The sequence below is a fragment of the Neofelis nebulosa genome, chromosome 7, assembly GCF_028018385.1.
Source record: "Neofelis nebulosa isolate mNeoNeb1 chromosome 7, mNeoNeb1.pri, whole genome shotgun sequence".
Lineage (NCBI taxonomy): Eukaryota > Metazoa > Chordata > Mammalia > Carnivora > Felidae > Neofelis > Neofelis nebulosa.
In genome coordinates, this window is record NC_080788.1 from 146,643,242 (window position 1) to 146,920,135 (window position 276,894).

Sequence of the window (276,894 nt, forward strand, 5' to 3'; positions counted from 1 at the left end):
CTGCCCCCGTCTTGCACGCCGGACCTCAGCGCAGCCCCTGAAAGGCCCCGCACGCTCACCGGAAAGGTGTCTGGAGTCTTAGGACGGGTTGTCGTGAGCTGACTCCAGGTGGGGATTTACGCGGGGCTTACTGGGCACGGCTCCAGGGGAGACTGGGGGGTGGAGGCGGAAGTGCCCGGGGGCACCGCCTCAGCCTCTCGTGGGGATGACAGCCCGGCCTGAGCACGTGTCTTGGGCAGTCAGTGGTCCGTGGCCGTGCTCGGAACACCAACTCTCAGCAGTCCTGGCTCCTCCTGGGCCAGTCCTTGGACACAGGCTCGGGGGCTGTGAGTGGGTTCCAGGGCTCTGCGGGGCAGTGACAGCGTCCACCCCTTCTGGGTCCTCCCCAGACCCCTCTAGCCAGGAATGGAATGGTCCTTGAAATTCTTGTGTCACCTACCAAGGAGCATGTGAATGATTGAAAGAGCTTAGTAGCGATGAGGGCAGGGTGCTTGCAAAACGTGTGGTGGAGACACCCTGGGGCCCCAAAGTGGGCTGGGAAACAGCCTTCTGCAGGGTAAGGGCGCTCAGGGCTTGCGCAGCAGAGAGGTTTCGGAACGACACCTGGTGATGACCAGCACCCCCGAAGTGTGTTCCAGGGTTAATGGGCCTCAAGGTCACATACATTTGGGTCACTCTGGGTTTAAACTGGTTTTTCCCTCTTGCGTGACTTGGGAGTGTTCACGCGGTCTGGTGTGTGCTCACGGTCTGTCCACCAGAGGGCGCAGGCCCCACGGCCCCTCCGAAGCAGGGTGGGTGCACAGTCCCCGTCCCCCCAAGCACACCTTGGGAGACCTTGATGGAGAGCCCCTTCCCCCACAGCCTCCTCATTCTTTCTGAGTAACCGTTCATATATCCATATATCGGTTAACCAGAGATATCCCCTATTCTGTTTTACCAAGAACTAGAAAAATCTTTTTTACTGGCATCGCCGTCCGATTACATTTACAAAAACATTGGAGTGCCAACCGCGAACGCCTGGTCCTGTGTTGGGTACCAGACAGAAAGAGCCGACGAAGCGTCCTTCATGGAAATCTGCAATGTATCATCCATCGTCCGACACTTGCTTCATGGCTCGGTGTTTTGTTTTGCTTTTCAGATCACGACTTTTAGGTTCGTTACAGCCCCACTGGCTATAGAATTATAGAGCTGAGATGCTCTGGAGGCCCTTGAGTTCAATTACTTCACTGGAGAGGCAGGGAAGCCAAGAGCCAGAGAAGTTAAGGAGTTTGCTTGAGGCCACACACCCAAGTGATGAACGGTGGCACCAACGGGGACCTGAATCAAACCTGCCGGGATGATCCCCGTCCGGTACGGGGGACGCAAGCCGTACACGGCGCAGAGTCTGCCTCGGGTCCTGTCCCGTCCCCCCCCCCCCCCCCCCTTTCCACCACCCATTCTTTCTCTCCCAAAATAAATATAAACCTAAAACAAAGGTAAAAAGAAAAGTGTTCATTGGGAGAAGGTCACACGGGTTTGAAGGCAGAGAGAATAACGTAATGGCCTCCCCCCAGGCATCGCGAGCGAGCGTGAACACACGCCAGCCGTCTCACCTGGGCTGCGCCCTCGCTCCCGTCTGTTCAGGTCTCTGGTGTTTGCTGACGTATGAAGGTAAACCCGAGCGGTCACGTCGCCCCCGCTCCGTATCTTCACCCACATCTGCTCGTCTGCACCAAGGACATCTCCTTCGATGACCACAACACCACCACTGGCACAAAGTACGCTGATGAAATGGGTTCTTTGGTGCCACTGAGCATCCGGCCCACGTTCCAATCTCCCGAGTGGTACCGGGAATGCCTTCTTGCGAGGGTCACATGAATAAGGACCTAGGCCAGAGCTGGCTGGTGACGCTGGGCCTGACCTCCAGCGGCACCTGTAACGCAGACGCCCACCACTGCGCGGGCTGCCCAGCGCCGGGCTCTCTTCTGTAGGCGCTACAGGCCAGGGGGAGAGGGGCGGTGTGCGCATGCTCTCTCCACCCTGACTCGGAACCAGATGGTCCGACTGGGACCCTGGCTCTGCGAGTCACGTGGCTTGTTCGCTAGCCAGCTAGTTACCCTCTAGTGCAGCTTGATCGTCAGGACCCCCACTCCGTCCGCCAAACGGGAAATAGTACGAGCTCGCGGAGGTGAGTGAGTGCAGGGCAGACGGCCGGGGGGCTGGCACCTGGGGACTCGGGACCCCGCCGGCTTTAGACACGCGACCCCAGGGAGGGCAGCAGGAACCACGTCCTCCACGGTGTCCCGCCGGGGCTCACGTACCCCTGGGATGGCAACAAGAGACACGCGTCTCCTCCCAGAGGCCGAGTGAAAGCGTGGAGTTTGAAGTTCCACCTTCAGATGCCCAGACCTACGTTCTCTTCCTTCTGTCTGAGGTTACTCGCCGGTCACCGTGAGCGGCACGGCACTGAGCCGGGACGGGAGAACGTGTAGGCTTAGGATAAGAAGCCTCGTTTCTTGTGGAAACCGGCTGCTCCCTCCCACGGGTGAGGTCGCGGGGCCCCGCTGCGTCGGCAGCCGCCTTCCTAGTGCTCCCCGGCGCCTGGCCCCGGCCCCCGGCCGGCGCGTCACCCACCGGGAGCTGCGGGACAGCCGGCTGGCGGCACGCTCTAGCCCCACCTGCTGGCCGCCTTGGGACACCCGCCTGTTCCCAAAGCGTGGAGGCACTGTCCAAACTCTCAATGGGTTCTGGGCCAGCAACAAAGCCTACTTCTCCCCACTACGAAACACAATGCCTCCGCTGAGGGTTTTAGGGACAGGAAACCACTTGGCCTGGCACGAAGGTCGCTTTGCTCCACTTTGAGAGGCACCGCTGCTCCTCGGCAGCGTCTGGGGGTAAGCGGGGACGTCCTCCCACCTGCCTGCCTCACTGTGTCACTAAGCATGAACTGCCCGCTGCAGCAGGCAGCCCACCCACGGTCCCAAACCCCACTCTGCAGCAGTGGTGCGGGCAGCGGGCTCCCGGTGGATCACGTGCACCTTTGGCAAAACACTCGTTTACCCAGATGAGAACTAAAGGACCCACAGGTGGTAACGGGGTGTGTGTGTGTCGGGGGGGGGGGGGGGGGGGTGCGCCCCTGGGGCCGGCCCTGCAGCCCCGGTCAGCTTTGGGGCCGGTTCCCCGGGTCCCGTGCCTCTCCCTCCCTGGGCAAGTGCAGATTCAGAGTCCCGGCCCCAGCCCCAGCAAGGTGACCTCTGGCTCTCACTGCCTCAAAATGGGGCTGGGGCTCCACCTTGTTTGCTTCTTTTTTTTTTTAACATTTTTTTTTTTTTTAACGTTTATTTACTTCTGAGACAGAGAGAGACAGAGCATGAACGGGGAAGGGTCAGAGAGAGGGAGACACGGAATCTGAAACAGGCTCCGGGCTCTGAGCTGTCAGCACAGAGCCCGACGCGGGGCTCGAACTCACGGACCGCGAGATCATGACCTGAGCCGAAGTCGGACGCTTAACTGAGTGAGCCACCCAGGCGCCCCTCGTTTGCTTCTTCTGACCGCATGAGCTAAGCTGCACAGCACAGGGCTGGCATCTGGGGGCCCCATCGGGGGCGCGGGGGAGCCGCTGAGGGTAAGGGCCCCCGTGGGGGCGGTTCTTTGCATTAGAGCTTTTCAAAACGTGGTCCCTGGGCAGCAGCACCTCTGGGCAGATGATAAGTTCAAGTTCTCAGGCTCCTGCCCAGACCAACGGGATCAGAAACACTGGGGTCTCCTCCCAGTTCTGGTCCTGCCCCTGGCGCCAGCGCCGACACCGCTGTGAGGTGGGCAGCGACGCTGAGGGCAGGCGTCATCCCCATCTATACAGTAGGAGAAATCTAGCTGGGAATCCCTGCAGCAAGTGGCGGTCACTTGTCGGGCACTGACCGTGGTCAGACCTGACCCTATGTGCTGGAGACACACGTGAAACACAGGACGGTGTCTGCCCTCATGAGGAAAGACCGCTAGCGACCAGACCTGGGCCACTGTCTCTATTCCACAGCGAGACCCCTGCTGGCCTGCAGAGCACCACATTTCAATTAGACCCCTTCTACCCTTACTGCTTTAGAATCCTTTAAATTTTTTTTTTTTTTTCCTAACGTTTATTTACTTCTGAGACAGAGAGAGACAGAGCATGAATGGGGAAGGGTCAGAGAGAGGGAGACACAGAATCGGAAACAGGCTCCAGGCTCTGAGCTGTCAGCACAGAGCCCGACGCGGGGCTCGAACTCACGGACCGCGAGATCATGACCCGAGCCGAAGTCGGACGTCCAACCGACTGAGCCACCCAGGCGCCCCTAGAATCCTTTATAAAAGTGTCATTCTGGGGGGCACCCGGGTGTCTGACTCTTGATTTTGGCTCAGGTCATGATCCCAGTGCCATGGGATTGAGCCTCTCGTCCGGCTCTGTGCTGAACACGGAGCCTGCTTATGATTCTCTCTCCCCCTCTGCCCATCTCCCCAGCTTGTGCTCTCAAAAGAGAGAGAAAAAGGTACAATTCTAGCAGTTTGGTGACTGCCTTAAATGGAGACAAATAGCATGCAATGTTTATTTGATATTACCCAAACTGGGAGAAATTATCAGTTAGGCAGAGCCCGACACGGGGCTTGATCCCAGGACCCTGAGCTGGAATCATGTCAGTTGTACAGTGTTTTACAGTTGTCTTTTTTTTTTTTTTTGAGAGGGTGAGCAAGTGCACCTGCAAGCGAACGAGGGGAGAGAGTGGGGCAGGGCAGGGGAGGGGAGGGGAGGGGAGGGGAGGGGAGGGGAGGGAAGGGGAGAGAGAAGCGGGGCTGGAGCTCACGAATTGTGAGATCACGACCTGAGCTGAGGTGGAATGCCTAAGGACCAAGCCCCCCAGGCGCTGGCACTTTACAGTGTCACTAATGCCCCCCCACCCCCCGCCGCCATCTTCACGGATCCGTTGGAACCGACGTACAGTCCCCAAAGGGGAAAACACAGGCTCGGCGAGGTCACGAGAGTTAAGTGGCAGAATCATCTGTTTCACAACTGTTTACTGGACATCACAGGGGTGAGGGCCTCGGCCTAACCCCGACTCCTGTGGCGATCGAGGACGGGACGGCTCACCGGGGAGGCGGACATGGGGACACGGGCACAGGCGCACCTCACAGTTCCATTTATTCACGCCACAAAGGAAACAACACGTCTACACGCGTACGGCGGTGCTCCACGCCCCCATCTAACAGAGCTGCTGGGATTTACAGCCACAAGGTCGGTCTCACGTGTGCTCCGAGGAAAGCTGGCTAATGGTGACCGTGAGCGGGGGCAGGACTCGAAGCTTTTAAAAGAGAAGCACAGTGTAACTGTAAGTGAGGAAGAAAGGGACACACAGAAGATGGTCTATTCTGTACCTTACTGACAAGTCTGTAAATGACAGTTTTCAACACTATGGACAAGTCTGGAGGGTCACTTCTACACGGAGCGTCTGACACGTTTACGGGTTCGTGTAATCAGTTCGTGCACACGGCACAAAACTGTGGCACAGGACAGAGGGGCAGGAAGTCTCTTCTCCCCAGAGGTCACGAGCCAGCCCTGGGTTTGTGAGGACTCACATGACTGGTTTCACTGTCATTTGGGAAATAGAGTGAAATGTCTGACACTTGGGCATAAACTTACATGATGCTTTCTTTCAAAACACACCTCACAGGGCAGCGAGCTCGCACAGCTAACCTGTGCTTCCCTGCTGGCGGCACTGGCCACCTCTGGCTTTCCATTACCCCCACAAGTCTTACTTGGTCCAAGGGGGTGAGCAATGGTTTTTAACACTCCGACTATAAGAGGAACTTCACGTTTCAACGTGATCCCCCTGCACCTTATGTACTGATAAGCACACACCACAGAACAGATATGCCTTGATCTGAAAAGGCACGATGGGGTTTTTAATTCCCCATCCATTTTAAGAAGCAAAAATCTTACCTTTCGAAGCTTTACTTCTTTTATCTGAAATAAAAAGAAAGAAAAATTGGTCGTATCAGTGTTTTAGAAACATGTTTTCAGTCAACCTAGTGTTGAAATCGGTATTTGGCTGAAGAGCTCATAGCTTCAGTAAAGCTGTTCCAGAAAGCTTTCAGAAAATAGGGAGTTTCTATGGTGTCTTACAGCCAAGAAGCAGTACAATTTCCACCCAAGATGCTCCATGGACAGTTAAACAGCCCTTCAGCATCTGGAGGGCTTTGTACCCCCCACACCCCGCCCCCCAAACCTCAGTCCTGTAGTTTAAACCAGTTGCTTGTTAATACATGACTGGGGCTCATTTCTGTTCCACTGGGGACCAAATGGTCACCCCGTCTCAGCTTCTATTATGAAAACAGTTCAAACATTCACAACAGCGGAAAAGGTACAGTAACGCACGATAGGCCACGACACTCCACCCCTATTTCAGTCCGCGTCTCTTAAGACTAAGGACATCTCCTATGTGTTTGAAGTACCACCGTGACACCTAAGGAAACTCACAATTCCCTGTTATCAAGGTTTGTTCAGATTTTCTCAGTTGTCCCCAAGTGTCTCTTACAGCTGACATGTACGCTTCATGTTTTTTTAAATTTATTTTGAAGAGAGAGAGCGTGCTGCAGAGAGAGAGAGAGAATGACAATGTCCCGAGTAGGCTCTGCTGTGCTGACAGCAGAGGCCAATTCAGGGCTTGAGCTCATGAACTGTGAGGTCATGAACTGAGCCAAAGTCGGATGCTTAACTGACTGAGCCCTCCAGGCCCCCCCCCCTACTCTTCAAGTTTTATTTTGTTAAAGTTTTTTTTAAACATTTTTATTTATTTTTGAGACAGAGCATGAACAGGGGAGGGTCAGAGAGAGAGGGAGACACAGAATCTGAAACAGGCTCCAGGCTCTGAGCCGTCAGCACAGAGCCCAACGTGGGGCTCGAACTCACGGACTGCGAGATCATGACCTGAGCCAAAGTCAGATGCTAAACCCACTGAGCCCCCCAGGTGCCCCTACTTCTCATGTTTTAACAAAGGGCTCTGATGCTCACTTCTGGGTAAGAACCATAGTTCCTTCACAACATGAATCGTGATTCCTTTTGAAAAGAATTTTCATCCTGACTGCTAAAGAGTGAACATACAGAAACTTACCAGCAGCCCTGATTTTATAAATGATGGAGCCCATCAGCCCCATTCCTACCCAAATCTCCTGGTAAACTTGGGTATAGTAGGGCCTCATGGGGACCCAAACATTCTTAATAAGGCTTTGAAGCATCTGAAAAGAAGCACAGAGATAAATGTTACCATGACCGTCATTTTAAAGCTAACTGGTTAAGGGGGTCCCACATATTCCTGAACTTGACCCCATTTCTTACAACTCCCGCACAGGGGCCGTTCCTACCCCGCATGGGGCCCCTGCTCGGCAGCTCTTAGAGCTCTACTCCCCCCTTCGGGGCTGCCAGCCGAGGCCACCCTGGTGCTCTGCCACCCCTCGCTCCTGAGTCCCCAGAGCGTGCCACCCTGCACAGCCCATGTCCCCTCTCCGACGGCTACTCTCCATGAACACTGTGCCCAAATCACACACCACTTTCTTTTAACCTTTAAATAGAAAAACTTGTGTGTCTGCATCATCACTTTAAGAACTGCTGGCGTTCAGAGCTGAAAAAGAACACAGGTCCTCATGAGACCCACACCCAAGCGTGGGCACATGCTGATCAGCTCCCAGAACCTCCTGGTTTTAAAAATTTCAGCCCTAGTGAGGTATAAGTGACTTCTAAAACTGTGACATACACATTTTAATTTTTGTTTTAAGCAGTCTCCACCCTCAACATGGGGCCTGAACTCACGACCCCGGATCAAGTCCCATGCTCTATGGACAGAGCCAGCCAGGTGCCCTGCAACCGTAAGACATTCAGCATACACCGTGGTGGTGACTTGATAAACACCATGAAAAGATTTCCCCCAACTAGTCAACGACCACATCCGTCACTTCACTTGTGTGTGTGTGTGTGTGTGTGTGAACTTTATGGGGCTATTGAGCACAGTTACGACGTTTTACCTGTGTTTCAGCTTCGAAATCTGCCGCTAACTGCAAAGCAGACAGCGAAGGATGACGTGGTTACTTCTTAAGAGCTGCAATTATGACCGAACTTATTTAATGCATGAAAATATTTACCTCATCACTGGATTTGATGGAGAAAAGCCATCAAATGCTGAACTTAACACAGTTTGCTTTTATGTGCAGGTCTCCAAGTAAGGCTTTTGATGACACGATTTACTACAGACTCTAAAACTTGATGCCCGCGTTTTCATTTAAGCTCTATAACCTCTGAAGTGGTGTATTAAACTACAGTCCTTCAAATCTTGTCAGGACTAACTAGATCCAAGCACTTTGCATTTTCTGCGAAAGCGCTCCTCCAGCCTCAATCAGTGAGGCTGCTGGTCCCCGCCCCGGCCAGAGCCCCGTCCATCGCTCCTTCACATCACTACTGGGGCCACACAGAATTTCACTTCTCGAATTCAGTGTTCTTTGGTGTGATCGCGATTTCCTGAGCACGCACTAGGCAGCAGGCCTTGTCTGGGGGCTGAGAAGCTGGCTCCTCAGGAATGCGAATACCTGGGAGAAAAGTGTCCTTGGCAGAGGCAGCGTGTACGCCAAGACCCCAGGCCGGGATGGGCTTGAGGAAGGGGGAGGAAGGGAAGCCACCACAGCTGCCCACATCCCAATCCAGGCTCTGCCGCCTTCCTGCTCACTGCCCCGATTTCTTCCTCTGCGAAGCGGGGGTGAAAACACTGCCCACCCACCAAGGGCTCTCGTGAAGACAGGTTCCTTTGCATCAAGTGTTTAGAGAGTCTGGTGTCCTGAACCGAGAGCTGTCACATAAAACAGCGTGGCTAGACCACGGGAGGGAAGAGGAGCTGGGTCGGTCGTTTGGGGCCACGGAAGCTGTGGTGAGGAGTCCAGCTTTTACTCTAAGCGCATCACGCAAACCTACCAGCACTCACAAAGGATGTACACACTTATCTCTTGCACCACTCCCTAACCCCCCAGATGACCCCTACCAGGTGGCTACTTAGAGGGAGTTGCCGGAGATCACCCAGCTGGATCTATGAATCACCCAGGCCCCCAGTCCTCATCACTAGGAGAATCTGCTCCAAGGACCGTCTTATTGAGGCTGAGGCATGGTCGTAACGTCAGCCAGCCCTGCCCCCTGACCCAGGTGTGACCCTGAAGGATGTGGTTGTGTCCTCCTCCTGGAACCCCTGCAGATATGTCCGCCCTCAGGCTGAGATGCTGTCAGAGCACGAGGATACAAGAAAGCAACAACCCTGCTCTTGGAAGGTGCCTGAGAAGACCCAGACAGGATCCAGAGGGGGCCTCTAAAACCCCCAGGTGGAAAGAGTTCAGGCGGACCAACAGCATTCCCCTCCTCCCTGAGCCAGCAGTAACTGGGAAGGAAGGTAATCCCAGCCCCCACGGCGGCTGGGTCCCAATCCCAGCTCCGTCTGCTCTGCTCCCAATCTTGGGGGCAAGTCCCCAAAGCTGTCCTTTCAGAAGGTTCTCCTGTGAAACAGGGATATGTCCACCAGCCCCACAGGGCTCTGGATGGCCTCCAAGGGGAACCATAAATGACCCGGCCTGATGTGGAAGGAGGACTCAGCACACGGTCACAACGGCGGCAGAAGGAAGTGCCACAAACATCCGGCTGATAGTAGTGCTAAGCTACTGGGATTCTAAGAAGGAGAACTGAAGGATCTGCCCTCACTTAGGCCAGATGAAGATCTAGATGGAAAACAGCAAAGTAAACTGAGAGCAAAGGAGGGGAGAAGGGGCTGAAGACACTTGAGTTGCCCTGATTTTCTGCACACCATCCTGATCCCCCGGCACTCCTCACCTAAAATTATCTCGGACTGAGCAGTATGCTACAAATACTTACCTACCCCGGCGCGACCTTCCTTTTGGCCAAGGTTGCCGTATTAGGCTGGACAAGTGTCATGTTCCCGATATTTAATAAAGTGAGGCCCCCACTTTTTCCACCTGAGTCCACTGTCCGTGCACAACACCGGCTCTGTGTGCGGATTTTAGGGCACTCACTCTGTATCAGCAAACTTTTACCCGACCTTACACGGCAGACAGGACACGTCTACCCGCTGAGGCCCGGACGGGGATTCACAGGCCGAGTTCCATACAACTGCAACCATCGCCTGCGACCTCGTTGTGGGCCCCGTGGTACCCGCCGCCGCGCCCCGGCTTAGTAACCTGAAGAACAGCGCGTCGCAAAGGAAACCGAGGTACAAGGACTGAAGGGACCAAGCTCTGGGCGGGAGCTCCAGCAGCAGCAGCTGCGCGACCCCGGGCAGGTGGCCGACCCTGTCACCGCCCGAGCGCCCTTCGTCAAAGCAGTCCGGCGGGGCGCGAGAGGCGTCCAGGCCGAAGGAGTCGGCGGGACTTCGCACAACCAGCCAGGCCGCGCGGACCGCCTCCCTTCCTGGGCCGGGGGCTGCAGCCCAAGGTCAGCGGGGGCCCGGAGGGACTCCCACCTGCCGCCCGCAGTCCTGCGCCCCGCGGGCCCCCATACCCCGCGCCGAGCAGCCGGCCGCGCCCCCCGCACTCACCTCGGCCCCCGACCCCCAGCTCAGGCCGCCTGGACCCGCACGGCTAACGACGCGGAAAGGTCACCGAGTGCGCAAGCGCCGCGCGGGGTCCGTCGGGAAGGCGGAAGGAGCGGCGGCGCCCCGAGGCCAGAGCGCCTCCCCGGCCGTGCCTGCTCGCCACAGCGCCCCCAGCGGTCGCCCCGGTGCGGCCGACTGGCAGAGTGCCAGGGGAAGAGGCTGGCCAAGGGGGCCTGGGTGTGTTTGTCAGGACCAGGTGACTAACGGGTGGGACGTGTCCCGTTGCGGGACTTCCGGTGTAGGGTCCTGGACAAAGCTGAAAGGTGCGTCCACCTGAAAAAGGGGCCGTCTTTATTTGATATATTAAGTCTGAGAAGTCGTCTCCCCTCTGGTTTTCTTTCTTTTCCCAATGTTTGTTTATTGAGAGAGAGCGAGCGAGCGCGAGCGAGCGCGCGCGAGCGAGCAGGGGAGGGTCAGAGAGAGAAGAGGCAGAATCCGAAGCCGACCCAGGCTCTGAGCTGTCAGCCCAGAGCCCAACGTGGGGCTTGAACTCAAGAACCAGAGATCATGACCAGAGCCGAAGTCAGATGCTCAACCTACTGAGTCACCCAGGCACCCTATTTTTTTTCTTTTTTAGAGACAAAGAGAGAGCGACAGCTGGGTAGTGGCAGAGGAAGAGGAAGACGGAGAATCTTAAGCAGGCTCCATACGTAGGGTTTCATCTCACGACTGTGGGATGATGACCCGAGTAGAAATCGAGATAGAGGCTCAACCAATTGAACCAACAAGGTGCCCGCCGCTGTTTTCTTGCTATTTCTCTGTGTATTAACCGTTTTGCTCTGCATATTTTTATGCAGCTATCTTGTGCATGGCAATTTTAGTCAACAGACACTGGACTTCAAAGACACAGGCTTTGAAAAAAACTCTGCTTGTTGTTGGTTTTTTTTGGTTGGAATACATTTATTTTCAACTGTCTGTAAACAAGGTGTTTAATAGTTACGGCATTTTTAAAAGAATGCATATTTAATCAGATGAGTTAGACTGTATCCCAGATGTAACAAAGTGCAGGGAAAGAAATGGACAAATCAGCAACAAGATTTGTTTTTAAATCTGTACATTATCCACAAAGCCCAAACAATAGAAGCAAATACTAGAATGTCCCTAAAGTAGTGCCATTCTAAAGAAACCTTTAACAGGTCAGTTAAAACCCGTCTCACAATAGCGACAGTTCATTTTAACAATAGTATGACACAGAACACCTGTGAAAAAAATTCATCACAAGACAGCCAAGTCCACAATAATGCAACTTCGTATAAAAACTCAAGCTGCAAATAAAAATTGGTCCTATGAAGAACTGGACACACTCCAGATGGTTATGCTGGGATACCTAATGTCCATAATTGCAGCCTTTCACAATTTTACTAAAGAATAGAGCTGGTGTGCAAAGAAAAAGGAACACAAATCTGAGCTATTGCAATGACGGAACGTCCCTGGGGATTCGATCTGTGCGGTTCCGGTAAGGTCGTGGGAGGAAGTGCCTTTTGCTCTTGTTTCGCAGTTGCACTCTTCATATAGCTTGTAGACAAAAGGTCTGTCTCTACTCAAGTGCAACGACAATACTAAAAGCAAACTGCAGCTTTCAATAGCTCAACAACAAAAGGGATATTACTTGGTTAAATAAACCAGGCAATGCATAAAAAATGGAAACAAGTTTTCTCAGCAGAAAGCTGGAAATTCTAAAAAAGAAACAAAAACCCACCCGGACAGTCTGAAAAAAAGCCAGATAGAAATTGGGTAGGTTTAGCAGATTAGACAGTTGAAGAATACTGAACTGAAAGCTGCATTAGAAGATACCATTCAGAAGCACAGGGAGACCAAAGAGAAGATGAGAGGGTACAGCAGAAAAGCCCCTCGTCTATCATCTCAGAGGAAAGGAGAGTGAGATGGGGCAGAAATGCTACAAGAGGTAAATTTCCAAAAGTGATGGGGAAAAAAATCACACCAAAGAATCAGAAAGCCTCACAGAAACCCAGCAGGCTGATAAATGAAAATAGACCAACACTCTGAAATCAACAGAAAATAAATAAAATAAAACCATATAAAAATAAATACCACAGAAAATAAAACCATGGAAAAGTAAAGATGAGAAGATCTTAATTGCCTATCCAGAATTCTACGCATATAGAATTTAGGCTTCAGTAAAGAAGGTGAAATAAAGACATTTTGGATAACCTGAAGCTGAAGGAATGATCGATCACCAGATCTACAGTCCTTACAAAAAAGAATAAAAACCAAACAACCAACGTTCATTACTCAGGCAGAAGGGAAGGGAGCTCAGCTGGAGGGACGAGGACCATGGAAGGAAGAGCAGTGAGCAAGGTGCTGCTTTGAAGGGAAAAAACGCTTAGGATCAAGTGAAAGCTGTATTCACAACTTGGAAATCTTGCTATTTTAGGGTAGTGGTTCTCAAAGTGTGGTTTGGGGGTTTCCAAGGACCTCTGGGTGTCGAAACTATTTTTGTAACAATGGTAAGATGTTATTTGTCTTTTTCACTGGAATTATCTCACAAGTATTCAGTGGAGTTTTCCAGAGGCTGACTTGTGATGTCACAACAGAATGAATACAGAACAGATATGAGAATCCAGCTATGTTCCATTAAGGCAGACATTAAGAGATCTACAAAAATGTAAAAGTGTCATTCTCACAGAGTGACTTTTTATAAAAATATTCTCTTTAACATCAAATAGGTTATGGTCACTTAAAAATGGATAAACAAAATGTCTCAGTTGTAATCTCTAATAAAGTAGATGTAACCCACAAAAATGAAAGTCCTCTAGGGTCTTCTTTCATTTTTAAGAGTAGAAAGGGGTCCTCAGAGAAGGACCAGGTTTGAGAACCACTGTCCTAGAAAAAGAATGATTTAGACTATAAAAAGGTAGGAAACAAGCATTTAGGGAAAACTCATGAGTATCATCATAATCTATTTCAAGACAACAAAGCTTTTGAACTTCAAACTCCACTTGAGATCAACAGAATTTTCAGGTCTTTTGTTGCCAATCCAAAACACCCTATGAAAAATAACATCTTCAAAGGAAACAAAACGTTTAAAGATAGAGCCACCTCAGCAGATTTATGCAAAGTGCAGAATTGCTGCATTTTGTAGCTGAGAAGGTCAGAGAAGACGTGCAGGTACTTTAGACACAGCTTCTCCCACTTTGCCAAGAGTGCTGCTGAATGGCATAAATCATTTGTTATCGTCTCGCCTGCGTGTTTTCCCTTTGGCTCCGCAGCTCAGGCTGCTCTGGGAATGCACATATGACCTCTGCCAACGCCCAGGGGACTTCCTATGCGCCCTGGTCTAAATGTCTATAAGCCGATTGAGAACTGTCAAGCTGTCTCTTTCAACTCTAGACAGGAAGGCAAGATGAGCTGGGCTGAGTATGAAGCACCAAGAACTACTGATCAAATGAAGGGGTCAAAGCGATTCGGTCTGTGATGACACGGTGTTAAACCAGTAGTCAGGAAATGGCAATTAAATGAGAACAAATTTCAAAACTGAAGAAGCACCAAGACAGCAGTTAGAAGCATCCTTAAACTGTAGTTAAAAACTCAAAACTCAAGGGGCGCCTGGGTGGCTCAGTCAGTTAAGTGTCGGACTCTCGGTTTCGGCTCAGGTCGTGATCTCGCGGTCTCATGAGTTTGAGTCCCACCTCGGGCTGTGCGCTGATGGTATGGAGCCTGCTTGGGATCCTCTCTCTCTGCCCCTCCCCTCCTCACACTGTCTCTGTCTCTTTTAAACTAAGTAAATAAACTTAAAAAAAAAACCCTCAAAACTCAAGAGGACTGAAAGAGATAGCAACCCAAAAGGTCCAAAGAACATAGAAAAGGACTTCCAATCACCTTACACCCGTTAGAATTGGCTAAAATAAAAAAGACAAGAAACAGCAAGTATTGGTGACAGAAACACTTGGAGAAAAAGGAATGCTTGAACACTGTTGGTGGGAAGGTAAATTGGTGCGGCCACTGTGGGAAGCAGTATGGAGGCTCCTCAAAATATTAAAGACAGACATACCGTATGATCCAGTAATTCCAATATTGGGTAATGATGCCCCCAAACCCAAAACCACGAATTCAAAAAGATATCTGCACCCCTACGTTTATTGCGGCATTTTTACAACAGCCAAGGTATGGAAGCAAACCAAGTGTCCATTGATAGCCAAAAGGAAAAGGAAGATACACACAACGGAATATCAGCCCTAAAAAGGATGAGACTGTGCCATTTCCAACAACGTGGCTGGACCTAAAGTGTATTATGCTCAGTGAAAGAAGTCAGACTGGGAAAAACAAATACATGATTTCACTTATATGTAGAATCTAAAAAAAAAAAAATGAAGAAACCCACAAAAAGCAGCATCTGACTTATAAATGCAGAGAACAAACTGATGGCTGCTAGAGGGAAGGGGGGATTGGGCAAAATGGGTAAAGGGGAGTGGGAGATACAAGCTGCCAGCTATTGAATGAGTAAGTCATGGGAATGGGAGGCGCAGCACAGGGAACCGAGTCAATGATACCGTAATAGCGCCTCATGGTGACAGATAGTAGCTACAGTAGCGGTGAGCACAGCATAATGTATAGAGTGTTGAACTGCTGTGTTCTACACCTACACCTCCGCCATTGCCCGTTGACTATAGTCAGATAAAAAAAGAACAAGCCCACTCTTCCAAAAAAAAAAAAAAAAAAGAGCAACTTCCACTTGAAACATCCAAGCAACATCCACTGTGTCACAGACAAGGGATGACAAGAGTGTGGGAACCGTAACGTACTAGGAAACACAAATGTGAGTTTCAGTTGTTCCAAGTGGTTTCGATGCATTTGGGGAGATTTAGAACACGTTTTAGCCTTCACATAAACCATGAAGTTACAGTGTTTTTTAGTCAACGCTGAATAACGTCTCAAAAGTCTCAATGACTTTGTGATTACATTCTTATTTATTGAAAAACAGGTTCTTTCTCATGGCCAAAAAGTGCGTGGGCGAGGGGCACCTTTTGCAGGCTGCTGTGTTTGGAAACGTTAGAACGGGAAGCCCAGAGCTCACAAATATAAACTAGTGGTGTCATCCGGATTTGGACTTAGGACCCCTGGCTCAGTACCTTGCTGGGCTCATTGTTCCTGAAACATCCAGAGCTCAACCCCCAACCAGTCTGACCGCTGTCTGCACTGCTCTCAAGCTGACCTCTATTCGCCACTCTTTGAGCATTTTCCAGTCCTTAACTCGACTTCACAACGTTGGTCAGCACTACGCTCCTGATGCCTTCCACCTACTCTTTCACACGTGTCTTTCCGGAGAGCCCACGCTATGCTAGGCTCGGCACGCTGGAATGATGGCCAGCAGGCAATCATGCCACTTTTCTTGTTCTCCGCGCCATCTCCTTGACTTTGTAGATCTTTGCTGGATTCCCCCACCTCTGCCTCATCTTTCAGTCTGTTTCCTAGGGTTCTGTCCTCCACCTTCATTTTTCTAGCGCTCGGCCTGGACCATTTCAGCTGCTCTCAGGGTCTTAACCACCGTTCATTTGCTGATGACCACCAAATCCGTACCTCTGGCCACCTCTTTCCATCTAGCCGTGTGCAAGACACCGTACCCCAGATGCAGGTTTAGGAAAGAAGGAGAGGAATTTAGTTTAGTCATGTTGTGGCCCAAGAGAACTTCTTCCAGGCCTGCAGTTCAGGCCTTAGTGGCATGTGCCTTCAGGCCTCCGCCCACGGAGTACATTCCCTGTGAGTCTTCCCCCTGCAGTCGTCCTTCGCCTGCCTCGTTCCTGGTTACCCTGCAGATGTCCACTTTGGGGTCACTTTCTCCCAGAAATCTTTCCTGACCTTACTTCTGTTCCCCAGGTAAGGTGCAAGGTGTCCCAGTTCAGCAGCCAGCTGTTTACCTGGACAATATACACTCAACCCCCTCCTCCCGTTTGCCTTCCATCTCCCACCTTGAGGTCTCCCAGCGTGGTACCCCGGCAGCTCTGCGCCGAGCCTGGCACACAGCAGGTGCTCCATCAATGTCTGGCCCTTCTCGGCCTGGAGCGCCAAGCCGCGGACCTAACTGCAGAGGGAACTGTGGAGAGCAAGTCAAGACCAAATTCTTGCACCTCCTGGATCCGCTGATGCCCCAGCTCAGGCCCCTAAAACGCAGAGCAGTTTCGAGGGACTCACCTCGCCGACTCGAGGACCGCCGCAGTGGCTCAGGCGTTCCCCAACGTGCGGAACAGCGACGCGTCCGTCAGCGCAGGCGCTGGGCGGCCAGTGCTCCCAGCAGGCCTAGCGCGGCGCCGAGGGGCGGGGCCGGCGGCACGAGGTTCCGCCGTGCGAGCGCTGGCACATCCTGATTGGAGGGCCCGGGCGGGGCGGGACCGCGTTCCCGCCGCGCCCCGACGCGCCTTCGAGTTCTTGGCGTCGTCTGTTCCCGCCGCTCCGCTGGGCAGTTGAGGTGGCGTCGTCGCCGTGCCGGGAGCATGCTGCGCAAGCTCACCGTCGACCAGATCAACGACTGGTTCACCATCGGCAAGACCGTGACGGATGTGGAACTGCTGGGCTCACCGCCCGCCTTCCCGGCCGAGGCGGCCAGGGACGAGGCGCAGCGCAGGGACGCGCCCCCCCGCTTCGGCCCAGCAGCCGGGGCCCAGACTGGGCCCCCGCCGGCAGCGTCCGGGAGGTAGGAGGCCGAGGGTGGGTGCGAAGCCCGGGCCCGGCCAGGGGTGGGAGCGAGGCCGGCGGTGGGGGAGCGTCTGGGGGTTGGTGTGAGGCCCGAGCCCTTGCTCCTCCCCAGACTCTCCCTGACTATGTCCCTGGCCCCCGGCTGGGCCACCCCGTGACCTAGGCCTCTCCTGGTTAACTCTCCTGGAAGTTGAGCCACTCCAGAATTAGGTTCACTTTTTAACTTTTTTTTTTTAAATTAATAAGCTATTTTTGAGAGCAGTTTACATTTACAGAAAAGTTGAGCATAATCCCAAGTACCTTCTTCACCCCCGCCAACGTTTCCCTGTTGTTAATGTCTTTCTTTGTGTGTCATTGTACAAGGGACGAGACGATGTGGATACGTTATCGTTAACCAGAGTCCGTAGTGCCGATGAGGGTTCAGTCTTAGTGTTGTGGTCTGTGGTTGTGGACAGGTGTAGGAACCTGTATCCACCACCATACAGAATAGTTTCACTGCCTTTTGTGCTCTGCCTCTTTACCCCTCCCTCTCCCCCCCAACCCTGGCAACCCCTGATCCTTTCACTATCCGTAGTTTTGCGTTTTCCAGAGTGTCTTATAGTTAGAATCAGGCCTGTTTAGCCTTTTCAGGTCTGCTACTTTGATTTTGTAATATGTGTTTAAGTTTCCTCCATGTGTTTTCATGGATTGGTAGCTTTTTTCTTTCTTTATTTCTTTTCTTTTCTTTTTTTTTTTTTTAACAAGTGTTGAATGATATTCCATTGTCTGGATGTACCACAGTCTGTGCATTTACCTACTGAAGGATGCTGGTGGCTTTCAAGTTTTGCAGTGATGAGTAAAGCTGTGGTAAACATTTCTGGCAGGTTTTTGTGGGTCAAACGTTTTCAGTCCATTTGGGTGAATACCAAGGAGCTGGAAAGCTGGATCTTCGTTCGGTTTCATGAACGCTCCTTCTCCCCGTTTTTTTTTTTTTTTAACTTAAGCAACTGCTCTTGGTTCATCTGTTCACATGATTTTGGTGGAAATAAAAAGGCAAGAGGAGGGCATCTGTTTTTAGAAGACCCAGTCTGGTGTACAGAAACACCTGTTCCCTCTATAAAGCAGGCCACTATAGAAGTACTCCCATCTTGGAGTGTCTGTGTCAGTGCTCAGACCCCCCCCCCCCCCGCCCCATATTCAACACCTTTTTCAGTTGAGAGGGTGGTTTTTGTTTTTTAGTTTTTTATTTTTATTTGTAATGTTTATTTATTTTTGAGAGAGAGAGACAGAGCACAAGCTGAGGAGGGGCAGAGAGAGAGGGAGACACAGAATCTGAAGCAGGCTCCAGGCTCTGAGCTGTCAGCACAGAGCCCGACGCGGGGCTTGAACTCAGACAGCGAGATCATGATCTGAGCCGAAGTCGGCCGCTTAACTGACTGAGCCACCCAGGCGCCTCAGTTTTTTAGTTTTTGAGAAAGTTTCTCTTGTTGGTTGGCCCCGTCAGGTTTTCATGGGATTGCTTCAAGCCTCTAGACAAGCTTCAAGCCTTTGCAGAGTCAAGGACTACTTGGGATCTTTAGTAAACCTGTTCTTGGAGGCGGGGAGGGGACAAAGAGACCCTTGTGCAGCTTTAGAGTGGCTTTTTTGTTGCTGCTTTTGTACTTTTTCCCCTTGAATTGCTCTAGTGAGTAATCCTGTAGGCTACCTTCTCTCCTTAAGCCTCCTCTGCTTGTAATGGGCAGAGCTGTGTTGCTTCTAAATAACTTATTGTGGTAGCGGAAGTAAATTTTTGACCTTTTCAGAAACTAAAAGTATAGATTTAAATGTTCTAACTACTGAGGACCAGTTGTTACAATTTCCAGTCTTTGGTAGATTAAGACTTTGAAAACTCAATAAAAATGGAATTTCAGAGTAATGGAATGGAAAAAACAAAATACAAGCCCCACTTAAAATATTAATTATAGGGGCGCCTGGGTGGCTTAGTCGGTTAAGCGTCCGACTTCGGCTCAGGTCATGATCTCGCGGTATGTGAGTTCGAGCCCCGCATCGGGCTCTGTGCTGACTGCTCAGATCCTGGAGCCCGTTTCAGATTCTGTGTCTCCCTCTCTCTCTGACCCTCCCCCGTTCATGCTCTGTCTCTCTCTATCTCAAAAATAAATAAATGTTAAAAAAAAATAAAAAAAAATATTAATTATAATTATCATGTAAAATTACTTTGTAAAATTGCCATGAACGTTTCAACTTCTGTACGTAGCTAGAAGTAGGCAAATAACATTGAGATTTGTTTGTGTAGTGCTTTGAGTCTGAGCAGTACTTCTCTGAAAGGCCCTTCCTGGGCCCTTACCACGTGCATATCTAAGGCGGAGGCTCTGCTGTGTAGTGGGCACTCAAATACAGCTACATTATTTAGTCCTTGAAATAACCCCCTGAGATTGATGGCAGTAACTTAATTTTGTAGTTGAGGAAACAGACTTGGGTGGTAAAGTGCCTTGCCCAATAACTTCCTGAAATAAATAGTCACGGTAGGTAGAAAGAGCCTCTACCCCCCTCCAAAGATAACCACGGGACCCTGTGACTGTGTTCTGTTACAGGAAAGAGGGATTTTGCGGATGTAACTAAGGTTATAGACTCTAAAATAGGGAGATTACCTGGATTGTCTAATGACACGAGCCCTTAAAAGCAGGGATTTGAAACATGAGAGGGACTCGACCAGTTGGTGTTAGGACCGACCACAAAGGAAGCAGGAGAAGAATGTGGACAGCTAGGAGCAAAGATGGGATCCTGGCTGACGGCCAGCAGGGAAACAGGGACCTCTGTCCTACAACTTCGAGGAACTGAATTTGGCCAACGACCCTGAATGAGCCTTTTGTAGTGAACGCAGTCCTGCCAACACCTTGATTTTGGCCTTACGGGACTCTAAGCAGAGGACCTACTTGTGTCCACCTGCACTACTGATTAACAGAAACTATGAAATAATCAATTTGTGTTGTTTGGAACTGCTGGATTATTGATAATTTGGTATGGCAGCAACAGGAAACTGATACAGTGGTAGACCTGGGGTTGATGTAGGGTGAGCTGACCATAAAGGCACCCTCTGCCCCGTGGCAGGCGCACAGCTGATGCTCAGATACTTGTTGACTGAGGTCTTTCCAGAAAGGAGAGTTTGAATGAGGTTTTGATGTTGGTGAGAAAACATCTGACATAGAGGAAGACGGGTTTTGAAGCATAGGATAGCCCACAGTGAAGCTGTATTTGGGAGGGACGATCAGGGTACGATCAGTTTGCGTTGAGTCTCTGGAGTCCAGTCCACGAGAGCGTTGTTAAACCAGCTCCATGAGTCATGTGAGTAATGACTACCGGCATTAAAAATAAAGAAGTAGAAAACACGAGACTCTTTGGCACCTCCAAATGCACGTTGTCCCAGAGAAAGCTTTCCCATAGAAACTCCCCATTTCAAATCACCTATCTGGTGATTCCTTTTACCTAATTCAGTTTTCCCTTCTTGGTATCTCTCAGGTAAGTTGAGTGCCCACTGTGTTGAGCACCGCGTCAGGTGACAGGAAGCACAGCAGTCTGTCCTTCTGACAGACAAGGGAGGTCCCATTTTATAGCTGAGGGTCAGCTAAGTTGAGAAACTGATCCCCGTCCGCTTGTTTATTATGTGGTAGGCGTATGTTACTTTTCACTTTTCTTGCTGGTTGCTTTTCGGTATGTAGGCTTTGCACACGTTAGTGTGTGTACGTGTTATCCTCCGAGGGTTGCGGTTTTCTGTTGACCACAAAAGCCGTGCTTTTTAAAGACCTTTTTGTCCGTTTACAGATTTAGTTTGTTAGGCCACTTTCCCATGAATTACAGTGTTCTCTATGTAATTCAATGCCCCGGAGGGGAGTGGCTGAGAGAGAGAGAGAGAGAGAGAAATAGGGGAGCTCTGGGGGCACGGAGCTGGGTCCACGATTATCTCTGAAACCACGAAGGACTCTGCTGCTTCATCTGAGGCTACTGGGGGGCCATTGGAGGGCACTCTGGGGTTTTGACCTGAGCTGTAGGGTGATGTGACTTCTGGCTTTAACATGATCACTGCTGTGTGGAATGGACTGCAGTGGGCCCAGGGCAGTAACAGGGGATCAGGGAAGAGTCCATTAATATCATCTGTGACATCACTTTAGATATCAGCTTGGCTGGACAGTTGTGCTGTTATTTGGCCCAACATGATTTTAAAAAAAGCTTTTTTTAAAAAATGCGTATTTATCTTTGAGAGAGAGACAGTGTGTGAGAGGGGGAGGGGCAGACAGAGAGGGAGACACAGAATCCAAAGCAGGCTCCAGGCTCTGAGCTGTCAGCACAGAGCCCAATGCGGGGCTCAGACCCATGAACCTCGAGATCGTGACCTCAGCCAAAGTTGGACGCTTAACCAGCTGAGTCACCCAGGTGCCCCTGGCCCAAGATGATTCTGGATGTTTCTATGGAGGTGCTTTTTGGATGAAACGAACATTTAAATCGATGGATTTTGAGTAAGGCAGATTACCTTCCAAATTGTGGGTGGGCCTCATCAAATCAGTTGAAGACCTGGCTAGAACGAAGATTTACCTCCTAAAACAAGAAGGAATTCTGCCAAGTCCCTTCAGACTCGGGCTGCAACTCCTTCTCAGGTTTCCAGTCTGCAGCAGTAACGGGGACACCAAGGTTCTTGGCCGAGCAGCCGGAATGTGTTGCCATCGACGGAGAGAGGCAGGACCACGGGAGGAGCTGGTGTATGGGGAGACTTTTGATTTGGACGTGTTAACTTGACATGACTGTTAGATAACAGTAAACGCAGGCAGTCAGGAATTGAGGAAGGAAGCCTGGCTGGAACTAGATGTTTGGGGGTTCAGTTTAAGGCTTGGAGACCAGTGAGCTCACCCAGACTCTGGGTGGTGGATCCTAGTGGGTGAGTGCAGAGAGAAGAGGTCCAAGGACCCACGCCTGGACCCCTTGAATGTTGAGAAGTTGACGAGATGGAATAAAGAAGAGTGAGAAGGAACGCCTGGAAGGCTCGGGAAAACCAGGCGGGTGGCCACCTCCCCTTTGTGAATAACCACTTGCCTGGTGCCCTGCGTCCACATCTCTTAGTACTTGTATGGAATTGCTTTCTGTTGTTTCCTCCACATGAGAACTTTTTGAGGGAACGTTTTATCACTGAATCTCCGCCTCCTGGTGTAGTGCCTGGCACATAGTAGGGACCCAGGTATTTGCATGAAGGGACTGCCTTGGTAGGTCCCAATTCTTGAGGTCTTATGATATGCTAGAAATGAGTATGGCTTCCTTATCTGCTCCTGCTTTGACTGAATTGTGAAATCTGTCATACGCCTCTGACCACAGCTGATTTCCCTGAGGGGTGTGTGTGTGTGTGTGTGTGTGTGTGTGTGTGTGTGTGTGTATCTGTATAATCCGATGAAAATTAGAATACCCTGGCAGATGTTTCCAGAATAAGAGTGCACTTCCCCGTTTGTGCTTTCACCAACCTGGCCTAGATGAACCATCCTCTCTTTCCTGCATTATTGCAAAAGCCTTCTATTTTTATTCTCCTCGCTTCCCATCCTTGCCCCCCGAGTATTCTAGCACCTAGAAGAATGCCTGGCACGAAGTGGATGATGGGTTAATGTTTGGTAAATGAGCAAATTCTTAGTCAACACTCACATCTAAGGTTTTTTGAGTACGTGTGCAACTATCTGTGGCTAGATTGTCATTAGAATAAAATGTAGACTCTGTTATGACTAACCGAGCTTTCCTCCAGCTGACATCTGCCTAATCTGCTGCTGCCCTCTGGCCACAGTGGCATTTATTTTTTCTGTGTCTTGAAGACCCCAAACTCACTTCCACCTTGGGGCTTCTGTCTCTACTCTTCTGCCCGGAGTGCCTACCCTTTTTTCCTCTCCCTCTGCTTTGTTTCTTCCTGGGACCGCCTTCATCATTCCGGGCTCTGTCCCGATGTCTGCTCCTTGTACGGGCCTCCTGTGGCCTCCACAGCTGCACAGATCCTCCCACACCTCCTGTCTCCATCTCTGTAGTCTCTCTCAACATTGTTTTCTCCTCTAAAGCACTTACCATGTGCCCCAAGTCGTCTTCGTGATGTGTTTTTGGTCCCTCCACCATCGAGAATGATTCTGAGATTTCTGGTTCTGGGATTCTCTGCGAATTGGATGGCTTGGTGGCATTGTTGTTTACTGAGCTGAAGTGTCAAAAGAGCTGTGCTTTTTTGTGTGTACATGTGTTGCTTTGATTCCTTTGTTCCTTTTCTTGATTTGTATTTATCCTTTTAGAAAACAAATCTCTGTGACCTTGGTTACCTGTGGGCATCCAAGAGGAGGTGTCAGGTAAACAACTGACTGTATGCGTTTGGAGCTCAGAGGTTAAGTTGGGGCTGGACACAGTGCAGGGACCCGACAGATGCCAGTCTCTGCCCTGTTGTTCACTGACATTGGACAGCCATTGAACTTGTCTGAGGCTGTTTGTTCATGTGTCGAGTGGGAGTGATACTACTTTCAAGGAAAGGATTAAATGAGAATATGTATACAGTGCTTTGCACACAGCACCTGGCGTGTGAAAGAATGACTGAAACGCTACTAAATGGATTGGGCTGGTTAAATAGTGCTCACTTCTGAGGGACGCCTGGGTGGCTCAGTCAGTTAAGAATCTGACTTTGGCTCAGGCCATGATCTCATGGCCCATGAGTTTGAGCCCCACACTGGGCTCTGTGCTGTTAGCACAGAGCCCAGTTCAGATCCTCTGTCCCTCCCTCTGTCTGCCCCTCCCATGTGAGTGTGCTCTCTTTTTCTCTCAAAAATAAACATTTAAAAAAATCTAACTTTTGAGAGCTTATGATGTGTCAGATACACAGAGTACTTTTATGTGGATTAATGTATATTGCACCTCACTATTTTTTTTACATTTATTTACTTTTGAGAGAGAGAGAGAAGGAGAGATTGCACACACAAGTGGGGGAGGGGCGGAGAGAGAAGGAATCAGAGAATTCAGAGAAGGAATTCAGAGAATCTGAAGCAGGCTCCAGGCACCAAGCTGTCAGCACAGAGCCCGATGTGGGGCTCGAACTCACAAACCGTATCATGACCTGAGCTGAAGTTGGACACCCAACCGACTGAGCCACACAGGCGCCCCCGCACCTTACTATTTTCTAGCCAAAGCTTTTAGCCACTGAGCCAATACTTTCTCTTTATAGAACATGCCTAAAGCCTTCCTGGTAGTTCTTTCCCCCATTTACACCCCCTAATGTTTTTGACCCTCATTTTCTTGCCGGTTTTAGAAACAGGCCAACGTACGGAATGAGATCTGTTAATATTTAGGAAGTTATTTGTGTTAAAATTTCTATTTGATTTGTAGATTTTTGAGCAACAACTGTAGTTTTCTTTTTTTTTTGAAGTTTATTTTGCGAGAGAGAGCAGGAGCAGGGGAGGGGCAGAGAGAGAGAGGGAGAGAGAGAATCCCATGCAGGCTCCGCCCTGTCAGCACAGATCCTGAGGTGGAGCTCCACCTGAGCTGTAACCAAGAGTCCGATGTTTAACTGACTGCGCTACCCAGGAGCCTCTAAACAACTGTAGTTTTAAATTACATACACCAGTGCTCTCACAGGAACCATGGTTGTTAGGCTATTGCCAAAGCAAAGTGAGAGAGATTCTGTCTACCAAAATGCAGTGCATTTTTTCCATTCCTCTTTATTTACTTCTATTTAAAAGTTTTTTTTAAGTTTAATTTTGAGAGAGACAGAGACAGTACAAGTGGAGTAGCAGAGAGAGAGGGAGAAAGAGAAAGAGAATCCCAAGTAGGCTCTGCACCATGAGCGCAGAGCCCGATGTGGGGCTTGAACCCCTGAACCGTGAGATCATGATCTGAGCCGAAACCAAGCGTCAGAGGCTTAACCGAGTGAGCCACCCAGGTGCCCCTTAAGAATTTTTTTTTAATGTTAATTTTTGAGAGAGAGAGAGAGAGAGAGAGAGAGAGAGACAGAATGTGAGCGGGGAAGGGGCTGAGGGAGAAGGAGACACAGAATCTGAAGCAGGCTCCAGGCTCTGAGCTGGCAGCACAGAGCCCACCTTGGGGCCCGAACCCATGAATGATGAGATCGTGACCTGTGCTGAAGTTGGACGCTTAACCAACTGAGTGACCCAGGCGCCCCTCCATTTCTCTTTAAAGTCTGGCTGTGGAATTGACTGCATCGTGGGCAACTTAGAGCAGCATGGGTTCATTTTCCTCTTGGACTAGTGGGTCACCGAAGTGTCTGTAGCTTCTTCAGTCATAGGAAGCTTCTGACAGCGGGGACTGAAGACTGTCCTCCTCTTCCTGTCTGGACAGGGAGAGTGGCCATCTCGAAAGGGATGTGCTTGGTCATTTCTTTTGTGTGGTGGCTGATTAAGGTGCCCTGCGGGGGAAGAATGGAGTGTTCTGGGTCTCTTTATGGTGTATATTTCCTCATCTACATGGTGAGGTTGCCACTTCTGGGGCTGCATCATAGACCACTCCAAGCTGTTTAAAACAGACATTTTGTTCCCACCATTAAGGTGATAATATGAAACCTTTTGTGTGCTGTTTTCTGTATTCACTGGATAAATAAGCAGTTATGCACTTCTGGGGACAGTCAACTCTCCCACAGATAGTTTCCATTCAAATTTCTCAGTGCTGGAAGAGCCCTTGCTAGTTAGCTCGTGAACACAGAACCACAAGGGAACAGGAACGAGAGGTGTCTATTTCAGATCCACTTAGAGCTGTGTTTCCCTTTACCTTGTCTTATTAAACCCTGGTCGGGTTGACACCATTCACTGCATGGTTAGGATTAAAGACCAAGTTGAGGGGCGCCTGGGTGGCTCAGTCGGTTAAGCGGCCGACTTCGGCTCAGGTCATGATCTCGCGGTTCGTGAGTTCGAGCCCCGCGTCGGGCTCTGTGCTGACGGCTCAGAGCCTGGAGCCTGTTTCAGATTCTGTGTTTCCCTCTCTCTGACCTTCCCCCGTTCATGCTCTGTCTCTCTCTGTCTCAAAAATAAATAAACATTAAAAAAAAAAAATTTAAAGACCAAGTTGAAGCCTGCTCAGGATGGTGTGGATGTTGCCTGAGAGTACAGGAGAAAACAGGTCAGAAGGGTTCGTTTGGGGTGTGTGTTCAGTTCTGGTCCTGGATATGTTTTCCTTTTAGATGGAAGAAAATGATAAAATCCCAAGTGTAAAGTTGTAAACATTGGGTTCCTTGGACTTACTTTTAAGAGTGATAAAGATTCTAGGGGAGCCTAGGTGGCTCAGTCGGTTAAGCGTCCAACTTCAGCTCAGGTCATGATCTCATGGTTCATGGGGTCGAGCCCCACGTCGCGCTCTGTGCTGATAGCTCATAGCCTGGAGCTTGCTTCAGATTCCGTCTCTCCCTCTCTCTCTGCTCCTCCCCCACTCATGCTCTGTCTGTCTCTGTCTCTCAAAAATAAATAAACATTAAAAAAAAAGTGATAAAGATTCTAGCACTTAATAAAAAAACCCAATGATGAGTTTTCTCCTTGAATGAAATTATGAAATGTTGAATTTTGCATATTAAATATTAGGTATTTTATTTTATTTATTTTGAGAGGGAGGGAGGGAGGCAGAGAGAGTGAGCAAGCGTGAGTGGGGAGGGGCAGAAAGAGAGGAAGAGAGAATCCCAAGCAGGTTCTGCGCCGTCAGTGTAGAGCGAGATGTGAGGCTTGAACTCACAAACCAAGAGATCATGACCTGAGCCGAAATCAAGAGTCAGCTGCTTAACTGACTGAGCCACCAGGCACCCTGAATATTTGCCATCTTAAATGAACCCAGTCTGTTTCTCTTTATTGATATAATATAGTGCTCTATTTCCTTATTTATTTGTTTGTTTATCATATTTATTTATTTATAAAATGTTTTATTTATTTTTGAGAGAGAGAGCGAGCGAGCATGTGTACATAAGCAGGGCAGGAGCAGAGAGAGGGAGACAGAGGATTCAAAGTGGGCTCTGCACTGACAGCAGCGAGCCCGGTGTGGGGCTCGAACTCACAGACTGCAAGATCATGGCCTGAGCCGAAGTCGGACGCTCGACCGACTGAGCTACCCAGATGTCCCTGTTTCTTTTTCACGCCTTTCCTTAACGTTAGTTGCGATTAAAAAATATTGTAATTAGTAACAAACCTGAGTGTTGGAGTAAAGCATCACTTAGTCTTTAAACTACACGTTATCTTCTCTGTGACTGCCCATCCTCCCTTCCCCGCTGAGAATGACTGGAGGCGGCTCCGTGTTTTATTCTAAAAGTAAGATTCACATCAGTCATTTATTTTATTCTATACAGCTTCCTTTCAGAATAAAAGTCAAGGTTAATGTCTAATTTCCACACAGAATTTGTCCAGTTTCATACTAAATAAAATGCCTATGTTCCTGTGAGAGATGTTTGAGGTATAAGAAAATACTTCAAACATTTTTTTCAAAATATTTGGAACCATTTTAGTTAAAAGTAGACTGTTTAATAAAACATTGCATTTGTAGAGTGGTTAAAAAAGGAACACTACTTAAAACCTAGGATGCAGAGTTAAACACTACTTAACATCTGACTTTGCAACAAAACATGAAATCACATCACTTTTTCTTTTCATATTAAGAGTTCTGCTTCTAAAGGTGGTCATAGAAACTCCTCTGGTTATAAGTAACTTAACTTGATGGGTAATAATATGGTAGGTTCCATATTCTGTGTGAGAATGCTGGGAACCTGTTCTTTGTGGTTTTGTCCACGTAACTGGAAATAGTGGGTATTTCGTCTTTGTCTGAACTCTTGGAGCTTGAGCCTGGCATCACGGAAGGAACAGGACAGTCTGTGTTCCTTGACTCTTCCAGGCCTTCCTGCTGGTTGCCTTTGTCAGTACTGTTTAGGAAGTCTTTCAGAACTTGCTTGAAGATGTAGACTATTTCCCATGGCAGTACATCGTTTTCTGCTAAAACTTCTCGAAATCTAGAGGGAAAGCAGTAATGAATATTCAATTCAGAAACTCCCTTCTGTGCATATTCATTTATCTCTGAAATATAGCTGAAATCATGTAATTGCATAGTAGTTACCTTTTGAATAATCTGCTCATCCCTTTAAAATTACGCTTCTAGTAAAGACATTCTCTGTGACTTAAAAATATTTCCAGTAAGATATTTTTGTCCAGCCTATCCTTGGGGATTTTGGTTTTGGGTTTTTGATGCACGTGATTAAAGTATGTACCCGATAGAATACGATTTCCAGTCTAGATATATGAAGAACTTAGACTTGACAGCAGCAGATAATCACAAAAGAGAACATAGTATTTTTACCTGCTGAGAATAGTTCCGGTCTGACAAGGTTGAACTTGTGAGCAAAGGACTTCAAGTTGTCTTTGTTCAGTAGCCGGGATGGTCATGTGGGGGTTCTGGTAGTTTCTCAGCCAGTTGTAATCCACTCCCGTTTTTTTTACTTTTTGTTCATTTTCAATCTCTTGTATTAGTCTCTCTCGCTCCTTCAGATGCCACTTTAATTCCCGAAGCAGAGTCTTTGTCACTACGTCTGAGCCAGGACAGTGTGCGGGTTTGTAGGCATCGTATTTTGGCCATTTCATCCAGCCAAAAAGTGGCATGCTCAGCCTATGGGAATATTCTCACTTGTTTATTTGTATAAAATGTTGTGGTTCTGATCAGCACATCTGTTTCTTTTCAGTAAATTTGCCAGAAACTGCATGAATTTTTCACTGGTTAGATATGCAGGTCAAAACGAGATTAGAATGTGGATTAAAGTCTTTTAATTTCTAACTAGGTCAGTACCAAAAACCAAGCTTTGAAAACACATTATGTAGCTAAGCAGAAGTGAAATATACAAAGTCAGAGATAATCTCCAGACTGAACATTTTCTGAAAATAACACTGGCACTTGCTATTAAAAGTTCTTAGGAGGCTTTAAAACATTAACGTACAGGAAAGCTCTACCTACACACACACTTTTGACTTAGGTTTTGCGCAGAAAAGGTTTAAAGCGTACCTGGTAAGTTGATGGATCCGATGTGGTGATGTTGCCAGAGAGTTTGCTTGAATTAGTGACGAAGCTATGTTTTTCTTGGGCGTATATTGTTCTTCCGGATGCGTCCCCTGTTGGAAGGAATGAACCTCCTTATTTACCCACTGCAACTGTATTTGAAATAAATCAGTTTCTGTGTTAGGAATGAGGTTGTGATGTCTTCATTTAGAGAGAACGCTCGTTAATTCACCTTGTAAGTGAGCTAGAAGAAGTGACAAAAATAACTTACTGTTTAATCTTCGCAAATTATATAACGGTCTGCCTTTTGAACGTAGCTCCGTCTGTTTGAAAAAGATGCCGGCAGCCACAGGCTCTGGTCCTAAAAGCGCTCCGACTCGGCTCCGGTGATGCAGCGAGGAGCGGCACCGGGAGGCACCGGGGCCGCGCTCCCAGCTACGGGGGGGACGGTGCGTGCTGTGATGTTCTGCTGTGGGTCACAGCTCAGGGCTGTGTTTTTATGCCTGTAGAGAGCTAAAAATAACCACGCTGCTTTAATTCTTCTGCTTAACTTTCAGGCCATCTAGAAGCCAGGTCACTGTCCCCTCTAATGAGAGCAGAAAAAACAGATCAGTCTTGACGATTTGCAAAATATCCATCCTGAGGAAATTCGTTATGATGGAGCAAAAGAGGCGAAGAAAGCTGGTATCAGTCCCAGGTGGACTGTTTAGTCAGGGTTATTTTCTGTATTCGTCTCGTTTCTCTCTCTGACTGGTAGTGAAATTTGTATGCTGGAGCCAGTTGTGAGGCCGGAGGACGTAAATGCTGAAGCAGGTGACTTGACAATATAGTTTATACTCTCTTGAAAAACCGTAATAATAGACTAAGGGTAGGGGAAAAGAGAGATCTAAGAGCATGAGAAATTGAAAACGAAACCTTGTAATTCCTTCTACAGAAGACGATGGCAGTGTTTTCTTTTGGAGCCGAGGGTGAAACACACTTACCGTTGGGGCCGATGCGATGCGATGCGATGCGATGCCGGATGGTCTTTCCTTCAGGGGCCGCGGGTCCCTGGCTGAAGGGCAGACAGGTCTTTTGCTCTCTGCTTCTGTGTTCGGTGACTACGTAGCGGCTTTTCCTTTCACACCACTTGTTTCTTCTGTTGCCTTTTCCTTCAAATGAACTGTGAAGAATGGACACGGTTCCCATCAGACCCGCTTGTCACGCGTGATGAAGAGTGACGTGTGCGGTCAGCCTACAGCCCTGTTCCTTACACGTGAGAAGCGGCCCGCTGTCGGCATCCATCGTCTTCACCGGGCAGGTTTTCACATCGCATCGTGTGCGGCGCTCCGAGAACGGAAGCAGTCGAGTTCGGCAGGACAGAAACGTCCTCGCGGATTTTCTGCCGAAGTTACGATGAATCCTGACACTTCTCCCTTTGAATAACCTCCTTGCTGTTGCTTTGATTTAAACATTTGTTGCCTCTGCGATGGTGACGGCAACGTCGGAAGTAGAGCGGCTGTGGAACACGAGCCACGTTCCTTTTCGGGGCCTTCCGTGGCTTCCTTCCCCTTCCTGCCGGCGCTGCCCCGGAGCGTGTCTTCCCGACACGTGTCGTCGTGCTCCCTCTGCCCTCAGAGTTGCTCACACAGACTCTGTCTTCTGAGATGTTCGTTCTCTCCCTTTTCCGTTTATCCACTTTGTAGTTCTTTATTCACTTTGTAGTTTGTTGTGGAGGTCGGGGAAGGCCTTTCTGGGGCCGGGGGGTGGTGGTCCTTGGGAGATTTGAAGATCGGTGAGCCTGGTGCGCAAAGAGCTTCTCAAGGACACCCCCGCCGCAGACTTCTCTGGCGCCTGTGCTGCCCCTGTGGCGCCTGCTCAGGTGTAGCCGTCACAGTTTCTCTTACGGCTCAGCTTCCATTCCACGCGCCTCCCTTCCGTCTTCCGCGTGTGAGCCTGCGTTTCTGGTGCTCGGGCTGTGCTGCTTATATTATTGTCACCGGTATGTTTTCTGTCCTGTCTGCTGAGATTGTTTGATTGAAGTAGAACTCAAGTATCAGTACAGTCGTGCCCCTGCTACCTTGTAGATGGACACCAGAAATATCCGTGGATCAGGATTTGTGGAGAAAGTACCTTCATGTTAATCCTTTCTGTTTATTAAGCTATAACCAGATTAACTTGGATTAAAAACAATTTTTTTTTAACGTTTAGTTATGAGAGAGAGACACAGAGCACGAGCAGGGGAGGGGTGGAGAGAGAGGGAGACACAGAATCCAAAGCAGGCTCCGGGCTCTGAGCTGTCAGCACAGAGCCCGACATGGGGCTCGAACTCACTGCCTGCGAGATCATGACCTGGGCTAAAGTCGGACGCTTAACCGACTGAGCCATCCGGGCGCCCCTAACTTGGATTTTATTAAACATTTTAGTACGTTGAACAAATGAGTTGTTTCTGAGGAACTGCAACCTCCAGGCATTTTGTGTGGAAGACAGAAAGCTTAAACTGTGATACTGGCCAGTTTCTTTTGGTCACTGTCACAATTTTCCAGGCTGCGTCTTGTTAGCTGAAGATTGTACCATCTCTCGTACTCACTGTGAGATCGCACTGTAGCATTTACAGGGTGAGCACGTAAACTTCTAAGGTGTGTAGAGAAGTGCATAAGAAAATAAGTCTGGAAAAACAAAATTTTGGAAACCTGAGGGCAAGCTGAGGAGCCAGGGACAGTGTTCGTGTTTACAGTCGGGGCCTCGTTAGTGCTCGGCAGCATTTGATAGCGGCGCAGGGAGGATTCCTCACCGGGAGGAGCCTGGTGGCCCGGCCCTCTGCTTTTAATTCCTTTGCTACTCGGTTTAAAATCCTGGATCGCTGCTGCTTCTGTCTTTTGGCTGTTAGAGATGCAGTTGATAAAATCATTTTAATTAAAACACACTAATGCGTGTATTTTTTTTTAATGTTTGTTTATTTTTGAGAGACAGAGCACGAGCAGGGGAGGGGCGGAGAGAGAGGGAGACCCAGAATCCGAAGGAGGCTCTAGGCTCCGAGCTGTCAGCACAGAGCCTGGCACGGGGCTCGAACTCACAGACTGCAAGATCATGCCCTGAGTCAAAGTTGGCTGCTTAATTGACTGAGGCTGCGGGGTACCCGACATTTAAAAAAAAATTTTTTTTAATGTTTATTTATTTTTTGAGAGAGACAGAGTGTGAGTAGGGGAGGAACAGAGAGAGAGGGAGACACAGAATCTGAAGCAGGCTCCAGGCTCCAGGCTCCGAGCTGTCAGCACAACCCAACACAAGGCTCGAATTCATGAACCGTGAGATCATGACCTGAGCCGAAGTCGGCTGCTCAACCAGCTGAGCCACCCAGGGGCCCCTTGTTCATAAGCTTTAGGTTACAGTTTACGTTAGTTTATTGATATTTTCCTTTTTGACTTTTCTTTTTTTGTGCTCTTGTTTATGAAGGCTTCTCTATTCCGGATTGTCAAGTGTAGGAGAACATTAGCTTTACAGGTGTAAAAAAGCAGGTGTCTGGGTGGTTGAATGGGTTTGGAAGTGATTTAAGGTTGGTGTGAGGTGTAGGGTCGGACACCCAAGTTGGATAGCCAGTGTCCAACTACGTGGCCATCGCTCCAGCCTGGAGATTTTCCCAGGTCTTCGCGTGCTGGGTAGTTGTGTGTGTCCTGGGCATCTTGAATGCTGTATTACGGGACCCGGGGGCTTGTTTAAATCTTCTGGGGACTGCAGCTGATCAGCCGTGTTCGGGTGGCAAATTCCCACCAGCCTTGCGTGAGGTTTCGGGATCTCTCCGGTTTTCAGAGCCCTCGCGCGCCACCCGGTCTGTCCTACAGGGTGCCACCTGTTGGCCATCCTGGAGCTCAGCCCTCAGTCATCAGTCCGTGGTGGGCTCTTTGGGGTCAGCGCATGCTTGTACGGCCCAGTGGCTTCTGGACGGCCTTGGGGGTCTCGCTTCCCCAGGTGCTCTCCTGTCCCTGAGGCAGCTCCCGGCCCAAAGCCTGCGGCTTTATTGCCCTGCTTCACCATGCGCTTCCTGCCGGTTCAGCTGCCGGCGTTCACATTCAGGGCCAAGCGATGGGAGGACCCTGGAGGAAAGAAGGCAGTGAGGGTCCACCCTACCCTCTGGGAGAGGATGTCTCCCCTCCTTAGAGTTTGAGGCTCTTGCTGACCCCTGGAAACAAAATCTGGGGACTGCCTTCACTTTGAACACGTGGGGTCCCCTTTCCTCCCTGAGGCACGAGAACTGCTTCTGGGGTGCCCTGTCTATGCCCGTGCTGTGTCTGCACTTGGGGACGGCAGAGTTAAATGATTGCAGATGCACCTCCGGTTTGCTTGCCGCTGCTCTGAATTGTGGTCGTTTTCTCCCATCTGCCCAGTACTGTGCTTTCAGGGACTCTGGTAACAGCTCACGTGCTCTGTCCTGGCTTTCTGGCTTCATTTTGAGGCACAGAGTGTGGCGTGCTCGTTTGGTCTTCCCAGGAGCTGGAACTGGGGAAACGTTCTCGACTCCTGTGTTTTCATACCCAGATCTAGTATGCTGGCATACGTATTCTTTCAAGATTTTATTTATAAGTAATCTCTAAACCCGGCACGGGGCTCGAACTCACAACCCCAAGATCAAGAGCCACATGCTCCACCAACTGGGACAGCCAGGCGTCCCCATGCCAGCATGTTCGAGTGGCTCCCCGCTCATGGTTGCCGCTCTGGTCCGAGCCCCGTCGTCTCTGGCCTTGGTTACTGTGCTCCTGTGTTCAGTGGTCTCCCCGCTTCTGAGTGCCCACCCCTGTCACTGCACCCCGCTTCACCCGGTCTGAGCCGTCCTGTTAAAATAGGAGTTTGATGTTGCTGTTTGTCTGTCCTGGCTCAAAACCCATCTCCCTCAGAGCAAAAGCCAAATCTCGGTAATTCGTCCCTGCCGGCAGCCTACCCCCTGCCCTTCCCGGTAACCAACTCCTGTTCCCCGTACCTCTGGGCCCCCCACCCTTCTCCTGGGCTGCCTCCGCCTCCCGCCTCTTGTGGCACACTTGCCTCAAGGCTGGCCTTTCCTGTGTCCTTGTTCAGGAGATCTTTCCCCTCCAGAGCTGCACGGCCCTTCGCTTCCTTTCCGCTGATCTTTGCTTTATTGTCGCCTTATCATCCTATTAATATTGCAGCCGCCCTCACCCCATCTCCTCTCCTGGCTGCACAGGTATTTTTCTCTGTGGGCTCATCTCTGAATGACATATTCTATGTTTTACTTTATTTTTCTTCTCCCAACTAGACTGTAAACTCCATGAGGACTGCCTGCCAGCCGCTTTATCCCAAGTGCTTAGAACAGCGCCTGGCACGGAGGCAGCCTTGAATGTTAATTTGCTCAGTGGATTAATGAGTAAATATCAGGTAAACAGTAACCAAAAGAATGTTGATGTAACTACTAATAGCAGGCTAGAGTAGGCTTTGAGGCAAATAGCGTGCTATTAAAGTAAACCTCAAATTTCAAGAATTGGTATTGTGCAGTCTTCTTTCTGACGGCAGGGCGATTAAATCAGATGCGGATAATGGAAACATGATTGGTAGCATATTTTGCATATCACACAGCAGTTGCCTTTTTTTTTTTATTAACATCTTGGACATGTTTGCCTATTAGCGTGAAGATGGCCCTGGCCGTCCTTAAAAAGATGCACACTGAGTAGGAGTGTGCCATGGCTTGGCCCTCCCTCTGACATTTGTTTTCAGGTTTTAACCATTACAAACATCGTCCAAAGGTACCTTTTCTCCCTGGAGTTCTCCATACCCTTAGCTTGAAACCTGTACCTCCAGGGGCGCCTGGGTGGCGCAGTCGGTTAAGCGTCCGACTTCAGCCAGGTCGCGATCTCGCGGTCCGTGAGTTCGAGCCCCGCGTCGGGCTCTGGGCCGACGGCTCGGAGCCTGGAGCCTGTTTCCGATTCTGTGTCTCCCTCTCTCTCTGCCCCTCCCCCGTTCATGCTCTGTCTCTCTCTGTCCCAAAAAATAAAATAAACGTTGAAAAAAAAATAAACCTGTACCTCCATATCATTGGTGAGTGTGTGTATCTGTTATGTCTCCTTCACTAGACGACACTTTCATGAGGACAGGGACCTTGTTTTGTTTACTGCTGCACCTCTAGTGTCTAAGTTCCTCCGATGTGCTGGGTGTTTGGTAGATATTTGCTGACTAAATGAATGCTCCCATGTCCGTGCACGTGCTTCCTTGTCTGCATGTTGAAATACTTCTCTACGGAAGACACCGAGGGGGAAATTTTGGTTCAGATACTGGCTGGTTGCCTTTCAGAATAACAAAAGTCTTAACTCATTTACCACTCCCTGCAGTGATCTAAGGATATTCAGTCTTTCTGCTAATATGAAGGGGGAAATACTGGTCTCTCACTCTTTCGTTTTTTTAATTAAAAAAATTTTTTGGAGAAAGGGTACGAGCAGGGGAAGGGCTGAGAGAATTCCAAGCAGGCTCCACTGTCAACACGGAGCCTGACGTGGGGCTTGAACTCATGAACCATGAGATCATGACCTGAGCCGATATCCAGAGTCAGATGCTCAGCCGACTGAGCCACCCAGGTGTCCAGTTCCTCCCTGCTTTAATTTGCACTTGGGTGGTGAGAAGATGGGGAGTTGAGCATATTTGCATTTGAAAAAAAATTTTTTTAATGTTTATTTTTGGGGGAGGGAGAGAGAGAGAGAGAGAAAGAGAAAGAGAAAGACAGAGAGAAAGAGAGAGAGAGCACAAGTGGGGGAGGGACAGAGAGAGAGGGAGACACAGAATCCATAGCAGGCTCCAAGCTGTCAGCACAGAGCCCGATGCGGGGCTCAAACTCATGAACTGTGAGATCATGACCTGAGCTGAAGTCAGACACTTAACTGACTGAGACACCCAGGTGCCCTTTATTTGCATTTGTTGAACGACCATTTGCGTGTTTTCTTCTCTGACTTAAGTAGAAGTAACTATTCAAGAATTCTTGTAGCACATGGGATTTCTTGGCTTTTTGGAAATAGCATATTAACGTTTAATATTCTTTTTAGGCCACTTAGCCGAAAGAGCTCAGAAACGGAGTATATTGACAAATACAGACAGCTTGAAGCACAAGAATTTGATATGTATGGCAGTGATCAGTCAACCAGTAGGCCAGGTAAATGGGTATTTTTAAATGTTTAAAATCTGCTGCATGAGTTGTTTACAGTTTAAAGTGTTACATTCTTTAAAGTTTTTAAGAAATGTGATATTTTGGTCAACAAAGAATCCATATTGCTTGTTAATTCAAGATGTTTTTTTGAGTGGGTGAGTATATGTTGGGTTGTAAAATAGTCACTTTTCTCTCTCTTTTTTTAAAAAAGTTTATTTATTTTGAGAGAGAGCGCGCACGCATGCGAGCTGGGGAGGGGCAGAGAGAGAAGCCCAAGCAGGCTCTGTGCTGTCCGGGCAGAGCCCGTTGTGGGGCTTGAACTCATGAACGGTGACCTGAGCCAAAATCAAGAGTTGGGACACTCAACTAACTGAGCCACACAAGTGCTCCGTTTTTTTCTTTTCTTTTTTAAATTTTATTTATCTTTTTATTTTATTAAAAAAAAATTTTTTTTTAACGTTTATTTTTGAGACAGAGAGAGACAGAGCATGAACGGGGGAGGGTCAGAGAGAGAGGGAGACACAGAATCCGAAACAGGCTCCAGGCTCTGAGCTGTCAGCACAGAGCCCGACATGGGGCTCGAACCCACGAACCGTGAGATCATGACCTGAGCTGAAGTCAGACGCTTAACTGACTGAGCCACCTCGGCGCCCCTGTTTTTTTTCTCTTTTAAACGTAGTTCTTAAATAGTCTGTTCTTTTGTTTTAATTTTTTTAATGTTTACTTTTGAGAGAGAGACAGAGGGAGAGAGAGAATGAGTTGGGAGGGGCAGAGAGAGAGGGAGGCACAGAATCCGAAGCAGGCTCCAGGCTCTGAGCTGTCAGCACAGAGCCCGACGCGGGGCTCGAACCCACGAACCGTGAGATCATGACCTGAGCTGAAGTCAGACGCTTAACTGACTGAGCCACCTCGGCGCCCCTGTTTTTTTTCTCTTTTAAACGTAGTTCTTAAATAGTCTGTTCTTTTGTTTTAATTTTTTTAATGTTTACTTTTGAGAGAGAGACAGAGGGAGAGAGAGAATGAGTTGGGAGGGGCAGAGAGAGAGGGAGGCACAGAATCCGAAGCAGGCTCCAGGCTCTGAGCTGTAGCACAGAGCCCGACGCGGGGCTCAAACCCATGAACCTTGAGATCATGACTTCAGCTGAAACCAAGAGTCGGACGCTTAACCACCCAGGTACCCCACCGCACTGTCTCATTCCGTTTTGTTTTCTCATTGTTTGGGTCCCTGCATAGATTCAGGTTTATTTCTCACCTTAAAGCAAAAGCGCGTGGAGTTCCTTGCCTTTGTGTCTGTGTTCTTGCCTTGCTGTTGGCTTTGGCCTGGTGTTTCCTCATTAGGTGCTGTTTGTATATTTCAGCTACTGTCTTTAGCTCTCTCAGGAGGAATAGTCGTCTGGACGGTCTGGTAGGTTAACATCAGAAGTGATAGTTCAAAGTGCGTGCGCCCCTTGGTCCAATGTGTACCTCTGCTAAAAATACAGAGCTGGACGTGGCCGAGCATCGATTGCTTCATTGCTAATCTGTGGGGAGCCTCGGAGGTCTCATGAATGTCAGCGGACAGGGATTGGCGATTTTGCCTGTGCAGCAGACCACAGTGCGGTCCAGTAGAAGCACGAAGGAGCTGTGTGTGTGTTACTGTGCAGAGACCTCCATCCGCTCGTATTTCCCTTTGCGGAGGCGCGTTCGTTTTCAGATGACTGTGTGATGCGATCCTTCTTGTTACGCCCGCATGGCCTGACCTGGGGCACGCCACCTGCCACTCCTGGAGCAGGCCACACGGGATTGCCGCTGCTGGAAAGTAGCGAGGTTACGATCGAATGCCTGCAGTTGGAGGCATCTGCTCTAGTAACTTTTGATTTGGATTAAGATTTGGAACTGTTTGCTTTCTCTGTCCCTGGCATCTTCATGCCTTTGGAACTTTTCACCAGGCAGTTACATAAATTATAGCTTTGGCTGTATTCCAAGGATTCATTCAACAGCCAGTGTTTATCAAGGTGTGTGCCAGGGACTGTGTGAGGCCTGGGAATATGGTAAGTAGTAAGACCTGGTCCCTCCCCTCGCAGAGATTATCACTTAATCATGTAGTTATGCAGATTCATGCTTGTGGAGATGAGTGCTCTGAAAGACAGCTGTATGGGGGCCTGAGACCAGGGTTTCTGACTTGAGCTGGGGTATCGGGAAAGGTAACAGTCGAGCTTAGAGCTGACGGATGATAGACGTTACCGGGGCAGCACGGGGATCAGGGAGGAGGGAACGTGCGCCGGGGGTCTGTGGCGGACGAAACCCTGGTGCCCCAGACTTGAAATGGGCGTTGTTGTCGGAGAATCGAGAGTGGCGGTGGGCAGGCCTGGGCACAGGCAGTTGTAGGCTGGATAATAGGCCCCCCGAAGAGGTCCGATCCCTAAGCCCCAGAACCTGTGACTGTGTTAGCTCACAGGGGAAAGAATCCTTGCAGCTGTGATTAAGTCACAGTGAAATGGCGAGGGGGAGACTGTCCCGGCAGGCCCTGTGTGATCACAGGGCTCTTACGAGAGGGGGCAGGAGGGTCACAATCAGTAGGAGGAGATGTGACTGTGGAAGCCATAGGTTGGAGTGATGTGGCTTAGTGAAGAGAAACGAGCGGTTTCTAGTTTTTTTCCAGTTCATGTAAAAACATTTTAATGTTAATAACTCAGGGTAAAAAGATCACAGGAAATAAAAATAGCGAATTGTGAGGTTGAGGTATTTCTCACGGCACTTTTGGATTATACTTTGTCATATGTAGTTTGCTGATTTGCCCTGAATTATCCATTTTGTTTTCTTAGAACTTAATCATGATGCTTTGCCTGGTCACCTCCCTTTGTTGCTGATGTACAGATGAGAGAGCCTCGTGGCCACGAACATCTCCCTGTTTGGTTTCCTGTCCCCTGTGGCGGTGGACGTGGAGGCAGGACTTGATTTGTGCTGGGTGTGCTTCAGCCAGTGACCTAGAAACGTCCAGCCGTGTTTGTGTTCCGTGGAGGAAGGCGTAGGGTTTGGACGGTAGAGTTAAGACTTTCAGAATTCTCTTCTTGTACGGCTTCTGTCTTTAAGTAACAACCTTCAAAATGCACGTAATCGAGGAACGTAAGTCACATCAGTGGTGTCCAAGTAATGGCTCGGTCAGCATCTCGGCGAACCACGTCTTAAAGTCGCTTGGCAAACGACACGGCTGCTGCCTTTCTGTGTTTCTGAGTCCCCCCGCGCTTCTCACTCCTCACTTCTTACTCTGTTCCCACTGCTTGTTCTTCCGTCTTGTCTTACAGTGGAGCCCCTGCTGCCGAGTGGACTCTCCTCCCTCTCCTGTAGTACGTGAAAAAAGCCCTGTGGCTGATTGACAAACCTACTGGCATCACGCGTGGGAAAGTGTTTATTTTTCGCCTATTTTTGTAAACATTATGTTCTTAATTTGTGGGCTGGCCTGGATACCCAGCCACCGTTCAGAATTCCAGATAACTTAATGAACTGTTGGAGCCATTTTTAAATTAGGACCGGTCCAGACATTAAATTTTGCTCCAACTCAGTGTTTGGCAGGTAGTGTGGTTAATTACTTCTAAGGACTCCTTAGTCAAGAGAGCTTCTGGAAGGGGTGAGACCAAGAGTAGGTGTACCACCTGGGAAGGCAGGGTGGCATTGGTGATGGAGTTCTTCAAAAGCTGAGAGGAGATAGGGCACCTGGGTGGCTCAGTCGGTTGAGCATCTGACTTTGTCTCGGGTCGCGATCTCAGGGTTCGTGGGTTTGAGCCCTGCATCAGGCTCTCCGCTGTCAGTGTGGAGCCCTCTTCGGATCGTCTGTCCCCCACCCCCTTCTCTCTCCTCTCCCCTGCTGGTGTGCATGCTTGCTCGCTCTCGCTCTGTCTCTCTCAAAAGTAAACATAGAAAAAAAATGTAAAAGCTGAGAGAAGTGATGGGAGGAAAGCAAGACAGGGCAGCAGAAGGACAGTGCATGTTTTTGAGAGTCCGGTGGCCTTCTGTGCACTGACGGGAAGATTGGAGCTGTTGAGGGCACGGCTTGGGGAGTCCTCCTTCGGCCATGGCCCCTGGCGGCCTAGGAAGAGCGTTGCTGTCTACAAAGAAGCCACCTTTGCCCGAAAGATTGTAACAGGTCTGACTGCTCTGTTTTGTGAATTCAGAACAAGTGCTACACACTTTGATTCAAATATAGGAGAATAGCTGTATTTTAATTTATTATTAGATTAGTTATGACGCTGCGAACACGTGAATCAGGTGAGAAAGGACGGTGGCAGAACACAGGATGAGGAGATGTTGGGGCAGAGAAAGGAAGGGCTGGGAGGAAAAGGGGAGACGGGCATCGGGGGAGAGATGCCGAAGAAGGGGAACAGCTCTAAATTTGAAGCGGCGGGAGCCTTAAAAGTTTGCTTTGGAGGTAAAAGTTTATTTCCCGATGAAAGCTTGCGTCCTGTGAATTTTGATGCCTGTCAGTTCGTCAGGTCATGACCCGAGGCCGGACAGGGTGTTTACAGGAGGTGCTGGTGGTCAGTGCCGCAGTCGGCCTCTGTGTGGGCAGTCGGGCCCCCCTTTCAGGGTTCCTGGAGCTCCTGAGCGGCACTCGTCTGCTACCAGTGTATTTCAGCAGTAAGGAGCTACCCCTTAATGAATCGGTGCATTCTACTGAGATCTCAGATCACGTCTGTTCTTTAACCATTTTAGTACTGTTAACCTTAAAAATAAAACTGCCAGTTATTTTACCGGCAAAGAGATGGATTTCTCTGGGAAGAACAGATCATTTTAATCCAGGACAAGCAAGCTGCCAAGAAACCAAAAGCAAGTCCTGAGAACAAAGGACAGGAGACTCTTTTGGGAGGGCAGGGGGACGGGAAGAGCGGGGCTGTTGTAAACAAAAAGTCCATTGGAGTGAACTGGGAATTGTAAGTATAGAGGTTTCTCAGTGGCTGAGCTGGGACAGACTCTCATTGGCTGGGCTGTTGCCGGGGGGAAGAGGAAATCTTCCTTCTTCCTGCTGGGAGAGTAAGACCGTATCCTTGAGCAAGGTGCGTCTCTTCCTGTGGGTCTGTGGTGGGCAGGGAGTGGCGGGCGTGAGGGCTCCCCTGCGCGCGCGTGCCTCCTGATGCCATTCCACACGAGGTTCCCTTTGACTACTTTTCACATTACTTTTTCACCGTGTGCTTTGTAGGTCTTTTGTCTTAGAAGGTGGTGCTAGGCCTACCGCGATGATGGCTGTGATGGAGGTGTAAGAGTGTGCCCAGCTTGTGTAAATGATTCATCACGGGTACGGAGAGAATCTTCTAGTTACGCTGCTTGTGGTGTTAGCCTGCAGAATGTACTTCTGCATTTGTGGTCACGTGCGTGCTGGGTTTGTAGATTAGACATAACTTCGGGTTGTTTACTGTTTTTTTTTTCCAGACACATAATAGTATTTTTTGTCTTGTTTTGTTTTGTTTTTTGAATACAGGTCCAAGGCCATCTTTGGCTAAATTAAGCAATGTGGCATGCGTCCCAGAGACAACTTACAAATATCCTGATTTGCCTATAAATCGATGTAAGGACGAGGTAAAGTTATTTTTGTCGTGATGTAATTTTGCTGTTTAAATAAATTTCTGAGGCCCAACATTTTGGGCTACAGCTGGAAAGTGACGAGGTGCCAGGCAAGCATCCGTGGTGTGTGCCGGACTGTGGGGCGGCCGGAGGGTCCTGTGCCTCGGCCGTGCGATGACCGTGCTGATGGTCTTTCTTTGGGCTGTGCTTTAATGTGTTCAGCCTTCCCTCTGAGATAGCTGTCAGTAAACACCTGTCCCCAGGAGAGCTGCTGCTTGAAAAAAACTCACCGCCAAGTGTTTTTATACAGTAATAATGCCCCCTGGCCACCGTTCTCTCCAGCATTCCGCTGGCCTGTTAACTGATTGATCAATCACCGATACATCTTGTTATCGACAATGCTGGGCCGCATATAGCAGCAAGATGATCACGCTTTTAATTAGCTACCTGTTATTAAGCCACGTTAGAAATAAGCGTACTGAAGCCTTTATTTAATGTACTAGTAGAGGATGAGTTACAGGTAAAACGAAACCGCAAATGTTCCCGATTTAAGTTTTGTTTTGTTTTGTTTTAGTGAGTCATGCAATGTCTGCAGAGTAGACCTACTCTAATTTTGGGGGCCGCTACTCAAATTAGACGGTGTTCCCTGACCGTAGCAATTGCTAGAGAGAGAAGAGTTCAGATAAATTTAGGGTGGAGTCAGGGAGTGGCAGGCAGGAATTGGACTGGAGTTTTAAAAACGCTGTGTACGGTCTGGGAGTGGAAAACGGTAGAAGTTAATTATTTGAAAATGCATCTGCGGGATTTCAAATGAAATGTTAAGACCACTTGAGGTGATGGCAGCAATGCTTTCGTGTTTCTCAGAAGAATTATGTAAGGTTCGTTACAAGATTTAAAAATACTAGACATTTAAACTTAGCGAGAGCTCTAGAAATTGGTGTTTTCATCTCTGCATAAAGACACTGAGCCCTGGGGCCCCGTGGCTGCCTTGGCCTGGCTCTCCAGAGCCATGAGCTGTTCCTGTTCACAGCAGTCACAGTGGTTTTCAGGGTGGCAACCATTTGCAGCCTTCGTGCTCTTTTGTGACGGTTAGATGGTTACGTAATAATTTAACTTTTACAGATGAAAGGAAAATAAGTCCCAAACATCCTCCCCGGGTAAAGTTTTCGGTTCGTAGATAATGCCGTATGTCATCGTTACCTTTGTGGCAATCTCAAAAGAATTTTTCTTAAATTGTAGGTTATTTCTCTGATAGAAAGTAATTCTGTGGTGATTATACACGGTGCCACGGGTAGTGGCAAAAGCACTCAGCTGCCACAGTATATCCTGGACCATTACGTTCAGCGCTCTGCCTACTGCAACATTGTGGTCACCCAGCCCCGGAAGATAGGGGCCACCAGCATCGCCAGGTGGATCAGCAAAGAGCGCGCCTGGACGCTCGGTGGTCTGGTGGGCTATCAGGTGAGGCCGGGAGCAAGCCACCTCTTTCCTCGTGAGTGTTTTATTCTGTAGAAGTCGACGGTTTCTGCTGGAAATTGAAATGAAGCCAGTTGCTTACAAGGCAGACCTGTGGTGTAATGTAAAAAACAGTGAAACTTGGGGCGCCGGGGTGGCTCAGTCAGTTGAGCAGCTGACTCTTGATTTTGACTCTGGTCGTGATCCTGGGGTTGTGGGATTGAGCCCGGGTCGGGCTCTGCTCTCTATCTCTCTCCCTCTGCCCCGCTTTCTCTCTCTCTCCCCCTCTGCCCCTCTCCCCTGCTCTCATGCGTTCTCTCTAAAAAAAAAAAAAAAAAAAAAAAAAAAAAAAAAAAAAAAATGTTTAAAAAGCAGTGAAACTGAATTTTTTGATAAGAACTTCAATTTCTTTCTTGGTTGAATACAAAAGGAGCCAGAATTCTGAGACTCATGGTTTTTGTGATTTTATCTTTGTACGTAGATGTCTTCATACACCATGGTCTTAACATAAAAATGGTACAGGCAGTATGACTAGATAAGCCACGTTCCCCCCACCCCCTGAAAAAGAGAAGGAAAAAAATCATCTTGAGAATGATGTTTTTTTTTTTTTTTTTTAAGTTTTTTTTTTCTTTAATGTTTATTTTGAGAGAGAGAGAGAGGGAGACAGACTCCCAAACAGGCTCTGCACTGTCAGGACAGAGCCCAGTGTGGGGCTCGAACTCAGGAACCGTGGATCGTGATCAGGGCCAAAATCAAGAGACGCCGAACTGGCTGAGCTACCCAGGTGCCTGAGAAGGACAGTTTTAACTTAGAGCCTCTAGTTTTTATTCCCTTTCTTACTTACCTCCAATATGGAGGTCCAGTGTGGACATAGCCTTGTTGGTAGTTAAATGTGAACCATTGAAACCTGAAAGTTTTCTCCTTTTTCTTTTCCTTCTCTGCTTTTAGGTAGGGTTAGAGAAGATAGCAACAGAAGACACCAAGTTAATTTATATGACAACGGGAGTCCTGCTTCAGAAAATAGTCAGTGCGAAGAGTTTGGTGGAGTTCACCCACATCTTCATCGATGAGGTGCGCACTTCTTGAACACAGCTCTGCCCTTACGCTCGTGTTCTTATTTTGTAAGAGAACAGACAATGTGCAAATTATTGTAAACGTTCCCTCCTTGTAAAGTGTCGTGCCGTGCCGTTGGTCTGTATCTGCTTTATTCTATTGCTAGATGTTGATTTTGTCTTTTTTGTTGGCGCTTAGCTCTAAAACACAGGTGTGGAGGTTGAGGACTGTGACCAGGTTCCTTGATTAAAGCGGGGTTGGCAAACTCCAGCCCTCAGGCCCAATTTGGCACCTGCCTTCGTACATAAAGTTTTATTGGAACACAGTTTGGCTGGTGCTAAAGAGAGGCGTGGCTGCAGCAGACACCACGCTCGGCAAAGCCGGGCGTCCTCACTACCTGCCTTTTGCAGTAAAAGTCTGCTGAGCCCTGGTTTAGAGTGTTAGTCACATCAGACACTCAGAAGAACTTTCATTGTATGCAGGTATTTTCCATCTAGTAAAATGAGGACAGTCATGCTTTTTTTAAGAAAATAAAGTACACGTGAGATACTGATATAGTCTCCTTTCTTAAGAAGCTCTAGTAAAGAGTCTTTGTGCCAGTCTTAGCTCTGGATTTTTCTCAGGATGGAATATTTGATTGATTTTGTTTATATTTTAAAAGAGTTTTTTTTGCGGTGGGAGGATGTTGTGTTGAGTTTTCTTTCCCGGGAGTTTTGGAAATGCCTGACCCCGCAGTCTTGACTTTTAAAGCCCGTCAGTAATTACGCCTTTCTGGAGGCATGAAAAACATCGGCGAAGAGCTAGGTTTGTAGAAGGTTGGAGACGGGGCTAGAGACAGAGGCTGACGTGAAACTGCCCGGGCGGCTGTGGAGGGTCAGCGTTCCACTCTGTTGAAATGCGTGTGATGGTCAACAGCACTCAGACCTACTGGAGGAGGGGCCGAGCAGGTGCATTTGCTAGCGTGTGCGCAGCTAAACGTGGTTTTACATTACCAGGAGACGTTTGGGAGAGTGGAAGGTAGGAAGACGATCTCTTGTCCTTTGCAAAACAGCGTGACGTACAGTCTGGCTCAGGGTTTTTCTTTATGATGGTTATTTTTGAGTGTCTTTAGATTAGATAGAGATGAAATGCAATTTCACGGGCAGTGTATCCAAAGGTGCCATTACCCAGTACGTAATACTTCCCGGAGCCTTAATACTACAGGCTGGCGACAGCAAACGGCCTTGTGGGGTTCGCCCTGGGCAGTTCACTCAAGAGCTCTGCTGCCGGTGCCCCCATTTATTTTCTGTGTGTCCGCGGTCTTTCTGACCATTGACTGGACTTGTACACACGTCCCTGAGTGGTGAGGACACACCTGTCCTCCCGCGTTACTGACTTCGTTCCTTCCCGGAGCAAGGGCCTGTCCCGCAGGGGAGCCATGGCTAGCGGAGGCTGTCTTGTCACCCTGCCACCACACCTTCTGGCTCTGCACCTGTGTCCCCTGCACCTAGTAGGCATGCTGATAATTACCTGCCTCAGCGAAGAATGGATTGGATATGCTTGAAATTTTAGGTTTATAAGCAATATTGTTCCTAAATAGTGGGATGATTTGAATTTCAAAGGCAATCTAAGAGCAAAGGTTGAAGACCGCCAGGCTGTTGAAAACGGGATGATAATGGTTTTAACTTGTCAGCTCTTGAAAAAGAATAAAGTGGCTTCAGGTAACCATTCCTTCAATAAGCATTTTCCAGTACCGGCCTCATCGGGCAGAGATTATCAACACATGACTGGTGGTGTCTCCCTTCAGCCACTCTCCCGGGGAGACAGATCCCTGCTGAGGTGTGTGTTGGCCGGTGGCAGGGAGAGGACTGTGGGGTCCTCGGGGCAGGAGAGGGAGGCCGGACGGCCCCGAGAACCTGGGGAGAAGCCGGGTCTAGAAAGTCAGGGTGTGGTGGCCGCGGGGAACTGAACGCTGAGGAGAAGTCACTCGGGGGCTCTTGGCTGATGAGAGCCTTTATTTTTCTTTCTCGAGTAGGAGACGGGATGTTTGTGCTGAGGTGTTCCGGAGTCTGGTGATAGAATGAAATAAGGATTAGATTTATAATGGTGTCCCTGGGATGCCCAGCCATTCATGTGAACGTTAAATACTTTTCAGGCGCTGTTTTTCTTCTCTTTTCCCTGTCCCGCTCCCCCACGGCTCCCCTTCGGTGGGGAGTGAGGAAGGAGTGGGACCAGGGGCAGATGTGGCTGTGGAATAATGACTGGGCCTGGACACCAAGGGGAAGAGCGCCCCCGCCTTTGGACTCGGCGGCCAGTCTCTCCACTTTGGCGGCAAAATGTCCCAGAATCGAATCTTACTGTCCCCTTGTGCGTTGAGTAACCCCGGCTGAGTGACAGTTCTTGTGGAAAAGCAGCCCCACGTGACCCACACGTTTGCCGTTGGCTGGCCTGGGGCCGGCAGAGCAGGGGAGGTTGAGGGAGCTGTGGGTCCCTGGGGGCCCTGCCTGCCTCGCCGGGGGCGGGGGGGGGGGGGGAAGGTAGAGGAGGGTGGGGACGGGGCTGCTTTCCCTGGGCTGCAGCTCCCGCGCCAGCTCCCCAGGGTGACCCCGAGCGCCTGCAGCTCCCCCTGGTGCCCTCGGCTCCCAGCCTCCGTCTGCTTGCCCGTTTGTGGCTGACCTGACCGTGCCACAGCCAACCCGGCCCACCCTCGGGCGCCACGGTTCTGCGTCTCACGGAGCGGGCACGCTGGCCTCAGCCTCCGCCCTGTGCTCACTTGCCAGCCTGAGTGCAGCTGGAGACTGAGGGGAGCGTGTGGTTGGCAGGGGAAAGCAGAGGAGGTGGGGCCGGCGGCTGTCTGTGCCGGGGACGGGTGGGGATGGTTCCGCTGGACTCCGTGACCCCGGGGGGCACCACTGGCATTGCACGCGGGACCAGAGATGCTAAGTTCTCTGCCCAGAAGCCCCAGAGAGAAGGCCCCAGAGAGAAGGCCCCAGAGAGAAGCACCGAGGGGGAGGAGACCCACCCGGGCCTCCTCTGTGCCCTCTCGTTCGTGGGCCAGGCGGCCCGGCTTCCTCTTAGCCGGGAGCGCCGGCCGGTCCGTCCTGAGGAAGCGCGTTTAGCGGAGCCGGCTGCCGCCCCCCCTCCCCCCCCCCCCCGCCTCCTGGCGACCCGCCGTCGAGCCGCTTCCGCCTCGGGGGGGGGGGGGGGGGGGGCGGTCACGTGCGTTGCTGGCTGCCACGTGGGGCGCCCCACTTTTCTATATTGCAGGTACACGAACGGACTGAAGAAATGGATTTCCTGCTGTTGGTAGTCCGCAAACTTCTGAGAACAAATTCGCGTTTTGTGAAGGTAAATCTGATTTCCTGAGTAACAGGAATATTCAGGGTTAAGGTTTATGATTTGGATTTGTGTCTCTTCGTTTTTTCAGAAACCATCGAAAGCAGTGACTCTTGACATTTGTTGTCGCGTGTCCTCCTCCACGTCTTGCCAGGAAGCTGGCTCCAGGGCATTCCCTCAGGATGGGAGTGTGGAATCTTTTTTTTTTTTTTTTTTTGGATTATTATGTTGCATTAAATTCGGAGATTTTCTCCAGGCAGAAAGTGATGTGATGGTTGTTGACTCTAATGAAATACTGAGTGTTGGATCACTGCTTTTGGTTGAATAATTACCACAGTTCGGAGGTATGTGACTGCATCTGCAGTCTTTGTTCTAAAAACGACACCAGAAGAGGAATTGAGGGTTTTTTAATTAAAATTTTTTTATACAGTATATTTATTTTGGAGAGAGAGAGCGTGAGTCAGGGAGGAGCATAGAGAGAGAGGGAGAGAATCCCAAGCAGGCTCCAGGCTGTCAGTGCCCAGCCCGGCGCGGAGCTCAAACCCGCGGACCGTGAGAGCGTGACCTGAGCCAAAGTCGGACGCTTAACTGAGCCACCCAGGCGCCCTGAGGACACGAACATTTTGAGGACAGTTCTGTGCGCTGTTTTAAAGACTTAGGTTTTGAGTTGACTGAAAGTCCGTGGGGATGGCGATCGCTGTTTGCATCACGTGAACTAAAAGGAGGAGGGCGTGAACTCGACCGAACCAGCGGAGGGTTGTGATAGTTACGTGTTCCCCATGTAGGCCACCCTGTGTGTGGGGAGCAGCTTCCGAAGGGTGGCCGCGGCTGGAGTGTGGCCCCGTGGAAAGGGCTGTGACGGGCTTTGCCGCTGTTGGAAAGCAGTTGTCTGCCAGTCTTCCGTCCGTTCATCTGCTTAGGGAAGCATCTCTTGGGACTCCGCTCCCAGGATGAGACCCGTCTGCCTCAGAAGGCTCACCTGGTGGGCGCCAGACAGATGGAATCTGAAAATGGTAATCGTGTCACTGCTTGACACGATTGTAGCACGAATGCAGGAATTTGGCTGTTCTGTTCCTTTTTTGGAATCTTAAAGATGACGTTAAAGATTGTTCAACAGTTTGGGACCTTTTGGTTGTCATCTTAAGACTTTTCATTTTGGGGCGCCTGGGTGGCTCAGTCGGTTGAGTGTCTGACTTTCAGGTCACATGATACCATTGAAATGATGGAAACTGAAGAAAAATTGGAAACTTTAAATAGTCTAACATATCAGCATAAATTTCTGTAACATGCAAATTACTTAGTCATTAGGAATTACTACTTTTTTAAGACTTTCTTTTTAGGGGCACCTGGCTGGATCAGTCGGTTAAGCATCCAACTCTTAGTCTCAGCTCAGGTCTTGATCTCAGGTCTTGATGGTGAATTTAAGCCCCACACTGGACCCTGCGCTGGGTGCGAAGCCTCCTTAAAAAAAGTCTACCACATTGCTGAAAATGGTGGGCAGGAATTTGGTTCCCATTATAAAAATGGTAGGAAAGCATTGGTTAGTTTCAGTATTTTCTTCATTTGTTAAACCTATGAAGCAGAATATTTTCTGGGCCAAGAAATGAGAAATCAAGTTATAGATGGCATTATACTGAGTTTTTTGAAATGCTCAAAAATTCTCTTTTTTTTAGTACTTTTTAAAAAGAGAGTTGCTGTCAGAGACTTAGATTCGGGAGCGTGGGAAGATGGGCCTGAAGGTCTCCCCTTCCTCTGCCACACAGACCCTTAGAGGTTCGCTCTGGGCCGTCCCCACACCTGCTGGCCCCGCTGTCACTGTTGGCTGATCACACTCAGGTCAGTCCCACCCTGGCGTCTTGAGCAGGCTGCCGAGTTGTCTGTCTGGAGGAGAGGCTGGTGGCAGTGAGGAGTCTCGATGGCCTTGAGCGGTCCGGTCTGGCCTCATGTCCACATGCCGCCTCAACCGAACAGAGGCCCCGCACGCCATGAGCCTCACTGTCCCTCGGAAGACAGCTTAGAGAGCCTCTGCCGGGACCGAGTATGCCCCGTGGGGGCCACTCTTACACCCACATGGATTCTCAGAGGCTTCCTTCCAACCTGAAGCAACTCAGCTTAAATGAGTTCTGGTTAATATGCTTTCTACCATTTGGATCTAACATCTTAGGGGAAAATACACGTATTCTGTTTACACGGTAACGCATCGGGTCGTCGGCAGCCAGCCGAGAGTTGGGTTTACCCCCGGTGAGCATCTCAGAGACTGGCGGATGGCGCGTGTCCTTCGTGGCACTGCTGCCTTGTCCGCTGCACGTCTGGGGTGCTGTGGGTGCTGCTCCTGGCTTTCACACAGAGTTTCCCACGGAGGACATCCCATAGTTGCTTCCTGGCACAACTGACCACTTGTGGTGGGTCCCCAAGCCTCTGTGTCCTGCTTCGGTCTAGGCTGGTTTCTCTCTGCCGTGGCCCTGGGACCGACTGCTCCAGATTGGTGGCTTAGAGCCGGGGTTTTCTGGCTCCGCGTCTGCCTCTTTGCTGTTCTGCTCCCTGGCGTTTCTGTAACACCTCATCTAGTAACTTGCTTGTTTTTGCTTTTGTTTTCTGATGCAAAGGTTCCTTTTAGATAAGTGGTCATAGGTTAGCTTTATTGTAGTCTCTCACTTGATAAAATAATTTAGGAGAAGTAGTAAAAGTTGGTTGTCTCTGAGCATTCGTTCAACTGTAATAATTTGTACTCCATTAAAGATTACATCAATGTATCATACTGAAGTTTTGAAAATTACTAAAGCAGAAGACAAGCTTGTTCTGATGGTTTCTCTTCTGCAGATAATCCTCATGTCGGCCACCATCAGTTGTAAAGAGTTTGCAGATTACTTTGCTGTTCCTGTCCAGAACAAGATGAACCCTGCGTATGTTTTTGAAGTGGAAGGAAAGCCCCATTCAATCGAAGAGTATTATCTTGATGATTTGGGGCACATTCATCACGGCAGGGTATGTTGGAAGGCATTGTTTCTTTCATAGCGAATGTGCCTTTGTGTCCGAGTGAGCCCGCACTGGTCAGCTGCAATTGTAAGACTGTACGAAATCCAAGCTGGGAGATGGTGCGGGCTGGGGCTGGAGACGGACGGGTCGGGAGAGCTCCGAGTTTGTTGCTGTGAACCGTGGGCATCGAAACACATTGTACGCTCCTGTGAAAGTTGTTGGATTGGTTTTACACTTTGTTGGTGAAAAGTAAAATGTCAGATTTTGGTCAGCTACAAAATTGTAGATTCAGTTGAGAGTGGCAGGTAGTTTTATTTCAAATTTTACTTTGATTAAAGTGCTTCTTATAATACAAATTGCGGTGCTCTCAATTGAAGGAGGAGCGTACTGACGGTGAAGGACCGGGATGATACATCCTTACGAAAAGTTGCAGTTGATTTGACATTATTTTCACGTGGGTAATACATTTACAGGGTTCAAAAATCAAAAAGAGGTTTATGAGCAGGTATAAACTCTCTCCTTCCCCCTCCTGTCCTCTGCTCAGCTCCCCTGCCAGCGAGAGGAAATCACTGTCACTGATTTCTTAGGAATCGTGCTGTAACTCTGAATGTCTATATGAGCAGATACAAATGTGCGGTTTCTCCCTTTACGGAAACAGCAGTGCCCTCGGTGCACCTTGCCTTCTCGTTCTGCTTTTCGTGTCCTTTCCCGTCTCTCACAGCTTATTCATTCTCTTTTTAGAGCTACATTCTGTTCTCTCATGTCCGTATCCCACTAATCTCCAGTATTTCTGGCCTTTTTCTTTTTTAAGTTTCTTTATGTATTTTGAGTGGGGGAGGGGCAGAGAGGGAATCCCCAGCGGGCCCTGCACTGTCCGCACCGAGCCCAACGTGGGGCTCCACCCCATGAACCGTTAGAGTGTGACCTGAGCTGAAACCAAGAGTTGGATGCCTAAACCGGCTGATCCCCCCAGGTGCCCCTGGTCTGTTCTGCTTAAAAGCAGTGCTGCGGGAGGAGACTGTGCGCTCCCGACGGTGCGTTCAGAGGCTGGGCTCTCTCTGCCTTGTTACTGTCGACATTTGGGGCCGGTTCTTTGTGGTGGGGGCTGCCCTGTGCACTCACTGTAGGATGTCTAACAGCGTTTCTGGCCTTGATCCGCTAGCTGCAAGTGGGGCCCCCACCGTGACCACCAACAGTGTTTCCAGACGGTCCGTGGGCGGTCGGCTGCCCCCTTGAAGACCCCTGTGTAGGGTACGCCTTGTAGGAGACAGTGTCTGCTGGTGGAATTGCTGGGTCAGGGGGTGTGTGCACTTGCGATTTCGACGGACGGTGCCAGGCTGCTCTGTGTAGGAGTTGGACTCTTAGCACAAACGGTTGTGATGTGGAAGTAGACTGTAGCCTCGACGATGGTGAGCCAGCCGACTGGGTTCCACCTAAGGTAAGAAGACACATCTTGTCAAAGCTATTACAGTGGAGGGAGGCCAGCGATGGCCACTAAAACGTGGCACGTCTTTTTTTCCAACTTTGTGGATGACAGTATTTCAAAAGAACAGGAAAGTTACAAGAATTTTCTAGTAAACACCTCTCTGTCACCTGGATTCTGAAGTTCACGTTTATAAAAGACTGTCGGAACCAAGAAACTAACTGATATATTATTAGAACTAAAGTTGTATTTATTTGGATTTTACTGGTTTTTCCCTAATTTCCTTTCTCTGTCTCAGGGTCCCACATTGCTTTGAGTCGTCATGTCTCTGTAGGCTTCTCTGGGCCGTGACGGTTTCTCAGACGTCTCTTATTTTTGATGACCTTGACGGTTTGTAGGGGTTCCGGTCAGGTATTTGTAGGATTCCCCACTGTTAGAATTTTTCTGATGTTTTTCTCACGAGTAGACTTGGGGCTATGGATCTTGGGGAGGCAGACCACTGGGGTGAAGTGCTGTATTGTCACGGGGGGACCTCCAGCGTGGCCTGTCACTGGTGATGTTGGCCAAGGAAGTTTTTAAAAAAAATTTTTTATTTGTTTTTGAAAGAGAGACAGTGTGAGCAAGGGAGGGGCAGAGAGAGAGAGACACAGAATCTGAAGCAGGCTCCAGGCCCCACTCTGTCAGCACAGAGCCCCACACGGGGCTTGAACCCACCAAACTGTGAGATCACAACCTGAGCCAAAGTCAGATGCTCAACCGACTGAGCCACCCAGGCGCCCCTCCTGGCCAAGGAAGTTTTAGCCAAACTTCTGCCCTACAGTGTTACTGTCCCTTCCTTTTTCTTTTGTGTATTTGTATGTGTTTACCTGTTTCTTTGCTCATTGCCTGTTTCCCTCCCCCCCCACCCCCACCCCCACCCCCACCCCAGTGAGATGTAAGCAGCATAAGAGAGTCTATCCTTTGCTGCTTGGACACAAGTCACTAGTTGCAGCCCGTATTCAAGGTGGAGGGGAGAGGGCACTTCGTCACATTTTAAAATTTTGTACTTTCTGGCCCCTTTTGGAATGTGAACGTACCGATGGTTTTACAAGTCTTTCCAGCTGGCCGTTGTGTGTTGGAATCACGTAGATGATTGCTCGTGGGTGCCCTGTGGAGTTGGGTCAGGCCTGGGCACCTGCCCTCTGCTCCCGTGTGGGCGGGGCAGCCTGGACTCCTCTCCAGCCAGGGGCTCGTGTTCTCCAGGCTGGGAGAACCCAGTTTTGGCATTTGCATACCCAGTATCCTGTTCTTGGTACTTAATAGGTACTCGGGAAATATTTCGGTGAATGAATATATTAACATTAAGCCTTATAAAAGCGGTATTTTGTATAGATTCTGCTATATAGTTTTTGGAGTCAGAGGAGTTTTAAAAATTCCAGTTTTGTTATTGTTACTACTCCCTGGGCACACCATCTAACGTTACAGGGGAGAAGCAGCGTTCCTTCTGCGGACACCAGCCTTTCTCCCTTCCTGCCTTCTTAGGGACCTTTTCTGATTGACGGTTGCCCCATCCTTGCTTTTTTTTTTTTTTTCTTTTGTAATGTTTACTTTTTTTTTTTTTTTTTAACATTTATTATTTATTTTTGAGACAGAGAGAGACAGAGCATGAACGGGGGAGGGTCACAGAGAGAGGGAGACACAGAATCTGAAACATGCTCCAGGCTCTGAGCTGTTGGCACAGAGCCCGACGCAGGGCTCGAACTCACGGACTGCGAGATCATGTCCTGAGCTGAAGTCGGACGCTTAACCGACCGAGCCACCCAGGCGCCCCTGTAATGTTTACTTTTGAGAGAGAGAGAGAGAGAGAGAGAGAGAGAGAGAGAGAGCGCATGGGTTGGGGAGGGGCAGAGAGAGAGGGAGGCCCAGAATCCGAAGCAGGCTCCAGGCTCTGAGCTGTCAGCACAGAGCCTGACGTGGGGCTCGAACCCACAGACCACGAGATCATGACCTGAGCCGAAGTTGGCTGCTCAACCAACTGAACCCCCCCCAGTGCCCCAACACCCTCCTCGTGTTACCTTTCCTAGTGCCTTCTCCACTGCCCCTTACCTGTCCCCATTTCATCAGAACTGAGTCTCTCTCGTCTTAAAAAGCACCCTCACGAGGTCCCGTGTTTCTCTCCGTGGTCTGGCTCCCACTGCCCCTGTTCTGAGATGGCATTTGTCAGGATCACTAGCGACTTCCTTAAGTTGAGAGTCCTCTGCCCCAAACTTACCATGACCTCCCTGTAATATTTGACACCTTTGGCCAGTTTGGTTTTCTTGAAAGTCACCCTTCCCTTGAGGCCAGTGTTGCCCTTGTGGTCTTTCTGTTGCCAACCCTGGCTGTTCTTTTCAACGTCCTCTGAAGAGGTCTTTTCACTACTTATCTTCAACATTTTTGTTTTCACCCTCCCCTTAGAAATGAGACGGGAGGGAGCGCCCACGATGTGTAGCTTTAGTCCGGAAGCAGAGCTGAAGGAGAGTGTGGCCCCACCCACCACTCCCCACGCCTTCCCGCCCTGGACAGGGCTTTTATAATCCTGTTCACAGTTGGGCAGTAACCCACTTCAAGGGGATCACGAGGATGGTGAGGCAGGTTGAGGTCCCCGTTCTGCTCCCCGATGGTGCCTGGCCGTCTCGGCATCGTTCGTTTCCTACCGTCTGCAGCGCCCGTTCTGGCACGTCTCTCGCCCTCCTCCTGGGACCAGCTGGCCGGCCTCGGCACCGCAGGCTCGTGGTGACGGCAGACGCGCAGGGCTCCAGCCTCTCCTGGTGGGGCAGAAACACGAGCTTCCGCCTCCTTCTCTTGACAGCGTCACGGTCGTTAGTTCGGCGGAGGAGTGAGTCTCTCCGTTTCCGCCTTCGTGAATTCATTCCCTCCACGTTTCTGCCCCTTCCCCTGCTTTATCTTTTGTCGGAGTGCATCGACTGAGCGAGTGGGCCCGTTTGCTCTGAGCGCACTGTGCCGTCTGGGGGAGCAGAGACCTCGTCTGTCGTCTGTTGTTTGCCCCTGACTCTCACACGTGGTGGGGGCGAGGGCAGCCGTGGATCAGCGGGCCCGTGACCCACCTCACGGTTCCCGTCGTTACCCGTGTGACGCCTGCTGGGAGAAAGCGGGGCTGTATCTGGTGTCTTGTCTTGTATTTAAATGATATTCTTTGGGTTTGGATTCTAGAACACAGTGAAGTTACTTCTGAATTGGTGACGTACCTTTTCCGTGGCTTACTGGTTTGTAGAAAAACCGTTCTGATGGGTGTGAATGCCACTGTTGGGGTTTGTGAAAACTAAGCTTCCTTTCTATTTGTTTTGTACGTTTCTGTTACGGTTATCGTTTGGATAAAGTAGAAAGTCGTTCCAGGTAAAGATAGAATGCTCCTTCACAGTTATTGATGAAATAAAAGCCGGTTTGTTACTCTTACGTTAGTAGGATCGTACTAATAATGAAAAATGGTTTCTTACCAGCTGACTTAATTTACTCTAAAAATGGGGGGAAAACTTTGCATCTGTGGCTAACTACTTACCACCTGTAGACTTCTGATGTGTTTTCCACAAAGTTGAGTGCAGTGCTTTGAGCATAGTACTTGATAAGTAAGGTTATTAAATACACCAAAAAAGCTTTCTTACTCTTGGTGCAAAAAAACCCCCGATATGGCTATGAAAGAGATTTTCTGGAAATTATGCCATAACTGTAGTGCCGGATGTTGTAGAGAGACTCTTCCACAGTGGTGGCCTTGGTTCCATGAAGCCGTCAGCTCAGACCAGTGATGCCAACCTCACTGGGGGAGGGTAGCGGGGGGTGGGTTTGCTGCTGCGGTTGACCTCCCGCATTCTGCGGAGGTGTCTGGAGGGCAGTTTTAAACGAGCTGGGCTCGTTAGTTTTGTTTTAGTATGTGATTAAAAGTAGTCTAGTGACCCGTGCCCTGGCACATGGGTGACTTCGGCATTTTCTTCCTATAAGTTGGCAGATGTAACGGGGTGTTAGCCTACCCCGGTCCTTGTGACGGTGGTGGCGGTGATGTCTCAGGACTTGTTGAGACGGGCGCCTGACGGCAGGGGCGCCGGCGCTGGGTTCTGTACGCATCTGGAGCTGCTCGCTCTGTCTTCGAACTAGGTTTCCCGACAGACGTCCCACCTCTGTGTGTCTGCGCTCTGAGCGCATCAGCGCCCCAGTGACAGGGACAGGGGGTGAACTCGTCCGTACCGTGTCCGTTGGGGCCTGGCGCTCGGCAAGCGTCCGTGTATTGGCTGCTGACAGTACTCTTTTTATTGGGGTGTTAAAGTGACGCACTGAAGAGAGTCACCTGTCTGAACCCAGAACCCCTTGTAATCCTGTTCTGATCTTCCGGCCTTTCCTTTTCCTATGTTTAGCTTTCTCCTCACATCCCGGAGGAGCCGGTGATTACTAAGGACATATACGAAGTCGCTGTCTCCCTGATCCAGATGTTTGACAACCTGGATGTGAAGGAGAGTGGGTAAGAGACGCTCCGCTTGGCAGCGTGCTTCACGTGCGAGTTCTAACGGTTCGCTGTTTGTTTAGAAACCGTTTAGTGTTTTTATAATGTTAACACGTAACTGTAGATACCTTCTCTAGTAGTCACTGTGTAGATTTTAAAATAAAGTTGGTACATTGGCCATTTTTTTTTTTTACTGGAAATTTCCACTTTAAAGTAGCAAGACCAACTACAGTTTTAAGACTTGACAGTTTTAGAAGCCAGCAGTCACAGCCTAAAGAGAGAATGGCTTCCAGACATGCTGAGTCCTGTCAGTCCTAGTCTGAGGCAGGTGGAGAGGACCGCGCTAGGAGAAGGTGTCGGGAGCATTTCCTTGCCTTGGTTTCTGTTTGTTAAGAAGATACGGGGGGCGCCCTGGGGCTCAGTCGGTTGAGCGTCCGACTTCGGCTCAGGTCGTGATCTCACAGCTTGTGAGTTCGAGCTCCGCATCAGGCTCTGTGCTGACAGCTCGGAGCCTGGAACCTGCTTCGGATTCTGTGTCCCCCCTCTCTCTCTGCCCCTCCCCAGCTCATGCTCGCGTGCTCTCTCTCTCTCTCTCTCTCTCTCTCAAAAATAAATAAACATTAAAAAAAAAAAGAGGAAGATCCGCTCCCCACCCTAAGGCTCCTTGGTCACCCGTTTGCTCACGTGTTTAGCTGGACCTTTGAAGCGGAACCTGTTTTCCCTTAAGAGCAACTTCAGGTTATCAGGGGTGGTTGGAGTCTATGATATAAAAAATGCTGTCATTACGTTCTGAACCCTCCCTGTGTTCGTTTCCTGTGGCTCGCAAATGCAGTTGCTGTGTCAGAATGACAGACCCGGACGATGTAGAGTCCGCCTCCTCGCGGCAACCGGAACGTGACTGCGGGCCGCCTGTCCTTCCAGGCCCGACGCGCACGTCCATGCCTCCCTCCTTTTACTGTCGCTTGCGAAGTACAGACATCTGTGAAGCGTAAAGTCACTCGTCTTGCGGTCCCCCTGAACACTGCCTGAGAATGAGCGGGCCGTCATCCAGTCCCGTCCCCCACAACCTGCATGCAGTTGTGTTACTTTAGCTGTTTCTGAGCTCCTTCAAGTTTTGGTCTTTCTTTCTTTCTTACCTATGTTAAAAGATTTCTTTCTGGCTTTGATTTTTTTTTTTTTTTAATTAGAGAGAGAGTGCACAGGCAGGGGAGGGGGCAGAGGGATCGAGGGAGAGAATCTTAAGCAGGCTCCCTGCTCTGCACAGAGCCTGACGCAGGGCTCGATCCGTGACCCGTCGTGACCTGCGTCGAAATCAAGTCGGACACTTAACCGACTGAGCCAGCCAGGTGCCCTTATGGATTTTGTTTTCTTTTAAATAGACTTTATTTTTAGAGCAGTTTTAGGTTCACGGCAACGTTGAGGAGTAAGTACAGTTCCCACGTGCCCGACATAGTCACAGTGCCCCCTACCGTCGGCGTCTTGCACTGGAGCAGTACCTTGTTGACACATCATCGTCGCCCCCCAAGTCTGCAGTGTAGGCTTCACTGATGGCGTGCATTTGATGGGTTTCGGCAGGCCTGTGATGGTGTGTATCCGGCATGGTAGTATCCCGCCCCCAGATCCTGTCTGTCCTGCCTGTTCCTCCCTCCCCTATAACCATGGCAACCACGGATCCTTTTACTGTCTCCCTGGTGTTGCCTTTTCCAGAATGTCTTGTGGTTGGGATCATACATACGCAGCTCTCTCAGATTGGCTCCTTCACTTAGCGGCAAGCATTTAAGTTTCCTCATGTCTTTTCCTGGCCCGTAGCTCATTTCTTCGTAGCGCTGAACAGCATTCCCCTGTCTGGACGGCCCGCGGTGTGTTTACGCGTTCACCTGCTGAAGGACGTCTCGGTGGCTTCCGAGTTCGGGCCGTTATGAAGGAAGCTGCTGTAAACACGTATGTGCAGGTGTTGGCGTGGACGTAAGTTTTCGGCTCCTCGGGGTGAGCGCGAAGGAGCAGGATCGCTGGATCGGTTTTGTAGGAGACCACCCAAGTGCCTTCCAGGGTGGCTGTGCCATTTCACGTTCCCGGCAGCGATGGATGGGGGGCCCCGTGCCTCCGCGTCCCCACCAGCATCTGGTTGTGTGAGAGTTCTGGGTTTGGCTGCTCCGTGTTTTGGCACGGAGCTCTTGTCAGATGTGAACTGTGCCTTCGGCATTATATCGTGCCCTGTTCGGTCTTGCTTAATGCTCTGGGGCCTGAATTCTGTTTTGTCATGTTTCAAGATCGCAGCCCTGCTTTCTTTCTGTCTTGGCCTCTAAAATCTTTGCCCTTCCTTTACTGTCACTCTTTTCTGAAGGGCTTATGTTTAAGTATGTCTTTTGCAGGTAGCAGAGTTGGGGGTGGTTTATGAGTCGTTTGAAAAACTTTGGCTTTACTGAGTTCAGCCATCCGTGCTTATTGATACGACCATGTGTTTAGTCTCACGTGTGTTATACATACTCTGTGGCCTTTTCTTTCGTTTCAAAATTTTTTCTTGGTGGTTAGGAAGGTTTATAATGTCATCATTGTAGCTACTGTATCTTTAGAGAAGGCCCACAGACTTCTTTTCCATTGTGAAGGCTTCTGACCCTTGTTCCCTGGGGAAAATGCTCATTGACTTCCACCTGTTTGTTAGCTTTGTGGCAAATGGAGCATCCTGTTCGCCTCTCTCTGTTCCCCTTCCTTCTCCCCTCATTAAAAAAAAAAATTTTAATGTTTATTTTCCAGAGAGAGAAACAGAGTGTGAGTGGGGGGGGGGGTGGTGCAGAGAGAGGGGAAGACAGAATCCGAAGGAGGCTCCAGGCTCTGAACTGTCAGCACAGAGCCCAATGTGGGGCTTGGACTCACAAACTGTGAGATCATGAACTGAGCCGAAGTCGGTCGCCCAACCTGCTGAGCCACCCAGACGCCCCTCCCCCTCGTTTTTAAAATGGCTTTATCGAGATAGTATTTACATAACATATGATGCACCCCTTTAAGCTGTACAGTTGAGTAGTTTCTGGAATATTCACACATATGCGGCACCATTACCACAGCCCATTTTAGAATATCTTCATCACCTTAGAAAGAAACCCTGACCCTTTCACTCTCTTCCTCATTCTTCCCCTTCACCCCTGGTCCTAAGCAACCACTAATCAACTTTTTGTCCCTATAGGTTTCCCTGTTCTTGACTTTCATGTAAGTGGAATCCTGTAGGATGTGATCTTTGGTGACTGACCTCTTTCACTTACTGTGGGTTTTCACGGCTCGTCCATGTTGTAGTGTGTATTGGGACTTTCTTCCTTTTTATGACTGAAGTCAGTCCTCTGTTGTAGGATACACCACATTTCATTTATCCACTTGTGTATGGATGGTGACTTAGGTTCTCTTTCTCCTTTCGGCTTTTGTGCAGAATGCTGTTGTGAAAGTTCATGTACAGGTACTTGTGTGGATGTGTATTTTCATTTTTCTTGGGTATATACCTAGGAGGGGAATTGTCGGCTCATATGGTAACTCTGTGTTTAACCAGTTGAGGACCTGCCGGACTGGTTTCCAGAGCACCTGGATCATTTTACATTCCCACCAGCAGCTCGTGAGGGTCCCCGTTTCTCCACGTCTTTTCCAGTACTGGTTGATGTCTGACCTCTGATTCCAGCCATCCTGGTGTGTGTGATGTAGTATCACGTTGTGGTTTTGACTTCCACGTTGCTGATGACTGATGATGTTGAACATCTTTTTTAGGAGCTTATTGGCCATTTGTATATCCTCTTTAAAGGCGCGCGTGTGTATATTTAGAGGCATACGTCCTTTGCCCGATTTTAATTGGATTATTTGTTTTTGTTTTTGTTTTTTTACTGATCATAAGGATTCTTTGTATATTCTAGATACAAGCCCTTTACCAGATACATGGTTGGCAAATATTTTCTTGCATCCTGACGGCTGTCTTTTTACTTTCTTGCTGGTGGTTTTGAAGCACAAAAGTTTTTAATTTTGGTAAAGTCTAATTTGTCTAGTTTTTCTTTTGTTGCTCATGCTTTTGGTGTCATAGCTAAGGATCCATTGCCAGGTTCAGGCTCATCAAGATTTACCCCTTGTTTTCTTCTAAGGGCGTTACAGTTTTGGCGTTTCATTTAGGTCTTAGGTCTTTGAATTCAGTTTTGTGTACATGTGAGGTGAGAGTCTAGCTTCATTCTTGGGCTTGTGTGCTAACCACTCGTCCCAGCACTGTTGGTTCAAAGACTCTCCTGTGCCCGTTGTGTGTTGGCACCTTCTTGAAAATGAGTGGGCCATAGACGTGTGGATGGGTTTATTTCCGGACTCTAAATTCTATTCCGTTGGCCTCTGTGTCTGTCCTTGGGCTAGTACCACACCACCTTGGTTACCACTGTTTTGAAGTAATTCTGAAATTAGAAGTAGGAGTCTTTCTAACTTCATTCTTACTCAGGATTGTTTTGGCTATTCCAAGTCCCTCGTACTCCTAGGTGAACTTTAGAATCAGCCCGTCCATTTCTACAGGGAAGCCAGGACTCTGAAAAGGATTGGGTTGAGTCTGGAGATCTGGGGAGTGTTACCATCTTAACTATGACCGTACTCAGTCTTCCAGTACGAGATCTTTCCCTATTTCTTTAGATTCTTAAAAATCATTTTCAGCAATGCTTAGTAATTTTCAAAGTATAAGTTTTGCACTTATCTTGTCAAACACATTTCTGTGTTTTACTCCTTTTGATGTTATTGTGAATGAAATTATTTTCTTAATTTCATTTTTTGATCATTGCAGATGTATCAAAATAACAGTTGATTTTTGTGTATTGATCTTTTATCCTGCAACTTTGCTGAGGTCATTTATTAGTTCTGGTAGGATTTTTAAAAACTTTTTTTAATGTTTATTTTTGAGAGACAGAGAGAGAGAGAGAGAGAGAGAGAGAGAGAGAACAAGTAGGGGAGGGGCAGAGAGAGAAGGAGACACAGAATCTGAAGCAGGCTCCAGGCTCTGAGCTGTCAGCACAGAGCTTGATGCGGGACTTGAACTAACAAGCTGAGAGATCATGACCTGAGCCGAAGTCGGACACGTAACTGACTGAGCCACCCAGGTGGCCCATTTTTGGTAGGGTTTCTTAGGATTTTCTGTACCCAAGGTCATGTCGTTTATGAACAGAGATAGTTTTATTTCTTCTTTTCCAATCTGGATGCCCTAGCGCCTTCACCACAGCGCCGACCGGAAGTGGAGGAGCAGGTATCCTTGTCTTGTGATCTCAGGGGAAGCCTCCCCGTCTTTGACCGTGAAGTATCATGTGTGCTGTGGGCTCCTTGCGGGTGGATGACCTTCATCAGGTTGAGGGAGTAAACTCCTGTTGCTGGTTTGTTGAGTGTTTAGATTTTATTTTATTATTTTCTTAAAACTTTTTGTGAAAGAGTGTTAGATTTTGTTTAAATGGTTTGTCTGGGTCTGTTGAGGTGATGATGTGAAATTTGTTTTTCTTCTGCTAATATAATGTATTAAATTAATTGATTTTTAGGTATTTTTTAAAGATATTTTTATTTTTTTAATATGAAATTTATTGTGATTGCTTTGCATACAACACCCAGTGCTCCTCCCAACAGGTGCCCTCCTCCATGCCCATCACCCACCCTCCCCTCCCTCCCACCCCCCATGCTCCCATCAACCCTCAGTTTATTCTCAGTTTTTAAGAGTCTCTTATGGTTTGGCTCCCTCTGTCTCTAACTTTTTTTTTTTTTCCCTTCCCCTCCCCCATGGTCTTCTGTTAAGTTTCTCAGGACCCACTGATTTTTAGGTATTACAGCGACTTTGCATCCCTGGGATAAATCCCACTTGGTCATGGTGCACAGTCCTTTCCGTATGTTGCTGGATTTGGCTTGCTTGTATTTTGTTGAGGACTCTTGGCATCCATAGGTACAAGAGGTCTTGTCTGTAGTTTTCTTGTGATTTTTTGTCTGGTACTGGCCTCATTAAATAAGTTGGGAAATGTTTTGTTTTTCGCAAGTTTGTGAAGAATTGGTATCGATTCTTTGAATGTTTGGTAGAATTCTGCTGTGAAGCCATTGGGTCTGGGCTTTTCTTTACGAGTAATTTTAAACTTCTCAGTTCAGTCTATTGCTTTATTATAAGCATATTCAGATTAAAAGAAAATTTTTTTAATCTCTGTTTTTGAGAGAGCTCTGGGAGACAGAGTGAGAGTTGGGGAGGGGCAGAGAGAGAGGGAGACACAGAATCCAAAGCAGGCTCCAGGCTCTGAGCCATCAGCACTGACGCGGGGCTCGAACCCATGAACCGTGAGATCATGACCTGAGCCGCAATCCAGCGCTTAACTGACTGAGCCACCCAGGTGCCCTCACATTTTTTTTTTCCCCTTGGGTGAGTTTTAATAGTTTGTGTCTATTTAGGAATGTGTCCATCTCCTGTCAAGTATCTACTTTGTTGGTGTACAGTTTTCCATCGTATTCCTCCGTAATCCTCTGTATTGCTGTAAAGTAATGCCCTTTCTTTCATTTTTAAAAAAATGTTTACTTTGGGGCGCCTGGGTGGCGCAGTCGGTTAAGCGTCCGACTTCAGCCAGGTCACGATCTCGCGGTCCGTGAGTTCGAGCCCCGCGTCGGGCTCTGGGCTGATGGCTCGGAGCCTGGAGCCTGTTTCCCATTCTGTGTCTCCCTCTCTCTCTGCGCCTCCCCCGTTCATGCTCTGTCTCTCTCTGTCCCAAAAATAAAAAAAAAAAAAAAAAAAAAAAAATGTTTACTTATTTTGAGAGAGAGAGCGCATGTGTGAACTGGGGAGGAGTAGAAAGAGAGGGAGACAGAATCCTAAGCAGGCTCCACACGGTCCGCACAGAGCCCGATGCAGGGCTTGAACCCATGACCGTGGGATCACAACCGAGCGAAAGTCCAGAGTTGGACGCTCAACCAACTGAGTCACCCAGGCGCCCCTTTCATTTCTCATTCTAGTATTTTGAATCTTCTCTCTTTTTTTCTTGGTCAAAAGCTAAAGATTTGTCCATTTCTTTTTTTTTTTTATAAATTTTTTTTTTAAATGTTTATTTATTTTTGAGAGAGAAAGAGAGATAGCATGTGAGCAGGGGAGGGGCAGAGAGAGAGAGAGGGAGGCACAGAATCGGAAGCAGGCCCCAGGCTCTGAGCTGTCAGCACAGAGCCTGATGTGGGGCTCGAACTCACGAACTGCAAGATCATGACCTGAGCCGAAGTCAGACACTTAACTGACTGAGTCACCCGGGGGGCCCCAAGATTTGTCCATTTCATTGATCTTTTCAAAGACCTGGGTTTGAGTTTGTTGATTTTTGTTGTTGTTGTTTTACTTTATCTTACTAGTTTTCACTCTAGTCGTTATTAATTCTTGGAAGAGCTGATCAACGGCACTCTGGGCTGTGCTGGGACCAGTACCTGCAGAGGAGAAGGGGTGTGGAGATTAGCTAATGACTGCAACACAGCGTCTCTGGGCCCCCATCTGTTCCTGACGGTGTCTTACTGCTAAACTGAAGACACCTGATTTGCTTGCCTGTCTCTGGTCTCTCCCTCCTGCTAGAATGTGAGCTCCACAAAGAGCAGGGACCTTGTTTGTCTGTTTCGTTACTGCCCCGTCTGCCTGCACGAGGAGAGCTCACAGTGTGCAGAGAACCAAAGTTCTGATTTCACACCGATGAAATATTTTGACAGGAGTGGGAAGGCAAGCTGATGGTTTGAGTTTAAGTTTTACTTGTAGTTATTTTAAAAGTTTTGTATTTTGAGATTCTCGATTACAATAACTAAAGTTCAAGGGAAAGTTTGGCAGATGAGTTTTATGGGAATCAAGACTCTTGGGCACCCCCAGTGACTGTGGGACCATGTCCCAGGACCTCTGTGTTTTCTTACATACAAGAAAACATGCTGGATGATCTGTATGAGACTTTTGCGATCAGAAGCCTGGGCTGTCGGGGTTCTAGACCAGCGGTGGCTACTTTTGCCAGATTAACGTTTGTGCACTCACATTTGTAACAGGAGCAAGAGCTCGTCGGGTGCCCCGTTTGTGGCGGAGCGGAGCAGCGTGTTGGTGTTCTTGCCAGGTGAGTGTCATGCTTGTGGCCTGGAATTATAATGCCCTTGATGGAGGCTGTGTTTGTGTCTAGCCCATTTTGTGAAAAATGGTACTTGGCTCTGTGTGTTTAGTCTTTTTAGACCCCGAGAACATGAGCACATGTGATTTTCAGTTTGATCTCTTATCGTAACCTTTGCATTGCTAAACTGATGATGAAGAGTTTAATTTTTTTTAAGTTTTTTTTAATTGTGCTTCTACTTTTGTAGGCGTTCTTCCTTTTTTTTAAAAAAAAATTTTTACACTTTATTTTTGAGAGAGAGAGAGACAGAGAGAGAGACAGAGCATAAGCAGGGGAGGGACAGAGAGACAGGGAGACACAGAATCCGAAGCAGGCTCCAGGCTCTGAGCTGTCAGCACAGAACGCATGAACTGTGAGACCATGACCTGAGCTGAAGTCAGACACTTAACTGACTGAGCCACCCAGGCGCCCTGATCCTTTTTTTTTAAAGTTAATTTATTTACTTTGAGAGGGAGAGAGCATGAGCAGGGGAGGGACAGAGGGAGAGGGAGAGAGAGAATCTCAAGCAGGCTCTGCCCCATCAGCATAGACTTGTTGATTTTGACACTTAACCGACTAGCCACCCAGGTGTCCCAAGAGTTTAATTTTTATTTTATTTAATTAACTTATTTTTAAGAGTTTAATTTTTTTTTTTTTTAATTTTTTTTTTTCAACTTTTTTTTTAATTTACTTTTGGGACAGAGAGAGACAGAGCATGAACGGGGGAGGGGCAGAGAGAGAGGGAGACACAGAATCGGAAACAGGCTCCAGGCTCCGAGCCATCAGCCCAGAGCCTGACGCGGGGCTCGAACTCACGGACCGCGAGATCGTGACCTGGCTGAAGTCGGACGCTTAACCGACTGCGCCACCCAGGCGCCCCAAGAGTTTAATTTTTTAAAGCCAGTTTTATCTGCTTCCAAATTTTCAATAAAGTAATCGGCTTTCTTAAATTTGCCATTTCGCATGTATCATTGTAAATGTGAGGTAATGGCCATCATCGTACACGCAAAGCTTAATGACGATGTTGTTGCTGTGACACCATGAGAGTCATCAGAAAAGTCCTTGTGTCCCTATCTCAATATTTGGGAAATCGGCCTTGTGAATTACCTGAGAAAGATTAATTTGTGGTAAATTGTACTTTTTCAAAATGACGTTTTTGATTTTTTAAATACAGTGGTATAGTTTGGTGACACATTATGACGATAATTCACGTATTTTTGGTTGTTAAAAGGTAATGATAGCACGTGAGTCTTTGTACTAGTAGTTTTGGAGAACAAAAACCCTGAATCAAAGTAGCTTACTTAATTTTGGGATGCACCATTTGAGTTTGCAGCTTCAGTTATGTTTTGCTTATGTTGCTATGGATTAATTTTGTACCCAGGAAACAACCATCGCTGACAGTGGGGTGGGGTTGCAGTTACCCCAATAAACATTTATCAAAGACTGCTGTGCTTGTGGTAGCGTATGAAGGAGAAGTATGGCCAAAGCAGAGCCACGGTGTACTAGCTCAGGAATACCTAAAAAGGAGATAAATGCCTTCTAACTGTTAAACATTGTCTGCAGCAAATATTTATGAATGGTATTTTACAGTTTACTTTGTCTTGTTTCTGTTACGTGTTTATGTGAACGCAGGTTGGATAGATGTTTATTTCGTGAATTGATCTTTTGGGAGCCGTTCTGTATTCGTTCTCTAGGACTGCTGTAACAGTGCTACGAAGCGTAAGGCTCAAAACAATGGGAGTTTATTCTCTCACTGCTCTGGAGGCCCGGAGTTCGAAATCAAGGTGTCAGCAGGGCCTTGCTCCTTCTGGGGCTCCCGGTAGAACCCTCCCTTGCCTCTGCCGGCTTCCAGCAGCCACCGGCCATCCATCCTTGGTGTTCCTTGGCTTGTGGCTGTGTCCCTCCTATCTCTGCCTCCCTTGTTAACGTGGCGCTCTCTCTGTGTGTCCCTCTCCCTTCGTCTTATGGGGACACCAGCCCTATTGGAGTAAGGTCCCGTCCACTCCAGTCTGACCTCACCTTAGCTCGTTACGTCCGCAGTAATGCTGTTTGCAGACAGGACCATGTTCTCAGGTACTGCGGTTAGGACTTAGCACCTCTTCGGAGGACACAGTTCAGCACATTACAGGGTTGATAGTTCAGGTTGGGACAAGAGCACATGAAAGTTTGATGTATCCATAGACATTTTTTAAACCTAATGAAAAAAATTTAGCCTATCTGTGTGACCAGGACTTTTTGAGTACTATTTTTTATTTTTTGGTTGTAAAATGTTACCTGTTGACCATAGAAAGTTTGGAAAAATCAGTGGGAAATAAAAAAGAAATGTAATTATTCGGATGGCCACACTTGCGGGCGGTCACTGTTGTGGGAAGGGAAACACCAGAAGAATGTTTTTTTTTCTAATTTTTGAGTTATCGGTGGTCAGTGTCATTGTACATTTTTATTTGTAATTGAGATGTAATTGGGCAAACAGGATAACAAAGTCAAAATGAATTGGTAGGGCCTTTTTTTGAAAAGGACGTCATCTCATTTAAAGGTTTTTTTTTAAGCAGCAAATACATCTTTTTTCCTCTCTCCACTGTTTTTTGTCTCCAGGTCTGGGTGAAATAAACTACATGCATGAACTTCTCACAAACATGGTTCACAAAAGGTATGTTTCAAATGATGTGGCTCTGTCTTTACTGTTCCGTTATTGTTTCTGCCCTAAAGGAGTCCGATCAGCTCAGTGAACAGTTGCTCGCTTTTGTGTGTCCTCACTTCTGTTCTTTATGGACATGTTATTTCGTTAATCTGTTCCCTAGGTTACAGGTTTATCCACTCCATTCAAGTGTGACTTTAGAAGAACAGAATAACGTGTTTCTAAGTCCAGTTCCTGGGTACAGAAAGGTAGGAAACTGGGAGGGGACTTGCAAGCACTTCAGGCACATTTTCCGCCGAGACTGGGCCGTCGCGGAGCGCGGACACCTCCGCTAGCTGGCCTGACGCGCGCCGCAGCTGGCGGTGACTCACCCGGACACGTACTTGCCCGAGGAGCCGCGTGTGTCGCTTCTTTCTCGTCTTTCGTTTTGTCTTTCGGTCGCTGGTATTCTTTACCTCCTCCGCTTCAGGGTGTTGTTGCTGGTGGATTCTGATGCTTCTCACCTCTTGGCGTTTCTCAGACTGTGGGGCGGTTGTGGTGTCTGCAGCACTGCCCCGCGGCCTTGGGTGGAACCCGCATTCTTCGTCCCGGTGAAGGGGGACGGCTTTCACCTCAGGTTGTGCGTGAGCCGTGGCAGCGTCTTAGCACAACCCTTGCAGAGCTGCTGACGGTGGTCCGGAACCTCAGATGCACAACCCAGCCCCCTCGCTTCCTGGCAAATGTGTGGAACCTCCAGGGGTGGCCGGCCCCTGCACGGTGCAGGCTCAGCCCTTCCTTTGGGTGTTAGCTTGGTCGTGCCTTTTGCCCCGTGCTAATCCCAGGACCCCGGAAGCACTGTGTCCGAGGTCTGGGACGGCTGTCTTTGTCTGGCTTCTTGCCTGTTGCTTTTAAGCACCTGCCATGTTGCCGGGCTTTGTGGGCATCCAGTGATTATGCCAGGAAGAGTGGTAGCAGTTAAGGTCATGCATGTGGACCTGAACAGATAGATGGCCTGGGTCCCTGTCACCTGTAGTGTGTCTTAGCAAACGGCTTTTGTGAGACTGAACTTCTGTTGGAACGTAGAGCTGTTAGGGAGGTGAATTATAGCCATGTACATCTGGACTTGAGTTACGGTCGTGTCACAGTGCCTGGCGCAGAGCACGTGTCCAGTGCCTGGGCGCTGTGACTTAGGCACTGCGGGTCCGTAGGTACTGGTGATTGAACCCGTGCTTTGCGCCAGGAGCGGTTGGAAGCACTTTACATCTGTTAACTCCTGTGATCTTCACGGTGAGCCTGTGGGTGGGCATCATTATTCTTGTCTGCGTGGCATCTCTGAGGACAGGGAGGTAAGTAGGTGGCTCAGGGGCCCACCCCCGTGTGGGGCAGAGCCTTGAGGTATACAGGTTTGGCTGCTGAGGCCCCCCTGCCCCCACGTTGATCCCCCCAGCCTCCTCCCAGACCCTTGATCAGTTGTGTTTTATAGAAAATAGGAAAACCATTAATTTAAAATTTTGAGTCCATTGTCTACGTTAACAATCTTTTAAATAATTTTTGAGCTTGAGTTTTTTTTTCTTTTTTAATTTTGCCCAGTGTTTCCAGTATATAGCAGGAATGTCAGATGCTTTTTTTTTTTTTTATGTTCGATAGATTATTCTGTCCACCAACATTGCAGAAAGCTCCATCACAGTTCCAGACGTCAAGTACGGTAAGATCCTTCTCTGTTTTCTCCCCGACATAAAGCACGGTACTTAGAGGCCCGCTTGCCCCTTGAGGGGTTGCTCTTCCTCCTCTTCCCCAACTCTTGGCTGTTGCAAGAGAGAATTTAGAAAAGCAGGTTCGTACAGCTTCTCTGCACTCGTAGTTCACCAGTTCCTCCCCTCCCGGGGGCGCTTTGCGGGCCTTGGTGGACAGTGGGGCCTGGGGCTGCCCCAGGTGGAGTCCTGTGGCTGGAGGGGGGTGAGGCAGGAGCGTCGGGGAAAGGGGGAAGCGTAGCAGGACGCTGTGTCGGCTCGGCAGGGAGCCCTTCCTGACTTAGCGTTCTGCGTGCATGTCCTTGATTGCTTTGTTCACGGGTTTTCTAAATTCGTTAATTCGTAGTTTGAAGCTCCCCATGTGCCAGGCACTGCTCTGGGTGCCGGGAGCGCGGTGGCGAATGGGCAGAAGGCCTGTCTCAGGGCGATTGCATTCTGGCAGAGACAGGCAGACGGCAGGCAGAGACACGTGTCATTTCAGGTGGAGTGGAGTGCTCCCTGTAGGGAGAGTACATCAGAGGGCTACGGTCCTTGGGAAGATGAGCTTTCAGGGTGACGAGGGAACGCCTGGCCGAGGACGCAGTATCTGGACAAGACCTGAACTGAGTGAGGAGTGAGCTGTGGGAGGAGGCGGTTCAGGGTTGAGGAGCAGCAGGGACGGCGCGGCTGGACAGATACACACGCACACGTGGAACGTGGCAGTGTCTGGTCTCCACGCCGGGGACCGTTCTAGGTGCTGGGGAGATAGTCACCAGGAGAAAGTCCGCGTTCTCATGACACCTTCAGGGGTGGGTGATAGGCGATGAATAAGACCGGAGCTCGTGGCAGGTGAAGTGACGGGGCGTGCAGGAGGCGGACGTGGAGGAGGGAGTCATGGGAAGGACAGCGGACGCTGTTGGCAGAACGGCCGGGGCGGGGTGGGCGCGTGGGGAAGAGCGTAGGAGGAGCTGAGGGTCAGAGTCTGCGGAGCGAGTGCAGGAAACGGGGAGGCCGGGAGCTGGCTCAGGTGAGCGGGGAGGACGTGGTTGGAGGGCGAGGTCGAGGAGGTAACGGGGTACCAGGTCACGCAGAGCCTTCCGGGGCGTGTGAAGGCTTAGGGTTTTGCTGGCAAGACAGGATTTGGAGAGCAGGGACGACATCGTCTGGAGGCTCATTCAGGGACAGACCGCAGTGAGGCAGGGGGCTTGGCGGGCTGAGTGAGGAAGGAGGGGGTGACTAGTGCGGGCAAGAATCGGCAGCAGGTTACAGGGGGATGGTGGCCGTAGGGCCCTATCTGGTAGGTGTGCCGGGGGATCTGGTGTGGGACTGTGGCAGCCGGAGCGGCACGGTGAGGCACCTGCTGCCCGTCCGCGGACACTTGGCTGTGCAGGCCCCGAGACCGGCGGGCGGTGGTGGCACGTGGGGAAGGCGCTTCTGGTGTTTGAAGGGGGGCAGTGATGAATTGCAGAGGCACAGCCAGCAAAGGCCTAGAAACCGAGTCAGGGCTTTGAGGAAGACGGGGTGGATAACATGTCATGGTGAGGAGGTGGGTGGAGGGATAGCTAACGGGTCACAAGATGGACAGATGGTGGTGCCGTCGGCAGGGATTAAGGATTGCTGGGTAGGCCTGGAGGCAGGTTTGGAGAGAGGCACTTGCTGTCACTGTGTCAGGTGGGGCTGCTAGAAGGTGGGGGACAGGATGATCGGAGGAGAGGGTTCATGGAACCAGGAGCCTGAATGCCACCCACATGGTTTCCTGGGCCTGGAAGTCACCAGAATTCGGGTGGGAGAAGTAGAGGAGGGTGTGAGGACCGGGGAGCCATAACGGAGGGGCGGTGGTGGCGAACTGAACGAGGCAGAGGTTTTGCAGGAGGGCAGTGGCAGTGAGGGTGTGGGAGGGCTGGAGAGGGGCAAAGAGAAGATGGCACCCTGCCGGCCAGCGTGCCCGCTTACCACAGTCAGCACAGGGACGATCGGTCCAGAGGAGAGCTGGAGGGGCTTCCGGCAGCCAGCTTTCACAGACGAGGACACTGCAGCACGGAGAGACTAGGCAGCGTGCCCCACCCCCCCCGCCCCCCCAGGATGTGAGTCCCCGCAGCCCGGCATTGTGGCTGCTTCTGTGCTGCCCATGTTGTGCCCTCTGACCCTCTTTTGCGTGCAGTCCAGATGGGCTTTTCTTGAGGCTTGTCGGGTATACAGGGCTTATGCTCTTTGTGCCCAAAGGCTCTTGTCCATAGAAGAAAGAATGTGGCCACAGCCTCTATCTGTCCTGGGTGGTAAGGAGTAGCCAGTGCTCTTCCAGAGTCTTCTGTAATGTGCACTGATCTGAAGGCTGCATGTTTCTTGCTGTTTTATCCCTGTGCATTGTGATTATTACACAGTTATTTCTTGTTGGCATGGTGTTTACATTCCTTTTTTTAAATGACAGTTATAGATTTTTGTTTGACTAGAACTCTGGTTTGTGATGAAGATACGAATTACCAGAGTCTGCGATTGAGTTGGGCCTCTAAAACCAGTTGTAATCAGAGAAAAGGTAAGGCACTTGTGTTCCAGCACAATAATGAATTGGTGGCAAATTCAGATGTTTTAAAACATTGTGGTTTTTGTTTTTTTACTCTTAGGCAGATACTTTCTTTACTGAAACCAGTTTTAAGTTTTAAGCAACAATGTCTCATATCGTCAGACTATGCATTTAAATTTGTGATTCTCCTCTCATCCATAGAATTAGGTGACAGTCCTTATATATAACGGACAGGCATCTGATTATTTCAACAGTATAGTCTTTTGCAGTGAATTTTATTTTTTTTAACTTATCTTTATTTTTTTTATGTTTATTTATTTTTGAGAGACAGAGAGACAGAGTGTGAGCAGGGGAGGGGCAGAGAGAGAAGGAGACACAGAATCCGAAGCAGGCTCCAGGCTCTGAGCTGTCAGCACAGAGTCTGACTCGGGGCTCTAACCCATGAACCATGAGATCGTGATGTGAGCCAAAACCAAGAGTCAGACGCTTAACCGAGCCACCCAGGCACCCCTGCGGTGAATTTTAGAAAGCGTTTGGGGAATAGTTATGGAAACCAGATACGTTTTTGATAATTTTTAAAAAATATTTTCTTTACTTTTGAGAGAGAGCACAGATGGGGGAGGGGCAGAGAGAGGGGGACAGAGGATCTGAAGCGGGCTCCCCACCGACAGCAGAGAGCCTGATGCGGGGCTCGAGCTCACGAACCGCGAGATCATGACCTGAGCTGAAGTCAGATGCTCAACCGACTGAGCCACTCAGGTGCCCCCAAAGTTTTGATAATTTTTAATTAACTTTTGATAATTCTTCCTCTGTCTTCTGTCCAAGTTCTGATCCTTCTAGGGTTGCTTTTCCTAAGCAGGTTCCACAGAAGGTTCATTCAGCTTTGCTTTGGCACACGTACTGCTGGGGAGTTGAGGGTGTGGAGGCGTTTGTCAGGGTCTGGAGGGCTTTGATCACAGTGGAGGTGTGGTTGTGATGCACGGAGGTAGGTTGCTACTGTCACCTGCGGGGACTGGCCCCCGGGGACAGAGTTCTTGGTATGGACTCATAAGTCACACACATGAGTGTGACTTATGTTTTATTAGAGAACTTTTAGGGAGGATGGGCAAAGGGCCATTCCAAAAATACCTGTTGGGCAGTAAAGCTACCTCATCAAAAATAGAGTCGAGGCAACATTTATTGAGTGCTTACTATGTGCCGGGCACGATTCTGAGTACTTAACGTGAACTCATTTAATCCTCCTGCCACCCCGTGACCTAGTCCGCTGTTGACGTCCTCACTTTTTACTGGTGCAGCGGAGAGGCAGAGAAGGGGTGACGGCCTCAGGCTGTCCTGGACAGTGGGGACGCTGCTCCGGCTGCCGTCCACATCCTTAGCCCGGGGCTCTGCTGCCTCCCCCGAGACGGCTGCCCAGAGAGGGCGTGAGAGCGAGTGGGTAGGTCACTCAGGGCCGGAGCCAGCTTCTCATCGCTTTGGGAAAACCGTATGTTGAGTCACGTGTTGTTACAAAATTGAGCGAAAGAAAGGATAATAAACTGTAATCATCTTACTGTGTCTTAGCCTCCCAACCCAGAATTACCCCCCCAAACAAGTCCCATGCTTGGAAAAAAAATGACTAGAAATAAACACACAAAAACCTTTGGGTCTTGAGATCATAGGAGTCTTAGCCTTTGTTTTTCTGTATGTTCAAGATTTCTGTAATAAACATTCTTTCTTTGAGAAGTTGGAAAATCGTCCCTGGAGTCTCTCAGACACAGGCCAGCATCTCCCAGCTTGTTGGCAACGACACCTCACAGAACCGTAGTGCAGCGTCCGGATCAGGCGGTCGGTGTCGGTACAACACGTAGACCACGGACCGTCACTGCTCAGTTTTACACGCGCCCCGGTGCGTGTCCTCTCTGCCGTCTGACGTCACGTGCAGACCCGTGTAAGCACCGCCATCAGAACGCAGAACAGGACAGCTGCCCGGAAGGAGCTGCCTGGCACTGGCCTCTCTGCCAGCCGCCGTTCTTCCCCGTTTTGTCCTTCGTTTCCAGGATGTCGTCCGGGTGGAAGTGCGCAGCTGGGGACTTTCGGGATGGGCTCGTTTCACTCACCACCACATCCTTAAGATCTACCCAAATTGTTGCGTGTATCCACAGCTCTTATTTATTCATTAAATGCTTATTTGGTTTTGAGAGAGAGAGAGCACGAGCAGGGGAGGGGCAGAGAGAGGGAGACAAAGAATGAAGCAGGCTCTAGGCTCTGAGCTGTCAGCACGGAGCCTGGCCCAGGGCTCGAACTCAAGAGCCGCTAGATCGTGACCAGAGCCAAAGTTGGTCGCTCAAGCAACTAAGCCCCCCAGGTGCCTTTATCTATTTATTTTGAGAGGGTGAGAGAGAGAGCACGTGCACGCACATGTACAGGGGAGGGGCAGAGAGAGGGAGAGAGAATCCCAAGCAGACGCCTCACTGTCAGCCCAGAGCCTGACTTGGGGCTCGGACCCCCAAGCTCTGAGATCATGGCGGGAGCCAAAACCAAATCGGACCAAACTGGCCACCCGACTGAGCCGCCCAGGCACCCCGGTAGTTCTTACTGCTGGATTCCGTCGTACCATTCGCCTCTTGAAGGACGTTTGAGCGTCTCTGGTTCCTGGCAGTTACCGATAAAGCCACTAAGAATATTGACGTACGGGTTTGGTGTGCACGTGAGTTTTCGTTTCTCTGGGATGCGAGCCCAGGAGTGCAATTACTGGGCGATACGGCAAGCATATGGTTAGTTTTATAAGAAGCTGTGTCAGTCGATTGCCACGGTGGCTGCGTGGTGGCTCCACTCCTGCCAGCAGCGTGTATGGTTCATTTTCTCCCCACCGGTGCCAGCATTTGGTGTTAACGGCTGTTTTCGTCGTAGCCGTTCTGAAGGCGTGTGGTAATCTCTCCTTGTGATTTTAACGTACGTGTCCCCGACGGCTGATGAGGTGAGCGCCTCTTCCTGTGCTTCTCTGCCATCTGCGTGCCCGCAGTGAGGTGTCCGTTTTTGTCTCGGGCCCAGTTTAGAGTTGGACCGTGTGCGTGGTGACTGGTGAGTCGAGTTCTCCCTGCCACCTCGATGCTAGTCCTTTGGGAGACGCTGGATGTGTGGTTTGCACACCCTCCCCCACTCCGTCCTGTATGTTGTCTCTTCGTCCTCTTCCGAGGGTCTTTTGGAGAGAAAACTTTTAACTTGGCTGAGGTCTTCCTTTTGGGTGGTGTTGGGGGCCACGTGTCAATACTTCACCTCTGCCTGCGTCCCCGGGGGGGGGGTTTCTCCCGTGTTTTCTTCTCACGGTTTCGGAGATGCGTGTTCTGCGTTTATGGCTGTGACCCATTTGGATGAACTTCTGTGAGAGGTGTGAGGTTAGGGGCGAGGTCCATCTCTTTGCCCGTGGGTGTCCCATCCCAGCACCGTTGAATTTCCCGCGGAGTGGCTTCTGCGCCTTTGTGCGGTGTCACGGGCGCTGTGCACCTCTCCCGGCCCTGCACCCTGCTGGGCCCCTCCCGCTGCCTTCTTTACTTTCGGAAGTGTCACGCTTCTCCCTCCCACGCAGGGTTTAGAATGAACTTGTCCCTGTCTACAAAAAACTCATTTGTGATTTTGATCGGAATCGCATTAAACCCATAGGACGGTTTGTGGAGAATCGACGTCTTTGTTATGCTGGGTCTTCCATCCCTGAACACGGTTTACGTCTCCACTTACTTCTTTAATCAGCTTGTATTGTCTTCAGCATGCAGATCCTAACTATTTTATTTTACTCGGGGTGATTGGAAATGGCGTTGCATTTTTAATTTCGGTTTTTATGTGTTCATTGCTGCCGTGTGTATAGATGTGTGAGTGACCTTTGTGTGTCGATCTTGTACTCTGTGGCTTTGCTGAGTTCACTAGCTGGTTCTAGGAGTTGGTTTCGCTTTTGTCTTTTGTCATTGCCTTGGAGTTTTGTACTTAGAGAGTCCTGTCATTGGCACGTTAAGGTGCAGGGTGGGGGGTGATGATGGCAGTGCTGGAAGTCCGGACTCTCCACTCAACTCCCTGCGGGTGAAGGGACCTCCCAGGGGAGACAGGTGGAGGTGGGGGGCAGGAGTCCAGACGCCCCTCCGTCTTTCCTGACGCCACAGGTGGGGAAGGAGACAACCTCCCTGGGCTGCCCCGTTTTTAAAAATGTTTGTTTATTGATTTTGAGAGAGAGGGAGCGAGAGCATGTGTGCATGCACACGTGAGCAGGGGAGGGGCAGAGAGACAGGGAGGGACAGAATCCCCAGCAGGCTCCTCTCTGTCAATGCAGAGCCTAACGCGGGGCTCAGTCTCACAAACCATGAGATGGTGACCTGAGCCGAAATCAAGAGTTGGACGCTTTACCGACTGAGCCACCCAGGCGCCCCAGGGCTGCTGCATTTTTTAAAGCTGGGTATTTATTAAGGACACCCTTTCTCCTCCCCGCCCCTCTTTCTCCTTGGGAAATTTTATTATGTTTAGGGATAAAGGAGTTTGTCCTCCACAAGCAATACAGTCACGAGAGAAGAGTCCTCGTACGGTGGTCCGTGAGGGCCAGGCCTGGTTCCGAGCCCTCATTTCACGTGAAGCAGCTGTCATGACGGCAGCCTTTGCGGAGGCATCGGGACTGATGGCCGTGGTGAGAAGCCCAAGGCAGACGGCGACAGTGACAGCCTACACATGTCTCATTGCACAGCCACGTCACTGGGGGAGCCTCACCGGCTCCTGCCAGCTATGCTTTTTGTGTTTTTATTAGTGTGAGCTTTGCATTTGCGGGAAATGTCTTGTATTTAAAATGTTTTGATTTTTGTTGCATGTTGGGGCCAACGTGGTTTTCTTTAGAAATAACGCATCGCATTGTATGCTGTCGATCACAGAGGAAACGTCAGTGCTTAATCTGCCTACATGAGAGGTCTTTGAACACCAGCTTATTCTGCAGTCTTTACCGACCTGGTCTGGTAGAAAATAACAAGGGCTTTTCTTAATATTTAATGGTTATTCTTATATACGTATTTATGCTAACACGAAGGTGATTAATGCCAAACGGTGTTTGGATGTTTCTCCTTCGCAGGCCGTGCGGGAAGAGTGTCTAAAGGACGCTGCTATAGACTGATCCACAGGGATTTCTGGGACAGCTCCATCCCAGACCACGTTGTCCCCGAGATGTTGGTAATGCTCTTTGGTCATTTCCAAAGTTTGCTTTTTATAGATAGAGTTTTATTGAATGGTCTAGGTAATACAGTGTTAGGTGTTATAATTTTGATTCCAGGAAAATCACTGTCTGACCAAACTAGTCTTTAATCACAGCGCTGGCTTGCCATTTATTGAGCGCCCCGCGCTCGGCCAGGACTCCGCATGCTTGTTAAATTTGTAGTGAGAGGAGTGGCTCCTTGTGCCTGCGGGCTCCAGCCCCTTTGTGGCCCTTAAGCGTGGGGTCAGCACCGGCTTCCTCTTTGTCCTCTCTTCTCTTCTTCCTTGTCTTTCCCTTTCTCTTCCTTCTTTCTCCCCCCTCCCCCCTCCTCCCCCTCACCAATCTGTTTCTTTCCCCCTCCTTCCCCATCTGTCTCTCCCCCACTCCTCTCCTGCCCTGTCTCTCTCCCTTGCCTGCACATCTTTTTTTTTCTGTCTCTTCTCTTTCTCCTTTCTCACCCTTTGTCTCTCTCCATCTTCTGTTTTTCTTTCTTTTTCTCTTCTCCTCTCTCCTGCATCTGTCTCTGAAGTACTAGTCGTGTGTAGGTAGGTTAATTTATTTAATTCTTCTGTTTCTAAATGTTTTGCTCTTTTCAGCGTTGTCCGTTAGGAAGCACGATATTGAAAGTGAAATTGCTGGATATGGGTGAACCGAGAGCTTTGCTGGCAACGGCCCTTTCTCCACCTGGTCTGGGTGACATTGAACGAACCATCCTTCTGCTAAAGGAGGTAGGCCTGCGTGATGTTCGTCAGTGCTGGGAAAGCTCAGATTTTGTTGGGTAAATTTTGGAAGTTTTGTGACGTGGATATCTTTAAAGTATTTTGATTGTCATGAACGATCAGCATTTGCTTTAAAAAGCACCTGTAATGCCTCGCCGTCGACACCCGGCTCCATACCTGTTGTTCGCCCCGGTTTTGTGGGTGATCTCGCCGAGGCTCTTGCCTTTGCTGGGTTCCCCTCCCCGGGCCCCTCCCAGCCCCCATGCCGTCTGCCGGCCTTTGCTGCCGTGAGGGGAGGAGACGCAGCGTGTGGTGATGCTGAGGGGTTTCTGCAGACGTGAAAGTAATGAATGCCAGTGCCAAGTGGGGTGTGAGTATTTCTTCCTCACAGGCTGTGCGGGACGAGCGTCTAAAGGGCGCTGTCGTGGGCTGACACGCAGGGTTTCGGGGTGGCTCCGCCTGACCGTGCCTGCCTGCTGGTGTCCACCAGCTCCGTGGCCGAATCTGCACGAAGTCCTATCTGCACGAAGTTCTAGCGGGCTCCTTCCCTTGCCGGGAACTGCTCTGCCCCCTTGGATTCTTGGGCTCCTGGCCCCCAACCCGCCGTGCTCTTGCTGCCCGTGGCCCGGGCCTTGGCCTGTGCGCCGCTTCTTGGGGCTGCGGATGGTCTTCTGGCCCTTGAGGTTGGGGGTGCTCTGGTGTTTCGCCTCTGCCTTGAAACACTTTGATGCCTTTGTTTTCTCCCACAGACAGCTGAATATGTCATGTCGCGTGTGACGTGGTAGTCGGGTCTGCGGTTTAATGTCGTGCGCGCTGTGCCTGTTCAATCATAAGTGGACTTTGGCGGGAGTACCTCGAGCGTTACGTCCCAGTGCCGCTCTTTTTAAAAAATAAGAAAGGGTGTTCTAAATTCCAGAAAGCAAATTTAAAAGACTTTTTTTTGGTAGCATCAATTTTTCATAAGTCAACTTAGATGTCTTTCAGAGTCTTACCAAGATGTGGTCTTCATTTCCTGTTGAAACTGCCTGCCTCTTGGGAGAAAAGAACCTGAAGAAGTCTGTGCTTGCTAACAGCACTGATTTATCTCATCAAGGTTGGAGCACTTGCAGTGAGCGGGCAGAGAGAGGATGAGAACCCCCACGACGGCGAACTGACCTTCTTAGGAAGAGTGTTGGCCCAGCTGCCTGTTAATCAGCAGCTCGGTAAACTCCTAGTCCTTGGACACGTATTTGGGTGTCTCGATGAGTGTCTCATTATAGGTAAGTGTGGGCGCAGGGAGGTCGCGGGAGGGCCACGCACTGCCCCTCTACCAGCCTCACCTCGTCTTTGGTTTCCTCTTCAGCCGCAGCGCTTTCCTTGAAGAGCTTTTTTGCACTGCCTTTTAGGCAGCATCTTGATGGATACAGGTATTTAGCGTTCGTGTGTATGTGTGTGCATATATATATGTGTATATATATATATATATGTAGTTTTCTTAAGTATTTATTTTGAGAGAGAGAGAGAGAGAGAGAAGAGAAGAGAGAAAATCCCAAGCAGACTCTGCAATGTCCATGTAGAGCCTGACGGGCTCAATCCCACATACGGTGAGATTATGACCTGAGCTGAAGTCAAGAGTTGGATGCTTAGCAGACTGATCCACCCAGATGCCCCTGGCATTCCTATTTTTATTTTATTTTATTTTATTTTATTTTATTTTATTTTATTTTATTTTATTTTATTTTATTTTATTTATATTTATTTATTTATTTATTTATTTATTTTTAACGTTTATTTATTTATTTATTATTTTTTTTTTTTAATGTTTTTTATTTATTTATTTTTGGGACAGAGAGAGACAGAGCATGAACGGGGGAGGGGCAGAGAGAGAGAGGGAGACACAGAATCGGAAACAGGCTCCAGGCTCCGAGCCATCAGCCCAGAGCCTGACGCGGGGCTCGAACTCACGGACCGCGAGATCGTGACCTGGCTGAAGTCGGACGCTTAACCGACTGCGCCACCCAGGCGCCCCTTTAACGTTTATTTTTGAGACAGAGAGAGACAAAGCATGAACGGGGGAGGGTCAGAGAGAGGGAGACACAGACTCTGAAACAGGCTCCAGGCTCCGAGCTGTCAGCACAGAGCCCGACGCGGGGCTCGAACTCACGGACCGCGAGATCGTGACCTGAGCCGAAGTCGGCCGCTTAACCGACTGAGCCACCCAGGCGCCCCGGCATTCCTATTTTTAAAAGCCACTTTTTAAGGGCATCGGTGACATTGTTTGTTCTCTGCAGGAACAAAGTGAATTTCTCCGGCAACAGCAAGAGCGACTGCATTGCACTGGTTGAGGCATTTAGAGTAAGTGTTCTCCGATCGGGTGAGGGGGGGCTGCCGCCGCAGGGCTTTAGTGTGCGTTCGGACCACAGCCCTTTCTCTGCCTGAAGCACTGTGAGGCTTGTTGGCATCCAACGTTGAACAAACTGTGTTGGAAGAAGTAGATGTGGTCGGGGGGGGGGGGGGCACGTGTTATGAAGTTGTTGGGAAAAAATTTGTAAGTTTTCTCTGGTTAAAATGTGTTGGAATTAGACTCTAAAAATTTTTAATTAGTTAATAAGGTGTTTTGAAACTGGGTCATTTGTTTTTAGACTTGGCAGGCTTGCAGACAGAGAGGAGAGCTTCGGCACCCAAAGGTTGGTCAGCTGTTTCTTCTGTTCATAGTTGGGTGTAAGGATCCAGGGAGACTCCCCTGGGCTTCTCTCACTTGGCCTGATCGCCGCAGGTGACACAGGAGAGCACCAGACCTGAGCTGAGGTCGCTGCGGCCTGTCCTCAGGGGGCGGCAGGCTGGAACAGGGAGTAGGCGGTCCTTTGGTGAAGGGCTTCGGAGCCTGTCTTCGGGGTAGTGGTCACTTGTGGAGGTGGCTCCCGGGGCCCACGGCGGAGCTGGCCTTCCACTTCCCGAGTCCTGGGGATCCTTCTGTTGGGTCTGGAGCCGCGTCAGCTTCGAGTGCTTCGTGCCCACAGGGATGTGCCTGGAGGCGCCGTTCCCAGCGAAGAACCGTGCAGATGGCAAGATTTCATTCTTCCTCGTTGCTGAGTAGTATTCCATTGTATATATAAACCACATCTCTGTCCGTTCATCAGTGGATGGACATTTGGGCCCTTTCCATACTTTGGCTGTTGTTGATAGGGCTGCTGTAAACATGGGGGTGCATGTGCCCCTATGAATCCTGCCATTTGCAACAACATGGATGGAGCTAGAGGGTATTATGCTAAGTGATGTAAGTCAGTTAGGGAAAAGCATACCAGATGACTTCACTCATATGTGGAACTTGAGAAACTTAACAGAAGACCATGGGGGAGGGAAGGGAAAAAATAGTTTGAAAACAGGGAGACAAACCATAAAGAGACTCTTAAATACAGAAAACACACTGAGGGTTGATGGGGGGGGGTGGGATGGTGGGGAAAATGGGAGATGGGCATTGAGGAGGGCACTTGTTGGGATGAGCACTGGGTGTTCTATGTAAGCGATGAACCACGGGAATCTACTCCCTAAGCCAGGAGCACACTGTATACACTGTATGTTAGCCAACTTGACAATAAATGATATGTAAAAACAAAACAAAGCAAAAACACAACTAAGAACCCCGAAACCTTCCTTTTGCTGTTGTTTCCTGAGTTTTAGTTTAGATAATAGGCTTTAAAGAACTCAATTCTTTTTTTTTTTTTTTTTTTTTTGGGTCAGGTTTTGTTCTCCTTCTAAACTGATTAGGTTAAAAAGACTGGATAGATTTGTGTGTTTAAATTTGCCTTGCCTACAGGTGTCCCTACAACAGCTGCACAAGTTACCCGTTAAAGCTGCCTTTTAAAGAGTCAGCTATGCTATTTGTCTTGTTGGTGTACGTATTCTTTTTGATTTATGTTTTTGTATGAGATCTATGTGTTACGGTAGCCAAATGAACTCTAATTTGTCAATTGATACTGAGTGTTATGCCTTTATTTAAAGGATGAACTTGACTGGGGACGGTTAAATTACATTCAAATCAAGAGAATTAGAGAGGTAAGTTGTAAATTCTTTGAGTGTAAAGATTTATCACATGTGTATTAAGTACCCACAGTACACAGGGTGGTAAGCGAGAGCTCCAGCTTTAGCGGAATTTGCATACGTGCTATTTATTTATGATACGATTTTTACATAACTCATAAATATTTATGTCTGTGTATAACTGTAACACCTACATAATTTGTATGTATGGTGTATGTGTATTTAATTACATATATTCAATATAGTATTCTTATAATTTCTAAAATAACAGCCTCATTTTCTCATTCTGAATATCGTGTACTTGTGCTCTCTCTGATTCTTGATTAGATTTGTGTGTTCAGGGGGGTCCCCAAGACCACACTCGAACTAAGCGATTCACCAGAAAGACACAGATCTCAGAAAAGCCGTGACACTCATGGTTCTGGTTTCTTATAGCTAAAGGACACACATTAAAACGAGCAAAGGTAACAGGCACAGGGGGAGAAGCCCAGAGATGGCAAGCACAGGGCTTCAGCTGTTTCCTCTGTGTGGGCTTGGTGGGGGGCGGGCAGGGCAGCTCTCCTGGCAGTCGTGTGTGACGGCAGGCGGGAAGCGCTGCCAACTGGAGAGGCTCACTTGGGCCTTGGTGTCCAGGGTTTTACCTGAGGGAGGTCTGTAGGCCCAGGGCGCCCGCATAGCTGGCCCTGGTTACTTAGCGGTCAGCCCCGCAGAGGTCCCGCTGGTACTGCGTGGCAGGCGTTCCGCCATAAATCCTGTTGCTACCACAAACGATTTGTCAGGCCCAGGGCCTCAGGCGGACAAGACACTCCTGTGAGGCAGGAAGTTCCAGGGGCTTTAAAGGCTGTGTCCCAGGAACCTAGCCTGTCTTTGGAATGCGCAAGGTGTGGGCAACCCAGGCCTGCTGTGTTCACTCTTCACTGCAGTTTGCAACATGCTTAACCTGTTTTATTTTCAAGGAACTTAACTCTTGGTTTGGTTTGTCAGTTTTACTGCGTTAGGCATTTTTGGGGAAGGAGAGGTAGAGGATTTTAATGGATTGATGTTTGCTTTTTTTCTGTTTTTTTTTTTTTTTTTTAATGTTTATTTATTTTGAGAGAGAGAGTGCAAGCAGGGGAGGGGCAGAGATTGAGGGGAGAGAGAATCCCAAGCAGGCCCTGCACTGTCGGCGCAGAGCCGGATGCAGGGCTCGATCCCACAAACCATGAGATCGTGACCTGAACTGAAATCAAGAGCTGGATGCTCAACCAACTGAGCCGTCCAGGTGCCCTGCTTGTTTCTATTAATTTAGTTCTTTGTCTCTTGGTTTACTATTTTAATCTTCCTGAGATGGGTATTTAATCCATTAACATTTCCAAGTTTTTCTAATTAAAAGCCTTTAAAGCTGTGTATTTTCTTGTGTACACAGCTTGGGCCACATTCTGTTGATTTATGATAAGGAGGGATTGTTGTTATTCCTTCCTGTAACCTCTTTTAGTGTCAGTTTTCTCCTTGATGCAAGTGTTTTTAAGAAGAATATTTGAATTTCCTGATAGAGATATTTTTAGATCCCTTGTTTTGTTCATTTCAGATTTTATTGCATTGTGGTCAGAGAAAGTGACTTGTATACTATTAAACTGATTATCTATCTAAATGAGCTTATAGTGCAATAATGTTTTCAGGAGTAGATTCCGTTGATTCATCCCCTATGTATAACACGCAGTGCTCATCCCAACAAGTGTCCTCCTTAATTCCCCTTGCCCATTTAGCCCATCCCCCCACCCATGACCCCTCCAGCAACCCTCTGGATGTTCTCTGTATTTAAGTCTCTTATGTCTTGTCCCTCTCCTTGATTTTATACTATTTTTACTTCCCTTCCCTTATGTTCATCTGTTTTGTATCTTAAATTCCACACAAGAGTGAAGTCCTATGATATTTGTCTTTCTCTAATTTTGCTTAGCATCATACCCTCCAGTTCCATCCACGTAGTTGCAAATGGCAAGATTTCATTCTTTTTGATTGCCAAGTAATGCTCCATAGTGTATATTTGCCACTTCTTTATCCATTCATCCACTGATGGACATTTGGACTCTTTCCATACTTTGGCTATTGTTGACAGGGCTGCTATAAACATTGGGGTGCATGTGCTCCTTCAAATCTGTATTTCTGTAGAGCTTGGGTAAATACCTAGTAGTGCAGTTGCTGGGTCGTAGGGTAGTTCTATTTTTAATTTTTTGAGGAACCTCCATACTGTTTTCCAGAGTGGCTGCACCAGTTTGCATTCCCACCAGCGGTGCAGAAGAGATCCTCTTTCTCTGCATCCTCACCAACATCTGTTGTCTGAGTTGTTAGTGTTAGCCATTCTGATCGGTGTGAGGTGGTATCTCATTGTGGTTTTGATTATTATTATTATTTTTTAATGTTTATTTATTTTTGAAAGATAGAGATGGAGTGCAAGCAGGGGAAGGGGCCGAGAGAGAAGGAGACACAGAATCCGAAGCAGTCTCGTGGCTCTGAGCTGTCAACACAGAGCCCGATGCGGGGCTCAAACTCACAAACCGTAAGATCATGACCTGAGCTGAAGTCAGATGCTTAACCGACTGAGCCACCCAAGTGCCCCTCTCATTGTGGTTTTGATTTGTATTTCCGTGATGATGAGTGATATTGAGCATTTTTTTTTTAATGTTATTTTTGAGAGAGAGAGAGGGGGGTAGGGAGGGATAAGCGGGGGGGGGGGGGGGGGCGGTGCAGAGAGAGGGAGACACAGAATTGAAGCAGGCTCCAGGCTCTGAGCTGTCAGCACAGAGCCCAGTGTGTGGCTTGAACTCATGAACCACGATATCATGACCTGAGCTGAAGTCCAGAACTTTAACCAACTGAGCCACCCAGGTGCTCCAAGCATGTTTTCATGTGTCTGTTAGCCTTCTGGATGTCTTCTTTGGAAAAGTGCCTATTCATGTCTTTTGCCCATTTCTTCCCTGGATTATTCATTTTTTGGGTGTTGAGTTTGATAAGTTCTTTATAGATTTTGGATACTAGCCCTTTATCTGATATGTCACTTGCAAATATCTTCTCCCATTCTATTGGTTGCCTTTTAATTTTGCTGATTGTTTCCTTTGCCATGCAAAAGCTTTTTATCTTGGTGAGGTCCCAGTAGTTCATTTTTGCTTTTGTTTCCCTTGCCTCCAGAGACGTGTTGAGTAAGAAGTTGCTGCAGCCTCGGTCAAAGAGGTTTTTGCCTGCTTTCTCCTCAAGGACTTTAATGGCTTCCTATCTTGGGTTTAGTCTTTCATTCATTTTGAGTTTATTTTTGTGTATGGTGTTAGAAAGTGGTCCAGGTTCATTTTTCTGCATGTGGCTGTCCAGTTTTCCCAACCCCATTTGCTGAAGAGACGGTCTTTTTTCTATTGGATATTCTTTTCCTGCTTTGTCAAAGATTAGTTGGCTATATGTTTGTGGGTCCATTTGTGGGTTCTGTATTCCGTTCCATTGATCTGTGTGTCTGTTTTTGTGCCAGTACCATACTGTCTTGATGATTACAGCTTTGTAGTATAGTTTGAAGTCCAAAATTGTGATGCCTCCAGCTTTGGTTTTCTTTTTCAGGATTGCTTTGGCTGTTTGGGGTCTTGTCTGGTTCCATACAAATTTTAGGATTGTTTGCTCTAGCTCTGTGAAGAATGCTGGTGTTATTTTGGTAGGAATCGCATTGAATACATAGATTGCTTTGGGTGTTATTGACATTTTAACAATATTGTTTTTTCCAATCTATGAGCATGGAATATTTTTCTACCTTTTTGTGTGTCGTCTTCAGTTTATTTCATAAGCTTTTTGTAGTTTTCAGTGTATAGATTTTTCACTTCTCTGGTTAGGTTTATTCTTAGGTATTTTATGGGTTTTGGTGCAGTTGTAAATGGGATCCATTCCTTGATTTCTTTCTGCTGCCTCATTATTGGTGTATAGAAATGCAGCTGATTTCTGAGTTGCCAGCACAGAGCCTGATGCGGGGCTCGAACTCATGAACCACGAGATAATGACCTGAGCCGAAGTCGGACTCTCAACCGACTGACCCTGTGCATTGATTTTATATCCTGTGACTTTGCTGAATTCATGGATCAGTTCTAGCAGTTTTTTCGTGAAATCTTTGGGTTTTCCATATAGAGCATCATGTCGTCTGCAAAGAGGGAAAGTTTAATTTTCTCCTTGCTGATTTGGATGCCTTTTATTTCTTTGTATTGTCTGATGGCTAAGGCTAGGACTTTCAATGCTATGTTGAATGACAGTGGTGAGAGTGGACATCCCTGCCGTGTTCCTGACCTTAGGGGGAAAGCTTTCAGTTTTTCCCCATTGAGGGTGATATTCGCGGTGGGTCTTTTGTATATGGCTTTTATGATTTGAGGTTTGATCCTTCTATCCCCATTTTCTTGAGGGTTTTTATCAAGAAAGGATGCTGTGTTTTGTGAAATGCTTTCTCTTCATCTCTTGAGAGGATCATGTGGTTCTTGTCCTTTATTTTATTGATGTGATGTATCACATTGGTTGTTTTGTGGGTGTTGAACCAGCCCTGCATCCCAGGTATAAATCCCACTTGGTCATGGCTAATAATTCTTTTAAGGTATTGTTGAATCTGGTTGACTAGTATCTTGTTGAGGATTTTTGCATCTGTGTTCATCAGGGAAATTGGTCTGTAGTTCTCCTTTTTAGTGGGGTCTCTGGTTTTGGAGTCAAGGTAATGCTGGCTTCATAGAAAGGGTTTGGAAGTTTTCCTTCCATTTCTATTTTTTTGGAACAGCTTCACGAGAATACGTGTTAACTCTTCTTTAAACGTTTGATAGAATTCCCCCGGAAAGCCATCTGTCCCTGGACTCTTGTTTTTTGGGAGACTTTTGATTACTAATTAGATTTCTATACTGGTTATCGGTCTGTTCAAATTTTCTATTTCTTCCTGTTTCAGTTTTGGTAGTGTATATGTTTCTAGGAATTTGTCCATTTCTTCCAGATTGCCCATTTTGTTGGCGTATAATTGCTCATAATATTCTCTTGTTATTGTTTGTATTTCTGCTGTGCTGGTTGTGATCTCTGCTCTTTCATTCTTGATTTTATGTATTTGGGTCCTTTTTCTTTTTGATCGAACTCGCTAGGGGTTTATAAAATTTTGTTAATTCTTTCAAAGAACCAGCTCCTGGTTTCATTGATCTGTTTACTGGTTTTTTGTTTTTTGTTTTTGGTTTTTTTTTTTTTTTTGGTATGTTTCGATAACAGTAATTTCTTTTCTGATCTTTATTATTTCGTGTCTTCTGCTGGTTTTGGGTTTTATTTGCTGTTCTTTTTCCAGCTCTTTAAGGTTTAAGGTTAGGTTGTGTATCTGAGATGTTTCTTCCTTCTTTAGGAAGGTCTGGATTGCTATATACTTCCCTCTTATGACTGCCTTTGCTGCATCCCAGAGGTTTTGGCCTGTGGTGTTAATCATTTTCATTGGCTTCCATGTATTTTTTAATTTCCTCTTTAACTTCTTGGTTAACCCATTCATTCTTTAGTAGGATGTTCTTTTTTTTTTTTTAATATATATATATATTTTTTAACGTTTATTTATTTTTGAGACAGAGAGAGCCAGAGCATGAATGGGGGAGGGTCAGAGAGAGGGAGACACAGAATCTGAAACAGGCTCCAGGCTCTGAGCTGTCAGCACAGGGGCCCGATGCGGGGCTCGAACTCATGGACTGCGAGATCGTGACCTGAGCGGAAGTCGGCGCTCAACCGAGTGAGCCACCCAGGCGCCCCTAGTAGGATGTTCTTTAATCTCCGAGCATTTGTTGTCTTTACAAATTTTTTCTTGTGGTTGATTTTGCGTTTTATAGCGTTGTGATCTGAAAATATGCACGGTATGATTTTGACCTTTTTGTGCTTGTTGAGGGCTGATTTGTGTCCCAGTATGTGATCTGTTCTGGAAAATGTTCCATGTGCACTCGAGAAGAATGCGTATTCTGCTGCTTTAGGATGAAATGTTCTGAATATATCTGTTAAGTCCATCTCATCCAGTGTGTCATTCAAAGCCATTGTTTCTTTGTTGATTTTATGCTTAGATGATCTGTCCATTGCTGTAGGTGGGGTGTTGAAGTCCCTTATGGTATTATTGTCAATGAGTTTCTGTATGTTTGCGATTCATGGATTTATATTTTTAGGGCTTTCCACGTTGGGGCATAAATGTTTACAATTGTTAGATCTTCTTGGTGGATAGACCCCTTAATTATGATATAATGCCTGTGTTCATCTCTTGTTACAGTCTTTATTTTACAACCTAGATTGTCATATAAGTATGGCTACTCTGTCATTTTTGGGGGCAATCATTAGCATGATAGATGGTTCTCCATCCCCTTAGTTTCAATCTGAATGTGACTTTAGGTCTAAAATGGGGCTCTTGTAAACAGCATATAGATGGATCGTGTTTTCTTATCCATTCTGTTACCATGTGTCTTTTGATTGGAGCATTTAGTCCACTGACATTTAGAGTGAGTACCGAAAGATACGAATTTATTGCCATTTTGTTGCCTGTAGAGTTGGAGTTTCTGGTGATGTTCTCTAGTCCTTTCTAGTCTTTGTTGCTTTTGGTCTTTTTTGTTTTCTTTTGTCTTTTCTCCCCTCAGAGAGTCCCCTGTAAAATTTCTTGCAGGGCTGGTTTAGTGGTCGCGAAGTCCTTTAAATTTTGTCTGGGAAACTTTTTGAATGACAGCCTTGCTGGATAAAGAATTCTTGGCTGCATGTTTTTCCAGTTCAGCACGTTGAATATATTCTGCCACTCCTTTCTGGCCTGCCGAGTTTCTGTGGATAGGTCTGCTGTGAACCTGATGTGTCTTCCCTTGTAAGTGAAGGACTCTTTTTCCCTTGCTGCTTTCATGATTCTTTCTTTGCCTGAGTATTTTGTGAATTTGACTATGATATGCCTTGTTCATGGTCAGTCTAATGGGAGTTCTCTGTGCTTCCTGGATTTTGATGTCTGTGTCTTTCCCCAGATTAGGAAAGTTTTTGGCTATGATTTGCTGACATAAATCTTCTATCCGTTTTTCTCTCTATTCATCTTCTGAGACTACTATGATTCGGATGTTATTCCTTTTTAATGAGCTACTGAGTTCTCCAGTTCTTACATCATGCTCTTTTGCCTTAGTTTCCCTCTTTTTTCTGCTTCATCATTCTCCATAATTTAGTCTTCTGTATCGTTAATTTACTGCTCTGCTTCATCCATCCTTGATGCTGTGGCAGCCATTTGAGATTGCATCTCATTTCATTTTTAATTTCATCCTGACTAGATTTGACTTCTTTTATCTCCGCAGAAAGGGATTTTATGGTTTTTTTCAACTTCACCTAGTATTATTATAGTGACTCTAAATTCTGGTTCAGACATCGTGTTTATATCTGTGTTGATTAAGCCCCTGGCTGTCATTTCTTCCTGTTCTTTCTTTTGGGGTGAATTCCTTCTTTTCGTCATTTTGGAGGAAGAAGAATAAAGTAAAAATTAGGGGCGCCTGGGTGGCTCATTCGGTTGGGTGTCCACTTTGGTTCAGGTCATGATCTCGCGGTTCATGGGTTCGAGCCCCACGTCGGGCTCTGTGCTGACAGCTCAGAGCCTGGAGCCTGCTTCAGATTCTGTGTCTCCCTCTCTCTGTTCCTCCCCCGCTCACACTCTGTCTCTCTCTCAAAAATAAATAAAGATTAAAAAAATTAAACAAAAAAGTAAAAAGTAAAAAATTAAAAATAGCACAAAAAATCAAATAAAAGAAGCTAAATCCTAGGTATGTTTTGGTGTGCTTGTTGAATGAAGCTTGCTAGAATAGAGAAAATAGGGAAAGAAAATAAAAAGAAAAAAAGTAAGAAAAAGTTTAAAAATTAAAAAAATGTATGTCATAAAATAGAATAAAATGAAGAAAGTAAAGTAGAATAAAAAAATACGAAAATTTAAAAATATAGTAAAAAAGTAAAAATTATAAAAACAGAAAATAAAAATACATTTTTTTTCTTTCTGTATCCAAGAATAACAAAAGAAAAAGAGAAAATGAGTAGATAGACCAGCAAACAGAATGAAATCCAAATGAAATTACATCCAGTTTCTCCTAGAAGTCAAACTATGAAGCCCTTCATAGTCTGTACACAGAGCCAGCCAAGAGACTTGTGGTGTTCCTCTAGGACTTGGTTGACGCAGCTGGACAGGGTTGGTGTAGTGGCTCCATTCTCCACTAGGTGGCGTTGCTTAGCTTATTGGGGTTGATTGGTGTGGCGTGCAGGCGCGCGCGTGTGTGTGTGTAGGCACGGGAGGGGTGAAAACGGAGTCACCCAGCTTCCCAGTCTGTAGCATCAGAACTCTGTGCTCTCACCAACTGATCATCAGGTACCCCTCCTTTGTCTCTGGCTTCTGTCTACTCCGGCTTCTACACTGTTGGTGACCAAGCTGTCAGCCTGCCAGGCAGCACCTCTCTCCCGAGTTTTATCTCAGATGTGGCTGTGTTTCCAAAACCCTGAGTTCTAAGGGCCCTGTTGCTTTGGCCTGCTCAGACCCTCTGGGGGAGTGTCTCGCCGAGCAGTGGGTGGGAGCTGGCTTGCTTCCGGGAATGATGATGGCCACTGTGCTGCTGCAGAGGCCTGGAGACTGTGGCTGGGTGTTAGCCCGCCCAGAGAAAGTTCGCGCAATCACGTAGCAGCAGCGATTCAGGGGTTATGGCAAACCGCAACATACATCTGGCGCCAGGCTTCACCATAAACGTCCTTGTTCCAACACCAGCAAACGTGGCTGTTCTCTGGGGCCCACTGGGACCTTTCCCGGTGGGGAGGCCACACAGCCTCAACCACGTGTCCTCCCAGCAGGGGAACTGCCTCTCCCCATGTGGCCTGAGGACCCTTGGACCTTGCTGTGTGCTCCCAGGGGATTCATACTTTCCACCAGAGCACCACTAGCGGCAGAATTTCCGATCCTACACTCCCCTGCTTATGGAGTGTAATGGTGTTGTGAAACCCTCTCCTTTTTCCTTTTTCCCTTTTTTGTTCAGTCTCTTGGGGCTGTTTCCATTCTTCTCTTTCTCTCCAGCTGCTTTTGAGGGGGGTGCTTTTCCTGTACTCTCCCCCCATCTCTGTCCTCTCTCCACAAAAACAGCTCTCTACCCTCAGAAGCTTCTCTCTCCCCCAGTTCACCAATCCATGCTGCGTACCTGCCGAGTTCTGTGGCTGAAGTTATGCAGATTGTTGTGTTAATCCTCAGATCAGTTTTCTAGGTGTGCAAGATGGTTTGGTGCTAATCTAGCTGCATTTCAGGGATGAGAGAAGCAGAGAACTTCCTTGCTCCTCTGCCGTCTGCTAAGCTGATTTTTAAGTAAAGAAGTCATATGTCATGACGGCCTTAAGAAAGGTTTCAGGAGGGGGCACCTGGGTGGCTCAGTCGGTTAAGCATCCGACTCTTGCTCTCAGTTTCGTGAGTTTGAGCCCCACGTCTGCCTCAGTGCTGACAGCTGGAAGCCTACTTGGGATTCTCTCTTCCTCTCTCTTTCTCTGCCCCTCCCCCACTCACCGTCTCTGTCTCAAAATAAATAACACTAAAAAAAAAAGAAAAGAAGAAAGGTTTCAGGAACATGGAAGTGCATTGGTTACCATGGGGGTGATGGGCTTGGTCCTTGTACATGTCGTAGGCTTTTTGCACATCCTCACAGAACACAGCTTTTAAGTTTTTCTATCTCTCCAATTCTTCTTAGTTGTTTTCTTCAGTTAATGTTCACATCTGTGTGGTTTTTTTACTTTTTTAGTTTATTAAGATAATTTTGTGGTAAATTAATTTATGAACAATTTACAGATATTTATTGTTGTGTGTTCCTTTGTGTCTGTGTATTGAAGTTTGATGTTCTGTGTGAGATGGTTTTTATCGCAACTGGGTGATTTTTTTTTTGTTCAGAGCAACTGTTGAACCATTGGTCACTTAAGCTTGTTTTTAATTACAAAAGCAATGCATGTTCATGGTGGGGGTTCAGAGGCATGTGAGGGACTAAAGCAGAGGAGATGGTTCTGGTTACCTGCTCTTCCTATGCCCACAGGGCATTGTGGGTGCATGTTTGCAGTGTGTGTGTGTGTGTGTGCGCGTGCGTGTGTTTGCGTGTTTGCGCGCTTGCACACTTATAGATTGGGATCATGAAGCATATATGGTTTTATGTCTTGGTATTTCTTTTTTTATGTTTATTTGTTTATTTTGAGGGGTGGCGCAGGGAGAGAGAATCCCAAGCAGGCCCCACGCTGTCAGTGAGGAGCCCAATGCGGAGCTCGATCCCATGACCCTGGGATCATGACCTGAGCCGATTCAAGAGTTGGACGCTTAACTAACTGAGCCCCCAGGCAGCCCTGTCCTGATATTTCTGTTAGTGGTTATTGTTGAGCATCCTTTCCGTATCTTACTAGTCTTTGATAAGGTGACTCTTAATGAATTCTGTGTTTGATCCCATAGATGTAGGAGTGCTTTCCCAATAGTGTGCTTATTTTCCAGTGTTTTCACTGTTCTGAATGGCAGGAGCACTTTGAGACCTCATATCTCCATGTGTTTTTCTTAGGTGGCTGAGCTGTACGGAGAATTGAAGAATCGGGTCTCTCAGTTCAACATGTACGTTGATTCGCGGCGGCCTGTCATGGACCAAGAATATATTTATAAGCAGCGCTTCATCCTGCAGGTATGCTGGGGTTTCCTGGATATCTGTCCTGATTCTTTCTTCTTGCCAGGTGTTGTGGTTGAGAGCGCACGCACTCTGTCTTCCTGATATAAATCGTGTCTCAGCAGAGATTTTAGGTCCGTGATGTTCATCCTGCTTTGGGGGTTAGGAAACATTCTCACCTTGCATAGCGTAGGGTTTCCACATCATCAGGCTGGTCATCCAGATCCATTGCTAATCTCCAGAGGCATGTTTCTATAGTACGCCAGCCATTGTTCCTGTTTCAGGAGGGGTCCTTGGTTTTTTGCTTTCAAGAAACTAAAAACGTTCTTCGTGTTATTCAACATATATAGCTATTCCCTTATACTGAAGATACTAACTTTGGAGGCCGTGATCAAGTTAGCTTGTTGGGTGGGACCTTACGGGCATTGTGTGGAAGGAAACACAGCCTAGAAAAGTGGCTACTGTTTCCACTTTGGGGTCAGGAGGAGGAAGACGTCTGTGTGCATCAAGCGTGTCGAATTGGGTTGATGGAAGATGTCTGCAAACAGAATGATGCCAGAAGACGGTGTTTTTCTGGGTTTCAGATTGCTTTAAGGAGGGAGAGTCTTCTGTGAGTGTTTGTTTCGAATGATATTTTGATTGAAGAAGGGACTCTGCAGAGTGCTTTTTAGAAGTGCGTATTGGGGTGCCTGGGCTGCTCAGTTGCTTAAGTGACTGACTTCGGCTCAGGTCATGATCTCACAGTTTGTGGGTTTGAGCCCTGCGTCGGGCTCTGTGCTGACAGCTGGGAGCCTGGAGCCTGCTTTGGATTCTGTGTCTCCCCCTCTCTCTACCCCTCCGCTGCTCATGCTCTGTGTCTCTCTGTCTCTCAATAATAAATAAATGTTAAAAAAAAAAATAGAAGTGCACACTGGATGTGTTTCTTGGAGTGTGGAGAGGTGCCCTTCCTATAGAGGGGAGTTTGCTGGGGAGCAGGTAGGAAAGTGTGAAGAGTCATTTGTGCCCTCACTTGTACTCGGCACTGTTTCCTAGCCCTCCTTCTGAGATGGGCTCCATGTCCTTTGAAGAAAGACTGTGTCTGGACTGCTGCTCTTTTTCCAGTAAAATAACCAGAATTGGGACTTTCGGCTCAGTTGGTAGAAGGTCTAGTTTTTTTTAATGTAAGCTCATTTTTTACCTTACAGCTATTGACATCGTTCTGGGAAGAGATTTGTGTGTTGGTGAGACAGACTGATAAATAACGTTACTTCATGAAAGTACATTTCTCTTCCAGGTTGTGTTGGCGGGTGCCTTTTACCCAAATTACTTTACTTTCGGGCAGCCTGACGAGGAGATGGCGGTGAGGGAGCTGGCCGGCAAAGACCCGAAGACCACCATCGTGGTAGGCGCTCCGTTTCAGAGTGGCTGCTACAGAACGTTGTGTTTCTCCAGGTGTTGCCATTGTTACAAGTACCTGGTGGATTTTTGCCTCTCACGCGGATATCCACAGCTTGTTTGACCTTTTCACACACATCTACTTGCCCTCAGTCTTGCTTCCTTTTTTGCAGAACTGGCCTGGAAAGATAGCCTTGAGAAGTTACATATTTATGGCTAACTGATAATGTGCCCTTTTGAAGGGTTTAAGACCCTTCTCCATAAGGTTAAGAATATTTAGTTAACAATTTCATTTTACACAAAGTGAGACGTTATTGGTTGTCAGATTAGGACTGTGATTTAAACTGATCCACAGACCTGAATGCCCAGTAGAATCAGCTAGGGAGTGTTTGTTTATTTTTAAATATTTCAGGGCTCCATGCCACAAAATCTGAACTAGAAGGAAAGGTCTGGAAATTAACATTTAAATAATATGTGTTTTCGGTGAATCTGATGCTCAGCCATTGGCATGGACCATTGGACGAACATTTGTGGACCGTTTGGTTAAACCTGAGCACGTGGAGATGTCAGGATGCACAGCTGGAATAAAGTACTTGGGAACTGGACTTTCACTGCACCACTCGGTTCTGTTACCACTTTATACCTGACAGAGGGGGGTGTAAAGCCCTCGGTAAAGTGGCTGGCCTACAGTAAGCGCTCGAGCATGCCAGCTTTTTCCTGTTGGTAACGTCGCCACGATCACTGAAGGGAGCAGGTGCACGGGGAGGGTCACAGGCGACTGAGTGTTGTGGAGATCTGGGACGAGCCTGAATGTTGCTGGTGCTCAGGCTGGGGGCAGGCAGCTGAAAGGAATTTTAATGTAAAAAGTGGTCATTAGTCTCTTACCGCTGCTGGGGACTCTGCCCCTGTGGGTCTTCAGGCCGGACAAGGCTCTTTTGTTTGGCTTCCTTGACTCACGATGTGGTCTTCTCCCCTGCCCTGTGCACAGCGAGAAGGATCCCGTGGGGTCCTTGTCAGGTTCCAGCTGTGCTTGCCACGAGTGGGGTTTGGGGCCAGACCTTTGCCCTCCATGCGCATTAGGAAGACCAGAGGATAGCTCCTGTTGACTCAACCCCTACCTGAGAGGCCCTTTGTTACGGATTTTATGTTCTGCTTCCCTGAGCCTTGCGCTGACCCCTCGATGTGGGGACTTACCCTCATCCTTACTTCTTGTGGTGGGTGAGTCCTGGGGCAATTCCATACCTTGCCACTGGACGCTTGACCTGGCAGCTCAGAACCGGGGCTTCTCGCCCCCCTCCCCCCCAACCTCTCGCGGCCTCTCCTGGGGCCTGGGGCCGCTGGTGCAGGGGCCCCAGGTTTCCTGCCCAGCCAGAGCCTGGAATGCCGATCACCCAGACTGAGGGGAGAAAGCAAGCAGTCGGGGCCGGGAGAGGTTTGCAGCTCAGTGTGCTTGATTTGTGGCCACGGTGTGTGGTGCCCCTCGGGCCCGTGGGGCAGAGCTCCTGCTGGTTCCCTTCGTGTACGTAGGAGGGGTTGTGCCAAGAGATGTGTTTAGTCAGCTTGCTTAAAGTAAAATAAAAAAACAGCTTTTTTTTTTTTTCCTGTTGGACTTTTGTATTATTTTGGCAGAGAAAGAGCTAGCTTTTATTTAGCATGTGTTTATTATTGAAGCTCAGTTACGATGTAAAAGTCATTAGTCATTAGGTACACCTGTCCGTAGAGTCTACATCTTATGGTTAAAGACCGTAAACTATGTTTTTGTGAACTAAAATAATGTGTAGCGGCTTTAGCTTGTGAATATTATGAACATCATAACTGTTTCCTTAGCTTCTACGTCTGCTCTGATGCTAAAATACTAATACTAAATACTAATCCTGCTTTATGTGTTACAGTTGAAGCACATTCCTCCCTATGGATTTCTCTACTATAAACAACTACAGTCTCTCTTTAGACAGTGTGGTCAAGTCAAATCCATTGTATTTGATGGTACAAAGTAAGTATATTTTTGCAATCAGCTGTAGTTACGAAAGAGCCATAACGTTTTTAATGTTTGCAGGAACGAATCCTTAAAACTGAGTGTATGTAGAAATGGGTCTCTGTTTGGGCTGTTCCACATGGCCGTGGAACGTGGCTTTGGTCTGTCTTGTTATCAGTCGCGATTTCTCTTCTGTTTCGACCGTGTGGCCTCCTAGAGCAGCTAAGCTGTGAGCCTGTGGGTCTGCTACCGACAAGGCCCGGTGACGCCCTGCGGTGCCGGGACGGTGCTTGGGGAGTCGCCTGCCCCTAGGTGGTCACGGTGCATCACTAGTGATAGGTTGCTTTGTAGGCCATGGAGACACCCCGGGATAGGGCCTCCCTGCGTGTAGTTACTCAACACACGTGTGTTCTAATTATTTTTGGCAGACAAGTACTGCGGACGCTGAGTACGTTTCACCTTACCTGAATTGCAGGTATAAGGGCCAGAATGGCACGGCTCAGAGTGTCCCTTTGAGTTTTTATTTCTAGGAGGGAATGTTTGTGTGAAGAAAAGACTATGGTTGTAAATTGATTTTTAGTTTTAACATTGGAGATTTTTTCTGGTGGTCTATAAATTGTTTTTATTAAGCTGATGTCAGTTTGGGTTAGTTTTTCAGACATTGTAAGTTCTGTTCCTATGATTAATACATCGATTTTCGTAACCTGACAGGGTCTCAACGCTGTCCACAGCGGTTACAGATTGAACTAGCTTAGCTTATAGTATCTCAAGTCTTCTTAAATATTCAAACACAAATTACACTGAAATTGTTTGTGGGGGGGGGCACGAGTGAGCAAGGGGCGGAGGGAGAGAAACAGGGCTCACCTAAAATGAGGCTCGAGCTCACCCGACGTGGGGCTCGAACCCACGAACCATGAGATGTGACCTGAACCCATGTCAGGTGTTTAACGACTGAGCCACCCAGGGGCACCTCAGATTACACGGAGATTCTTCATCACGTTTACAAATCACTTATTTAAAACTGGAGCCACATGGCGAAGCTCTCTGTCCTGACTCCCCAGGCGTCATTGGACCTTGTTGGTAGCGGACCACCAGGCTCACAGCTTAGCCCCTTTAGGAGGTCACTCGGTTGAAAAAGAAGAGAAATCGCGTTTGCCTTGGCTATGGCTCCAGTTGTGCGTGGGTGATCTTTGCCGGGTTTGAGTGGCCGGCAGCCAACAAGTCTGATCTTGTCACTGGGTTGGAGTCTGTGTTTGTTTCATATTCTTCCTGTCTGAGCCTTTTTTTTTTAATAGGTATTTTAATCCTATTTTACACGATTCCTTGTTTCTGGCTTTTCAGCCACAATAGCAATGTCATGTCAGTTATTGGAGGTGTAACTGTGCTCTTCTGGTTGTACCAGGAGCGGTCCTTGTGCATCGAGTGTGTAAGGACAAAGGATGACCCAAATCACTATTTGAGGGAGTAAAGGCTGTGTTCCTTATGGGTCACGCAGGGCTTTCTTGAGCGAGGAAGTGGTGTCAGGCGTGAAGGGCCTTTGGGCACAGGTGGTAAGTTCACAGGCACAGCGTCTCTTCCCACGTGGAGCTTCCAGCCTGGCGGTGGGGTGTCCGCTTAGTCGTGGGGTTCCACAGACATTTGTCCGTCTCGGACTGTCATCAGGGAGGCCCAGGTGGTCGGAAGACATTCTTTCTGAGGCTCGGAGCAGTCACGTTCACTTGGGACGTTCCGAGGAGGTGTTTGAGGTGGGCGGCGGAGGTGGGTGCTGGGGCAGGAAGAGGCGCTGCTCCCGTAGGGGCCCAGTGCGAGCCCAGCTGGGTCTCTGGAGAGAGTGGGGTGCGCGCGAGGCCGGGGCGGAGGCCGTGTGGCTGGCAGCTGGTGTTGTGTCAGGTCTGTGTGTGTGGTGGAGGTCGGGTGCTCTATGCCGGATGGTCCTTTGTGGCCACCTGGCCAGGATGAGGACGGATAGACGGGTGTGTGGAGACCCCCGGGTGTTGGAGCTGTGCCGTTTTGTAGGACGCGATCAGAGGGCGGAGAAGGGGGGGAGCCTTGGCAGTCGTGTAAAGCAAGGTAACCCTTGACACCAAGGAGGCCACAGGTGAGACACAAGATCTCTTGGGCTTGGTTGTTGGTCGCGTGTACAGGACAAAGGGGATGGGGGTCCACGAGGGCAGGTCTTCCAGACTTCCAGACAGCATTGAGTGGGAGGGGGCCGTGAGGAGCAGCCCCCCGGCAGGAGGGGCGCGGGCGGGGGTCCCGTGGGCGGGAGTTCAGAATCTGCTGTAAGATGGGCATTCTGGAAGTGTGGCCTCCGTGTGAAAGAAGCTTTCTGAGGAGAAACTCAGGAGCCGGCTAGAGAAGGCGACAGAACAGGAGGGGAGCGAGTTGGGCACAGGCCAGTGCGCGTGCTCAGCGGGGAGTCCACCGGGAGTCTGGGGAGGAGGGCAGTGGGGGGGTGCAGGAGGGCGGAGGACAGCAGGTGCTCCCCGGGCAGCGGGCTCAGGCTGCAGACAGGCTGGGCGCAGGGCCGAGCTAGGGGCTGACTTTCGTCCCTGCCGGCCCCTCCTCACCGGCCGCGTCCTTCACGGGGCTCAGACGTCCACGTTTCCGTGACGGTACTTGGAGGGGTTGTAGGTCTGTTTGCATGACGATGATGTTTTGACCCAGGGCGTTCGTGTACAAGCAAGTGTGAACTTGAAGCTTTATTTATCCCGGGAAATGCCCAGCAGACGCCCTCAGTGCACGCTCGGTTCTCCTCTGGCAGGGATGTGGGAGGCCTGGTGGCGAGGGGTGTCCGCCAGCCCACCTGGGGGGTCAGCCCGGTGCTGTTTGTGGAGGGGAGCATGGAGAGACTGACCTCTTCTTGATTTTCTGTCCTCTGTGTTTAGTTTACAGTAAAATAGAAAAACCGTGGGGGCTCACGGAGCCGTCATTCTGTGTTCGTTGTGAGAGTCAAGATTCCTTGGCTGAAAGTCTCATTCGCACTTGGCGTGTGTCCTGCGTTACATGGGGGAATTCATAAGGGTGGCGCTTGGTTTTACTGAGATGACAGGTCCTTGTGATTTCCTTTTCTCTTAAGTGGGTAGTTTCATTTAAGGAAAATTTCTTAATTGTGGAATGAAGAGTTTCTGGTATTCTGAGGAGAGGTGTAATTAAAAATGTCCATCTCATTTTGAGAGAAATTAATATGCATTCAGTTCTCCTTTTCAGGTTCCTGATGAACTGATTTTTTCTTTATGTTTGTGGAGCAGAGCCTTCGTGGAGTTCTCACGTAATCCGACAGAGAGGTTTAAAACTCTTCCCGCGGTGTACATGGCGATGAAGATGTCTCAGCTGAAAGTTTCCCTGGAGCTGAATGTACACTCTGCAGAGGAGATCGAGGGGAAGGTCCAAGGAGGGGCGGTTTCGAAGCTCAGGAACACAAGGTATTTTCAGAAGGCGGGCGGGCACCCCCGTCTGCCTGCTGTCACAGTCTCAAATACGGTCGTTGTTGCTTTTAAGGCTTATTTATTCTGAGAGAGACAGAGCGTGTGGGTGGAGGAGGGGGGTGGGAGAGAATCCCAAGCAGGCTCTGCGCTGTCAGCACAGAGCCTGACGTGGGGCTCGACCTCCCGAACCGTGAGATCGTGACCTGAGCCGAAATCAAGAGTCAGATGCCGAACCGACGGAGCCACCCACACGCCTCTCATTTTCTCTTTTTAAGCAAAGTGGAGTATTCTTTGTGGTCAGCAGAGTGGATGGTGGGACAAAAACGGAGATGTGTTGGAAGCACCCCGGTGCCGCCCCACACCAGCCACCCCTTCCTCTTGACAGGGGCTCTCCCTCCAGCCTCGTTTGCTACAGGGAGGCTGAGCTGCCCGCGTGGTGGCCCCAAGCAGTGGCACTCGGCACTCGGCAGCTGCTGTTGGGCATATGGATTTGATTCTCTTGGACTGAGTTAAATCACCCTTCAGGATGTAACAGATGCCTTTGCTTTGGGTCACACTGTCCCAGTACCGTGTGGAGGAATTCTCAGTCATCATTTAAAAAAAATTTTTAATGTTTATTTGTTTTTGAGCAAGAGAGAGCACAGGTGGGGGAGGGGCAGATAGAGGGGGACACAACCCGAAGCAGGCTCCGGGCTCCGAGCTGTCGGCACACGGCCCATGCGGGGCTCGAACTCACAAGCCGTGAGATCATGACCTGAGCCGAAGTCGGACGCCCAACCCAGGCGCCCTCAGTCATCATTTTTTATTTGTGATCTTTTTGATTCTGTGAGGACCTTGACAGGAATTTGGAATTGGTGAGGGAAGGAAGCACGTCCCATCGACAACTATTCCATGTTGAGGTTTTGATTCTGAGGCTCTGAAGGTGCAGGGAGTTGGGTCTGTAGCCCAGGGAGGGTGTGTCCTGCTGGGAGCTTTGCCTGAATCACTCTTTTTTTTAAAAAAAAAATTTTGTTGGGGCGCCTGGGTGGCGCAGTCGGTTAAGCGTCCGACTTCAGCCAGGTCACGATCTTGCGGTCTGTGAGTTCGAGCCCCGTGTCGGGCTCTGGGCCGATGGCTCGGAGCCTGGAGCCTGTTTCCGATTCTGTGTCTCCCTCTCTCTCTGCCCCTCCCCCGCTCATGCTCTGTCTCTCTCAAAAATAAATATAAAAAAAAAAAAAAAATTTTGTTTTTTTTTTTTAAGGTTTTATTTATTTTTGAGACAGATACAGAGCATGAACGGGGGAGGGGCAGAGAGAGAGGGAGACATAGAATCGGAAGCAGGCTCCAGGCTCTGAGCCATCAGCCCAGAGCCTGACGCGGGGCTCGAACTCACGGACCGCGAGATCGTGACCTGAGCTGAAGTCGGACGTTTAACTGACTGAGCCACCCCGGCGCCCCTGCCTGAATCACTCTTAATAAGTGGGTCTGAAAGCTGGGCAGAGAGTTGGGTTAGGATCTCTCATAATTCTTCCACTTCATTTTAGAAAGAAAGTATTAGGAAAAGGGAATTGTATTTTTATCACACTTGTAGTTCATGTCCTCAGACTTCAGCATTTGCTGTCTTACTGTTTTAAGAGATGAACTATGTCTCCATGGTTTATTAGAAAATCACGTATGTGTTTTCTAACATTGAACCAGGCATGGATTCTCGTACTTTAGGAAAAGTCAAAGTCATTCACTTCTGAAACCAGAAGTTAGGAAATATGGCAGGTCTTAGAATGTGTGCCCTTAACAGGTCTTCTGTAAGAGTCTAGACCTTTAGAATACACCCCTGGGGGTGGTGTATAACCCCTGGGTGCATGCTCCACCCCCCACCCCGGGCAGCTCGGGAAGCCATCACACACTCAGATTTGGGATGAAATCAAATTGTCATTGCCAGCTTACAAGATGTTCTTTTCTTGTGTTAAAATGGTTTTTTCTTGTATAAGTAATGGAATAGTTTGAGCAGTGACTTCACATATGTAAATGTGTTTTCTTTGTAACACCTGAATTTTATTGTCTTTTTTTCTTTCTTTTTTTTTTTTTCTTTAATCACATTACATAGGGTGAATGTGGACTTCCAGAAGCAGACAGTAGATCCTATGCAGGTCTCATTTAACACATTCGACAGGTCCCAGACAATTACAGATCTTCTCTTAACAATTGATGTCACAGAGGTGAGATGGTGTGTCTGAATCATTAGAGCTTTTCTGTCTTTTTAACCGAGGATTGTCATGCTGTAGACACGAAATAGTGCATGTACTTGTACACACAGACACACACATGCACACAGCCTGTGCACCTTAGTGAGCTAGTAAATGTGGGTGTGCTTGCATTATTGTACTTGTTAAATGGAAATGGAACTGTAACAGAAAATGAAACACAAATATTCTAGAATCAAAGTCTAATTTTTAAAACGTTAGGTACATTTAAAATGCCACTCTGTCTCTCAAAAATGAATAAACGTTTAAAAAAATGTTTAAAAAAGCGGGGCGGGGGGCACCTGGGCGGCTTAGTGGGTTAAGTGTCCGACTTTGGCTCAGGTCATGATCTTGCAGTTTATGAGTCTGAGCCCTGTGTCAGGCTCTGTGCTGACAGCTCAGAGCCTGGAACCTGCTTTGGATTCTGTGTCTCCCTCTCTCTCTGCCCCTCCTCCCCTCATGCTCTTTCTCTGTAATTATGTCATAAAAAAAGTTTAAAATGCTAAAACATTAATTTCGACTTGACACGTGAAAATGTTCATTGGCACAGTGACGCATGCCCGTATTACTCAGTTTATGTCAACAGAACTGCCATCAACATCATTATTCTTTAAGGTGGTTTTTACTACTTTTTTAAATTTGATGTTTATATATTTTAAGAGAGAGAATGAGTCTCAAGCAGGCTCCACGCTCACATGGGGCCCAATGCAGGGCTGGATCCCACAACCCTGGGATGGTGACCTGAGTGGAAACCAAGAGTTGGTCACTCAACCGACTGAGCCACCCAGGCGCCCCTCCGTCTTAAAAAACATTTCAGTGGAAATACATCCCTGCTTCCTGGTAAATCTGGCCACGCTTCATCAGGAGACTCCACGTAGAAACCTGGATTCCAGGCTGCTGGAAAACTCTGGCGGTTGCGGGTCCTCGCTGCACCTGGCAGCGTGGGCAGGGGCTGCTCAGTGAGGCCTTTTTCGACGGAACGTCTGCTCCTCCTCCTTCCACTTGTCACTGCTCTCGCCGGGGCTGTGGCCTCACACCACACCCGCCCGCGCTGCCCCCGAGGACGCCTGCAGACTCTGCGGACTTGGCTCACCCACCAGGGGCTGCTCGCGGCTCGGAGCCTCTCGTGGGTCGGAGCCTCTCGTGGGTCGGAGCCTCTCGTGGGTGAGCGTGCTGGCGAGTCACACACCTGAGAGGGGTCTGTGACACACGTTTCCTCACCGTGGGTGACCCGCGAGCCCTGAGTGTTCTTGTAAGCACCGGTCAAAAGCCCGTAGGATCACTCGGGTCACAGTACTGTGTGTCCTGCCGTGTGGGCTTGTGATAACCTTTTTATAGAAATCGCTTCTGGAGGTCACCTCTGCTTTGTTTCCTTCTTTTTTAGGTGGTTGAGGTAGGACACTTCTGGGGATACAGGGTTGATGAGAGAACCTCCAAGATTCTGAGAAAGCTCACTGCTGAAATAAACCGACTGAAATTGGTGCCGTTGCCCACGCACCCACACCCGGACCTGGTCTGCCTGGCGCCTTTCACTGATTTTGACCAAGAGAGCTACTTTCGAGCTCAAATCCTTTACGTTTCTGGGAATTCTGCTGAGGTGTGTTTTTCTGTAACTAATCATGCAGAGGGAAGCGAGGCAAACTTGTAGCAGCTTATAGAAGATCTCGTCTAATTTTAAGTGGAAATTATAAAATCGTTTCAGTTAGAAAAGTAGCCTCGCAAAGCAGTTATTCCCCTCCACGACGTGTGGATTTAAGTTCCGGTCACAAGACTCCTGCGGTTTCGGAGCTCGAGAAGATGGTTGCGTGGCGTGTGACCCTGTGCCAAAGCATGTCCTCTCCCCTCCTCCAGGTGTTCTTTGTGGACTATGGCAACAGGTCTCACGTGGATCTTGACCTTTTAATGGAGATTCCCGGTCAACTTCTCGAACTCCCGTTTCAGGTAAGGCGGCGAAGTCCCTGCGGCCTCGGTGAGGAGCTGGGAAGGCCTGTGGAGGCCACGTGGCCTGTCCTCCCCCCGCAGGCAGGCCGGGCCCCAGACTTGGTGGGGGGGGGGGGGACTCGCCGTGTCACACTGGCCCACGTCGGTGTCTGCCGTTCTCCAGAAACGTAGTGCTGCGGGCTCGTTTGTGGAGCGAGTTGAGATACGTGCAGGGTTTCGCGCTTAGCGGAAGAGTAGCGGTTCAATTCCGTAGCGTTTTGAATGCTGTTTCTGAGGGGTCTGGTCGTGTTGCGACGAGCCAGAGCCTGGGGGGCCCGGAGACGCACCCGCACGCCTTCCGTCCGCACGGGAACCGTCCGGAAGGCGTCCTGAGCTCCGAACTTCCGTTCCGGTAGAAGAGCGACCCCGCGTTTCCTTTCCTGCGACGTCCTCACTTGCCCCCAGTTGTGTTTTCTGAGTGTACATAACCCTTTCCTTATTTTTGGTGAAGTCTAGTCGACGCGAGCTTGACGTTTGTTTCGGGCGTACGGCGTAGAGGTTCCGCCACTCGGCACCTCGTGCCCTACTGCGCGGGCGCGGCCGCCGTCCGTCTCCGTCCGGCGCGATCGCGGGGCCGCCGACCGTGTCCCTCGGGCCGTCACCTTCTCTTCCCGCGACCTACCGCGTGACGGGCAGCCTGCCCTTCCCGCGCCTCCTCGGGTGCGCACCCCCCACGTCGACTTTCTCCGTCCGTCCGTCCGTCGGTCGGTCGGTCGGTCGGTGGGCCGCGGCGTGTCTGGGAGGGTTTTGACGAGACCGCTGGCGCGGACCCCGGTTCGGGGCCGCCCGGCGGCAGCGTCCGGGGGGAGCGGCTCGCTCGGTCACGGAAGCGGGTCAGCCGCGCCCTTCTGTCCCGTAGGCGCTGGAGCTGAAGATCCGCGGGATGCGCCCCTCCGCCAAGTCTCTGGTGTGCGGCGAGCACTGGAGCCGCGAGGCCGGCCGGCGCTTCGCCTCCCTCGTGACCGGCCGCGCCCTCCTCGTGAGGGTCTTCTCCGTGGTGCATGGCGTCCTGCACGTGGACGTGTACCGGTGCGCGGGGGCCCAGGACGCCGTCAGCGTGAGGGACGTCCTCATCCGGGAGGGCTACGCCGAGCTCGCCGAGGAGCCCTACGAGTCCAGAGTACGCACCTCCGTCCTGGTGGCTGGAGCGCGTGTGGCCGTGCGTGTGTGTGTGTGTGTGTGTGTGTGTGTGTGTGAGAGAGGGAGAGAGACGGTGGGGGCGGGGAGGGAGGGGCGGGGGGGGGAGGGAGGGGCGGGGGGGGAGGGAGGGAGGGGAGGACGGGAGGGAGGGAGGGAGGGGGGAGGACGGGGGCCCTGCTTTCCTCTCCCAGGATGCCGACGGGTGGACAGTTAGTGTGTCTGGCACCGTTCTGAAGGTCTAGGTTTCTTTGACACGAAATCATGGCGGCTGGGCGTCGCTTTGTTGGTTTCCTATCATTAAGCTGTTTTTTCCTTCTTGGAATGAAAGTTAGGTATAGAAAGGTTTTCCATTTGGGGAGTTGTTTTTTCTGTAACGAATTCTAGGGTTTAGCTCCCTGATGAAAGTAATCGATAAACGTTTGTTCGGAGTGCTTCACGTATTTCAAAACGATTTTCAACGTTTCTTTCAAAATCCGTCCTGAAGCTATTTTTCTTGGTCGGAAGGCTTCAGAGATGCCCGTTTGAATCAAATGTCGAAGGCCATTCTTTCCCTTCTGTGGCGTCTGCTGAGGATGCAGGGGCTGGGATTAGGGAGAGCGGGGACCGGCAAGAGGGGGGTAGCCGAGAGCCGGCTGGGTTTTGGGTTTGGCTACGCGAAAGCCACTTTAGGGATTCTGGCGGTGTCCCCCGTGCGCAGCAGAGACTTTGTGTACGGAAAGTTCTCTTAAGAACTATTTCTCAGTCTCTTCAATTTTCTGATGGCCCAGAGGTAGGGAAGGCTGATGAAATTGAGCCTTAAACGAGTCCTGTCTTAATTCTTTTGTTTGAAATACTTGACAAGATTTTTTCGTGACCTTAAATGCCTAGTAGTCAGCCTAGAATAAGGTCCTGCCTGTGAAGTACTTTGATTAGTTTAGAATAAAGTGCTTTCAGTACAGTTTTTTCTTCTGGCAAAATGAACTTTCCTTACTCTCTTCAGCAAAGCCACGAAGCTCTCAAGGGTCTCTTCTCCAAGTCCGTGGAAGACATAGCAGATATGTCTATGCCGTCACCCGTGAAAGATGACAAAAAGTACCTGATTCGGATTTTGTTGGAGAGCTTTTCTTCTAATAAACTGGGGGCCCCCAATTGCAAGGTAATTTATAGGAGTTGTTTTAAAATACAGCCTAGGGGCGCCTGGGTGGCTCAGTCGGTTGAGCCTCCGACTTCGGCTCAGGTCATGATCTCACAGTGTATGGGTTCAAGCCCCGCATCGGGCTCCATGCTGACAGCTCAGAGCCTGGAGCCTGTTTCGGATTCTGTGTCTTCCTCTCTCTCTGACCCTCCCCCATTCATGCTCTGTCTCTCTATGTCTCGAAAATAAATAAACGTTAAAAAAAAATTTTTTTTTTAAATATAAAATACAGCCTAAAAACTTAAGATAATTTTATGTTTACGTGCTGAGTCATAAGCCAGTGGTCCCGATGGGTTTTTCTCTTCCTGGTTTTTAACGTTGACACTTTTTTGGCCGTGGAGCCTATGTTAGTGAGGGGAGAAGCCGGGCCTGGCGTAAAGAGGTGCTTAGTCTAGTTCTTGTGTTTCAACCAGCCTTTCCTAAGGCCGCTGTGCCTGTTTGCCCGGGGGGAGAGGGTGGCGTATGGGCTGTGGAGACTGGGACCCCGCGGGGGTGCCCGCCTGGTGGGAGAAGGCCCCCCCCCCCCCCCCCCCCCCCGCCCCAGGCCGTGTGTCCCCGGCGCTCCCTGCTCGGTTGGGCTGGTCTGGTGCGGTGAGAAGAATACTGTCACTCGGGTGTTGGGCAGCATTTCCTTTTTTTGGCCAGTGTCTTCCTGAAGCGTTCCTGTCAAGGAACGCTAAGCAAAGAGTCATGTCCCCAGAAGAGCACCCGTGCCACATCTCTTCCCACCGAACCTGAAGGTGTCGTAGCTGAGGTGTAGCTGTTTTCTTTAACACATGAGCTGATTTTTGGATTTTTGAAACGTGTGTATTTTTAAGTTTTTAAATGTTTATTTCGAGAGGGAAAGACAGAGCGTGCACGCATGAGAGCGCAAGAACAAGGGAGGGGCGGGGTGGGAGGGGAGAATGCCAAGCAGGCTCCGCACGTCCGCGCAGACCCCAACGTGGGGCCCGGTCTCACGAACCAGGAATCTCACGATCGTGACCTGAGCCGAAATCAGGAGTTGGATGGATGCCCAGCCGAGCCACCCAGGTGCCCCTAAATGCGTAGTGATAACTCGCTCACTGGTAACACTCTGCGTATTTTGTATATACAGGCAACACTTCACGGGCCTTTTAACCCTTATGAACTGAAGTGTCACAGTTTGACCAGAATCTCCAAGTTCAGGTATGATTAGCTTACGTTCCCCGTGGGTTCCTTTTTCCTCTGCTCCCCTGTTTATAGAGCTTTTCGGAAACTAATCTTTATGTCTAAGCTCTTGGGACGTTCCCTTTTCCAGCTCCTTCTCATTCTCTCCTACCTCCAGATCTGAGGTACTCTTTGTCTCTTACATGAAAGCTGTTCTGTGTAAGACCTTTTTGAGAATCTTCCAACCAAGACTTCATTTTTTCTGTATTGTTATTCATTCAGCAACCCTGTGAATGCCACTGTGTTCTGGGAACTGTTTATGGTTTGAGGGGAATAATAGTGACCAAAACGCACTCGGTGTGATTCCAAAATTGTGGGTCCGGGGGGGTGGTGTGTGAGGGAAAACTGGTCCTCCCGGGACGGGTTGGTGAGGCTCTTGAACATCATGAAAGCATCTCGGAGGGGCCCCGACCACACCCGGAACGCCACAGAGGTTTCCAGAGATCCTGTGACGGGAGGAATGCAGGGGAGACTGAGGAGCAGCAGTGAGGGGCGGTGAAGGCTGGCTGAAGGCGTTGGCCTCGCCGTGACCCGGCACTTCTGAATAAGTGTGTGAGGCTGGAGGGAGGGCGGAAACAGAGGGGCCGCAGAGCTGTGTGGTGAGGGCGAGCTCCAGAAGCGAGGTCTCGACATCTGAAGCCAGTTGGAAAGTCTTACCGTGCCCTTTAAACAATCGCTTGGCTACGAGGTAAACTGACGGCTGGATGCCTAGAGCAGGCGCCTCTTGGAGCCGTGAGGGGTGCAGCGCTCGGGCCCACCGGCCCTTTGCTAGAGCCTGCGGTTCCGAAAGGTTGGCAGGGGGTCTGTGGGCGCTTGAAGGTGTGCGGAGCACAGTAGGAAGAACGCACCGGATCTCGGAGGAGGAGGGTGTCAGGCAGGAGCGTACTTCTGAGGCCGCCCACTGCTGGAATCCCGGGCGGGGACATCGTGGGCCACGCTGAGTCCCCGGCAGGAGGTGCGGAAACAGACAACTTCATGAGAGCTCCCGGGCGGGGTCAGCAGGCCGGTGTGAGAGTAGAGTCAGTGACACTGGAAGGGGAAGAGCGGAGGAGGGCCTTCCAAGTGGCCACGGGGCCTCTGCTGGCAAGTGAAGGGGGGGCCGGGGGCCCGCCTGCGCCGTAGCTCATGGCCTCCAGGTCGGGAGCGCGGGACCTGGCCCCTGGGACGGAGGTGGCGATCTGGGCCTTGTCGGCACGCGGGTGTCGCTCGAGGCCGAGGCCTGCGAGAGACGAGGGTGGGAGCCGGCGGTCCCGGGCGAGAAGAGGAGGCGCCAAGGAACGCTGGGACGTTAAGAGGCTTTCACCTGTTGAGTGTTGCGCTCGCGCGCTTGCCTGTGTCTGTCGTGCCAGCTGCGGGTTGGACGGAGCACGCTGCCCGGTGGGTGGCTCAGCCTCGGTCTCCTGCCGACGCCCCTTTCAGGTGTGTTTGGATCGAGAAGGAAAGCATCAACTCTGTCATCATCAGCGACGCCCCTGAGGACCTCCACCAGAGGATGCTGGTTGCGGCTTCCCTGTCAGTCAACGCCACCGGTGAGTGGGGCTGTGTTCACTTGCCGCGTGCTCTTCTCCCTGCGCCGCTCTGTTACCAGGAGCGGTTTGTCCCGTGATTACAGCGAACGTGTGTATTTGTGCCACGGTTGGAGGCCGTTCTCTGAGCGCGCCGGCCGCTGCGGGGCTAAGAGATAGAGCACCACCTTTCCTTTTATACGAGGGCGCGGGTGTCGGTTTCTTGACGGGTCGGTCATTTGTTACATCATGCTTGTCCTCAGAGTAGAACAGGGCTTGGCCCTGGGACAAAGCCGATGGCCCAGTGAGAAGGAAGGTGGGGAGAGGAGAGGAGAGCAGGCAGACAGAGGTCCCCGGCAGGTCTGATGGCGTCCGCCGTGGGGTGCCGTGGGGCGCATCCATGGAGTGGACTCCGCAGAGCGGGGGACGCGGGACGAGGGGTGTGCCAGGAGGGCGCGGGGTCCTGCAGAGCGACTCTCGCCTCTGACGCTGCCTTTGTTGCCCGTCCCGCAGGGTCCACCATGCTGCTGAGAGAGACCTCTCTGATGCCGCACATCCCTGGCCTCCCGGCTCTCCTCAGTGTGCTCTTCGCACCCGCAATGGAGCTGAGGTGCGGGGCTCGTCGTCCTTTCGTCCGGGCTTCGCGGAGCGAGGACCCGGGTGGGCGAGCGCACCCCTGTGCCCCCTCCCCTGGAGAGGAGACCCAGAACCCCGGCCGCGCCTGCCTGGGCGCGATGGGAGCGGTTGCCGCGGGGACACGCCTGCAGTGGGCTGGGAGAGAGCTCTCGTCCCGCGGGGCTTGAGTGAGAGAGAGGGGCTGGAGGAGGAGCTGGGAACGGGCTCGGGGCGGGCGTCCTGTTGGAGAGGGGCCGCGGTGTGACTCTGCTCTCAGGCTCCCGGCTGGCTGTCCGCGAGACGCCTGGTTCCCCCCCCCCCCCCACCTTCCCCACCGGCGCTGGTGACCATGGGGGAGGAGGCGCACTGCTGTGTCCTACTGCTGTAGCTCTTTTTGATGCCTCGACCAAACAGTGATTTCTCCTGGAGGCTGTAGCGGAGAGGGCGGTGAGCTGGGGGGGAGACCTCGGGGCACCCTTACGTGGGGACAGCTGCCACGTGAGCTTTTCACTTGAGAGTCGGGGTGTTGCCGGGGAAGCACTCGTGGGCGTCTGCAGAGGGCGGCGGCTGCGGAGAAACGGGGTCTGGTCTCTGGGAAGGCCGCACGCCCCCCCGGGACCACCCGACTCTGCCGCTTGCTCGGCCCTCTCTCCATACACCTGCTCGGTCTGCCGGTGTGGCCTCAGATGGTGCTTGTTGCAGTGTAGACGACAGCTGAGTAGGGTCTTGCTTCCCACTGAAAGCGTGCGTTCCTTAGAAAAATCTGGAAAAAGCTGAATGGGAAAAAAGCGTCATCATTTTTAAATGTTTAGCGTATTTATTTTCAGTATATTTTTTGTTTTTAGGTGTTTGTCGTACTGCGTCCTTTTCCACAGATACAGGCATTTTCATATTATGACGTCTTTGTAAATACCCGTTTTAGTAATTGCAGAGTGGATGTAAAATGGCTTTTATAAACACTGCCCTACTCTAGTCACATATGTATTTGTTCCCAACCCGCTCTTGTCCCCAAAGGATTTAATATGCCTTTAAATGTTGGAATTGGGCTTCTAATTTTGCCATAACGAGCTGATAAATATCTTGATGAATGGGGTGTCTTCTGAGTCCTCCGCGGGGCGGACAGACCTGTAAAATCTGCAGCACGTGTCATTGTCTAACAAGGAAGGGCGCCACCGTGTGGGAGCAGGGGCACGGCTCCGGGAATACCCGGACACTGCACTGTCCTTGCCTCTTACTAGACCAAGCTCCTGCTTCGATTTCCCTCTAAATAGGCTCTCTTGGAGGGTTTGTGTGACTCCGGGTATTAGTTTCAAATCTTCAAAGCGCAAGTGGTTACGTTATAGAGACACTCAAGAAATGTGGAAATCGATGGTATTTAAATCACCATCTTTCTAGAACAAAAACAAGCGTCAGAAGGGGAAGGTAGTACTTTGCACGTAGCCCATACTTCACGCTCGTTTTGTTGAGTTTAGGTTAAGGGAGCCAGAATGGGGTGCCTTCTGTGACCGTGTGGGGAACGCCGGCGGTCCGAACACGGAGGCTCCGCCAGGTGGGCCCAGAGGGGACGGTGGCCTGCGCCTCGTCACGGGAGGCTGCCTCTGGTCAGCTGGGGGAGCCTTTTGTAATTTGTGGAGTCAGCAGCAGCTGTGCTTGAGGAGCTTGCGGGGGACGCGATGGTTGACATGGGCGCACTCGGCCTTCCCCCCGCACCGGGCGCCCCGGCCCCAGCGGCCCTCGGTGCGGGGTCCGCGCCATCCTGTCGACGCTGGCGGCCACCCAGGGACCACGGGGAAGGTCTGCCATCTCCAACATGGCGTCCGTGGTGGCGGGAGGCGAGGGAGAAAAAGGTCCCTTCAGAGAGGATGAGGAGGGACTTTATTCCCGCACTGGGCGGAGAAAAGGGAGGGCCGCGGTCCCCTCTCCCGCGCCTGGTGGCCGCTGACCAGCTGCAGCTCACGACCCCTCTGCGAGCCCGGTGACCGAGCCCTGGCGGTGCTGGCTCCCCTGTCGCCTCTGCCTCCGGTCGCCCTTCGGCGCACCTGCCCCCGGGTGGGCTTCGCCTTTCCTGCCGCCCCCGCCCCGGGGTGCTTCCGCGTGGAGAGCCTGCTGGAGCGTTGTCCTCTGCGCCGGTGGCGAGCCCGGCGTCTCCAGGAGCGCATTCTGCTGGCCGCCCTCACCTCCCGCCAGGGTCCTCACGGCTGGGCAGGGGGCGGTGGGGAGGGCTCCATGGGGCAGGGGTGCTGCGGAGGCCGGGGGAGGAGAACTCTTCCAAAACAACAGAAAGCCCTGCCAGGCAAACCCGTTAATGGATGACGGCAGTGGATTAAAAGGGAACTTTCACTCTCTCACCGTTTGTTCCACTGACTGGCCGCGTGACAGATCAGCCATCAGCCCTCTGGTTGCTGTGGCAGGGACTCAGCGGCCGCCAGGGACAGCCCCGTGGTGAGCGGGTCTTCAGCAGGAGGCCCGAAGGCTCCCGTGGAAACCCTACCTCCACCCTCCTGCTCACGTGGCTGGTGGCCCGGGGCCTCGGCTTCTGCTCGCCAGGGCCTCTGTGGGTGGCGTCTGCGAGGGCTCATCGGGGCTTCCTCGCGGCCTGGTAGTTGGGTGCCCACGGCCAGCATCCTGACAGAGCTGAGTGGAAGCCATGTCCCCTTTGATGAGCGACCTCCGAAGCGTTCCACGGTGAGATTTGCTCCGGCCACTGTCCCACTCAGACCCGAGGCCTGGGATCCAAGACCCCACTTCTCACTGGAAAGTGTCTGCTTTGCACCATGAAAACAGCACGTAAGATGTGCGCTCCTGACCTCCCTGTCTGTACGGCATGCCGCCTTCTGTATGCCGACGTATCGTCTGAATTGTTCAGTGTAGTCGTGGACCGTTTTTGTAATTTAAAACATCTTGATCTACCTCTGTTTTTAAAAAGCTGGAGAAAATTGGGGAATACAGCAAAGGTGTCTTTTTTTTTTAAATTTTTTTTTGATGTTTATTTATTTTTGAAAGAGAGAGTGAGAGGCGGAGGGGCAGAGAGAGAAGGAGTCACAGAACCCGAAGCAGGCTCCAGGCTCTGAGCTATCAGCACAGAGCCCGATGCGGGGCTTGAACTCACCGAGTATAAGATCACTATCTGAGCTGAAGTCGGACACTTAACCGACTGAGCCACCCAGGCGCCCCAAAGGTGTCTTTAAGTATTGGAAGCGTGAGGTGACGGGAATGTAGAGCGGGAGGGGGTGCTGTCGGGTCTGGTGGGAAGGCTGTGGCGGCAGGTAGACCTGGGCTCCCTGGCTGGCATGTCCCCTGCTGCCCGCCCCGGGGCATGCCAGGTGCCCCTCCAGCTTCTGACGCGTCCCCATCTGTAAAGAAGGGCAGTGGTGAGCTCACGGGGCGCAGCACGGTGCCCGGAGACGGTAGCTGCCGTGAGGGACGTCCGTCCTGCCCTGGCCGCTCCTGGCAGCATCGCGGGGAAGCCGAAGGAGGCGGAAGGTCCTTCCCCGGGGAGTGGCCTTGGCAGGATTTGGAAATCTCAGTAGACTTTGAACAAACACAGTTGTCCCTCAAACAACACAGCCTACTGTTGACCGGAAGCCTTACTGATAACCTGGGGTAGGTGCACACGCTTTGTGTGTTCTATGTGTTTACGTACTGCATTCGCGCAATCAGGGAAGCTAGAGAAAAATGTTCTTTTTTTTTTTTTTTTTTTTAATTTTTTTTTTTTTAACGTTTTTATTTTATTTTTGAGACAGAGAGAGACAGAGCGTGAACAGGGGAGGGGCAGAGAGAGAGGGAGACACAGAATCCGAAACAGGCTCCAGGCTCTGAGCAGTCACCACAGAGCCCGACATGGGCTCGAACTCATGGACCGTAAGATCATGACCTGAGCCGAAGTCGGACGCTTAACCGACCAGCCACCCAGGCGCCCCGAAAAATGTTCTTTTCAACAGATGCCCCCCAAATTTTCCAGTGTATTCATTGAAAAGAATCCACATATAATTGGAGCTGCTCAGTTCAAACCTGTGTTGTTTAAGGGTGGACAGTACTTTGCAGATTACTACGGTGCACGTTGCAGAATATTTAAGGGAACATTTTTATATGGAGGCTTCAGACTGACTAGAGGAACTACGTTTCCTTCTTTGGCTCGTGTAGACAGCTGTAAAGTACGAGCTTGCAGGACAGGCTCCTCTTCTGTTGTATTTACTTTAAACGTCATTGTCTGGAGAAGTTGGTTCTAACAAGCATGGCAGTTGTCAGCTTCCATAAACGTGAGCTCCTTTATGTAAGCTGTCTCCGAACGGTTTGCTCGTCTGGCGTGTCCTCCTTGCTGTGTCTGCACCGAGCCTGCTTGCTTGGATCCTGTCGTGACTTTTGCTGTTGTCGGTCTGAGTTTAAATGTGGTTACAAAGGAAGTAAAAGTATTTCTGTGGTCCTAATTACTGTGTCTTAGGGTCCCGTAAGTTTTTCGGATCCTCAGAAAAGAACGAAAGCCGGTGTTTTAATTACCTTTATTGATTTCAGGTGTAGGGCAGATGAGCGGGTGCGGGTCAGTTCCAGGCTGAATATCTGGGGACCGTCCCTGGTGATGAGCATGTGTTGCCACATGTGAGGGCCACCGATGAGCAGCCGTTAGTCGTACTGTTGGTGACCCGGGCTGTTATCTGTGTTCTGGAAAAGTTTTGTATAAACTGAAATAATTGTAAATGATACTCTATGAAAAACGTGGAGAGCATAGTGTTTATAAAGGAACACTTCAGCGATCATTTTGTATAGCGAATGCTCAGCACCATATTTACCAGTCTGAATTCTGGGTCTTTGATTTCACTTGAAGTGGGATTCTCTTTCATTTTCATTGAAGTGAAAAAGAAGTTTGTTGTGTGTGTATGTATATCTTTAGGACTAAGAAAAAAGCTATTTTTTTGCCTAGATTATTTTCATCAAAACGTTGTTGATTAAAAAAAACAAAACTTGGGGCGCCTGGGGGGCTCAGTGGGTTTAGCGTCCGACTTTGGCCCAGGTCATGATCTCGCGGTCCGTGAGTTCGAGCCCCGCGTCGGGCTCTGTGCTGACGGCTCAGAGCCTGGAGCCTGCTTCCGATTCTGTGTCTCCCTCTCTCTCTGTCCCTCCCCCGTTCATGCTCTGTCTCTCTCTGTCTCAAAAATAAATAAACATTAAAAAAAACCCCTGATATTAAAAAAACCCAAAACTTTATTGATATAAATTATGGGAAAAGGTATTTCATTTTATTTTTTTATTTTTAAATGTTTTTATTTATTTTTGAGAGGGAGAGACACATACAGAGCACAAGCCAAGAAGGGGCAGAGAGAGAGGGAGACACAGAATCTGAAGCAGGCTCCAGGCTCTGAGCTGTCAGCACAGATCCCCATGTGGGGCTTGAACTCAGAAACCATGAGATCATGGCCTGAGCTGAAGTCCAATGCTTAACTGACTGAGCCACCCAGGCACCCCAATATCTGTTCATTTTATATTGTCGAACCTGTTCTGGGCTGTGGTGCTGTCATTTAATCTAACATCTGGGGTGAAAGAAGGAGCCCACGGGCAGAGGAAGGGTCTCCACGGGAGGAGCCTGGCAGAGAGGCCTGTAGGGAGGCCGGGGGAACTGGAGCCTGGCGCAGGGGTGGAGGGAGAACGTGGGTTTGAGATGACCTGGGGGAGCGAAGCGGGCACTGGATGCTGCGTGGCTCGCAGCAGGCTCTGGTTTTTCTCAAAATGGCACAGGAAACCACCCTTAAGACTGGGTTTGTTTCTGTTATGATGATGGGAAGAGAAAAAAAAAATCCTGGGTCTGTTTTGAAAAAGTAACACTCTCTGCTGCGTGGGAGCCAGACTGGAAGAAGCAGGAGTAGGTGTGGGGAAGATGGGTCAGAAAGGGATCGCATGAGTCTAGGTGCAAAGTGGCGACGGCTTGGACCAGGCTGGTGGCAGCTGAGATGGAGGGGTCACCAGGTTTAAGGATGTGTTGAACATGGAAGTGACAGGGCGCGGTGCTGGAGGGAGGGGGCAGGTTTTGGTTAAAGGAGGATGTAACGCTCTGTGTTGTGTGTACAGCTGTTTCAGGGTAGGAAGGTGGGACATAACATCTTGTAAGCTTCTAAGTGCTAGACTTGTTTCACAGGCCATAAATATTCTGTGGAAACCTCACTAATAAGAATTTAACCCATGGGGGCGCCTGGGTGGCTCAGTCGGTTGGGCGACCGACTTCGGCTCAGGTCACGATCTCACGGTCCGTGAGTTCGAGCCCCGCATCGGGCTCTGTGCCGACAGCTCGGAGCCTGGAGCCTGTTTCAGATTCTGTGTCTCCCTCTCTCTCTGACCCTCCCCTGTTCATGCTCTGTCTATGTCTCAAAACTAAATAAACGTCAAATAAAAAAAAAAAAAATTTTTTTTAAAAAAAAAAAAAAAAAAAAAGAATTTAACCCATGGGAAGAACTCGAAGGAAGGAAAAGACTGAATGTGATAAAATAGTCTCTGTGTTCTGTGCTGCAGTGAGAAATAGAAACCTAAATAACGGACTGATAAACACGTTTACCGTCCTTATAACTACATAGCCTCTGTTGTTTCTGATGTAAACACCGGAAGAGAAAATGTAAAAATAAGCAAAATCAGTTGCTGTACGAGGTCTGGCAGAACAATGATTTTATTGGCCAGTTCCTTTAACGTTGAGACAATGGGTTAACAATTTCAAAATACTAACTCTTCTAAAAACCTTTCATTTAGGGTTGATCGGGATGGAAAAAACTATACTGGAGTCCTTTGTGGTTTGGGGTGGAATCCAACCACGGGGGCCCCTATCCTGCCAGAGCATGACATTGAGCTAGCATTTGATGTTCAGTTCAACGTGGAGGATATCATAGAGGTAAGACTGACTCATCAGCACTGTAGTAGTTGTCTGTCTGTCTCTCTCTCTCTCTCCCTCTCCCTCTCTCCCTCTCTTTCTCTCTCTCTCTCTCTCTCTCTCCCCTCCCCCCCCCCCCTTTCTCCGTTGGTTTGTACACCCATTTAACCGCGCAGTGTCTGACACGGACCTTTATTTTTTATTTATTTATTTATTTATTTATTTATTTACTCATTCATTCATTATCAGTTATTTTATTATTTTATTTTATTTTATTTTATTTTATTTTATTTTATTTTATTTTTATTTATTTGTTTATTTATTTTAAACGGACCTTTAAATACAGACCTACGTCTCTGGCCCCAGAGGTGCTTGGTCTCCCTTAACCTGCCTATTTTACTTCCCTTTTCTGTGGGAAGTAGCTTCCCAATAGAGACGGTGCTCTCTGAATTTCTCCTGTGGGATCTCTGGGCACAGGAGGCTTTTCTGGGCAGTGGGAGTAAACACCAGGCCAGTAGGACTGCTGGGGATCTCTGTCCACGCCTCTCTCCAGGTCCGGACTAGCTGCACATCCTTGCTGGTCCGCGGCGGGAAGCGAGGAAGCGGAATCCTGCTCTCGGCCTCATCCTCTCTCGACAAGGGTGGACGGCCTGCTGAGCGCGTAGCGGTGCGGCCGCGTGTGTCTGTGTGGGGCCGGGACGCGATAAATGTAGCGGGCAAGGTTAAGCACCTAGAAACTTAGGGAGCAGGCTGACAAAGTAATTTTATGGCTTTTGAATCTGATAATGAAAAATGTGGGCTTATGTTTTATATGCTTGTGTTTTTTTATAGTGCGTTGTTCTAGTAATTCAGTTTTGGTACCTTTTGCAAAGTGAGAAAGCTGGTCCTCCACCACAGGTAGTTTGAACGGCGCCGCTGTAAAGTACGTGGCCCTTTTTCTTCTCAGAAGTTGCACGAACTAGGTGAGGTCGGCATAACTGCGTAGAAGGGGGTGGAGGAAGAAGGCAGGCGCTATGGTGAGCTGCGCCGAGCCCGCCCTTATCCCCCAGGCTGCTGTGGTTACAGTTGTCGGTGTTTTCATTTTATTGACTTAACTTTCACTCTAAGGTGTTTTGGGGCTTAAAAATACTCCTTAATAGTCCTAATTGTAAAATATAAAACTTCAAGAAGTAAATATAGGAGAAAATCTGGATGGCCTTGGATTTGGCAGGGAGTTTCGGGATGCAACACCTAAAGTACAGTCTGTGAAAGAAGAAAGGAGAAGCTGAACTTTGTCAAAATTAAAACCTGCGGGGCGCCTGGGTGGCGCAGTCGGTTAGGCATCCGACTTCAGCCAGGTCACGATCTCGCGGTCCGTGGGTTCGAGCCCCGCGTCAGGCTCTGGGCCGACGGCTCAGAGCCTGGAGCCTGTTTCCGATTCTGTGTCTCCCTCTCTCTCTCTGCCCCTCCCCCGTTCATGCTCTGTCTCTCTCTGTCCCAAAAATAAATACAAAACATTGGAAAAAAAAAAATTTTTTTAAACCGGCTGTGCCAGAGACCCGGCTAAGAGGATGAAGAGACGGGCCGTTCACGAGGAGCAAATGCTTGCGGATCATGTATGTGATAAAGGACTTTTATCATAATACGCAAGCCAGTCATTAAAAACGTAAGTAAGCGAAAACATGGACAGCAGTGTCCTATTCACGAGGAAATGCGAGTTAAGACCGTGACGTACGTCCACGTGCCTGTTAGAATGGCTGAAATCCAAAAAACTGACAACAGTGCTGGCGAGGATGTGAAGCAGCAGGGACTCTGGGGACGCAGAAAGGAGGTAGAGCTTTAGAAGACAGGGCACACATCCATCGTGAGACCTGACAGTCCCACCTCAAAGTGTTTCTGTAAGAGATTTGAAGACTCACATCCACAGAGAATCCATTTGGGAATGTCGATTGCGTCACTCGTCGTTTATAATTGCTGAAAGTTGGAAGCAGCCAAGATGTCCTTCAACTGGGGAGTGCAGGATACCCGTGGGATGGGATGCTCTTCAGCACTTCACAGGAATGAGTGGTTGATTCATGCAACGACACAAACAAGTCTCTCTTAAAACTTCTTTTAATGTTTATTTTTGAGAGAGAGAGAGCGGGGGCGGGGGCAGAGAGGGAGACACAGAATCCGAAGCAGGCTCCATGCTCCGAACTATCAGCACAGAGCCCGACGCGGGGCTTGAACCCACCAACTGTGAGATGATGAGCCCTCCAGGCACCCCATGGATAAGTCTTAAATGCGTGTTTCCGAGTAGGAGAAGCCAGGACTCACGGGCTACTATTTTAAGAGTCCATTCACGTGACATTCTGGGGAAGGCTAAACTAAAGGACAGAGCGGATTGGTGGTCACTCCAGAGCAGAAGGGCTGCTCTCCGGGGTGTTCAGCTGGTGGATGTGTGACCCCATGTGCTTGTCAACCCACACACAGGCTGCCCCTCACGGAGGGGAACTAAGGTGTGTGATTGAAACACACACACACACACACACACACACACACACACACACACACACATGGATTTTGGGTAATTGCGTTGAGGAGAAAAAGAGCTTTGGAAGACAGTGTTTTGACTGAAAACAGTCAGGCTGCAGCACATAAACACTGCTCTCTCTCAGTCCAGCCGCTTCACTCTGGAGGTGTTTACACGGTACTGAGGCTGAGCAGCCGGTACATGGATGTGCGAGCTGGGTTTCTCACCGGACAGGAGTTCCAGACGAGCAGGGAAGGCTGGAATGGACCCTGGGATACGGGATGACCCAGACGCTCATCAGTATGAGCACGTGTGACCTCTCCATGCACCAGTGCGTGCGCGTGCGTCCGTACGGCTCTGTACACATGCGTGTACCGACCGCCTGCCCTGTGAAGGCCTAGAGGCTGTGACACCCCCAAAGCCACCAGCACACCGGATGCCCAGACTCTGGTTTCTGACAGGATTTTCCGGGAGAAGGAAGCGGGCTCCTTGGAGAAATGGCTCTCCTGGGGCTGGAGCAGGGAAAACAGAGGGTGAGGTGTGGGGCTTCCTGTAGTGGCAGGAAGTAAACAAGTGCTCGGGGCTAGAGGACAGGGCACGTCGAGGGGCCGCGGGGCCGACCGAGAGAGCCCCACTGGCCAAAGCTGCCGTGGTTTGGGCGGCAAAATGAACAGCAGTACTGGATTATAACCCAGGAGGGTGAGATGATTATTTGCGCGTCCGTAAGGTCATAAAGAAACGGTGGAATAAACAAATGAGGGAGAAGAGACCGGTCTTCATACCGGAGGATTCCCAACAGGGTCTGTGGATCCCTGCCTCCAGGAAGTGGAGCGTCATCTGCCCCCAGACCCGACTGTGAGGGTGGACTGGACTCGGTTATGTGCGTCCAAGCAGAAGAGGAGGGGTGTAAGACGTGTGATTAGACTGAAACGTCAGAACCTTTCTTGCTGATTTTCAGTGTTCTCTTTTGTTACTGTTCCTTACACTACAGTAGTGGTGATTGATGTTATTTGTGTTGTTTTAATAATTTGTTCCAGAAACCGTATTGATGATAGTCATAAAAGTACGAACTCTGAACGCTAATGAAATATTTAAACGCGGAATGGAATTCAGTTACAGAACCACATGAATGTTGGTGTTGCCATTTATTTACAGATCAATATTCTCAGGGCTACTGTTAACAAGCTAGTGTGCGACGGACCCAATGGGTTGAAGTTTCTTGGGCCAGAAAGAATCGCACAGTTACAGGACAGCGCTCGTCAGAAACTTCTAGGGTAAGTTGCCCACCTTAGAAAAGGTGTGAAATATGCAAAGCTGTCCCAGCTGTCGGGAGAAAGGCTAGCTTTAGCTCACACTCTTCGTTTTTTTACGTAACCATATTTTTCTGTGAACTTCGTGCTGAGGTTGGACATACGTAAGGTGCATGGGCCGTCTCAGGGTATTTGCCCAGGGGACCGACGCCCAGATCAGAAACGATGCTAGAAAACAGGAAAAGTGCTCCTGAAACCAAAAGAAATCCCCCTAGAACGTACACGGGAAGGTGCGGAATATCACCACGATGCCAGATGCTGCTTGCCCTCCACGGGACACTGCCTCGGGCAAGGAAGGGCCAGTGCCCGGTGTCCCTGTTACCTCACGGCCACCGTTGGCAAGGGTGACCTCGTCCTGACCAGCCGTCCAGCGATCGTAGTGCATTCGTACAGTTGTGCCAGCCTCCCCACGGCTCAGTGGTACAGCATTTCTGTCCTCCCCGAAAGTTCACTCGTAAACAGTTTAAAACTGGATTGGGGTGGGGGCGCCTGAGCGGCTCAGTCGGTTAAGTGTCCCACCTCGGCTCAGGTGATGGTCTCATAGTTCACAGGTTCGAGCCCTGTGTGGGGCTCTATGCCGACAGCTCAGAGCCTGCAGCCTGCTTGGGATTCTGTGTCTCCCCGTCTCTCTGCCCCTCCCCTGCATGCGCTCTCAAAAACAAATAAATATTTAAAAAAAACTTTTAAACCGAATTAGGGTGATTGTTGCACAGTCTGTAAATTTACTAAAATTATGGAATTACAGACTTAAAATTGATGAATTCTGTAGCAAATAAATTATATCTCAACAAAGCTGTTTTAAAAAACATAAGTTGTTTTTGGCTCATCTGTAAAGCACGTCCGTTCCCACCCTTGGCCGCCACTGATCTGCGCTCGGTCTCTGAAAACCTTATGTACGTGGAATCGGGTTTTTTTCCTTTTTAATCCGGCTTTCTTCACTTAGCATAACAGGTTTGCGATTCATCCATGTCATAACACGTTTGTTCTTTTCTGTTGCCGGGTGATGCTCCGTTGTGTATGCGCCACACTCTGTTCAGCAGCGGGTGAGACGCGTGGATTGTTCCCAGTGTCGGGCTCTGTTGAACAGCGCGGCCGCGAAGGGTCGCGTAAAGTCTTCAGGTGAACGTTTCTCTTCAGCTCTCGGGTACATGTCTAGGAGTGCCGTCGGTACGCTGCGTGGTGAGTCTGTGTTAACTTTTTAAGGACCGGCCAGGTGGTTTTCCACGGTGACTGCTGTGTTACGTTCCTGCCAGCAGCGCATGGTCCAGCTTCTCCACGTCCTCGCCAGCGCTCGGCACCGTCCGGATACTTCTTTATGGTCGACGGTCCGGTGGGGGTATGGTGGGAGCTCGTTGTGGTTCTGATCGGCGTCTCCTCAGTGACTAATGATACAGAGCGTTTGTCCGTATCCTCACTAACCAGGTTTATATTTTTTGGTGAAATAGCTGTTCAAATCTTTTACCCAGTTTTTAAATCGAGTTGTCTTGTTTGTGAGTTTTAGAAATCCTTTATAAATTTTAGCTGAAAGTTTCTTCGCAGATATGTAATTTGCAGATATTTTCCTGGTATTTTGTCTTCTCATTTTCTTAATGGTATCTTCTGAAAAATACAAGTTCTTAGTTCTGATGACCTCTGCTTTATCTTTTTTTTAAAAAAAGGGATTATGCTTTTGGTGTTGTTATATCTGAAAAATCTTCGCTAAGCCCAAAGTCATAGAAGTTCTGTTCTCAATTTTCCTCTCTTACATTTACTTGGTGTGTTTAGGTTTTTGGTCTGTTTTGAGATGACACTTGTGTAGTATGGTATGAGGCGCAAGAGTCTAAGTTCATTTTGTCATAGCTGAACATCCGTTTGTTATGACCACATTGGCTGGAAAGCTCTACTTTCCCTACTGAATTGCCTTGGCACCTGTCAAAAATCAGTTGGCCACAAATGTTGTAAAGGTTTGTGTCCGGACTTCCTGTTTCTTTTTGCTTATTTCTGTCGTATGCCAGTATGGCATCGTCTTGATTGCCAAAGCTTGAAATTGGGTAACGTTAGTCTTCCTATTTTGTTCTTGTTTTTTCAAAATTATGCTCACTATTCTAAATTTTTTTCTTAATGTTTATTTACTCTTGAAGGAGAAACATAGAACGTGAGTGGGGGAGGGGCAGAGAGAGGGAGACAGACTCGGAAGCAGGCTCCAGGCTCTGAGCTGTCAGCACAGAGCCCGATGCGGGGCTCAAACCCACGATCTGTGAGATCATGACCTGAGTGAAGTTGGTTGCCCAGCCGACTGAGCCACTCAGGTGCCCCTATGCTTAACTATTCTAGATCGTTTTTTTCCCATATATATTGTATTCATTTGTTTAAAAAAAATTTTTTTTAATGCTTTATTTATTTTTGAGAGAGACAGAGACAGAATGTGAGTGGGTTAGGGGCAGAGAGAGGGAGACACAGAATCCGAAGCAGGCCCCAGGCTCTGAGCTGTCAGCACAGTGCCCGACGTGGGGCTCGAACCCACAAACTGTGAGATCGTGACCTGAGCCGAAGTTGGATGCTCCACTGACTGAGCCACCCAGGCACCCCAGTGTTTTAGTGTTTGGGTTGCTATTGTGAATGAAATTCTTTTACTTTTGTTTTTGGGCTGTTCCTTGCTAAAAATGAAGAATTGATTTTTACGTATTGGTTTTATCTTGTGACTCTGTAAAAGCCATTAGTATAGTAGTTTTTGTAGATTCTTCAGGTTTTCTCTCTCACATACAGGGTTGTATTTACAAGCAGAGACAGATTTTCTTCTTCCTTACTGACCTGTTACGCTCCGATTTTTTTTTCTTGTTTTATTATATTGGCCATTGCAATGCTGAATGGAAGTGGTAAGGCAAACAGCTTTGTCTTCTTCGTCCAGTTTTAGGGAGAAGGCATTTAGTCATCCACTGTTAATGTATGATGTTAGCTGTCGGGTTTTCATAAAGGCTCTTTTATCAGGTTGAAAAAGATCCTTTCTGTTCCTCGTGGGCTGAGGGCTGTTATTAGGAAAGGAGGTGCATTTTCCCAAGTATTTTTTTCTATGAGGTAAGCATGGCTTTTTTTTTTTTTTTCTTTTCATTCAGTTTACACGGTATATTGTATTAATTGGTTTTTGGATGTTAAAGCCAGCCTTGCATTTCTGTTTTGCATTCCACTTGGTATATAATCCTTTTCATAGATTCATAGATTGGTTGCAACATGTTTTTATTAAGGATTTTTTTCACCTGTGTTCGTGAGGGTTGTTTCTTTTTTTTTTTTTTTTTTTTTTTTAATTTTTTTTTTTCAACGTTTTTTATTTATTTTTGGGACAGAGAGAGACAGAGCATGAACGGGGCAGGGGCAGAGAGAGAGGGAGACACAGAATCGGAAACAGGCTCCAGGCTCCGAGCCATCAGCCCAGAGCCTGACGCGGGGCTCGAACTCACGGACCGCGAGATCGTGACCTGGCTGAAGTCGGACGCTTAACCGACTGCGCCACCCAGGCGCCCCCGTGAGGGTTGTTTCTTTGTAGTTTACTTGTGATATCTTTGTCTAATTTGGTATCAGGGTAAAACTGGACTCTAAGAATGTGTTGGGAAGTGTTCCCTGCTACTCTTGTCTGTGAGTGTTTGTGTGAGATTGGTATTATTTCTTCCGTAAATATTTGACAGAATTTTCCAATGAGGCCATCTGAGTGTGGACTTTTCTTTGTGGGGAAATTTTAAGTTACTAATTTAATTTCTTATATTTTAGGTGTATTCAGATTTTTCTATTTCTTTTAAGTCAGTTTTGGTAATTTGTGTCTTTTAGGAATTTGTTCATTTAAAAAAATGTTTATTTTTGAGAGAGAGAGAGAGAGAGAGAGAGAGAGCATGGCAAGCAGGGGAGGGCAGAGAGAGGAAGAGAGAGAACCCCAGGCCCTGCACCTTCAGCACGGAGCCCGATGCTTGGCTTGATCTCATGAACCATGAGGTCATGACCTGAGCTGGAAACAAGAGTCAGATGCTCAACTGACTGAGCCACCCAGGCATCCCTGGAATTTGTTCGTTTATTTTTATTTTTATTTATTATTTATTTTTTAAAATTTATATCCAAGTTAGTTAGCATACAGTACAATAATGATTTTAGGAGTAGAATACAGTGAGTCATTCCCTACATATAACACCCCGTGCTCAACCCCACAAGTGTTCTCCTCAATGCCCCTTGTCCATTTAGCCCATGCCCCCACCTACCTCCCCTCCAGCAACCCTCAGTTCTCTATATTTAAGAGTCTCTTCTGTTTTGTCCCCCTCCCTGTTTTTATATTATTTTTGCTTCCCTTCCCTTATGTTCATCTGTTCTGTGTCTTAAAGTCCTCATATGAGTGAAGTCATATGATATGTGTCTTTCTCTGACTAATTTCACTTAGCTTAATACCTTCCAGTTCCATCCACGTAGTTGCAAATGGCCAGATTTCATTCTTTTTGATTGCCGAGTAATACTCCATTGTATGTATATACCACATCTTCTTTATCCATTCATCTGTTCATGGACATTTTGGCTCTTTCCATACTTTGCCTATTGTCGATAGGGCTGCTATAAGCATGGGGGTGCATGTGCCCCTTTGAAACAGCACACCTGTATCCTTTGGGTAAATAACTCGTAGCACAATTGCTGGGTTGTAGGGTAGTACTATTTTTAATTTTTTGAGGAACCTCCATACTGTTTTCCAGAGGGGCTGCACCAGCTGCATTCCCACCAGCAGTACCAAAGGGTTCCCCTTTCTCTGCATCTTTGCCCAACATCTGTTGTTGCCTGAGTTGTTGATATTAGCCATCCTTACTGGTGTGGGGTGGTATCTCATTGTGGTTTTGATTTGTATTTCCCTGATGAGGAGTGATGATGAGTGTTTTGTCATGTGTCTCTTGGCCATCTGAATGTCTTCTTTGGAAAAGTGTCTATATTCATGTCTTTTGCCCTTTTCTTCCCTGGATTATTTGTTTTTTTGGGTGTTGAGTTTGATAAGTTCTTTACAGATTTTGGATACTAACTTTTTATGTGATATGTCATTTGTAAATATCTTCTCATGGAATTTGTTCATTTAAATTGACTTATTTATTGGCATAAAATTGTTCAGAGTATTTTTATAATCCTTTTATTTTCTGTACAGTTGATAGTTGTGTCCCCTCTTTTGTTTATGATTTTGATAATGTGTGTCTCCTTTTTTTTTTTTTTTTCTTGGTTAACTCAGCGAAAGTTTACCAATTTTGTCAGTCTTTTCAATTTCACTGATTTTTTTTTCCTCCTAGTGTTAATGTTTTTTCCTGTTTGTCGATGTTCACTCTTAAAATTATTAGTCCTTTACTTCTGATTACTTTGGATTTAATTTGCTCTTTTTCTAATTGTACAACCTAGCACCTTTGATTATTGTTTTGAGACCTTTCTTTTCTGTCACAAGCATTTAAAGCTGTATGTCCCCTCTGTCACTGTTTTAGCTGCATTCCATATTTTCTGATCTATTTTAATTTTCACTCTTTTCTTTCTTTTTTTTTTTAATTTTTTTTTTAACGTTTATTTATTTTTGAGACAGAGAGAGACAGAGCATGAACGGGGGAGGGTCACAGAGAGAGGGAGACACAGAATCTGAAACAGGCTCCAGGTTCTGAGCTGTCAGCACAGAGCCCGACGCGGGGCTCGAACCCACGGACCGTGAGATCATGACCTGAGCCGAAGTCGGACGCTTAACCGACCGAGCCACCCAGGCGCCCCTTCACTCTTTTCAAAATATGCTCTCGTTTTCCTTGTGATGTATTCTTTGACCAAATGGGTAATTGTTTATAAGTATATTAATTTTCAGATATTTGGGGATATTTTCCAACTTTCCTTACATTGTTGATATATAATTTATTTCTGTGTAGGCAGCATACATACTTTCAATGATTTCCATATTTAAAAAAATTATTTTAATGTTTATTTTTCAGAGAGACAGAGTGTAAGTGGGAGAGGGTCAGAGAGAGAGGGAGACACAGAATCTGAAGCAGGCTCCAGGCTCTGAACTGTCAGCACAGAGCCCAGTGCGGGGCTTGAACTCATGAACTGTGAGATCATGACCTAAGCTGAAGTTAGACACTTAACCGACTGAGCCACCCAGATGCCCCATGAATGATTTCCATATTTTAAAATTTATTGAGACTTGTTTTATGGCTTAGCATAGATATAGTCTTTCCTGGGAAGTGTTCCGTGATCACTTGAAAATTTGAATGTGTACCTGCTCTTGTGGGGTGGAAGCCTCGGTTGATGTTGGTTAGATCAAGCTGGTGAGTTGTGGCAGCCATCAAGTGTCTATCCTTGCTGATTTTCTCACTAGTTCTATGAATATTCAAAGTGGGGTATTGACATTTCTAGAATTATTGAATTATTTCTTCTTTCAAGTCTGTCAGCTTTTCTTTTATGTTTTTGGGGCTATATTGTTTGATATGTATACATTCGTAATTGTTGCCTTTTCAGAATGTGCCAGTCCTTTGTCATTATGAAATAAATCTCTCTCTCTAGGAAGAGTTGTTGTCTTCTTCTTTTTTAAAAAATTTCTTTTAAAGAGAGAGAGAATGTGTGCCTGTCTGCGAGTAGGAGAGGGGTGGTGGGAGGGTGGGGGGGGGGACTCTCAAGCAGGCTGCATGCCCAGGGCGGAGCCTGTTGTGGGCTTGATCCCACGACCCTGGGATTGTGACCTGAGCTGAAATCAAGAGCTGGACTGAGCCATTCAAGTGTCCCAAGATTTGTGTCTTAAAGTCTGTCAGATATTAATGTAGCTACCCTACCAGTCTGGTTTCTGTTTGCATGCACATCCTTTTCTGTCCTTTTACTTATAATCTATTTGCATCTTGGAATTTCTTCAAATATTTTTTTTTCTATGCCTTCCCTCATTCCCTAGGGCTCCTGTCACACCTGTGTCTGTACACTTGGTGTTGTCTTGCTGTGCTCTGAGTCTCTGGGCATTTGTTTTTCAATCTTTTTTCTCTCTGTTCTTCAGAGTAGTTAATTTCTATTGATTTGTCCTTCAGTTTCCTGCTTCTTTATCCTGACGTCTCAGACCTGCACGTGCTGGTCTGCTGTAAGGGATCTTCCATTTTAGTTCTTGTACTTTTGAGCTCTAGAATTTCTTTTTGGGTTTTTCTGTTTTTGATTTTTGTTGCAATTCTCTTTGAGTCATTGTCATCATATTTCCGCGTATTTGTTAAAACGTGGTTTGCTTTAATTCTCCGTACATACTTAGCGTGGCTGCTTTGAGGTCCTGTGTGCTAAACCCATGTTTGGGCCCACTCACCTTCTTTTGGCTGCTCATTTTTCCTGAGTATGGGTCACACGTTTCTGTTTCTGGGAGAATGTCTCAGTTTTTGGCTGAGAATTGGTCATTTTAGACGGTGCAGGGTAGCAGGATAGGGTATTGATCCTGCAGGCTTCCGCAGGATACGTTTCCCTCTGTGTTGTCAGGCCACTGATGCCTGGGTTCTCTTTTTGTTTTTGTGTTCGTTGTCTTTTTTATTTTTCAGCCTGGCTTCCTAGGAGTTGTCCTTGTGTCTGCACTGCTTAGTGCTGAGCCAGCAAGGGGTCAGAAGTTGTGCTCAGTTACCTAAACCTTTAAGCTCCTGCCCTTTGCCGGTAGACGTATGTGTGGTTTGGGTGGTGCATCCAAGGTTCGGGTGGTTTTGAACTCTTCCCCAGTTTTTATGTTTTCCCAGGGCCTTCCTGTGCGCCACCTCCCAGTGGCCCAGGGCCACGTGCCTGGCTCAAGGCCTCCATGGACTTTGCACGTGTGTGCAGCCTCCCTGCCGCCCCCCGGGTGTGTGTGTGCGTCTGGCCCTCTGGTGCTCTCACTCCAGGCTCTCCCTCTTGGGCTTCCACGTGGTGTGTTGGTCTGCTCTGGCCCCCAGCAGGACTGTGACCGAAGGCCAGTGGAGCTGTGGGCTTTCTCTACGTCTTGCCTGTCAGGTGGACAATTTATGCTGACAGTGTTGCCACACAGGAGGGCCTTTCACCCCCTGCACCAAATCAGGGAAGCTCAGTCTGGCAGCGGAGATGCTGGTTTTCGTGGCCAGTCTGTCCCTGGCAACGCTTGGGTCCTAGGCCGCGCTGCTGGGGGCTATGGGCGGTGGCTGGGAGAAGCTGGCCCCACAGTTCACCTGACGTCCGCAGTTTCTCATGAATCAGTGCTTCTCAGCTTGTTTGCTTTTCGTTAATTTCCAGAGCTTTTGAATGTTTGGGGTGGGGTTTTTTTTTTTGACAATTTTGTCAAATTTCATAGTCGTTTCAGGTGGCAAGAAGATTTCCAGACCTCTTTATTCTGTCGTTGCTAGAAGTCTCTAGCTCTCTGCCTTTTTAAGCCGGTGGCATTCCCAGCTTGTCACAGGTGTCTAGAGTAGAGGGCAGAAAATACCCTGTTCCATCCCGTGACGCAGTGATGTGTGGTGACGGGGCACCTCCACTCGTGGGTGAGGGACGGGGAGAACGAGGGTTGGTCTTAACCCCTGCTTTGCTCCATTTCGTGCCTGGTTTTGAACGTACGGTAGATTTAAATGTCTGCTGGTTGTAAGTATGTAAATCTTGACCTTTAAAAAACTTATTGTAGTTATAATTCTGGATTTCAATCTTTTTTTAAATCCTAGTTACTGACTTTCTGGTTTTCAGTTACTGAGTATAATTAAGATGATTTATTTCTTCTTTAAATTGTAGTTTGTTCTGTCAGTCGAAACCAAGACAGAGAATTGTCCCTACGTGGCATGAAAAGCCGTACGAATGGAATCAGGTGGGTGAGAAATCGAGCGCCGTGCGAGCCGCCTGCCCGGGAGTGATGGGCTCGGGGGAGTGAGGGGCCCAGAGCAGGGGCTGTGGAGGGTCCGGAGAGACTAGAAAGGGACAGGCGATGTGGACGGTTCTGTTGAGTCATGGGGTAGCGTCACAGAGCAGACCGGCGGTCTCTGGATGGCGTGCCCTCTGTGATGCCCAGGCCGACTGTCCTGTAACTTGGGATAAAGCCAGGAGGAACATCTGGATCAGCTGTCAGGGCGCATCGGTGTTGCCTCCGTGTGCTCGGGCTGACAGCGTGCCACACACGGGGTGGCTTAAACAGCAGACGTTTAATTTCTCATAGTTCCCGGAGCCCGGAAGTCAGAGGTCAGGGCACCAGCACAGCCGGGTTCTGGTGAGAACCCCTTTCCTCGCTTGCAGGCCCGTGCCCCTATCCTGTGTCCTCACGTGGTGGAGAGCGTCGCCCTTATGTCTCTTCTGAGAAGGGCTCTGATCCCGTCGTGGGGGCCTCGCCCTTGTGACCTCATGGAACCCCATTCACTTCCCCAAAGCCCTACCTCCAGACACCATCGCACTGGGGATTTGAACTTCAACATTAGGGATTTGGGGCACACAGTTCAGTCCATAGCAGTTGGGAAATAGGGCAGGGCCCATCCGGGGCACCTTGACTTTTACCGTGTATAATGTTTATGAAATAAAATAAAATTGGACTTGAGGGGAAGGAACTGAGGGAGGGGTTTGCAGCTTGACTTCTAGAGCCAAGGGCGTCTTTGTGAATGAACCCGCTGCGGCGTGAGCCACGAGATGCCCCTGCAGGTGGTGTTTCCCGTCCTCAGTCGGCACGAGACCTTCTTCCTCCCCTGGGCACCAACCGGTGTCCCTCTTCAGAGCCCTCAGGACCGGGCCTGGAGCCAGCTCCCTGACAGGAGGGGACAGGAGGTGCGCTGGCCACCTCTCCTGCAGACTCTGTTGGGAGACTTAATCTGAGAGCAGAATTTTACTTTGAGGTTGATGTGCTTTAGAAAATGTACATACTTAGAAGCCGATAGCGGAGCCGCAGTTCGTGTGTACGTGGGGAGGAGCGTGTGGAGCTTTGGGTGAAGTCACCAGGTTACTGAAAGTGGCTTGTCAGACGCGCGGCATTGAGCGCTGTGAGAGACGGGAGGTGTTCTGGAATACGCCGGGAGACCAAAAGACTACACGCTGCTGTCTTACGTGTCTGTGCACGTGTGTGTGTCCTTTTGATGATTCATTTTACTTCCTTTACTTGATGTCTCGCAGGCCCGTCTTCTAGAAAGGTCTGACTGGTCCTTTTGTCTGGCCCCTCAGGTGGATCCAAAGCTGGTCATGGAGCAGGCTGACCGGGAGAGTGGCCGAGGGAAGAACACCTTTTTCTACCAGCTTCACAAACTGATTGTTCTCAGTGCCTAGGCGTGCCGGCGGGCCGTGCCCCGGTTCCTCCCAGAGGAACCAGATCCGCCACGGAGCAGTGGATTAAAGGCTCCAGCTGTAGACTGACTTCTCTGTATCTGAGCGTTACAGTCTTTGCCCGCTGCATCCAAAAGGTCTTCCCCATCCTGGTTCCTCTTCTCTGTGGGTGGTGGCTGGAGAGTGGTATTTCTGTTCTGGTGGGAAGGACTGGAAAATCTGGTCTTTTCCAGAAACAGAAAATCACTGTGTTAAAGATTCTGGGATAACACCGTTCTGAAAGAAAGCTTTATTTGGAAAAAGAACTCTATTTTGTTTTAAATTTATGAAGGTAAACAGAAATAGATGATCTTACACGTAAGGTTCCAGAATGTGCTAGTATGTTCTATCTTGTTACAGTGATTTAAACCTGGGGTACAGGCAGAACCACGAACCGCAAACCCCGCAGCAGGGAGCTGCGTGTTTCTTACAACTGTGTGGCATTTTCTAATTTTCTTTTCCATGAGGAAAAATATTTAATTTTGATAAAACTAACTTCAGTTTTGTATATTTTAGATTTTTACTTACGTTACAATTCGGAGTCCAAATTTCGGAAATCAGAGAGATTACCTGGCAACTAGTATTATCTGTGTTAAAGAATAAAAAAGCATGAGACCAAGTTTCTGTTTCTGACAGTTTTTAGTCAGAGGAGATTCCTGTCGGTCAGGGTTGCATCAGAGGAGCAGTCGCTGCGAAGACGGCGGCAAGGGGTCCCTGGTGGCCTCACACGGTTGTCAGAGGCGCTGATGGGAGGAGGGTCCGCGAGGGCGGCAGGAAGGATCAGGGGAGCGGGCGCCTAAGCAGGCTACTCCCAGCGGGCAGTTCGAAGCCCGTGAGAAAATCTGAGGAGCCTATGTATCTGGGGGCCGTGGGGTGGTGACCAGGAGCTCGCGTAGAGGTCTGGGCAACTGCCGTCTGGGGAGCTTCTGTAAACTGGGGGCCCAGCACTGTGTGTGTGTCCCTCTGTCGCCCGTGTCACACTCGCGCCCCCAGTCTTGCTCAGCTCCGAGCCAGAGTGGTCCAGGTGGGGGTTCTGGGAATGCACTCCCAGCCTCAGGCAGGAGGGGGGCACCGCGCTAGCAGCACAGCCCTTCCTGATGCCTGGGGCAGCCCGAGGCCTACCTCCTCAGAAAGTCCTCTGTGAAAAGAAGCAGGATAGGTCCCCCTGCTGCCAGCTCTTCGCTTTGCGGGGTCCGAGGCATGCGCCCCGCTGCGGGTGAGGGGCAGCCGGTCCCCGGGACCGTCCAGCGCGGGGCCTGGTTAAGTCAGATGGTACCGGAAGGCTTGCTTAAAAAAAAAATCCAGCTTCTTCGTTTCTCTGGTTCTAACCCTTAAAGAAAACCATCCTGACTCTTTTTTCTGGAATTGCTTCCATCTGCTAAGCATCGTAAGTAAATTTTGCCCTCCGTGATTTCCGCCACAGTCGTCGTTTACTTGCTGCTGTCTTGGTGAAGATTGAGCTCTTTATATCATTCGGTATCCGCGTTCCCCATCGCTCGACGTGGTCACGTCGGCGTGACTGGTTAATTCATTCTATTCTCAGCAACTCTGGAAATCCTGCTCTCTGCAAAAGCCAGCAGCATGCTTGACGGCCCCGCCTTCCGCAGAAGACGGGGCGTTACTCAGCGATCACACGGCGATTGTTCGTGTGCACGCTTCTCCAGTCCTGTGGGCCTTTAAAGCTTCATTTTAAGTCCAGTTCATCAGCACGCAGTGTGCTCCTAGCTCTGGGTGTACAGTGTGGTGACGCAGCGTTTCCATACATCACCTGCTGCTCGTCCCGACGGGTGCCCTCCTTTGTCCCCATCACCTGTTTCCCCCATCGGCCCCCACCTCCCCTCTGGGGACCGTCCGTTCTCTATGGTTAAGAGTCTGATTCTTGGTTTGCCTCTCTCTCTCTCTTTTTTTTTTTCCCTCTGCTCATTTGTTTTGTTTTTAAATTCCACATATGAGAGAAATCATGTGGTATTTTGTCTTTCTCCAACTTCACTTTTGATACGCTCTAGCGCCATCCATGTTGTTGCAAATGGCAAGGTTTTCTTTTTTTGGCCGAATAACATTCCATCGTTTGTGTGTACGTATGTACATGTACACACACATACACCCCACATCTCCTTTATCCGTTCATGTATTGACGGACACTTCAGTTGCTTCCATATCTTGGGTACTGTACACAGTGCTGGTATAAGCATAAGGATGTTGTTAATTTTAGCCTTCTGACAGGTGGGATGATATCTTATTGTAGTTTTGATTCGTATTTCCCTGATGATGAGTGATGTTGAGCATCTTTTCATGTGTCTCTTGGCCATCTGGATGTCTTCTTTGGAAAAGTGTCTGTTCGTGTTTTCTGCCCATTTCTTAACTGGATTGTTTGTTTTTTAGGTGTTGAGTTTTATAAGTTCTTTATAGATTTTGGTTAACCGTTTATCAGATGTCATTTGCAAATCTCTTCTCCCATTCTGGGTGGGGCGTCTTTTAGTTCTGCTCATTGTTTCCTTCGCTGTTCGGCAGCTTTTTATTTTGATGAGGTCTTACTTTTGTTTCCCTTTCCTGGGGAGATACATCAAGAAAATGTTGCTGGAGCCCATGTCAAAGAGGTTATTGCCTGTGTTCTCCTTGAGGATTTTGATGGGTTTCCTGTGCCACATTTAGGTCTTTAATCTGTTTTGAGTTTATTTTTGTGTGTGGTGTAAGAAAGTGGTTGAGTTTCATTCTTTTGCATGTGGCTGTCCAGTTCTCCCAACACTATTTGTCAAGGAGACTTTTTCCCACTGGATATTCTTTCCTGCTTTGTCAGGGATTAATCAGCCGTGTATCCCCATGGTCTTAAGGAGTTATTTATGCTCATAGGAATACATGTACAGGTTATGGAATGAGAAGGTTTGAAGGGCAGGGAGTGAGAGGCCGTCCTGTCCCCCCCACCCCCCAGCCCTCACCCGTGCGTTCTTTGGGCTGCGGACCCTGATGTCAGCTGTGAGTAGAGCGTGCCTAGGCTCCCCGCACTCCCGGAGCTGCAGGTGCAGCGGGTACAGATGGGCGACAGACGGGGTGTCAGGAGACGGAAGAGCTGCGGGGGTCTGGGGTCCAGGTAAGGGACCGAGCAGGAGTGTGCGGCTCTCTCTGTCGGGAGCCGGGCAGTGAGCGGTTTAGGCCTTGTGGGCCACGTGTGTCGGTTGCCTCTGTTCCCCTCCGCGGTGTCCCTGTGGATGGTGCGCACATGGAGAAGGGAGACTTGGGGAGCGCGCTCTGCAGAGACCGTCAGACCATGGCTGGCGGGTGTGTGCGGTGGCGCTGCCTTCTGAAGGGACAGCCTTTCTGTGGGGAGGACCTGAGGTCCTGACTGAGATCGGGGGAGGGAGCGTGCCTGGTATTCTTGGGGGGCCAGTGGGGAGGCCTCTGGGGCTGGAGCAGGAGCCGTTTGGCGGGGGGGGGGGGGGGGGGGGGCCTGTAGAAAGAAGCCAGGTCCGGGCCGCGGGGTGGATTTTGTCTTGTACTCGAGCAAGGGGGAGACTCGGAGGGTTTTGAGCAAGACCGTGCCGTGCCCAGACTGACCGACGGAGAGAGCGTGCCGGCTGCCGCGTGGGGCTCCGCGTGGGCGCTCTGCAGCCAAGGCCGGGGAGAGACCCTCCGCGCTGAGCCTGGGCCGCGTGCCAGCGGGACAGAGGACGCGAGGGGCCCAGATTCAGTGAATCCGAGGGAAGAGAGTTCTCAGGGCCACCGGTGTTGTGGGCTGAATGGTGGCCCCTCAAAGGCTCTGTCTCCGTCCTAACCCCTGAGTCTCCTGTAAAGGTGACCTTATTTGGTCAAAGGGTCTTTGAAGCTGTGGTTAGGTGAAGGATTTTGAGATGGGGTCATCATCCTGGATTTAGGGTGGGTCCTAAAGCCCGTGGCGGGTGTGCTTGTAGGAGACGTACCGAAGAGACGCCAGGAAGAAGCCGTCCGAGGACGGAAACAGAGGCCGGAAGGACATGGCCACAAGCCCAGGAGTGCCGGAAGCCACCAGGTGCTGGGAGAGTCATGAAGGACCCTCCCCCTGCGCCCCAAGCCTTCCCCCCGCGCCGAGGGAACACAGTCCTGCCAACGCCTCGATTTCAGACCCTTCGCCACGGAACTGGGAGAGAATGAGTTCCTGTTGTTCAGGGCCCCGCGGTGTGTGGGGGCTTTGTTACGGTGGCCCCGAAGCCAGCCCAGCCGGGGCCTTTGCACCCTTTCACTGGACACGTCCGGAGATTGGTCTCTGTCGTGTGGACACTGTTTCTGTCAGTTTTCCCCGGGGGCCGCACACAACATGCGCTCAGCTGTACCTCCATGTGCCCACCTAATGTTTGTTGTGGATCCTGTTTCTGGATGTCTACTCCTGCTTTTTCAGTGCCTCACAGTATATGGTTTAATTGCTGTCTTGTAATTGACTTTACAACCTCACAGCGGACATTTGGATAGTTTCTAGTCTTGCTGTGATATACAGCGTTGCAGTGACTGTCCTCATACATTTACATAACCCGTAATAAACTCCTAAAGTAAGAATTGCTGGGTCAAAGGGCATTTAGAAAATCATCCAGTTAGTAGACGTGGCCACGCCGCCTTCGGTCTGGTTGGTACCAGTGGGCATACGCTCCTGCCAGCGAGACGGGGTCCCCGTTTCCCCGTGGCCGCACCGTCGCAGGGTTCCCACGGCTTGTGACAATAGGAGGTACCGTTTCTGTCAGGTTACTTGTTTTAATTTGAATGTGTCTTTATGAGTGAGGCTGAGCCTCTTCATACACCATGAGCCATTGGTTTTTTTTGTGGTGGGAATCATGTTCACACCTTTTACCAGGCTTTCTTTGTGTTACGTTACGGTTTTTTTGTTGCTTATTTATTTCTGAGGGAGAGTGCAAGTGGGGGAGGGACAGAGAGAGAGGGAGACATGGAATCCAAAGGAGGCTCCAGGCTCTGAGCTGTCAGCGCAGAGCCCTCAGCGGGGCCCCAGCCCACGAACCGTGAGATCATGACCTGAGCCGGAACCAAGAGTCGGACGCTAAACCGACTGAGACCCCTAGGTGCCCCTAGATGTTAATGTTAATAGTTTTTAAAAACTATTTTTACAGTGAGGAATCCGCCCTTGGTGATATGGGTTACAAATGTTTTCCCATTTGTCATTTGACTTTATTGTGTTTTCTTTTTACCATGTGAAATTTAGCCTTTCATTTTCATGTAGTTAAATATATGAATCTTTTATGGCTTCTAAACTCCCTCCTCCCTGTTTGAGTTTATTAGAAATAGCCCCTTTGTTCTCTTCTAGTTTCCTGATGGTTTCATTTTGTAAATTAACTTTATTGAGATAACATTTACATCCAGTAAAATGCACTCATTTCAAGTGTGCAGTTTGACTTTTGACAGTCATACACACTCGTGAGACAACTACCACAGTTTAGGTAGTGAGCATTTCCATCACCCCCTAAAGTTCCCGTATACTGACTCCTTTGTAGAGAGTTCCCCACTGCCACTGCAGCCCCGGCCACCGCTGAACTGCCTTCTGTCCCTGGAGAGCTGGGTTTCTCGCTGTTGCCATTTTGGGCCAGATAACCCTTTGTCATGGTCCCACAGGCTGTCTTGTGCTTTTGTAAGCCGTTCAGCACCCTTGGTCTCCACCCGCCACTTATAAGGAACAAACCCCCTGCAGTTGTGGCAGCCAGACCTTGTCCAGACATTGTCACACTGCTGTGACCACTGCTGTGGAACAGACTTCCCCTTTCTAGAATTCCATGTGATGGACTCGTACGTGCTTTACTCCACGTGTCTGGATTTCTTCACTCAGCAGGTTTTTGAGATTCATCCATGTTATTATTGTGTTCAGTAGTTCATTTTTTGTTGTACGTTGTATTGATCCATTTACCTGTTGGTGGTTTGGGTGGTTTTCAGGTTTGGGTTGATTATGATTAAAGTAGCAGTGAATGTTTGTGGATTAATGTCTCTGTGGATGTGTGTTGCATTTCTATAGGGTAAATACTTAGGGATGGAATAATTGGGTCACACGATACATGTAGAATTTTTTAAAAGTTTATTCATTTTTGAGAGGGGGGTTCTTATAGGCATATTAATACTGCTCTTATGGCATAGGGATGTAGGTTGAGTTGAATGAGTTTGTTAGATATTCTGGGTACAAATTCTTTGTCAGAGATCTATATCACAAGTATTCTCTCCCAATCTCGCTTGCCTTTGCATGTTTTAGTGGTGTTTTTGAACAGTAAAATTTTTTCATTTTACTATTTAATTTAGTCATTTTTCTTCTGTGGTTTTTGTGTATGTGTATCCTATATAAGAAATCTTGACTTAAGAGTGTAAAAATTTTGGAGCACCTGGGTGGCTCAGTCAGTTGAGTGTCTGACTTCAGCTCAGGTCATGATCTCACAGCTTGTGAGTTCGAACCCCGCATCGGGCTCTGTGCTGACAGCTCGGAGCCTGGATCCTGCTTCGGATTCTGTGTCTCCTTCTCTCTCTGCCCCTCCCCTGCTCACGCTCTGTCTCACTCTGTTTCTCAAAAATAAATAAATGTAAAAAAAAAAAAAAATTTAAAAAAAGTGTAAAAATTTCTTCTAGAATTTCTGGAAGTTTTGTCATTTTAACTTTGACATTTAAGTCTGTGATTCATACCAAGTTTTATCTTTTATTTTTTTTATCGTTTGGAGTTCAGGGTGGTGGCAGTGATACGAGGTTGAAGTTTATCTTTTTCCATACAGATGTCCACGTTTTTCACCGACATTTGTTGAAAAATGAGAAGACTTTTATTCTTGTGTTGAATTGACCTTACTTCTTTATCAAAATCAGTCAACTGTGTTTTTGTGGGTTTACTTTGGGGCCTTCTATTCTGTTCTCTTCATCTGTTTGTCTTCTTTCTCCAGTACCACACTGTCTTGATTGTTGAGTTGGGTAGTGCTTTGTACTTCTCTTCGATTGTGTTGGCTATTGTTGGTCTTTTCTCCCTCCGTGTAAACTTTATAGAGTCCGTTTATAGATACCCATGAAATAACTTGCTAGTTACTTTTCTTTAAGTCAAGGGGGAAATCACAGAACTTACAGGTAACCACTTTAAAGGGTACAATTCAGCGGCATTTAGCGTATTTACAGTGTGGTGGAACACTGGCTCTCTAGGTTCAAAATCTTTTTGTTACCCAGAAAACCCGTGTCTATGAAGTAATCTTTCTGCTGCCCGTTCCCGACTGCCTTTTCTCCCATGCCCCGGTAACCACTAATCTGCCTCTGTCTTTACAGATGTACCTACTCCGGATGTATTACTTAAAAGGAATCGTACAATGTGATCTTTTGTCTGGTTTCTTTCACGTAGCGTAATGTTTTCAAGGTTTATCCAAGTTGTAGCCTGTGTCAGTACTTTGCTCCTTTCTGCGTCTGAGTAATAATACCCTGTTACGTGTCTGTACCACAGTCGGATTACTTATTCATCTGTTGATGGACATTCGGGTTGCTTCCGTCTTTGGCTATCATGAATACTGCAGCAAACACTCATGGGCAAGTTTTGGTGTGGCAAAGTGGGGTTATTTGGGAATAGCAGAGGAGTTGCAGTTCGGGACAAGCAAGCTGTGGCGAACCAGAGGCAAGTCTGGAGAGCAAAGGAGCCTTCTTTTGTAGAGAGAACAGGGGAGTTGGGAGGGACTGTTCAGAGCAGAGGGAAGTGAGCCTCCAGGCCGTTTTGCAGAGTGGCTGCATCCTTCCACATTCCTGCCAGCAGTGTGGGCTGAGTCCTGTTCCTCCACATCCTGGCCAAAACTTGTAGTTTCCTTGTTTTTGTCAAAAAAAATATTTTTAATGTTTGTTTTTGAGAGAGAGCGTGCGCAAGTGGGGTTGGGGCAGAGAGGGAGAGAAGGGGAGACAGTCTGAAGCAGGTTCCAGACTCCCTGCCATCAGCACAGAGCCCGACGCGGGGCTCAAACTCACGAACAGCAAGATCATGACCTGAGCCGAAGTCGGATGCTTAACTGACTGAGCCACCAGGTGCCCCTCGTTTTTGTTTAAAAAAAAAATTTTTTTTTAACGTTTGTTTAATTTTGAGACAGGGAGAGACAGCATGAATGGGGGAGGGTCAGAGAGAGAGGGAGACACAGAATCTGAAGTAGGCTCCAGGCTCCGAGCTGTCAGCACGGAGCCCGACGCGGGGCTCGAACTCCCGAACCGCGACATCATGACCTGAGCTGAAGTCGGATGCTTAACCGACTGAGCCACCCAGGCGCCCCCCCCCCCCCTTGTTTTTGTTTTAAATGTAAGCCATTGTGGTGGGTATGAAGTAGTGTCTCGTTGTGGTTTTCATTTGCATTTCCTTAGTGACCAGTGTGTGGAGCATCTTTTCATGTACTTTTTGGCCACTCTTCTATCTTATTTGGGGAAATGTCTTTTCAAGTCCTTTGCCTATTTTTTAGGGTTATGGGGTCAAACCTGCGTTAGCTCCATGCTGAGCATGAAGCCTGCTTAAGATTCTCGCTCTCGTTCACTCGCTCACTCTCTCTCTCTCTCTCTCTCTCTCTCTCTCCTTCAACCCTGTCCCCTGCTTGCAGGCTCACTCTCTCAGAAACAAAAACAGAAAAAAAAAAAGAAAAGAAAAAAAAGAATCTGTTGCCAAATCTGGGATCATGAGGATTTACTCTCGTATTTTCTTCTAATAGTTTTATAGGTTCTGCTTTTATATTAAGTCACCCATCCATTTTGAGCTAATGTTTGTGTATGGAGTGAGGCAGGGGTCCAACCTTTAGCTAGACTGGGAAAACAGAAGACACAAATAACAGATCAGAAATGAAAGCAAGGACCTTACTGCCAACCTGACAGAAATTAAAAGTATTATAAGATAATACTGTGAACAGTTATACACCAACAAATTAGGTAACCTAGGTAAAATGGACAGCTTTCTAGAAACACACGCATTGCCACAGCTGAGGAAGGAAGAGGAAATCTCAGCAGACTTCTAGCAAGAGAAGAGATTGGATGATCAAAACCTCCCCACAAAGAAGACTTCAGGAACAGAAGGCTACAGTACCAAACGTCCTACAAAGCATGAGAGTTAACATGTATGCTACTCAAATTCTTCCAAAAACCGAAGCGGAGGGACACTTCTAACACATCCGTGAGGCCAGCATCACCTGGACACCAAAACCAAAGGCACCACAAGGAAAGTAGAGACCGAGAGCTCTTAGGATATCAGTGTAAAAGCCCTCAGCTGGATGGTAGCAAACTCAGCACACTGAAAGGGTGTCCTGCCCTTGTTTCCATGTGCTGTCACTCCAGGGGTGACGGCATCCTGCCCTGGGCCTCTTTGGCAAGGAGGCAAAGGCCTGCGGACTGGACTTCGGTGCTAAAAGGTGTCGGTTTTACGGATCACTGGATGCGCATCATGATGTGGCCTGAGGTTGCTTTTGATTGTTCTTGACGCTGATGTTGTGAAGGTGTGGGAGAGTGAGTACCTCAGCTTCCTTTGACAGTTAATATTATCTGGCATAAAGCACTCCGTGTTGTGCAAAACCTGGCGTTTTGGGGTCAGATTCTTCCTACTGTTCCCGGGTGAACCAGGTCTCCTTTGGGCGGCGGGGGGGGGGGGGGGGGGGGGTGGGGTTGGGCAGGCAGCACTCAGGTTTGGTGCCTTTGTTTTGTTTCGTTCTGGTGAGGGAGACAGGAGGGAGGCGGGCTGTTGTCACTGGGACTCAACCAGTGTCGTCGTTGCCCGCCCTGCTGAAACCTCGGGACGCGGTTGCTCGGGACGGCCCTCTTGTGACCAACCTGAAAGTGCACACCGCTGCTGCCACGGACAGGATTCGTAATATACGTTGTTGGTACAAAATGTAACACACAATACAACGGAGTGCTGAAATGTATGACAGACGAAACCAAAGAATTCCATCTCATTGATGACATTGAAAACTGTTACAATAAGCTCAGCAGGAATAATTAGTCCTAAAACCACACTCCGCGAGTTGTTGCAGTCTAAAAATGATTGGGACAATCCTCTTCCTAAAATCTCACACGGGAAAAGAATGGCTCCAATGAGAATCTACAGTGGCAGAAATTGTGACTGATAAAATTATAGATGGAACCCAACTCCCCATACATTTCTCTGGAGGAGAATTAACCCTAATGCAAGATGTTTTATTGCAAAACAAGTGAGCAGGGAATTATAAGGACATAGTGAAATTCACTCCAGAAAATACTTTCCAGTGAAAATGAAGAATTGTTAATATCATGCTGATGAACGTGTTTCGGATCCCATACACTTTGTCAGAATGGCAGCGTGGACATGTGGAGTCCTGGTGGCCGGGAGCAGGAGTCTCCCGCCTGATCACTAATGGCTGCCCCTGCCTCCCCTCCCCTGCCAGGGCTGGCTTCTTTCCTTCCCTGCGTGCCACACGGCACTCCGCGTGCTCCTGCCTCCGCCTCCGCGGGCCCGGGAGGCCCTCCGGGTCCAGCCTGGACGTGCCTTTGGCTGCCCTTTCGCTGCTCCACCTCCCAACCTGGGTCCCACCCAGGCCCACGGGGCTGTTTCTCACTTCCTTGTACGTCCCTCCCTGGCACATGCCGCCCTGCTTGGACTGACTGCTCCCCCTGCTCACCCCTCCTCCCCCCTTCCCAGAAGCCCTCCCCTTCCTCGCACATCTCTGCCCCCAGAGGTGTCCCGTCTATGGCAAGGCAGCCTACAAATCTCTGGACAGAATGGAGTATCTCTTTTCCTGTGACCCCCACGTTTATTAGCGTGCCAGAATTAAGGAGTTCATTTATGCTGCGATCATTTTGGGACCGCTTTTTAGGGGTTATAGTTAAGTGACCCAGCCCCTGAGTAAGTGCTGATCTCCTGAAGAGTGGACTTTCCACATTGTATTATAGGTCTCTTGAGGGTCAGATCTGTGTTTTATTCATTTCTGGATCTGAACTACCCGACACTGAGATGGTTCTCAGATACAGCTTGATAGAACCCACAAAGCTTGGGGAGGGAGTTCTTGCTTGCACCGGAGGGCCTGCCTTCGACGGTCAGGAGGGGAGAGGCATCCAGGGAAGGACACAGAACTGGGAGGTGATCTTCCGTATCCCCGGCTCTCTGACCTGGGTGCCTCAGTGTACTGTCCTCAGGTCAGGTGAAAAGCCACCTTCTCCTCTGTCACAGGGCTCATGGAGATGGCAGACAGCTATATTGAGGTTTAAGAGTGGCCTCTTAAATGTAGGATGGATTGCAGAGTCACAGCGGTTCACAGTGAAGTGCAGAAAAAAAGAGTCATTATCTTAAATAATTTTAGAAAAAGATTTCTAAGCAGTCGAGTACTTGTCCCAGGTCCAGGGTACGAGATGTAGAATAGAAATAAGAGAGGCTTTCTGCCTAGAAGAACCCACGATATAGTGGAGAGACCGTTGAAAGGGGACATGATCTGTGTTGTCTTAGGAACTCCTCTGGAGGGTCCGGCCTTGACCTGGAGGAGGCGATGTGTGGGGATGTTTGCTTGGGAAGTTTCCTGAGGTGGGGCACTTCAGCTGAGCTCTAAGGGGAGGTGGAGTGTCAGGGGCACGGAGAGGACATCGGAGCCCTGCTGAGAACCTGCGTGAACCATCAGAAAGCCTGCGTGTTGGAAGAAAAATGGCCCAGGAAGACTGGGGCGCAGGGTCAAAGGGAGGAAAATTGGCCAGAGGGGAACTGAAGAAGCAGGGGGCACTTCATGTTTTGTCTGCTCTGCAATTAGCACCACCCGCTCCGCTCTGAGAATTTGGATACCGAACACCCTGTTCTGAGTATTGCTTCTCTTATGCCACCAATATAGTGGGTGCCTTACTGATCTGGAATATGGCACCTGCCTTCACTGGACCAGTGCATCCTTCAGGGTTTTAAATTGGTCCTATGGTATCAGGTCCTTCTCCCTCTTCCCCTCCCTCGCCCTCCTCATTCTTTTGGCTGAAACCAGACAGCAATGCTAGAGTCATGGCTGAAGCCACCGTGCCCAGAGAGGCCGGGACGGGGGTGGGGTCGTGTGAGCCTGGGGCTTGGTGGACGTTTGAGTCCTTGGCTATGGTTACGGTCTACGATACGGTTCAGGAGACGGATCACAGATTCTGCCTTTTACAAGCTGGACCCGGTTGGGTTTCTGTGAAATGGGGTCAGAGGGAATGGTGGGACTTCATAATGGAGGCAGATCCTAGCCAGGGAAGGATTTTAAGCAGGGCAGTGATGTCACATTTGAGCTTTAGACCGTTCTTGTTTCAGGGTAGAGAATAGATAGGAACCAACAGGAGCAGAAGGTGATGAAATCTGTTAATCTCGAAAATAAAACTGCCAGCTATTTTACCATCAAAAGGTGGATTTATCTGGGATAATTTCAACCCAGGACAGACAAGCTACCCCAAAGCCACAGGCAAATCCTGAAAAAAAGGAGAAGAGGCTCCTTTGTAAGTGGGGAGTTGGGAGGGCTGTTGTAAGCAAAAAGTCCACTGGAGTAAACCGGGAGCGGGAAGTACAGGTTTCTCATTGGCTGAGCTGGAGCAGTCTCCCATTGGCTGGGCCGTGGCAATCTTTCATTGGCTGTGCGGAGACCATGTCTTACTAGCTGGGCCGGGCCAGCCTTCCATTGGCTGGACTCCCGACCGTCTCTCATTGGCTCAGCTGGGATGGTCTCTCACTGTCTGGGCTGTTGCCAAGGCAAGAGGAAATCTTCCTCTCCTCCCGCTGGGACGCAAGGTGCCTCTCTTCCTGTTGGGTCTGCGGTGGGCAGTGAGTGCTGGGGTGGGAGAGCTCCCCCGCCTGCCTCCCGACTCCATTCTAACTCTGCTCTAAATGAGGTTCCTTATTCCATTCCAGGGACCAGACTGGCAGAACAGGTAGCAGAGCAGGAGGGGGGGGATGCCTCCTGGGAGGGAGGCAAGCAGCGACCTGGCCTGAATTCAGTCTGCCGAGCTGGGGAGAGAAGAGTGAATTTTCAAAACCCTGGGGGAGGCCGACTTGAGGACGAGTTACTGACTGAGAGTGGTGAGCTGTCTTCTGGGGTGGCCTCCAGGGCTTTAGTTGCACACTAGGTCAGTGGTATTATCACATCTGGTGGAGTAGGGGGAGGGTTCTGGATTTGAGTTTGAAGTACCTGTGGTAGTTGAGTGAAGTGTGAAAAGCCCTGAGGTGTCTGGTCTGGGTGGAGGGAGGGGTCTGGCTGAGATGGGGCAGTTTACACGAGGGGGCTGAGCTGTTGTACTTTGTCACTGCACACATAAGCCTTGCAGATTTGAGTTTCCCAAACATCTGAAAACCATCAGCGTGCTGAAAACCAGCATCTCTGACCAATAGCTTCCTAACTGGCCTCTCAACAGCTTGTTCCTTCTCCCCTCCTGTCCACTGGTTACATTTCTTTGAGAAGTAAGGAACAGATCATTAAAGTGAACGTTCGTTCCACGGTCTCATGGGGTGTAGGAGGGGAGGTTCTAAAGTTTCGCCTTCCAGCACTGAGGATGTAGAGGGAAGAAAACACGGTGTGGGAAATAACGTGGGATCTAGTCTTCACATGGCAGCCATGATCACGAGCGCGGCAAAGGGACGGAGCCCTGAATCAGAACTTCTGACAAATGGAGAGATACGGCGAGCTGCACTTAGGGAAATAGGGAGAAGGAGTAAGGAACAGTTGTGCATAATGAACAAAGTAATAACATAAAGGGGAGGGGAGCAGAGGCAAGTAAGTTATTACAGAGAGTGACTTTTCCCACCAAAAGACAGTCACATAGGGCTGCAAATAAGCCCAGCCCTGTGCTTCTCCCAGAACACGCGAAAGCCATGAAAGTGGAAAGTAAAGGCAGGCAAAGACTCCAGAGACAGGCGAACAAAAAGCAGGGGCTGAGCTGCTAACGTCTGGCGGGGTGACGTCCAAGGTCAAGGGTGCCAGTAAACAAGGAACAGTAACAGAAGGTCAGAGGCAAAATTATGGTATGTTACGAATACGTGTGCAAATGCAGGGAGAATTCCCAACAGTGCAGTGACGATGGGAGATCCTGGTACAACTCTTGCCATTTCTGAGAGTTCTGACTGACCAGTTAGGAGACGGGAATTCAACAGTAGAAGTCTGTAAAGGTGACGTATTAATGTGTTGAATCCGACATCCCTCAAATTGGAAGAATCATTTTCCTTATGTTTGTGAAACGTTCACAAGGATAGATTGTGTGCCTGACTACAAAGAAACGCATCTTATTTTTATACTTGATTTTATTATTTTGGAGAGAGTGCGTGAGTGGGAGACAGGGGCAGAGAGAATCTTAAGTAGGCTCTGTGCTGAGCAGGTCTCAAACCTGTGACCCTCGGATCGTGACCTGAGCTGAAATCAAGAGCTGGACACTTAACTGAGCCACCCAGGCTCCCTGAAACATTTTTTAAATGAGGGGATTTTAAAGGCCCCATGTTTTGGTCATAATCCATTAAAATTGGACATAAATAATAACTACTTGGAAATTAGAAAAAGAAAATGCCCTTAGATAACTGTCAGGACGAAGAGGAAATGAAAAGAATAATTACAGACTGCCAAGAGGGTAACGATTCTAAACCCTGGGAGGTGCTCAGACTAGAAGTCAAAGGAACTAAGTATTCTTTAGGCCATTGGAGAAAAACGGTTCCTAGAGAAACAGATTAAAGATAAAAAATCAGAAAATGGAAACTAGTCAGGGTAAGTAAATCCAAAAGGTGGATCCATAAAAATAGATCGGCCCTCCACAAGTCCAGAGAAAATGGCCTACGTGAAGTGAGACGCCACCACTCAGAAAGGGTCTGCTTCTGGTGGGTTCACAGCCTTTACAGAGCAGATCAAACGCTGGCTAACCCAGCCCAAGCCGCAAGGGAGGAAGCACCTTCCATGCATTTGAAGAAGCTAGCGCCGGGTTCAAAATCTGTCGGAGGTGGTGTCAGTAGTAGGAAACCACACAGCACTCACTTACGAATAAAGACAGAAGAAACTAAGTTATTCGCAAATAGAATCCAGTGATGCTCAAAACAACAACAAAGCAAGGCCTATCCACGAAAGTGAGCACAGCTTCGTGTCGAGAACCGCCAACCAAGTCCTACACCAATCCAGAAGGAAAGCTGGCTGCTTCTGTTCGGTGGCTGGTGAGGAAAATGTTCGAGAGGTTCCGTTCCTAAAGTCGGTGTGGGTAAAACACGCGGGGGAGCGCAGTGGCTCTATAACCTTAAGATGTTTTGTCACAACAGTGGAGACCCTCCCCACCAATTTAAAGACACAGAGCAGGAGAAGAGTCATACTACTTACTACACTGATTTAAAAGACCAGAAACACTAAGAATCGAAGCGTTTTATCTCTTTGCAAAAAACTTGTCAATAGCAGCGCTCGCCTCTTCCGCTGTGACTTAGGACGTGCCGCGAGCATCCTTTCTGGACCTCTGTCGGTTGTCGCTGTCTGTTCCGCGTGGCGATCAGCTTCCAGCGCGGCCTTCGCACTGGCACTCGGGGCGACGCGAAACGTGTCGGCGTGGGGGCGTGGCCGGCGTCACTTCCGGGGGACATCGTCCTTCTCATCAAGTCGGCCTCACCAGGCCCCTCTGGCCGCAGCTCTTTTTTCTGGCCCCGTCGCTGCTGCACCTGGATTTGCCTCCAGTGTCCCCACTTCCCGCCCTTGCCACTTTCTCACCTCTGTCGGTCGACTCCCGGCTTCGGTGACGCGCTTCCGCAGAGTAGCCAGTGTGTCCATCACGGAAGGTGGCACGGCTCCCGACCTGGCTGGTGTCCGGGCGCTGAGTAACACGCGGTGACCGGTCACCCACGGGCTTGGGAAGAAGCGCCAGACGGTCACTGATCAGGAGGCGCGGCTGTTACTTATGTAGTGATTTGCAGGCTGGCGAGCTCAGGCAGTCTCTACCTGGTGCGGCGACTCAGTTAATACACAGGGTCACTGACACTTGAACTGTGTTGTTGAAGGACCAGTTTTGCTTAAATGTAATGCAAACCGGGGCACCTTGGTGGCTCAGTTGGTTAAGCATCTGACTTTGCTCAGGTCATGATCTCACAGTTCGTGAGTTCGAGCCCCGCATCGGGCTCTGTGCTGACAGCTCGGGAGCCTGGAGCCTGCTTCGGATTCTGTGTCTCCCTCTCTCTCTGCCCCTCTCCCACTTGCGCTCCTTCTCTCTCTGTCTCTCCAACATAAATAAACATTAATTTTTTTTTTTTTTTTTAATGCAATGCAGGGGCGCCTGGGTGGCTCAGTCGGTTAAGCGTCCGACTTCAGCTCAGGTCACAATCTCACGGTCCGTGAGTTCAAGCCCCGCGTCGGGCTCTGGGCTGACGGCTCGGAGCCTGGAGCCTGCTTCCGATTCTGTGTCTCCCTCTCTCTCTGCCCCTCCCCCGTTCATGCTCTGTCTCTCTCTGTCTCAAAAATAAATAAATGTTAAAAAAAATTTTTTTTAAATGTAATGCAAACCAGAAATTCTCTTATACGTTCTCTTAAATAGCAAAACATTAAAACCATGTCATTTAAAATTAGGACTGTCTGCTATCACTACTGCTCAAAATGACTTGAAGGTTCTAGCAAATACAACAAGACTCCAGAAAGAGAAAGGAAGCGATATAACACTAGACAAGCGGTAAAGCTCTTTTTGCTGATAGGATGTGTGGGGGTCCCTCAGACCACCTCCAGGTCTGGTCATTCACTAGAATGACTCACAGGACGCACTGTCGAGTTGTCCTCACAGCCCACAGCACAGCGAAAGGGCACAAAGTAAAACCACGGGCAATGGGCACATGGGGCGAAGTGCAGAGAAAAACAGGTGCAAACTTCCAGGAGGCGTCTCCTGCTGAAGCCACAGCGAGTGTGTTTGGGTTGTCACAGCATCTGTGAAGTGGCGTCTGCCAGGAAGCTCATCGGAGCCTCTGTGCCCCGCGGCTCACATAGGTGCCCTCTGCCTAGCACGTGCCAATGCTCCAGACTCCCAGTTCGGCATAAACCGCGTTGTTTCTACAAACAGGCACAGTGAGCCTGGGTAAGGTTTCTGGATACAAGCTGAAATACGGAAGTCACTGGCTTTCTCCACTCTGGCAATAAGAACCTATCAAACATTTCACATATATGGTAAAGAAAAAAATACATTTCAGAATAAAGGTGTAGGACCCACATGAGGAAAACAGATCATATGGAAATCTGAACCTATGGAAAGGCATGTTTAGGAAGATTTTACACCATAAAAAAATCAAGTTAATATGCAAATGTAATACAATTCTAGTTAGAATCCCACGGAGGCATCTTTATGGAATTGGATAAAAAAATCTTAAAATTAAATTTTTTTTTTTAACATTTATTTATTTTTGAGACAGAGACAGAGCATGAACGGGGGAGGGTCAGAGAGAGGGAGACACAGAATCCAAAACAGGCTCCAGGCTCTGAGCCGTCAGCACAGAGCCCGACGCGGGGCCTGAACTCACAGACCGCGAGATCATGACCTGAGCTGAAGTCGGCCGCTTAACCGACTGAGCCACCCAGGTGCCCCAAAAAATCTTAAAATTTATATGGATGAATAAATGCCCAAGAATAGAATGCCACTATAGATGTAGGAGAACCCTCTTTTATTGATTGATTGATTGATTGATTGATTGATTGATTGTAGGGGAGAAGGGCAGACAGAGAGAGAGACAGAATCCCCAGCAGGCTTCATGCTCAGCATGGAGCTGGATACAGGGCTCAATACCACGATTTGGGATCATGACCTGAGCTGAAGTCAAGAGTTGGACACTCAACCAACTGAGCCACCCAGGCACCCCGAGGGGGAACCCTCAGTAACTACCAGATTGCAAGACCAGAAGCTATTCAAGATAGTATCAATGTATAAGCATTAAAAAACTTCGTATGGCAAAAATACTATAACATTGGCAATCAATGGATAGACTGTAAAAATATTTGTGATGTAGATGACAAAGAGTTAATATATATTATAAAGAAACCTTTAAAGAAATTGTCAAAGAGTGACGATCAAACGGAAAAACAGTAATTATCTGAACTGAATGTCCATAGAAGAGCAAATCCTAATGGCCAAGAAACATGGAAATGCCCAGATTTGTCAGTAGGTAGGGAAACAAATCCGTGAGCTCTAGACCCACAGACCGGCTGGCAAGATTTTCAGAAGAGTTGTAGCATTTGTCGTTGGTGGGGAGGTGGAAGGAAAAAGTACTCACAGCGCTGGTAAAATATGAAGTGTTTTGGCTTCTTTGGAAATCAGTCTGGCAATAGCTGTGAAAATGAAACCCAGCCTCCCCGTTGACTTCCCCATGTCAGGACGGCCGCACGGTGTCCTGGTAGAATACTAGAATTAGCGAACGCCCACCAGTGGGGGCACGTTAACGATTGCGGCCGACATCTGGGGGTGGGTGCAGCCGTGAGGAGAACGACGTGAGAGTTAGCTGTTATCCTGAAGGGGTTTCTATGGGGCGTGGCCAGTGGGGAAGGAAAGAGGCAGACATGTGCAGAATACCTCAAATCCAGGATGCCGTGCGTACGTGTGTGTGCATGCGCTTATGCACGTCTGGGTGAGGGTGGGAGCCCAGAGAAGCACGTGGAGGGCACATTCTAGATAATGACCATCATCCAATGGGAGATGTGCGGTGGGCCCTTTGGGGTTTCTTCCTGCTGCTTTCCTGAAACACAGGCCTGACGACCGGGGCTTTGGCAGCCTTCTTCAGACTTGAGAGCACCTTGATGGAGGAATCTGCCACGAATAGTGGCAGGACTCAGCTTCCTGTCAGCCGTGGAGCGAAATTAGCCTTTTTTAAAAAGTTTATTTATTTTGAGAGAGAGAGAGCGAGAGAGAGCATGTGTGTATGAGAAAGAGGGAGAGAGAGAGAACCCCAAGCAGGCTCCACGCTGTCGGCACAGAGCCAATGTGGGACTCGATCCCATGTCCCTGGGATCATGACCTGAGCCCAAATCAAGAGTCAGATGCCTAACGAACTGAGCCACCGAGGCGCCCCAAGAAATTAGCTCTTTAAAGCTTCTGTTAATTTTGGTTTATGTCACAACAAGGCAAACAGAATTCGTGTTGGGTACAGTATGTACTAAAAAAAAAGCCTTTCGAAGGTAAAAGGATACACAACAAAGCGCTAAGTTGCCAAAGGAGTATGAAAAATCATGAGATGAGACCGCGGCAAATGGATGTATCCTAGATGGCTCCTAGACCCGTGCGATCACGAATTTCTGCTTCCAGCCCGTTCATTCAGACCTGCCCGGATCAGAGTACGTCTTGACCACCCGCTCACCATGCTGAAAAGTCCAGAATTCCTTTTATCCTCAGAACTCAAGTAGGTATTATTAAGCATCTTCTCTCTCCACCATGGAGCTTCCCCTCTGCTTTAAGGAAAATGAAAGACACGGCTGACCCAGCCCCTCACAGCAAGTTAAGGCTCCTTAGGAAACGGGGGGGGGGGGGGGGGGGCCACAGGTGAGAGAATTCTGGAGCACGTGGGGACATGGTACAAAAATAGCATCCTGCTTTCGTACCGGTTTGCTTTTGTGTTGGAATAATTAATTACCTTCGGACATTAACTTGAAAAGATTTTTTTTTTTAAGCAAAAAAGAAAAATGTCACTGTAACCTCATAGAAGGCCTAATGTTGAAAGACAGTAGGCCAGCGCTAGTGGGATGCTGAATTAGGCTGTGCTTTCGAAGGCCTGTAATTAGAAAGGGGTGTGTGATCTCGTACATCAGATTTCCTTGTGGAAGTTGTATTCGGTGGCAGTGCTGGGGACGCACAGCTCGGGGGTTTCAGTAAACCCAGGCAGGTGGAGCCAGCTGGTGACCCTCTGGGAGGGACGGAGAGCCGTCGGGCTCAGCACTCCCCTCTGGCTGCAGCTCCTGGTTTTCACAGGCAGGCCTTGAAGCGCCTCGAAATCTCAGCTTGCGAAAAACTGCTAGTCGTGGGTATGCCCCATCAATGATAGAAACTAGAGCTGGAAATATTGACGAGGAATTAGAACAAAACAACTTCTTCCAGCATTTTTGGAAGCCTGTGTAGAAGCTATTCGCTGCTGGGGTATAGTGAGTTCAGGTTGACACGAAATCACTTGATTTGAGGCCGTGCCGGGCAAGACGGCGGTGCCCCCGGGCCTTTCCGCGGCCCCTCCTCTGCTTTCGAATCGCCCTAAAGCGGAGGTTCTGTTCTCCCCGTTACGGTTGTTTGAGGGGTACATCACACGGGAGGGGGCGGCTCTGATGCACCGTCCGTGGGCTCTGCCACTCGCGGCCACGCCGTGGGCCTTCCCGCCGTGGTCGAGCCTGGCTGCCGTGGGAGGTGGCGGCCTGTGCCCGGCTGCTTCTGCTGGGCGCCCCGCTTCTGAGGTTCCTTCCCGTCACTGCAGCCGGCCCTCCTTTGTTCTTCCACTTTCCCCGGTGTGAGTTCACCGATCTCCTAATACCCCCTGCGGGGGAGTGCGTGGGCTGTCGCCAGGTTGGGCCCATTATGAACGAGGCCGCCCCGAGTAGTCCTTACCAGGTGTTTTCATTTCCCTCCGATAAATACCTAGCAGTGGTGGTATTACTGGGTCACCACGGCGGGCGTGGTGGCCTAAGTTCATAACAAACTACCCGAGTTGCCCAAGTGGCTGGAGCCCACACTCCTGTTGGTAGCGGCCTTCTGTCAGCTCCCGACCCGCCTGCTCTGCTGTCCTTGGTCACAGCGGAGCCACCCGCCGGCTTCCCCAGCCAGTGGCGTTAGGCCTTGCTGGAGGTGGGGGGGGGGGGGCGGGAGGGGGGGAAGGGAGGCACTGAGGGCACAAGGAGGAGGGGCCGCTCTCCCGCCCTTGGTGCTTTTCCCCCCACAGGTGGCTTCGCGGCCAGCCTGCGCAGCTCGGGCCATTCAGTGCCCCCCACACCGTCTCCGGAGAGGCCTGACCCTCATCCTGGGGCGGCGGAGGGGGCCTCCGCGTCGGTTCCTTGCCTGGCTGCCCTCCGCCTGCGTTCGTGAGAATGCTGCTCGCCCCCTTGGTAGTTAATTCTCTTTGCATCACTCATCACTGCTACGCTGTAGCCGGGTCTTTGTGAGTATCTGTGCGGCCTTGGGCACCATCTGGGGGGTGTTTGTGGTTTTGTAAGGGAGTCGCAGGGCTCTTTGCTCCCCACGTGTTGTTTTCTACGGTCCTTTGTCAGAGAGATGTTTCCTGGATGTTTTCTCCTGGTCTGTCCTTGCCCGTTTGGAACACATAAAATGCACCCGCTTAACCGTGTTTCGGTGGTAGGTGTGCTCGCCCTGTTGTGGCCCAGGTCTCCGGAACCTTGTCGTCTTGCAAATCAGACACCTCCTCCCCTTCCCTACGTGCCATTCTCCTTCCTGTCTCTATCACTGGGATGACTCTAGGTCCGTCAGACAAACACAATCACGTGGCGTTTGTCTTTTGTTTGCGACTGCTTGATTTCACGTGGCCCAGTGTCCTCGGGGTTCGTCCGTGTCGGAGCAGGGTCAGGATTTGCTTCCCGGGTAAGGCTGAGCGCTGTTCTGTGGTGTGGATGGACCACGGCTTCTTTGTCCCTCGTCCATGAAGAACTCTGGGCTCTTCTACTTCTTGGCTGCCGTGGACCGTGCCGCCCCGAGCAGGAGGGGTGGGTGAACATCTCTCCAAGACGCTGCTTTGGATTCTTGTGGATAATTAGCTAGAACTGGGATTTCTGGATCATGTGGTAACTCTGGTTTCAGTTACCTTGAGGAGCTCCCTACTTTTCTGCCGTGGCCACACCATTTCACAATCCCACCAGTTTCTCCACATCCTCACCAACATTGATGGTTTTCCGCTTGTTTTTGTTTTTGTTTGTTTAATAGTTACCATTTTAATGGATGTGGGGTGGTATCTCATTATGGTTTTGATTTGTATTTCTCTGACGACATGTGGTGGGGGACAGCTTATCATATGTTTACTGACTGTATATAATCTTCGGAGAAATGTCCATTCAAGTTCTTTGCCAATTAGCTTTTTTTAAATTTATTTGATTTTTCTTATATTTATCTATTTTTGAGAGAGAGAGAGAGAGAGAGAGAGAGAGAGTGTGAGCGGGGGAGGGGCAGAGAGAGAGGGAGACACAGAATCCGAAGCAGGTTCCAGGCTCTGACCTGTCAGCACAGAGCCCGATGCGGAGCTCAAACTCAGACTGCGAGATCAGGACCTGAACCGAAGTCGGATTCTCAACTGACTGAGCCACCCAAGCGACCCGAGTTATTTGATTTTTATTGTTGAGTTGTAGGAATTCTTTTTTTTTTTTAATTTTTTTAAAATTTATTTTTGAGACAGAGACAGACAGAGCATGATCGGGGGAGGGGCGGAGAGAGAGCGAGACACAGAATCCGAAGCAGGCTCCAGGCTCCGAGCTGTCAGCACAGAGCCCGACGCAGGGCTTGAGCTCACAAACCGCGAGATCGTGACCTGAGCCGAAGTCGGACGCTCAACCGACTGAGCCACAGGCGCCCCTGTAGGAATTCTTTATATACATTCAGGATATGAACTCCATGTCAGATAAGTGATTTACAAGTATTTTCTCTGATTCTATAGGTTGCTTTTTTTCACTCTGTTGATAGTTCCCTTTTGATGCACAAAAGTTTTTTTTTAATTTATTTTTTTAATGTTTTTATTTATTTTTGAGACAGAGAGAGAGCATGAGCAGGGAAGGGGCAGAGAGAGAGGGAGACACAGAATCCGAAGCAGGTTCCAGGCTCCATGCTCAGCACAGAGCCTGACGCGGGGCTTGAACTCACAGACCGTGAGATCATGACCTGAGCTGAAGTTGGACGCTCAACCGACTGAGCCACCCAGGTACCGCAAAAGGTTTTTTTTAATGTTTTATTTTTGAGAGAGCACAAGTAGGGGATGGGCAGAGAGAGGGGGACAGAGGATCCGAAGCAGGCTCTAAGCTGACAGCAGCGAGCCTGATGTAGGACTTGAACTCACAAACTGCGAGATCACGACCTGAGCTGAAGTCTGAGGCCCAAAGGACTGAGCCACCCAGGTGCCCCTTGCACAAAAGTTTTTAAGTTTGATGTCACCCGGCTTCTCTTTTGCTCCCTGTGCTTTGGCATCATCTCCAGGAAATCACTGCTGAGTCCAGTGTCAAGAACCTTCTCCCCGAGTTTGCTTCTGGTTTTGTCATTTCAGGTCTTATGCTGAGGTCTTAATCTATCTTGAGTTTTTGTATGTGGTCTATTCATTGTTTATCAATGTCTTTAGATGACTAGCAGTTTGGATTCTGATGAAGTTTATTTCGTCAGTTTAAAAGTTTTATGGTTCATGCCTTGAGTTTCCTAACTGAGACGTCTTTGCCTGGCCCTAGGTCACAAAGAAATCCTTCAGTGTTTTCTTCTGTGAATTTTATACTCTCAGCATTTGTGTTTGGCTTATGGCCCGTATCAGATTGGCTTGTGTGTGTGGAGAGATAAGGGCCGCGGTTATTTGTTCCAATGTGAACGTTTGGTTTGATCATTGAAGACTTCCCTGTCCCACTGGCAGGTGTAGGGCTCTGTGACACTGCTGGGCCCCCCTCCAGCTGCTGGACGACGGCCCTCAGTGGGCAGGTCCTCTTTGGGGATATTTGCTGCAGGAAAAAGCACCACCCACCCACGATCACACTGTGCTCCCGACAAAGTGTGGGTCCGGTGACTGATCCACGCGGGGCTTGAAGGCACCTTGGCTCTGACTCCCGACAGCTCGGAAGGTCATCCCAGAGGCCCCGGGGCTGGCTGAGATCTGGGAGTGGACTACAGGCCCACCCGCCTCCCTCCCAAGAGCGCCTCCTAATAGGCACCCTGCACACAGCTCCCTCGCATGGTCGCCGGGTGGGCAGGTGTCGCGCCTCCACCTGCCAGCGTGTGAGGCTTTGCGTCTGGACTCTGTCCTGTTCCAGTGGCCTGTTTGAGGGCCCGCCACGCCGCCTTGCGTGACCGAGGCAGCCGGGTACCAGCCTCGACCCGGAGCGTGCAGACCACAGGTGGCACACAGCTGGTGAGAACAGGCGTACGTGTAGTCTCACGCGCTGACTCTCTGGGCTCGGTCTGGGCACCATTTGTGCGGCCGAACCTGGCTGGAGGGGCAGAATACGCATGCCCGAAAAGTAGAGTAACCCCAGACACATTGGGTTAGTTGAGGGGGCCGTCTTCACCAAGGACAAAGAAACTGAAGACGTACAGGGTGCTGAGGCCGCCTCTCGATCCTGCAGGGCCCGGTGGGCCCGTCCCACCCGCCTCCCAGAGGCCTGCGGGTGGCTCGATGCCACCCTGTGTTTAAGTTCAGAGGGGTGCAGCCGGGTGGCCTGAGGCAGAACTTGCACTGGACTCCTGTGTCTCCCCTCCTCGCCGCCGCCCTGCGGCGCTGGACAGCGTCCTGAGGTCACCGCACAGTGGGCACAGGGGCGGAGGCCCCTCCCCCAGTTGATGGGTCTGGGGGCATCTCCCCACCTGCCCTCCACCCAGCGTCCACTCCCACCAGTGACCGCGGGTCATAGGGAGGAGCGGGTACACTGCGTCTTCAGGGGCTGTGGGGGGCGTGCTGGGTCTCTTGTGTCACCGAGTTAGGGGCTTGGATTGGACTTCTGCCTCCAGGACTCGCCCCGGGTCCCAGTGCACTTTTCTGTTCCCTGCTCTGCCCGCAGGCTTCCCGTCAGACCACCGGCCTCACTTTCCACCCCAGCTACTCAGAGCGGCCCCTGGGCCTGGCCCGGGCCAGCCTGCTTCCACACGGCATCCATGGGCCCCGCGTGCGGCCCACGGCCGTGCGGCCCACGGCCGTGCGGCCCAGGCCGTGACTCAGTTCCCTCACTGGGCTAGCGGGAAGGGAATGTGCCTCGGTGCAGGGAATGAGGAATAAAGCAGGGTTTGCAAGGTGCTTGCGACAGGGCCGGGCCCGCAGTCAGCACCACGCGGGTCTGTTCAGGGCCCATCGTGCATGGAGGGGCTGGAGGGGCCGTGCCTCCGGCATCCACAGCAGTTGGCTCGGGGAGCCTCGGGGAGCGTGGGCCTGTGTCTCCTGGAGGACTCCAGGGTGTCCTGCCCACGCCAGCTCCCATCAGCAGGGCCTACGTGGTGGCACCCGGTGTGCCCTCTGGACGCGTGGCTGCTGCTCGTGGAGCTTCTCTGGAGCTGCTAGGACTGCTGGGGCACCAGCGTCAAGGCGGAGGTGATCCCTGGCGAGCGGAAGCCTGCGCCTGGGAGTGGCTTCGCGATGCGGACTGAGTGTGCCGGGTTCCCTCGAACCCCCGCTGGCCTGTTACCCAAGTGTGGTCACTGGGGTCCTGCTCACGGTCCTCCCCTGGCCTCTCCCACACACAGGACGAACATGCGTGGGTGTTTCTGTTGCCGTAAAACTTTATTTCCAGGAACAGGCAGAGAGTCATGGGTTGTTGGCCCCTGGCCTCGACCGAGGGTTCTGCAGCTTGGACTTGCGTCACAATTCCCCAGAAAGCGTGTAGAGCATGGACCCCAGAAGCCCCCCGAGTTCCTGAGTCAGGGGGTCTGGGGAAGGGCCCGGTGGTTTGGGTGTCCCCCGGGCTCCGGGTGAGGCGGCTAGACCGGGGCTGCGCTTTGAGAACTGAACTCTAGAAGGTGACCTGAGTGGGGGCCAGGGACCCCTGGGGAGCCTTGGGTCCTGCTCTGGGAGGGTCTCTGACCCGACATGGACAGGGTGGCACCAGTGAGGGTGTGGACGGGACCCCTGGCACCTGAGAAACTGCTCCTTTGAACCATTTGAGAAATAAAACAGGTACAGGCGGGTGGGCGGCCTGTGCGGGTCCCCCAGACTCAGCTCCCAGTCTTGACGCCATGGTGAGACCTTCCCCGTGGGGAGACTCGGGGGATCCTGGAACAGCTTCCCCCCACCCAGGGAGAGGCCCACAGTCACCATCGTCCTAAACACAGAGCCTGGGAGCCCAGTCCCTGCAGGAGAAGCAGTTCCTCCAGCAGCAGGGAGCTCAGCGGGCCTTCAAAGTGGCCCTCTGGTGGGGCTTTGTCCCCTCTGCCCCACGATGGGGTCCAGTTGCCCAGAGCCTCCGTCTTGCTCAGGGCACAGTCAGCCCCTGACCCCCCCCCATCCTCCACCCCCCACCCTGCAGTCAAGCCCTGGGGCTTGGTGTACAGAGCCCCCACCTTCTCTCCCGGCTCTCCAGCTTCTCCCCTTCCCCGGGCCTCTGCCGCTGGAGAGCCAGGCTCAGGTTGGGCCTCAGGGTCCCTGCTTCCGCTCCTAGGCAACCTCATCATGGCTTTACATGTCATCCCTGCGTCGATGACTCCAGAAGGTACAGCTTTCAATTCTCCTGGGCTGTCTGGTGCTATGTCAAACGTAACGCCCCCAGCACACCTCGCTACCTCCTGGCCCCAAACCGATCCCCACCCCAGGGTTTCCCTATGTGGTCAAAAACGGCATCCCTAAGTAGAGTGAAGCTCTGGCCAAAACTTGAGGGGTCCCTTACTCTGGTCTCGGCCTCACACCCAAGCTTCAAGACATGTTCCCACCACGACCACCTCTCACCTCCGCAGCCGCTGGCTCCTGACGCCTCTTGTCGGCCTCTCTCCACGCAGCAGAGTTTACGACAAACCAGCGCCGCCTGGGGGCCGGGGGAACAGGTGCCGATGGTCACATTTGGGTTTAAGTGCAAAGCGGGGCCAAGTCCCCAGTGCCTGGAGAAGCAGAGCAGGCCCTTACATACAGGTGACAAATGGTTAACAAGACTGTGTGGACATCGGGAGCTACAGCAGAAATGCAGTCAGAGCAGAACAGGAAAACGTGGCAGAGTGGCTGGGCGGCCTGGGGACCGGCACCCCCTGGCCCCTGCACAGTTTGAAGGTGGAGTCCTGGTGTGACCCCACGCCCTGGAGGAGAAGGTCTGCCTGGACCCCAAACTCCGTTCCTCGGATGCTAGTGGTGGGCGGTCAGGGGGTGGCTTCCCAAAAGGGTGAGTGAACCGTGGCCCCTGCGGACACAGGAGCTCACTTAACCCAACACCAGGGGCCCGGCAGGTGTCCGGACCCGCTCAGAGGAGGAGCCCAAGAACAGACACACAGAACTCGAACAGGAACATGGAAATGGAGGCACAACCAGGGTTTTTTTTTTTTTTGGGGGGGGGGAGGGCCAGGACCGTGTCCATCCCAAGTTCACATGGTAAATAAAGCCTGACCCCCAGCCCCTCAGAACGCACTGTATTTGGAGACAATCTCTAAAGAGGAGAATGACTTGAGGCCATTAGGCGGGTCCTAATCCAGGACGTCCTGTCCTCATAGGAAGAGGTGTGGACACACACAGAGGCAGAGGGACACCCTCGATTGGAGCAGAGGCCTCAGGAAACCCGGAGGAATGCCTTGATCCCGGACCTCAGCCTCCAGGACGGTGAGGAGTTTCTATTGTTTAAGCCTCCAGCCCCAGCAGACAACAGAATAAACTTGCCTGGTGCTTAGACAGGAATTACTTTGGCATTGTTGGAAGTTATCATAGTAGCTTCCCTGGAGAGAAATCGAATACTGGAGGGGCTCCTTGTGGAGACAATGCAGTTTTCCCCCCGAGGGGAGCCAGGGGGTGGGGTGGGGGGGTGGTCCCCAGCGGTCAGGGTACAGCCTCACTAAATCCGTTAGAGATAAGCCTGCTGCCCCCTGCCCTCCCTGCCCTCCAGAGCTGCAGAGGGGGTGAGGGGGGTGGGTCCTAGCCCTGGAGAGGTCCCCTCCCGCCCTTCTCCCTTCTCCGGGAAGTGAGTGGGCAGGCCGCATCTCTGCCTGCCCCCACCCCCACCTGCAAGGAGTGACACCGAGGGTGTGGCCTGCAGGGCTTTGGCTTTGCTGGAGCACCGGGGTCTGTGGGAGCCACCTGGGAGGGGAGGGCGCCCCCCCCGCCCCCCACTCCGCGCTGGGGGGGTCCCCTAGGCCAACCGTAAGGCACGTGGCTTGTGTGTCACAGGTCACAGCCACTCCAACACCCAGGGCCACTGCACTGGTCGATATCTGACAGCCCAGGGCCTCTCAGGCCCCGCCCCCCCCACCCCCAGCCCCTGGACGGGACCCGCCCCCGGATGGGACCCGCCACCTCCGACCCGCACACCTAGCTCGCCGTGTCTCCCCACCACAGGCACAGCCCTCCCCAGCTACCCTGGGTGCGCCCGCCGCCGTCCCTTGGTGCCCTCAGTCCCCTTGGTTCTTTGGTCCCCGGTAGGCATGTCACGCGCGGTGGAGCCCGAGCGGAGGCTCCTGGCCATCTACACCGGCGGCACTATAGGCATGCGGATCGAGCGCGGCGGTGAGTGGAATGGGGTCGTTCCCGTGCCCAGTGGCCTCTCCCAGGTCGGAGCCCTCCGGGGCCTCTCCCACCCCTCTGCACAGAGCCATGGGGGTCTCCGAGGGCCCACGGCTTCTATCTCACTCCTTTCCGGACAAACAAGACCCTGTGGTGTCAGTCCAGGCCCTCCCCAGGGATCGTGAGGGGCCGTGACCTGACCCCACCCCTTCCCCCAACGTTGTTCAAGCTTGAGGGCTCCTGGCAACCCTCCCATCACACCTTTCTGGACTGTTCAGGTGCAGGAGGTGGCTTTGGGGAGTTGCGCGTTTTGTCTTTGCCCCTGTGACAGGGGCTGCTGCTGGAGGTGGGGGGTGAGGGCCTGGGCCAGGGCGCTGGAGCTCGCGGGTGACCCCGGACAGACCATCAGCTTGGGCCGAGCACCTGCAGGGAGACTGGCTTGGGGAGCCTGGAGGGGTGGGAAGTGGATGGCTGTGCACCAGCATCCGGCATGTTCTGGCGTGGCCAGGAGAGTGGGACACTGCCTGTACCTTCCCCAAAGGCTCCTCCTGGTCCCGTGACGTGTGGGATGCCCAGCCGAGCCCAGGGGGCCTGGGACAAGCCCTCAGCCTCATCTTTGAACCTCTCTACCACTGTCTTGCTGCCTGCGGGTTAACTGTCCCTAAGGGGTCCCACTTCCCGTGGGCGGGCACTATCTTGACCCCTTCCTCCCAGGCTCCCTGCCAGCGGCCCCTCCCTGCTGCTCCAGTCCTGGTCTGTGCTCACGCCTGGGTCAGCCCCTCACCCGGCCCTGCAGTGTCCTCCCCCCCCACCCACACTTTCCCCCTCTCCCACCGCAGGGGCCTGGCCAGAGCAGACGTCCCATGCCCCCTCCCCTGTCACAACCAACTCTGGCCCCCGCCCCTCCCCCCGCCCCCCAGGACTAACAGAACATCTCCTTTGTCCTGGTGGGTCCCTCGGCCTCGGCCCATCCCCTCCCCCACCGCTCCTGGTCCCCCCGCTTCCCACTGGTGCTTTCTTTGTGGCCCCAACAGCAGCTTTTCCAGCCTCTGTCCCTGTTATTCCATCTGTGACACAGACAGTTCACACATTCCTTGGGGCCCCACTCCATGCCGGGCTCTAGGACTCAGGCCTGTGTAGAGCCCTGTCCTGTAGGGGCTCAGGCCCCAGGAACGTGGCTGTCCACCCAGCCCGCCAATTGCCCCTCCCTGGGCTGCCAGGAGCCAGCCCTCTGCTGCTGTGCCTTCCGCCTCTCTGCCTGGTTAGTTCATGGGTGGACTTCTGAAGCCTGGAGGCCCCCGGTGACACTGGCCAGCTGGGTGCTGCTCTGTCTGGTTCCCTCGGCCGTCACAAGATTGAGAGGGGCTGACACTAAACCAGCAGCGGCATGTGATTCAAGTCACAGAAGCGGTCTGGGGAGAGGATGTAGGGCCGTGGGCACCTGGACGGCTGGGACCCTGCGTGTGGCTGTGGCCTCCCTTGAGGGCCTGGGGCCTGGACCCAGGTGGGAGAGAGCGGGAAGGGCCGGGAGGTGGAGGCTGGGCCGAGAGAGGGGAGCTGCCCTGGGCGGACCGTCTGGGACCCTGGCCCATCCCGGATGCTGCCCCTCCAGGCTTGGCATGTGGCCATCTGCAATTCTCCTGAGCTCACACATAGTTCCTGAGGGTCTGGGCTGCATGGACTGGTGGACTCTGACCTCTTTCCCGCCTTTCTCTGACCTCTTTGCCCGTCCTCCGAGGCAGCCCTGTGGCTCACTCCCACGGGTGCTGCTTCTCCCGGAGAGGCTGCGAAGTCACATGTTCAGAAGGTGAACTAGAGACCTTGACTCAGGAAAGAGGGTGTGGGGGTCGGCTACAGATGGGGAAGAATCTTCCGGAATCCCTTGGAGCCTGCTCTGGCTCTGGGGCCTCCTGGTCTGGTGAAGGCGAGGTCAGCGGACACCTTCTTGTGCTCGGAAGGCACTTCAGAAGCACCAGCCTGTCCTGGGGGGCGAGGAAGCTGGTCTCCTGAGCTGCGGGGCAGGCGACGGCTGGGGAGCAGGCAGCTGTTGGCCTGGGGCGACTAGTCCGCTGGGGGCCTTGGTGGTGCCTCCCGGCTCCTTGCTGAGGGCTGCTCCTTCCCCAGTCCTCCGACTTCAGGAAGGCTTGGCTTAAACCCCAGAGGACGAAAGAGGAAGAGACATGGGGTCTGGTCCCTGCTGTCATACACCCCTTGGCCCCCTGAGATCAGGGACGGCCCTCAGGCCTGCTTTCAGTGTTCAGGGACACACATCTTGTGCTGACTTTTTTGCCTAAAAGTGTGTGTGGATTGAAAAGGTGTCCGGGGACGAGGGCAGCCCCCAGGCCAGGGCACGGGCACGGGCACGGGCACGATGGGGATGGACGCAGGAGCCAGGCCTGGAGGCTGGAGGCCGCACTAGGAGGGCCTTGGGCAGCCCCTGCCCTCTCCGAGCCCAGCAGGGGTCGTTGAACTCGGGACAGTATCAATGATTAACTCGCCTGGCACTGCTGATGGGGCTCCAGCCTCGGGACAGTGGCAGAGGGTGGCGAGGGGAGCAGGCCAGCCGCAGCTAAGCTGTTTGGATTGTCACTGTGGAGGGTGTGAACAGTGGCCTGCAGGGCACACGGCTCCGCTTGTCTGAACCCTGCCAGAGGCCGGGACGGCGAGCGGAGGGCAGAGGCCGCTGCAGCCTGGGACACCCCTGGACCCATCCCTTCTCTGAGTCCAGCAAAGATGTCACAGGTCAAGGGGCATCATGAAAGCAGAGTCAGATGATGGCCTCGGTCCCAAGGCTGAGCAGCATCAGCGGCCCCTCCCACCCAGCTGAGGAAGCCAGAGGCCCCTCCCATCCGGCTGAGGGAGCCAGAGGCCCCTGTGACCTCTGAGTGCCGCCCTGCCCCAGCACCCCTTGCAGGCACTTGCAGACACGGCATGGGGAGCAGAACTTTGGGGGCAGGTATCTGAACATGCCAGGACAGCCCGGGGTGGGGGTCACAGTTGGTCCTGCAGCCAAACGTCGCCCATAGGGGTGGTGTCCACTGTCTCTCGGTCACCGCAACATGGCGTCTGAGCACTCGACCTGGCCCTCCTCCCTGAGCGTAGCTTCACACGCTCACGTTTTTCTAGCCGAAGCTATAGGTGGTTCCCCGGGGACCCGCAGTCCTAGAGGACAAACCGTCCCTTAGACACGAGGGGTTTGGCCGTAGCTGAGAAGCATGGTCTGCTTCTGGTTTTATAGGGGCCTGGTGGGGGGGCGGGGGCCCTTGTTGAGAAAAAGAATACAGTTTACAAAATTAGAGTTCAGTGTGAGAGCAGATGTTTACTCAGAACAAGTAAGGAAATCATAACAAATGACCAGTTTGAAAAAGCCAAGGATGTCACAAAACCCCAAGGCACGATTTTTGTTCATTAACGTCCTGACTTTCCCTCAGCTCTTTCCCCCCATTTTCTGGCTGCACGTTTTCCCACGCTCTTTCGGTGTCACAGTGCCGTGGCGGGTTTTGCCCAGAGAGAACAGACCAGGAGGGCATCGCCTCTTCTTGGGCCAGCGTTGCCTGTGCCGCGCACATAAGTCCCGGGCGGGAACAGCAGGGTCCCACCCTTCGGGGTCCTCTGGCCCTGCCGCTTCCCACCCCGCTGCAGCGGGATGCCCCCAGCGGTCACTGCCTCACCGTCGGCCAGCAACAGCCTGGCTGTGGGTGGAGGCGACCACCCACATCATGAGCTCGTCCCGTGAGACCCAGACCACGTGGATCCCCACCTCCCCTGCCCCGTCCGTGGATCCCCAGGTTGGCACCACCCCCCACGAGGAGCTGGGGTGGAAAGTGGCTCTGTGAGCGTCCTGGGGCTGCTCCAACACGTGACCGAGCAGGTGGCCCCCTTGTGCTACAGGCAGGCGTCTGACATGGGGCAGCGAGGGTCCGTCCTTGCCGCTTCCTTGGCTGTGATTGAACCGCCCACCACTTAGGGCCCACCTGCATAATCCAGTGTGGTGCCCCCATCTCCAGACCCTTAACTCCATCGCACCTGCAAAGACTGCCTTTCTCGCGGGGAGGGCATGCACACCTTTGGGGGCTGCCTGTCAGCCTGCCGAGGGTGGGGTCGGTCGGGGAGCTTGGCCGCCAGGGCTGGGTGGCCGGGTGGCTGTGAGCCCTCCTCCGTGCCCGGGTTCTGAAGTTCTGTCCTCGATGCTGGCGGGGCTGGTGAGCCTGGACCTGTGTGGAGGCAGGCACGTGTCCTGGTCATGCTTCGGGCATCTTGGGGGTGTGGCCAGGTGGGCAGTCGTGCACTGATGTCCCCCTCTGTCTCCTGAGCCCCATCCACGTGGTGTTTCCTCAAGCAGCCCCGTAGCAGCTAACCCGCATTGTTTACTCCCGCAGTAAACGTGCGTGGAGCCCCTGCTGGGGCCGTGTGCGGGACGGGGGCTCCCCTGGGGATCCCTCTCCGGCTGGGGAGATGGCACCATGAACATCCAGGAGCACCCACGGGGCCAGTGTGCCTGGCACGTAGAAGGTGGGCACATGGAGGGAGCCTGAGCAAAGCTGAGCGAGCGAGGAGTGCGGTCCTGCTGAGCGCGGAGTGGGCGGGGCTTCTGCCCCACAGATGCTGTGTGACGACAGGGAGGTGCTGCGCCCACTCTCCACCTGTTTGGGCTAATGTGCTAAGCGGCCGTGGGAAGCCGATCTGCCCGGGCGGCCCTCAGAGGGCCACGGTGGGGGGGCAGCCCCTGCCGGGAGCTGCAGGGCAGGAGGGAGGGCATCAGTGGGCACGAGGGACAGGAGAGGGCCCAGGGTGCTGGGCTGGAGATTCAGGGCCTGATGCTGAGCTGCTGGCCCTCAGGAAAAGAGCAGATTCACGTTCAGCGGCGGGAAGCTGGCCGCCGGCCTGGTGAGGAGACAGACTCTCAGGAAGGACTGAGCGGCACGGTGTCCGCGGGTGAGGCGACTCCGCGGACCTCCGCGAGGTGAGCTTTCTGGCTCCTTAAAAGGAGGAGATGACTCAGAGGCCAAGTCAGAGAGATCACAGCCTGGGAATTAAAGCCGTTGCTGGCTGTGAACATGGAGCACGGGGCCCCAGCCCGGGAACGCGGGAAGCCCCTAGAAGCTGAGAACCACCCCCGTGGGAGAGGCAGCAAAGAAGCAGTTGTACACGCATGGAGCTGAATTCCGCCGACACCCCGAGCGGGCCTGGGCAGACTGTCCCCCGGCACTGCCAGTGAAGTCACAGCACTGCTGGCACTGGAGCCTTCTCAAGGCCTGAACAGCAGGATGTTTTAGGCCGCTAAAGCGGCAGCAGGGGCTGGACGTGCCCCGTGGGCTGCGGAGGCCGAGAGCAAGGGTGTCGTCCAGGAGTGACCACTCGCCCGGTCTTGAAAGGTCTTCCTTCCTTTCAGCTAAAGGCGTTTCTCGAGGAAGGGGACCCTGTTGTCCTTGTCACTGTGTCCAAGTGTGTGGGAGACGCCCGGAGAAGTTAGCTGACCTGTCCAAGGTCATGGAGCTGCTAGGGAGCAGGGAGGGACAAGAGGGAGCCTTTGCCGAGGGGTTGTTTCTAGCAGACACAGATGTGACCTTTGAGGGTTTTCTAAAACACAACGCCATTTCTGCCCAGTGCCTCAGATGCCTGTTTCTGGGACATGGGACATGTTTCTGGGCTTTGGAGGGGGTCACACAGCCTAGTGAGGGAGCAGGGGCCGCTGGGGAAGTGTGTGGGAAGGGCATCAGGGCCTGGACGTCAAGGAGGGCTTCCTGGAGGTGGTGACCTGAGCGGGGGCGAAGCACATACTGGGTTTGAAGGAGGAGGGGCTAAGGACTTCCAGGCAGAGCAGACAGCATGTCTGCCCGCAGGAGTTAGTGTGGGTGACCTGGCAAGTGGTGGGGAGAAGCGTGGGTGCGTTGTGCTGCATTGTGATGGAAGGCGGGGGACTGCCTGGGCCCCTGAACCTCAGCTGGGAGCACGGGGTCGCCTGGAGACGGGGTGGGCTGGGGCAGGCCCTGGGTGGAGTGGCCAGAGGGGGGCTGCCCGGCCCCCCGGGAGGAAGCCGTCTCATCCAGACCTGGAACGGCTGCCCAATCTCACCAGGGCCCCGGATTCTGTCCCCACCCCAAACCCCTGACCCCTGCCCTGGCCTGGCCCCCACCCTGGCCTGGCCCCCAGCGTGTTGGGTAAGTGCCCTGATGAGGAGGGAGGGGCCGGCAGTTACAGGAGCAGGTGGTGGCTGCTGGCCCCTGACCCCACACCCCCTGCGCTGGGTTCTGCCTGCAGTGCTCGTCCCTGGGAGGGGCCTGGCTGCTGCCTTGAGGACGCTGCCCATGTTCCATGATGAGGACCACGCCCGGGCCCTTGGCCTCCCAGAGGACACCCTGGTGCTGCCGTGAGTGTGGGGCCTTGGGGCCCAGCCAGGGATGACGGCCTGCTGTCGTAGGGGTGGGCCTATCTTGAGACGGGACGGCTCCTGCAGGGTCCGTGGGGCAGGCTGTGGTCACTAGTGTCATGGCTTTAGCACCGACCAGCGGCCCTCTTTCAAGTGAGCCTTGGGGGGCTGCAGGCCTTGGGCCTGGCCACTCGGGGACCCAAGCCCATCGGGAGAGGTAGGGGCTGGCCCCAGGTAGCCCCCGCCTCCCCCCAGTGCAAAGTTCTCTCTGTTTCTTAGGTCTGGGCCAAGGCTGCCTGGTGCCCTTCACGGCCTCCTGGTCACTGGCCTCCCTCCTGCCAGAGATCGTCCTCCCAGGGTCCGCTCCTGGCCCATGGAGGACCAGGCCTGGGCCCCCTCTTAGAGCCGGGTCTGGGAAGGTGACACTGCTGGGGAGCAGCCTGTCCCGGCCCAGCCGTGACCCCTCGTGAGGACCAAGGCCCCTGTTCTTGGGGACTCTGGGTGGAAGGAAGGCTGGGCCCTGTATTCAGGTTGCTGAGAGATTGTGGATATGCAGAGCCTACTGAGAAGCCCCTCAGTGCAGGGGGGCGGATGCGGGGGGCTGGCTGGGTGGAGGGGAACAGAGCAGGCCAAGGGAGGAGGGGACAGAGTGGGAGCCCTTGTTCTGCCTCCCGCAGGCCCGCCAGCCCTGACCAGAGGGTCATCTACACGGTACTGGAGTGCCAGCCCCTCTTCGACTCCAGTGACATGACTATCACCGAGTGGGTTCAGATTGCCCAGACCATCGAGGTAGTTGGGGAGTGTGGGCGGGACTAGTGGTGTGGGTGGGGCTGTGTTACTGGGGGGCGGGGAAGTGGGAGTGTGGGCGGGGCTGTTTGTGGGCGTGGCTGACTAGGTAGGTGAGGCTGTGTATACTGGGAGGGAATGTGGGTGGGGCTGTACGTAGGTGGGGCTGGGAGCGTGGGCGGTGTTGCGTGTAGTGGGCAGGGCTGAGTGTGGGTGGGACTGGAACTGTGGGCGGGGCTACATGTATGGGTGGGGCTGGGAGTGTGGGTGGGGCGGGAGTATGTAGGTAGGGGTGGGAATGTGGGCGGTGCTGTGTGTACTGGGCGGGACTGGGAGCATGGGTGGGACTGTACTGGGAGGGGCTGTGAGAGTAGGGCTGAGAGTGTGGGCGGGGCTGGGGACGTGTAGGCGTGGCTACACATGTGTATGGGCGGGACTGAAAGTGTGGGCAGGGCTGGGTGTGGACTTGACTGGGGTGTGGGCAGGGCTGGGGTTATGGGCGGGGCTCGTGGGCAGGGGAGGAGCCAATGCTGCGGAGGCACTCCCCTGAGGTGTGTGGGGATGGAGTCCACCTGCCTGGTCGGAGACCCTGGAACGTCTGGGAATGGCAGCTTCAGGAAAGTGCTGGATCCTTGGGTCACATCTCAGCTGCAAGGCCTTGAGGCCCCTTCCCACGTGCAGGCAGAGGATAGGCAGCGAGGGCCATGTCCACTTTCCTGGTGAGGAAATGGTCTGGACAGCAGCCCTAGTGTGTTCCTGTAATAGGTTTGTCTGAGTTAGTATCCTAGGCTGGGATGCACGATGCTTCCCTGAAGGTTGGCAGGCTGCATGTCTGGCCCACCCTTCTCTGTTCACCCTACCCAAGCCCACCCTGGAGTTGGGACTTTAGTGGATTTGGAGCCCGTAAAAAGCTCAGAACCCCGTGCAGGTCTTGTGGTTTACAGCATCACGTGGTGACCCCTTGGACCTGCTGCCAGAGCGCCCCTCCATCAGCTTTCCTCTCCGTTCTGCCCAGTCTCCTCACCAGCCCCCGCTCCTGCACAAGCCTGGCCCTGTGGCCTGACTGCCTCCCTGGGGGGCCCTGCCACCCCACCCCACCCCCTCCAGGCCCAATTCTCACCCGTCTCCCTTAAGCCTCAGAGGCTCATCACACAGGCTCCCCTTCCCTGCTGCTGGGGTCTGGCCCCAGTCACACGCTTGTGTTCTTTAGTCCTGTGGGGAGAGCAGCTCCTTGGGCTGCATCCCCTTTCACTGTGAGCAGGACACTGTGGTCCTGGGCCTGGTCCTTGCGTCCATGAACGGGGCCACTGGCTGCCAATGGGTGTGTCTGTGGCCATAGTCCGGGGCAGCTACCCTGGCTTGTGGTCAGCACTGTCCTCTGGTTGGGGCCTGACCACTTTGCTGTCCTGGCTGCAGTGTCCGGCCACACGCAGACTCAAAGGGCCTTCAGGGCCTGCCTGTGGCAGTGCCCTGTGTGGCCAGCAGAGGGTGCCCCAGCCCGCCACATGGTTCAGCAACCACGGTTCCAGGGCCAGCCTGGCTTGATCAGGGTCCCTTCAGGAGGGACTGGACCCTCTGGCTCCCAGAACTGTGCCCTTGCGACCATAGCCCGGGCCAGCCACCCTCTTAGGGCCAGCCTTGGCTGCCCTCTAGGTGGTGGCCTGAGGATGTCCTCTCAGAGGTGGCCAGCACGCCTGTATCTGGAAGGACCCTTCCCCACGTTTGCCTGCCAGCGTCCTGCCTTCCTGCCAGGTCCTGTTCCAGGCAGCGTCCCAGATCACCTGTCAGCTCCCGGCACCGGATGTGCCTTGTGCCCACTGCTGTGTCCCTGCCTGGCCCTCCTATAGGACCATGGGCTCGCAGGCTCACGCACCCCCACGGCCCCCTGCCTGGAGGCAGTGGTCATGCGGCAAAGGGCCCTCCTGGAGTACTGTGCTGACACACACAGTAGTCTGGTGCGGTCCTCCAACTCGCCAGTGTTCTTGGGACCCCTGACTGGGCATCGCCTGGGGGAGACGCTGGCCGGAAGTCCAGAGGGGACCTTCCTATCCTAGGAGAATGTCCAGAGACCCCTCCCCCCTAGGCCATGTCTCTCATGCAATTAGAGGTGTCAGGAAAGGAAGCTGTCCTGGGTGTGGGGGAGAGCATGGAGGGGTGAGAGTCTAGGTAGAGGCTTGCTTCCCAGAGAGTGTCTTCTGGGCCAAAAGTGACCAGGATCCCACCTGTGCCTCCCTGATTCGCTCCCTCTGCATTTGGGATCGTTTCCTTTTTTTCCCTGAGGGGGTGGGAGACCAGCTAGCTGCCTGTCCCCGGGAGGAGGCCCATCCCCAGGAGGGGGCCTGTCCCTGGGAGGAGTCCGGCCTAAGCTTGCTGCACCCCCACAGAGACACTATGGGCAGTACCACGGGTTCGTGGTCATCCACGGCACTGACACCATGGCCTTTGCGGCCTCCGTGCTGTCCTTCGTGCTGGAGAACCTGCAGAAAACCGTCATCCTTACTGGTGCCCAGGTAATGTCCCGGGCTGACCGGAGAGCACGGGGGCCTTCCTGAGGCCACCGGGGGAGTTGGCACTGTGGGGGACCCAGGCCGCACCCTGGGCCTCTTGCTTAGTCCTGCAGCTCCCCAAGGCAGCGCCTGTCCTGTCTGTGCTGGCCGGCCAGGCTGGTCAGTGCCCTGGGTCCTGTGGGTGGGTGGGTGGATCCATGGCCTGCTGTCCGCCTCGTCCAGCTGCCCTTTCTTTGTCCCCCCCTTCATTCTTCCCTCTGGTATTGCGTGAGTCTCAGCCCATCTCCGGCCTCCCCCCAGGTGCCCATCCATGCCCTATGGAATGATGGCCGTGAGAACCTGCTGGGGGCCCTGCTCATGGCCGGCCAGTACGTGATCCCCGAGGTACCCTTCCCTCCCTGGCGTGGGCTGCAGGGGGCGTGGCCTGCGTGGCGCAGGCGGGGGCTGTGGTTGGCACTCAGGTAGGACATGCAGGTGAGCCGTCAGCCAGGGTTTGAAGATGTGTCTTTTGCCTTACAAGTGGCATACACCGTCACCGTAGAAAAACCCGGAAAATAAAGAAAGCAGAAGGGAACAAAGCCACCCATGTCTTACTTCCCAGAGACGCTGCTGTTAACAGCGTGCTGTGTTCTCTTCCGGGTTACGTGTTACGCGTGTTCACGTTATGTGTGTTTACGTGTAAGTTTCTGTAAAAGGAGGTTGTACACAGTATAGCTGTGGAGCTGGCTTTCCCTGCTCAGCATTCTTTCTCCACACGGCCGCACGGGGAGACCTTACGAGACCCCCCAGCACTGCAGGGGACCCTGTGCCGGGGGAGGGCGCTTCACCGAAGCACGGTTCACGTTGTCTCCCTACCGCTGTGCCTCCCTCCCTCCCCCAGGGGAACAGCCCTAGAGCAGCTGGGGCGGGGGACAGAACGAGACCCCCCCAGCCCCTGAGCTCCGGAGCGCGGACACTGTGGTGAGGGGTGGGCCGAGTTCACCAGGGGAACAGGGATGAGAAGCAGGGATGGGGGCAGAGGGCAGGTGGGAAGTAAGGGGCGGCAGGGCCCTCGGGTGGCCAGCTCCCTGCCTGGCTCTCCCCAGGCCCTGAGGGATGGGCAGCAGGGAAGGCAGCAGCCGCAGTCGACATCTGCAACCTGTCCTCAGTGGGTGCTCCGCTGATGGCAGGGGGGAGGCCAGAGGGCCCTGGGGCTCCCCAGCGCTGAGCCGCTGCCTCTCGCCTCCCCCACAGGTCTGCCTGTTCTTCCAGAACCAGCTGTTTCGGGGCAACCGAGTGACCAAGGTGGACTCGCGCAGGTTTGCGGCCTTCTGCTCCCCCAACCTGCCCCCTCTGGCCGTTGTGGGCGCTGACGTCATACGTAAGCTGGGCAGCGAGCAGGGCCATCCCGTGAGGGCTCCCACCCGGGGTTTCATGCCTGGAGCTGGGCGGGAAACCGTGTCTGGGGCCCCAGAGAGTCCCCCTGCTGCCCTGGGCTGCAAAGTCGGGGGCCACTCAGAGAGGGGGGCCTGCGTGGGCCACGAAGGGGGGGAGTGCCGGCAGGGAGCCCCAGCTCGGAGCCGGGGGCTGAACCAGAGGAGGAGCAGGCTTGGGGGACCTGTGACCCTGAGTCCAGGAGTCTGTCTGTGACCCTGACGTGCACCTGGGTCCCCCGGGACGAGGTTCCTGTGCTGTGACCTCGTCCCTGGAACTTCCAGGGGAGTCCTCTGCCTCCTGAGCCTGGCAGGCAGCCCAGCCCCTAGGGAGCCCCTGACCCACTCTCGCCTCTCCCTGAGTGTAGAGCTGTCTCTGACCTTGTTCTCAGCAAGGGCGGCTGGCCTCACTCACCCAGAGGGAGTCACCCCCAGGGCTGCCCTGTCTCCACCCAGGATGTCTGCCCTCCTGCTGTGTCCCCAGGAGTCCCCACTCCGGGTCCATGGTGGGCACAGCACAGTGGGCACAGCTTGGGGGCCTGCCCTGTGTCTCCTTCTGACCGAGCTGGGGGGGCCTGGGCACCTGTCCCCGCCCCACCAGCTGTGGGGTCCTGTCCTAGAGACCCCGTGGTGGTGGCAGTTGTGCTGTAGGGCCTGGTAGAGCCAGCCCTCCTGGGGGGGACTTTGGGCCTCAGAAGCCTGAGAGGCAGGGGACCCAGCACCAGCAGGACCGCGTGGCTCTTCTGGTTAGACTGCCTGACTGCAGGCCCTTGGGAGGGCAGTGCGGCCTCCTCGCCCACATGGGCTCCGCCGGGGCCTGAGGGGCGGTTCCAGGAGGCTGGCATGGGGAGAGCCCTGGGGTCTGCTGGTGCAGCGGCCTCCACGCCCGCAGGAGGGTGAGCAGATCGAGACCAGGGAAGGAAGTGGACTCTGGGTGGCCAGAGCCTTGACTTCCTAGGGACAGGGGCTTCCTGGAATGTCCCAGCACAGGCAGGGCCTCAGGAGCGCCGGGCCCAGGCCGGGCAGGGGCTGTAGGGGCAGGAGTCTTTTTGGGAAGGCTGATGATGAAGGCTCGGAGTGGGCGGGGGCTCTGGCTGCTGCTGGGCTGTCTGTGGAGAGCGGATGGTGGGAGCGGGTCCTTCTTGGGATGGGCAGGCTGCTCACGTAACTCTGGAAGCCGCCAGTGCCTCTGGATCCCAACAGGACACACAGAGTGGGGATCCCAGCATGGCGATGGCCACGACCTGGCTGTCCCCCGGGGTTCTCTGCCGGGCAGCAGGGGGCCACGGGGGAGGAAACCGAGGTGGAGAGGCCCGCAGAGGGAGGTGTCGGCTCAGCCAAGCCCTGACTCCCATTCTGGTGGTCTTACCCTGCACCCTCTCCCCCCGCCCACCCTCCACTTCCCCGAGCACCCTCCAGGGGTCACGAGACAGAACACGTGAGCAGATGTGAGGTACGTGCGGCACTCCCAGGGCGCCGGGAGCCAGGCGGGGGGCCGCTTGCTCACTGAGCGGTCAGGAGGGCTCCCCGGAGGAGGTGGCACGCATACTGATCCTGGAGGACAGATCAGCTTCCTGGCCGCGGTGGGTGCTCAGCCCCTCCTGCCCCCATGCTGGCCAGCTGGGGAAGGAAGGCATGGGCACCAGGAGTGGGCCGCCCGCTCTGCAGGCCCGGCTCCCTGCTGGGGACTGAGTCACACTTCATCTGGGGCTCAGGAGGGGGGACTTCCGGGGACGCACCCTGCTGGCAGGCCTGGAGGACTTCACCCGGGACGGCAGGGCTCTGTCTGTGCAGCACCAGGCCCAGGCAGGCCTCAGGGCACGGAGCACGCTGAGGCAGGCCTGGCCTGGAAGCCTGGTGGGCGCAGGGCAGAGGCCACCCCGGCGCCCCAGGCCCATGACCCCGCCAAGATTGTTTGCTGCTGGCCAGGGTGCCCATGCAGAGCGTGAGAGCCTCTGTCCCCACCTGCCCCGGGCCCGTTCTGGCAGCCGGTGTTGAGAAACACCAGGTTCTGCCCAGGATGTGGCAGGCAGGACTGCCGGGCAGGCGGTGGGGGGGGCCGATGACGCCTGGGCTGTCAGGGGCTACCCCCCCCCCCCTCCTGTTGGGGAGCTGGAGGACGACCCCAGCCCAGCCTAGACTTTCCCTTGTGTTTTTACTTCCCTCTGTGAGGCCATTACAGGCAGGGCTTGGGGGTCAAGAGGGGCATGTGACGGTGACCCTGCCACCAGCTGCGGGGACAGCAGAGCCCAGGGCCCTCCTGTGCGGGGGGACTGTCAGAGGTCTGCGTGGCGAGGTGGCACTGTCACGGTGCCCCTCATGCTACGTGGATACCACCCCGCCCTCCTCCCTCGGCTCCGCTGGGGGAAGAAGGACTTGGGGCCCCGCGGGCTCTTGCGGGCATGGTCCAGCCGTGCAGGGAGGGGGCGTGGGCTCTCTTTGTCTCCATAAAGCCCCCTTTGCAGCCATAACTCCTGGGCGGTGGCAGCACTCCTACCCCCCCACCAGCTTATCTGCTCGTCCAGCTGGGGCGCTCGGCCCTAAATTAAAGGGCGTCTCTTGCTGCCGATTGATGCCGCGGGCCCCCTCCTGCTGCCCATCCCCCCACACCCCCTTTGACGCATCGGGAGAGGGCAGCATGTGTCCGGAATGTTCCCTGGTTTATTATCACACATGAATTGGTCTGGTGGAAACAGCAGGGGGCGTGCAGGCTTACACCCCCACACGGGCAGGGGCGTAGGGAGGAGCCCTGGGCCGGGGTCCTGGGCGCACCCCTCCCGCCCTTCTCGTCCTGGCTCCGCACCTGACTGGATGAGCAGCCTTGGTGGCCCTTGCCCACTCTGGGCCTCGGTTTCCCTGTGCTGGACTCGGGGGTCTCCGTGATGCCTGCTACCTCAGAGAGGCTGTAATCACAGTCTGTGCCAGTGGGCATCGACGCCTCCGCCCAGATCGCGCCGTCTTGTGCCGAGGACTTGAGAGGACGGGGTCCTGTGCTGGGTGTGGGGCTCCTGAGGGCTCAAAGAAAGGCTGGTCCTGCTGCCCAGCCCCTCCCTTTCCCCCCCCCCCCCCCCGGGTTTGGGAGGCATCTGCCAGCTTGGTCCCGGCAGAGCAGTGACTTCGGACCGGCAGGGAGATGGGCCTTCTGGGCAACTCCTCTGTGTGGTGGGTGAAAGGGGCACGGACCCCGAATATCTGCCCCCCACTTTCCACAGGGCCTGGGGCATTGGGCCTCAGATGGAGGCTTTCTGTCCCCAAAGGTGGGGGGCCCAGAAGACTAGTTCACTGGTTCACTCATTCCTTCCTTCCTTGACTCGCTGAGCTGTGGGCGAGGTGGGTGCCCAGCGAGGCACAGGTGAGGCTGGCTGGTCAGAGGACCGGGCCGGACTCCTCCTGGTGTCCAGGACAACAAACCGTTTCTGGTTCGTCAGCTGTGTCATGGATGTTGAGCTTCCTGGCCTTTGCGCACGCCGTTCCCCCTGCCTGGAACGCCTCTCCTCCACCTTCCCTGCCAGACTCAGGCAGTCTCTGTTCCCCGGGGGTCCTCCTTTGTGCCCCGGACTCCGAGCCACTGCAGAGCCGGCACAGGCTGGGGCTGCACCCGTCCTAAGAGTGAGCTGCAGGCCGGCAGGAGTTGCCTCGGGAGGGGGGGCAGGGCAGGGCAGGGCAGGGTGGCGGCGAGAGGGCCGGGGCTCTGGAGACACCCAGAGCGAGGCCGGGCAACACGGAGGGCCTGAGGGGCTGAACGCACCGTGGGCGTTGCTAGGGCCGAGTGCGTGCGGGGGTGTCGGCTGTCCGGTGGCCCAGCGGTCCCACACGTGTACCTCTGCCCTCACAGTCAACCGGGAGCTGGTGCGGAAGGTCCGAGGGAAGGAGCGGCTGGTGGTGCACAGCAGCGTGGAGCGTGACGTGGGGCTGCTGCGTCTCTACCCCGGGATCCCCGCTGCCCTGGTAGGGACCCGCCCAGCCCTGCACGCCCTCCGCACTCCCCCGCATCCTGTGTCCTGCCCCGCCCCTTCCCGTCCCCCACCCCGCCGCGGGCCCGGGCACGCAGGCCCCTTGGCGTGCTGAAGCTGCGTGTGTCCCCGAGACCTGCACCCCTCCCTTGCCTCTTCCGCTGGGGCTTCGGGGCCCGGTCTTCCCTCATTTGCAACGCGGGCTTGACCGCGTGGATGCCTGTGGACTCGTGGCCCGTGGCCCGGGTTCCTGCAGGGCCGGCGTGGGGGGGGGGGGGGCGTGGGGGGGGCGTGGCCCTAAGACTGCTCCTTCTGTGGCCGCTCTGCCCTGTCCTCCGTGTGCTCCCTGCTCATGACCCCTCGGCCACCAGCTGCCCACTGGGGTAGACACGGCGCCTGACTGCGGCCTGACTTGTGAATTGGGCTCAGATGCCACGTGGCCCGCCCCATAGTGTGTCTGAGCTGAAGGTACCTCTGGGCATCGCAGGTCCATGAGCCGGGGTGTGGGTGCTGGGCTCAGTGCTGTGACCAGCCGGGCACCGTGGGCAGATGCGGCTTCGCGGGTACGTTCCCGCACACAGGGTGGCCTGGTGGGTGCTAGTGCCCTGGGCTCTGGGTCGCTCACAGTCTGTGAACCGGTACCTGACCCCCTCAAAGGCACTGGGGACAGACGGGTGGTCTTCCCACCATGTGTCCCCCATGCTGGTCCCGGGCCTGGCCTAGGACAGCGTCCCACAGTACGTGGGACATGTACTCAGTGCTGTGAAAGATCCGGTAGGAAAGATGGGGGGGCGGGGCTTGTAGCTCAGGTGGCCTCCCTGAGACTGGACCAGAGATGGTGCTGGAAGCTATTGTGGGGAGCCAGGGTGTGCAGGCCACGCGCACCAGGACCCCTGTCCTACAACCAGAAGTGGGGCCCGGCCCCGTGTATGTGCCCCCCGCCGTCCTGCCACCGCTGTGCTCTGTGTCACCCGCAGCCCAAGGGTCCGCGAGGGTCCTTTCTCCCCAGGCCCCTCTGAAGGGCAGAGACCCTCAGAGTAGGAGGCAGTTCGAGGCCCTGGGGCTGGGCCTCGTGGCCTCCTGGGCTGGAGCCTGCTCCTCCTACGGTTGGTCTCGAAAATGAGGGCTGTCCCAGGAGCTGACACTGGCGGTCGGGCTGGACCTGCGGGGAGTGCGGGCGGGGGGGGGGGGGGGCACGTGAGGGACTGTCACCAGGGGACAGGTGCGGGCCTGGGTGGGTCTCACATTTGTAGTATCTGTGTGTCACTGTCCGAGGCTGCCAGGTTCAATGGGGCTGAGCCACACAGGACCCTTCAGGGAGAATCGTGCTGGGGCTCTGAGATTCCTAGAACTCACCATAGCTGGGGGAATGAAGGGCCATGGAGCTGGCTCCCCAGCCCTGCCCCCACCCCACAAAGCTGGGCGAGGCTTGTGCAGGGGAAAGGGCCCTGGGGGCTTTGCTTGCTGGGGGCAGCTGGGCCGTCGGGGCGGGGCCTGCTTCCTGCGGTGCGTCTCAGGGGCGTTGCCTCCCCATTCCCGGTGTCTACCAGGGACAGGGTGAAGTCACCTCTGACCTCTACCTGGAGAAGCAGAGGGAGCTGGACTCAGCCTTTCTGATGAGGGGTCAGGGCTCTGACAGGGGACACAGCCAGAGGGGTGGATGCTTGCACAGAAGTACTGTCCCCAGGCCAGTGGACCTGGCGGCCAAGCAGGAAGTGCGGGGGGCTCGTTGGGGGCCCTGCATGTGTGTTTAGCTGCAGGGCACAGGCTTGCTGGGAGCAGCCCCTGCTATGTTTCAGGTATAAGGGGTTGGATAGAAGGTTGGCGAGGCTGGGGGCGCGCTGGAGGGGGCGTTCGGATTGTCGCCGCACCACCCGCAGCCTTAAACACTTAACGGGGGACAAGGTCTTTCCTTGGGAGGGCGTGGTGGGGAGCAGACCCTCATGGCTCTCCATGTGGCCTGCTCAGAGCCCGGACGTCCCTGCCATAGCTGAAGGTGCAGGACAAGCCTGTGGTCTCCTGTTGCCGGAGCAAGAGGCCAAGGCCGTCCCCGTCCCTTTCCGGCCCCACAGGTTCGGGCCTTCCTGCAGCCCCCCCTGAGGGGCGTGGTCATGGAGACGTTCGGCTGCGGGAACGGGCCCACCAAGCCGGACCTGCTGCGGGAGTTCCGGGCCGCCACCGAGCGAGGGCTCCTCATCGTCAACTGCACACACTGCCTTCAGGGCACCGTGACCTCTGGCTACGCAGCCGGCATGGTGGGGGCGGGGATGGAGGGCTGGAGGGGGAGGGGATGGGCCCGAGGGCACAGGGCAAGCGGCACCCCCCTTCCTGCTCGTGCCCCCTTCCCCACAGGCCGTGGCGGGAGCTGGCATCGTCTCGGGCTTCGACATGACGTCGGAAGCTGCCATGGCCAAGCTGTCCTACGTGCTGGGCCAGCCGGGGCTGAGCCTGGACAGCAGGAAACAGGTGTACCCTCGGCTTTGGGCACAGTTCCCCCCTGGGCTGGGGGGCATGGGGACCTGTGTCAGGGCTGCTGAGGGCCCAGCCCAGTGGGTTGTGTGCCTGGGTCGGGAAGGGGCAGGGATGCGGGGCCTCCCCGTGGTGGGGAAACACCAGCTCTGAGGCCTGGGCTCCCTCCACCCCTTGCCAACCCCAAGCCCAGACAACGTGTTCTCTTCCACTCTCTCGGGGAGCCTCGGTCTGGCCAAGGCTCCTCAAACCGCTCCCAGGACATCCCTTCGTCCCCCACCCTTCCCAGGGGGACCTCAGACACAGCCAGCCTGGGTGGTGACCACGGTGCAGGGGGTGGGGGATGGGGTCCTTGGGAGACCCTGAGCTAATGGAATGGAGGCTGGGGTCGGCCCGTGGGGACCTGGCGGGGCTTGAGCTCAGGCCTAAGGGGTACAGCCTGGACTGAGGAGTTGCAGGCCCAGGACAGCCCTCGCCACGTGCCCCAGGGGTGCCTGGGCCAGTGGTCTGCCTGCCACAGGGCATTCCTGGCTCTCTGTGTTCTCCTCCTCCAGCTGCTGGCCAGGGACCTCCGGGGGGAGGTGACGCTGCCCTCGGGGGATGAGCACCAGCCCTCGCTGACTTGTAGCACGCTGTGCCGGGGGGTCGCCCAGCTCCTCAGTCTGAGCCAGGTATTGGCCAGTGTGTGTGGGGGGGGTGTGGCATGGGGGCCTGAGCTGCGGGTCGCCTCTGGACACGCCAGGCACCAGCCGTGGCCCCCATCATGCCAGCACATGAGCAGAAAACCACCAGGCATGGTGTGGTTTGGGACCCAGGTGGAGGGCTGGGGTCCGCGGTGGGGAGGATTTGCGAGGATTCAGGCAAGGAGCTGCCCGTGGGAAGGGGTCGGGACGGTTTAGCGGAGTCTTGGTGACGTGGATGGTGGGCAAAACGTGGCCCCATCACACAGTGGGGCCAAGCTCGGCTGGACCGGGCCTGCTGACGGCCCCCGCTGGCCCTGGGTGCAGGGCTGCCTGAGAAGCGGCAGGCCTGAGTCAAGGCGGGCGCGCTGTCCTGGGTGCTGGAAGGAGGGGGCGCCTGCTGCGGGGTCGGCTGGGCTCTGAGCACCGGGGCCGAGGCCCCACAGCCGCACCTGTCAGGTACAGCACCTTGAAGCTCCTCTTCACCTTCCCAGCCCGGGGGCCTGGACCTGGAAGGGGCAGGGGAGCTGAGCTCATACTTCCGGGTCTAGAGTTTGGGGTTCAGGCCGGGTCAGACCCACAGGGGTGCTGGGGGCCTCCTGGTGCCCCACCTCACACCCTGCTCTGCCCGAGATGTCCAGGCCTGGCATGCGAGCTCACGGACAGCAGCACTGCAACCCGGGGTCGCCCCGCGTGTGACAGTTTCCCCTCTCAGAGTGGGGGTGGGTGGGTCTGTGATGGACAGCTCTGGCCGTGCTCACTGCCACTTGCCCAGGGCAGGCCGTGGTCAGAGGCCGGGATGTGTGTGGCCTGTCACCAGGGCGGCTGTGTCGGGCTTAATAGCTCGAGAGATACGGTCGCTTTGTGGTTGGGCCCTGCCGAGGGTGCTGGGCTGGGTGTGAGGCGGCCTGCGGGGTCTCTGCTGGGCTTCCCGGCCCTCTGGCATCCTGGGGAGCCCCTAGATGCCCCACAGCATTCCCGGTGCTGGGGGCAGGCAGCCTGAAGGAGCTCTGCCCACGTGTGGAGTAGGGCCTTCCTTTCCAGGGAGAGGCGAGGTCCCAGGGTGCCACTGTCCTCTACCCAGGAGGCCGCTGCAGTGCGGGAAGCTCTGACGCCTGGCCTGGCCTGTGCTGCGGCCCATGCGGGCGACCTGGACGTGCTGCAGGCACTTGTGGAACTGGTGAGGCCCCCCACCGCCTCAGGGACCAGCCCCACCACGCCGGGCCCCGGGGGATGCAGGGCCGCCTTTCCCTGGGGCCCTGCTCTGCCATGCTGGGCAGCCAGCTGGTGGGACCTTACTGCCGCTACAGGGCGTGCCGGTGGCCGTGCCAGGCCCCACTCCCGGGGTGCACCCCGACCCTCCCGTCCCCTCCCCGCCCCTGCCCAGCGCTCCCTCAGTGGGTGACGTGCCCTTGCCTCACCCAGGGCAGTGACCTGAGCCAAGAGAACTTTAACGGTCAGACCCCTCTGCACGCGGCTGCCCGGGGAGGCCACCGCGAGGTGGTCACCATGCTGCTGCAGAGAGGGGTGGGTGTGAGCGCCCGGGATGAGGATGGACTGAGCCCGCTGCTGCTGGCGGTGAAGGGCAGGTACCTGGGCCATGTGGGGCGGACCTGGGCACAGCTGGGTTACGCAGGGCTGCCCTGTTGCCTGTGGTGACACAGCTTCCCCGGCAGAGCTGAGGACACCTGCTTCCTGGAGCCTCGCTGCCCCCTCCCTACACCCCCCAAGCCTGGCAGGTACTAGCAGGGACCATGCTTGGGCCCAGACAGGGAGGACTGAACGGGCAGGGTGGTCAGGGAGGGCTTCCTGGAGGAGGTGACCTCTAAGCTCAGCCAGGCAGGCGCAGCAAGACCCTGGCGCAGAGTTTCTAGGAAAGAAAAATGCTCACGGACAAAGCTCAAGGGGTTGAATGCGTATTTGCCGTCATCCACACACGCCTGCGGGGCTGGAGGGTGGGAAAGGGGAGAAGCCGCCGGCCCAGCACGTGCATGTCATAGACATAAAGCAGGCTACTTAGTGCCAGATGTTAGGCTGGGATGGGCACAGGTGCCCTCGGGGGACAGGCTCAGCCAGCAAGGTAGGGAAGATGTCCCCCAGGCTGGCCCCACCCAACAGCTCTGATTTTTTAAAGGGAGGGGTCCTGGCCTGGCTGTGTGTGTGTGTGTGTGTGTGTGTGTGTGTGTGTGTGTGTGTCTGGGGGCAGGGGTCACAGCCCTCATTTTTCATCTTTTGTTGTTTTATCTGGTGTCTGTAGCAGTCCCCAGACCCCCCAGCCCAGACCCGTAACTTCTCCTGGGGGATTTCTCCCTACGGGCACTTGGCCGACCGGATCCTGGGTTATTTTGTGGTGTGTGTGGGGAGTGCTGGTGAGCCTCCTGGAGAGAGGCTGAGGGTGTGTGGGCCTGGGGTCGCCACACTGTCCAGGTCAAGTCCTGCGTGCCCCAGCCGTGTGAGCCCTGGGGTGGGCATGTGACCCTCGGTGAGGGGAATGATGGGTAGCACCCTCTTTACCAGACTCTTGTGAGCATGAGGCACGGGGGGTTCCCAGGATGGGGGTGAGGGGCCGGGGCGATCTGGCTGGGTGTGGGTGGATGGTGATGAGCTCACTGTCCCTGCCCCGCCCCCCGCCCCTGGCACAACAGCCCCCCCAAACCGGTCTCCCGGCCTCACTCTCCTGGCCTCGCTCCCAGACCTGTTGTGCTCTAGAGGGCTCTTCAGGGCGGGGAGGGCAAGGCCTGGGGGGCCCCACCCTCCTCCCCAGGCTTCCTAAAAGTGGGGTGACCATGCCATTTATAGGACACAGACACTGTGGGGCAAGGGGCCTGGTCAGCACTTCTGCTGTGAGAGCCAGCCTCCGCTCGTCCTGTTCCTTTGCCTTGCCCGCCCGTGGCCCCAGCCCCCACCCCCCACGCCCCCGCCCTGGCCCTGCCCCACCTCTCACCCCCATGTCCCACGCACACCCAGTGGCTGGCTCCAGGCTTGGCCCAGGCCGGTCGGCCTCGGGGAGCCCACAGACACTGGGGCCTTGCTCTGGGGCCCTACTGTTCATATTTACCCCCTAGTGTCTCACTGACACCCTACCTCCAAGGGCAGAGTGCAGGCCCGATTGACTCAGTTTCCCCAGGCGCAACCCTGGCTGGGACGGGTGCGTGTAGCGGGGCCCGGCTGTCCCCAGGTATTCACAGGGGTGCGTTGGGCCCTTAGGACGGGCTGAGGGAGACCATGGCAGGGGCCTCATGATGCAAGGGGAGGAGCTGCTCAGTCAGGGCCGACGGACCCTCCAACATGGGGTGAGATGGGGCGGGGGGGGGACTCAGACCTGGCCCCACCGTGCAGACCCGCGATGTCCTGGGAAGGTACCTGGATAAGTGGCGGGGCATTGCATTGGCCCGGGGCCGGGGTCGGGGGGCGGTGGCCCTGGCTGGGGGGCCCGGGCTGGGGCTGGGGCTGGGGCTGGTGGCCCTGGTTGGGGGCCCGGGCTGGGGCTAGGGGTAGGTGAGGCACTGCCGTGCTTGAGCAGAGGCTGCCTGGGCAGGTGGGTGGTCAGCACACTCTTTCTCGTGGCAGGCATCAGGATATCATTGGGCTACTGCGGGCAGCTGGGGCCTGCCTGTCCCCCCAGGAGCTAGAGGACGCAGGGACCGAGCTGTGCAGGTGAGGGCTGCGAGGATGCAGGGAGGGCTGGTAGGCCGGGTGGGGGGCTTCCGAAGAGGAGACCCACCCTGAGGGTTGGGGGGTTGATCCCCCTTTGGGCTGGGTGACAGGTCTCATGAGTCTCCGTCCCCCCCACCCCCACCCCCACCGTGGATCAGCTCCAGTGCGGGCGCACAGTGGTGGGACCCAGTCCCTGTCACTGGTAAACTAACCACAGGGCTGGTGGCTGTCCAGCCCGGGCACACTGCAGCCAGTCGCTAACATGGCTCTGACCTCACAGGTGCCCTGAGTGACACCAAGGCAGGCCTGGGGATACTGGGGCACAGGGGAGCGGGGGCCCCGGAGGTCTCCGGGGAGGGTGTTGGTGGTGGGCGGGGTGCAGGCCAGGCCCAGGGCTGCCGAGCTCAGCTCCTTCCTGCGTCCACGGGCACCCCCTCCCAGCGGTGCTGCTGTCACAGCCTCACCGGCACTGGGTCACTCGGTGCCACCTGTCAGCTCCCCAGGCTGGGTCTGAGAGCCCAGGTGGGGAGTGGAGAGAGACAGGCAGAGGGCAGGAGAGGCTTGTCCAGGAGGCCAGGCCGGGGCACTGGTGGTAGCCAGGTTTGGGGGTGTCGGAGGCAGCCTAGGTCCACAGCCCTGAATGACGGAGCCCCTGAGCCTGGGGAGTGGGTGTTGACAGTGGGGTCTCTGGCTGAACGGCCGGCCGGGAGTGAGGCGTGGGTGAGCTCTCTGCTCACAAGAAGGCCCCGAGGCTCTGGCCCTCTCATCCCCACCAGCCAGCGCCTCCCCCACCCCCTCGACGCTGGGGGCCCCAGTCCTAGATGTGGGGTGGGGTGGACAGGCCCCTCTGGGTCTGAGCCCGGCCTCAGGCTCTCCTGCTCTGATCTTGTGTCCCCGGGGGTGGGGGTGGGGGGACAACCCAGGCCCTTTCCTCCTCAGGTGACAGGGACAAGGTGAGCTCTCAGATGGGATGGGTCTGTTAGGACCTAGCAAGGGAGGGGCCCGCTCACAACCGCTGGCCGTGGCCCTGCAGGGACTTCTGGGGTGACTTGGTTCAGGGTTGCATGGCCAGGCGGGCCTTGATGGCTCCATTGACAAGTGGCGAAACCGAGCCTCCCGGACCTGGCAGTGGGCTTGTCCAGCCTGAGCTGCTTGGCTGCGTTTGAGGGCCCTTCCGAGAGACAAGCCTGTGGGAGGCTGGCGACAGGTCCGGGAGGGCCTGGTGCTGCCACCCGGCGTGATTCACCCCAGAAATAGCTCAGCGCCTGCTGAGGCTGCTGCTGCTGTCTCCCGACTAGGGGGGTGTCACTGAGGCCCCTTGGGGGGATAGGCCTCCCCCCGCAGCACCCCCTGCCCCGGGCCAGCACACCTGGCGTTCGGTCCCTTTCCGGCTCGGCCCCCGGGTGGGGAGTGGGCTCCCCTGAGGGGGGGCGGGAGGGTGAGGATGGAGGGGAGGACCCCGGCGAGGGCCCCTCCTTCTTCTTCAGAGCAGGTGGGCCCAGGTCCCTCTCCCAGGGGGCACCTGCTCCGCCAGGCAGGTCCAGGCCACCCGAGGGTCTCCCGCGTGTCTCCCTGCACCACTGGGCTTGCGCAGACTTCCTCCTGCCTCTGTGGACCCCGCCCAGGGAGAGCGGTGTTGTGAAACATGAAACTGGCATGCACGTGGGGCACGTGTGCACGCGCATGCACACTTGTGTGAGTGTGTGCCTGCGTGCGCCCTCCACCTGAGCCACAGTCACCCCCTCTGGGTGAGACCAGACCGCAGGCCCCTGGCCGGCCCCCAGGGAGCCCCGCACCGTTGCCCTCCTGCCCTGGCCGCTGGGTCAGCTGTTTGGGGACTGGCTTTGTAAAGGCGCCTGGGGTCCTGAAGGCACCCCCTCCTCTGCTCCCTCTTCCAGGCTGGCTTCCAGGGCGGACCTCGAAGGCCTGCAGTCATGGTGGCGGGCGGGGGCTGACCTGGCTTGCCCAGGCTATGACGGGCGCAGTGCCCTGCTTGTTGTGAGTGCCACCAGTGCCCCCACTGCCCTCTCCTAGGCCACCTCCTCCAGGAAGACTTCCTGACAGTTCCCCTGGCTCCCCCTCTTCCCCCCATCCGATGTCCAGACTCCTGCTCTCCTGGTCCCTGGCCCCGGAGCTGTGGGGACAAGGAGTCACGGGCATGGGTGGGAAGAGCCAGGGAAGACATCCAGGTGGTTGGTCAGGGGCCAGGCTGCTGGTCAGTGTCCCTGAGGCAGCCCCGCCCCCACGTGCACCCTCCTGTAGGCAGAAGCAGCTGGAAACCTGGAAGTGGTGACCTTTCTGCAGAACCTCCAGGGTGGGGCTGCTGTCCAGGCCCCAGGCCCAGTAAGTTCCCTCTGCCCCACACAGGACCGAAGGCTCCCCCGCTGGACTGTGGCCCCCTGTGTCTGAGGGCCAGTCCTGGGGACCGAGCCAGAGGAAGCTGAGATGGGTCAAAGTCACTTAGGCCTGCGGAGCTGTTTCTGTAGGTGGGGCACACACTGTGTAGGGGGAGCCAAAAAGCGCCTGAAGGGTGCAGTCTGGGAGGGCTTCCTGTAGGAAGGGTCAACCTCAGACCTCCTGTATTCTGTCTTGTCAGGCCACTCTGTGATGCACCCTACCAGAGCACCGGAGGACCCCGGCCATGGCCAAGAGGTTCCTGGAGCCTGGAGGGGACCTCAGTCCCCTCTACTGCGTGTCCTGCCCACCCTGCCCCACCCCACTGGGCGGGAGGCTCCCACCTGCCTCCTACCTCACACCCCATCCCCCCACTCCGTCATCTGGCCCTCCAGAAGACTCTCAAGTCTGGCTGGGTTTGCTCAGGTCCTTGGGTCCCTCCCTAGGAAAGGACTTGTCCGTCTGTCCTGCCCCCACACACCGCCTGTGCCCAGGGAAGAGGTCTCAAGAGACCTCCGGTTTTCAGGCAGTGCTGCCTGGTGTCTAACCTGAAGCTGCCTTGCTGCTGAACAAGCCATTCCTTCCTGTTGTGGCCTGCTGGAGGGACGCCACCCCACGACTCTGTGACGTACCCCCACTGCTGGGACTCTCCCCACTCTGTTTCGCACACAGCCTAAAGGTCTCGGTTGGGCAGAGCGGCAATAAAGTCTCTCTGGGGACCTCCCTCGGTCCCCAGACCCCAGCTCCAGCGCGTCCTTCTGGGTCCCAGGACTGTGGGTATGTGTGTGGGGAGTCGCGCCCCAGGCTCTGGGTCAAAGGGCCGTGTCTTCAGCCCCCCCCCGCCCGGGGTGAGGGACGCCCGGCCGGCCCTCCCCCGCTGTCCTGCCTCCTCCTCCAGATTACTGTTCAGGCTGCAACTTCTCCAGACAACCTCTGCCCCATCTCCTCGGTCTGTCTGCTCCTTCTCCTTCTTGACACTTGAAGCCCCTGCTCCCAGCAGCCCCCACTCATACCTGCCTCTGCCCGACTCCCCTTGTGCGGACCGACCGGACCAGACCGGACCGACCCAACTGTCTCTCTAGTCCTCCCGGCCCCTCCCAGTCTGTCTGGCTGCTCCTCAAGGTTCAGTCCAGCCCAATGTGCCCACAGCCCCTGCCCAGGGAGGCCTGAGAGGGTGACCCGCGCCGGCCCTGGCTGCCTAGTCGCCACAGCCTGGGTGACCATGCTGCCTCGGGCAGGTGGGTGTGGCCCTCCAGGGCCGGTGGTCAGCCACAAGTCTCGTGGGAGGCCCGGCTGGGAGTGAAATCAGGTGGTTTGGACCCCTGGCTGGTTCTCTGTCCAAATTATAAGCGGCCCAGTGGGGCAAGGGCCCCCTCGGGCCCAGGCCTGACCCGTCCTTGCTGAGCATGAGGAGCACGGGGGCGGGGAGAAGGGGGAGGGGGGAGGAGATACCTCCATCCAGGTTCTCCACCACCTTGGAAGCTCTTTAAAGGCCCACTTGAGGATTCCCGTCTGCCCGTCCATCCGTCTGGCCCCTGGGTTGGGGGCTTGGGAGAGCCGAGCCCAGCCTGAGGGCATGTGCCCTGTAGATACTGGGCAAAAGCGTGACCCCAAAGAGCTCGCCCTTGGCACCCACCGTGCAGCTGGGGCCTCTCCCAGGTGGGCCGGGCTGGGGGAGGCTCCACCCGCACCCCCAGGCTTCTCAGCCTGGTTCCCAGGCCCGGGCTGGCACCTTGGCTGGCGGCCTTCCAGATTCTCGCCCAGACACGGGTGTGCCCGGGCCTTGCACAACCAGGTAACACCACCTGAGCGTGGCTGGTCCCGAGGAGCCTTTGCCCCACACCCTGATGGAGGCCGCGAGAGTGGGGTGTGGGGGAAGAAGGGAGCTGGGGGCTTGATGTCAGGAGCACCTGCTGTGCTGCCGGGGTGGGGGCGGGGTGGGACAGTGGGACACAAGCCTGGGGGAGGCTGCCTCTCAGGTCCCTTGGGGCAGTGCCCCTCCGTGTCTTCTCTGCCTCCAGGGCACAGCAACTCACTGGAAGCAGCCGTCCCTTGGGCCCTGCTTGCTCACAGCCCTCGGCACCCCGCCCTTCCCTCAGACCCCGAGGAGCCCCAGGCCGTGAGGGCCGCACCCTCCCCCACCTGGCAGTGGCGAAGCGTCCCCCTAACCTGCCGGTGTGGACGCTCCCACTGTCCTGGGTGTCCCAGGGAGAGCACATGTTGGCCTGGCTCTTCCCCAGGTGGCTCACTGATGACAGGTGAGAAGCCTCTGCCAGCCAGGCAGAGGGAACAGCGCGTTCCACCCCCCCGGCCGAGGGCAGTTGGTGGGGACAGGCCCCCAGTTCTTGGGCCCCTGCACACAGCTGTGGGGCGCAGAGCCCCACAAGGAGCGGCTCCCGGGCTGGGCGTGTGTGTTTCGGAAAGCTGTGGAAAGTCACAGGCGCATGCCTGGAAACTTCCTCAGGGCCATTTTGTGTCCCTGGGAAGAGGCTGGTCTGGATCTGTAGTCAGCTCCTCCGACAATCACCCAGTAGCAGCAGGGCAGCAAAGGGCCTGTCCCCTGGGTCCGAACATGCACCGTGTGAGCTGGAGTGGACACTCGGGGATGGCAGGGGAGGGTCACCTTCCGCCATGTGCTAGCTGATTACGTCCCCGCTATGCCGCCGGAAGGGCACGGGCTTGTCTTCCCTCCCCTTTCACAGCTGAAGAAACTAAGGCCCGGTCCTGCGCTCAGGCTGCACGCTGGCACACCGGGCTATGGACCCGCCTGGCACTGGGGCAGCCTCCTCACCTCTTGAAGGCGCCCCGGGGGGACACGGCACGGGGGCTGGGGTGAGCTGTGGGAGCTGGTGCCGGATAGACGTGGGAGGCATCCTGAGCCCCACGGGGTCTCGGCGGTGGCACCAGGAGGAGACCTGCTTTGCTCACACCCACTAATTTCGCTTTGGGAGAGGCCTCAGCTCCCAGCGGCCCCGTCTCAGATCACCGGGATCCCAGGGTTATCTCTGGGAAACATCTGTTTCTCACTTAGGCCACTATCTGTGTTTACCCAGTGTTTTCCATCATAAAGCCAGACTTCTCAGGGCCCCCAGGCCACCCCACTCATTTCTCTTCATGGCAGGACATTCCCTTTCGGGCCACGCCTCAGTATCTCCTGCTGCAAGTGGGGTCCACAGGTTCCTGTAATGTCACCCTTCCGTCACCAGTCCTGTCTGGTGCTGGACACAGTGACCCACTTTTGCTGGATTGGGGGGGCGGGGGGAAGAGCGTGTGGGGAGGGGTGCGCTCTTCCGGCCCATGTGGTGATGGCAGTGGTGGTGACGGGGAGAAATTCCCAAGCTCTGTCCCCTCGGTCACATGCCTCTGTGCCCCCCATCCCATCCCCCACCCCTGCCCTGGTGCCTGACCTCAAACACAGATGCTCGGGCCGTGCACTCAGCCGCGGTGCTGGGCACCGGGTCCCCACCAAGAGTGGTTTGGCCTCTGAGAAGTCCCGGCCCCTCTGTGAGCGTTTCTCCAGCTGCAACACGGCAGAGGAAAACCTTGGCTACCCCCTTGGCAGGGGTACGGCTCGAAACCACAAACAGCGCTGGTGAAAATGCCTAGCGCCCATCGTGACGTGGTGGCTGCTGCGTCCTGGCTTGGGACCAACTCGGGCCCCTGAGCCAAGAGGACGCTGGTCTCCTGGGGCTGTGTGTGTGTGTGTGTGTGTCGCCCTGAACTCAGCCCCCGCCACCCTCCCCCATGAGGCCACACCAGCGGCTCAAAATGAGGGCTGAGGACTTCAGGTTACTTCCGTCCACACTTTCTCTCTTTCCTAAAGCTTAGACCCCCACAAGCCCCCATTTGCCCGCAGCAGGCAGCTCCCTGCAAGAGTCCCCCGAGGGTGCTGCCGGTCGGGCCCCAACATCTCCAGGTGACTAAGTGGGCCGGAGCGCCTGGGGCTGTGCTGACGCATGCTGGGGGGGAGGGGGGCATGGCGTGGGCTGTGGCCCCGGGTGGGGGGTGGGGGCAGCACGGGGCTCCCAGTGCGGGCCCTGGGGGCTGGGGGTGGGGGGTGGGGGGCCCGGGCTGTCCTCCTTACTCTCTGAGAACCAGGGTCTGAGAACCAGAAACCGGCTGGGCGCGTTCCTTCCCTCCCTCTCGTCCTCCGTCTAGTTTCACTTTCTCTTTGTTCCCCCCTCCCACGAAGTTCCCTTTGAAGTGAGAGGGGCAGGGATGGGCGTGTCTGGTCCGCGCCCTCCCCCCCCCCCCCCCCCCCCCGCCCGACGGGGAGCGCACTCGAGGCCGCTGCCGGCTCGGGGCCTCACCTGCCCCGCCGCCCCGCGCCCCAGCTGGGCCGGTGGCGGCCTCCGCCCCCTGCGGCGAGTCCGGGTGCCGGGGAGGGGGGGGTGGGGAGGATGGGGAAGGGGGCGGGCCGGAGGGAGCGGGTGTGGTCCCCGGGCCCGCAGCGCGGAGCCGGGGACGCCAGGTGCCACCCGGCCGGGCGCTGGAGGCGGGGACGCCGGGCGGGGCCGGGGGGGGGGGGGGAGGGGCCGGTGAGTCAGGGCCACCCCCGCGCGGGCGCGCCGAGCAGGTACCCGGGCCGCGGACGACCCGCCGCGCGACCCGTCGGCCCGGGAGCCGCCCGGCCCGGAAAAACCGGTCGGGCCGGCGCGGCGCGGTCGCATTCCGGAGGCGGGGGAGGGCGGCCGCGTGGCTTAAAAGGCGCCGCCGCCGCACGGACGCAGCCGCCCGGCCACGCGTGGCGCGGGCCGAGGGGACGCGCCGCCGGGGCTCGCGGGGCTCGGCAGGGGCGGCGGGGCGCGGGCGGCCGGGCTTTCTCTCCGCAGCGCGGCCGACCGCGGACTTCACCCGGCGCGCTGGGTCCAGTGGTTCTTAACAGTTCAACAGTTCTGTAGCGCAATTGTGAAATGTTTAGGACCACTAGACCCGGCGGGCCTGGCGGCGACAGCGACGGCCGCGGCGCGGCGGCAGGGGCAGGGGCGGGGGCGCGGCGCCCCGCCGGCCCGACCCCGCTCCGCACCCGCGTCCGCACGCCGGGGCCGGGCCTCGGGACCGCGGGCAGAGGGCGCGCCGGCCGGCCCGCGCTGCCTGGCTCCTGCGCCCGAGGGCCCCACCCTTCTCGCAAGTCCGCCGAATTCCCACCGGGACCCGACGGCGTCCCCCCACCCCCTTCCCCGGAGCTGGTGCCGCGGCGGCCGCGCCCCGGGTAGGGTCGGCCGGGCGGGCTCGCTGGGAGCGCTGGGAGCCGCGCCGCGGGAGCCCGGGCCCCGTCGGGCGAGCGCGCGGGCGGAGCCGGGACCTGGCGGACAGAAAGTGGGCGGGGACGCGGTGGACGACGCCCGCACACCACGCGCGGGGGTGCGGGGAGGTCTCGCGGGACCTCCGCGTGTAAGCCCCGGGCGCGCCCGGCCCCGGGCAGGGCCGAGCGCAGGGTCTTTGCGCGCCCCGCTCCCGCCGGGGAGTTCGAGGCCGACCTTCCCGGAGCCTGCCTGGCCCGCTGGTCCGGCCGCACCCTCTGGGGAGAGGTGGGGGCGTCCCTCAGGTGCCTGCCTCCGTGGTCCAGTGTTTAGAGACGCTCCGGGACAGCCTGGATGGCAGGTCGGACGGGTCTGGGTCTGAGGTCACCAGGCACCGCCCGGCTGGGTGGCCTCGGGCCAGTGCTCTCCCCGAGCCCTACCTGCACGTGGGTGTGTGAGAGGACGGGAGAGGTGAGGTGGGCTGCTGGCTGCAGGAGGGTGTGGCCACCGCCCACACTGCAGGACCCCTGGCTGCCTGGGAGGGGGGTCCACCCCCGCAGCCAGCACCTTCCCCTGTGGCCCAGCAAACTGCTCCGTGGCCACCTCTCAGCAGCAGCAGCAGCAGCAGCAGCGGCGGCAGGAGGAGGCTGGGGCCGTGGCGCCGAAGGGTCCGGAGGATCTTAGGTGCGGCCCCCTGACCGCCAGTCAGCCGGTGGCGATTTAATTCTACAGGGTGTCTGTTCCATGTGTGCAGTGAGCCGGGTTCCCCTGCTGAGGCTGGTGAGGGCCGGGGCGGCCGGGGACGGGGGGGGGGGGGGGGAGTGGTAGTGGTGGTGGGGGGCTTGCTATGGGGTCCTCCGTGTTCTGTAGCTTGGAATCATTTTGTCCAGTGTGGGTATATGCATTACAGACTGACGCAAATAAACGTGTTCAAAGCTTCACCCTGTCCTGGGGCTTGCTGTCCTTTCTTCCCCAGACCTGATGGAACCCCTCTCTCTTCCCTCCAATCCCAGAGGGATGGAAATGAAGTGGTCGTGCGTGGCGGTGGCCAGGTCCCCACCCTGCACCCAGCTCCCAGCCTCACCTTGCTTCTGGCCTTCTAGTTTCCCAGCAAGGCCGGCAGCCGTCTTTTAGTGGGGGAGGGGCACCCCCAGGACCCAGCAGACCCCTTCCACCTCCCCTGCCCACACACCCGCCTGCTGCAGGAGCCAGGCTGAGGAGAGGGGGCCTGCTTGCGGCCTCACCCTATACTGGCCCCCTGGCCAGCTGCCACCCGAGCCTGGCAGGGGGCTCTGGCCGTGGGCAGGGGCGAGGGTGGAGGGCTTAGGGGTTGGAGTGACGGAGGACCATCTCTGCTCTCCCATCCTGACGCAGACTGAGAGTCAGTCGTGGCTTCAAATCCCAGCCCTGCCGCCCACCAGCAAGTGACCCTGGCCGGTCCCCCTTCCTCCCAGAGCCCTCCTGTCTCACCCCTGCAAAGAGGGCGGCGGTACCCACCTCACAGGACTTGCTGGAAAGCCCAGGGGACCATGCAGCCGGACTCCCGGAGCGCGGATGTGGGACGGAGCGAGGGTTCACCCCAGGGGTGGCAGTACCTCCTGGCGGGTGGGTTGGTATGGGGAGCCCGAACGGGGCTGGGCACTCACAATGGCCCCCTCGGTCCCTGGGGGCCCCACAAGGACAGGCAGCTCCTACTTTGGGTCCCAGTCTTCGTTCTCTTTAATTACGGAAGCCCCGAGTGTTCGTTGAGGGCACAGCCCCCTGCGCTGTTAGCGGGAGGCCCTGCCCAGAGCGGGGTGCCCGGAGAGACAGCTGCCACTTAAGACCTGCCTCCGGAGGACATTGTCCCCACTTCCTCTTTCCCCTTTCCGGGCAGAACTGGGCTCTGTGGTGCTGAGCCCGCTCTCGCTATGCAGGTGGAGGGCCGCCGTGGGCAACGGCAGAGCCTCCCTGGACGGTGCCCAGAAGATCACCCTGGGTTGCCCGGGACTTGCTGGTTTTAGCCCTGAAAGTGTCATGGCCTAGGAGGCCCCTCCGTTTGGGCAAACTGAGACACTTGGTCACTCTACCGGGGACCAGCTCGGGAGACACATCACCCTAGCTCCTTGGACCAGCCCATCTTTTCCACAAGAAATAAACCTGTCTTGTTAAAGTTGCTGTAGTTTTGGTCTCTGTAAGGTGGCTAAACCAGTATTCTGAGTCAGTGGTGGTTAAGCTTCGCCGTGTGGCTAAATCAAGGGAGGGCCAGTGAAGAGCACCAAGGCTTGGGCCCCGTGGATAGGATGGGCCAGGAATCCACACCCCTACCGGGTTGCCTGGTGATTCCGATTGAGGCCTGAGGCTGAGAACAGCTGTCATTAAGTAGTAGACCTCATCAAGAGAAACAGGACAGAGGAAGGGGACACAGACCCCGAACCTGTGGCTTTTGGAGCTGTTCCAGGCCACTAAACCCCAGGGGAGTGGGAGCCCCCAAACAGAACCTGCCTGTGACCCCCTCTGTCTCTCGGTACCCATGCCCCCAGCCCCTACCCCGCAGGCAACCCACTGGGGGCCCACACCAGGCTGCCCCCGTGTGTCTTCAGCTGCTCGTGGAGCTCATCACGGCAGGGATGGGGAAGGACTGATGATGGCTTCTTACCTCCTCCACATCCTGGGCGACTTGGCGAGCCCCGTGGGAAGCAGATCTGTCCGCTGTGCGAGGGCTCTGGGGCCAGCTGCCACGGGCTCTCTGAACTTCCGCCGTGGTTCTGAGAGGTGGTTCCAGTTTAATAAGGTGGTTCCAGTTTACATAAGTACACCTTTAAAGTGTACAATCTGATGACTTTGGACATGTGTACACCCATGAAGCCATCCACCCCCACAATCAAGGTGAGGGACACACCGGCCACCGACAGGATTCATCTGGCTCCTTGTGGTTCCCTCCTCCCTTCCCAATTCCCTGTCCCCGGAGTTTGCTTTGTTAGAAGATTTTCAATTGCTCAGGTGAATTTCAGCCGTCCGAAGTTGTCAGATTGTGAAGTTACGCATGATACTCCATTATCATTCTTTTAATATCCGTAGGGTCTGTGGCATTGCCTCCTCTCCCATTCCTAATATTGACGCCTGTGTTTTCTATCCCTTTTTCAGCTTGGTTAGAGGTTTACTTTTATACCGACTTTCTGAAAGAATCAGCTCTTGGCTTGATTTTTCCATATTATTTTTCGTGTTCTATTCAATTGATTTCCACTTTGATGATTTCCCTTCTCCTCACTTTGGGTTTATGCGCTTTGCTTTTCTAGTTTCTTAAGGTGGTGTGTGTGCATTAGGCCACTTGAACTTTGTTCATTGTTTATAGTGTTTTGTCTTCTCTGTGTTTCACATCGGGTAGTTTCTATTTCTATCTAGACACTTGCTTCTTCTGCAGTGGCCAATTTGTGATGAATTCTGTGGGTGTAATTTCCATCCTGGATGTTATATTTTCCATCTATTGAAGTTTGATTGGATCTGTTTTATACTTTCATGGCTCTTCTTAATGTATCCGAGCCTTCCTAGATCTTTCTGAACATATTGGAATATAATTACAAAATAGTTTTAAAATTCTCATCTGTTGATTCAATCATCTGCATCATTTCTGGATCTGTTTCTATTCATTGGTTTTTCTCCTCATCATGTAGTTTTCTGTTTCTTTGTATCCCTGGTAGTTTTCGATCGGTTGGCAAACATTGTGAATTTTGTGTTGGTGGATGCTGTGTAATTCTGCGTCCTGTAAGTGTTTATGAGCCTTGTTCTGGGACATGGGTCAGCTGATTGTGAAGTGTTTGATCCCCCTGAGGATCCCGTTAGCTTCGTTGGGACTGGCCCCACCTCTATTCTAGGGTAAAGTTTTCCCCAACAGGGAGGCAGCCCTTGTGAGTACTGTCCCCCCATGTCTTGTGAACCACGAGCCTAATTCCTTCTGATGGATTGGAACACACACCACTCCCAGCATGTATTTTTTAAGATGAATTTTGGGAAAATGTACGTAACGTAAAATTTACCACTAACCATTTTAAGTGTGTAGTTCAGCCGTGTGAAGTGCATCACATGGCTGTGCAACCAGCACTACCGTCCGTCCCCAGGACTCTCTCATCTTCCCCAAACTGACACTCTGCCCCCCCAGCCTGCTCAACACGAACCCCCGCCTGCTCCCCCTGGGGCCCCCCCTTCTGCTTCCTGTCTCTACCGATGTGACTCGTCTAAGTACCTCATACCAATGGAACCACGCGATGCTTGTCCTTCTGTGAGTGGTTATTTCACTGAGTACAACGTCGTCAGGGTTGACGCGGGCTGCAGCCTGTGTCACAATCCCCTGCCTTGTTCAGGGCTGAGCAGCCCTCCGTGTAAGGACCTCACTGTATGGGTGGACCAGTTAGTCTCTCCCTTTCCTCCAGCGCCAGACGCGGGGGCTTCTTCCACCTTTTCGCTGCTGTGACAGTGCTACCGGGGACGTGGCTGCGCACGTGTGTGTCCGGTCCCCAGCATGGCTGGAGACACAGGTGGCTTTGCCACCTTTCCCTCTCCTCCTTCCACGTGGCTCCTTCTCTGGCCGCAGAGAGTTTCCTTTCCTTCGCGCCTTGGTCTGCTCTCAGCTGAACGTTCAAGAGGAGCCCTCGCAGACCCCCAGGGCCACGTTCTCTTCTCTCGGGACACTCTCCCCTGCAGACCCAGAAGCTTGGCTCCCCCAGACTCTCTCGACCATAGTGGTGCCTCTGTCCAGTGACACCTGAGACCTCCTCCAGGGCATGCCCTCCCCGTGCTGGGCCCATCAGCTCTCTTCCAGGCAGCGAGCAGGGCTCACCTCATTTGTGTCCCATCTCAGCCGACCCCTCTCGTGTCCTGCCGGATAGCCAGCGTCTGTGAACTGCTGTCTTATATATTTTGTCCGTTTTTTTTTTTTCTTAAAATTTTTTAATGTTTATTCATTTTTGAGAGAGAGAGAGTGCGAGCAGGGGAGGGGCAGAGAGAGAGAGGTAGACACAGAATCCGAAGCAGGTTCCAGGCTCTGAGCTGTCAGCACGAGCCTGATGCGGGGCTTGAACCCACGAACCGTGAGATCATGACCTGAGCCAAAGTCGGACGCTTAACTGACTGAGCCACCCAGGTGCCCCTATATTTTGTCTGTTTTTAAGTTGCTTCTGGGGGTGCCTGGGTGGCTCAGTCAGTTAAGCGACTGACTCTTGATTTTGGCTTAGGTCATGATCTCACGGTTCGTGAGTTCCAGCCGTGAGTTGGGTTCTGCACTGACAGCACGGAGCCTGCTTGGGATTCTCTGTCTCCCCCTGCCCCTCTCCCACTCACCCATGCTCTCTCTCGAAGGAAATAAACTTAAAAAAAAAAAAAATTGTAAGTTGCTTCTGGTGGGAGTGTGAATCTGGTCCCTGTCACTCCTCCTTGGCCCAAAGTGAGTCTTCGCCTTCTCCTAGTGACCCCGACAACAGTAGCTCAAACCTCCCCACCTGTGGACTGCTGGTACTCTCCTCCCACGATCCTTTCCTGGGGACATTGCTGGCTGTCCTCAGGGCGTGCTGGTGTTGTTACAGATATACTCTGGTGGCCTCTGTCATGCCATCATTTGTAGCTAGGTCTTTGCTGGACTCTCCGTGTCCACCTGACGCTGGATCCTCGTGGGGGCTGGGGCGTCCCACCTGCCCAGGGGCGGGGCGTGCCCAGGGGCGGGGCGTGCGGTTCTCCGTCACAGCCCAGCGACAGCAGGTGCAGCACCTTCCGCGCTCACACAACTCCCCTGCTCCCGGGGGAGCATGGAGGGTCTGTCTCTAGGAGTGACGATTGTGGTGTCTAAGTGGCAGAGCTGGCTCAGCCCCTCCAGAGGGACCTCTCTGGGGACCTTCTCCCCTGCCCTGAGCCTCATCCACCGGCCTTCCCTTACCTGCAGGCAGAACGTCATTCAGATCCCCCTCAGGCCTGAATGGTGTCTTGGAAAGACGTGCTGACGGCCAAGGACACAGCCCATGGCCAAGGCAACGTTTGGTCGTACATTTTACTAAGTCAGGCTTATTTAGTCTGTAGTCTTTCCTGTTTTGTAATACATACATTATAAGGATTTAATTTTCCTTTGGAGCCACTTTAGCTCAGACGATGAGCGGTGATATATCGTACTCAGTTGCTTTCCTTGTAATTTCCTTTGGGATTTTTCTCCGCAATTATTCAGAAGTATATTTTTACTTTTATCTACATGTCTAAATTAAACACATTTTTTTAAAAAAATGAAATTTAAACACGCATGCCATTTAAAAACTCAGATAGTAATTATGGAGCTTGTTAAGAAACACAGGAGCCTCCTGCCCAAGTTAGCTCACACTGTGTTCACTGTGATCATACTGTGATTTTTTCTGGTTCAGCTTTTTAATTAAAAAAAAATAATTACCTCGTTTAAAAAATTTGCATAGTTTTCTATGTCATTGTGAGTAACTCCATGCTCTTTGATGTTTAAACCTTTGAAGTTTAAATCTTTTCCAAGTGTGTTCAAATACATTACATAATCTATTTTCTTCTTTCCTTTCTTCCCTCCCTCTCTCCCTTCCTTCCCTTATTTTTATTTGAGAGAGAGAGAGAGAGAGAGAGAGAGGAGAGCACTCGCAAGTGCGTGTGTGCGAGCAGGGGAGCCGGGAGGGGCAGAGGGAGAGAATCTTAACAGGTACCACATTCAGCACAGAGCCCCGACGAGGGGCCGGGTCTCACAACCCCGGGAGCATGACCTGAGCCCAAATTAAGAGTTGGACACTCAACCGACTGAACCACCCAGGCGCCCCTTCCTTCCTTTCTCCAGAAGGCCTCCCTGTTCAGTGTCCTGGGGGTCTGGCCCCCTTAGGACTCTGCGGACACTGAAAACTTCACTCCCCACCTCCCAGAGTCACCCTTCGTCTGCCTCCTGGGGTGGGATCCCGTCTCCTTCATCACACAGCCTCTTCTTCTCCGGTTTAGTCCCTTGTCTGGGCGGGGGTGGGAGGGGGGCCATCTGCCAGGAACGTTGAGAAAGTGAAAAGAAAAAACCCCGAAGGTCAAGATGTTTGTCCTTAGGGTACTTTCGTGCACAGTGACGGCTGGGTGTAGAGCTCTGGGAAAGGAACATTCCCCTCAGAGTCCTGCAGACTTTGTCCTCTCTTCCGGCTTCCCGCGGTCACTGCTGAGAAGTTGGACAGCACCGTGCTTCTTGCCGGACGTGAGAATCCCGCCTCCCCGCCCCCCTCACTTGTGCTGGGCGTCGAGGATCCCTAGTCCTTGGTTCGGGGGTTGTTTTTTATTTATTCATTTTTTAAATTTCCTCACCCTTGTGTTTTCTGTTCTCTTTTCTTGGAACTCTTATGATCCAGACATTGAACTCCCTACTCTAATCCTGTAATTTTTTTCTTCTCCCCTCTTATTGTCTCTTTACTTCCTGCGAGATTTTCTTGACTCTGTTTTTCAATCCTTCTTTTGAATTTTATTGCTGTTATCATATTTTTATCTTCCAAGTGCTTTCCTCATTGTTCTCTGGTTTGCGTCTGTACTTAAGTTCACGGGGCTCAATACTTTCTCTTCTCCCGCTGAGGGCCCCCACAGCCATGCCCCGGTGGGGGTGCACCTGTTCTCTGCATCGTCAGGGGTGCTGGGGCCCCAGGGTCTGGAGGGAGTGGCTCCCTCGCCCCCGCCCCCTCTTTATTCACTCAGCTCATGAAGCTTTCATTCTCTATGTGGTGCACCAGTGCCGTGCACTCTTTCTAAATTTTTAATTTGAATCCAAGTTAGTTAACATACAGTGTAGTATTGGTTTCAGTAGGATTTAGTGATTCATCACTTACGTATGACACCCAGTGCTCATCCCAACAAGCGCCCTCCTCGATGCCCATCCCCCACCCGCCTCCCTCCATCAACCCTGTTTTTTCTCTGTACTTAAGAGTCTCCTGTGGTTTGCCTCCCTCTCTTTTTATCTTATTTTTCCTTCCCTTCCCCTGTGTTCATCTGTTTTTGTTTCTGAAATGCCACGAGTGAAATCATATGATACTCGTTTTTCTTCTCACATAATACCCTCCAGTTCCATCCACGCTGTTGCGAACAGCAAGATTTCCTTCTTTTTGGTTGCCGAGTAATACTCCATTGTATGTATATACATCTTCTTTCTCCATTCATCCATCGATGGACATTTGGGCTCTTCCCACACTTTGGCTATTGTCGATAGGGCTGCTGTAAACATGGGGGTGCGTGTGCCCCTTTGAATCAGCATTCTTGTATCCTTTGCATAAATACCTAGTAGTGCACTCTTGCGTAAGCTGTGTTACACACACACACACACACGCGTGTGCTGAGTTCATATTCACGAGGCTGCCTTCAGGCCCAACACTGGTACCTGTGGCTCCAGAGCTGTCCTGGACTCAGCCCCTGCCCCGGAGACCTGGGGGATGGGGGCTCTGTATGGGCTCCTCGGGAAGCAGTGAGGCAGATTCTGGCACGGCAGCACCGAGGGGCTCCCGAGGCTTTCCAGGCTGTACCCTCAGGCAAGCCCCCTGGGGACCCAGTCGGACTCCTGCCCCCTCCCCCGCCGCCATGTGTCCCTCTGTCCGTCACTGCCTGTCCTCAAGCTAGAGGCTGAGCTCAGGCTTCCGAGGGGTGGAGGGCGAGGGAGCAAGGACAGGAGGGGAGAAGGAAGCCAGTGGCATGGGGTGGGGTGGGAGGGACACAGGAGGTCCATGAAGGGGATGCTGGTGAGGCCACAGGGCTGGCAGGGCCTCTTGCTGCACCCCTCACCTTCAGGGTCCTAGGGCAAGCCCCCGTCTCTCTCAGGCTTCAGTTTCCCTATCTGCATAAGAACCTTCCATTTGTTCCTCGTGTTGTTTCGAAATTTCAAAACAGGTGGTCTCCAAAATACTTTCCCTTCACCTGGAGGCTGTGGCCGAGGTGTGCCATCTGCTGGCCGTATGTGGCAGTGCCCTCCCCCCCCCCCCCCCCCCCCCCCCCCCCCCCGTTCCAGATGTGGTTGGGAAAACGGGAGATTGTCTCCCCAGAGTCCTGCCTCTTCTCTGACCGCTGGGAACCAGGGAGTCCGGGAGGAGGGCGTCTGCCTCTGCCACCTGTCAACGTTCCCGACTGGCTGCCTATCTTCCTTAAACATTCACCGACACCCATGAATGCTTGGCCTGAGCTGGGCTCTGGGCACCCAGAGAGGAATCTACTTTCCGCTCTGGAGGGGCACAGGCACGTGCCAGGTGCAGCGGACATACGAGGACTGGGGGACTCGTCCTGCCTGGGGCTGGGAGCTTTCCTGGGAGAGGTGGCACCTGAGTTTGACCTGAAGGTGGAGTTGGCCAGCTCTGAGGGAGAAGTCCAGGCAAAGAGGACAGGAGACCAGCAGGGCTTGAGTCCTGGGGGCATGCGAGCAGGAGATCCAGACCGGGCATCCTGCAGGCTGGCTGGCCGACTGTCACTTTGGGTTCAGATTTCTACCAGGGGCCAGGAGCTCTGGCAGGCTGGGCACGACGGTCAGAGCTGGGAAGCATTCTGATCAGGAATTGCTTACATTTGGGCCAGAGCAGAGATCCAGGCTGGGGGCCGGGAGGGCTGGGGAGATAAGCGCCCCTCTGCGATGGGAATTCACAAAGGAATCGGCAACAAAAAGCATGCCTGGGATTCACCCATGCCTTTATTTCTTCAACAGATATCAGGGGGTATCTCCTCTGTGCCACGGACTAGGGAAACAGCTGATATTCTAATGGGGATGATGGGCAATAAGCAGACAAAGAAGAAACTTTTATACTCATTCACGGTAGGTGTTACGGAGGAACACGAAGGCCAGGGGCATCTGGGAAATGTTGGGAGGGGCTGGAGTTCTAGCTTTGGTGGGCAGGGAAGGCCTTGCTAAGGTGACCTACTAGAAAACACCTGAGGAGGGAGAGAGAGAGAGCCCTGTGGGCATCTGGGGAACAGCACCCCTTCAAGAGGGAATATCAGAAGCCGTCACCCCAAGGTGGGTGGGCCCAGTGTTTAGGAACAGCCAGTCAGGAAGGTTTAGGGCCCACTGTTGAGGAAGCCCGTGGGGCTGGAGCAGAGCCAGGAGGTCGGGGAGGCCTTGTGGGGCACAGGGGTCACCGGGGCTCACAGGGAAAGAGATGGGGAGCAGAGGTTTTGAGCAGAGAGTGGGTGTGATCTCACCCACCTCCTTAAAGGCTCCCCAGGATGCTGTGCCCAGAGCCGACTGAAGGGGGAGGCCGTGGTTGCAGAACCTCCATTAGGGGCTACTGCAGTGAATACGATGTTGGCAGAGATGGGGCTTGGGCAGCACAGGCCGTGGAGGGTAGTTTTTGACTCTGGACAAACTGCCGAGGTAGTGGGGACAGGAGGTCTGGTGGATAGGACTGGTGCCGACGAGACCAAGCAGGGGTCAAGGCTGACTCCCGGTTGACTGAACTGTGTGAATGAGGGAGCAAATGAATAACGGAAAACCCAGCACTCCCGCACACCCCCTCACCGCCCCCCCCCGCCCCCTTCCTGGAGCCCATCCCCACCGCCTGGAAGAAAGGGCCGAGGGGTGGGCCCTTGAGCAGCACCGCCCCTCTGCTGGCGCTGGCCGAGGTGCTGAAGCCACAGCGCCTGCTGCGGTTTGCGCGCTCCCGGCCTGGGCCCCTCTGGGCTCCTCCTGGAGTGGGGTGCTAGGCAGGGGTGGGCAGACAGCAGAAGGGGCAGTGGGGCTGGCACAGTTAGGGTCCCCGTTCTACAGGGAGCCGGCCGGACTGACAGTCCCCCTCTCTACTTGAACAAACCCTGATCCCACAGTGCCCTGAGGGATCACCCTGTGGGGGTGACCGTCTTTGGCTGCTGCTCCTGCCCCCAGGCTGGGAGCGCCCAGGTGAGGGCCCCCTCCATCCCGCAGCTCCACCACTGCACTCCTGAGGCCACCGAGGCCAGGCCCTGGGGGCAAAGAGGGCGAAGAGGCAGCAGGACATAGGGGTTCTTGATCATAGGGGCACAGACTCTCCATCCAGACTGCCTGGGACGAATTCTGGCCTGTTTTCTCATCTTCAAAATCGTGATCACAAGAACACTCCTATATTGTCAAGTGGGTAAAAGGGAGTCTGGTCCACAGTAGGTGCTAGGGTTTGCTAGCTGCCTTCCTGCCAGCACTCAGATGCCCCTGTAGGACGGCTGGTGCGAAGGCAGCCTTCTTCTCCTGGCCGGAAGGCTGCCCTCAGAGCCGAGGAGTGGGAGACCACAGCCTCACCAGGAGCTTCCCTCATGGACACGGCTGGGCTGTCATCCCCGGCTGCTCTCCTGAGGCATCCTTCCCCCACTATAGACACCAGCCCAGCCTCTGCAGGGGTGCCGAGGGGAGTCTGCTGAGCTGACCAGGCGTGCAGAAGCATGGGAGGGTCTCAAGGCCCCGTTCAGATGCAGGGGGAAGGTTCTTTCTCTCTCTACTCCTGGAGGGAGTGAGGGTCTGTCCCATGCTGAGGTGGTCCTAGTGCGTGGGCCTCGGATCATTTGACTGCAGGCACTCTGACACTTTCTTATCTGCTTAGCAGATATTAACAGCCAGGGTTAAAACCATGCAAAGGGATATAAAGTGGAAGTGAAAGCCTCTCCCTGGCTCCACCCTCTCCTCTTCCCAGAGGCAAAGGCTGTTACCAGTCTCTGTGTTTCTCCGAGGAAGGGTCCAAGGCTTTATGGGCAGAAATCTCTAGAAAGACAAACCTGACCGTGCCATACACGTGTCGGGGGCATCTTTCCAAGAGGTCCCAGGTTTCGCCTGCGTCCGCTGTCATGGAGGGCCCGTGTTAGAATTCGTTGTCCACTTCCCTACTGGTCCAGCTTTCCACCAGCACAGAGAGGCCTGCTGCGTGCTCGTTCTCGGGGGTGCACCGTGGAGGGGGGAGTGGGGGTGCCTTCCCAGCTCTCCAGTTGCTGGCTAAAAGGACTGGCCCCTTCTTTTAAAGGCTGGCTTGGGGTGGAGCTGGAGGCCAGCCACAGGGCGTTGGGCCCAGGACAGACTCATTTGTGTGTGGAGTGGGACCAGGGGGGTTCCGAAGGTCCCCAGCAATCCCGGAGACTTGGTGTCCTGGGCTCAGGGTTCTCCACGCCTGAGGCAGGAATCTGACCACTCCAGCCCAATGTCCTCCTGCCTCCCTGAAATATTGCCACGTGGGGTCTGATTGGAGGCCGAGTCCAGCAATTAATCCCGTCAGAACTCCGTTCAATTGCAGGGGGTTTTCTGTTTTGCTCCCTTGGCCTAGATTTCCCCAGGGACAGCTCTGACCGGCGCTGCGTGCCTGGTAAATTAAACGTTAAAAAAATCTCCACGATGACTTTAATCAATCCACCGAGATGGCGGGCAGCCTCCTCCCAGAAGAGCCGGGTCCACTGGAGGGAGCCCCCCACCCCCAGGCTCGGGTCTTGGAGGAGGGGGGCAGGACAGTTCTCTCCAGTGCCTGCCTGAGGGGGAGGGGAGAAGATGGGGGTCTCCAGGGTGGCCTGCTGGAGCACAGCTCTTCCTAAACCCAGACCATAGGAGCCCAGAAGAGGGGGCTGGAGAGGGGGAGTGAGGGCGACCCTGGCCCCTCTTATAGCTGGCCCTGATCTCTGCCCCAGGCCAGGGCTGGCCATGGGGGCAGGGAGGGGGTCAGCTCCTCCCAGCGTCTCTCTCCTGACCCAAAACCTGGGTGGGGGCGGGGTGCTGGCAATTGCTGGCCCAGTGGCCCACAGATAAGGTGTTTATGATGTGCCTGTTAGGTGCGGTCAGGTGGAAACACTGTCCTTCAGCTGCCATCTGTGGGAGTCAGGGGAGGAACCTGGGGAGGCAGGAGGGTCTCCTGGTCCCTAGGGGAGTTGGGGGCTGGGGAGACTCCATGATCCTTCCATGGGGCAGAGAGGAGGGTCTGGCTGGCCCCATGGTAGCACCCTAGCCACGCTGCGGCGTCCTGCAGTCTAAGCACCAGGGCCTCTGGAGGGGGCAGCCCTCTGACCTCCAGGCCCCCTAGCTCTCCAGTCTTCTCCCCTAGCAGCTTACCTTCCAGGTCCTGTTCAAGGCCAGTCCCCCAGCTCTGTCCCTTGACACCTCCCCCATAACTCCCAAAGACCTTCCTCAGGGGCCCAGGTGATTTAGGCAACCTGGTCTCTTCACTTAACTCCTCCCAAGGGGCTGCGCACAGAGGAGCCACAGGTCTGGCTGGGAGTTGGAATCCGGGCAGATCTACCCTGGATCCGAATGGACACGACTCGACACCGACCACAATTTGGCCCTGCCAGGAGACTAGCGGGAATCCCCCAGTCCGCAGGGAGTTACTGGAGGGGCCAGAGGGGTCGGTCAGAGGGGAGGAGCTGCTGGTGCTGGGGGGCTGGCCTTGGAGGTCCATAGGCCGAGGCTGGGGCGTGGGATGGGTGCTTCCCAGCAGCCGCCCCAGACGGGGGCGTTCTGGAGCACGGGCAGGATGCGGTGCACAAGGCCACTGGGCTCCCTACGCGTCTCCGGGGCCTGGGAGCCCCGGGACGGATCGGATCAAAGGGGGAAGAGCCGAGATACGTCTCCAGTCGGCAGAGGTTTACGAGAGCCCTGCTCAGCGCCTCCCCCGCCCCCGGCCCTGCGCTCCCGGGCCGGCGCATCCGGCAGGGGCCTACGAGGCAAGGAATGCGGGCCCAGGCGGGGTCCCCGCGCCCCCACCCTCCGCCCCACCGCAAGCGGGCCTCGGGTTCCCCGCGCCCCTCCTCCTCGGGTGCGCCCGGCGGGGCGTTTGGCTCGCCGGCCCGGCGGAGGGGGCGCTGTCGGCGCGAGCGGGCGGGCGGGCGGGGCCGGAGCGCGGGGGCGCGCGGCGCGAGCGCAGGGGCCGCGGAGGACCGGGGGCCTGGCGGGCGGCCCTGCGCGGTGCGGGGCGCGGCGGCGGCGGGCGCGCGGCCAGTGAGCGCGCGAGCGGGGAGGAGGAGGCGGCGGCGGCGGCGGCGGCGGCGGCGGCGGCGGCGGCGGCGGCGGGAGGAGCTCCTGGCCGCTCCCCGCGCTCAGCTCCTCCATGGCGCTGCCCGGGCCGCCAGAGCCGCCCCGCGGCGCGCCCCGCAAGGTGCCCAGCCTGCTGGAGATGGGGGCGCTCTGCCTGGACTCGGAGGTCATCCTGGGCTTCACCAGCCACCTCCTGCGGCGGCGAGCCAAGGTGAGGGCCGGGCGGCGGGACGCGCCGGCGGCGGAAGCGCTGTCCCGCGACTTTGCGGCGCGGCTCCCGCGGCCGAGGGTGCGGCGCCGGGAGGGAGGCAGCGGGTCACGAGCAGCGTCCCGCAGGCCGGCCCAGGGACTCGCTGCCGCACTTTACCCCGCTGCCGGCGCCCCGGTCTCCCACTGAGGCTGCGTCCTGGCCGAGGCAGTCAGCGGAGCGGAGAGAGCAGCGCAGGGACTCCGGATCCCACGGCGCGCCTGGCTGGGGGTCGGGGGTCTGGCGGCCGACCCTGAGTCCCTGAGGTGACTCCAGGTCCTGCCGGGCTGTGTGCGCCCCACCCCCCCTCCCGGGGAACCCGGTGTGGGGCGTGAGCGTGCGCACCCCGAGCGCCGCAGCAGCGCGGACAACTGAAGTTGCGGGCGTGGCCGGCCCGGGCGTCGGACCCGGGCGCTCGGCATCAGTGTGTTCCCGCGGGTGACTGTGGGGAGTGTGTGTGTGTGTGGCGGGGGGGGGGGGGCAGAGCCGCACTTCCCGGGCCCGGGTGTGTGTTGCGTCCCGGACTAGTTGAGGGGCGGGCAACCGGGCTGTTGGCTGGCGATGCGGCGTGGGGAGTGCCCCGCGGTACCCAGAGGCGGACGGGGGCTGCCGCCTTTTTCCTTCGGGAGGCCGAGATGAGATGGGAGAGGGGAAGAGCTTCGGCCCCCGGGTCGGCGGGAAAGGGCTGGGGGCTGTGGGTTTGCGGAGTGAGAGTGGGGACCCCCTGCCCACTTTATCCCGCCCCCGCCCCGCCCACGGTCAGAAATGACTCGGAAAGCCGGGCGGGGGGGGGGCGTGTGTTACGATGCACTGCTCCTTTTTGGGGAGTGCGTGCGTGGGCAGGGAGGACCTTCCAAGTAAAAGGGTGGTGGGCAAAACGTAATGAAGGAGGGGTCGCTTGGACGGGCCCAGGCGAGGCGAGGAGCAGTTCTTATCTGTGTGAGCGTTCGTGTGCGCGGGGAGCCGCGCGGGCCGGGGTCTCCGACTGGACCCCGGCCCGCCAGCCGGCCCTTTCTCTGGCTGGGCTTCTCTAGGTTCCCGGGGCGCGTCTTCTTGCCCAGGACTCGTGGCGCCCGGTGTCTCTCCAGCCTCGGGGCGGAGAGCGCGCGGCGGCCAGCAGGGGGCGCTCGCGTCACGGGAAGCCCGCGGCCGCGCCCTCCGAGCGCGACCCGGGATTTCTGGCTGCGCGGGAGCCTAGACCCCCAGCCGCCTGCGCCTCACATCGCGGCGACTCTTAGGCCGGTCTGGAGCGGGAGCAACCGGTCGCCGAGATGGGGGGCGACCTCTCAGCCGGAGACAAACAGGCAATTAATTCCGCAGCTAAGTTCCCATCTGCCACTGACAACAGGTCCCGCGCACACGCCCGGGGCCAGCCGCGCCACCTCCTCCCGCTTCCCGGGCGCACAGCGCGCACACGCACCGTCCTGCACACGCGCGGCTGCAAAGTCACGCGTGCCGCTTGCAGACTCGCCTAGAGAGAGACCCTCTGGCCCAGGCACTGCACGTTCCGAGGCGCGGACCGCGGCGAAACTCACCTACGTGCGACTGTTAGACCCGAAGGGCGACCAGCGACACGCGGAGTGCGCTGTATTTGCAGGAAAAAGCGAGTGGGAGTCTGGGCCGGGGTTCAGCCCCTTCCTCGTCCCGCCTAGCACCGTGACCTTGGGCGAGACCTTCTCTGCGACCTCAGTTTCCTCTCCTGTTACGTGAGGAGTGGGTCGGTGCCTCCCAGGAGACGCGCAGACCCCACTGTCCCGGGAGAGGAGCAGGAAGGCGCATGCGCGCAAGTGTACCGAGTATCTCACGGGGGCCCCCAGCGCCCCTCCTTCGGGCCGGGACTCGCCTAACAGGTCGGGGTCCTTGGAGTGGGAGGGGCCGCGCGGCGGAGAGGGCTCCCTCCCCCACGCGCAGCCGTGCGGAGGGCTTAGGCGGGGCGGGACGGCCTTCCCGGAGCCCCGCTCCGCCGGCCCCGCCCCCGGGGCCCCGCCCCCGCCCCGCCCTCGCCTCCCCTGCACGCCCGCCGCCGCCGCCGCCGCCGCCGCCGCCGCCGCCGCCGTCGTCGCGCGCTCTCCTCCCACACGCCCGCGCCGCCAACTTCGGAGCGGCCGGCCGGACCATGGGGGCGCCCCGGGGCCGGATCACGTAGCTTCGGCGACCCCGGAGAGCCCTCGCGGCCCGAAGCGCCCTCCCGGCCCTTCCGGCGTCCAGGCCATGGGCGGCCGCGGCTCCCCGCTGTGCACAGCACCACCCGCGGTACGCGCGGCCGGGCCCCGAGAGGGAGGCGGGCGGCGGGGCGCCAGCCGGCGCCCCGAGACGGAGTCCGGGACGCCGAGGATGCTCGCGGGGTGCGCTGCGCCCCCTGGGGGCCGGGCCTGGAGCGGAACGCTGGGGGCGCCGGGCCCCCTGCTGGGAGGGACCCGGATCCGGACCTCCCCGGGTGGAAGGAGAGGGCGGGCGGCAGGTTCGCGCCCCGCGCTCCGAACTTTGTCGCGTGCCTCACTCCGGGGCCGGGACACGCCGAGATCTGGAGTCACTGGTGCTGGGTCCCGGGGTGGCACTGCTCAGGGGCCCAGGCTCACGTCCCCTTCTGCCCCCACCCCCCGCAGGTGGCCGAGGGCGGCCCGGCCCGCGAGCCGCTGCAGCTGTTGGAGGTGTCCCCCCGCAAGAGGCTGCCCAACGGGCCCGAGCAGGACCCATGCGGCAGCCGCCCTGCGCCCGAGGGCGCCGGTGCGGGCGCAGAGCAGGGCCACTCGGCCGGCGGGGGCGGCTGGTGCCGCCACTGCCACACGAAGCTCGCCGAGCTCAAGCGACAGGCGTGGAAGCTGGTCAGCGGGCCCGGAACACCCCTCCGGGTAAGTGAGCCTTTCTCGGACCCGCTTCTCCGGGCAGGGCCCGTGCCGGCTTTGGGGAGACCTCGGGAACCCCGGAGGGAGGCGAGGTTCCGCCGAGTGTTTTCTGCCTCGTTCCTTCCCTTCTCCGGGCCTCGGTTTCCCCTTCTGTAACGCGGTGCGTGTGGGTTGTAGCAGTTCATCCTAAGAGGCTCCGCGGTGGGATTGGAGGCCCGTAGGGCAGGCGCTTCTCCCCGGAGCCACAGATGTCGCACAGCTGGAACCGCAGTCTGTGTTTGGGAGGGGGAGGGGAGAGAGGGAGCCGGCAGGGACTCCACCCAGGGCGGGACAGCTCCTGCCCTGCCGGCAGCCAGAGGTTACTCGGTGCGCGGTCGCCCTTGGGGCCCCCGGGCCCCCAGCCAGGTGTCTGGAAATTGCACACCTGGGGCAGGAGGGCTTGGAGGACCAGAGGGTGGGCCTGCGGCTGTGAGGGGGGTCCTGCCTGCTCCCCTCCCCGGGTCGTGAGTGAGAATGGTGTGTGGGACATGGCCTGGGGCTTTGCTAACCTTAGGCAGTGGCCACCCTTTGGGAACCGGGTGCCTGGGCCCAGCCGCCTAGGTGTTTGCCCTGGGAGAGGGCTGTGCCAGATTCTCCAGCCAATGGGCTTGCCCTGGTCTTGGAAGGAGCTGGGACCATTGTTCAAGGAACAATGAGCGCTGGAAGTTTGCAAAGCCTGGGAAGGTGGGGGTCTCCAGAGGAAGCCCTTCCCGCCAGACCTTCAGTCTTTTTGAAAGCCTTCTTGGGAAGTCCGCACAATCCCCATTGAATCTAAATATAGGTCTCTAAGGGGGCTTAGAAGTCTGGGGTGGGGGCCAGACCCTGGGTTCCAGGGGTCCCCTGGTGTTCCTGTCTCGGCCAGGTGGGGGAAGGGAGGGGAGTCTCGTTTCTGTCCTGGGCGCACCCTTTCTCCGGTGGGGAGAGGGGACCTGCGGCCTGCCCCCCGGGGTGGGGCTGGACCCTCCTCACTTGCTGCTCCGGGCAGCGTGAAGGCTTTCCAAGCTCTGTGCCCCAGATGGCCTGCATCTGGTCGAAAAGACAGCAGAGGACCTTCAGGGCCCCACGAGAGGGTGGTTTGGGACAGACTTCCGGGGGTCTGTCAGAGCTGCCCAGCCATCTTATTGCCCCATTAGGGGAAACTGAGGCCAGAGAGAGGAGTGGCTTCCGTGGCTGGTGGTGCTAGGCATGTTGGCCAGCTGGTTGCAGGTGGGTGGGGGATCCCAGTGGAGAGAGACAGAGGCCCTCATCAAGGGGGGGCGTGGCTCACTGGTCTCCTCCTGCTGATGCTGAGCAGGGAAGCGTCCTGACCACCCAGAGGGCTCACCTGCCCCCTGCCCCGGCCTGTCCTGGGTTTGGCAGTAGCCCTCAGTGCCAGGTGGGGGCTCACCCCCTTTCCTGGCCATCCTTGGTACCCAGTGGCATGCTCACCCAGCAGACCAGGGTCCCCTGCTTTGTTCCTGCTCCGCGGCCCCTCCCCCGCTGTGTTTCCTCCTCTGTCAGATGAATGAAGTCTTCTGGGGCCATTCTGGGAGCGAGGTCCAACCTGTAGAGTGCTGTGCCCACGGGAGGGAAGGCCCCATGATCCACTGTTTCTCCCCAGAGGATGGAAACCCTCCAGGCCCTTGGGCTGAGCCAGCCACGCCCAGGGACCTAGGGGTTTGGGCCTGAGACCTCTGGACCTTGGTAGGCGTCATTGTCCTGTGAAGCCCAGGCTCTCCCTGGCGTCCTGGCCCACAACTTCCTTCAGGGAAGGCTGGGGAGTTGGTGCGTAGGGCACGTGCACGGACCTGCTTCTGCTTTCGGTTTGGGAGGTAGCTGGGGGGGGGGGGGTGGGGGCTGTGTGTGATTGGCTTCGGTGAGCCCAGTCCTCCTCAGAGTCTGGCCCATGGTCCAGGGAAGCACTGGGCTTTGTTCTGAGGCCAGAAAGACACTGGGTGGTGGGGCTGGAGCCGGACTGGAGCCTGGCTATCGGAGGCCCTCACCCTGGGGGTCCCTGCTTGATCTCGGTGTAGAGAAAGGCTTGAGAAGGTGGAGGGACTTTGATCTTTCCGCCGGCTCAAGGTCACCCCATTTTCTGCCCTTGGCATCCCCGCCAGGGCTCCGCCCAGCTGGCTCCTTGCCCACCCTCCCACCAGCAGACGGCTCCCTGCTCTGGGACCTCAGGCAGGTTTGTTGAGATCCGGGACCATCTGTGTACCCATTTCACAGGTGGGTAGAACAGTGCCAGCACAGGGCGGCTCGAACCCCTTAGCCCTTGCTGCTCTTGCCGGGATGTGGGCCTCGAGGGTCATTCTGTGCCCGGGTCTTTGGTGCCCGTGGGGTCGAGTGGGGCATTTGGAGCCTTGCCCAGCCATCAGGTGTTCCGGGTGTAAGGCCCTCCTCTCCTTTGCTGCTGTGTCCTCTTTTCAATCTGTGTCTTCCTCAGTTTCCCCGTCTGGGGAGTGAAGGTGACCGTAGTCCCCACCCAGGGACAACATTCTCGTGGAGTGGTTAGGACTGTGTCCTGATGCCCCCAGAGGGCATGGGAGGGTTGGAGCCTGGGAGACTGTCCTTACCCGAACCAAGAAGGGCAGTGGGCCTGGGTGTGGAGCGGACGGCCAGATGGGGGCCCCCAGGCTGGGCACCCCTCTCAGCCCCCTTCAGCTCTCGCCAGGTTCCCCAGATGAACCCTTCAGGACCCTTTCACAGACTCTTCCCACTGTGGGCCCAGCTACAGATACCCTTCTCATCCCCAGGTGATCCGGCCAGTTCCCTGCTCTGATCTCCCTGTGCCCCTCCTGGGTGCCCCTGTCTCTGAAAAGTCTGCCGGGGGCTCGCAACATGTCCCTCGAAGGGACCAAACCTGGGCCTTCCTCTTCTGCTGCAGCTGAGTGCCCCCCAGCTTAGCCACTGGCCGCTGTGTCCCCCTTCCCCCGAGGCAGAAGCTGGGGCCGCGTCCACACTGTTCGGTTTCCTCACCCTCTGCCTCGAACTGGTCAGCGAGTTCCTGCAGACCCCTGTCAGCATCCCTTCTGTCCCTTCCCGACGCCTGCCCGCCCCCAGCTCCCACCCTCAGTGCAGCCAGGAGGGACCTCTCATCAGGAGGGGTCTCTGCCAGTCCCAGTGCTGCTGTCCTGGCCCCATCAGACGGAGGTTCACTGAAAGGGACACCCCTGCCCACAGAGGCCACTCTGCCTGAAGGCCCCATCCTGTCCGTCACCCCAGGTGGTTTCTCATAGGCATTCCTTTTGCAGACCCCCGGCCCTCGTCCTCCCTGTCTCCGTCCTCCCCCGTCCCCGTCCTCCCCCGGCCCTCGTCCTCCCCTGTCTCCGTCTTCCCCCTTCCCCATCCTCCCCCGTCCCTGTCCTCCCCCGGCCCCTGTCCTCCCCCAGCCTCTGTCCTCCCCCGGCCTCTGTCCTCCCCCGTCCCCGTCCTCACCGGCCCCTGTCCTCCCCTGGCCCTCGTCCTCCCCTGTCTCCGTCTTCCCCCTTCCCCATCCTCCCCCGTCCCTGTCCTCCCCCGGCCTCTCTCCTCCCCCGGCCTCTGTCCTCCCCCGTCCCCGTCCTCCCCCGTCCCCGTCCTCCCCCGTCCCCGTCCTCCCCTCGCCCCGTCTTCCCCCGGCCGTGTCCTCCCCCGGCTCCCGTCCTCCCCTGTCCTCGTCCTCCCCCGGCCCCCGTCCTCCCCTGGCCCCGTCCTCCCCCGGCTCCCGTCCTCCCCTGTCCTTGTCCTCCCCCTGTCCTCGTCCTCCCCCGGCCCCCGTCCTCCCCCGGCCCCCGTCCTCCCCCGGCTCCCGTCCTCCCCGGCCCCCGTCCTCCCCCGTCCTCGTCCTCCCCCGTCCCCGTCCTCCCCCCGCCCCGTCTTCCCCCGGCCGCGTCCTCCCCCGGCTCCCGTCCTCCCCTGTCCCCGTCCTCCCCCGGCCCCGTCCTCCCCCGGCTCCCGTCCTCCCCTGTCCTTGTCCTCCCCCTGTCCTTGTCCTCCCCCGGCCCCCGTCCTCCCCCGGCCCCCGTCCTCCCCCGGCCCCCGTCCTCCCCCGGCCTCTGTCCTCCCCCGTCCCCGTCCTCCCCAGCCCCCGTCCTCCCCCGGCCCCCGTCCTCCCTCGGCCCCGTCCTCCCCCGGCCCCCGTCCTCCCCACGCTCACGTGGCAGAACTACGCAGCCCGAGTCGCCAGCGCCCCCGGTACTGTGCCTACACTGCTGACTGTGGCTGGGAGACTCAGCCTGCGCGGACTGGCTTCCCTCCACGTTCATGGCTCTGACTGCTCCTCCAGGGTCACTGAGCCTCCCTCCCCCATACCCCACCCCACTCTGGAGGGCCACCCGACCCGGGCCTTTCTCGGCCCTTTCCACACCCCTTGGCCACTGTGCTGCCCCTAGGCCGGGAGCTCTGTCCAGGCAGGCCTGGGGTCTGGGTGACCCCTGTACATTTGTTGAATGACTGAGTGACCCACCCCTCTGTGTTCACCCCCATGGCTGTTTGGCTGGATTCCTGCTCTCCCCTCCCCCACCCGGGTGACAGCCCCCATGGAGGATGGCCATCCTAACTCCCCTTGCAGCAGCGGGGGCAGGGCTCTTGCTTGGGGACCCATCCCAACTGCCATCCAGGTGCATCACGCAGAGGTGACGACTTCTCCAGAGACCCCATGACTTTCGACGCGTCGGTACCGGTGTGGGATTGATTAGCGCCCCCTGTTGAGGGAAAGGGATCAATTCTCATTCGGCTCTTGGAAACCTCTTGCTCACCTGGCAGGGGGTCCCACCCTCCTGCCCCCCACCCCCGCCCACCCACCATGAGCTCCACAACCACTGCCGAGGTCCCTGCCACCGGTGCAGCCCCAGGCATGGGCTAGCTCACAGTTTGCACCAAGCTGGACAGTCGGTCTGAAGGCTGCTGGGGAGGCCGTGGGTTCCTGTCCAGTGCACGGCTCAGAGGCGACAGAAGTAGGCTCCTAAGGCTGGAGTTCTGGAGAGCCTCCTGCTTCTCTCTGGGGTCTGGCTTGGGGGTGGGGTTCTGCCAGCTCGACATTCAGCTGTCACTCCCCCGCCAGGAAGCCTTCTGAGTCCCCTGGGTGCTCCGTGTCCATGGCCCCCAGCTCTGACTGCACTGCCCCGCAACAGTGGGCCCCTGGGTCTGCTGTCCCAGCTGCCCTGTGGTCCCGGGAGGGCAGGGGCTGAGCTCAGCTGGCGTGGGACATTTGCTGCCTGCGGTCAGGGTCCCTGAACCCCTGGTTCCCACGCTGTCGGGAGCCTGGCCTGGGCTCCACCTGTTTCTGGGGCCGCCCCCAAGCCAGGACCAGGGTGTCTGCCTTGGGGCTCCACAGGGCAGGGCAGGCGGCCTCAGCAGAGCACCCCCGCTGAGCCAGGTGTTGGCAGGCTCTGGAGGCGGCTGGGGAGGGGCTGGGGAGGTGTGAGAGGGGCGGGGGCTCCCTGGGGCTGGTCTCCCATCTGGCAGGGGCCCCAATGATGACTCAGCTGGGAAGGGATCAGTCTGTGGGCCTCGGAGGCTCCCAGGCCGCTCTGGGGGACCGAGCCTGTGCCGGGGGAGGGAGGGGGGGCGGTTAGGTCTCTGTGAGATTTCAGCTGGCCCCTCCTCCCTGGGATAGACGGTGGTGCAGCCAGTGCCCCCTGGTATACTTGGGTCCAGTAATGGAATGACAGGGTCCTTGTGCCTGTCTCATCTCCTTGCTGGTCCAGGGCTTCAGGGAGTGAGGGTGGGCAGTGCGGGTGGGGTTGAGCTGAAGGGCTGTCGACCCCTGCCTTCTGGGCACCAGCCACAAGCAGAGATGGGGGCTTCGGGAGCTGGCCTTGGTGCAGGCCAGTCCCTGTGTCTTGTGGGAGGGACCATGAGGGGCGTCCCGCTACAGTCAGAGGTGGGGCCGAGCCAGGGGTGTGTGTAGGGAGATCGGCCTTGCTGCCTGTCTGCTGAGAGTGAGAGGTGGAGGGTCAGGGAGGGAGGCTGCTCAGAGCCTTGCCGCAAGACCTGTGGCGGTTTGGGATGGGCCGAGGAAATGCATCTGGGGCCTTTTCCTGGGTCCCTTGATCCCTCGAGTGTCATGGAAGGATCTCATTTGGGAGTCAGAAGAGCCAGTCCTTATTTTAAATAGCAAGGCAACTGTAGTTTCCCTTTTCCTATGTCTGCGGGGAAGCTCAGGCCAGTGGATTCTTCAGCTTCCGCCAATGACATGGGCGTGTTCTCTTGTGTCTTTTGGGAATTGATCATTCCTATTTGTTCTAAAGCAACTGTCTCTAGTCACGTGGTTTTGTGTCTGCCGTCTGCTGAGTAGTTCTTGAAAGCCGGGGCCGGTGCTTTGTGCAAAAAGGTGTGGAGTGTGAGTAAATGAATAGAATAGACGTGGATTGAGTGTCCCCTTGGCCTGTGTGGCCTCTGTCTGCTCCTTCACTCCCTGGGAACAGAGCAGGATTCTGTGGGGGGCCGGGGGGAGTGGAGTTGAGGCCAGGCTGTCCCCTGGGTTCCCGGAGGCAGCCAGGCTAGGTGGCTGGGCCTCTGGGAGCCACTCCTTTTTAAAATTTTTTTTAAGTTTATTTATTTTTTGAGAAAGAGAGAGACAGAGCACGAGCAGGGGAGGGGCAGAGAGAGAGGGAGACACAGAATCCAAAGCAGGCTCCAGGCTCTGAGCTGTCAGCACAGAGCCTGATGCGGGGCTTGAACCCATGAACTGAGGTCGTGACCCGACCCGAAGTCGGATGCTCAACCCACTGAGTCCCCCAGGTGCCCCGGGGAGCCACACCTTTTACTTTACTTCTGAACTCTGAGCTCTGAGCTCTCCCTTCCCACGACGGGAGGCGGGGTGCGTGGTGGCTGGAGACGCTCCCCTGCGGGAGGGAACCCCGGGCGTGGCACCACTGCCTGAAGCGGGAGCCTGGGGCATCACCCCTTTGTAGGGTCTCTGCTTCCCCATCTGCGAACAGGGTCCTGGGGCCGAGTGCCTTGCTCCCCCGGGTTAAAAGGGGGCATTTTCACTTCCAGTGTCACATTTTGTGGCTGGGGGATCCCCTGTGGGGCTGGGGTGGCTTGAGGGCTGTCTGCAGGGGTCCGGGTGCCCTGTGGGTGGGGGGCTCCCCGCCAGCATCCCAGGCTTCAGTTGTGGGGGCTGGGCTGGGGGCAGGGGTGGGTGGGCTCAGCGGGCGCCTGGGGCTGACAGATTGATGGTCCCGCCGGGCCCAGTGCTGGGCTTCTGCACTCACCTCTGACTCCGTGATGGATGCTGGCCCACCCGTCCCCGAAGGTCCCTGTCCACTCCTCACAGCCATGATGCCAGGCCACCTGGAACCCCCACCGGCCCCACAAACTCGGCCCGTCTAAAACCTGAGGGATTGTCTGGGAGCCATTTTGGCTTGGCTTGCTTGGTGGTCACCCAAGCAAGTGCAGCCACGGGCCCTCCTGGTCTCGTCGCTGGGGGCCCCTCTCCTTGCCCCGTCCCTTCCCGAGCTCTCGGCATGTTGGGCCCCAGCTGTGCCTCCCAAGCTCGGTGGTCTGATCCAAGAGCCCCTCAGGCTCATGGTGGCCGGTGAGGAGCATGGTTTGTGGCCGGCTGGGTGTCTGTGGAGACGGGTCTGAGGGGACTCATCCGGCCGGCGCGGTGGGCCAGTGGGGAGCCTGGGGGGGTGCCTGGCAGTCTGGGCGCCGGATCTCGAGATGATGCTGGGACCCGTCCTGTCCCGTGTCTGTCCTCTCTGCTGGGTGATGGGTGAGGAGGGCTGGCTGGGTCTGTGCTGTGGGATCCCTCCTCTCAGAACGCCCCTGGGGCTTGGTTAGGTCAGGGGCTGGGGTGCACACCACCCTGGGCTGTGGGGTGGTGCTTTGGGAAGGGGGAGTGGGGACAGGGAGCCGGGCAGACGGGAGGGCCGATGCCTGCGAGCCGTCGGCTGACCTCTGTCTGAGCAAAGCACGCTTAACTCCACCACCCCACGTGGTGAGGGAGGAAACAGCACGCGTGGGGGTGAGTGACCCTCCCATGTCTGTGCTCATAACGGAAGTGCTGTGGGGCTGGGAGAGAGGACTCTGGAAAGGGGCATCCAGGAGGGCCTCCTGGACGAGGTGGCATTCGATCTCAGAACTAGCCCCACAGAGATGGGGTGAGGGCCTTCAGGGATGGCCTTCTGGGGTGGGGATGCCTGTCTCGGGATGCCAGGTAGAGGGAAGAGGGGAAAGGGGATGAGGTTGAAGGTCAGGAGGTGTGGGGGAGCGGACTTGCCCTCCAGCCCTGGAGCTGAGGTTGGGGCCAGGGATCCCCTGGAAGTCCTTCCACGAGAGCGCTGCAGCCCTGGGTCCCCCTGGCGGCCTCATCGGAGGGGCCTGGTGGCTGGGTGCACATCTGGGCTGGCCACCCGCACGCAGAGGTTCCCATCAGGAGAACTTGGGAGGCCCAGGGCCAGCTGAGGGGCACGGGCTCCACTCCGTTTCAGCGGCCGCCTCCTCTGGCTGGGCCGCCCAGGGCAGCGTCCGGCCTCCCTGGGGCTCTGGGCCCTCCTGAGTGGCCCTGAGAGTGTGCTGTGGCCCGTGGCTCAGATGAGGAGAATGGGGTCCAGGAGAGCGGCAGCTCACCCCCACAGAGTTGGACTGAAAGCCGTGTCTGGGTGAGCTCCAGGCCCCCCGAAGTGTGTGCAGAGCCCCCTCTGAGTGGGGAGCGCCCCCAGGAAGCCAGCCTGTCCACGCCGCTCCCCACCCCCCAGCTGAGGCCGTCCTGCTGGTCAGGCTGTTAGCCATCAGGGTCCCCACCACCCTCGCGTGGCGTTGTGGCATCGGGCGGAGGACAGGGGAGGCCATTGAAGGGAGGGGGTCTCAATGAACTAGTGTGTGCCCCGAGCTGTCCAGCTGGCTGGTGCCTGGCACAGGGCCTTGGGGACGGGTGCCAGTCGGCGCCGGGTGGGCCGGGCAGCACCCCCCGCTCCCCCACGCCACCTCCCCGGCAGAGGAGGGGAGCCTGTGTCAGCTATGGGGCCTTTGGAACTGCAGCCTGATGGGACCGGATCAGTGTCCGGGGTTCTGGCTGGCGGGTGGGGGAGGGTCTGGCCCGGGGGTGGGCAGTCTTCCTGTCTTCCCGCTGGACCCAGGGGATGTGGGTGGGCAGGGCCTCTGGCTGAGAGTTGGGCCCTTGGCGAGGTGCGTGGCGGGTGGAGGCAGGGGTGCGGCGGCCCAGGTGTGGCTGGCTGGAAAACTGAGCCCCGCCCCCGGCTCTGGGTCCCCCAGGCTGCACGCGACATCGGAATGTCATCGCCAACAGAGCCTGTAAGGTTGGAGCAGCGCCTGGTCCGGCAGCCAGGGGTCCCTTCCTGGACCTGTGGTCAGCTCTGGAAGCAGTGGCTGCCCAGGGTCACAGCCCGGGGCATTTGTTTGTGGAGGGAAGGGAGGGTGAGGTAGAGGGACCCCAGCGAGGACCCTGGCTCCAGCCACACAGAGTGGTGGGCTGGGGAAGGGAGCCCCTAGGCCTCAGGGCCCCCCCCCCCCCCCCGCAGGCTTGGCCTCTGGCCCCGTCTGCCCTCCGAGAGGCCCTGCCGGTGGGTGCTGAGCCCCCTTTTTAAAGGCGGGGTGACGAGGGCTCAGAGAGGGTTGTCTCGCAGCTCTGAGGTCTGGGGCTTTTTCCCAACTGGGGAGCACGGTCCCTGCTTCCTCCTGTGTCGGCCTCAGTGTGGGGATCTGGGAGCTCCTGTCCTGCCCCGAGGGTGGGCGCTGCTCGCCCTGGGCTGGGGAGGCCCCTCTGGGTGGGATGACGGGCGAGCTCGTCCCTGGAGCAGTCGTTCTGGGCCTCCAATGCAGGAGGAAGTGGAAGGTTTACTTGAAGCAACTTGGAGACCCCAGAAAGGAGATGAAAAATGGAAAGCCATTACATTTAGGGGGGGAGCCTCCCTAAAACCCTGGCGGCACGATGGGTAGATGGTTTGCAGTGCTAAATTGAATCAAATTAAAAAAACATTTTCCAAATGCAAGTAAAATATCTTTTAATTAGACTGCGGAGGAAAGTGAAAGGTAGTATCTTGCAGTGGGGTAATTACTGTCTTTCTGAAGGTGCTGGGCTCCGGAGAGGGGGTGGGTGGTAGATGGCATGGTGACTGGGCCTTTCAGGGGTCAAAATTCCTGCAATTGGGCCAGTGACCTCTCATGGGCTTGGGCCTGTGGGCCCTGGCAGTTGCAGGGGAGACCTGGCTTCGGGGAAGGGCCTTCCCAGCCCCCGGCATTAAGGTCTGAGGGCTGCTGGCTTGTGAGGGGAAGGCCACCGTGGGTCCCGGAGGGGGGAGGCGGGCGGCGGGCGGGGCTGTAGGGACTGCCCAGACTTTGTCTCTGTGGAGGCCGCCCAGGGGCAGCAGGTGATGTGGGTGAAGCTCCCCCCTCCGCGGAGTCCTGAGCACTGGGCCAGGGTGCTGGGGGTGGGGAGCCTGTCCTGGCCACAGCTTGCTGTTTGCCAAGCTGGTCCAGCAGCCTGGCGAGGTCATAGGTCCCTCCGGTGTGGGGCGCATGCTTCCAAGTGAGAGCGGTGAGTGGCCCAGCCCAGTGCTGCCCGGCCTGCCAGAGGGGCCCCGGGCCGGGCGGGCTCTCGGCCCCACTAGGGTCTCTGCGTGGTCGCCCAAGGCAGGGCTCTCCTCTCGTGTCTCGTGTGTGTGACACGAGACGGAGCTGGGAGAGATACCCTCTGCCCTGCCCAGGTGAGGATCCCCCAAGAGGCGCGCTTGGCTGCCGGTGCTGGGAAGGGGTGGTTGGCCCCACAGTGGGCTTGGGCCACGGGGTGGGCCCAGGTGTGTCTGGGCCGGGGCTCCTGGGGGGCTGGCGAAGCAGGGCTGGGGTGTGGTGAGTGCCCCCTGCCCCCAACTGGAGCAGACCTGCCTAGTTTCCTCCTGGGGCTTTGATGGCGGAGCTTGAGGCCTTGGTGGGGCTGGGGCCTCCCTGACAGCTGCCATGTGTGTTCCTGATGACACAGCTGGTGTGTGTGTGTGTGTGGGGGGTTGCTGTGTGCCTGTGGGGGTCTGGTGCGTGCTCAGGTCAGTAAGTCCCCCCCCCCCGCCCCCCGTCCCCCCCCCCAGCTTTCCTGCCGGCCTCCTTCTGCCACAGGGCTCCCCCACAGGCCTGAGGTCCCCAGGCCGGCCTCGGCCCTGGAACAATGGGCTGCCGGGCCTGAGGGGGTGGGGGCTGGGCTGGGGGGGGCTGGGGGGGGCCGGGCTGCCTTTCAAGTCTCTTAATGGCACTTCCTTCCCCTCACACCCGGCCACCATTAGCAGCCTCCTGCTGAGTGGAAAAAGCAGAGTAATCAGAGGTGGGACCTGGAAAACAGGCGGGAAGGGACAAGTGACAGAGCCCGACTCCGGCCCCGTGTGAGCCCTGCCTGTGGCTGGGGACAGGGTGTCTGGATCCCATCTGTGGCCCCGGGTGCCAGCCCCCGCGTGGAGGCTCCTGCAGGGTTTCTGTGGGCCTGCCCCCTGCCCCCGCCCCCGACCGCAGGAGCCGCTGGGGGTGTCTGCTGATTGGGCCCAGGCATGCGGAGCACTTCAGAGGCTCTGGAGGCCTCCGGGCCTTGGCCGGAGAAAATCCAGGCCTTCTGGAGGGACCCACAGGTCCGGCAGCTGGTGCACCCTGCCTGGCCAAGTTTCGTGGGACCCGGTCTCCCTGGGGTATGTGGGGGGCGGTGGGGGGGCAGTGGTCTGGGCTGCGGCTGAGCCGGGGAGGACCGGACAGGGACTGTGACGCAGGGGCAGAGCCACGGCCCCCGGGGCTGACCAGCAGCGGCCCTTGTCAGCCAGCCCACGCTGCCACAGCGGGCCCCCTTGAGCCTCCCAGGCCTCGGTGCAGGGGTCGGGCTGGCCACCGCTCAGGCCCGGGGAACCTGGGTGGGGTGAATGAGATGCCCTCTGTTGGAGGGGGGCCTCAGCTTCCTCGTGTGCGTAAGGGGCGTATCTGGGGAGGCCGGAGTCCTGTGGGGGTGGTGTGGCTGGGAGAGGAAGAAACTCCGAGTCTGGAGGGTCATAGCAGGTCCCGAGGCGGGGGCGGGAGGAGCCCCAGCCGAGCGGCCCAGCTGGCCATGTGAGGACGAACGCCCTGGGTGGTCACGGCCACAGCTGGGCCGGGCCAGTGCTTTGTGGAGGGTCTGGCTCTGGCTTTGACCCCGACCTCCCCAGGGCTGCCCCAGGGGGGCGCCAAGGCAGAGCCTTGGTCAAGGGACCGGGCGTGGGCCCTGGAGATATGACTCTTGAGAACTTGTCTCCAGTGAGGTTCCTTCTGAGGATTGGCTCTCTCCTCCTCTCCCTCCTTCCAGAGGTGTTCCCTCTTCCAGAAGGCCTCCCTGACCTCCAGGCGGGGTGAGGGCCTCCCTCGGGCTGACCTGGCTCCTGTCCCTAGCCCCTTCTGGACGCCAGGCTCACGATGAGGGAGAACCGTGTGCCCCCCTCCCCCGGCGCACGGCCGGGACCCTGGGCTGCAGGAGGAGTCACCAGGCGCCGCACGCCCTGGGCACCACGTCCATACCTGCGATCGAGCAGGGTGGGCTTCAAGCCTCCTGCCCCCTTGCCAGCTGGCACCAGTGTCTCCGTCTTCCCGTGGACCTGGAACTGCCTGGCTCGCCTCCGCGGAGTGTCACTGCATGGCGGGACTTCTGCTGGCACATTTACGGCAGGGCCGCCTCGCGTTTTCCTCCAGATCCCCACCAGGGCCGAAGCTTCACCAGGGCAGGGAGACCCCACCTCGCCTGGGGCTGAGCCGGGCCGGCCCTCAGGGTGGGGGAGGGTGTTGCTTTCGAGTGGAGCCCTGGGGCACCTGCAGCCTGCAAGCGTGGAAGGGCCCCGGGGCCAGGGTGGGGGGTGTCCGCCTCCTGGATGCTTCGCAACCTTGCGGCCTTGGCTGCTCGAGGCCGGCCCGGGTGTTGGGGGAACGCGCAGATGCCTCGTTAGCCGAGACTGAGCACAGTAATGAGGGCGGGAGGAGGCAGGTAGTTGTCAAGGGCACCGTAGGCCCCACTATTAAGCTCCGATAATTATTTTCCTGCTGGGTGCGCGCAGACGAAACCGTTTGGGGGCTTATTAATCAGTTATGGATTATGCGGCGGCCATGGCGTGGGCTGGCCTGGCGCCGTGGCGGGTGAGGAACGCGGGGCTGGGTCCTGGCGCCCAGGCACCGACCACCTTTGTCCTTGTCCCCCCAGGACCCTTGCCTCTCCGCTCTGCTCCTCGACAAGCTGCCAGCGCCCGGGGCCCTGCCGACATGCCGCCCGGAGGCCGAGCGCCGCTGCGACGTCTGTGACACGCACCTGAACCAGCTCACGCGGGAGGCCCTGCGGCTGCTCCAGGCACCTGCCAGCCGCGAGGACCCTGACGCCCCGCACGGAGGCCCTGGCCTCGTGGCCTCCGGCCCGGGCACCGTAACCAGCCCGCGGGCTGTGCCAGTGGCCGGTGGCCCGGCCGGGAGGCAGCCGGGCCGAGTGGGGCCGGACAGGAGGAAGGGACTGGCCTGGCCGTCTGGGCCCAGCGTCCAGGTGTCGGTGGCACCTGCTGGCCTCGGGGGAGCACTGAGCACGGTCACCATCCAGGCCCAGCAGTGCCTAGAGGGCATGTGGAGCGTCTCGAGGGTCAACAGCTTTCTGCCACCGTCGTGCCTGGTGAGTCCCCTGGGCGGGGCGGGCTGCTGGCCTCTGAGGGGCCCTGCCCACATCTCACCGTGGCTCACGTTGTGCAGACTGAGCAGCACCCCCTTAAGCAAGGGGCCGTGGACACTGGGGGAGGCCCCCGGACATTCCCGAGGCCCCCGTCAAGTGTGCTGACGACCCGACAGCGGTCAGGGTCCTCACGCGGCCCCGGGGACGTCGGTTCCACGCAGCACCAGCATGCGTGGCCGGGCGTGGTATCGGCCGCTCCTGCTTCTGAGAGCACCGGCTGGTGCGTGGGCTGACGGGAGGGCTCCTGGGACAGGGTCGGGCCCTCCTCCTCAGGGTCAGAGGCAGAGGGAACATCTCGTGGGGAGGGGTCCGGCGGCCCCTCCCCTCCTGGCTGCCCCCGAGGCTGTGGATGGCGTGACGGAGCTTGGCATTAGGGGGAGGGGCCTGCAGGTGGTGGCCGCCGTCTGGGCCCACTCCCCCGGTCTCTCAGGAGGCACATCTTTTCAGTCGGCGGCAGTGTCCCCTCCCCCAGGGCTCTCCTCTTCGGGCCCTCCTCGTGGCCCCCCACCCAGGGGGCGTGGCCTCCTTGGAGCCAGCTCTGGGCACCAGCGGGCCCTGTGGGTGCCATGGACTTGGGCTGGGCGTCCTCAGGCAGAGCGCTGGGCCGGTGTCCCCCACGCAGGTGGAGAAGAGGCGAGCCTTGGAGGGCGGAGCCGGGACCGGCCGCGTTCCCCCTGGCCACAGAGCTTGGCTGGGGGTGGTCTCTCCCGGGGGTCTGCGGCGCCCCCGGTTTTCCCTCAAGCAGAAAGTATACCAGGATAGGAGTCGCGATGTGAGGGTTGTTGGATTAGGGGTCTCCTGGGACACTGGAGGGAGTCGGTTTGGGTTAGGGTGATGAATGAGGTTAACCATGCTGTCCTGGGAAGGCCTTTCTCCAGAATGCGCCTGGCTGCTCTGCCCAAGCCTCGGGGCTGCCCTCTCCCGGGGCCTTGGGCCTTCAGCTGTGCCCGTCTGTTTCGAGGAGGACTGAGGCTAAGAGCCCGAGGGTAGGAGTTCGCCAGGCAAACTCGTAGGAAGGGCCTTCCAGAGGCAGAAGGAGCCTTCTGTGTGGAGGCCCGAGGCCTGGAGGTGTGAAGCACGGAGGCCTCCCTGGAGGTGGAGGTGTGAAGCCTGGGGGCCTTATCAGGACATAGGACTGCAGGGGGAAGGGAGCTGGGAGAGGGGCGGGGGTCTGGGCCAAGTGCGTCCTGACGCTGCTGCCTTGGTGATGGTGGGTATATGGAGAAGCCCCCTTGCTGCCCCCCTCCCCCATCACTCACCCCCCGGGGCAGAGAGATCAGGGGGTCGCTGTGGAAACTAGTTTTGTTGGTCCCTTTTCCAGTCACTACAGAGCCAGCCGTGCGAGCCTGGCCAGTGAGCGTCTGTGAAATAGAGTGGTGGGTAGACCTGCCCCGTGGACTCTGCCTCGTGGGGCTGCGGGGCGTGGAGGTACAGGGAGGGTCCCCAGCTGCTGGGACAAAGTCACACATAATCCCAAAGCAGGACAGACCCCTGCCCGGTCCCCACTCCTGGGCTTGCCGTCCACTCTGAGTTTAGCGAGACGGTGCCTTTGATGACATCCTGCCCTCGCTGGGAGTTGGACCCCGTGACCACTGCTGGGGCCAGTCCTGGAGCGGCACTCTGCCCTTGGGGCCTCCCCGGCCCTTGGCAGCTTGGGGGTGGGGTGTGCAGGGGCTCAGAGAAGCACTTGGGTCTCGAACTAGCCTCCAGCTGGCGTGATGACGGGTCCTGGGTGCGGCCTTGCCACTTCTGACTTCTCCTCTATTAAGTCCCCGGGGCGAGGCCAGGAAGGGGGAGGCCAGCCCCTGCCACGCATGCCTGGTACCTCCTGGCTGAGCACTGGGCCGCCTCGGGGGCAGCACTGAGTTGGGGAGGCAGCTCAGGAGAGCTGGGTGGCTTCCCGGAGGAAGTGAGGTTGAGCTGGGCCCAGAGGGAAGCATCAGACGTGGCTGGCCCAGCTGTGGCGGGTCAGCGCGGGCACGGGGAATTAGCCGGAGGGCTCCTGGGAAGGGAGCTGGATGCGTGTCTCACGGGGGCCTCGAATGCCAGGCAGAGGGAGGCGTCGGCCTTCGCTCTGAGGGTGCCCAGGAGGTAGAGGAGGGACATGAGCTGACCGCGGGGGCCGTGGGGTCGGTGCAGCCGTTGAGAGTCTATGTCTCCCGCGCCAGGCAGGGGGTTGCTGGCCTCTTGCTGGGCAGTCCTGCCTGCAGCCAGCACGTCGTAAAACGTGGGCGTTTAAGGCTCCCTCTCTGTTTTATGTGTACATTGATTGCGTTTGGGGTGGGTGGGAACGATCTGTAATTAGACAGCAGCCCTGGCGATCGATGGGGAGGTTATTAGAAGCGTAAATAGAACTTTAGGATTCAGATGAGGTAATTTCCCCGGAACCAGGGCATCGATAGCAAGTGGCTCTGGGATGGTAAAGTCTCGCGTGTACATACCTCTGGAGGACGTGCTGGGGTACCCACCGGCGGCCCCGGGGCGTGACTGTTTCCAGCGGGCGTGGCTCCAGCTGGCCAGGAGGGCTGGGGGGCGGGCTGCAGCCCTGTGTCTCAGCACGGAGAGGGGGAGGCAGGTTGTGAGGGGGATGGTCTTTGGAGGGGGAGGCCGGGAGCCAGGACTTTGAGGGCCCAGAACATCCTGGGCGCTGTGGCTGGGAGCCCGCCCCGTGTTCTCTGGGGGACCGTCCGGAGAGCCCCGTGTCTGGAGGGAGCGGCCCTTCGGCAGCCACAGCTGTAATCAAAACCGAAGCCCGCCTCCCTCGTCTGGGAGCACGGAGCTCGGCCCTTCCCAGCTAATTCCACCTCCTGAGTGTCCAGTGGTGTTTCCTGCTTGTGGGGCCCACCCGGCGGGAGAGTCTGGCGGATGCTTTCCGGACCGTCACGCCGAGGGGCAGACCTGCCGCCACAGGGGACGGAGGTGCCCACGGGAGCCAGGCTCGGGCCGTCACCACCCTGGTTGCCCCGAGATGCTGGGTGGTGGCCATGGGGCCACCCCAGGTCCTCCGCCCTGACCTGCTGCACTGGGTCCTGGCCGTGAACTGCAGCACGTCCCTCCGTGCTGACGGAGCAGCCGTGAGATGTCCACGGGACTCCTGTGCTCGGTTCTTAGCCGGAGACCACGAGCCTGCACGGCAGGGCGGCCGGGGGCGGGGCTGCATGGAGCCTGTGCAGACCTTCACGAGTCCTGCAGACATCCACGGCCGGGCCCTACCCCGCGCCCTAGGGCTCATGGTCGGCGGGGAGGGGAGAACCCAGAGCCTAGGGCTCCAGGCTGGCCGTGGGGGCTGGGGCAGTGGAGGCCCTGCCTGGGTGGGGGACTTCCTGGAGGAGGTGATGTGTGGAACAGGAGCCGAGGTCGTTCTGATGGAGACCGGGGAGCGGGTTGTGTGGCATCGGCCGGGGAGTTTGCCGCCGGTGACCTCGGTACCAGCCTGCCTGCCTCCCCTCGTCCTCACGGTCCCTGGTAGGTGCCCGCCCATCCTCAGGGATGCGGCTGGGGTGGCAGGGAGTGGACGGTCCTGGCCTGTCTCTCTGACCTGGCCTGTTGCTGGTGCCCTCGCTCCGGGCCTCAGTGTACCCCTCCATGGAACAGACATTGGATGAGATGGCCCGCTCTTCCCTGCGGTGCTGCAGCCGAGCCGCTTCTGTGATGGGATGGGGGGGGTGGGGGTGGGCAGGGCACCCGCAGGGGTCAGGTCATTCCCAGCCCGGAGCCTCTGGTACCTGGCGCAGGCCCGGCGAGCAGTGCCGGCCGCACCCCACGGCGGGCTGCGACGGCCCGCGGGATTCAGTTCCGGCCGTTCGTTCCCCCCCTGCCCCCCCCCGCCGTCCCCACCTCGTGGCACAGAAGAGCCCCCAGTGAGGGGTTCGTGCTGAGGAGCTGGCGAACGCCGTCCTTCACGTGCCAGAGTATCACAGGCCGAGGGGCTCGGGCCCAGGGGGCCAGTTTGGTGTTTCCCGGACGGTGCTCCCCGGAGCCCCGCGGCAGGCGCCGCCTGGAGCCCGTCGGTGCCGGCTGCCCTCGGGCGCCTCTGCCGGGACCGGCTCTGAGCTTGCGCGCTGGGCCCCGGGGCCGGTGCGGCCGCCTCATGCTCTCCTCTCTTCGTGCTTCTCTTTCGTTGCTGCTCTCGTGCCTCCCTCTCGTGCCTTTTCTGTTTGGCCGCCTCCCGCCCTCCCCTCCCCTCCTCGACCCCTCTCTCCTGTCCTCCTGTCGTGGTCTTCCCTCTGGCCGCCCTCCCTCCCGCCCCCTCCGGCTTCTTTTGGCATGCCTGGGTTCTGCTCCTGGCAGGAATCGGCAGCGGCCGTCCCGATGGCCGGGGCCGTGTCTCGGCAGCTCGTGGGACGGCGGAGCCGAGGCACGTGCGGGACTCCGGAGACAGGTCAGTGTGGGCGACCCGCGCCATCGCCAGGTGGTGCCAGAACCTTCTGGCTGGAGGCGGAGAGGCTGCATGCGACGGTGGGCTGGCCCGGGCCCTGTGGGAGTGGACGGAGGGGCCGTGGAGGGCCCCCTCTGTGACCCCATGCCTGGGTCCCCCGCTGGCCGGGAGGCCTCACGGAGTGGAGTGACGGCCTGGCCCGTGCTGCTGGGCGTGGGCCCCGCGGCAGAGCCGTCCCGGGGGGCTGGCGGGAGCCAGGATGCCAACAGGGGTGGGGACGGGGGTGCTGCGGGTGGTGGTCCCCTCCCCGGCCCTGGGGCGCACGGTGGGTGCTCAACCCTGCTCTGCTCTGCGGGGCCCCGGCGGTCAGCGTCCATGGGACGGAAGGTGGCAAGTCTTTCCCACCCGCTCTGCTCCACAGCGCCGGGTCTTGTGGGGAGCACTTGCGTCCAGTGGTGAGAAAGGTCTTCACGTCTGAGGGCAGGTGTGAGCATGTACGGGAGTCCTCCGGCCGGGCTGCCCTGCGTTACCCACACATTTGCCTTGGGTCTCCACAGCCTCCTGGAGAAGCAGCTTCTCGTTCTTATCGTCCAGGCCGAGGCCTGGCTGGCCCTCCTGGAATGTTCTCCGGGAGCTGGTGCCCCCTCCACTCCAACAGCCCCATTCCCTCAGGGACAGGGGGCCTCCCAGCCATGGGAGAAGATGCGTCCCTGCCAGGCTGTGTGCTCCTGGAAGACAGATTTACTGAGCACCTACCGTGCCCCAGGCAAGGTGTTGGCACAAGGATGTGGAGGGGACCAGGTCTGTGCGGTAGGACCCCCCAGGGTCTTCCTGATTCCTGACATGTTTTAGGTGCTCACGGAAGCCGGAGGACTGAGAAAGTATGGTGCTGGGCATGGCCCCGTAGGCGGGGTGCAGAAGCACTAGACAGCCCGAGGGAAGCTGAGGTCAGAGGACTGGGGGAGGCCGGGACAGGGCACCTTGGGGCAGGTGCAGGGAGTGCCTTGGAGAAGGAGAGGGCTGGCTGGGCTGGGTTCTGAGGGATGCATAGGAGTTCCTGCCCTCTAGGCAGAGGCAAGGCAGGTGGCAGGGCGCGGAGGGTGAGGGCCTGGGCTGTTTCAGGTGTACCCTTCTCTGCTACTGACCAGTCCTCCATCTCCTGGGGGAGCGGCCGGTGCACCAGGGGCCCCCGGGGGGAGTGCATGGCTTCTATCTAGCTTGAAGTTTGGGGTTCTCTGTGAACTTCCTTTGCAGACATGGTTTTACTGTGTCCCAAGAGGGGTTTGGAAGCTGGTGCTGACCGTGGGCTGGGCAGGGCGGGACCTTCCGCCGTGGCGAGGTGGCAGGACCTTCTTCAGAACGTTCCTCCCAAGGCGTGTGGTGGCACCGTGGCCTCTGGCTGCATCCCTTAGGAGACCCCGAGGACGTTGGGCCCTCCAGAATGTGGCTCTTCACCCTCAGGGTCACCAGGGAGGCCCATGTCCCATCAGCATGAGGACCCTGGTCCTCCCAGGCCTGGCGTAGAAGGTGGCCCAGGCAGTGCTTGTCCACAGCCCTTGGGGCCGAGTGGAGCAGGGGGGCCCAGGGACCAGTGTGGTACCTGGGGAGGCTTGAACCCTGGGGACAGGGGTTCCTAGGGGAATGGGTTTGGGAGTGGCCAGGCTGAGGCAGGCTGCTCCCCCCCACCCCTCACTCCTGCCAGGAGCCACATCCACCCCCTCCGGGGCCAGGTCTGGCCTGGGGGTCCAGGGCCCGACGTGGCCACATAAACATAATATATGGTGGACGGATCTCAGGTTTTCTGGTGCCGTCCTAGGGAGCATTTAATTACATTTGTGCTTCATTACGAGGCTGTCTCTCTTTCTAGAATTTATTTTAGCTAATTAGCTGGAAATGCCAGAGTAGTATTTCAGATGACGGGAGCGTCATACGTTATCATACACGGGGCTATTAGTGCTGCTGACAAATATTTATTGTGGTTTCTCCTCTGATCGTGCCCCTGCGTGCTCCCAGGTGGGTGACCCGGGGGTGAGGGGTGTGGGGGTCACTGGGTGGGCATCTGTGTCCACCTGTCTTCCATGGGCCCTGTGAGGCTGGCCACCAGCCGGGGTCCTGTGTGTGGGGGGGGGCCCGGGGAGCATGTGGGGGCCCTGGGGTGTGCGGTCCGCTTCCCCAGCAGGCGTGTGTTCCTCATGCAGGCTCCCCCTTCCCCCTAGGCTGAGGCGGCGGTGGCTGCGGTGGCAGTGGCAGACACGGTCCGGGACGCCTCCCCCGCCTTGAGCTCTGATGGCGCGTCGAAGACGTGGGGCCGCGGTGGGGCCCGCACGACGGCACTGGTCACCCCGGCCCCGGGCGCCCCGGCTGGGGGCTCCACAGGCCCGTCGGCGGCAGCCTCCTTCTTCATTAGGTACGTCCCCCCGGGGGTGCTGGGACACACACAGCAGGTGGGGACCTGGGCCGCTGGCCCCCGTGGCCTGCAGGCCTTCCCTGGGAGAGCTGTGGCCGATCTGCCTGGTAGGGCGGCAGGGGAGCGGCAGGGCCACGGTGGATGGGCACCGTGTCTACGGCGGTGGAGGCCTCTGGCACCAGGGGTGGGCTGCAGCCACGGGTGTCCTGGGGCCTGCCCTGGGCCGGTGTGGGCTGGGCCTCAGATAGAGGCTGATCCCAGTCGGGGAGCCGGGGGCGGGGGAGTGGAACGGGGCTTGAAGGAGGGCGTCCTGGAGGGCAGGCTGCACCCAGACCCCACGCTTTGCCCTCCCCTCCCCGGGGGGCTGCCGGCACATCTGTCCCTGTAAGATCCAGCTCCCCCGTCGGCCAGGAGCTGGGTGGTCCAGTCCCGGCCTGAGCTCTGGTCCCCCAGATGCTTAGCTGCGGCCCTGCTGGCCCCAGGTGCTGGGGACGGGGGCTGGTGTAGCCCAGGCCCGGCAGGTTTGGAGGTGGGAAGTGGTGCGTGGTGAGGGGCTCTCTTCCCCTGCCCCTGCCCCTCCCGCCAGGGCCCTGGGATTCAGCAGATAGGACAGACACAGCGGAGGACTGTGGATTACAGGATGTAATGGTGGTAATGAGTGGTAATGGCAGGCCCAGATGCGGGTCACTGTCCCATTAGCAGCCCTGGCGGGCACTGATAAGCTTGTCCAGGAATCATGTGCGGGTGGAGGGGCAAGGTGCCTTATCAGCACGGGCTGTGGGGCTGTGAGGCCCGACGGGGGGCGGGGAGGGGGGTGCTGATGGGCTGGCGAACACTGGCTGTGGGGCCGGCGGGGGAGTCCCCGTGCAGGGGACGAGAGGGCCAAGCTGGGCACGTCCCCACCTGGTTAGCCTCCGTGTCTAGGGCTTTCTGTAGTGGCTTGCTGCATTGGGCCGTGCCTGCAGGGGGATTTCAAGCCTTCTGAAAAGGAAGGAGCGCTCCAGTGGTCCCAGGTTCTGGGGGCCACGCTGGCTCATTAGTAACCTTGTGGCCGGCTAAGCAGGTGCCGGCTGCCTTTTGTCTCCATCGGAGCAAGGCTGCTGCTGACCTTGGGAAGTTACCATAGAAACAAGTGTGGGGACAGCGGGAGGCAAGTTTTCTGATGGGGGGGGGGGGGTTGTGCACTGCCCGCAGCCATTACTTCCAGCCTGTTGAACCAGCCCTGAATCGTAGCAGCGTCTCGCAGAGGCACGGGCCAAGTTGGGGGGTGGGTGTCTGGCCAGGAAGGCCATCGGACCTTGTGCTTGACTTGGGCCACAGCCCCCTGGGTGGGATGGGAGTGCTGTGTACCATACGTCCGCTCTCTTGTTTAGTGTGTGTGTTGGGGGGCCGTGGAGCTGCCGGATCCTGGCCTGGGGGGCTTCAGGCGTGTGCTGAGTGTACATTCTGTGCTCCCACCTCTGCCCCTCGCCGGGCCCTGCCCCCTGGCCAGCGGGGGTGGGTATCTGTGCAGACAGCCTTTGATGGCCGTGTGGCATCTGTGAAGGGACAGGGCAGAGTGCTGTCCGTGGTGCTGAGTGCCACGGAGGTGGACTTTGAGGGGTGAGGAGGAGCCTGGCATTGGCCGGGGGAGGCGGAATGGGGTAGCCGTTGGCAGTTTGGGATCTCCTTTGGTCCTGGAGCACTCCCTGGGGGCCAGCCTCGCCCCGGGCCTTCCCAGGACCTCTGAGCCCCTCACCCCGATTTGGGGAACCAAGGCAGAGAGTGGTCGCGTGGGCGCCGGGTGCCCAGGACCTCATTAATGCTGCTGTGCTGTACGGCTCAGGGCTGAGGCCTGGCGCCCTGCTCCCCGCAGCTGGGCCTGGATGGGCCGTTCACACGTGGCGGCCACAGCTGTGGCCGAGAGCTCAGGGTGCCAACTGACCAGAGCTCCGACAAGGCCGGGCTCCGTGGGGAGGGCATAATTACATTCTCTCTGGAGGCCTTGACCCCCTTCCCCAGCTTTCCTGCTCCTACCGTGGGGTGCCCTTGCCCTTCACCTCTGCCGTCTCCCCTCCTCCTAAGATGTCTCCTCTAGTGGTCTCTCGCCCACCCTTCTGGGTCTTTCTGGGGGTCAGCTCCCAAATCGCTGAATGTACATGCTTTGGAAGAGCTGTTGGGGTCTCCTGGGCAGGGGCTGGGGAGGTGGCAGGTGAGGTTTTCTTCAGGTACCGGGACCCCCGCCCGCACTCATAGATGCCCCCGCATTGCCACCTCGGTGGAGCCCCTCCTGGGTGTCTGCCTGGATGCCCAACCCGAGGACTGTCCGGCCTGGTGGCCAGGCAGAGGTCCTCAGCCAGAGGGGGCACCGCCCAGGGGCACGCGGTCAGCATAAGCCAGGTACCCCGAGCAAGACGGCTCTGCCGAGAGTGTCTCCACTGCGAGGTGAAGTTCCCAGGTGACACGATGCGGCTGTGGGAGTGGGGGCCACACACGTGTCCAAAAAGCCCTGGCTGCCTCCTCGAATAGGGAAGGGCCTCACCATCAAGGCCACCTGCTTGTGCAGTCACCTGGTTTGTGAGAGGCAATTGTTCTTTGTAAAAAGGCAAAATATTCCCCGAGGGATGTTGGAGGGGTCTATCCCCCAGCCACCCATCCACTCACTCCTGCGCCCTCTCACCCACTCACCCCCTGCACCCATGCACCCACTCACCCCTGCACCCATGTACCCACTCACCTACTCACCCCTGCACCCACGCACCCACACACTCACCCATGCACCCACTCACCTACTCACCCCCGCACCCACTAACCCACACACCCATGCACTCACGCGCCCACTCACCCCTGCACCCACTCACCCATGCACTCACGCACCCACTTACCCCTGCACCCACTCACCCACGCACCCACTCACCCACTCACCCACTCACCCATGCACTCACTCACCCATGCACCCACCCACCCACACACTCACCCCTGCACCCACTCACCCACGCACACTCACCCCTGCACCCACTCACCCACGTACCCACTCACCCCTGTACCCACTCACCCACACACCCACTCACCCACACAGCCACACACTCACCCACTCACCTACACACTCACCCGGTCACCTCTGCACCCATGCACTCATCGCCCACTCACCCATGCACCCATCTATTCACTCACTCACTCTTAGCCATGTCATTGCGTCCCGAGCTTCCCCGGTGTTTGCCCTGGGCTTGGCAGACACCTTCCCTTCTGAGACTCTGCCTGGTGGATGGACACGGCCTTATAAACTTGTTTCTCAGGACAGGGACTGGTTCCTGTAGTAGCAGGAGGCAGAGACTTGGGAAGCCCAGCTTGGGGGCATCAGGGCAGGCTTCCTGGAAGAATAGCTTCTGAGGATGCGGAGAGCTAGATGCGCAGGTGAAGTTCCTGCTTTTCCAAGCCTTCTCTTCAGAGCCCGACCACTCAGACTTGCCTGCACTTCCCGGCGTGTCTCGCCTTCCACTACTCGTCACCCCTGCAGGTCCCGCCCTGGGCCCCCACCTCCGACAACGCAGTGGGCATTCATGGTCCTGGGTGTGGTGCTTGTGTATTCTCTTAGCCTCTGTGAGGCCTGGTGGCACCTTCCCACTGCTCTCTTCACCTTCCCTGGTCAGAAACCAGGCCTGGGCCTCCAGAAATCTGCAGCCCTTAATGGCAAGCCCGGCCCCCAGGGGCCCCCTCCCCCAGGCCATAGACACCGAGGTGTGGCTGCTGGGTTTGTCCCTGTTAACAGGGGCCTGGATTTCATCAAAAGAGAGAGTGCCCGTCCTGGGCCCTTGTTAATGCAGTGACATGTCTTTGAGTCACGCCTGGTGGGGTGAGCCTGTAAGGGCAGGACCTGGAGGGCCAGGCGGGCCAGGGCCCAGCTCCTCAGCTCCCAGCCCCTTGGGGGCCGACCGCAGGGCTGAGGAGGGAGGAGAGGGTGCCCTGAGTTAGGTCAGACTGTAGGGTGGAGCCCTGGCCGACAGCATTCCCGACTCCCAGGGCTGGCGGGACCTCAGAGAGTGCCAGGCCCAGCCCCTGTCCAGGCGTGACCGGAACGTGTCTGGGGGAAGGACACCTCGCCGTGCTTTGCTGCCAGGGCCCTGAGGGTGACCAGCTGTGCTGAGGTCTGTGCCGCAAACCCCTGGCTCTTGAGAGGATCACGGAGGGAACAGGAGCCATCTGGCCTCGTGTGTGACCCACCAGGCCAAGAAAGCACTGCCCTCTGGTCGTGCAGATTGGAGGTTGTGACCCTGAGTTGCTCCGTCCTCCTCCACCACCTTACCCATCAACCCTGGGTCCTTCTCAGCCCCTACGTCCCCTGGAGATTTAGGAGTGTGGGTTCAGGATGCTCCGCCCCCCACAGCGCCAGGGTCCTAGGCCGATCTTGCCCGACCTAGGGAGGAGCAGGGAACTGGCTGTTGGCGTGGGGGAGGCCTGCCTTGGCCAGGGCTGTCTGCTGACCTGTTCCATCGGCCTGAGGGCCTGGCGGACACCCTCCACACACTCGTGCTGGGCGGCCCCTCTGTTCTGGGCTTTCCTGAAATCCTGGGAATGAGCACCACTGTACCTATTTACAGAGGAGGAAATGAATCCTGGGGCCTCGTAGTCCTTCAGAGTCCCACCCTCCCTGGCCACCTCAGCCCCTGGGGGCAGTGTGGGGCAGGTGGGGCCGGGCTGCCTGCTGGGCGCTAATGTTCTCCAAGTCCTGCTACAGCTCCCCCCTCCCCCCGCCCCTGAGTGCTTGGCGGGAAGCCTCTGCGGAACCCGGGGTGGCTGGGGTCCAGGACAGGAGTCCAAGGCTGGGCAGCGGGCCGGGCGGAGGAGAACCAGGAGCCGAGGCTCTGATGAAATGGCCTCATTTCCTCCCACAGCCCCTGCCCAGGTCTCCCTGGTCCTCGCCCTGCCGGCCCTGACTGACCCCCGGGGACAGGTCACACTCAAGTTTGGGCTGTGGCCGAGGCCTTGCCTTCTCAGAGTGGCTCTTGTCCCCTGCCCTCAGGCGATGCTGCCAGTCCCCTTCTGCCCCTGACTTGCTGTGATTCTCAGGCAGTGGGGGGTGGGACGAAGGTCTTCTCCTTGCAGGGAGTTCTGAGGTTTACAAGTACGTGGGCTCAGTCAGGAATCGGGTTATTGTTGGTCTGTGGCCAGAGAAGCCCGGTGGCCCGGCTCGGGGCTCCCTGCGCCCCAGATGCTTGGGCTCCTCCTGGACAGCTTGTGGGCTCCACTCTCCACACCCCCACCCCACCCGGCCCGGGCACGCACCGGCACCACCGGCCACCGCTCTATTAAGGACCCGCCACGCATCGTAGATTACTTTTATTTCCCGCCACGACACCTCACTAGGAGGAAAGCCGTCCCTGGGGTCTCTTAAAAGACAACTCCTATTAAAGATGAGTGGGGTTAAGCAAAACGCTGGCGGTAGATGGCTGAGCGGGAGGCTGGCTGAGGGCTGGGCGGGCACCGCGGGGTGCAGAAGAGAGGTGGAACCCGCGGGTGCCACGGGTGCTTCATCCCCGAGCTCGGATCGCATCCCGGCTGCCCCCCTTTCACGGGGGCCCCACCCGCGTGGACAGGTGATGAGGCCAGGCCATCTGCGCACCGGGCACGGGGCCTGAACGCGCTCCAGGGCCCACGGTGTGTTCTTTCGTATCTGTGTCACCTGGTGTCACCGTGCTGGGAGCCTGGGGTGGGTGCCGGGTAGCCTGGTGGCCTGCAGTGGAGGGTGCGGGCTCCGGGGGCTGACGCGAGCCAACTCTCACGTGGTGCCGGGGGAGGATGTGCTGGACGGCTGCGGGAGCCCCTGCGGGAGCCCCCGTGGGAGCGTGGTGGGCCCGTGGGGCACGTGTGCCTGTGACGGTCCCCTGGGGGTTCACAACAGTGCTTCTCAAACGTGCACCGGATGTCGGGGTGGGTTAAAACTCAGGGGGTCTGCACATTCCCCCGGGGTGCCGTGGGGTCGGTGGGGCTACACCGTGCAGGGCTCGAGTGTCCGTATGGTGGGGAGGGGGCCGGGGGCCACGGTAACCATGGGAACACTAGGTTTTGTTGAGCTCCTCCGGTTTGCAGGGTGCTTCGAACCCTTCGGCTCATCGGGGTTGCACACAAGAGCCTGTGCTGGTCATGGCAACCCATGTTAGAGATGGGGAGACCGAGGCACAGAGACTAAGTCGACACGCCTGGGTGCCCCGGCCTAGGAGTGGCTGACCCCAGCACGCTCCAGCCACCCTCCTCCGCATCCCCCCAGCAGCTGCTGGGCAGGGGGGCCAGGGCAGCTGGAGGAGACCCGGCCTGCACTGAGCCAGCCGCCAGGGATAGGACACAGCAACCCCAGCCCTGGGGCCGTACGGGCTGTGGGTCGCACCCGGGGTGGGGCAGGTGAGAAGGACGGCACTGAGTGCCCCCACCGGCCCCCCGTCCTCCCCTCCCCAGGGCTGCCCAGAAGCTCAGCCTGGCCTCCAAGCGCAAGAAACCTCATCCGCCACCAGCCCCTGCTGCCCGCGGCGCCTCCCCCTACCCCACGGACTTCAGCGGGGTCCTGCAGCTGTGGCCGCCCCCCACGCCCCCCTGCCTGCTCAGGGCCGCCTCCAAGGTGAAGGACAACCTCGGCGGTGTCGGAAAGGTAGGCCTGCTCCTGATTGGAGGTGACCCCGGGGGCTGGTGGCTGGGACGAAGCCAGGGGTGTCTGAGTAGGTGCTGGGAGGGGGCGCAGGAGGTGGAAGGACCCTTCTTCCTTCTCCCAGCTTGGATGAGGTGGGGTACGGACGGGGAGACTGAGGCCCAGGCCCACGTTGGCTGCTCTGGGTGGCGACAAGAGCCTAGGAGACTGCGGTGGGGGTCCCAGGGGCATGTTGTGGCCTCAGAGTGGGGTGGGACAGTCAGGGCTCCCGGGGGCTGGGGGTTGGGGTCTGGCCCCCAGGAGCCCCCCTACCGTGTGTCAGTTGGGACGCTGCCCTCCGCTGTTCAGAGTCCGGGCAGATCCCAGCTGCCACCACCCCTGGAAAGGGGAACGTATGATCAGCTGGTTCAGGTGGTGAAATTGAGGCCCAGAGGGGGGAAGGAGCCCAGCTGCCTGGTCTTGGAACAGGCCATCTGGCCCCTGGCTCTGACCCCTGGCTCCTGTGGCCTTTTGCCCATACTGGGTTTCCGTCTTGGCCCCATGTGGTTTGCTGGGAACTACACCCTGGCCCGGCTCGGGGTCCTGCATGTGTGGGGTCCGCGTGAGCATGTTAGCTGGGCTCTTTGTGAGGTGGGCTCTTTGTGCCCATGGAGGGTGGGGAGACTGAGGCACAGTCACACAGCCGTGGGGGTGAGCATTGGACCTGACCCTGAGTGTGTACCCCGACATTTTCCCCTGACTTTCTGCCCACACTCTGTGTGCTGGCCACTCCCAGGCGCCTCCCCGAGGTGGTTGGGACTGGGGTGGCCCCCTTGCCGCACACCCCTGCCCCCGGCCGGCCGGCCACCCACCCGGGCACTGGGCGCAGCCTCTCCAGCGCCCAGAGGCTCACCCTGCAGAGGCTGGTTGGCTGGGTCCATGCTCCCCTGGGCTCGGTCTGCCCCACGCGCCTGGGCTGCAGAGGGGTCTGATGTGTTCACAGAGGGTCCCCTGCCTGGGGCCTGAGCCACTCCCCGGACCACTCCCCTGACGCTCCCTGCCCCCCCCTCCCCCCCCCGCCCTCCTGCTGCGCCCCTCCTCCTCAAGCGACTGCCAGCCTGCTCTTGCTGGAAGCCTTCTCTCACGCCTGTCACCCCGACAAGCCTCGCCACGTAGGTGGTCCTGGGAACCTCAGTGCCGCCCACCTGCAGGTGTATGTGTTGGGGACACGAACCCCGACTGAGCAGAGTGGCTGCGGGACAGGGCTCTAACAGCTCTGACCTTGGCCTCCTCCCTTGTCGCTGGCTCCCTCGGCCAGCTCTCTCTGAAAGTGGGGGGGGGTGGTGGGCAGGGCGGGCCTCGTGTCTCAGGCGTGTTATGGGGTGTAGCCAGCCTCTGCCACCTCCTTCTGGGGTCCCCACCCAAGTATTCTGGGGCAGGGTCTCCTCCGTGGTACACCAGCTCCCTCCCCACCCCCTGCCCCCGTCCCTCCACATGGAGCCCTTGTCCCCCAGTCCACTCACTGCCCACCCCCTGCCCCCGTCCCTCCACATGGAGCCCTTGTCCCCCAGTCCACTCACTGCCCACCCCCTGCCCCCGTCCCTCCACATGGAGCCCTTGTCCCCCAGTCCCCTCACTGCCCACCCCCTGCCCCCGTCCCTCCACATGGAGCCCTTGTCCCCCAGTCCACTCACTGCCCACCCCCTGCCCCCGTCCCTCCACATGGAGCCCTTGTCCCCCAGTCCCCTCACTGCCCACCCCCTGCCCCCGTCCCTCCACATGGAGCCCTTGTCCCCCAGTCCACTCACTGCCCACCCCCTGCCCCCGTCCCTCCACATGGAGCCCTTGTCCCCCAGTCCACTCACTGCCCACCCCCTGCCCCCGTCCCTCCACATGGAGCCCTTGTCCCCCAGTCCACTCACTGCCCACCCCCTGCCCCCGTCCCTCCACATGGAGCCCTTGTCCCCCAGTCCCCTCACTGCCCACCCCCTGCCCCCGTCCCTCCACATGGAGCCCTTGTCCCCCAGTCCCCTCACTGCCCACCCCCCTGCCCCCGTCCCTCCACATGGAGCCCTTGTCCCCCAGTCCACTCACTGCCCACCCCCTGCCCCCGTCCCTCCACATGGAGCCCTTGTCCCCCAGTCCACTCACTGCCCACCCCCTGCCCCCGTCCCTCCACATGGAGCCCTTGTCCCCCAGTCCACTCACTGCCCACCCCCTGCCCCCGTCCCTCCACATGGAGCCCTTGTCCCCCAGTCCACTCACTGCCCACCCCCTGCCCCCGTCCCTCCACATGGAGCCCTTGTCCCCCAGTCCCCTCACTGCCCACCCCCTGCCCCCTCCCTGGCTCCCGGGCTGTTTTTTGCACGAATGTCGCATAGTCAGAAATGCCTCTTGAAAGGCGTTTAATATTGTCACAGAAAAGAAGTTAGATTACACTCAATTCCTGACATTAATGTGCTACTTAAGGTAAGTCATCATCTTGCAGTATTAAAAAAGACATCGCTTCTGTGGGTGCTGAGCGGCGCCCCTCCCCCCTCGCCCGCCCGGGCCACCTCTTAGGAGTAGAAGCCCTTTTTTATGCAAAACGTGTTTTTTCCCTACCTGGCAGCATTCCGCGGCTCTTTGTAATATCTGAACATTTGGGGAAGAGACTTGATGCCCTTGTCTGGTGCAAAGACCCTGTCGTTTCCTGGCTGTGATGACAGGATCCTTGCAGACAATGGCCTGTGCGTTCGGCTAGGACAGGGCGACGGCCGCTCTGCGCCCTCCCCGCAGGCCAGGCCGTGGGTCCCTGAGTGGGGATGAATGTCGCTGGCTCCAGAAGGCAGCACCGGGCGCATTTCCTGCCCTGCAGGAGCCCAGGCGGAGGGCCTCACCCCCTAGGAGCCCCCTCCAATCTGCACAACCCATTTGGCTCCTGAAGTGGCCAGGAGTTCATGCTGAAAAAAAAATTGCCAGAAATTACCGCGAACTGCACGTTGTCGTCTGCTTGGCAGCAGCATTTGGAAATGAAATAGTTTTGTTCGTGTCGTCGGGGAATAAAGGAATCGATTCTCGCCCGACGGAGCCCAGGTTCGGGGAGTGCAGCAGAAAAGTGTTTTCTTTCCGCTTCTCCCCTGAGAACGTACCCCCCCTTCCTGGAGCGATTTTGCATGTCAATTTGCCACGTGCCGAAGGGGAGAAGACGGGCCTCGCGGAACTACCCACAGTAAACCAATCTTGCCCGCGTATGTATCTGTCACTTACAATTAAATCCGTGAAAAATATTGGCTCTGAAATGAGTCTGGTAATTTGATTTACGCTGTAGCGGAGAAATCGAAGACTTCATTGGGGAGTGGAAGGTGGTGTCCTTCAGCAGAAAGTGGGGTCTGGTGCCCCTCCCAGGAGGCGCCCTAGCTCACGGGGGGCGCATCCTGGTCACGGCCCTGCACGAGACGTAGTTTGGGGTGTTTGTTCTCCACGCAGGTTTTGGGGTGTCTGCAGTTCAGCTTGCGCTGGGCTCTTGGGGCCAGGTCCCGGCCCCCCTCCCCGCTGAGCCTCTGTTCCCTTGGGGGCGACAGGGCTGGTGGTCCAGCTGTGTGGATGCCAGTCTTCCGCGGAGCCTGGCACAGGGGTGGGGGGTGGGGGATGGGGGGCACGCCTTTGTGTCTATTTTTGGTTTTAGGGTCACGCGGGAGCTGAGGCTGCGCGGTCACCTGTCAGAGCCCCCAGGCGAACACCCTCCCCCATCCTGCCCTGTTCTTTCTCCTCCACTCCCCCACCTGTGCCCCCCTGGCCAGGCCTCAGTGTCGCCAACACCTCCTGGCAGAATTGAGCCTTTTCTTGGGGAGGATTACCGTGTCCTCCTGCTGGCCGGGACCCCACCAGTGTGTGGGGTTTTGGGTTGGGTCCCCGGCTGGCTCCCCCAGCTTCCCCTCCCAGGGCATCATGGCTCTCCAGCCAGCCCCCTTTGTGCCTTTGTTCTTCCTCTCCCTGTGCCGGACCGGACCCCGGCTGAGGAGCTAGAGGCAGGGGCTCCCTGGAGGAGGCAGAGGCTGGACCGACATGGGGGCTGGGGCCGCCCTGCTCTGGCCGTGGGGAGGGAATCCTCGCTGGGGGGCCGCCCCAGTCCCCATCCCGCGCCTGCTTTTCTGGGAGCTGCACTTGACGGCCTGCTGACCTGGGGCCGCTGGGGTGGGGGTGCGGGGCAGCACCCCGGGTTGGGGCTCCATGGGCAGGAGTGTGGCCTGTGCATCTTCCTTCGGCGGGGGTGGGGGGGTGGCTGTGTCTGCGGCCTGTTCTGGTTGCCCCTCCCTCCCTCCTTCTCCCTTTGCCCTCAGTTTGGGATTGGGTCTCAGGCTGTGTGACCTGTCAGTGTTTCCTCCCTCCTGGGAGGGGGTCGCTGGGCCCAGAGCCGCGCTGTGTGTGTGCCACGGGCTCCTTCTGGTCCCAGGGGCTCTGTGCCTTCGGGTTGAGCTCGCTTAGCTTCCAGCTCTGCACCTGAGTCAGTGAGCGGGCCAGACACCCCACATCGAGGGTAGGCGGGTACACTTGTGGTGCCACACTTCCATCCCTGTGCTCACGGGGGCATCCAAAGCCTGTTCCCCCACTCCAGACTTTTCCCCCTGCTGTCCTCCACCACCCAACCCCCTCCCCCTCCGTCCTCCCTGACCCCATGCTCCTCCTATGCTCCTCCACCCTGTGCTCCCTGACTCCGTGCTCCCCTGTCCTGGCCCCTGCTCCTCCTCCTGTGCTGACTGCCCCCACACCAGGCTCCCATCCTGTCACTGAGCCTCGCGTTCTGCCTGCCTGGCTGATCTCTTACGGGATCTGCTCTGGCTGGAGCTGGGGTGCAGGCATCCACATTCCTGCGGTGGGGATCCCCGTGCCGGGGCCTGGCCCGCTGTCTCAACTCGCGCGAGTTCCTCCTGCCTTGTAATTAGCGGCCGCTGGGCGGGCGGCTGCTCAGATGCCCGTTCCCGCCTCCCCTGCCAGGTGAAGGTCATGCTGCGAATCTGGCCGGCACAGGGGGCGCAGCACTCGGCCGAGCCCACGTCCTTCCTGAAGGTGGACCCGCGTAAGAAGCAGGTGACCCTGTACGACCCGGCCGCCGGGCCCCCAGGAAGCTCGGGCCCCCGACGAGCCGCCGCTGTGGCTCCCAAGATGTTTGCCTTCGATGCGGTCTTCCCCCAGGACTCGGAGCAGGTGAGGGCGGCGGGCACCCCCGGGGCCGGGGCCGGGCCTGTGCTTGCTCCTGGTGCCCAGCGAGGAAGGAGGAGGGCGGCAAGAGCGAGGCCAGCGGCCCAGGCCCGGCCCCTTCTGCTTTCCCTTCCTCCTTGGAACCGGCCCAGGGGGTCTCCGACTCTGCTGCTGGCCTGGGGAAGTGCACGATTTTTGGTGGGCTCTGTGGAAGGCTTGTGTGCTGGGTGTGGTGTGGTCTCCACGACGGCGGTGTGAGTTGTGTGCCTGGAGGCTCACGCCCTGTGCGCTGTGTGTCTGTATCCCATCCGTGTGTGTCCCGTGTGCACGTGGAGGTCTGTGTCCTCGGTCCTGTGCGTGCCGGCCTGGCCACCTTGTGAGCTGGGGACAGACAGGCGTGGTGGGAGGCTGGGTGTCGACTCCCTCGATTCTGGCGCCTGCCTGACACCCGGGGCCCCCCCTCCCAGGCTGAGGTCTGTTCCGGGACAGTGGCTGATGTGCTCCAGGCAGTGGTCGGGGGGGCTGATGGCTGCATTTTCTCCTTTGGCCACATGAGCCTTGGTAAGCATCCCCCCCTCATCCCCTCTCTGCAGTCTCTGGGCCTCATTTCCCGGTGGGGAGGGGGCTGCACGGAGGGAAAGCCCAAACCCTGTCATCCTGCAGGGCAGGGGGCCTTGGACTGGAGGAGGCCCCCTAGGTCTCAGTGGCCCCCAGTCGGCCCCGAGGGCCCCGGGCAGGTCCAGGGAGGAGGCCGGGTGTGGCTGGGCTCCCAGGGCATGTCGGGCTGAGTGGGGGGGCCCTGACACGCCCACGTGGCCCCCAGGCAAGTCCTACACGATGATCGGGAAGGACAGCTCGCCTCAGAGCCTGGGTGTCGTGCCCTGCGCCATTTCCTGGCTCTTCAGGCTCATCGACGAGCGCAAGGAGAGGACGGGCACCCGCTTCTCCGTCCGCATGTCGGCCGCGGAGGTGTGCGGCCCCGACGAGAGCCTGCGGGACCTGCTGGCCGAGGTGGCCTCCGGCAGCCTCCAGGACGCCCAGTCCCCGGGCGTGTACCTGCGCGAGGACCCGGGGTGTGGGGCGCAGGTACGCCGCGGCCCCGCGTGTGGTCTCGGGGGGGGGGGGGGCTGCGAGGGGGCCGTGGGGAGGTAGGCGCGGGCCGCAGCTTGTGGGGCGCTGTCCCCTCCGCCTGTCCCCAGCTCCAGAACCAGAGCGAGCTCCGGGCGCCCACGGCCGAGAAGGCAGCCTTCTACCTGGACGCCGCGCTGGCGGCCCGCAGCACCAGCCGGCCCGGCTGCAGCGAGGGCGCCCGGTGCGGCTCGCACACGCTCTTCACGCTGCACGTCTACCAGTACCGCATGGAGAAGTGCGGCCGCGGCGGAAGTAGGTGTCCGCCCGGTGTGGCTCCCGTCCGCAGGGCCGTGCCCGGGCGGGGTCTGGGTGCCCTGGGGCCCTGCCGTCACCCTCCTGCCCTGTGGTTTCAGTGTCTGGAGGCCGCAGCCGCCTGCATCTCATCGACCTGGGCAGCTGTGAGGGGGCGCCCGGCAGGGGCGGCGAGGCCTCCGGGGGCCCCCCGTGCCTGTCTCTGTCGGCTCTGGGCAGCGTCATCTTGGCCCTGGTCAGCGGAGCCAAGCACGTGCCCTACAGGTGAACGGCGGGCTCCTCGGTGGGCGGGCTCCGGCCCTGGGGTGGCCCCCCGGGAACCAGCCGAGGGCAGGGCGGGCCTGCCCAGTACGTCTGGACCCCTGAGCTCTTTGGTCCTCTGTTCGTCCCCATCTGCCGGGCGTTGCCGTCGGGGGGGCCCCCACGGGGTGGCTGCCCGACCGGAGCCTGGGCTCCAGGCACGGCCCCGTCCCGGCGAGGGGCCTGTGTCCTGCCCTCCCCCGCCCCCCCGCCCCGTAGCACCCCGCACGCCCAGCCTCCCACCCTGACGTCCCCTCCCCGGGCCCTCAGCCTCTGAGCAACCCTCGCCCCCAGGGAGCACAGGCTCACCATGCTGCTGCGTGAGTCCCTGGCCGCCCCCAGCTGCCGAGCCACCATGATTGCCCACGTCTCAGACGCGCCAGCACGCCATGCCGAAACGCTCAGCACCGTGCAGCTGGCTGCCCGCATTCACCGCCTGCGCAGGAAGAAGGTCAAGGTCCGTTCCGCCTCCTTCTGCCCCTCCCACCTTGAGGACCCCCCCCCCCCCAGGGTCCTGCGTCCTCTGAGGGCCCCTGCCTGGCGGGGTGGGGCGCCTGCTGCCCATCTCTGGTTGGCCCCGTGGGGCTCTGCCCAGAGAAGGTAGGGAGCCGGGCCTGGGCCCGGGGCATCTGACGCAGGGCTGGAGCCTGTCCCCGAGGGGGGCTTGGGGTTGCTTGGCCTCTGTGTCTCCGGCACAGGGGTAGGCCTGTGGTCCGGGCAACCTGGCGGGGTCCCCGTGGCCCCCTGGCGCCAACCGGCAGAAAACTTCCCGGGCAGCCCTCCGAGGGGCAGGAGGGTGGTGTGAGGGCCACCCCGGGGTCACATGGACCTGGGTCTGAATCCTGGATTCGCAGTTACGGGTGGTGTGGCTGTGGCCACGTGTCCTCGCGTCCCTGTGATTCGGCTTAATGCTATTTCCTTGGGCTCCGGAGAAGGTGCGGTTGTGCTTGGGGCTTGCGGCGGCCCCACCCCAGGGGCCACCCCGGTGCCGTGGCTGCCATCGCGTCCTCCCGGGGGGTGAGCGGCATGTGTCGCTGGGGCGCGGGGGCGGGGTGGGGGGGGGGGGGCGGGCGGCGGTGAGCGGTGGGTAAGGCGGCCGCTCACCCGCTTGCTCTGCCCCCAGTACGCGTCCAGCTCCTCGGGCGGGGACAGCTCCTGTGAGGAAGGCCGCGCCCGCCGCCCGCCGCACCTGCGACCCTTCCGCCGCTCCATGGCCCCTGACCCTGGCCGCCCGGCCCCCAGCTCACCCGGAGACCCCGAGTGCTCGTCCAGCAGTGAGCAGTCCTGCGACACCGTCATCTACGTGGGGCCTGGCGGGACGGCACTGTCCGACCGCGAGCTCACTGACAACGAGGGCCCGCCTGACTTCGTGCCCATCATCCCCGCGCTGAGCCGCCGCAGGCCCTCCCAGGGCCCTCGAGACGCCGACCACTTCCGTTGTAGCACCTTCGCCGAGTTGCAGGAGCGGCTGGAGGGCATTGACGGCGGCGAGGGCCCCTCCGAAACCCTGAGCGTCGCCAGTGGGGCCCAGCCCGGCCCGGCCTGCGGGGCCAGGAGGCCCTCCCCGCCCGAGGCCGCCGCCCCCAGGAAGGCTGTGGGCTCCCCGCTGGCGGCCAGCACACCTCGAGGCAGCCCCGGCCCGGACACCCGCCGGGGTGCCCCAGAGCCCTCCAGGGCCAGCGCCGACCAGAGGGAGGGAGGCAGCGTTAGGCCTGCGCCGCCCGGGCCGGACAAGGTCGCCGCGGGCGGAGGCGGGAGGCCGCTGCCCAGCCCGGCCCCTCCGCCTCCTCGGCAGCCAGAAGCCGGCCCAGCCCCCGAGGACCCCGGGGGCGCGGGCACGGACGCCGATGGTGCGGCACGGACACCCCCCGTGGGCATGAGCGGGCAGGCCGGCCGCCCCCGCCCGTCTGCACGAGGCTGCCGTCTGGAGCGGGGCCTGCTGACCACCACGGTGACCCTGCAGCAGCCCGTGGAGCTGAACGGCGAGGACGAGCTGGTGTTCACGGTGGTGGAGGAGCTGTCTCTGGGCGGGCTCACCGGCTCCAGCCGCCCCGCCAGCCTGGCCAGCTTCGGCAGCAACTGCTCTCTGCAGGCTCTGGCCTCCGGCTCGAGGCCGGTGAGCATCATCAGCAGTATCAACGACGAGTTCGATGCCTACGCCACCCAGGCCCCCGGCGGGCCCTCCGAGGGCGCAGCCTGGGCCGGGAGCAGCCAGGGCTCCTCCATCGGCTCTCGGCTCAGCGAGGTCAGCGTGAGCGCGGACGACCGCCACAGCCCCGCACCGCAGCCTCCCTTCAGGGCCGGCCCTGACTCGCCGGCAAGGCCCGACCCTCCGGGCCCCCCCGTCCCGGGCAGCTCCCCGGATGACGGCCGCTGTCGGTTCACAGAGCACGGGCGATCGGACAGTCCTGGCCCGGCCCGGAGTGCTCGTCCCGGGGAAGCGGCCGCCGCAGCCCCCGCCCGAGGTGGCCGGGAGTGCCCGGCCGTGTCCCCATGGGGGGCAGCCCCGGCTCAGACCATCCACTCCAGCCTTCCCCGGAAACCGAGGACTCCCTCAGCGGCCAGCCGCGCAGGCCGCCCTCGCCTGGCCCCAAGCCCGCCGGGCCCCGGAGGCCTGTTCGAGGACCCTTGGCTGCTGCGGGCGGATGACTGTGGTGCCCTCCAGGGGGTCTCTGCCGGCAGGGCCTCCGGCCCGGCCCCCGTGCTGCCTTGCGCCCGCAGGGTCGTGGACGGCTGTGAGGTGGCAGCCAGGGCAGGCCACAGGCCGGAGGCCGTGGCTCAGATCCCACCGCTGCGGAGGGGAGCCACCACACTGGGCGTGAGCACGCCCACCGCATCCTGCAGGGACGCCCTGGCCGACGCAGCTGCCTGCTTGGGCGGCCCGAAGGATGCCCCCAGCCGCAAGAAAAATGTGGTCCCCAAGGGAGGCCTCTTCCCGAGGCCCAGCGGGGCGGCCCCCCCAGCCCCTCCTGTGCGCAAATCCAGCCTGGAGCACAAGAGTGGCCCAGCTCTGGCCGCTCCCCAGGCCGGGGGCCTCTCGCGACCTGCGGCTGCCGCCCTCCCCCGAGGGGAGGAGGAGGCCAGGCCCGGTGGCCGGGCTGACCACTCCGTCCCCAGGGCCACGTCGAGCCTGAAGGCCAGGGCTGGCAAGGCGGAGGCAGTGTCCCGTCCCACCACCCACGGCTCTCTGGAGCGGTGTGAGCTCCTGGGGCACAGCAGCGGCAAGGCCAGGGAAGCTCCCGGGAGGCCGGCCCGGGCCGTGCCCAGGCTGGGTGTACCGTCCACCAGCCCCACGCCTGGGCCCGCTCCTGCCTGTAGGGGCAGCCCAGCCAAGGGGGTGGGGGCCCCGAAGCCCCCGGCCGCAGGGGGCAAGGGCCGCAGCCTAGCAGGGTCGAGGGCTCTGGGTGTTCCCGTGAGGCCACTAACCCCAGCAGTGGGCAGGACCCCCGGTGGCCCCGTGACGGCGCCCCGGGTGGCCCCACGGGCAGTGCCTGGCATGGGGGCCAAGGCCAGCCGCGGCACCATCATGGGCACCAAGCAGGCGCTCCGGGCCGCCCATAGCCGCGTCAATGAGCTGGCAGCCAGCGGAGCCCCTGGCAGAGGCGGCCCCCCCTGGGGCTCAGTGGACTCAGACAGCGGCAGTGACAGCGGTGTGAACGTGGGGGAGGAGCGGCCGCCCACGGGCCCGGCGCTGCCCTCCCCCTATAGCAAGGTGACTGCCCCACGGAGGCCCCAGCGCTGCAGCAGCGGCCACGGCAGCGACAACAGCAGCGTGCTGAGTGGCGAGCTTCCGCCCGCCATGGGCCGCACCGCCCTGTTCTACCACAGCGGTGGCAGCAGCGGCTATGAGAGCGTGCTCCGCGACAGCGAGGCCACCGGCAGTGCCTCCTCTGCCCCCGACTCCATGAGCGACAGTGGGGCCGCCTCCCCCGGCGCTCGCTCTCGAAGCCTCAGGTCTCCCAAGAAGAGGGCCACAGGTGGGTGCGGGCGCTGCCCTCCGCTGTTGGCACCTACGCGTGCCCTCCTCTGACCCCCTGCCACCCCCGAGGTTGGGGCTGTGCTGTTAGAGCAGGCTGGCGCGTGCCAGTCTGTGCGGGTCACCCCGACGGGGCACCGGGAGCCGGGGGAGGCCTTGCATTTGGGGCTCCCAGTCAGGTGCTTCCCTGGGCTCGGGCCTAGCTGCATGGGAGCCCCCTGCCATGGCCGCTCCTGCCTCCTACCCTGACCTGGGGGGGACAGGGCCAGCTCCTTGCTCTGTGTGTGTGTGTGTGTGGGGGGGGGGGGGGGTGTGGCTGGGGCGTGAGGGTGGGGGTAGGGAGCAGGGAGGGACATCCTGGGAGCTATGGGTGGGGCGCCCCTCAGGCCTGGCTCAGGAGTCTGTCCTGGGGCAGCTGGGCTAGGGAGTGTTATGTTGGGCCTCAGCCTGGCTGGCTGGGGTATTGAGGGCTGTCCTTAGGGGAGGGCCAACCAGGAGGCTGTAAGGGGCAGCTGGAGTGGCTGTCCAGGTGACAAGTGGCCTGGAGAGGCTGGGGATTTCTGGATCTGGCCCCGGTGCTGTCTTCTCTCTCAGGCCCTGGGCAGGCTGGGCCGGGGCTGGGGCCTGGGCCTGGGCCTGCGCCCCCAGTCTCCGCGCATCCAGGGCCCGGCTCTCTGTTCCAGGTCTGCAGAGGAGACGGCTGATCCCAGCCCCAATGCCCGACACGGCTGCCCTGGGCCGCAAGCCCAGCCTCCCCGGGCAGTGGGTGGACCTGCCCCCGCCCCTGGCCGGCTCCCTGAAGGAGCCCTTCGAGATCAAGGTGTATGAGATCGACGACGTGGAGCGGCTGCAGCGGCACCGCCCGCTCACGAGGGAGGATCCGCCTGAGGTCAGGGCCAGTGGGGGGCTGGGCGGCTGGTGGTGAGAGGTCCTGGGATGGCAGGGTGGGCCCTGGAGGGTGTGGCCCAGCGGCCAGCTGACCCTACTTTCCCCTCTTGCCCTCAGCCTTCCCAGGATGTGGAGAAGGTAGGAACCAGCACTACCCAACCTTGAACCTGTGGTGGCGCTGATGCCCACTTGGGCGGAGTGGGTGGTCCGAGGGGTCCTGAGGTCACCACTGTTGTCCTTGGAGTTGCATCTGATGGAGCTTTTACCACAGCTGTTTCCCACAACCTGGGCCCAGGCACTGGCAGGCTGCTTTGGGAGCACCTGGTGGGAGCCCCACCTTGTGGGGGGCCCAGGTCTGATCCCTGCCCACCTCTGAGGCCCCACCGTACATTGGCCCAGGCCTGGGGGCTGGAGGGAGACCCTCCTACCAAAGCTGGGGATGGTGGGAGAGCATGGGAGTGGGCTGCCCTCCATGCCTGAGCACCCCCACCCCCCACCCCGCGCATCCCTTGCCCCCCAGGGTCCGGCGTGCAACAGTGCCACGCTGCGGCTGGCTGAGCGCAGGCAGCAGAGGCTACGAGAGGTGCAGGCCAAGCGTGAGCACCTGTGCGGGGAGCTGGCCGAGACCCAGGGCCGGCTGATGGTGGAGCCTGGCCGCTGGCTGGAGCAGTGTGAGTCCCCGGCCCCTCGGTGCTGGGAGGAGCAGTGTGGCCCCGCCCCTCTCTGCTGAGAGGGGTAATGTGGGCCCCGCCCCTCGTCTGGGAGGGTCAGTGTGGCCCCGCCCCTCTCCGCTGGGAGGGTCAGTGTGAGCCCCGCCCTCTCTGCTGGGAGGAGCCGTGTGGCCCCGCCCCTCGTCTGGGAGGGTCACTGTGGCCCCGCCCCTCCCTGCTGGGCGGGGCAGTGTGAGCCCCGCCCCTCTGCTGGGAGCGGTGTGGCCACGCCCCTCTCTGCCGGAGCGGGTAGTGTGAGCCCCGCCCTCTCTGCTGGGAGGAGCCGTGTGGCCCCGCCCCCTTCTGGGAGGGTCACTGTGGCCCCGCCCCTCCCTGCTGGGCGGGGCGGTGTGAGCCCCGCCCCCCTCTGCTGGGAGGAGAACTGATATCCCCATCCCGGGAGGCAGGCGCAGGCTTGCAGGACTCTAGAGTGTGCCCCCACCACCCTGGTGCCCCTTGCCTGCTGCGCCCCTAAGCCAGCCACTTCCCTCTAGAACTCCAGTTGCTCACCTTCACCTTGGCCCAGACAGGGACCCAAAAGCCGGGAGGGGAGAGAAGCGTTTCCTCGGCCCCGTGGGAACCCCTGGCCTGACCAGCTGCTTGCTGTCCCTCCCCAGTCGAGGTGGACCCGGAGCTGGAGCCCGAGTCAGCAGAGTACCTGGCGGCCCTGGAGCACGCCACGGCCGCCTTGGAGCAGTGCGTGAACTTGTGTAAGGCCCACGTCATGATGGTCACCTGCTTTGACATCAGCGTCTCCGCCCCCGCCGCCACGCCCGGGCCGCAGGAGGTGGACGTCTGAGGCTGGGCACTGGGGTGCGCGGAGGGGGCGTGGGAGGGAGCGAGGATGTGGTAGGGGTAGGAGAGAGGAGGATGCAGAGGGTCGGCTGAAGGACCGGGGGTCTCAGAGGCGAGGGAGCGTGAGGGAGGGGCTGGCCGAGTGCAGTGAGCGGACAGGGAGCGAGTGTGCGGAGACAGAGACTGTCACCATCCAGACAACGACACAAGTGCCTTTAACCTTGAACTGGACTTCTCTCCTTTTTGCGTTTGGTGCTAAGGACTCAAGACACCAGCAGACGGTGTGCTCAGGCTGTGGCCTGGCGGCCGCGGTGGCCATCCAAGTGCCCGGCAGGAGCCTCTCTCCAGCCAAGCAGATTCATGTAGCAGGACAGCTCTGGGCTCAGCAGGCCCGAAGGTCAGGATCGCTTCTCCTTTACAGCTGTCTCCTCTCGGCAGAGCCGGCCCTAGTGGTCACCAGGCCCTGGGTCTGCGTGCAGTTGTCTCTGCAGATGGAACTGGGGGTCCTCCGGGCAGGGACGGCCCACCTTCCCTTCCCCGAGGACCTGCTCTGTCCTGAGGACACAGGGAGGGCAGCACCCACGGGCTGAGCTGAAGGCACACGGCGCCTTCTTCTACGGCAGGAATTCTTACCAAAACCACAAGCAAAAACAAAACAAAAGAAAACACACACAGAAAAAATGTGGGGGATAAGGGTTTTGTAAAGGTTCTGTTAGGTTCATATTTTTATATCATTTTGCCTATAAATGCAGTATTTGCAGTGGGACTTTGGAGACAAATGATCTATGTTTTTATGGTTTTCTATGGAAGGTATTCCTCAGGCCAGGCTCTTTCTGGGGGGCACCCTGGGCAGGGCAGGGGTCCTTGGGAGGCACTTCTTGCCAAATGCAGACCAGGGGTGAATTTGCTGAGGTATGTGTTCCCGGCACAATGGGCTCTGTTTTCTGACCGTTGTGCATTTTCTAAGGGCGTCCAAACCTTTGTACAAATGTGTAGATAACATCTTGCTGCAGCTTTTGTGAATAAAAGACACATCGGTTGTTAAAATGGCTCCTGAGCTCACTGGGCGAGCTGCCCTGCAAGGGTCCTGGGGTGAGGTGGCCTCAAGGCATTGAAGGATGCATCTCCGGGACAGCAGGGGACTTACCTTCTGCTTGTCGGCCCTGCAGCAGCCCTGCAGGGACCAACCTTGCAGGTGAGAGGGGAGAGTAGGGACAGACCGAGAGGGGACAGCAGGGACAGACCAAGGGGACAGAGCAGGGACAGACCGAGAGGGGACAGAGCAGGGAAAGACTGAGAAGGGACAGAGCAGGGACAGACTGACGGGGGACAGAGAGGGACAGACTGAGAGGGGACAGAGCAGGGACAGACCGAGAGGGGACAGGAGGGACAGACCAAGAGGGGAAAGAGCAGGGACAGAGTGAGAGGGGACAGGAGGGACAGACCGAGAGGGCAGAGTAGGACAGACCGACAGACCGAGAGGGGACAGAGCAGGGACAGACCGAGAAGGGACAGCAGGGACAGACTGAGTCAGGGTCCACGGGATGGGGCTGGGCTGGTGGGAAGCAGCATTTTCTGGCGGGCTCGGGGCCCTTCCCAGGGGTCATGCTAGCTGGGGAAATTGAGGCAGGTACTGCAGTGGGAGACCCTTGATCTCTTTCCTTTGTCCCCTGCCTGTCTCTCCAGGAGACAGATGAGCAGACACACAGGACACATCAGGCTCAGGACCCCCGAGCTGGCAGGAGCCCCCGCCAGGCACGGCCACCCTCCCCACCCTGCACCTTCTGCAGGCCTCAGGCGGCCCTGCCCGATGCTCACACCCTGGTCCTGAGCAGCCCCACTGCTGCCCCCACCCCGTCTGCGCGCCCCCGGCCCCCGGGCTGTGGTGCGGGCACCACGGCCCCTCCCAGCTGGCTGGGCCCTTCCTCGTGTGGTCTGGGACTCCCCCTCCGGCACGGGGGCTGTTCCGCCCTGCACCCCACACCTCGTATGGTCTCTGCCTGTACTCCCCGCCTCCGTGGGGCCTCTGAAGGGTGGGGTGGGGTCTGAGTCATTGCTGTGCCCCCACATTGGGCACAGCGCTGGGCCTCAGTGGGGCCTCAGGGGATACTTGCTGGAGGAAAGAATGAGGGAACGAGGGAACGAGGTTTCTCCTCAGGGGGGAGGCCCAGCTGGGGGCAGAAGCAGGTCCCACACCCAACAGCATTTGACAGCGTGCAGAACGCCTCCCCGGCCCCTCCTGTCCTCTGCACTGAGCCCTCCCCCTCCAACCGCCCCAGGCTGCCTTCTTGCTCCCTGCTGCCTATGGCAAGGCCCCCAGCCCCTGGGGTTGGGCTCCCCATGTCAGCCAGAGGCAATGGAAGCCCGGAGCACCCCCGGGCTCTCCCTTTCTATTCGGAGATCTGGTTCCCGGCCTGGGCTCAGGCCTAGCCACCAAGCCTGCTTGTCTGCCACTGAATTTGGGAGGCGCCGAGGGGTCCAGGTGGCTGTGGTGGGGCTCTGGGTGGGATGGGACACAGGCTTTCAGGACCTGATATCTGAGGGGACGGGCTGAGAAGCCCACCTGGTCTGGGACTTCCGTGAGCCAGGCCCAGCTGGCTGTGACCCATGGTCTGACCTTGCCATGCAGGGGTGCTGGGCGCCCTCCTCCATCCTGAGGGACCAGCACAGTATTGGGGTCTGGGTGGGGTCAGGGCCACCCCCACATCAGAGAACAGGGCGGGGTTGGGGCTGGGGTGGTCACACAGGAGACTGGGGGGGAGGCCTGCCTGGGAGCCAAGGCCATAGTGTCCTGACCATCTGGCCAGAGCTGTTGTGGGGGGTGGACTGCACTTGGGGGTGCTGTGTGGGTCCCTTCCTCCTGCAGAGAACACCCCCCTTCCTCCCTCTCCTACCCCTCAGCCACTGGAGGGGCCCAGAGCCTGCTCCTTGATGACAAGCCCTTGATGCCCTTGACCCTCTCCGACCAACCCCCCCCCCCCCCGCCAGCTACTGCTGGGGGTGGCTGACCTTTGGGGCCAGCTAGGGTAGCCTCCTTCCCACAGTCCAGGGGAGGCTCTGGGAGGGTGGCGCCTGCTTTTCTGGATGGGAACCCCCTGTTCTGGGGGCACCTGGAGCCTGGGGCCGCCTTTCATCTGGGACATCAAAGCCTTCAGCCCTGTCATTACAGGCTGGGAACCGAGCTGGGGAGTGCCCATTTCATGGATGGGAAAGCCGCAGCTGCCTGGGACCCAGCTCTCGGACCAACGCTGAGGCGGCCCTCGTGTGATGCCACCTATAAGGGGTCTGTGGGCATCCTGCTTATGGGATGTGTGGGGACACAGAGACCCACAGTGAGCCGGGCTACCTCAGGCTCCTCCTCTGGACTTTCTTCTTGGAGGAGGCACGGATTTAGAACACTCAAGGCCAGGGGGAGGGGGTTTCCTGTGTCGGGGGGCCAGGGTCAGCCAACCCCAGGGGTGGGAGTGATGGTGCCCTGAGAGCTGGTGAGACGCCTGCCTGGGCCATCTGGGGACAAGGACGGGAGCCAGCCCCGGCGGGCGTCTCTGCCTCCGAGGCCGGCCTGGCACCTGGCCAGCCCACTCCCGGGGGTGAGGTGCCCGCCTGACTCACTCCACGAGTCCAGGCCTGCTCTGCCCGCCCTGCCCACCCTGGCCCCGGGCACTGGGGGGCCACTCGGGAAGGTGAGGCCAGGTGGAGGTCGGGCTGGGCTGGATGACCAGGGCAGGGGGCTCACAGGGACCAGTGGTGGCTGGGAACCAAGGTGGGGGCAGGTGGGTGGGCAGGAGCTGGGTACCTGGCCTGCAGCCCCACCAGGGTTCAGAGTCTGCCGTCTCCTTCCTGGGCCTTAATCTGGGCAGAGGGGCATGATGCCCCCCACTCCCCCCCCCCTCACCTGCCACCCAGGGGGGTTTTTAGGAGCCAGGGGGACGGCCTGAAGCTTTGGGAGTGACTGGGTCTCCGAGCTTCCTCTTCCCGTCACCTCACACAACGATGGCGATGGCGGCGGGGAGGGCCGTGTGGCTGCTGCGGCGACAGCCATGGGGATGGGGGCAGGGTAGGGCCATCACAGTGGCAGCAGTGATACTGGGGATAGCGGTGGCAGAGGTGGGGGAGCCTGGCCTTCTGGAGCTCCGAGCAGCACTCTGTGTTTGCAGGGGCCGTGCTTCTGCCGGGTCCTGGCCCCTGTGAGGCCAGCTATGGGGCCTCGACCCTTCCCGGCCCGTGTCCTGGGGTGGTGGGGGGAATGGGGGTGAGTCCACACTGCAGCCTGAGGTGACGGGTCCGCTGTCTGTCAGGGCCCTGGGCTGTCTCAGTCTTCCTCACGCTTCAAGAGCACCCGCCCGGCTGGGCGTCGCTCCGCCTCAGGGTCCCCCCCCCTCCCCCGCCCAGCGCTCACCCCTGGCCCACCTCGGCCCCACTGTCCCGGGGAGTCTGAGCACCCCCCCTCCCATTGGGCCTCCCTGCAGCCCTGGGTGGGGGAGGGCCTGTCTCAGCGGCTCCACTGGGACAGGAGCTAGGGGGACGGAGGCAGACAGGGTCCCCGAGGGCCCTGAGGGGCTGGGGCCTGGCCCTGGAGTCGGCCGCAGCAAACAGGAAGCCCGGAGGGTGACTTCTCCCTCCCGATAACGTGTTTACCAAGGCGGGATCCAGGCCCTGTTTCCACACAGGAAGCCTGGGAGGCTGGGCGGGGGCCAAGGAGGAGCTGGCTTCCCGCGGGCTGGGTCGGCCTCGTGGGGGTGGGGGGCGCAGCCCTCAGCCCGGACAGAAGCCTCCCCGCCCAGAACCCAGGGCAGGGGGCCCCGGACGTCCTGGTGACCCCGGCCCGTGTTGTGGTTGGGGACCCCGTGACCCCGTTAGGCAGTTAGACAGGGCCAGGGCCGAGGGGCATGGTGTCCCCAGCGTGGCCTGGCCCAGGGGGGCTGGCGGGAGTGCAGGGACACCGAGGTCTCAGGGGAGGGGCCCTCTGGGAGGGGAGGGGGCTTCTGGGAGGGGTGGGCCCACTGGTGTCTGTACCTGGAGCAGCCATGGGCCCTCCCTCCTTGCCCCCCTGCCCTGCCCCAGGGTCACCGGGCTTCAGGCCCAGCCGTAGCCTCACCGTCCTCCCCAAATGCCCTCCTGACCAGGTCACCCCGTCCCAGACTGACAACCACAAATGCCTCTCGGCCTTCTGAACAGACGCGGGCTGCTGAGCTGGGTCCTGGAGCCTTCCAAGAATGTGCTTCTCCCCTCCCCTCCCCGCCCCCCTCCTCCACTCCTCTTCTCCCTCCTCTTCCCCTGCCCCCTTCTCCCCTCCCGTCCTGTCCCGCTTCTCCTCTCCCATCCATTTGTCCCCTCTCCTCCCTCCCCCCTCCTCTCCTCCCTCCCTTCCTTTCCCTTCCATCCCCTTCCCCTTCCTCCTCCCTTCCCCTCTCTCCCCTCCTTACCCTCCCCTCCCCCTCCCTCCCCGCCCTTCTTTCCCTCCCCTCCCCTTCTCTCCTTTTCCTTTCTTCCCTCCCCCTCCCTCTTCTTCTCCCTTCTCCTCCTTCTTCCTCCACTTCCCTCACCCCACTTCTCCCTTCCCCTCCTCTCCCTTCCCTGGTCCCTCCTTCTTTCCCACCTTGTGAAATAGGCCCCCAGTGACGAGCACAGAATGTCATATGCACCTGCCCCCCAGCCCCATCCAACCTCAGTCTTTTGCCTCTATCTGTTTCAGAATCACCTTTTAAAAATAGATTTTATCTTGGGGCCGACTGGGTGGCTCGGTCAGTTGAATGTCAAATGCTTGGTTCCTGCTCAGGTCACGATCCCAGGGGCGTGGGACTGAGCCCTGCGTCAGGCTCCGCGCTGAGAGTGGAGCTTGAGGTTCTTTCCCTGTCTCTCTGCCCCTCTCCCCTGCTTGCCCGCGCACACTCTCTCTCAGATAAAGAAATAAGCAAATAAGTAAATATATTTTATCTTAGGTTTACAGGAGATTTCTGAAGACAGTACAAATTCCCATACACCCCACACTCAGCTTCCCTGACGCTAACATATTACAGAGTGTAATGGAGCGAGTGTTGATACGTTATCAGGAACTAAAGCCAATATTTGTTCACATTTACCCGCGTGTCTTTCTGGTCCAGGATCCGCCCTCCCCCAGGACAGCACACCAAAGCGGGGCACCTCCCCAGATTATTTGGAATCACTCCCACGAGAGGCCCGTCTCTTCTCTCCCCTTTGTTAATTAGTCCCTCGCTGCTGGGGACACCGATTTCACACTCGGGGTTATAATCCAATACTACCTAATTTTCTTCCAGCTTTGGGCACTGGGAGCCTTGCATCGGGCCAGAGCCATTTTTAGAGTCCTCGCCCGCCGCGCGGAGGCCCCTATGCCTACCAGGGTGGCGCGGTCCGGAATGGCTGTCCTCTGGCACAAGGTCCCTGCCTGGCCCGGTCTCTCTGCTGACTCCTCGCCGGGTACCCACCGGCACTGGCGCCCGCAGGCCCTGGCACTCTGAGATGACAGCTGCGAGGCCCCAGGGGTGGTGTCTGTGTCCGGGTGGAGGGGAACGCAGCAAGCCTGGGCCATTGTCTGGGGCTCCCTCACAGTGTCTGACCACGGGGCAGGGGTGTGCGGGAGGCGCCTGCTGGCTGGTTGGTGCCGGGCTGCGTAGGGCACAGGACCGCGTGGGCGCAGGACTGCGTCCATGGTGCCCACGGTGTCCGTCTAATTGTCTAATGGCCCAGGTGGGCCCGGCAGCTGGAGAAGAGGCAGTGACGTCTCCAAGAACCCGCAGGGCGGCTCCAGGGTGAGGTCACCCCGTACCTGCCTTCACGCCGTCACCGCGTGGCGAATACGAGGTCAGCTGGTCCGCCCTGCTCCCGCAGTGTCTAGGCACAGCCATTCGGGAAACCATGGCCTTGGTGAATAAAATGCCTTTACCTGTCCCTTGAAGAGGACCGTGTGCCCCACAGAGAGAGAGCTCCCAAGTCGGGGCCCTTTGAAGGGAGCCCCACACATCTCGGAGGCAGGGACCAGGGTTTCTGGGATGAGTTGGCTCGAGGCTGGACCCCCGGGTGTGGGGCCCAGAACGGCTGCTGCACCGTGGGCCCCGGGCGGGTCCTCCCCTCCCGTGCCTTCAGCTCCCCTCCTGCAGGGGAGGTGCCGCCTGGCTGTGTCCGAGTCGCCCCAGACGTTGAGCACAGGTCGCCGTGGTTTGGAATAAATCTCTCCTGTTTCTCCAGCAGCGGAGACATCGGCCGTATTTCTTGCAGCCTCGGTGGCCGTCCAGGGAAGCTGATCCGCCGGGCAGAGTGGTGATGTTCTAAATCTAGCACCCAGCCCTGATTTGTGGGCCTGTCTGTGCTGGTGCGGGGCGCGCCGGTGTCTTTATGAGGAGGGATGAGCCTCGGCTGAGAACCCCGGGCGGTGTGTGTGGGGGGGTGCGGGGATAGTCTGCAGCCCAAGCCGCCCCCGCTGGCCAGCCACTGCGTGCACCTGTGTCCCCCGCAGTGGCTTCTGGGCTCGGGTTTCTGGAGGCTTCTGGGGGTTTCCAGGGCTTTCTGGAGGCTGAGCAGGAGTGACTCAGGGACACGGTGCTTGTATGTTCGTATGTCTTAAGTCAGTGCCCTCGAGGGCCACCCTCACTGGTCCACTCAGAGGGTATCCAAAGGCCCAGGATTTCCCAAGGATGGAACATTCCAGGCTCCATCGTGTGCTGGGGGAATGCCGAGAACGCACCCCCCCCCCCCCCCCCCGGCAAGCTCCAGCTGGAGTCTCCCCTCCTCAGGGCCTTTGGGCTTGGAATCCCCAGCCTGAGGGTGGCCCCCAAACTGCACATCCTGGCCCCCAGGCTCTGGGGTCCTTGGAGCAGCAGAACAGAAGGTTCTGAGCTGGGCGGACCCCTTCTCCGAGTCCCAGGCGTCAGGGAGCACCCACTGTCGGGTCTCCCTACTGCGACCACCTTGCTTAGCAGGGAGAGACGACAGTCAGTTATCCTCCGCCATCAGACGGAGGGGCACGGGAATCTGGGAGGGGTGGCAGCAGGAGGTGCTCTGGGCTGGGAGAGCAAGGTTGGGCCCCCCCCTAGCTGGGGCTCCTGGTGGGCGGTCCCTGCCTCAGCAGAGGGCGGGGCCTTTCTTAGCTCATTATTTCCTTGCAAACATCTCAGTGGCCCTGGGACTGCCTCTAAGGACCACCCTCCACCCCTACAGTTAGCCTTACCCAAGGGAGTGGCTGAGGGCCTAGGTGGGTGCAGGTCCCTAGTCTGGCAGCTGTGTGAGGGGACCCAGGAGGCCCCGGGGACAGTCCCCAGGACCCCGACAGACAGCTCGGGCTGGGAACCTGGCATGCTTTGAGCCCTCGGTTCGGGGGAGAGCTGGTGACGACTCAGCCAGTCCCGTGGCAGGACCCAGGGGACCAGGCAGGGCATGGGGTCAAGACAAGGAGGGGCTGGCTGAGTGGCGGGGGGCTTGTGTATCCCACTGTTCACTTATTTCAAGTTGTGCTGATCTGACGGGGAGGTGGAGTCCCAGGGGGAGTGCGTGGCAGGCCATGCAATTTGTTAATAAGCCGCGGAGGAAAATGGATATCTGCGGGAAGTGTGCCTCCCCCCGAAGGCCGGACTTATGAACGGGCGTGCATTCATGCACACACTCGCGCTCACACACGTGTGGGACTTGCCGCCCCACGCTCCGTGCTCGTCGTGTCGGAATTCTTGGAGTCCTGGCCGGCCGGGGATCCTTTCTCCAGCCTCCCACCCTCCCTCCAGCCCGTTCTTTCTGGCAAGTCTGTGGGGAGGACCCTGGCGTTGGTGCCCGCAGATTTGGGCCCCAAGACCGGTGGGCCCGCCCCCTGCTGCCCAGAGCAGGTGCAGAGCCAGAGCCCGGGTCCCGGCCTCTTTCCCCACATCCCCTGGTCCTGGCGGGACAGCAGACTCAGGGGCTCAGTGGCAGGAGAGGTGATTTCCCGAGCAGTGAGCGTGCCACATGTGATCAGAGGATGGGCGGGCTGGGGGTCCCAAACCGGGCATTGCCGGACACCTGGCTGTCTGCGCGAAAAGTCCGCATTCCAGACCAACAGGGCAGCGGATGGACGGCCCCTGAGCAGCTGGTGGGAGGAGGGAGGCTGGGGGGTGGGGCTCTGTGCTGCGGCTTCTTCGAAGGGATGGTGCCCTTGGCTGAGGCAGGGATGCGGCGGGAATACTGAGGCGGAAGACCCTTCCTTTCTGAGAGTCCCCCCCCCCCCCCACCGCCATCCCGGACTGGGAGGAGCAGGGGTAGGGAGGCTGCAGGAGACGGGCGTGGAGGGTGCCAGGACCCGCCAGGGAGAGAGCAGCTATCTGATGGGCCTGGTGGATGCCGTTTTGAAGGCACTCACCTTTTAAAAAATGGTTATTTCCATATTCTTTCTCCTGGTTTGTTTGTTTCTCCAGGAACGATCCTTTCCGGAGGCCCCTGGGGCGCTATGGGCAGATTGGTGCCTGGCCCTGGAGAGCGCAGGGTGCGGGCTAGCGCTGGGGGGTCGGCCCGTCCCGGCCCCTGGCTGACAGCCCCCCCACCCCAGGGTCAGCCCTCAACTTGGCCGTACTGGACCCGCCTTCCTGCGGGCCTCAGCATTTTGGAGAAGCCAAAGCCCTTCTTGGCTGAGGTCCCCTGCTGTGCGCCTGGCCCTGGGAGCCGAGGGCAGGGTGGCAGACACAGCTGGGGGGGAGGGCAAGACAGAAGCTGAGTAAATACACGGCTGTGCTTGGACCGGAGCCGCCGGTGGCCCATCAGGTGGGGACAGGCAGCGTGGGAGGAGCCCTCTGCCAGGCCTCCGGTCACGTGCCTGCGGCGACGCTGTGTCGCGGGTGCCCCCGCCCCGTTCCTGCTATCCCTGCTCCTTTCCTGGGGCCTGCGGGGCGGGCACCAATGTCAGCTCCAAACCACAGAGGCTGCATAGCCTCCTTGGGCAAGGCGGGGGAAACTGAGGCGCAGGATGGCGAGGGCACAGCTGAGTCCTCCTGAGCAGTCAGGTGGATCAGGCCTGGACCTCTAACCGCGGTCTCTCTGTGTCCCTCACCGACCGCCATAAGCCTCGGTCACCTGTCCCCGTGCCTGACCGGGGTGCCATGGGTGAGGACCAGGGACCCTGGTCCCTGGCATTCCCTGGCATGCCTGGTTTCCAGGCATGGTGCTGGCATTTACATCACAAGATGGCTTCTCGCCAGGTGGCTTTCCCAGGTGGCTGGGGAACTGGGGCAGGAGGCAGGGTGGGGGCAGTGAGGGGCGGCTCTCTCTCTCTGCCTCTCTCAGAACCAGCCTCCTGCCACAGCTGTCTGCCTGGCTCTGGCTTCCCCCACCGTCTGGACCCTCATCAGAGCCCCTTCTGAACTGTGTCTCCTGCCCTCTGTGTCCCCAACCCCAGCGCTGGGGTCGGGACAGGCTGCCTCAGCAGGAGGAGGGCTGTAGGTGAGGTCTGAGTGAGGCATGAGCGAGGGGGCTATTCCTTTGGGTGGGTGATGGAAGCTTCCAGAAGCTTTTCATCTGCTCTAAGGCTTTCACCCCAAGCTCTGTTCAAGCCCTCAACTCCTGTCCCAGCTATTCCGCAGTGGGCCCTGGGGGCCCGGCCCTGAGCTGCAGTCATGACACTTTCCTCCTGTGTGTGTGTGTGAGGTCTGTGCTCGTGCAGCGTCTGGGGAACTATGAGGGTCTGGGGGCCTGAAGCAATAAGGATCTATGTGATCCGAGGCTGGGGGGATTTAGGGATCTGAGAGTCTGGGGATCTGAGGGTCTGGCTCAGGGCCTTGGGCCTGACTGCGTTGGAGTCTCCCTTGAAGGAGCCTGGACTTTAGCACAAGTATTTTCTTTTAGAAGCTTCCAGTGGCCACTACTGTCCGTGAGCTGGCACCCAGCCAGGCCATGAGAGGGGAAGGGGGGCCTCCTTGTCTAGAGTCTTGGGCAGATCGGCCCAGACCCTCGACAGCCTCTCTGAAGGCAAAGGCGGGGGAACAGAGGCCCCCACGGAGGCAGCAGGTGTGAGGCTCAGGGAGGGGGCGTCGAGGGAAGGGCGGGGAAGCTTCTGGGGTGGCATGCAGGCAGAGCAGGGAGGGCGGAAGGGAGGGGGCGGGGCTGAGGCCCGTGCAGTCCCAGAGCCCCCACTTGTGTTAATGCTCAGCTGCGGCCACCTTGAACTTCTCGATTCCAGGCCCTGGGGGAGTCAGGCCCCACCTGGTCCCCTCCGGAAGCTGGCTGCCCGTGGAGTTGGGCACTGAACCCTCTTCTGCTCCTCCACCACTGAGCCAGATCCAGAGGCCACAGACCAGATGTTGGGGGCTCCTGGAGGGGGGCGGGCTCTGGTCCCATCAGAGCATCATCAAAAGCTGCTGTGTGACCTAGGCAGACTCCTGGGCCTCTCTGGTCATCACTGTCCTCTATGGTGAAATGAAGACACTGACCCTTGACTTTTCCGCTTTGGAGCTGGCTCTGATCTGTGACCTCAGCCCTCCAGGGCTCAGTTTCTCCCTCAGGGGGCTGGGGACTCCTAGACAGTGGGAGCCCCCAAACTGAGAGAGTAGAAGAGGGCTGTGGGTAGAAGGGGCCCGGCAGGTGAGGGGCCGAGATGGGGAGATTCGGGTGGGAGTCGAGCCTGGAGGAGGGGCCCTGGGCCAAGCCTTCCCCACGCTGAGAGTTCAGAGGGCTGGTGCGCCAGCCTGGCCACCGCAGGGAGGCCCGGCATGGCTTGTAAATCTTCACTGCTGTCAACTTAACCACAAACGTGGAGCGAGGCGGCCATTAGCGCTGACCTCCCGGTCGGACATGCCTGTCACCAAGCAGGAGCGGCAGGAGGGGCTTCTGTCTGACAACTGCCTGCTGGACCCTTCTGCCCAGGGCCTGCCAGGGCCCGTCTGGCCCCTTCCCTGACCTGGATGTGGCCTGGCTCTATCCCCAAGCAAGGGGGCTCTCAGAGTCTCGTCCAGAGTCATGGGGACACAGGGTCAGGCAGTGACTGGTCCCAGTGCCCCACGCAGCCAGACTGGGTACACAATCCTACCAGCTGTGTGACCTCAGGCATGCTGCTGAGCAAATCTGGGCCTCTGTTTGCTAATCCGGAAAACAGGGACACGTATTCTCACCTGCCTCACAGGGTTTCGGGAAGAATCTAACGTTGGTGCAGGGCACGTGTCTGTGTCTGTGTCTGTGTCTGTGTGTGCACACGTGAGTGGTGCGTGTGCATGAGTGAACAGGGAGTCTGCCCCTGGGGTGTGCAAGGTGGGCATGCCGGCCCCAGAGGGGGTGGCCGGGGTGCCCGTTCCTGCTTGCCAGGGGCTCTGTCCCTGCTCCCCTGAGACCTATAATTCCCTGCCTTCCTTCCTGAGCCTTGGGGCTGCCCCTGTCCTGTTCCCTGAGGCTCTCATCCAGAGCCGGGGGCAGGGGCAGGGGCAGGGGCAGAGAGAGGGGCAGGGGAAGGGAGCAGGGCAGGGAGAGGGGCAGGGGCAGGGAGAGGGGCAGGGACAGGGGCAGGGGGAGGGACAGGGGCAGGGGAGAGGCAGGGGTAGGGGAGGGGTAGGGACAGGAGAGGGGCAGGGAGAGGGACAGGCTCAGGGGCAGGGGCAGGGACTGCGATGTCCCTCCCTCGGTGGCTGACGCTCCCTCTCCCGACCCCTGTGCGTTGTCGGGCGAGCAGGGGCCCCCATACTCGTGAGCTTGTAGAGGGGAGGCATCTCAGCTGTGGGTGCCAATATATGGGGTGTGAACGCCAGAGCTGGAGCAGGGTGATTAGACTTGCAAATGGCCCCACGGCCTGGAGCGGGGCCCAGGGTGAGACCCCAGCCCTGTGCACAGAGACGTCACCCCGGGCAAGGCTGGGGAGGCCAAGGCTGGGTGGGGGCACCTTGCACAGGCCCCCCCCCCCAGCCTTCCCCTTTCCCACACTGGGGTCACTGGGGAAGGGGCTGCTGTCCCGGCATCTGGGGCCCCTCCACTCCTCAGCACTCTCCTCCTGGATGCTCCCCAACTCCCCGTGGCCATCCCTGCTCTGTCCCTTTGGGGACCTCCTCCAGTGGGTCCCACTTTTCCCCGGGACCACCTTGCCCACATCTGGGCATGAGGTATGGCTTCACATCGCCTCTAGACACAGGGGCCCCCAAACCCCAGATCTGTGATTCTGTGCCCCCCATCTCCAAAATTGCCCTGTGCCTCTCAGGCTCCCCCAGACCTGCAGGATCTCAATCAGTGCTCCTTCAAACCCGCCTCTCACCGTGTGCCCCCAAAGCTCTGCCCCCTTCCCCGACCTGGGTGTGACCTGGGCTCCCGATGCCTTCCAGTCCAGCCCTACACCATGACCCCCCCTCCACCTGTCTCCCAGGCGTGGCCGGAAAGGCCCTGTCCTGGCAGAGGGAGGAACGGAAGGGGTGTCTCACCTACACTCAGGCCAGAGGGTCCCCCTCGGTGGCGACTCAGCCTTTCCCTTAACAAGACAAAGAACAGGGGCACCCAGCCTGCTCAGTCCCACATGTGACTCTTGGTCTCGGGGTTGTGAGTTCGAGCCCCACGTGGTGTGTGGAGATTACTTAAAAATAAAATCTGTTTTAAAAAAACAACCGAGACAAAGAGCATTTGTTTGCCGTGACATCTGGTCTGCTCCTTTTTAGTCTGTTTCTGGTCATCACTGTCTGTTGAGTTGCTTCCTGGTGTGGGGCGGTGGCATAATCCTGGAGTGACTTTCATGGCTTGTCTGACACCCGCCCTGGGGCAGCCGCTTTGGCTGAGTGCCTGCGGGTCCCGGCAACAGGACCTCCAGTCCAGCAGGTGACCTGAGGCCGGCAGGTGATGGAGGTCAGGAGAGAGAACAGAGAAAGTGTGTGGGGTGCTGCTCTGAGGAAGGGAGGTCCTTCCGCCCCAGACAGGGGTGTTCAGGGAAGGCTTCCTGGAAGAGAAGGCACTCAGCGGGATCCTGGGAGGCAGGCAGGAACAGAGAGGCAGGTGTAAGGGTCCTCCTGGCGGAAAGGAGCGGCCCGGATAAGGACGGAGGTGTCTCGTTGCGGGGGACTTGCTGGGTGAGGCGGGCAGTTTAAGGGCTCTGCTGCCCTGGAGGTCAGCAGAGGGGAGACCCAACTGGGGGTGGCCAGGTGGGCGGCTGGGCACCCCAGGCTGCCGGTGGGGAGCCAAGGGAGAGAGGCGGCGTGCTGCGGTGTCCGTCATCCTTCACGGATGGGATCGAGAGCGGTGCCCTTACCAAGCACCCTTACCCTCCTCGGGGCGGGCCTGGCCCGTGGCTCCGGCTGTTTCCGTCCACGGTGGACGGGGGCCCAGCCAGGAGCACGGGCCCGGCACAGAGCTGGTGTTTGGCATGGGGCACCTCTGCGCCCGGCCTCACCCACAGCCGCTCGGGGTTTAGGAGGGCTGCGAGGTGTGAGGCCCCCGGGACGGCGGGACGGCCAGCGCCGTTTCGGGAAGCTGTTTGGTCCGAGAGGCTTTAGGCGGCCAAGGGCAGCTCTGGAAGGAAGCTCTGGGCTGAGACACAGAAATTGCTGTTCCTCCCTTGGTTCTGGCGCGTGTTCTTCATTCATTCGTGGAGGGGAGGAGGGGAGTGGGAGACCCTGCTGGGTGGGAGCTCCCCCAGGTCAGCCGGAGCCAGCTGCTAAGCTTTTGGGGCTTTTGTGAGCTGGTCGTCAGGCATGTTTGTCGCTAAGTAATGTAGAATGAAATCGTTCCCGTCCTCGGACGGCAGGGAAAGCTAACGAGGCCGGCCCGAGTGTGGTCCTGGCCTTGAGCTGAAAGAGGTTCCTGTTGAATGAATCACATTTGCAGGAGGGCGGGAGCCAGCCCGAGGTGTGGGACTTGCTTCCTTTGTCAAATCGTGTGCGCGGCGATCGTGTGCGCGGCGGGCGGGCGGGAGGGTGGGTGGCCGTGGGTTTGGGCTGCGACCCGGGGGGCGGGGGCGTGGAGAGCCCGTGGGAACCAGGCTGGGCGGAAGTCACCGTGGAGTATTGTGTATTTCCTTGTTATCTGCGAACACGTTCTCTACAGCAGTGACATTGGGAGCACGCGGCGGGCCGGTGCACCTGTGCACAGCGGTGGTTTCTCAGAGCCCGTCGTTGGCCTTGGCCAGCGCCCGTGCGGCGGGAGGGGGGTGCTTCTTAGCGCCAGCGAAAGCGTATTTGAATGCGTCCGGGCAGGGAAGAAGAGGAAGGTGGGGAGTGTGGTGGCTGAGTCAGGGACACAGCTTGCCAAGGAGAGGGGCCGGGACAGGGAGGGGCAGAGGGGGTGAGGAGGCAGCCCCCCACCCGCTCTGAGGGGTCAGTGCTGGTGGGGCTCTGATCGGGCGGCTCGTGTTTCCTTTGTGGGACGGGGGCGGGGGGACGCTCATTCCCAAAGCACATGCCGTCTGATCTGTGATCCGTCGCAGGCCCGTGCCCTGTATTAGTACCCGCCCCCAGACGGGCTGCCCGCCCTCCCTCAGCCCGCCTTTGCCTGTCCCCCTGCTGACAGGGGCCCCCGTGGAGCGTCCTGGTATGTGTGGGACAGCTGAGGTGAGCATCCAGTCGTAATGAAATGTTAATGTGCTTGTCAGTCAGGTGGCGGAGTCGGCAGTGCTCTCCAGGGGCCCCCGGGCTGAGGGGGAGGGTGAGCAAGGGGTCACCGCCTCCCTCTGACACCAGGAGCTTTGCTGCGGCAGGAGGGCTGGCAAGTAGGGATTCAGGGCTGGGCCAGGACCAGGGTGTGAAGGAAGAATGTTGGCGTGTGTCAGCTCTCCCGTCCCACCCGATGAAGTGGTGCGTGGGGCGCTGGCCCTCAGGTCTGTCCCAGCTCTGCCCTCCGTGATGCTGGGAGAAATGCCAAGGTCAGAGCCTCAGCCTCCTTGTGTCCTCTCAGTATGGAGAGAGATGGTGAAGTTGTCGATCCGACGATCTGCTGTCACATGTCCATTCATTCACTTGGTAAACATTCATTGAATACCGGGAACTAGCATGGTCTTTACCCTCCTACGGCCACTTGCTCCCCACCTACCCACCGACCCATCTTCCCAGTCCTTCCTCTCATTCTGGTCACCACTGTTCACCCCAACCTACTATCTCCTTGTTCCCTAACACCTGGCTGTGTGTCCAGCTACCTACTGTCTACTTTTCATATCCCCACCTATCTGTTCATCCATCCACTGGCCCATCTGCTCATCCATCCATCCATCCATCCGTCCATCCATCCACCCATCCATCCATCCATCACCCATTCATCCATCCACCTGTCCATCCATCCATCCATCCATCCAGGCACCCATCAATCCATCCATCCATCCATCACCCATTCATCCATCCACCTGTCCATCCATCCATCCATCCATCCACTCAACCATCCATCCATCCATCCATCCACCACCCATCATCCATCCACCTGTCCATCCATTCATCATCTATCCATCCATCCATCACCCATTTATCCATCCACCTGTCCATCCATCCATCATCCATCCATCCGTCCATCCATCCATCCATCCATCCAACACCCATTCATCCATCCACCTGTCCATCCATCCATCCAGTCATCCATCCATCTGTCCATCACCCATTCATCCATCCACCTGTCCATCCATCGTCCATCCATCCATCCATCACCCATTCATCCATCCACCTGTCCATCCACCCATCCAGTCATCCATCCATCCATCACCCATTCATCCATCCATCTGTCCATCCATTCATCATCCATCCACCCATCCACTTGTCCATCCATCCATCATCCATCCACCCATCCATCACCCGTTCATTCATCCACCTGTCCATCCATGCATTCATCCATCCATCCATCCGTCCAACACCCATTCATCCATCCACCTGTCCATCCGTCCATCATCCATCCATCCATCACCCATTCATCCATCCATCTGTCCATCCATTCATCCATCCACCCATCCACTTGTCCATCCATCCATCATCCATCCACCCATCCACTTGTCCATCCATCCATCATCCATCCATCCATCCATCACCCGTTCATTCATCCACTTGTCCATCCATCCATCATCCATCCATCTATCCATCCATCACCCGTTCATTCATCCACCTGTCCATCCATTCATCCATCCATCCATCCATCCAACACCCATTCATCCATCCACGTGTCCATCCGTCCATCATCCATCCATCCATCCATCCCATCATCTATCCACTCATCTTACTTATCTAAAGGTAATTAGGGCTATGTGATGCTGGACTCAGGGCTGGTGCCGGAGGCAGATAAAAAGTGGACGTGGTCCCTGCTCTTGGGGACCCCTCAGCCTGCAGGAGAAACATCTGTGGGGAATGTGTTTGCAGGGTCTATGCAGACCTGAAGTTGTTCAAGCCACTTGGGTCTCAGTGGAGCTGGAGCTAGGCTCTGGCCAACCTGCACTGCAGGGGAGATGTTTAGGTAGGCACATTCCCTCCCAGGGCACTGACTCTGGTGTCCTGTGTTGTCAGCTGAGACATTTTGGTTTGAGAAGGTAAGTCCTGGCCCATAGCCCACCTCTCTGTTGCCCTCTCTGTTTCTAAGGGTTTGGAAAAGTCCGTAGAACCTGGGAGTTAGCCAGAGAAAGGAGAACGTCGTAAGCCCAGGCCCCTGGTACCATGCTCTGGCCATAAGGCCAATATCTGCCTTTCTGCTGCCACTTTCTGTTCAGAGTAGATATCCCAGGCTCCCAAAGGAATCTAAAGTGGTGGCTATGTCCTGAGCTCCCTGCCAGGCCTCCAGGGCCATGGTATTGCGTCTGCCTTGTTCTGCCCCCATGCCTCCATGCAGGGCTCTAAAAGTGGCCCGGTCATCTGAAGGGGAGGTTTGGGGTCGGGCAGACCCAGGCCTCGCTCTGCCGCCTGGGTGTGTGACCTCAGGCAGGTTCCTCGACCTTCCTGAGCCTGTTTTCTTAACTATAAAGTGAGGCAGCTATCACAAATCTATGTGCACAGAGTCCCAGGCTCCTGGAGCTGACCGCAGGGCTCTATGGGTATCAGGGGGCCATGCAAGGGCCTCCCCTCAGGAGCTCTGGCTCCTCCCGGCCTTGCAGGATTGGAACTGGAGGTCTTCTCTACAGATGGCATGGGCCATGGGCACGAGTCCACACGTGCCTGTGGACATGGACAGGACAGGTGTCTGGGCTGACAGGAAAAGCTTCAGGGGGAGACAGACAGCATCAGGAGTAACCATTCGTGCAGAACCAGGGGCCCGCTATTATCACAGAACACAGCTATGCTTCTCAGGGGAGGACACCGAGGTTCCTAGCAGAGGTGAAGAGCCCAGGGTCCCATGGCTGGCAGGTGGCCCATCCTCTGGCCTGTGCTTCTCATGTCTGGGACATACTGTTGCCCTGAGCTGCCTTCCGAGGGCTGGGCCGGCCTAGTACTGGGCATCAGGGGCGCGGGGCGGTCAGGCAGACGTGGCCTGACGCAGGCTGAGCCACCCAGGGTGCCGGTGCCTGGCCCTGGCTGCCCCCCACCAGACACACCAGTGCAGGGCACTGAGGAAAAGCAGGAAGTTTGTACCATCTGTCCCCCAGGTGATTTGTTGGGAAACCGACGTGTAACTGCGTCCTGAATCATGTCTGGGGTTGCTACACGTGTATCGCGAACAGACTTGTTCCTAAATTATCTTTTATGATCACCAGCAAATCTGCGGGTAGCGGGCACGTGTACCCAAACCTCGCCGTTATTTGTGGCGGCAGACGCGGCATTAATTATTGACGGGCCTGCCCACCCCCTCGCCACCTCCAGTTAAAATTCATGGTCCGGCCGCTCTGCAAATATTGATTCTGACCCAAGTTGATGTTTTCCCCTTAACATTATTATAATGAGGGATAAAAATCAAATTGCCTGCACGGAAACTCGATCATTCTTCTGTGCATTCCTCATCGACCTTCCTTTCCCCAGGTTCTACCATAAATTATTCTATTCAATTAAGTAAACTCACACATAATGGCATTTTGCAAACTGAATAATTTATTGACTGCGTTTGGCAAAAGGGCTGGCTTGGGGTGGGCAGGGAATGGGGGGGGGATTTGGTCCCTGGCATTTCGGAGGCTGGTGGAGGCCGGTCTGGACCCGGGGCACCCCCAGGGGCCCGAGCAGAGCAGAGGGGGGTTGGGCCCCGGGGAGGCTTGGCAGAGGAGCTGAGGGAGGGAGAGGACGCACCCAGGTCCAGCACCTGGCTACAGGGGTGAGGAGTGGAGAGTTGTCCAGCCGGTCTGCCCCGCCCGGCCTTGGCCTCAGCCCTGCTTCCAGGACCGAACCCTGCTCAGGGCTGGTGGGACACAGTGCCAGACGTTCACTGACCCCCAGCCCTGGAACTGGAAGCCTGGGGTCAGGGCTGGTTTCTCCAGAGGACTCTCTCCCGGCGTGCAGACACCCTGTCCTCCACCTGCACTGGGGAGTCTATGTGTCCAGATCTCTTCCTGTCATAGGACACCAGTCGGAGGGACTCGGAGGGCCTCATTTTGTTTTATTTTACTTATTTTTTATTTTGTAAAATCATTTATTTGTTATTTTTGAGGGAGAGAGAGCGAGCAGGGGGAGGGGCAGAGAGAGAGGGAGAGAGAGAGAATCCCAAGCAGGCTCCGCCCTGTCAGCACCGAACCCCATGTGGGGCTTGAACCCATGAACCCTGGGATCATGACCTGAGCTGAAATCAGGAGTCGGATGCTCAACCGACCGAGCCACCCAGGCGCCCCTGAAGGCCTCATTTTAAAGTAATCACCCCTTGGTGCGCCTGGGTGGCTCACTCGGTTGAGCGTCCGACTTTGGTTCAGGCCATGATCTCACAGTTCGTGGGTTTGAGCCCCACGTCGGGCTCTGTGCTGACAGCTCGGAGCCTGGATGGAGCCTGCTTCGGATTCTGTGTCTCCCTCTCCCTCTGCCCCTTCCCTTGCCCACGTGCTGTCTCTGTCTCTGTCTCTGTCCCTCTTAAAAATAAATAAACATTAAAAAAATTCTTTAAAAAAAATTAAGTGATCAACTCTTTAGAGGCTCTGCCTCCAAATGCAGTCAGCCCCCCGGTACTGGGACTCAAGGCTTCACGTGTGAATGTGGGGGACAGAGCTCAGCAAATTCCAGCCTCTTCGTGTCCTGCTCGGCCCCATGATGTCCCGATCTCTGGTGCCCTTGGGCCTCGCAGTCTGAGAACATGCGATGTGGGTGTGGCCTGTGCAACCGGAGGCTTTCCCGAGAGCACCAGAGCACTGGTGGGGGGCCTGTGTTCCCCGGGTGGCGGCCTCCATGGCCCCGCAGCCCCAACCCTGGCGTCTCCTCTGGTGTGTCTGCTGCCTGTCCCCCAACACAGCCCCACGTGCGCGCGTCCAGTGATGTCCCAGGTGCCCCGGGGCAGAGAGGGGCCCGTGCTTTTCCAGTCTCTGCCTTTTGTTGAGGACTAACCTCAAGTTCATGTGCACTGAGAACCCGGAACCTTGAAGTCCCCGTGGCGTCCACGGCACCTCATCCCGGACACTCAAGCCATGGAAGCGGGTGGACAGTGGAGGGAGGGGCCTCTCCCCTGCCGCAGGGTGGGCGGGGAGGGAGCAGGCAGGGGCCCCCCACAGTGTGGATGGGCCCGGGCTCCGGCCCTTGGCCTTGGGCCCTGCTGGGCATGGAGCTCAGGCAGCCGATGGGGCTCAGAGGCCGGGGTGGGCTTCCCGCGGGTACGAGTGTTTACCCCATACATCGCACACTGTAGCCGCTCAGCTGAGAAATGTTTATAACCATCGATTATGTAATCGTTGGGCCTGCTGGACCCACACTTCTCTGGAGCAGGGGACCCCGGGACGGGGAGAGAAGGTACCCTCGCCAGGGGGGCACCCACACAGGGCAGGTGGCGGCCCTGGGGCAGGTGGGGGTGGGGAGCCCCTGGCTGTTCTTCACTCCTGGAAGATGCATCGTGCCCGGGACCCTGGTGCCCTGGGGCCGCACTGTCTCATCTCCCACCTCCCTTCCCAACTGGTCAGCTGGGCAGAGGGACACGATGGTCACCGGCGACGCTGACCCGGGGGAGGCGTGCGGGGAGATGATTTCAAGTCTTTGACGCCCGGGCAAGTGCAGTTTAGATGTTCAGACGCTGCTCGTGTACCGAACAGGGACCTCCTGGTCCATCTTCTGTGTGTGGGGTGGCGGGAGGAAGCAGCAGGGGAGGGCACCTGGCCGCCCGGGGCCTGAATCTCGAGGGTACAAGGACCACAGGGGTGTCAGGAGGGACGCTGGGCACTGAACCCACAGATCCAGCCGGGCACAGCACTGACTTGCCTTCTTTTCTGTGTTGTTTGGATTTTCCACAATGACCTTGAGTTGTTTTGAAACAGATGAAGAAAATTTTAAAAATTTAAGTGTAAAGGATTGCACCTAAATATTTGATTTTTAAAGTAAGATTTCATTGCCTCTGTCCGGTAACACCTGCATGTATCCGGGGCCCGGGGCAGAGGCAGCCAGACCGGCTCAGCTCCCTCGGCCAGCACTCAGTCCCAGCAAAGGACACTCTGGTTTCTGACCCAGAGCGGCCAGTGGGCAGACGGCATGGGGGGAGGGGCTCCGGGCGGCAGGGGCGGCGGTGGGGACATGGTTGGGAGGGAGGGCCCACACGTCAGGAGTGAGGGATGGTCCACACGCGCGCTCCTCACTGGGGAGCAGCCTGACCCGAGGCGCCTCTGTACCCCAGCCCCCCGAACGTTCACGCTGGATCCCGGGACATCACACAGAAGATGTCACCCGCCGCTGTCTGTTTCAGCCGGACGGTGGGGCACACTTGTCGAGTTCTTCTTTCCAGCCCAGTTACTGAAACCCTGGCACCTGTCTGGAAAATTTGCATCTGGAGAGTGTGTTGTGCGTCTGCACCAGAGTGGGGGAGGTGAGTGTTCTTAGATGCTCAGCTCTTCCTTCAGTAACTCGGTCATTCAAGCAACGACAGTCGGACAGTCCACGCGGACTGGGGGTCAGTGAGCCCCAGGCCTGTCCTAAGGGCTTGGCCGGAGAAGAGGTGTCCTGTCTCCCCGAGGAAGGGAGGGGCCAGCGCGGGCTTGGGCTGCCCACTGAGGGCCCCCCCCCGGGGTGGGAGGTGGTGCTCTAACCACCCCGCCGTCCTGCCTCCCTCTGACTATCTACTGAGGAGACAAATGCTTGGAGGAAGTGTTTAGTTTAGGTGTAGAGAGGCCTCTCGGGTGGGAAGCCTCCTGACTCAGGGCAGCCCAGAGGGGCCACCCAGCCCCGCCCCTTCTGGCCACGGGCGGGAAGAGGGGGATCTGGGGAGCGGCTGCGTCTGAGGGAGGCCGGGTGCGGGGCAGGCCGCCCTGCGTGGCCGGCCCTGAGGGTCCGCCCTCCCCGCTCACACACCTTCCAACCTCCCTATGGCTCACACCTTCCCAGCCCGATCTCCTAGCCTTCCTCTCCTTCCCAAACTGTGGCGTCAGAGCACAGGCTGCCGAAACACAGCCCCACCGCCCGGGAGGCTCAAACAAGCGATGTTCGTGGTCTCGTGGTCTCGTGGTCTCGTGGTCTGGAGGCGGGAAGCCCAAGGTCCAGGCACGGGCAGGGCTGGTGCCTCCTGAGGCCTCTCTCCCCGGCGTGCAGATGCCATCCTCTCCCCGTGTCCTCACGTGGTTGGCCCTCTGTGCGTGTCTGTGTCCTGATGTCCTCTCCTCAGTGGACACACGGTCCTATTGGATCAGGAAGCACCCCAGGACCTCATTTTTAACCTGATAACGTCTGTGCAGACCCTGTCTCCAAATCTGCTCACATCCCGAGGTGCTGGGGTTAGGGCTTCAACATGCAGATTTCAGGGTGGGGGTCCCAATTCAGCTCACAAGGCGCGAATCTGGCCACACTGGGTGAGCAGCCCCTGAAGGTGCACGATTCAACCCCACCCCCCACCCCTCTCTTAGGCCCTGGCCTCCTCCTTCCCAGTTCCATGTTCATGGGATGCCACAATGCCTCTCCCTGGCAGTCTTCCTGGGACCCTTAGAATGAAGAAGAATCACCCCTCCCGTGACTTTCACAGGCTCTGTCCCCTTCCTGGGCACCAAGCACTTTCTTCCTATAATCTCGGAAGCTAACATCCGGGCTTTGCGTCCTGCTGCCTCCAGCCCGGGGCCTCCCCTCAGCCCGGCGACCAGGACCGGCAAATGCACGTGCCGGGCGGGGGGGGGGGGGGGGGCTGGCCTGGCTGACCCGTCAAGGAGACGGTTAGAGGCAAGAGCCTCTTGGAAGCTGGAGGGAAGGGCCGCCCAGGCTGGGACTGAGTGGACGGGGGCCCGGGAGAAGCTGGACAGCGCAGTGGACACCGGAGACCTTGGCCTCTGCCCCTCCGGCTGCTGGAGCTCTTCCTGATGGGACTCTGTGGCGAGATGGAAGATGCCTGTGTGTGTGACGCCCTGATTTCGTGAAGGGCTCAGTGCCCGCTGCCCCTGTCCTGGGGGTCCTGCCTGGCATGTCACTGTCGGAGGGGCCTCTCCCTGCACCCCCCCAGGTGCCTCACAGGACCAAGGTGAGCTCAGGTCAGCATGACGTCACCAGGTGACGTCTGCCCATCCTGCAGCCACGAGGTCCCACGCGGCAGTGGCAAAGGGGGTTGTGGAGGCACAGGAGACGTGCTCTGCTTTCCTGCTGGGTGACAGTGTGGCACGCATCACATGGGTGGGGGTGGAGGTTGAGATCCCGGTGGGCTGGCGGGGGGAGGGACTGTCGGAGCGGGTGGGAGGTGTGAGGTGGAGCCCGGCCAGGGCTAAGGAGGCTCCAAGATCACCCTGATTGACCTCTTTGCCGCTCAGAGGGGGAGCCCGAGGCCAGAGGCGTGGGACCAGGTTTGCTCACTCACGAGCAGGGCTGAGCCAGGGCTGAGCGACCCGGCTTGAAGTCTGTCCCACTGTCTCCCACGCCGCGTCTGCTCCCGGCTCACTGCACGCTGATGTCTGGTGTCAGGGAAGACCGACCCACAGTCATGAAGCGGCCACAGGGCGGTGAGGGCTGCGGTCCCGGAGGACTGAACGGCCCGTTATACTTGGGAGTCAGGCCTGGAAGCCTGCTCAGAGGAGGTGGCTGCTGAGCCGAGTCTTGCCAGAAGAGCAGAAAGGGAAGGCCCTCTGGATGGGGGTCCAGTAGGTGGGAAGGCAGGAAGTGGGCGGAACTGGTGAGCTGGGTGCGATGGGCAAGGTCATGGGGGCCGGAGAGTAGAGATGGCCAGGCTGGGCGGGGGGGTGGGGGGGCGGGAGCAGGCCCCAGAGTAGCCAGGCTGCAGAGGGCCTGGCCTGAAGAGGGAGGACGGGCCGACCTGCCTGTGGGGGAGCCTGCTGTGGACCTGGGGGCCACTGGGGTGGCAGAAGAGGCTGGTTGGGAAGAGTTTTCAGGGTGATGTGGGAGAGGAGGAGGGAGCCAGGCACCATTCCTGGTTCTGGGCCGGCCCTGGGGGAAGGCCTCAGGGTGAACGCGTGGGGTTGGGGTGGCTGTGGACACCCCGGAGACAGCGGGCCTGTGGGGCCAGGATCCGGGGGTCAGGGCCGGTGGGTTCCTGAGGGTGGGTAGAGCAGGGCCGAGGGTTCCCATACAGCCACAATAAACACTCCAGAACTCTGTGTCCCCTCGCCTTTGCAGCTGAGGAGGAAGAGACGCCCAGGCCGGACTGCGGCCCTCCGTCCCGTGTGGTCAGTCTGACGGGGTGGGTGGGTACCGGGGTGCTGGGTGGAGGGCAGGGCAGATGGCCCAGCCCCCAGTGGACAGACTCCCCTTCTGGGTGCCCGGAGCCTGCACGTGCGGCCAGACAGCTCCCGCATACCCAGCTGGGTCACTCCTGGGCTCGGGGCTCGGAGGGCGGTCCCGGGATGACCCCAGGATGGACTTCCACCACAAAGGATTGAGTTGTTCGTGGCAGTCAAGCTCCAGGGGAGCCGCTAAGTGAATTTTGCTGGTGGATCAATTGCGTAATGGCTTCCGGGCTGGCTGGCGGCAGCCCCTTTTCTCTCGCTGTGCCCCTCGTCTTCCCGGGGTCCCCTAGCCCCGTCTGGCTTTTGTTCCACGTGGGGGGCAGGTGTCCTGGGGGCGCGCAACCTGGGAGGTGATTCCAGGCAATCTCCCGGCTGGAAAGATCATTAAAGAAAAATGGGTCTTGGACCATCTTTTAGTTTTTCCATTAAATCCCGTTCGTTTCCATTTCACGAAATGGTTTTCTAATCCTATTTGTGACATGCCTGTAAGCTGCAGATAAAAACGGGACATTTGCATCAGGGGAAGTGAATGGACCGAGCGGTGTCTCACCTAGAGATAATATTAGACTCGTCAATGCACTCGTGCTCCCGGGGTCCACGGTGTTTTATATGGAGGTTTAAGTATTCAAAGCCAGGTAGGGCTGTCCCCTTCTGCTAAGTATTAGAGATAGATTACATTTAAAACAGATTTAATTTCTTGGGTTGTCACGAGCATTAATGGAGAATAAATTACGCGTGTGAAGGGGAACATGTAGCCTTTGTCTGTCGTGCGGGGCTGTCCCGGGCTTCGCGATGGGCACAATTAATAGTTTACTGTCTCACGCTCTGTCCTGCCCTCCCTCCATCTGCACCCGGGTCATCAGTTACCTCTGGGGGTGCCTTTTCTGGAGGAGACCCAGAGCTGCTGCCCACAGAAGCAGCGGGCAAGGCAGGGTGCGCTCCGCGGCGGCCGGGGGTGTCAGCCCTCAGCACACCCCTCGCGGGAGGGGACGGGCTCCGGTCCCACAACGCTGGGGCAGTGCTGGCCCTGAGGACCCAGCCGGGGCTCCGTTCCTTGTGCACGCACGCAAGCAGGGCGTCCAACCTGGGCGTGCCCGTGTGCGTGCAGGCACGTGCCCACACGGGCCTGGGTATGTGTGTGCGCGTGCACACATGCGTGTGCAAGTGTGTACGTGTGAAGGTGTGGGGCTGAGAAGGGCTCTGCTCTTGGTTGACCTGGTGGGGGGGGGGGCGCCCTCCCGGGCCCGCAGTGTGGTCCGTCAGTGCACGTGCGTGAGGCGTGGAGAGGAGTTGGGGCAGCGGTGAATCCACGGGGCGAGCTCAGCGCAGTGACCCTCTGGGAGCGAGGTTTGGGGATGGCTCAGATTGCCTTTGGGAAAGTTAACTGCGGCCTGGCCTTTCGGAAGGACGTGCCTGGCGGGGCACAGTGTGAGGGTGGAGGCTGCAGGGAGGGAGGCCTGGGGTCCTAGGTTTCTTCTGGCCGGGAAACCAGGGCGGGGCCCTTGGGGCTTGGAGCAGGGCGAGCGGGGGTGTGAGGGCCCCAGAGGTGAGCTGGGGCCTCTCTTTTCGGGTGCTTCCCCATGGCCCCCCCTGAAGAGGGCGTGGCATAAGCCATCTTGCATAGCACCCCTGCACAGGTGTCAGGGACAGATGTGGGCAGGTCAGGAAGGGGCCTCGGCACCCCCCTCAGTCAGTGAGCTGCCCGGTGCCCAGGACATCTGCAGAGACACTGAGACCCCCACGTACGTGCTCAGGGGAGACGGGCGAAGCCTGAAGCCACACCCCGTCTGTCATGGGAGCCCCATGGGTGCTGACTGCCCCCCGGCTTCTAGGACAATAGATGAGGCTGCCAGGATCTGAAGTGCACTCTCAGGGTCCCAAGCACCCGCAGCTCCTGGCCCATGCTCTCCCCTCCTGTGACCACGTGATTGCCCTGGGGACCAACCTCGTTCTGGGCCTACCAATTAGAGCCTCTTAGCAGAGCCCTGGCCCAGCCCTGGCACCTGGGAGCCCTCCAGGGACAGGGACAGGATTAGGGGGCCCAGGCCCAGCCCGATCTTTGCCGGGGGCTCAGCCGGTGGGTGCTCTGTGGCCTGGGAGCAGGCCTGTCTGTTCCAGAGCCTCCAGTCACAAGCCTTCCCCCCCCCCCCCCCCCCCCCCCCGGGCAGGCAGCCGTGGGGCTTGTGAGAGTCTCCTGGGTCTTTGACCTTAAAAGACCCCCAAGCCTCCTGGTTGTGCCCCCCCCACCCCCCGGCTGAAGCCTGAGCCTGAGCCCACCCTGGGTGTAGACAGGGGTGTGGCCAGGACTCAGGGCCTGAGCTGGAACCCCGTCCTGGTGGCCTGGGGTCCCTGAGCTGGTACTCATGGGCCATTAGCGACCATTGGACGTGCTGGGACTTGGGTTTCTCTGATCTGGTTCTGGGCCCTGCATGGCCTGGTGGGGAGCTGCCGCCTCTGTGGCCGTGGGCGCCAAAGTCGGGCGGGGCGGCCCCAGGCCCTGCCCAGCCCCAGCCCTGCAGACTCAGGAGCAGGTCCAGGCTGACCCCTCATCTGGTGCCGTATACATGGGCACAGAAGGCCGGGGATCCTGGGGACGGAGAAGCTTGGCAGGGGTGGGGGGGAGGGCCCCTCTCTGCCCGTGGGGCCCTGTGCATGGCCTGTCCCCGATGTACCTCAGCTCCCTTCACCCCGAACACAGGATGTTTTGGGGAGGGCCTGATAGGGAGATCTTGGACTTGCTCTGTCCCCTCCTGTAGGGTCTTGGGTGTCCCTGAACTCCTGGGGTGGGGCCACCCGCAGAGAAGCGAAGCAGGATGCAGGAGGCCAGAGCCCCTCACTTGCCAGCTGGGCTCCGTGAGCCCCCAGGAGGGGAGTGGAGGTGGAGGGCAGGGCAGAGGGGCCCGGCCTGCGGACCACAGGCTCCGTGGCCAAGCTGGGGTGCATGCCCTGGCTTCCTCCTTCTGATGGGAGGTGACAGAGTTCCTTTCCTCTCTCTGGGAGGGTCATCAACCAGCGACATGTGGATGCCTCCTCTCAGGCCTCCCCAAGCCACTCTCCCCCTGGCTGTTAAATACTGATTTAGGATTTGCTCTGGGAGGCCCAGAGCTGGCAGAAGGGCTGGGAGGAGGGGCGGGGAGGAGCCAGGCTCCTCGGACCCCGGCTTGGTGGCTCCCCTGGGACCCCCCGGGCCGAGACACGTGCACCTGCCTTCTGCCGAGCTGGTGGCACAGCTGGCCCCCGCCCAGCGGGCAGCGGGCGCACGGCGACCAGCAGAAGCTGGGCAGGTGTGGGTTTTATGGGGAGAGCTTCCGGTCTCCCTCCTTCTGTGCTCTGGCCACTGGCGGGGCCCTTCCCGCCACCCCAGCCTGCCTGCCGTGAGGGTGTGCGTGCACCGAGCAGCTTGGCAGCACTCCCATTTGCATCCACCTTGAGCCCGCACGGCTCAGCCCTCCCTGGGGGCCGTCCTGGGAGTGCTGCACCGCCCCCCCCCCCCCACTTCTGTGCAGGCAGCTTCCTGCGGTCTCGGCTGTCCCTGTTCTGTCACACCAGCCTGCACGCGGCGTGCATGGGGCATGAATGAAGACAGGCAGGCAGATGACAGCCACACGGTGCGCACGGGACACCTTCTAGATCAGGACGCACCAGCGCTGTCCCCGTTGCCGACGGGAGGTGGGCAAGGCACCCCGTGCACGGACACTGGGTGGGGGGCCAGTGAGACAAGGGACCGGGGTGCCCGGGCTCCAGGGATACGCGATGCAGGACAGAGGATGCTGGCAGAAGGGGAGACACGCATGGCATGAGAGGGGGCAGAGAGAGTTCTAGAAAGAGGAAAAGCGAGGTTATTCTCAGCTAGGAGAATCAGGGAAGCCACGCAGAGGAAGGGGGCATGTGCTTCGGTCTCCCCCATTCCTGGTTCCCTCACTGGCCTCGCGGCAGCCCCCTGCCCTGGCTCTAGCTCTCTGAGCCCCTGTGCCCTGCCCACACCTGGTGGTTTAGCCAGCCGGTTTCAGAGGATGGCTCATGATGGAAAGATGCTGTGGGTCGCTTTACAGCCGTCTCATGGGGGCTGGATCAGCAAGGAGGCTGTGAGGATGAGGCTCCCTGTCACTGGGGCGAAGTCCTTGGGTAGTCTGTCTATCCCTCTCTCTTACCCTCACACCCTTCCAGCCTTTATTCCATTGACCCATCCATTGACACACTGATTTGTTTATCCATCCATCCATCCATCCATCATCCCCCACTCATTTACCCATCCACCCATCCATCATCCCTCCACCTCCATCACCCATCATCCACCATCCATCCATCCCTCCATCCCTCCATCCCTCCATCCATCCCCTCCACCGTCCATCCAGCCATCCACCCATTCACCCATCATCCACCATCCATCTATCCCTCCATCCATCCATTCGTCTGTCCATCTACCCACCCCCCATCCATTCACCCACCATCCATCCATCCATCCATCCACCTCCATCCATTCACCCACCATCCATCCATCCAACCATCATCCGTCCATCATCCATCCTTCCATCCCTCCACCCATCCATCCACCCCCTACCCATTCACCCACCCACCATCCATCCATCCATCCATCACCCATCATCCACCATCCATCCATCCATCCATCCCTCCCTCCACCTATCCACCCATCCATCCATCCCTCCACCCATCCATCCACCCCCCATCCATTCACCCACCATCCATCCATCCATCCATCCACCTCCATCCATTCACCCACCATCCATCCATCCATCCATCCATCATCCATCCATCATCCATCCCTCCATCCCTCCACCCATCCATCCACCCCCTACCCATTCACCCATCCACCCACCATCCATCCATCCATCCATTCACTCATCATCCACCATTCATCCATCCATCCCTCCACCCATCCATCCACCCCCCACCCATTCACCCATCCACCCACCATCCATCCATCCATCCATTCACTCATCATCCACCATTCATCCATCCATCCCTCCACCCCTAACCTCTTCCAACACAACAGGGCCCAGTCTGGCCCTAGCCTGGGGGTCATATATTCAGGCCATTATGGTCCAGGGTGTGGTCCTTGATGCCAGAGGGATGCCAGAGGCCGAGAGTATCCAGAGAAGACCTCAGTGCAGCCTCAGGGTCTGGAGAAGACAGCCCTGGGGGGCATAGTAATGGTTGGGTCAAGAGTTTTGGGGGTTAATGGAGACAGAGCATCTGGTGAGGAGCGGGGTCGGCGTAGGGGAGGCTGGAACAGTGTGGCGAGGGAGATTGTCCTTGTGCTGGGATGTCCCTTTCGTGGGGAAGGTTGGCCACATTTGCTTTTCCTTGGCAGATCCTGGGCGTGCGCAGCCTCACCGAAGCATCAGCATCCTGTCCACAGCTGTGCTGTGTTCGTGGAGCTCCGTGCTCTGTGGTGCGACTTCTGGGTGGTCCTCAGAGCTCATTTTATGGCGTGACCGTCTATTTTATTGGCGAGGAAGCTGGCTCTGGGCGGCCCCTGGGGGGTGGCAGGGATCTGGAAGCTGTCTGGAGGCCCAGCAGGTGATGGTCTGATGTCCTGAGCCGGGTGCTTCTGGGGGTTTACAGGGCTCTGCATGGGGGCTGGCTCGGCAAGTCTCCCCCTGCAGCCCCCAGGCCCTGGGGACCCCGCCTCTGCTGCCAGGGTGTCTCTGCAGTCTTATGGTTTGTGGGGCCACCAGGGATGGCTGGCAGGCTGTGTGGCACTCTCCCTCTTGCCTGTCCCTTTTGTCTCTCTGTGTCTCCCATCCTGTCCCTTATTCATGTTCAGGGGACGGAGGGCGGACATTTGCTGCTGTCCAGGAGGTCTGGAGCCTGACACAGGGAGAGACGGCTCCTTGCAGGTGTTTTATGGACACCCTGTCCACACTGACAGGAAGAGGGGATGCAAATGAGGATTTAGTGCTGGCCGAGAGGCGGAGGGAGAAGCGGCCGGTCCCCTCCGACTCATGGGTGCCGCCCGGGTTAGAGGAGGTGAGGTCAGCAGAAGGGCGGGCCTGCCAGAGCCAGCCATCCCGGCCGCCCCTCTGCCCAAGGCCCTGCTCAGCCAGCGCCTTTATTCTCCGCTCCTGGTCGTGGGCCGGAGCGTGGAGGTACAGGCAGCTGTGGGGACAACTGAGCTCTATGTCCCAGGTCAAAGTGACCCTGAGGCCTCACTGGCCTCCAGTTTGGGTTTCTCTAGTGGCAGTGTCTGGGCCATGGGCGCAGTCGGCCAGCTGTGCTGGCTGTGAAGGGCCGGACGGGGGTGACCGGAGACTGGACCCATGCCTGGCCGCCAGATGTCATCTCGCAGCGGAGTGGTCCCTGCGTGGCCTCCTTCGTGGTCGCAGAGTGGTCCCCTAGAGGAAGCGCTGGAACCCCACGTCAGCCCGGACCCTCTTGGCTGCATAGGCTTTGAGGGTTGCTCTTCTCTCCGGGCCTCAGTTTCCCCATCTACCCAACACTGAGCATTCACTTGGAAAACACGGACACCCTTCTGGACCCCGGGAAACCCGCTGTGACCGGGCAGACCTTCCCTGGCCCAGGGGCTCCAGTGTGCTGGAGGAGAGCCATTACAGGAGGGGCCTGTGCCCCCAGCCTGAGGATTGCCCCCTTCTCTGGCAACCAGGCCCGATTATGAGTCTGACTCCGGTGGTGGCCTGGTGTAAATTTAGCAATCAGTCCCGCCCCCAGCTCCTAACAAATCCTGCTGCGTGTGTGTGCACGTGTGTGCGAGCCCGGGGAACACATGTGTGTGCATGTGCGTGCATGTACACACGTGTGCCTGCCACCATGTGCCTGGGCGGGCGGGGACCTGCTGCTCATTTACGTGGACAGGCCTCAGGATGCCCGGCCCCACTGGTGCCTGGAGAAGAGGACCAAGTTCCTGCAAGATGGCGAACACCGTGACAGGGCTGTCCTGCCCTTATTCCTCCTGCCACCCCCAGGAGGCCCTCCCATGCATGATGGAAGCCCCCTAGGGGGGCTGACCTTGGACACAGCACCAGTCTGGAGCAGGGAGGGCCTGTGGCCCGGAGCTGGGCCGGCTGGGGAGCTCCCGCACGGGCTTGTTCCGGGGCTCCCGGCCTGCACCTGCCCTGCGAGCCGATCCCCGAGCGGACCAGCGCCTCCCGCCCGCGCCTGCCCTCTCGCCCTGTGGTGCCCGCTGCCCCCTTGCTCCTGACCGGCAGACCCCATGGGCGGCCAAGCCTGGAGAGCCTGCTTGGGTGCGAGCCCCTCTTTTCTCCAGGCTGAGCCGTTCCGTCTCTGCTTGCCTGCTCACCAGCAAGACAGGTGGTCACGTGAGGTGGTGATGCCAGTGCCTCTGCCTGTCTCCCCCCCCCCCCCCCCCGCCCCGTGTGCACAGCCCCCGGGTCCCCGGGGGCTGGCGGGGGGGGCGGGCATCAGGCTTTGGTGTCCACGGCAGGACTTTACGCAGGTGCTGAATCGGCACAGGACACCGACTCCGAAGGCCAGGCTGTGCTCCCTTTAGAAAACCCTTCACCCTCTGTCCATCTGTCTGCTTGGGTCCGGTGGGCAGCCGGTGTGCGGTGACCCAGCCCGTCATGTTCGAAGCAGGGTGGGAGGCTGCG

At 56.0% G+C, this 276,894-nt stretch overlaps 5 protein-coding genes and 1 long non-coding RNA gene across 19 annotated transcripts; 4 read left to right on the forward strand and 2 right to left on the reverse strand.

The window, feature by feature from the left end:
* Nucleotides 1-4,653: 4,653 nt before the first annotated feature.
* Nucleotides 4,654-6,002, forward strand: LOC131517811 (uncharacterized). The gene is made up of 2 exons (XR_009264849.1): nt 4,654-4,732; nt 4,767-6,002. It is a non-coding gene; the product is annotated as an uncharacterized LOC131517811 (long non-coding RNA).
* ATP5MJ (ATP synthase membrane subunit j) lies at nt 5,133-10,732 on the reverse strand. Its single transcript, XM_058740440.1, has 4 exons — nt 10,584-10,732; nt 7,119-7,242; nt 5,948-5,971; nt 5,133-5,309 (listed from the first exon to the last, which is right to left on the reverse strand). Exons 2-4 carry the CDS (start codon nt 7,240-7,242, stop codon nt 5,275-5,277), a joined length of 183 nt encoding a protein of 60 aa, XP_058596423.1. The 5' UTR covers nt 10,584-10,732; the 3' UTR covers nt 5,133-5,274.
* A 6,281-nt stretch (nt 10,733-17,013) lies between these two features.
* On the forward strand, nt 17,014-130,292 carry TDRD9 (tudor domain containing 9). Of its 7 annotated transcripts, none has more exons than XM_058740430.1 (36): nt 17,016-17,289; nt 36,305-36,411; nt 41,858-41,955; nt 43,180-43,401; nt 44,344-44,466; nt 47,695-47,775; nt 50,584-50,748; nt 56,548-56,651; nt 64,644-64,708; nt 67,334-67,388; nt 67,540-67,624; nt 69,003-69,060; nt 71,514-71,618; nt 76,684-76,781; nt 77,400-77,531; nt 78,616-78,781; nt 78,865-78,928; nt 79,793-79,856; nt 80,144-80,188; nt 81,504-81,557; nt 92,090-92,206; nt 93,462-93,569; nt 95,455-95,555; nt 98,789-98,962; nt 101,049-101,160; nt 102,569-102,781; nt 103,036-103,125; nt 104,024-104,323; nt 105,284-105,439; nt 106,575-106,645; nt 108,086-108,195; nt 108,685-108,781; nt 115,516-115,654; nt 119,280-119,398; nt 128,132-128,204; nt 129,536-130,292. In XM_058740430.1, exons 1-36 carry the CDS (start codon nt 17,090-17,092, stop codon nt 129,635-129,637), a joined length of 4,173 nt encoding a protein of 1,390 aa, XP_058596413.1. In that variant the 5' UTR covers nt 17,016-17,089; the 3' UTR covers nt 129,638-130,292. The 7 variants fall into 7 exon arrangements, with proteins under 7 accessions (XP_058596418.1, XP_058596413.1, XP_058596416.1 ...); XM_058740432.1 differs by having other exon boundaries at nt 17,017-17,289; nt 104,024-104,284; XM_058740435.1 differs by lacking the exon at nt 119,280-119,398 and having other exon boundaries at nt 17,014-17,289.
* Nucleotides 27,566-30,330, reverse strand: RD3L (RD3 like). 2 transcript variants are annotated; one of them, XM_058740439.1, is made up of 5 exons: nt 30,263-30,330; nt 29,557-29,798; nt 29,292-29,398; nt 28,596-28,901; nt 27,566-28,251 (listed from the first exon to the last, which is right to left on the reverse strand). In XM_058740439.1, exons 4-5 carry the CDS (start codon nt 28,892-28,894, stop codon nt 27,954-27,956), a joined length of 597 nt encoding a protein of 198 aa, XP_058596422.1. In that variant the 5' UTR covers nt 28,895-28,901; nt 29,292-29,398; nt 29,557-29,798; nt 30,263-30,330; the 3' UTR covers nt 27,566-27,953. The 2 variants fall into 2 exon arrangements, with proteins under 2 accessions (XP_058596422.1, XP_058596421.1); XM_058740438.1 differs by having other exon boundaries at nt 29,557-30,312.
* A 27,386-nt stretch (nt 130,293-157,678) lies between the features above and the next one.
* ASPG (asparaginase) lies at nt 157,679-182,859 on the forward strand. Of its 4 annotated transcripts, none has more exons than XM_058740441.1 (16): nt 157,679-157,892; nt 164,151-164,259; nt 164,937-165,048; nt 167,430-167,555; nt 167,853-167,936; nt 168,786-168,912; nt 172,800-172,912; nt 174,990-175,172; nt 175,270-175,383; nt 175,941-176,057; nt 177,151-177,246; nt 177,492-177,655; nt 179,637-179,723; nt 181,622-181,721; nt 181,986-182,075; nt 182,342-182,859. In XM_058740441.1, the coding sequence occupies exons 1-16, from the start codon at nt 157,811-157,813 to the stop codon at nt 182,561-182,563; spliced, it is 1,926 nt and encodes a 641-aa protein (XP_058596424.1). In that variant the 5' UTR covers nt 157,679-157,810; the 3' UTR covers nt 182,564-182,859. The 4 variants fall into 4 exon arrangements, 3 of the variants coding, with proteins under 3 accessions (XP_058596424.1, XP_058596425.1, XP_058596426.1); XM_058740442.1 differs by having other exon boundaries at nt 181,986-182,066; nt 182,320-182,444; XR_009264850.1 differs by lacking the exons at nt 181,622-181,721; nt 181,986-182,075; nt 182,342-182,859 and adding an exon at nt 179,274-179,359.
* Nucleotides 182,860-203,543: 20,684 nt separating this feature from the next.
* Nucleotides 203,544-245,712, forward strand: KIF26A (kinesin family member 26A). 4 transcript variants are annotated; one of them, XM_058740445.1, is made up of 16 exons: nt 203,544-203,790; nt 204,144-204,389; nt 217,543-217,995; nt 224,647-224,837; nt 231,267-231,456; nt 236,410-236,619; nt 237,081-237,174; nt 237,437-237,699; nt 237,813-237,996; nt 238,098-238,260; nt 238,591-238,753; nt 239,420-242,273; nt 242,956-243,161; nt 243,278-243,298; nt 243,681-243,831; nt 244,488-245,712. In XM_058740445.1, the coding sequence occupies exons 1-16, from the start codon at nt 203,749-203,751 to the stop codon at nt 244,667-244,669; spliced, it is 5,613 nt and encodes a 1,870-aa protein (XP_058596428.1). In that variant the 5' UTR covers nt 203,544-203,748; the 3' UTR covers nt 244,670-245,712. The 4 variants fall into 4 exon arrangements, with proteins under 4 accessions (XP_058596428.1, XP_058596429.1, XP_058596430.1 ...); XM_058740446.1 differs by lacking the exon at nt 243,278-243,298; XM_058740447.1 differs by lacking the exons at nt 203,544-203,790; nt 204,144-204,389 and adding an exon at nt 215,870-216,019.
* Nucleotides 245,713-276,894: the final 31,182 nt, after the last annotated feature.

Excerpts from the sequence above, each read along its gene's own strand:
- ASPG (XM_058740441.1), top strand. The coding sequence starts at position 157,811 with ATGTCACGCGCGGTGGAGCCCGAGCGGAGGCTCCTGGCCATCTACACC. Across the intron at positions 167,556-167,852 it reads TCATCCTTACTGGTGCCCAG|GTGCCCATCCATGCCCTATG; the intron begins GTAATGTCCCGG and ends GCCTCCCCCCAG. Across the intron at positions 176,058-177,150 it reads AGCTCCTCAGTCTGAGCCAG|GAGGCCGCTGCAGTGCGGGA; the intron begins GTATTGGCCAGT and ends TCCTCTACCCAG.
- TDRD9 (XM_058740430.1), top strand. The coding sequence starts at position 17,090 with ATGCTGCGCAAGCTCACCGTCGACCAGATCAACGACTGGTTCACCATC. Across the intron at positions 95,556-98,788 it reads ATTGTATTTGATGGTACAAA|AGCCTTCGTGGAGTTCTCAC; the intron begins GTAAGTATATTT and ends TTTGTGGAGCAG. Across the intron at positions 108,196-108,684 it reads CCTGTCAGTCAACGCCACCG|GGTCCACCATGCTGCTGAGA; the intron begins GTGAGTGGGGCT and ends CCCGTCCCGCAG.
- KIF26A (XM_058740445.1), top strand. The coding sequence starts at position 203,749 with ATGGGCGGCCGCGGCTCCCCGCTGTGCACAGCACCACCCGCG. Across the intron at positions 237,997-238,097 it reads GAAGTGCGGCCGCGGCGGAA|TGTCTGGAGGCCGCAGCCGC; the intron begins GTAGGTGTCCGC and ends CTGTGGTTTCAG. Across the intron at positions 238,261-238,590 it reads GCCAAGCACGTGCCCTACAG|GGAGCACAGGCTCACCATGC; the intron begins GTGAACGGCGGG and ends CCTCGCCCCCAG.
- ATP5MJ (XM_058740440.1), bottom strand. The coding sequence starts at position 7,242 with ATGCTTCAAAGCCTTATTAAGAATGTTTGGGTCCCCATGAGGCCCTAC. Across the intron at positions 5,972-7,118 it reads TTATAAAATCAGGGCTGCTG|ATAAAAGAAGTAAAGCTTCG; the intron begins GTAAGTTTCTGT and ends TTTTTATTTCAG. Across the intron at positions 5,310-5,947 it reads AAGAAGTAAAGCTTCGAAAG|CTTCGAGTCCTGCCCCCGCT; the intron begins GTAAGATTTTTG and ends CTCTTTTAAAAG.
- RD3L (XM_058740439.1), bottom strand. The coding sequence starts at position 28,894 with ATGCCACTTTTTGGCTGGATGAAATGGCCAAAATACGATGCCTACAAA. Across the intron at positions 28,252-28,595 it reads ACCGGAACTATTCTCAGCAG|ATTTCGAGAAGTTTTAGCAG; the intron begins GTAAAAATACTA and ends CTTTCCCTCTAG.